The 214,102-nt window shown below is 36.8% G+C and overlaps 1 protein-coding gene and 1 pseudogene across 8 annotated transcripts; one reads left to right on the top strand and one right to left on the bottom strand.

Moving 5' to 3' along the window:
* Positions 1-24,529: 24,529 nt before the first annotated feature.
* Positions 24,530-178,810, bottom strand: Nox4 (NADPH oxidase 4). 8 transcript variants are annotated; one of them, XM_006508012.2, is made up of 20 exons: positions 176,338-178,810; positions 175,657-175,752; positions 127,346-127,456; positions 125,701-125,785; positions 118,305-118,402; positions 116,484-116,511; positions 109,104-109,176; positions 105,929-106,009; positions 101,478-101,694; positions 99,443-99,607; positions 99,245-99,307; positions 96,040-96,109; positions 91,498-91,544; positions 84,223-84,283; positions 62,431-62,512; positions 53,103-53,222; positions 51,213-51,321; positions 48,818-48,886; positions 46,958-47,058; positions 24,530-26,469 (listed from the first exon to the last, which is right to left on the bottom strand). In XM_006508012.2, the coding sequence occupies exons 1-20, from the start codon at positions 176,392-176,394 to the stop codon at positions 26,349-26,351; spliced, it is 1,854 nt and encodes a 617-aa protein (XP_006508075.1). In that variant the 5' UTR covers positions 176,395-178,810; the 3' UTR covers positions 24,530-26,348. The 8 variants fall into 8 exon arrangements, with proteins under 8 accessions (XP_006508075.1, NP_001272762.1, XP_017177836.1 ...); NM_001285833.1 differs by having other exon boundaries at positions 127,346-127,452; positions 176,338-176,591; XM_011241854.3 differs by lacking the exons at positions 91,498-91,544; positions 96,040-96,109 and adding an exon at positions 36,291-36,310 and having other exon boundaries at positions 26,394-26,469.
* Positions 180,327-181,235, top strand: Gm6230 (predicted gene 6230; annotated as a pseudogene).

The raw sequence follows: 214,102 nt of genomic DNA, 5'->3' as shown, positions 1-214,102 counted from the left end.
AGGGACTGCAGCTAAGTCATATGACTTGCACCTGACTTCCTCATATAAGACACAAACATCTCGAGTGCTGCGCAGGTGTACCAGGATACAGGTGAATCCAATTTGGTGGAGATTTGCCCCTGCTGCCCTGATTAGCTGAAGCCTCGTGACTGGCGAGGGGGCGTGGCCTGCGGTGCATGGATGAGAGAGAGTATAAAAGGAGTGAGAGGCCCAGGGTTCGGGGGAGATATAAACAAGAAGAATCAGGACTGAATAAACTGCTGTTAGAAGGACTGGTGGTCGCGTCGTTCTTGCTGGTCGAGAGCGGGCGCGACAATTGACTAATCAATAACCAACTGGGGACAGGGACCCTCAGTATCTGAACACAGAATCTCATGTGATTTTGGGACATGCATTAAATTCTAAGACAAAGCTTTAGAACCAATCACTAACATTTCTGCATTGGTCACGAGGAGTCATCACAGTGTAATATAAAATAGATGACAGAATGCATTTTGTTTATCTTGCCTATAGCCAGTACTCTGAGGTAAGGGAAATATTGGGAGAAAGATGGAGTGTGACTGGAGGACTTGGTAAGACAACTGAAAATAGCACTAATTCTTTGGAACAGTTAACTGTACCCTCATAAACTACATTGATCATGATTCCTGATGTTAAATGGTCCTTTAAATACTCCAGTTTATATACCAGGCACATTTCTTACTGGTGGCTAATGGAGACACTCATAGCCAGTAAAAATGCCAATAATTTGTGACAGTTAAGTGCTCAGTCCTAGACGGGATCTATCTCACTTCCTCTGATGCTTAAGCAAGATAGGAGGAAGAATGTGTGGAAAGAATGTAAGAGCTAGAGAACAGAGAAGTATACAGCAAAAATAAGTCTTCTGGAAATGACACAACTGTTACATACATGGAGTCACCAAAGCTATGATTGCCTTAAGCACAAAAGCTGCACATATATGGGTGTGTAGACATTTCATCACTGATGGGAGAGGCCTATGAGACTCTCCTGTGAGGGGACCAGTTAATGGCTATTACAGGAAGAAGTGTCATTTTCTTCAGTGGTATAGCCATTGATAAGATGCTACTGTTCCATCTCCCACCCATATTTGTGTAAGCAACTATTATTATACTAAGTTTGTCACACAAAAAAAAAGGAAGGCATAAAAGTAAGAGAAGCAATTATTGGGAATAAAATGGCTTTAGTAGGAGTGAAAGATGTATGAGAGAGGAAAAGGAGTGATGCAAATGATTAAAATTCTTTACATTTCTCAAGGAAACTGTTAAATAACAAAAAGCAAATCACACAAAAGATAAGGCAGTCAGTCTTCTTGGCTTTGGCTGAAAATAATAGCTAACATTTATGTGTGACTTACAGTGCTTTTGTCAGCAGTTCAATGTTAATCAAATTAAATTATATATTTAAAATTTTATTATATTTATATATGATAAAATGCTGTGTGTGTATGTGGGGGCGTTCTTATGACAGGATTTATATGTATCAGTCAAAATCTATTTGGAGAAATTGGTTCTTTCCTTTAACCACATTGGGTCTGGATATCAAATTTTTTTTTAATTTTTTTTAATTAGGTATTTAGCTCATTTACATTTCCAATGCTATACCAAAAGTCCCCCATACCCACCCACCCCCACTCCCCTACCCGCCCACTCCCCCTTTTTGGCCCTGGTGTTCCCTGTTCTGGGGCATATAAAGTTTGCGTGTCCAATGGGCCTCTCTTTCCAGTGATGGCCGACTAGGCCATCTTTTGATACATATGCAGCTAGAGTCAAGAGCTCCGGGGTACTGGTTAGTTCATAATGTTGATCCACCTATAGGGTTGCAGATCCCTTTAGCTCCTTGGGTACTTTCTCTAGCTCCTCCATTGGGAGCCCTGTGATCCATCCATTAGCTGACAGTGAGCATCCACTTCTGTGTTTGCTAGGCCCCGGCATAGTCTCACAAGAGACAGCTACATCTGGGTCCTTTCGATAAAATCTTGCTAGTGTATGCAATGGTGTCAGCGTTTGGATGCTGATTATGGGGTGGATCCCTGGATATGGCAGTCTCTACATGGTCCATCCTTTCATCTCAGCTCCAAACTTTGTCTCTGTAACTCCTTCCAAGGGTGTTTTGTTCCCACTTCTAAGGAGGGGCATAGTGTCAACACTTCAGTCTTAATTTTTCTTGAGTTTCATGTGTTTAGGAAATTGTATCTTATATCTTGGGTATCCTATGTTTTGGGCTAATATCCACTTATCAGTGAGTACATATTGTGTGAGTTCCTTTGTGAATGTGTTACCTCACTCAGGATGATGCCCTCCAGGTCCATCCATTTGGCTAGGAATTTCATAAATTCATTCTTTTTAATAGCTGAGTAGTACTCCATTGTGTAGATGTACCATATTTTCTGTATCCATTCCTCTGTTGAGGGGCATCTGGGTTCTTTCCAGCTTCTGGCTATTATAAATAAGGCTGCTATGAACATAGTGGAGCATGTGTCCTTCTTACCAGTTGGGGCATCTTCTGGATATATGCCCAGGAGAGGTATTGCTGGATCCTCCGGTAGTACTATGTCCAATTTTCTGAGGAACCGCCAGACAGATTTCCAGAGTGGTTGTACAAGCCTGCAATCCCACCAACAATGGAGGAGTGTTCCTCTTTCTCCACATCCTCGCCAGCATCTGCTGTCACCTGAATTTTTGATCTTAGCCATTCTGACTGGTGTGAGGTGGAATCTCAGGGTTGTTTTGATTTGCATTTCCCTGATGATTAAGGATGTTGAACATTTTTTCAGGTGCTTCTCTGCCATTCGGTATTCCTCAGGTGAGAATTCTTTGTTCAGTTCTGAGCCTCATTTTTTAATGGGGTTATTTGATTTTCTGAAGTCCACCTTCTTGAGTTCTTTATATATGTTGGATATTAGTCCCCTATCTGATTTAGGATAGGTAAAGATCCTTTCCCAATCTGTTGGTGGTCTTTTTGTCTTACTGACGGTGTCTTTTGCCTTGCAGAAACTTTGGAGTTTCATTAGGTCCCATTTGTCAATTCTCGATCTTACAGCACAAGCCATTGCTGTTCTGTTCAGGAATATTTCCCCTGTGCCCATATCTTCAAGGCTTTTCCCCACTTTCTCCTCTATAAGTTTAAGTGTCTCTGGTTTTATGTGAAGTTCTTTGATCCATTTAGATTTGACCTTAGTACAAGGAGATAAGTATGGATCGATTCGCATTCTTCTACATGATAACAACCAGTTGTGCCAGCACCAATTGTTGAAAATGCTGTCTTTCTTCCACTGGATGGTTTTAGCTCCCTTGTCGAAGATCAAGTGGCCATAGGTGTGTGGGTTCATTTCTGGGTCTTCAATTCTATTCCATTGGTCTACTTGTCTGTCTCTATACCAGTACCATGCAGTTTTTACCACAATTGCTCTGTAGTAAAGCTTTAGGTCAGGCATGGTGATTCCACCAGAGGTTCTTTTATCCTTGAGAAGAGTTTTTGCTATCCTAGGTTTTTTGTTATTCCAGATGAATTTGCAAATTGCTCCTTCTAATTCGTTGAAGAATTGAGTTGGAATTTTGATGGGGATTGCATTGAATCTGTAGATTGCTTTTGGCAAGATAGCCATTTTTACAATGTTGATCCTGCCTATTCATGAGCATGGGAGATCTTTCCATCTTCTGAGATCTTCTTTAATTTCTTTCTTCAGAGATTTGAAGTTTTTATCATACAGATATTTCACTTCCTTAGTTAGAGTCATGCCGAGATATTTTATGTTATTTGTGACTATTGAGAAGGGTGTTGTTTCCCTAATTTCTTTCTCAGCCTGTTTATTCTTTGTGTAGAGAAAGGCCATTGACTTATTTGAGTTAATTTTATATCCAGCTACTTCACCGAAGCTGTTTATCAGGTTTAGGAGTTCTCTGGTGGAATTTTTAGGGTCACTTATATATACTATCATATCATCTGCAAAAAGTGATATTTTGACTTCCTCCTTTCCAATTTGTATCCCCTTGATCTCCTTTTGTTGTCGAATTTCTCTGGCTAATACTTCAAGTACTATGTTGAAAAGGTAGGGAGAAAGTGTACAGCCTTGTCTAGTCCCTGATTTTAGTGGGATTGCTTCCAGCTTCTCTCCATTTACTTTGATGTTGGCTACTGGTTTGCTGTAGATTGCTTTTATCATGTTTAGGTGTGGGCCTTGAATTCCTGATCTTTCCAGAACTTTTATCATGAATGGGTGTTGGATCTTGTCGAATGCTTTTTCTGCATCTAACGAGATGATCATGTGGTTTTTGTCTTTGAGTTTGTTTATATAATGGATTACATTGATGGATTTTCGTATATTAAACCATCCCTACATCCCTGGAATAAAACCTACTTGGTCAGGATGGATGATTGCTTTAATGTGTTCTTGGATTTGGTTAGCGAGAATTTTATTGAGGATTTTTGCATCAATATTCATAAGAGAAATTGGTCTGAAGTTCTCTATCTTTGTTGGATCTTTCTGTGGTTTAGGTATCAGAGAAATAGTGGCTTCATAAAATGAGTTGGGTAGAGTACCTTCTACTTCTATCTTGTGAAAAAAATTTGTGCAGAACTGGAATTAGATCTTCTTTGAAGGTCTGATAGAACTCTGCACTAAACCGGTCTGGTCCTGGGCTTTTTTTGGCTGGGAGACTATTTATAACTGCTTCTATTTCTTTAGGGGATATGGGACTGTTTAGAAGGTCAACTTGATCCTGATTCAACTTTGGTACCTGGTATCTGTCCAGAAATTTGTCCATTTCGTCCAGGTTTTCTAGTTTTGTTGAGTATATATAGCCTTTTGTAGAAGGATCTGATGGTGTTTTGGATTTCTTCAGGATCTGTTGTTATGTCTCCCTTTTCATTTCTGATTTTGTTAATTAGGATTTTGTCCCTGTGCCCTTTAGTGAGTCTAGCTAAGGGTTTATCTATCTTGTTGATTTTCTCAAAGAACCAACTCCTCGTTTGGTTAATTCTTTGAATAGTTTTTCTTGTTTCCACTTGGTTGATTTCACCCCTGAGTTTGATTATTTCCTGCCTTCTACTCCTCTTGGGTGAATTTGCTTCCTTTTTTTCTAGAGCTTTTAGATCTGTTGTCAAGCTGCTAGTATGTGCTCTCTCCCGTTTCTTCTTGGAGGCACTCAGAGCTATGAGTTTCCCTCTTAGAAATGCTTTCATTGTGTCCCAAAGGTTTGGGTACGTTGTGGCTTCATTTTCATTAAACTCTAAAAAGTCTTTAATTTCTTTCTTTATTCCTTCCTTGACCAATGTATCATTGAGAAGAGTGTTGTTCAGTTTCCACGTGAGTGTTGGCTTTATGTTATTTTTTTTGTTATTGAAGATCAGCCTTAGTGCATGGTGATCTGATAGGATACATGGGACAATTTCAATATTTTTGAATCTGTTGAGGCCTGTTTTGTGACCTATTATGTAGTCAATTTTGGAGAAGGTACCATGATGTGCTGAGAAGAAGGTATATCCTTTTGTTTTAGGATAAAATGTTCTGTAGATATCTGTCAGATCCATTTGTTTCATCACTTCTGTTAGTTTCAGTGTGTCCCTGTTTAGTTTCTGTTTCCATGATCTGTCCATTGGTGAAAGTGGTGTGTTGAAGTCTCCTACTATTATTGTGTGAGGTGCAATGTGTGCTTTGAGCTTTACTAAAGTTTCTTTAATGAATGTGGCTGCCCTTGTATTTGGAGCATAGATATTCAGAATTGAGAGTTCCTCTTGGAGGATTTTACCTTTGATGAGAATGAAGTGCCCCTCCTTGTCTTTTTTGATGACTTTGGGTTGGAAGTCAATCTTATCAGATATTAGGATGGCTACTCCAGCTTGTTTCTTCATACCATTTGCTTGGAAAATTGTTTTCCAGCCTTTTATTCTGAGGTAGTGTCTATCTTTTTCTCTGAGATGTGTCTCCTGTAAACAGCAAAATGTTGGGTCTTGTTTGTGTAGCCAGTTTGTTAGTCTATGTCTTTTTATTGGGGAGTTGAGACCATTGATGTTAAGAGATATTAAGGAAAAGTAATTGTTGCTTCCTGTTATTTTTGTTGTTAAAGTTGGCATTCTGTTCTTGTGGCTGTCTTCTTTTAGGTTTGTTGAGGGATTACCTTCTTGTTTTTTCTAGGGCATTGTTCCCGTTCTTGTATTGGTTTTTTTCTGTTATTAACCTTTGAAGGGCTGGATTCGTGGAGAGATAATGTGTGAATTTGGTTTTGTCGTGGAATACTTTGGTTTCTCCATCTATGGTAATTGAGAGTTTGGCTGGGTATAGTAGCCTGGGCTGGAATTTGTGTTCTCTTAGTGTCTGTATAACATCTGTCCAGGCTCTTCTGGCTTTCATAGTCTCTGGTGAAAAATCTGGTGTAATTCTGATAGGCTTGCCTTTGTATGTTACTTGACCTTTTTCCCTTACTGCTTTTAGTATTCTATCTTTATTTAGTGCATTTGTTGTTCTGATTATTATGTGTCGGGAGGAATTTCTTTTCTGGTCCTGTCTATTTGGAGTTCTGTAGGCTTCTTGTATGTTCATAGGTATCTCTTTCTTTATATTTGGGAAGTTTTCTTCAATAATTTTGTTGAAGATGTTTGCTGGTCCTTTGAGTTGAAAATCTTCATTCTCATCCACTCCTATTATCCGTAGGTTTGGTCTTCTCATTGTGTCCTGGATTTCCTGGATATTTTGAGTTAGGATCTTTTTGCATTTTGCATTTTCTTTGATTGTTGTGCCGATGTTCTCTATGGAATCTTCTGCACCTGAGATTCTCTCTTCCATCTCTTGTATTCTGTTGCTGATGCTCAAATCTATGGTTCCAGATTTCTTTCCTAGGGTTTCTATCTCCAGTGTTGCCTCACTTTGAGTTTTCTTTATTGTGTCTACTTCCCTTTTTAGGTCTAGTATGGTTTTGTTCATTTCCATCACCTGTTTGTATGTTTTTTCCTCTTTTTCTGTAAGGACTTCTACCTGTTTGATTGTGTTTTCCTATTTTTCTTTAAGGACTTGTAACTCTTTAGCAGTGTTCTCCTGTATTTCTTTAAGTGATTTATTAAAGTCCTTCTTGATGTCCTCTACCATCATCATGAGATATGCTTTTAAATCTAGGTCTAGGTTTTCGGTTGTGTTGGGGTGCCCTGGACTGGGCGAAGTGGGAGTGCTGGGTTCTGATGATGGTGAGTGGTCTTGGTTCCTGTTAGTAGGATTCCTACGTTTACCTTTCGCCATCTGGTAATCTCTGGAGTTAGTAGTTATAGTTGACTCTGTTTAGAGATTGTTCTTCTGGTGATTCTGTTACCGTCTCTCAGCAGACCTGGGAGACAGATTCTCTCCTCTGAGTTTCAGTGCTCAGAGCACTCTCTGCTGGCAAGCTCTCTTACAGGGAAGGTGCGCAGATATCTTGTTTTTGGACCTCCTCCTGGTCGAAGAAAAAGGCCCAAAACAGGGCCTTTCTCAGAAGCTGTCAGCTTCTGTGGTGCAGACTCTCACCTGTGCAGACTAAATTCCTAAGCTCCAGGGAGTCCTGGAACCAAGATGGCGACTGCTGCTCCTTAGGCTAAGGCCGCCTCCCGAGCCTGGCGGACACCTCTCCTCTGGTCCGGACGATGGCTGGCTGTCTGCAGCCTGCAAAGGGTACTGCCTCAGCGGCTCTGTGCTTCCGCCTGTCCCAGAAGCTGTCCGGTTCTCTGGTGCACCCTCTAACCTGTTCAGACTAATTTCCTAAGTTCTGCTGAGTCCCAGTACCAAGATGGCGACCGCTGCTGCTGAGGCTGAGGCCGTCTCCCAAGCCAGGCGGACACCTGTCCTCTGGTCCGGACGGTGGCTGGCTGTCTGCGGCCCGCCAAGGGTGCTGCCTCAGCGGCTCTGTGCTTCCGCCTGTCCCAGAAGCTGTCCGGTTCTCTGGCGCACCCTCTAACCTGTTCAGACTAATTTCCTAGGTCCCGCGGAGTCCCGGAACCCCTGGATATCAAATTTAAGTGGTCAGACATAGCCACAGTGCTCTTAGCCATCGAGGTATATTTCTAGCCCTTAAATATTTTATATAATAGATATATGTGTGTTTTTATTTAGAAAAACAAATATCAAAGGTTAGCTGAGGAAAATGCCATCAGATGCTCAGACGAACCAAACTATATGCAATGGTTTAGGTTTTACTAATTCAAACTTTACAGAACAACTTCATATAACACAACTACCAAGAATGAACATTGACATTATTGGCAACTACATTTCTCCTCCTCCTCCTTCTTACTCTTCCTCCTCCCACCTATCTTCCCTCCCTCTCTCCATACATTTCTTTTTTTCTCTCTCAGTTTCTTTTCTTTTTTTCTTTTCTTTCTTTCTTTTTTCTTTTTTTTTTTTTTTAATTTTTACATCTAGGTCTAACAATACAATACAGTAAATCTTCTGCCTCATGCCAACAAATATTGGGATTGCAAAAGCCACTATGACTGTCTCAAGCAAGTAAATTCTACCTCATAGATAAATATTCCATCACTTTGTGTCTTTTGGGAGATGGAAGAGCCATAAGCACAGAGGGACCTTGTCTTGGGAAGATAATGTGTGTTGAACAGATACCAAGTATGTCACATCTAACCTGTATGACATGTTAAAATCTAATAAGTAATAAACAAACAGAATCTGGATAAATCCAAGGATATACGTAGGTAAATATCAAGTGTGGCATATGTCTTGGGATCATAGAAAAGGCCTTACAAATTTTACAGAGCCACGGCCCACATTGCATTTGAGAACGTTTAAAAAGGACAGTTGACATTGACTGAAAAGAGAAGATATCATAGTGCAGTTTTAATAGCTACTTTACTTCCAGGCTGTGGCTTCTGACGCTTCAATTGCTCTCACTCGTTCAATTATCTTTCCTGTTAGTAGCAAATGGAATTTGCAGGTTAGGGTTATTTGACTTCAAATCCCAAGTCTTACAAAGTCCATGGAGTGATCCATTACTAGATACTTTCCTTCAACCTGTTTTAGAAGAACAAAGCCAGGAACTGTCCCACATTTCACTCTCACCCCCAAATATAAATATTCCACTAAGACATTTTGAAAGGACTAAATGAATCAGCTATTAATACCATAATGAAAGAAACAGAGGCACACAGGGAACTTAGCAAATTATTTTTTTGGAGCTAAGTAAGCATCTCGATATCTGAATTTCTTTACAAATTTCTCACCTAATATTTGTCAGAATAAACAGAATTTTTTATTTTCAGAAATTGTTTTGTTGAGATGAATGTAAATAACTTTGAAATTTATCATAATTAGCCATTGCTCTAAGTAAAAATAAAATAAGATAAAATAAAATAAAATAAATTGTGGCCATCCCTACCTCCATGGGGGTCACACACTCACCAGAAGGCTGTAAGCATCACCTCTGCCACCTACAAACACACAGATAACTTAAGCAATTTTGATTAGCTTTAGTGCATTAAAGGAAGCCCAATGAAACTAACTTTCTCATGTTTTCAAATTATGAGACTTTGGTAAATATATTACTCTCAACAGAGTAATCAATGTGAATAGAAAGAGGCATTTTGAGAAAATTAATCTTCAGTACTGAGATTTGGATCAAAAGCTTCTTGCTTTACACACACACACACACACACACACACACACACACACACACTCTAACTACAAAGCCATTTTACCAATTAGCGTTTGTGTGCTTCCTACTGGGCACTTTTGCAACACTAATGCTATTAATGCATGTACTCATGACCCCATTTTGACACAAAGCAGATAATGTGGATGAAGAATGTATGTATATAACTAATGATCTTGTCTTCTAAATGCATTTGAACTTGACCTACTGAAATGCTCATTACAGATGGTATGACAGTGTTGTGAAAAGAAGGGCAAGGCATCATTTCAAGGAAGCAAGTTCTTGGAAATTAAATGACTTGAAGGATTGCTGCATGGTAGAAATTGATTTGAAAAATTTAAAAACTGTATAATGAAATAACCTGCTTAAATCCTACAACCCTGTCATAAATATTAAATGTTCTGCAAATTGGAACACAGCAGATTCTAATTTAACTCAGGAATATATTTTACAGTAAAAAAAAATAAAGAGTAACTCTGTAATGTAAAGAATGTTTATTTAGGAATATGAATAATGTAATGTCTTTTTTTCTGAAGCAAACACTTTCATTCTGCTTAAACAAAGTCATCATCCTATTCCAACTTTGTGCACAATATTAGGTATATTTTAAGAACTATTGGTCACCATATTCATGAATATAAAAGCATTTTACTCATTCAGCTAATGGTGAATTACAGTTTCTTTTAAAATTCATAGCCAATATAGAAAAACAAAACAGAATTATTTATAGAGAAAAATCTGGCCTTCAACTTACTGATACGTAAATCAATTTGCAGTTAATAGCAGGCACGCAGATGTAAATGTCTCAAATCCCTCCTATCCAAATGCCAGAGAAACCTGGAGGTACTCTATCATTCTTCATTTTGTAATGAGCACATATTTGAAACATCGAGGTTGTGGTGAGTTGGAACCAGGACTGATTACCAGAATATGAAGTTGGGCATTATGCTAACAATTAGGCAAGCTAAAATTAATAATGATCCAATGTAAAATTGCATCTAGATTTCATAATGAGCACATGACATATTGTTTTTTTTTCTTGGCCTAAAATTATTTAGGTATGACTTTCTACCTTTCATAAATATTTAGTATTTTAGTTTTTTGAAACAAGTATAAGAATTCAGCATAATAGAATAAAATCACCTCAAAATAAATAACACTAAAGTCTTAGACTCAGTACATAAAGGTTAAATTGAGACTCTACCATTCCCAATTACTTATATAGAAAGAAAAATGTCAGTGTAAAGGCGAAAAGCATAACCATTCAGAAAGTGGCTCAAGTGAGCATTTGTTTTGGCTGTAAGCCTAGCTTATATATAAGGTTGAGCCATCTATCTCTCCAGCTTTCAAAAGAATATTTACAATAGTACATTCTTAACTTTGTTACATGTATAACTATTCTGATTATTTGGGTTTTCTTTGAGGTGGAAAACAGTAACACAACCAAACTATTCTCTGGTAGAAATGCTGGTTGTATTACCACCCAGAACAAAAACTTAGTTGAGAATTGAGGAAGTTCAAATTTTTTCCCCAGACTATTTGCATTCTAGAGTTCTTATTGCATTAAATGACACAGCATACACATCATTTTTAAGTAAAGGGATTGTCTTTCTTCAACTGTGAGGTAAGCACAACCACACTATGAAGTTTGGAAAATGTAGTAAATAAGCTGGCCGCATTTCATTTTCATTCGAACATTCTTTTTTACCATCAGCTGTAGAGATGCATAGATACTTTAAAGCTTGGTTATGGCATTGTGCAAAGTTCCCCCATTATGATTAAACACTAACAATACCAGGGCTAGTATTTGTCTAAATTCTTGACCAACCTTCCCTATATACTTCCTACTAATAGATAAATACAAGAAGTGTTTATTGACAATGTGACATTTTGTTTTGTTTTGTTTTTTAAAGATTTATTTATTTATTATATGTAAGTTCACTGTAGCTGTCTTCAGACACTCCAGAAGAGGGCGCCAGATCTTGTTACGGATGGTTGTGAGCCCCCATGTGGTTGACCTTCGGAAGAGCAGTCAGTGCTCTTAGCTGCTGAGCCATCTCTCCAGCCCTGACATTGTGATATTTTTAAACACACCCCTCACCTGGTTTCTCTAGCGATAGTCCTCCTCCTCATCTCTGTCCTTTACCTGCTGTGGCCATGTGGTTCCTCCCATTGTCTATAGGTCATTCTCTTCATACTTACATATACAATTTAAATATTAAAAGTCTAAAAAGCAGTATGGCTTTGAAAATACGTAATGCAAAGTGTCTTGGATGAGAGTAAAAGACCTATAAATTTACATTAGTGTTTTTTTCTTCGGATGAAAAGTCACAACATACTGTATACTCCTTGTAGAATTAGTTCAGTTATAAGCAATAGGTTTAGTTTGATAAGACATTTCATAGGCACAGACTTTATCACATTTTTCCTTCCAATCCTGAGAAAAAGATTTGGAAAGATTTTAAGAGTCAGAGGAAGATGATGACTTAGGAAATGGCATTTTCCAGAAACAGCATGGAAATAACATATGAATATTCAGAAATTGTTGGTAGTGTACACAAGACCTACATAAGCTCAAGCCAGATGAAAATCCCAGCATGGTGTAGGGTGGTTGACATTAAGTTTCATCCTTAGCTAATAAGCTACCAGGAGAAGAAATGTCAGTTTTCTTTATAGGTGGGGCCATTTCTGTGTGGAACACAGTGTATTAAAAAGCCATACATCTAAGATAATATGTGCAGCAAAATGGTTTTACTTCTTAAATCCAGATTGATTTAAACAAATTATAACCACAAGAAAATAAAAATTTTTGGTAATGGCAATTGCAAATCAGAAAGCCATATGGGTTAAATAAAGGCACCCAGGCAAGCAGCAGATATGTCTTTAAAAATATCAGTTGGACTTAAAACCTACCTAGTACTCTACTGAGCTAGATAGTTTATACTACTTCTACCACACATTACATAGTTACAAGAAGATATAGAATTACATTCAAGATCAAGTTGAAAATTTAAAAAAAAAACTGCTTTTTTTAGTTAATGTGTTCACCAAACCATATTTTCAAGCCCATGAACAAAGTCTCCCTGTTGTATACCATGCACAGATCTATTACTAAAATTACATAGTTATATTAACTTGATGACAGGGTTCAAATGAATGTGTAAGTATAGGTAAACAGATTTACAGTTGTAATACAATAGAGGAGGGGTCTATTAGTGTCTATATTTGTTGAATTTTGCATTAAGCAAGAGCGGTGAGATAGGACATTTCAATGACAGTTTTCCTGTATGATTTTAACTAAAGCAATGGGTGGCACCTTTCCTGTCATTATTACTATTATGTTAGAAAATGCACACAGTTCTTTCTCTAGTTCAAGCAACTCATCAAAGAGCCATTTCTTAAAGAAGCCAGATACAATTCTGTAAAAAGACAAAGGTTCTGTTAAACACTAATGTGGATAAAAATGTGAAAAGGTTTCTGATGAAAAAACTGGCCAAAATTATATTCAGTCTTCCTACACTGTGCAATTTCTGTAGTACATACACAAGCACAATTGTCTTTATGTTTTAAATAGTTTCTTGTAAGTCTTTCCTCATTTCTTACATTCTTATGATAATGTTTTTGACCTGAACAATTACTAAGTATATAAATTAGCATCCTGCATTGAAATGACAATATCTATTCTAACATTATGTAATCTATGCTAAATTTTAAAAAGTTACACCAGTTGTTTCTCCCTTTAATTGACTCTTCTTTGTGATTTATTAGAAATCTCTGCTTTTCTTTAAGAAACCTAGTCTCATAACTTCTTAAAAATTTGTCCATGAAAAATAACACACAATGGGGTAAAATTGGGGGCAATGGAAAAGAAAGTTAGATTTAGCAGAACAAAGATCCTCACTGTTTAGTGATGGTAGAATAAATTATGTTTTATTTCATGTATTGCATTTCTTGGTAGTTTAAAAGGCTGACCTTGCTGGACAAGCAGCAAGTCATGTTCATGGAAAGACAGGATAATAATCACACACGTTCACACCAAAATTTTGTTGTAGGCCAGAAAGTTGGCAAAGATATGACTTACAATTATGTACTTACATTTAAATCTAAAATATTAAATATTAAGATCTCTCAGAAATTTTACTTTGCACTTTCCAACATTAAGATATGGAGAATGTTACCATTTAGCATAGTTGTCAAAGTTAAAGACTGATTGTAGAAATAGATAAAATATAATAGGCAAATGTAATAGGCAAAATATGATAGACAAAGTTTGAGTCAAAAAAAATGTGACCTTCTTCCATGTCTATATGAAAGTAGTGAAACCTTACCCTCCATAACAAATGAAACAAGTCTTTCTAGAGAGATTCAAGATAGCATAGCTTGATATTCAGTTGGATGTATATTTTAAAACAATGTGAAATGTGCCTGTCAGAGATTTCTAAAAACTGAATTTTGCTAAGGATGGATATCTTAAAATATATCACAATCTCTCTTTGAGCATCATTTCTTTAAGTACAAAAGGAGAGTTCTAACTTCAGCATTTTATATTACTGTATGATAACAGAATGTAGAAAAAGAAACCTTATCATAAATAGTAATGGTTACTTTTATTTCTTATTTAAGAGGGTGAAGAGAGAGGGAGGGAGGGAGGGAGAGAGGGAGGGAGAGAGAGAGAGAGAGAGAGAGATTGTCACAGAATGCTGTGATCTACTTGTGGAGGTCAGAGCAAAACTTTTTGGGAGTCATTTTTCTCCAGTTACCCTGATGAGACAGTCTTTCAGGGTTCTTGAACTTGTGTCTGTGGGTTCTGCGTATGGAAGTAAGATAGATCACAGGGCTTCCAAGCCAAGTGTGTTTACCTCCTGGTCAAAGTGCCTGAAATAATAATCTGTGACGTGCTCAGCCATAAATGGGCCACTTATCTCACAACTATTTCCCTAGAAGGTGCAGGGAACATTGTAAAAGAGGAAATATCCCAGGGGTCCAGGTATGTTGACTCTGTTAGTCTTCCTGTGGAGTTCCCATCTACTTCTGGGCTTTTGATCTTTTTGCCAACTTTTCCATAGGTGTCCCTACCCTCCATCTGATGTTTGGCTATGGGTATCTGCTTCTGTTTTCATTTACTGCCGGGTATAGCCACGGAGAGGACAGTATGGTACTTTATAAAAGAGTGATTCCCCATTGGATGATTCTACACTCAAGTCCATATGGGTGGCTGTTGTCTAGTATTTTCCTGTGAGACAAAACATTTCTTCTTGGAGGAAAATTCTTCAGAACTTAGGATGTCTTAAAGTGGCGTTAAATATTCCGTCATACATTAAGTTCAGGAAGCAAACAATGGAAAGGCTAGAGGAAGTCATGGACACAGAACAGATATATTAGGTTCCTCCATCCCAAAGCATATGTAAATTGTAAGAGCCTTCTGAAAAACAGAAGTTTCAGAATCAAACCAGCTGACTAGAGAAGACACTGAAAGAGGCAGAGTTTCCTGGATGAAGTCCACACCAACTGAAACGCCTACAAAAGTCATTCTTCATCGTGTTAAGTTCTTTGCTGGTTGTGCAGTAAGATCTGAGTTTTCAGGTTTCTAGGTGCGGAGAGTCGTCATCCACAACAGGTAACCTAGGTGAGTAAACTCTCACTCATATTCCTGTGAAAAACCCTATAAAACTAATTGATTTACCAAGTTAGATTTTAGTGGTAACCTTAGTTTAGTCTGAAATCAGTTCTCAATCTAAGGTGAGCAGACATTTGTCAATGTCTTCAAAGTAATAATGTGGGAGGTAGATCCACATGAAGTTAGGGAGAGGCGAAAAGGGTAAATATTCTTGAAAGACAGTCTCTAAAAGTGAAATATCACATTATAAATCCTATTTTAAAAATGGAGATCAGAGTTAAACAGAGAATTCTAAACTGTGGAAACTAGAGTGGCAGAGAAGCAGGTAAAGAAATGTTGAACATTGTTAGTCATCAGGGAAATGCAAATCAAAATGACCTTGAGATTCCACCTCACACCAGTCAAGATGGCTAACATCAAAAACTCAGGTGACAGCAGATGCTGATGAGGATGTGGAGAAGGAGGAACACTCCTCCATTGTTGGTGGGATTGCGAGCTTGTACAACCACTCTGGAAATGAGTCTGGTGGTTTCTCAGAAAATTGGACATAGTATTATCGGAGGACCAAGGAATACCCCTCCTGGGCATATACCAATAATATGTTCCAACATATAATAAGGACACATACACCATTATGTTTATAGCAGTCATATTTACAATAGCCAGAAGCTGGAAACAACCCAGAATCCCACAACAGAGTAACGGATACAGAAAATGTGGTACATTTACACAATGGAATACTACTCTGCAATTAAAACCAATGACTTCGTGAAATTCCCAGGCAAATGGTTGGAAATTGGAAATGGTTGAAAATATCATCTGGAATGAGGTAACTCAGTCACAAAAGAACATACATGGTATGCACTCACTGACAAGTGGATATTAGCCCAAAAGTTCAGAATACCCGAGATATAATTCACAGATAATATGAAGTCCAAAAGGAAGGAAGATGAAAGTACAGAACTTCAGGGCTTCTAGGAAGCGGGAAAGAAAAGACTCAGAGTAGGAAATATGGAGACAAAGTGTGGAGCACAGACTGAAGGAAAGGCCATCCAGAGACTGTCCAACCTGAGAATCCACCACATATACATTCACTAAATCCAGACTGCTGCATCGACTCTAGTAGTGACTGGCATGACAGGCTTGGAAAGCCTGGAAGCAGTCCTGAGGCAAAGAGTTTCACAGAAACTTAGCCTCCTGGAACCTTGGCATTCCCATAGCTAGAATGGCCTACATTTGTCCCTGTAATATTGTGGAGGGTCTTGCATGTTTTCTTACAGTATTTTACTGGATAAGAGTTAGAAGTCTCAGGGCAGGCTTATCAAATGTATACCTAGAATCTTCATTACAGTCAAGTACTGCAAACTACATTACATATTAGAAGAAAGTTGGTGAATTCTTCAGACAAATGGAGATTCCCTACAGATATTTAAAAGAACAGCCAAGTTATTCTCATATGCAAGAATCTACCAAGACCTAGGAAAAGGGGGGAGGGGCTTGTAGTATTGCATTATTCATGATAAGGTCAGCTAGAGCAGAACTCCCTGGTGTTAGCATAAATTGTGACTAGGGTGTGAAATCCTTACCTGGTCCCTGTCATTAGCTGACTCTAGGCAGGGCTGTTTTATTTTTACTGTAAACATTGCCTGGTTCCTGACAATCCTTTGAAGGCATTCCTGTTTTGTGTCAGATACTTCAATGTACCTTGCCTGCTATGATACCCTACTCCTTTGTTTTCTGTATTATATAAAACTGAGGCTAACTTTGACAAAAATCACATCCAGATACAGCACTACCTTGTGTTCTTGTCTGTTTGTCACCGATTTTGTTGCCAACTCCATGCCCACCTTTCTGGAACCCTAATTTCCCATGGATTGAGAGGGAATGAATGAGGCTGGTCCGTGGCACCAGACACTATTGTGGATGCCAACAAGTGCTTGCTGACAGAAGCCTGATATAGCTGTCTTCTGAGAGGCTCTACCAGTGCCTGACAAATACAGAGGTGGATGCTATCAACCAACCATTGTAGTGAGCACAGGGCCCCCAATGGAGGAGCTAGAGAAAGGACACAAGGAGCTGAAGGGTTTTGCAACCCCGTAGGAGGAACACTAATATGAACCAACCAGTACTCCCAGAGCTCCCAGGGACTAAACACCAGAGTGGAGTTCTAGCCACATATGAAGCAGAGGATGACCTTTTCAGTCATCAATGGGAGGAGAGGCCCTCATTCCTGTGAGGGCTTGATGCCCCAGTATAGAAAAAGGCCACATGGCCAGCATCCAGGAGTGTGTAGTTTGTTGAACAGGGGGAGAGGGGAGGTTTTGAAGGGGAAACCAGGGGAGAGGGGAGTTTTGAAGGGGAAACCAGGGGAGAGGGGGCTTTTGAAGGGGAAACCAGGAAAAGAGATAGCATTTGAAAATGTAAATAAAGAAACTATCTAAAGACCTAATCTCAGGATAATAAAAATAGAAGGTAAAGAGACAGAGATCCAAGACCCAGAAAATATTCTGAACACAATCATAGAAGAAAACATTTTCCACTTAATGAAAGAGATGCCTCTAAGCATACTAGAAACTTATGGAAGACCAATTGGACTGGAAAAGAAAAGAAAATTTTCCCAGCACATAATAATCAAAATACTAAATCTATAAAGAAAAAATGTTAAAAGCAACAAGGGAAAAAGAACAAGTAATATACAAAGCAAAACTTATGAGTATTACACCCAACTTCTCAACAGAGAGTCTAAAAGCTAGAAGTGCCTGGACAGCAATCATGTAACCTCTAAAAAGCAAAAGGTGACATCTTAGACACTTATATACCTCAAAACTCTCAACAAACATAGAGTGAGGAAATAAGATGTTTCAATACAAATCCAGATTCAACCAATATCTTTCCACAAATCCAGCCCTACAGAAAATACTAGAATGAAAAGCTCTACCCAAGAAGCATAACTATATCCAAGAAACACAGAAAATAAATAACTCCATATCAGAAAAAAATGAAGAAGGCTGTCTGTCTGTCTGTCTCTGTATCTCTTTCTCACACACGCACACTAACACCACCACCACCAATATATCAGGAAATAACAATTACTGATCTTTTTTTTTTTATCTCTTAACATCAGTGGAGTCAATTCCCACAATAAAAAGACACAGGCTAACAGAATGGATATGAAAACAGGATTCATCATTCTACTGACTAGAAGAAATACATTTCAGCAATAAAGATAGACCTTACCTTAGAGTAAAGGAGTGGAAAAACGTTTTTCAAGAGAACAGATGCAAGAAGCATGCTGGAGTAGCCATTTTAATATCCAGTAAATTCATCTTTCAAGTAAAATTAATCAAAAGAGATAGGGAAGGACACTTTACATTCATCATAGGATAAATCAACGAAGATGATATCTCAATTTTGAACATCTATGCCCTAAATGCAAAGGCACCCACATTTATAAAAGAAATATTGCCAAAGCTTAAATCGTACATAGAACCCCACATATTAATAGCAGAAGACTTCAAGACTCCATTCTCACCAAGTGACAGGTCATCCAAACAAAAACTAAGCAGAGAAATAATGATACTAAGAAACATGAATCAAATGGACCTGTTAGACATGTATAAAACATTTTACCCAAACCTAAAAGAATATACATCTTGTCAGTGCTTCATGGATCCTTTTGTAAAATTGACCATATAGTTAGTCACAAAGCAAGCCTCTACAGATATTAGATAACTGAAATAACTCTTTGCATTTTATCAGGCCAACTTGGGATAAAGCTTGACTTCAGCAACCACAAAAACACAGGAAAGCCCACATAGACATTGAAATTGAACAACTCTCTATTTAATGACCTCTGTGTCAGGGAAGAAATGAAAAAAAAAAAAAAGACATTCTAAGATTCAATGGAAATAAAGGAACACAAAACCCAAATTCATGTGACACTATGTAAAGAGTGCTAAGAAGAAAGTTCATATCACTAAATTCTTCTGTAAGATCTTATACCAGCAATTTAAAGGTACACCTGAAAACCGTAGAAAAAAAAAAAGAAGGAAGCATACAAAAGAGGAGTAGAAGGCAGGAAATAATCAAAATCCGGGCTGAAATCAATCAGATAGAAATAAGACCATATAAAAAAATCAACAAAACCAAGAGCTGATTCTTTAAGAAAATCAACAAGATAAACTCTTAGACATATAAACCAAAAGACAGAGAGAGAGTATGCGGATAAACAAAATCAGAAATGAAAGGGAGACATAAAAACAGACCCTGACGAAATTCAGAGAATCACTAGGTCTTACTTCAAAACCCTGGACTTCACTAAATGGGAAAATCTTATCAAAGTGAATGATTTTCTATACAGATGGTACTAAAGTACCATCAAGATCAAGTAAACTACTTAAACATCCCTATAACCTGTAAAGAAAGAGAAGCAGTCACTAAAAATCTCCCAACTAAAAAAACAAAAAACAAAAAACAAAAAACAAAACAAAAAAACAAAAACAACAACAACAACAACAACAACAAAAAAAACTATGGCAAGATGGTTTTGTGCAAAATTCTACCAGACTTTATAAGAAGAGCTAATACCAATACTCTTCAAACTGGTCCACAGAATAGAAACAGAAGGCACATTGCCAAACTCATTCTATGAGATCATTGTCACCATCACACCTAAACCACACAAAGACTCAATAAAGAAAGAAAATTTCAGATGGATCCAACTTATGAAAATAGATGCAAAAATACTCAATAAAATACTCACAAGCAATATCAAGGAATACATTAAAGGCATCGTCCATCATGATCAAGTGGGTTTCATACTAGCGATGCAGGAATGTTTCAATATTCAAAAATCAATCAAACTAATCCACCATATAAAGAATGTGAAAGAAAAAAAAAACAATGATCATCTCATTAGATGCTGAAAAAGCCTTTGAGAAAATCCAACATGCCTTCATGCTAAACACATTAAAGGAATCAGGAATACATGCCATATACCTAAACATAGCCAAAGCAATATACAGCAAACCAATAGCCAACATCAAACTAAATGGAGAAAAACTTGAAGAAATTCTACTAAAATCAGGGACGAGACAAGGCTGCCTACTCTCTCCCTGTCTTTCAATATAGTACTTAAGATAAATTAAGGAGATTAAGGAAATACAAATTGGAAAGGAAGAGGTGAAAGTATTGGTATTTGCAGATGGTATGATAGTATATATAAGTGACCCCAAAATTTCTACCAGAGAATTCCTACAGTTTAAAAACACCATCAATGAAGTAGCTGGATACAAAATTAACTCAAAGAAGTTGGTAGCCCTCCTTTATACAAATAATAAATGGGCATAAAAGGAAATCAGGGAAACAACAACCTTTACAATAGCCACAAATAATATAAAACATCTTGGTGTAATTGTAACCAGGCATGTGAAAGATTTGTAAAATAAGAACTTCAAATCAATGAAGAAAGGAATTGAAGAAGATATCAGAAGTTGGAAAGATCTCCAATGCTCATGGATAGGTAGGATTAACATAGTGAAAATGGCCATCTTACCAAAAGCAATCTACAGGTTCAATGCAAATCCACATCAAATTTCAAATGCAACTTTTTAGATACTTTGAAAAAACAGTTCTCAACTTCGTATAAAGGAACAACAACAACAACAACAACAACAACAACAACAAAACCCACTATAGCTAAAACAATCCTGAAGAATAGAAGAACTTCAGGAGGAATCATTGTCCTTGACCTCAAGCTATACTCCAGATCAAGGGGGTAAAACTACATGTTATTCAGAAACAGCCTGGTTGATAAATGGAATAAAATCTAAGTTTCAGAAATAAATTCACAGATCTATGAACACTTGATTTTTGATAAAGAAGCCAAAATCATACAATGGAAAAAAGAAAGCATCTTCAGTAAATGGTGTAGGCCTAATTGGTTGTCTACATGTAAAAGAATGAAAATAGATCCATATTTATCACCCTGCATTAAACTCAGTCCAAGTGGATTAAGGATCTCAACATATGCTAAACAGCATGCAAGATAAAGTGGGAATTCCCTTTAATGTCCTGGAACAGGAGACAATTTCCTGAACAGAACACCAAGGGCTCAGGCTATAAGACAAATAATTAATAAATAGGACCACATGAAACTGCAAGATAAAGGCCATGTCAATAGGACAAAATAGCAGCCTACTGATTGGAAAAGGATCTTCAGAAACCTTATATCTGCCAGAGGGCTACTATCCAAAATTTACAAAGAGCTCAAGAAGTTAGACACAAACAACCTAAATAACCCAATTAAAAAGTGGGTTACTGAGTGAATTAACAATAGAGGAATCTCTTATGGCCAAGAAACACTTAAGAAATGTTCAAAATCATTAGTAACCAGGGAAATGCAAATCTAAATAACTTGAAGTTTCCATCGTACACACATCAGAATGGCTAAGACAAAACCTTATGTGATAGCACATCCTGACCAGGATTTGGAAGCAGGGGAAAGAGTGGTTCATTGCTGGTGAGCATACAAACTCATGCAAACATTTTGGAAATTAATTTGGCAGTTTCTCAGAAAACTGGGAATAGTTCTACCTCAAGACTCTGCAATACCACTCCTGGGCATATCCATAACCAGTGCTTCAAAATTTCATAATGACACTTTCTCAACTATGTTCTCAGCAGTGTTACTTATTATAGAGAGAACTGGGAGGGAGAGGGTGTGGGGAGGGAAATAGGGGCTCAGGATCAGTGTGAAGAAGGACAGGAGAGATGGCCAGATGGCCATGAAAATGAATGGATATCTGCAAATGACAGGTGTATGGATGTGGGAAGCATCTCTACGATGAGACAGACACCTGAGATATGGGAGTACACAAGAATCATTGAGGGTGACTTTAGGTGAGATATACTACATTAGGGATATGGAATCTGAGGAGGGCACCTTCTGTAGCCAGGTAGGAACCTGAGTAGAGTGGTAGAAACACCAACTAACACACAAAACTTTCAAGGTAAAATGTATCTTGTCTACAAGAAATGCAGGCAAGGGGGATGGAACAGAGACTGAGGGAATGGCTAAACAATAAATAACTGGCCCAACTTAAGACTCATCCCATGGGCAAGCACCAATCCCTGACAATACTGATGATACTCTGTTATATTTGAAGACAGGAGTATGTTGTCCTCTGAGAGGCTCTACACAAAAGCTGACTCAGACACATATAGACACCCACATGCAAACAGTGGATGGGGTTTGTTGTCCTTATGGAAGAATAGAAGGAAGAATTCCTGGTCTTGAAGGGGATACGAACTCCATAGGAAGACCATCAGTCAACTCACCTGGACCTTTGGGGCTCTCAGAGTCTGAACACCCAACCAAAGAACCTACAAGGGGTAGACCTAGGTTTCTCAATACTTATGTAGAAGATTGCAACCTGGTCTTCATGTGGGTTCCAAAAATTTGGAGTGAAGGCTATCCCAAAAGCTGTTGCCTGTATATATAAGGGATATGTCCTTCAACCTGGGCTGCCTTGTCTACCCTCAGTGGGAGAGATAACATCTAGCCTTGCACAGACTGGAAATGCTAGGATGGAGATACTCAGGTAGACCTCCACCTGCTCCGAGGAAAAGTCGAGGGGGAAGTATAAAGATTGTGAGAGGGTGTGACTGGGAGGGGGGCAATGAGCAGGATATAAAGAGAATAAATAAAAATTAAAATAAAAAATAAAAATATTTTTAATATAATGAACATTATTTAACATCAGTGTAACAATTATATCTACCTATCAACTGATGACAATGTCACCTTTTTTTCTCTAATGAGTCTTGAGCAGGGTCCTTTAATTTAAATGTATTAATTTTTTTTTCCAGTAGTGCTTCAAGGAATCATTGATTTGGTAAGTCATAATCATACAGTGTGCAGAAAACATTTCACCATATAGTTTGTCCATTGTGTTATTGTGTTTTTTAAGAATGCCAGTGTTTTCACAGTCATATTGTCAATAAATCAATTAAGTAGCATTTCTTTCCTATATGACATTAATCTTGAAGAGAACTAAATCTTAAAGATCTGGATAAATACAGTTTCTCACTCTCTCTCTGTATACATGCATACATACATTCATGAAATCTGATTCATTCTGTATCCATAGTCAAAAGGCACACATGTGGTATACATTCACACACACACATACATGCACACAGACACACACACATACATGCACACACACACACACACACATATCCATTATCTATCTATCTATCTATCTATCTATCTATCTATCTATCTATCTATCTATCTATCATCTACCTACCTACCTACCTACCTACCTACCTACCTACCTATCTACTATGGCATGTACATACACATATATGCATATACACATACATTATATATGTGTACATATTTACATAATATATGTATATACATATGATATATGTATATCACACACATATATACATATATATACATACACACACATATATATGTGCATATATATAGAGATATAGATATAGATATAGATTCTGAGTTTTTGGTCTTAGATATATGTAAAACCACAGTCTCTTCCCTTTACCTAAATGAGAAGCAACTTAAAAACTTGTTTAAAGTTTTACTGAATTCTTTGCTTAGAGGCATATAAATTAGATTTTATCTACAAAATGAATTTTATAGTATCATCCTAAAAACTAATAATTTCTTAAAGAAAAAGGAATATACATGGAGAGAAACCTATAGTAGAAATTATGACCTCTATAGTCCCTTAAATATATGATCTTGCTATTTGAGAATTCTTGTGTCCCAAAATTACATCCAGTATGCTATATGTCATACAATTCCATTATTTTCTCAAAAAGATATATTACATAAGATAATTAATATTTGGGTATGTGTGTATTTATAATTCTAAAACTTGGGAAACAAGAGACAGAAGGAAACAAAGTGCAAGGCTATCTTTGGCTACATAGCAAATTTGAGAATGACTCATTCAATATGAGGCTTTGTTTCAAAACAATTGAGAAAGTAAGTACTATTTTATATTCCTCACCAGGCTCAAAGGCAAAATCTAATGGCCAGTGTGAGAAGTAATTTGCCGCATTCACATGACTGGACTATGACATTAACAGCTGTAGAATGCACATTCTCAAGATTATTATGCCAGTGTGTAGTTAGGCAGTACTCCTTCAATTATTTTTCTTTTTTCACAAACCAACAACCACCTCTCCTTGGAATTACTAATTTATCTGTAAACTTATAGAAATTCCACAGACACCATTTTAATTTTAATATTTATTACCATCAAAATTCGTGATTTAAGATTTATACAACAGTAACCACCACCATAGAATCTAAAAAGAAATGAAGCTGTCTTCTATATGTGTGATAAAGCTTTAATTTATTCCTGTTCAAAAATATACCATGTTTAACATATAGATCCTTGAACATGCACTGGAGTTTAGATTAGGCAAGGAAGTTCACTCAACATAGCACACAAGTCTGAAATATCATCTTGTTTTGTAAGTTTGACCTGAATTTTTGAAATGTGATGAATTCACATAGGCATAAAAATAAGTTATGATTGGTAAGGAATCAGTATTGCACATCAAGCCTGGACAAGCCCAAGTTTTTTTTTATGAGGTTTATTTTTATTTTTATTTTTGTAGTATGTGTTTTGTGAAAACTCTTTGTAATCTAGACAGCATTGCTATGATGTCATAGTTTATGTCTCCACAGTTCAGTCTACATGAGCATTGCACATTGCCCATAGGAGGGATAGGAAAGTGTTCCAAGGATAAAAAAAATATATGTGTAACTAAATATACAGGTGGTTATTTGATGCTAAATGTTTTAGTATGCTTGTCTGTTAGTACTGAATCACATGAAATCCAAATAATAACAGGATTTATTGTAATCATGTGATATACAAAAGATTACCAAGCATAAGTTAAGGTACTAATTTCAGCAATGTGTCCTATTTGATAGCATTAATAATTATATACCAAATTAAGTTGATAAACTGTATGAATATCTTCTTTCTTAAGGTAGTAAATTTTCCTTCTGATTCCTGAATATTAAAAAATAGGTGATAAACTGATTGGATCACATGAACAGGGGACTTAAATCTAGTAACTCACCGTGATATCAAACAGTGCAAAAATAATATTAGTGATTCTAAACTGAAATTTGAATAAATACTGAAGAAGTTCTACTTTTGTAGAAAGCAAAGCAGGGTATCACTCCATGAATTCAGCATCTCTTATCTGAAATCAAAGTGAGTCAAAGGAGAGAGGTCTTGTGCTTCTGTGTTTGGTGCAAGATACAAAGCTCTTTGGTTTTTAAGGATAAGCTTAAAGCACATTTTCATTACTAAGCCATGGGACTAAATTGAACAAATCGGTGATCAAACAGTTCTATTAAATAATTGTGTCCAAGATTGGCTAAGGGGGAGCAGATTTTCCTAGACGGAGGATAAGATGCAAACATAAGTAGATACTACATCCACATGGGTATAAGCTTTGTGAGCATATAGATTAGGAACACTGCAGCGAGGCAGGAGAGTCAGTAGTGAAGCAGCAGATATGAAGTACCCGTATCGATACAAAGTTTTGTGCTACAGTTTCAACCTCCCAGTGTTTGCCTGGAGCCTATCCAAATGAAAGCTACTCCACTTATGCACAACCTAGAAAATGGAGTCTGAGTTTCAATGAATTTTTAATTTTGTTCAATCTTGAATGTGTTCAACCGAAAACAATTTAAAGAGGGCTGCAGCTATCAGCTTCAGTGTAAGTGAGTTCAGCTCCTTGTAAGAGACTTCTTGAATTTCCCATAAAAATCAACAGCGTGCGTCTAACGGCATTCTTTTAATTTGCTCATCAAAATGTGAATCACCACATCAGATATTCTTCAGGGCCCCTTTGGCTCGCAGATTAACCATGCCATTTTGCCACATTTTCTGAATTCTCATTTTAAATAATCATAAATAGCAAACCCTTGGTATTCTTTGGCATAGCACAGCTGTTTGATTCAGCTGAGTTTCTAAGTCTTAGAAATTGCACTTGTTCCTCTTTAAAGTCCCCAGTAGTCTCCTAAGGTTTCAGCTGAAGGATTCTTTATTGTATTCAAATTTTGTCCCATATGAGTTGTTCCGGTTACTCAAACTATGAAGAGTCTTGGAAATAGAACTGGGTCCACAGCAGAAAACTCCAACTGTTTTCCTGGAAAGAGAAGAGAAGTAGGAAATCAGGTACAAAATTTGGCAGAACAGGACAAGAAGCCTACTGTATGAGCACGGGTTTAAAGTATTTGCAAAGTTAATTTCTTGTTCCTTTTCATCTTAAAACCATTTTCCAATTATGATATTCATAGTTGGATTCAGGAAAAAATGTAACTATGGGCATAAATTGGCTGCTAGAAATTATGCAGTGTGTTTTGTATTATCCCCACATGCCACTGGTAACCACACTAAGAGAGTGAACAGATGCCAAATCTTTAATTTGTATTTTATAAAAAATTTTTCTAAGTTTTTCACATTGAGTTTCATGAGAGACAGAGACAGAGAGACAGAGACACTGAGAGACAGAGACAGAATGATTATCAATGTTGGAAACCAACATTTTAATGCACCTGAAAAAAAAAAACCCACACATGCATCTACATATACATTTTTAGTTTTTGCACTGCTGTGTTCATGAGAAATGATAAATGGACTCTTATTATTATGTAATATAAAACCTACTGGTGGCGCACGCCTATAATCCCAGCACTCAGGAGGCAGAGGCAGGTGGATTTCTGAGTTCGAGGCCAGCCTTGTCTACAAAGGGAGTTCCAGGACAGCCAGGGCTACACAGAGAAACCCTGTCTTGACCCCCCCCCCCAAACAAACAAACAAACAAAAAACAAAACAGAAAACAAAATGTATCTTTAACAAATAGGAAAAATAAAATTCAAGAATTAAATATGTAGAATTGATTTTGCTCTAAGGTTTATTGATATGTACTAACTTCCTTTTGTGATAACAAATGTTTAATTCTTATCTCAATGAAGACAAATGCAGTATGCTCTCATTACCTCAGCATAATTGGGAGCCGAAGACAAAGACCCCATTTTATTTAAACTTGTATAACCAGATAAAACATTTTTTATTGACTTTCACTTAAAAAATTAAAGGAGAACCATGAAAACAACATTTCTTTAAAGTCATGATGGTAAAATGGAGATATCCTTTTCCATTAGAGAAGAAAGAAAGAGCCTTAGGTGCACCTCTGTGTAAGTGCTGTTTCCTTGCAGGCACAAAGTCCTGACCTTGATCTTCAAACCTGCAATTATGAGAAACCTTCTATTATATGTACTTTACCTACCCATACATATAATTTTACGGTTAATTGTTATTACTGTACACAGGACATTATGCATCTCCAAGAAGCCACAGGATGACAAATGAAAAACTTGGAATCAGGCTTGGGTAGCTTTTCCTGAGATGCTGTACAGGGCTATTCCAGAGACTACCAAACAATGAATGTTGTTGTCACACTCCTTGGTGCCCCACCAGAATTTGACAGTAAGACATTATTACTGAAGACACTATACACTTTTGTCACAGGACATAGAGAAGTCAAGTTGCTCCTGATGAGGAAGCTTTCGCCTTCATAGGTATCTTTCATCTTCCAAAATGATTCTATGTAGCCTGCTGGACATAAATGTTATTAAGAGTCTTACCCAACTGCGAACACTGAGATCTACAATAAGAATCAATGGGTAAAATATGCCCATGGTTACTAGTGGCAAAAATATTATGCGAAACTAGCTGCTTTCTGATTAAGTTTAAAACCTACTTCAAAGGCAAAATGCATGCCTTGTACTCTACATCTGCATAAGAAGACATGGCAGGGAAGCTAACAGGCTCTAGGGGTGAACTTCCTACAATTATTCTGCTAAATGGACATAGTACTAAGTTGATATCTTTATAACCATAATTAGTTCAGACCTGAGAACTCAGAAGAAAATGGTGCAATAGGTTGTTGTTAATGTAGAAACTTACAAATGGTCAAAGTTCAGATAGTTAGTGTCTGTGAAGTGCTCTTCCATATATGTGGCATCTATACACATCTTCTACCTAAGGCTATGGGACCATGATGGAAGAAGGGGTGATTTTTAAGTACCAGAGTATAGGGAGAGCTGTAGTGAAAATCTCTGAACATGACAAGACTGTTACACTCATGATAACAGCTGTGTTTGTCTGCACAAGACCTACACAAGAACAGGAAAGTCAGCACTGAAGCATGGAGGGAGGCTTCAAGAGACACCACCCTGAACTGAAGAGTTAACGACAGTTGAAGGATACTGAGGAGGGATAGACAGCTTTCTTAAGGGTCTGGCTCCTGGTAGGTTTCCATCCTACACATTTGTATGAAGACAGTATAAACTGGATTTTGTTGTTGTTTTAAAATGATGTGAAGTGAGGGAAATGGGACTCTGAGAGAAGTTAGGAGGAGCCGGAGTAAACTATGATCAAAATACACTTTATAGATGCATAAAACTCTCAAACATTTTATCTATATTATCTATCTATCTATCTATCTATCTATCTATCTATCTATCTATCTATCTATGTATCTATCCATCCATATATCTATCTGTCAAATATCCCAAAAATATGTGAAGCAGGCATTTCAGAAACTGAACACATACTATAATGGGGAAAAAATATCAAGAAAACAAATTAAACCTACATTTACCTTTCTTGTTCCTGGCAACAAACTGTATGTCAAAGAATTATGTGGGGAACTACAAAAGTATCACTGGGTTAAAGAGACCAACCAAACCAAACCAAATCAAATCAAACCAAACCAAACCAAACCAAACCAAACCAAACCAAACCAAACCAAACCAAAGCAACAAGAATAACAACACAAATGAGTTTTTTGAGACCAAAGCACCTATCAATTATGTGACAGATTAAAGAGATGAGAAATATACAGCAAGAAGAGCCAAAGTGCTGGAAAGGAGAAATCTCAAGTCCTTGGCAGGAAAAAGAAATAGGGTTATATGAAAAAAAAAAAAAGAAACCACATAAATTTGGTCAAGGACTACAAGAGATTAATAGGTTAAACTCTTTCGAGGAATTTCTAAAACCACAAGACCTCACAATCCCTAGTTAGTGTTCCTCTATGTATCCCCTTTTTTGTAGTGGAGATGTTAAAATTAGCCATAGACTTCAAGCTGATCCAAGTCTATAATATGAAATCACAAAGCAGGCATTCCTTTTAAAGAACAAATTGAACCAAAATAGTGGAGCTTCATGGTGTAACAAGCCCAATACACTTGAAAATAATTTAAAATTGGCCAAACCTTAAAATAGGCAGGCACTTAAATGTTATCAGAAAGAGCTGTGTGTACAGGTGAGTGTATCACCATGTACTGAGCACGCACCCCTCCTTCTCTCTCTCACATACACCCTCTCTCAGAAATCTAAAAGAAAGATAGTACCTACCCAGGAATATTTTTAAACTGATTTGTTTCCCTCCACGCTTACGTTACTGTCATAACTTCAAAATGTGACTATTATTGGACATAGGGCACTTAAGAAATGATTAAGTCAAAATCAAATAGGAAGTATGAGCTCAAGTACAATAAGTAGGATAATTAGAGGGAGTTTGAATGCTAGTATTGTGTGCAAACAGAAAAACAAGGTCATCTGAAGGGACAGAAGGAAGGCAGCCATCTTCAAAATGGGGGGACAGTGTGTTTCCTTAAAAGAGAAAGGAAAGATGTGTTTAAAATGCATAGTTACATTTCAAGGATTTAATACAATTTCTAAGTGGTTAGTGAACTAGATAGGTTCATAATATAGTAACAGGCATTGACAAAGAAAGGAGAAATAAATTGGGAGACATAACATTAGAATCTATCCAAATCAAATTCCACAAAGACTAAGAAAAATATTGCCAGCAGTCTTATGGATAACAACTGTTTTAACACGTGTGTAACTGCTATACCAATGGGAGCGAAGACAGAATTTAAGAATTGGACAAAGCTGAATAGTTTTCCACAAAGCATCTCTCAAATTTGATGTAAACCCCCCCCCCCAATGCATCGATCCAAGAATCTCCTGGACCTTAAGAAAATGCTGAAAAGGTACAACAAAGAGAAACATTGAGCAGTACCTAGAAAGGGATAAAATCCATATACTATGCATGTTAAAGAGAGGACAAAATGTGAAGTTGGTAATAGGCATTTGCTTCAAAATAAACATATCAGGAAGTAGTAGAGTGCCAGATATCTGAAAGTGCCAACAAAGCAAAATTCCAAATATTGTGTAATAAGCTGTATCTACATAGGAATGTCTTTGAAAGTCAAAACAGAATCGAAAGCTTTCTAGCAAAACCTGAATTTACTGAAAGAAAACCACTATTATAAGGAAAGTTATCTGAAATTCTTTATGAAGAAGCAAAATATTATCCAATGGTATTCTGGTTAGCTGTACTTGTCAACCTGACACAGCAGAGCATTGGCTGTGAAAAAAAGACACAGAATAGAAACAGTTTAGTTTAGATTTAGCAGTAGGCATGATAAATTCTGGATGGATCAGGCCACATTAACATATAGATAAATGTACAGTTCACTTTTGTATAGTTTTTAATCTCTTCAACACTTTATTGACTGTTGAAAACAAATAAAAAAATTCTAAGAATGAGGTTTATGGCCAGGTAAGTGACAGTACCAGAAAAATGAATGAAGAGAGGATGGTATTACTTAAAGGGATAAAAGAGGGTTAAAGTAGAATATATGAGAGGCTTGCAGTACTCAATGGGGGTGACCTTAGCCAACGTGCCCAACAGTGAGCAGGAGATGGGAACCTGAAAAAAAAAACATATCCATTAGATAGACAAGGCCCTTAGTGGAACACACCTTTAAAATTTTTGATCCAGAATTGTTCCTCACTAAAAGAAATGCAGGGCAAAGTTGTAGCAGAGACTGAAGGGCAGGCCATCCAGTGATTGTCCTAACTTGGAATACATCCCATGGGCAGGCAACAATCTCTGAAACTATTCCTGATGCCATGTGCTTGCAGAAGGACCCTAACATGATTGTTCTCTGAGAGGCTCTACCAGCAGTTGACTGAGATAGCTGCTACAACCAACCATTGGATTGAGGTTGGGGACTCCTATGGAAGAGTTAGGAGAAGGATTGAAGGATCTGAAGGGGATTCCATCCCCATAGGAAGACCAACAGTGTTAACTAACCTGGCTCCTGGGATCTCACAGAGACTAAGCCACCAACCAAAGAACACAGGTTGGTCATAGTTCCCTGACAAATATGTAGCAGAGGACACCCTTGTCTGGTCTCAGTGGGAGAGGATTCACTTAACACTGTAGAGACTTAATGGCCTAGGGAAGGGAGATGCCTGGGTGGCAGTTAGCATCCCCTCAGAGGTAAAGGGGATGGAGTGAAGAATTCTTGGAAGAGGAACCAGGTGGGAGGAACATTTGGGATATAAGTAAATAAATAATTAATTAAAAACATGACAAACTATAGTGTACATCTAGGACAAAATTCCTCCATTTTTGACTATTACAATCCCCATACAATCTTTACAGAACTCAGCTCTACAGATCTAAGAGCTTCAGTACTGGAGATTTGGGAATGGACTCAAGAGCTTGGGTATTTAGTTACCCACTGATGCTCAAAGAAAAAGGTTGGTAACCAATTGTTTAAAGCTGCTATTTCAGAAAGGAATAATACACAAAGACACAACAAATATATCAATACTGGAGAAAGCACTATCATAAAAGTAATCAATCCAAAAAAAATGTAGAAGATAACAAAATGATGAACACATGAACATTCTACGATTAACTGACATGCTTAAACCCAACCATATCTCTATTAAATTAAAAATAAATTGAGTTAAACTTTTAATGTACATGAAATAAAAATATATAGCATTTCAAGGACCCATAGACCCAAAACTATAGTTGATTTCAAAACATTGAGAAAAGTAAACAGGAAGGCCATAAGTATACTAAAATATTAAACACTATCATTAAAACTATTATCATCTCTTATTTATGATTCAGCTAGTCAACAATAGTGAAATAAAAAAATGTCAAATATATATACTAGACAGACCATATCCTGGACAATGAAACTGAATGGAGTAAGCTTTAAAAAGTGAATATTATTTTTAACAGTCTTTCTTTTTTTCCCTTATAGTTTGTGGGTATAGCACATTCTGGTAGGAAAGGCACAACTATAGGAACATGTGGTGATTAGTACCATCATGCCCATAGTCAAGAATCAGGGAGAAATGAATGGGGGTGCTCAACTCTGTTCTGAGACAGCAACCAAATTGAATGGTGATACTTTCATAGTGGCTTTTTTCACATTAGGTCAATGTCTCTATAAAAACCCTCACACAAATGTCCAGAGATTTATTTCTAGGATGAGACTAAATTCTGTCAAATTAACAATCCAGATGCACAAAGTGGAAGCAGAAGTTTTTTTCACTCCAATATCAAGTGAATAAACAGACAGAATCTGTCATTCCTACTTGCTTTGCCTATCTTAAACATGCTCCTAAATGAACTAACTTTCTCATGCTTGCCCCTGTCTTATAAAGGTTCCAAACTATCCATCTAGGGAGTGGGGTGGAAGAAGGGCATGAGGAAGGAAACATGGAAGAACAGCTAAAATTAAGGAACTGTTGAGTGGTAGTATGGAAACTTAATATAGTAGAAGCTTCCTAAAATATATATAAACATAAAGGTGATCACAATATCATATGGGAGACAGAGCCACACCTGTACTTTTCTTGTCACCAAATGAAGCTTCCAGGAGCAGGACTGGGTTATAGTTAACAGAGTTGTTGTTCAAAGGGAACCCATGAGAATGCCCAAACTACCCAGGCTGTTGGCAGGTCTGCAGGCTGATCTTCACACACTGATGGTAAAACCCCATTGCTCAACATGTACGGTACGCTGCATGTTATCCAAAGAGAAACACCACACCAGTTACAAAACTTATCTACAGTGGAGATATTATTGCAAGTCAAGTTAGAGCAGTTGTGGTACAAAGCTTGTGGGAGTAACCAAGCAATGTCTGATTTGAGTTAAAGCCTGCTGCAGGAGATGGAACCCATAGATGATACTGTCTGGGTGACTAGGAACTTGTGTGGTAGTCCAGGGACATGGGGTAAAACTTAATACCACTATTCTGCTAAAGAGATGTATCAATAAAATGGCTCCCACTGACATTCTGTTATATTCACAGATCAGAGCCTTGCTCAGCCATCATCAGAGAAGTTTCTTCCTACAGCATATTAGAACAAACACACAGACCAATCAAGGAATATTCAGAGAGTGAATGACTGAAACACAGCCCTAAATGGGATGTCTCCATCAAATCCCTCCATTCAGGGCTCAGAAAACCCTGAGAAAGAGGATGCAGAGAGAGTGAAAAAGCCATTAATGATGGAGGACACCAAGGAAAGAAAGCCTTCTAAATACAACACAACTGATGTACATATGAACTCATGGAGACTGTAGCAGTATATGCAGGGAATGCACGGGTATGTACCAATGTGTTCCTAGAGCTGAAAGAAGTGGACACATGTCCCCATCCCTAAATAGAAGCCATGTCCAATTAATAACCCCTTGCAAATGAAGTTTTAATTTTCTCCAAGGGTGTCTAACTGGAGAAACACACTAATCTTGAAAGTAGTCTACAAGTCCAGGAGTAGATGGCCAAGAGAAAGTAAATTCAATAGCAGTTTTGGAGGTTCTTTGTCTCATAAGGTCACATTAAGGATTTAAAAAAAAAATTTATCACTATTTTTTAAATTTAACTTACAAGTCATTCGTATACATATTATGGCTTTCAGGTAAGTGTCATTTATAGGACTCCTGAGTATTTGAAAAACTGGTCTCTACACCTGTGCCCCCTTTTTTTGTGACTTTTCTTGTGTGCTTTTCCTGCTGCTTCTTTGTCTCATTCTTATCTGTATACCTTTGTTTTTATCATGTCATGTCATATTATATTAATTATTATACCTTAGAAGCCGGTTTGTTTTTTAATGAGAGGCAGAAAAGGGCTATGGATCCATATGGGAGGTGAAGGTCTTATAACTTGGAGGAGTAGAGGGAAGAGAAACCATAATCATATTATGTTATATTTAAAAAGTGTCTATTTTCAGTAAAAGAAAAAAGCAGTTTGTACATTTATATACATATATAAATATACATATATATATATGTATATTTATGTACATATATATATATAAATTTGACAGGGTGTGCACGTCTCCAGTTTAAAGCTTGGAAGATTTTTCAAGCAAATCTGTATCAATAATCAAAATATAATTGAAAAACACTTGCATATTTGGAAGCTGATCAGAATCACTCTAAATACAGCAAGAACAAAAGAAAAATCATATTAAAATTAATGTTTTTTTAGACCTGTATAATAATGAAAAATGTAATAAAAGTGAGATACAAAGTAGGGTCATAGAGAAATTTTTAAGATTAAATAAAAATTATCCATGATGAAAACATAAGAACATCATTAAAAGTTAACTGAAGAAAAAATTGAAAATATTTTTACAAAATATATAATTATCTACTGTAGGGTCAATATAGTTTTTGTTTTAAAAAATTAAAGCTTATGCTTCATATGTTTGTATGTCTATGAATTTACACACTATTTTCTATTGTTATGAGAAATATAATGAGCAAAAGCAATTTAGAGAGGAAAAGATTCATTTAATCTTATAGCTCATAAGCCCATAATGAAGAGACACTGGGGCAGAAACTTCAGGTCAGAACTGTAGGCAGAAACGGAAGCAGAGACCATGGAAGAACTCTGCTCACTGGATTGATCTGAAGGGCTTGCTTAGGTTACCATTTATACATCCCAGTACCATCTGCCTAGGGTGGCACTGCCCACAGAGGCTGGCCATATCAGTCATTAGTCAAGAAAATGTTTCTTATATTGATATAGCTCAGAAGGGGGCTGCTATTTTATTGTCATGAATTCTTAAAGACATTCTGAGAACCTGTGTAAATGTCTTTGTGCTGATTGTCTGTTGGTCATTTTCATACTAAGTAGGGTCATCTGGGAAGAAGGAATCTCAGTTGAGTAAATGCCTCTCTGATATTGAACTAAGGCAAGACTGTGGAAAAATTAAACTCATGTCATAAACTTAAAACAGAACACCAATAGCTCAGGTTCTAAGATCAACAATTGACAGATGGGATCTCATAAAATTGAAAAGCTTCTGTAAGGCAAAGGACACTGTCAATATGACAAAATGGCAACCTATATATTAGGAAAATGTCTTTACCAACCCTACATTCAGAAGAGGGCTAATACCAAATATATACAAATAACTCAAGTAGCTAGGCTCAGAGAACCAAATAATCTTATTAAAAATGGGGTACAGAGGTAAAAAAGAATTCTCAACTGAGGAATCTTGATTGGCCTAGAAGCACATAAAGAAATGTTCAACATCCTTAGTCATCAGGGAAAAGCAAATCAAAATGTCCCTGAGATTCCACCTAACACCAGTCAGAATGGCTAAGATCAAAAACTCAGGTGACAGCAGATGCTGGCGAGGATGTGGAGAAAGAGGAATACTCCTCCATTGCTGGTGGGACTGCAACCTGGTACAACCACTCTGGAAATCAATCTAGCAGTTCCTCAGAGAACTGGAAATAGTTCTGCCTAAAAACTCAGCTATCCCACTACTGGGCATATACTCAAAAGATATTCCAACATATAATAAGGACACATGCTCCACTATGTTCATAGCAACCTTATTTATTATAGCCAGAAGTTGGAAACAACCCAGTTGTCCCTCAGTGGAAGAATGGATATAGAAAATGTGGTAGTACTACACAGCTATTAAAAACAAAGATGTCATGCAATTCACAGGCAAATGGATGGAACTAGAAATATCACCTTGAGTGAAGTAACACAGACACAAAAGAACACACAAGGTATGTACTCACTAATAATTAGCGCAAAAGCTCAGAATACTCACAATTCACACACCATATGAAGCTTGAGAAGGAGGAAAACCAAAATGTGAATGCTTTAATCCTACTTAGAAGGGAGAACAAAATAATCACAGGAGGTAGAGGGAGGGAAAGAGCTGGTTGGGAGAGAGGAGGAGGGAAAAATGGGGGCAGGATCAGTAATAGAGAGAGACAGGAGCAAAGTCCAAAGGATCAGAAAGTTGAACAGAAATATGTAGTAGTGGGGGATGAGGAACTGGGGTAGCCACTACAAAGTCCCTGATGCCAGGGAACCAAGAGGTTTCCAGAAACTAATGGGGATGACATTAACTGAAGTACCCAACAAAGGGGAGATAGAACCTGTAGAGAGCATATCTAGTAACAGCCCCCAGTTAAGGGATGAGGCCACTTGCCCATCTCAAAAATTTAACCCAGAATTGTTCCTATCTAATGAAAATGCAGGGACAAATAATGCAGCAGAGACTTAAGAATAGTCCATAGCCCCACCGAGGGATCTATATCATCTGCAGACACCTAACCAGACACTACTGCTGATGCAAAGAAGTGCTTGCTGGCAGGAGCCTGGCATAACAACCCCCTGAGAGGCTTTGACAGCGCCTAAGACAGATGTAGATACAGCCAATCCTACTGAGCACTGGGACCCCAATGGGAGATTTAGGGTAAGGACTGAAGATGCTGAAGGGGATTGCAAGTCCATAGGAAGAACAACAATATCAACTAACCAGAACCGCTAGAGCTCCCAGGGACTATACCACCAACCAAAGAGTACACATGGAGGGACCCATGGCTCCAGCTACATATGTAACAGAGTAGTGCCTTATTTGGCATCAAGGGAGGTGAGGCCTTTGGTCTTGTGGAGGCTCGATACCCAGCATAAGAGAATGCTAGGGCAGTGAGGCAGAAATGGGTGGGGGTGGGTGGGAGTGGGGGAGCACTCTCATAGAGGCAAAGGGGAAGTGGTATGAGATGAGAAATTTGAGGAGGGAAAACCAGCAAGGGAGCAACATTTAAAATGTAAATCAATACAATAATCAGTTAAAAAATGATCTTCATGTACACACAGTTTTTAAACTTCTGGGCATTTTAGAGTTGCTGCTCTTCACTATGATATGTGGAATGATGACAAATGGCCTGATGTGTCTCCATCATAATGTAAATCCACTGTTACTTCTTCAGATCATAGACACACATTCAATATGCTAATAGTCTTGATAGAACCATCTTTGTTCGAAGGAAAAATACATTTTGGAAATACTCCTGCCTTAGAAAGCTTACGTTAAAATAAATGGTTAAAAACTCAGCTATTAAAAAGAATGAATTTATGAAATTCCTAGGCAAATGGTTGGACCTGGAGGGAATCATCCTGAGTGAGGTAACACAATCACAAAAGAACTCAAATGATATGTACTCACTGATAAGTGGATATTAGCCCAGAAACTTAGTATAGTGAGATATAAGGTACAATTTGCAAAACACATGAAACTGAAGAAGAATGAAGACCAAAGTGTGGACACTTTGCCCCTTCTTAGAATTGGAAACAATCACCCATGGAAGGAGTTACAGAGACAAAGTTTGGAGCTGAGACAAAAAGATGGACCATCTAGAGACTGCCATATCCAGGGATCCGTCCCATAATTAGCCTCCAAAGATGACACCATTGCATACACTAGCAAGTGTTTGATGCAAGGACCGTGATATAGCTGTCTCTTCTGAGACTAGGCCGGGGCCTAGCAAACACAGAAGTGGATGCTCACAGTCAACTATTGGATTGGATCACAGGGCCCCCAATGGAGGAGCTAGAGAAAGTATCCAAGGAGCTAAAGAGATCTGCGACCCTGTAGGTGCAACATTATGAACTAACCAGTACCCCGGAGCCCTTGTCTCTAGCTGCATATGTATCAAAAGATGGCCTAGTCGGCCATCACTGGAAAGAGAGGCCCATTGGACAGGCAAACTTTATATGCCCCAGTACAGGGGAATGCCAAGGCCAAAAAATGGGAATGAGTGAGTAGGGGATTGGGGGGGGGGGACTTTTGGGATAGTATTGGAAATGTAATTGAGGAAAATATGTAATAAAAATATTTTAAAAAGGCAAAAAAAATTGGGAGATTTTGAAGAATAAAAAAATTTCAATATAATAATAAAGTACAAAATTAAATTTCTGAATGTGACTATTGCTAGATGCATTGGTGACTTTCTCTTATTTACCCAAATTGATGCTGAAAATATTTTATACAGATCGTTTGATATATACCATGACTATAAATATTCATGTTAATCCAGGTGGTGATGGTATATGTTTTTTTTTTTCCATTAATAAATTTTATAAAATTACTAAACACAGTTAAAATGTAATAGAAAGTTTTAAATGGGAATATTAAAATCTTTACTATTTAAATATTAAAATAATATAAAAATTGTGGAGCATGTAATTCCAAAAGATAAATGTACAAAAGAAAAATAAACACTACAAAGTAAATAATAAAATAATTAACAAATATACAAAACCCTATTTAGCTTTGGCATTAGTAAAGAAACAGCACACATGAAGACACTAGGCTTTCATTTGTTAATTAAAGATTTTTCCTTTAAGTCATAAGTCATACATCTTAAAAATGCTACAGGCAAAAAATGTTATTACACATACATGCACACACATGCACATGCTCATATGTATAGATATAAAATGGTAAGGGTCAAAAGCATTAAAAGTGTTCAACAACAATCAGATGCAGCGGCTCCTGGCAATAATCCTAGAACTCAGGAGGCGAAGGCAGGAGGACTGTAAAGTCAAGGCCAGTCCAGATTGTACAGTAAGACTTCATCTGAGGCAGCCACAATCAAAAACAAAAGCCGTGCTCAGCAATTGTCCTCCTTAACAGAATTATGCAGCTACAGTTTTAGAGGTTGTCTATCGAAGTGATTCAAAGTATGGAATGATTTTATGGACAAAGATGTTCTCTGCAGTTTATTTATAGATTAATTAAAAATGGAAGTAGCTCCAATGTAGGTCATGGTCACATGTATGATGTCACAGCCACGGTAGAGTATAAGTGCATTTTAGAAATGAGCCTTATGAAGGTCAAACAGTAGCTGCAATTGCTGCTGTTTGTACGTAGAGGGAATGTACCCACCAGCTTTCTAGGAGGAAATACACTGTCTTTGTTCCTGGAATTCAGATTGTTTCTATTGTGTGTGCTGCTGCTGTGTGTGTGTGTATGTGTGTGTGTATGTTCGTGTATGTGAAATTTTCCTAGAATTTCTACAGTGATAACTTCTATAATATAAGAAAATATGAAAAAAAAATCCAGTGTTGTCTGTGTCAGCTTGGAATTTACTGCTTTTTAAATTCTTATTTCCTAAAGGCAGGAACTTCAGACATGAATTTGCTTTCTTTACTTTCTTTTTTTTTTTTTTTTTTTTTTTTTTTTTTTTTTTCCATTTTTTATTAGGTATTTCGCTCATTTACATTTGCAATGCTATACCAAAAGTCCCCCATAGCCACCCACCCCCTCTCCCCTACCCACCCACTCCCCTTTTATGGCCCTGGCGTTCCCCTGTACTGGGGCATATAAAGTTTGCGTGTCCAATGGGCCTCTCTTTCCAGTGATGGCCGACTAGGCCATCTTTTGATGCATATGCAGCTAGAGTCAAGAGCTCCGGGGTACTGGTTAGTTCATAATGTTGTTCCACCTATAGTGTTGCAGATCCCTTTAGCTTCTTTGGTACTTTCTCTAGCTCCTTCATTGGGGGCCATGTGATCCATCCAATAGCCGACTGTGAGCATCCACTTCTATGCTTGCTAGGCCCAGGCATACTCTGACAAGAGACAGCTATATCAGGGTCCTTTCAGCATAATCTTGCTAGTGTATGCAATGGTGTCAGCATTTGGAAGCTGATTATGGGATGGATCCCCGGATATGGTAGTGTCTACATGGTCCATCCTTTTATCTCAGCTCCAAACTTTGTCTCTGTAACTCCTTCCAAGGGTGTTTTGCTCCCACTTCTAAGGAGGGGCATAGTGTTCACACTTCAGTCTTCATTTTTCTTGAGTTTCATGTGTTTAGGAAATTGTATCTTATATCTTGGGTATCTTAGGTTTTGGGCTAATATCCACTTATCAGTGAGTACATATTGTGTGAGTTCCTTTGTGAATGTGTTACCTCACTCAGGATGATGCCCTCCAGGTCCATCCATTTGGCCAGGAATTTCATAAATTCATTCTTTTTAATAGCTGAGTAGTACTCCATTGTGTAGATGTACCACATCTTCTGTATCCATTCCTCTGTTGAGGGGCATCTGGGTTCCTTCCAGCTTCTGGCTATTATAAATAAGGCTGCTATGAACATAGTGGAGCATGTGTCCTTCTTACCAGTTGGGGCATCTTCTGGATATATGCCCAGGAGAGGTATTGCTGGATCCTCCGGTAGTACTATATCCAGTTTTCTGAGGAACCGCCAGACTGATCTCCAGAGTGGTTGTACAAGCCTGCAATCCCACCAACAATGGAGGAGTGTTCCTCTTTCTCCACATCCACGCCAGCATCTGCTGTCACCTGAATTTTTGATCTTAGCCATTCTGACTGGTGTGAGGTGGAATCTCAGGGTTGTTTTGATTTGCATTTCCCTGATGATTAAGGATGTTGAGCATTTTTTCAGGTGCTTCTCTGCCATTCGGTATTCCTCAGGTGAGAATTCTTTGTTCAGTTCTGAGCCCCATTTTTTAATGGGGTTATTTGATTTTCTGAAGTCCACCTTCTTGAGTTCTTTATATATGTTGGATATTAGTCCCCTATCTGATTTAGGATAGGTAAAGATCCTTTCCCAATCTGTTGGTGGTCTTTTTGTCCTATTGACGGTGTCTTTTGCCTTGCAGAAACTTTGGAGTTTCATTAGGTCCCATTTGTCAATTCTCGATCTTACAGAGCAAGCCATTGCTGTTCTGTTCAGGAATCTTTCCCCTGTACCCATATCTTCAAGGCTTTTCCCCACTTTCTCCTCTATAAGTTTCAGTGTCTCTGGTTTTATGTGAAGTTCCTTGATCCACTTAGATTTGACCTTAGTACAAGGAGATAAGTATGGATCGATTCGCATTCTTCTACATGATAACAACCAGTTGTGCCAGCACCAATTGTTGAAAATGCTGTCTTTCTTCCACTGGATGGTTTTAGCTCCCTTGTCGAAGATCAAGTGACCATAGGTGTGTGGGTTCATTTCTGGGTCTTCAATTCTATTCCATTGGTCTACTTGTCTGTCTCTATACCAGTACCATGCAGTTTTTATCACAATTGCCCTGTAGTAAAGCTTTAGGTCAGGCATGGTGATTCCACCAGAGGTTCTTTTATCCTTGAGAAGAGTTTTTGCTATCCTAGGTTTTTTGTTATTCCAGATGAATTTGCAAATTGCTCCTTCTAATTCGTTGAAGAATTGAGTTGGAATTTTGATGGGGATTGCATTGAATCTGTAGATTGCTTTTGGCAAGATAGCCATTTTTACAATGTTGATCCTGCCAATCCATGAGCATGGGAGATCTTTCCATCTTCTGAGATCTTCTTTAATTTCTTTCTTCAGAGACTTGAAGTTTTTATCATACAGATCTTTTACTTCCTTAGTTAGAGTCACGCCGAGATATTTTATATTATTTGTGACTATTGAGAAGGGTGTTGTTTCCCTAATTTCTTTCTCAGCCTGTTTATTCTTTGTGTAGAGAAAGGCCATTGACTTGTTTGAGTTAATTTTATATCCAGCTACTTCACCAAAGCTGTTTATCAGGTTTAGGAGTTCTCTGGTGGAATTTTTAGGGTCACTTATATATACTATCATATCATCTGCAAAAAGTGATATTTTGACTTCCTCTTTTCCAATTTGTATCCCCTTGATCTCCTTTTGTTGTCGAATTGCTCTGGCTAATACTTCAAGTACTATGTTGAAAAGGTAGGGAGAAAGTGGGCAGCCTTGTCTAGTCCCTGATTTTAGTGGGATTGCTTCCAGCTTCTCTCCATTTACTTTGATGTTGGCTACTGGTTTGCTGTAGATTGCTTTTATTATGTTTAGGTATGGGCCTTGAATTCCTGATCTTTCCAAAACTTTTATCATGAATGGGTGTTGGATCTTGTCAAATGCTTTCTCTGCATCTAACGAGATGATCATGTGGTTTTTGTCTTTGAGTTTGTTTATATAATGGATTACATTGATGGATTTTCGTATATTAAACCATCCCTGCATCCCTGGAATAAAACCTACTTGGTCAGGATGGATGATTTCTTTAATGTGTTCTTGGATTCGGTTAGCGAGAATTTTATTAAGGATTTTTGCATCGATATTCATAAGAGAAATTGGTCTGAAGTTCTCTATCTTTGTTGGATCTTTCTGTGGTTTAGGTATCAGAGTAATAGTGGCTTCATAAAATGAGTTGGGTAGAGTACCTTCTACTTCTATCTTGTGAAATAGTTTGTGCAGAACTGGAATTAGATCTTCTTTGAAGGTCTGATAGAACTCTGCACTAAACCCATCTGGTCCTGGGCTTTTTTTGGTTGGGAGACTATTAATAACTGCTTCTATTTCTTTAGGGGATATGGGACTGTTTAGAAGGTCAACTTGATCCTGATTCAACTTTGGTACCTGGTATCTGTCCAGAAATTTGTCCATTTCGTCCAGGTTTTCCAGTTTTGTTGAGTATAAGCTTTTGTAGAAGGATCTGATGGTGTTTTGGATTTCTTCAGGATCTGTTGTTATGTCTCCCTTTTCATTTCTGATTTTGTTGATTAGGATTTTGTCCCTTTGCCCTCTAGTGAGTCTAGCTAAGGGTTTATCTATCTTGTTGATTTTCTCAAAGAACCAACTCCTCGTTTGGTTAATTCTTTGAATAGTTCTTCTTGTTTCCACTTGGTTAATTTCACCCCTGAGTTTGATTATTTCCTGCCGTCTACTCCTCTTGGGTGAATTTGCTTCCTTTTTTTCTAGAGCTTTTAGATGTGTTGTCAAGCTGCTAGTATGTGCTCTCTCCCGTTTCTTCTTGGAGGTACTCAGAGCTATGAGTTTCCCTCTTAGAAATGCTTTCATTGTGTCCCAAAGGTTTGGGTACGTTGTGGCTTCATTTTCATTAAACTCTAAAAAGTCTTTAATTTCTTTCTTTATTCCTTCCTTGACCAAGGTATCATTGAGAAGAGTGTTGTTCAGTTTCCACGTGAATGTTGGCTTTCCATTCTTAATGTTGTTATTGAAGATCAGTCTTAGGCCATGGTGGTCTGATAGGATACATGGGACAATTTCAATATTTTTGTATCTGTTGAGGCTTATTTTGTGACCAATTATATGGTCAATTTTGGAGCAGGTCCCGTGAGGTGCTGAGAAGAAGGTATATCCTTTTGTTTTAGGATTAAATATTCTGTAGATATCTGTCAGGTCCATTTGTTTCATAACTTCTGTTAGTTTCACTGTGTCCCTGTTTAGTTTCTGTTTCCACGATCTGTCCATTGATGAAAGTGGTGTGTTGAGGTCTCCCACTATTATTGTGTGAGGTGCAATGTGTGCTTTGAGCTTTACTAAAGTGTCTTTAATGAATGTGGCTGCCCTTGCATTTGGAGCGTAGATATTCAGAATTGAGAGTTCCTCTTGGAGGATTTTACCTTTGATGAGTATGAAGTGTCCCTCCTTGTCTTTTTTGATAACTTTGGGTTGGAAGTCGATTTTATCCGATATTAGAATGGCTACTCCAGCCTGTTTCTTCAGACCATTTGCTTGGAAAATTGTTTTCCAGCCTTTCACTCTGAGGTAGTGTCTGTCTTTTTCCCTGAGATGGGTTTCCTGTAAGCAGCAGAATGTTGGGTCCTGTTTGTGTAGCCAGTCTGTTAGTCTATGTCTTTTTATTGGGGAATTGAGTCCATTGATATTAAGAGATATTAAGGAAAGGTAATTGTTGCTTCCTGTTATTTTTGTTGTTAAAGTTGGCATTCTGTTCTTGTGGTTGTCTTCTTTTAGGTTTGTTGAGGGATTATCTTCTTGTTTTTTCTAGGGCGTGGTTCCCGTCCTTGTATTGGTTTTTTTCTGTTATTATCCTTTGAAGGGCTGGATTCGTGGAGAGATAATGGGTGAATTTAGTTTTGTCGTGGAATACTTTGGTTTCTCCATCTATGGTAATTGAGAGTTTGGCTGGGTATAGTAGCCTGGGCTGGCATTTGTGTTCTCTTAGTGTCTGTATAACATCTGTCCAGGCTCTTCTGGCTTTCATAGTCTCTGGTGAAAAATCTGGTGTAATTCTGATAGGCTTGCCTTTATATGTTACTTGACCTTTTTCCCTTACTGCTTTTAGTATTCTATCTTTATTTAGTGCATTTTGTGTTCTGATTATTATGTGTCGGGAGGAATTTCTTTTCTGGTCCAGTCTATTTGGAGTTCTGTAGGCTTCTTGTATGTTCATGGGCATCTCTTTCTTTAGATTTGGGAAGTTTTCTTCAATAATTTTGTTGAAGATGTTTGCTGGTCCTTTGAGTTGAAAATCTTCATTCTCATCCACTCCTATTATCCGTAGGTTTGGTCTTCTCATTGTGTCCTGGATTTCCTGGATGTTTTGAGTTAGGATCTTTTTGCATTTTCCATTTTCTTTGATTGTTGTGCCGATGTTCTCTATGGAGTCTTCTGCACCTGAGATTCTCTCTTCCATCTCTTGTATTCTGTTGCTGATGCTGGCATCTATGGTTCCAGATTTCTTTCCTAGGGTTTCTATCTCCAGCGTCGCCTCACTTTGGGTTTTCTTTATTGTGTCTACTTCCCTTTTTAGGTCTAGTATGGTTTTGTTCATTTCCATCACCTGTTTGGATGTGTTTTCCTGTTTTTCTATAAGGACTTCTACCTGTTTGGTTGTGTTTTCCTGTTTTTCTTTAAGGACTTGTAACTCTTTAGCAGTGTTTTCCTGTTTTTCTTTAAGGACTTGTAACTCTTTAGCAGTGTTCTCCTGTATTTCTTTAAGTGAGTTATTGAATTCCTTCTTTATGTCCTCTACCATCATCATGAGATATGCTTTTAAATCCAGGTCTACCTTTTCAGGTGTGTTAGGGTGTCCTGGATTGGGCGAAGTGGGCGTTCTGGGTTCTGATGATGGTGAGTGGTCCTGGCTTCTGTTAGTAGGATTCTTACGTTTACCTTTCGCCATCTGGCAATCTCTGGAGTTAGTTGTTATAGTTGTCTTTGTTAAAAGATTGTTCCTCTGTTGATTTTGTTACCCTCTATCAGCAGGCGTGGGAGACAAGCTCTCTTCTCTGAGTTTCAGTGGTCAGAGCAGTCTCTGTAGGCAAGCTCTCCTCTCTCAGGGAAGGTGTACAGTTATCTGGTGTTTGGACCTCCTCCTGGCTGAAGGTGAAGGCCCAAAACAGGATCTTTCCCAGAAGCTGTGTTGCTTTGGCCAGGAAGGTGGCCAGTTGTCTGGAGTCGAAGATGTTGCCGCCTCAGAAGCTCTGTGGCTCTTGCCGGGAAGGTGGCTGGTTGTCTGGAGCTGAAGATGGTGCCGCCCCAGAATCTCTGTGACTCTCTCGCCCGTCCCAGAAACGGCTGGCACTCTGTATTCCACACGGTCACCCGTGCAGCCTGCCCTCCGCGGAGTCCCGGAGCCAAGAAGGCTCCCGCCGGCGCCTGTGCCACAAACCTCTCAGGCCAGGCAGACCCCCGTGCTCTCACCAGGAAGGTGGCCGGCTGTCTGGAGCTGAAGATGGCGCCGCCCAGAAGCTCTGCGACTCTCTCGCCCGTCCCAGAAACGGCTGGCACTCTGTATTCCACACGGTCACCCGTGCAGCCTGCCCTCCGCGGAGTCCCGGAGCCAAGAAGGCTCCCGCCGGCGCCTGTGCCACAAACCTCTCAGGCCAGGCAGACCCCCGTGCTCTCACCAGGAAGGTGGCCGGCTGTCTGGAGCTGAAGATGGCGCCGCCCAGAAGCTCTGCGACTCTCTCGCCCGTCCCAGAAACGGCTGGCACTCTGTATTCCACACGGTCACCCGTGCAGCCTGCCCTCCGCGGAGTCCCGGAGCCAAGAAGGCTCCCGCCGGCGCCTGTGCCACAAACCTCTCAGGCCAGGCAGACCCCCGTGCTCTCACCAGGAAGGTGGCCGGCTGTCTGGAGCTGAAGATGGCGCCGCCCAGAAGCTCTGCGACTCTCTCGCCCGTCCCAGAAACGGCTGGCACTCTGTATTCCACACGGTCACCCGTGCAGCCTGCCCTCCGCGGAGTCCCGGAGCCAAGAAGGCTCCCGCCGGCGCCTGTGCCACAAACCTCTCAGCGGTATATGTTTTTAATCCCAGTATTTGGAAAGCAGGTGGATTTCAGTGTTTGAAGCATGCTCGGTCTACAGAAGGAGTTCCAGGACAGCCAGGGCTATACAGAGAAATTCTGTCTTGACCCAAAACCCCTCATCCCCCAAATAAATACATAGATAAATAAAAAAGGAAAAATATAAATGTTAAAGCAAGCATACAGTTAACTATGTCTAAATCATACTTTAATTATTCCATGTTCCAGGTTTTAGAGTGGTAACCATTTTACTTCATCTTTTGATTGAAACTGAGTGTCCAAATGAATTTGTGATAAACATATTTGCAATTAATCTTTAAACATTTCATGGGATGACTCAGGAATTTTGAAATGTGATCTTCAGACATACGTTAACTTCATGAGGAACATTACTTACCCTCTGTTACATTTTGCTATTTCATCAAATAAAAGTTTCCACCGAGGACGCCCAATGAAAAGTCTCGAATTCAGTGTGTGATATTTTTCTCCAATTATCTTCTGTCAAAAAGGAAGGATATGCTTTATAAAATGCAGCTCTGCATAAACAGTACATTTCTCGTACATGAATTCACCTGAGCTAGGATCTCCTTCCAAATTGCTGTGTCCTAAGCAGCAAATCAGAATTCTAAGGAGTACAATTGCAAAGGGTCACTTTCATTTTCTTTTCCTTTAAAATTCAGTATTCTTTTGAAAGTTATTTTCACAAATTGCTGACTTACTTTGATTTTAGTTATTTTCTTCATTTTTAAATAAATTCAATGTAAGATGAAGAACACACTCCAGTTCATCACATACTATTAAGTGGACTCAAAATTAAGTGTCATTGAAATATGTTTGTAGCTAAGTACATTCGTCATATTAGGCTCACTATATGAGTAAATTAACACAAATTTCCATCACAAATTTGGGGGAATAACTCTAGACATGACTTCCCACGACACTGTATCTCTTAAGTTTATTCCCTATAAGACAGTGACTGGTAAAGGGCTCATCCTTGCAGAGAATAAACACTTGTTCTTAATTGACAATTAACAGTCAGAGGGAAATAAAAAGAAAAGAAAGTCCCTGATTTTCAGTTAGGCAGACTCAGTACCAGATATAATTTATCAATACTGATTTTATTATTAGATTATTATGTAAATATATTTATCTATATTATCTATACCTTAGTTACAATTATATCAGAAAGAAATATATTTTCTTGCTTCACAGCTGAGGTAAAATGAAATAAAAACGTTAATATTAACTAAAAACTTCAGAAGCCAATTAGGACAGTTTTCAGGTAACTGATAAGCATTCATATTTTATCTGAAAAACAATAAAAAGGGATGAAGAAAAATATTATAAAAAATTCTAGGGTCTTTTTCAATGACACTCTTGCCTTATAAGTTTGAGGACTTGAGCACAATCTCTGGAAGCCACATAGAAATGCTGAATATGATAGTGTGAACTTGCAGTGACAGGAACTTGTAGTGGCAGTGAGATAATGGGTCTTTGGGGCCCACTGGCTAGGCAGTCTGGCCTAATTGGTGGGTATTTAGATACCGACCTTGTCTCAAAGGAGGTGAGGAACTTAATTATAACATTCAAGATTATATTCTGAGCTCTGTAGGAAGTGCACACATGCATATGTGTGCACACAGACGAACACAAAGACACTTTTTTTTAAGTATGGAAAAACATTTGCACAAAGATTCATCACATTATGCAACTATTTGATATTTCTAAACCTTAGTTTGCCTTGCATTATAATATAGAGAGTAATAGTACGTACTGCTCAAATTAGTTGAGATTACACAAAATAATGTATGGGAAATTCTCAGCATAGTCTCTCTTATAGTAAACAAGACACTGTGGCTCTTACTGTTTCTATGTTAGATTCATCTGGGATGGAATATGTTTAATTGTGTAAGACTTTATCTTTTCTCATCACAGAAAACTTTCCCTCTATGGAAAAGAGATCATGAGGTTGTTCATTTATTACTTGATGTTTCCCTAGAGACATGGAACTTGAAACAAACCCAGAGAAGAAAGATGGAATCAAAAGGTTTACTTCAGCATCCTGTGAGGAGAACTGAAAGGAACAACAGACTTCAAGGACAAGCTATGAGTTTCCTGGATGTATCCCAATAGAGGCTTTCCTCTAGGACACTTCTGCTAAAACCCTATGCAGAAATTTTCTTCCAGCACAGCTCTTACAGTAAATCTTCTATTATCAAGGGGCTCATTTAATTAACAATAACATCCAGCCACATACCTGAATCCCATCTGTTTGACTGAGGTACAGCTGGATGTTCACAAAGTCAGGTCTGTTTTCTTGCCAAAACTGAGAGAACATAAAAATGAAAAGCCTCATTTAAATTCTTCCTAAATATTCAGTTTGTACCTAGCATATGTGATTCTATAATGCAGTAGATAATTTGGCTTATCACAGTAAATATTTATATTAAAATAAAAGTCAGCAGAGAGGTGATAGGTTATTAATAAATAGACAGACAGATGATACACAAGTTCTCTCACCATAACTTGCTCTGGTGAAATTTAGTGATGATGGTTTTGATGATAGAAGAACACAATCTAAAGATAAATCATGCTAAGCAATATATTATTCTTCTCAGTTTCTTATACACAACCTCTATTTTATTTGCTAAGATACCTAAATTTTAACCCATGGCTTCCCTCATCAATAAACATAATTTTCCTTTAAAAAAGAGACAGTAGGGATATAGGATATTCAGATAGGAAAATAAATCCAAAGCATAAAAAGTAGACATGCCATCTGGCTTTCTACTCATTCTCTATGTATTTTCCTTGAAAAAAAATAAGGCTATGGGAGACCAGAAGTACACCTGCAAAGAAGCAAACTAGAGAAAGTGGAACAACTCTCCTTTCCCTCTTTTACCCAGGAACTATTTTTCTACATTAATGAACTACAAAGTGAACTATTCCAAGTATCTTATGTAAATGGTACCATAAAGTATTTGTCCCTTTATATTTGGCTGACTTACATCACTTTAATTATCATAGTATTTCTAAGGTCCACTCAAGTTTTAACATGTCAGAACTTTTATCTTAATATTAAATGATTTTATTATATAAATACAGAGCTCTTTTTTCCAATTAGTTATAGATGACATGTTTGAATATTTGGACTATTATAAATAATTCTTATAGAACCATCTTTGTTCAATCCACATCTTCAATAATACTAGGTATAAATTTAAATCTCTTTTTTTCTAATATAAAGTCTATAAGACTTCTGCAATCTATCTTGCTAAGAGCACTACAAACATGTACACACATGTAAACCACTCTCCAGTTGCATCTCACTTTTTATTTTGCTATAGACCTCCGTCCTCTTCTACCATTGCAGTAAACATATGACTGCATCAGAGAACTTTGAGAGTTAGGTACGTATCGAATTTGCTCCTAAGGCATTTGACTAGTCAATACACTCAAGAATATCCCAACAGCACATGGCTTGGCGGACTAACCAGTACCCCCAGAGCTCGTGTCTCTAGCTGCATATGTGGCAGAAGATGTCCTAGTCGGCCATCATTGGGAAGAGAGGCCCCTTGGTCTTGCAAACTTTATATGCCTTAGTACAGGGGAATGCCAGGGCCAAGAAGTGGGGGTGGGTGGGTAGGGGAGCAGGGTGGGGGTGGGTATAGGGAGCTTTCGGGATAACATTTGAAGTGTAAATAAAGAAAATATTGAATAAAATTTTAAGAAAAAGAGAGAAAAGAAAAGAAAATAGAGCCTCTGGTGTCCACATTGATATACTTTCCTTTTCTTTTTGTCCCAAATTGAGGTCTCAGAATCAGACACACTGCACATATAGTGGTTTAGTTGTCTGTTTTACTATGAATACAAGAGAGATAAAAATCATGGTTTTATTTTGTTACCTACTATATCTTTAGATCTTAAGACAGACCCTAATTCTCAAGAGACAGTTAATGATATTTTCTGGATGATAACATGCTTAGCTTCATGAAGAAAAAACATTTTAAGGAAGCATGTGAACAATCACTGAAGCGCTGTGTACAGATACAAAGTAGCCAATACTGAGAAAGTGAAAAGTAAATCATATACAGTGAGCCCAAAAATTCTCAATTTTAATAGAGACAATGAGTTGATTTTATTCTCATTCATAAAAAATAACATTTAATATGTAGCAATACACTTTAAAATAATTTGAAGAAAAATATAATAGCAGATTATATTTTCCTATTGAACTAGTTCAAGAACCTTTTTTACTTTTAAAACTTTAAAGTGGATCAAGAAACATGCTGACTACAAAAACATTAAAACAAGAATATGAGGGAAATTTATAACAGAGGTTAGAAGATTCTGTCATGTCTGTGATGATCACTTTGTCTTTCTTGCCTCATCATCTCTAGTCATGTTCATAGATACCTATTATTTTATGTTAAAATGCAGACAGACCTGTTAAAAATGTCAGAGAAAGACATATATTAACAAACATTCATATCTAAAAAGATATGCATTTATTTTTATTTGATATTACCTCTGGTTTTGGATTTAAGAGAGGCTTCTGTTCTATAGTGAGAATTTATTGATTTTAAGATATTCAAGTAAATGTTATTCAAGAAATTATAAAACTAAAAAATAATAAACCATCCCAATATTACCTTGTTATGCAACACACAGAGTAAATCTGCAAACCACTGGAATGATTGGATGTCTCTGCACACCCAGATAAAGTACAGTCTTCTTAACTTGTATGGTTTCCAGTCATCCCTTTAAAATCAATGTAATGAAGTTGTAACTGGAATTGGATAGACAATACAAAGTCTACATATACATGAACATTTGCTTTTCATTCATACACAACCAATTAAAAAATAAACAGACCCCATTTCAGCCATTTCCATGCCAACATTTACCATAACTCTCAAACAGATATGGCACACAATACGGTGACTAAGATGTCACAGAATGCTATATTTGCCAGTATTATACATATCACCTGTTTCAACTTCCAGATAAAAAACTGAACTCTTGGATCAGAAGAACGTTGGCGTATGAGTCTCAGAAAAACAAGTTCTCTCTTTCAATGAACTGTATCATTGTGCAGGGATCCAAAGGTCATTCAGAGTTGCCCTCACTTCTAGGTAATACCATTCCAGAAACTTGGTTGTTTATCCTTTTCTTAATAACCATTTAAGAAAGATTTCACAATCACACACTATGTAATACATTCCAGCCACTCACAATTCCAAGTCTGGATGCCTACTTATGACTATGAGGTAGACTTGAGGTTAAGAAAATGTTCCTTTTTTTAATAACACTAAGAATCAAAATAACTTGTAATATGTTGTCTGAAACAAATGATTTCTGGACTGGAACATGCTTATTTTTGTAAGAGTCTCCAACATGTCCCCAAATCACATTTAGTATAATATTAGAAAATGAAATAAAATATTCAAAATATCATTCATTTTTAAAAATTTTTTGAGACAAGGCTCTAGTTTATCTTAAAGTCATGATTCTCCCAACTAAGCCAAAGGAAAGTTTTATTTCTTCTTCTTCTTTTTAGATTTCCTCTCACACATTTTAATTTAACTTTGTCTACTTGAGAAGGGAATGGAAGCGATCTGGGAGCACCATCTTGCTGTCATCTTGTTTGTACTTTATCATGATGAATGAATTTAAGTTTATAATCCTGGAATGAAAATGGTGAGACTATTTCCCAATTGGGCAATCTCAATGTTGACATTTGTTTTCTTTAGTCTGTTGCAAATATGTTAATAAATGAAGGAACGAGTTAGTGATATGTTTATCATCTTGTCATAAAGTGTTCCCTGAACATATTCTTACAACCACAGCAGCCATTTGTTTTTTATAATCTATATAGATTTTTTTAACCCATAACTTTCTATTTTATTAATTTCTTTCAAATATAGTGCATTCTTATTACTCTCCCCCAAATCTTATCTTCTCTCCTTCCATCACTATAAGCCTACCCAGTTACCCCACTATTAGTCCTTTCCCATATTCATGATTTTTGAGATACTTCATGATCCATTTAATATACTCAGGGCCCTTTATGCTCACAGGGTTGAACTAATCATTGGAGCCTGGTGGAGTCACCAGTGAGCACAAAACTGAAGACAATGATTCTCCCTATTCCTGATTCTATCATATACTTTGGCAATGAAGGGCAGATCCCCTCCTTATATTTTTACATTCATTGTTCTATTGCCAGTAACCCAAGATTAATTAGCACAAGAGCACCCCCAAATACTTGTTAATTGAATAAATGAACAGTGACACCACTGTGAGGAGGTCAAGAAAAGAAGTCTGAGGGTGAATAACTATTGATAAAAGAAGATGAGTTTGTTTTTCTAGGAGCTACAGATCATACACTGAGAACTACTGAATTATTTCTTTCACCAATTAGGAAATGTCATTTCTTGAATACTGAGTGGGAAAACTCTATAAAGAATTATTTTATATGTAAATTATATGTGTTTGAATATTTCTCTATTTGCAGTAATAAGATTGATCAAAGTACATACAGTAGAGTGTTTAGTATCGATGCAAATGGAGTGACTCCAATGCCTCCAGCCACACAGAGACTAACTTCATAGTTCAGTGACTCCTCAAATGGGCTTCCAAATGGACCATCAATGTATAACCTATAGGGAAGGCAGACAAAGTTTGAAAAGACGAAAAGTTATTTTTCTATACCATGTACCATTTGTGGTGAATCCAAATTATAGCATTGTGGTGGTCTGGGACTTATCTAACTGTTTCTTAGTCATAAGTCCAAAGAAATAAGCAATTTGTTTTGAGTGATTGATAGTAAAACATGAACTTTCTCCTGGTTCTAAGTTAATTAAAAGTATAGGAAATTATAGAAATAACAATATGTTAAAGCTTGATGATATTTCATTGTGATAATTGGCAAACGAACTGGATAGTTTATCTTTCAGTAGTGAGTGCGCCGACAGACACATTTAGTTTCATATCAACTATGGAAATAGAAAATTACAGGAAAAGGAAGAGGAAGAGGAGGAGAAAGAGGAAGAAGAGGAGGAGGAGGAAGAAGAGAAGGAGGACGAGAATCTTATATTGTGCCTTCTCTTTCCCTGGATAAATTAGTAAGTATAAACACTACCGAAAAAAAAAATCACAAAGAAAATTGTTCTTGCTCTTGTATGGTTATTTAAATATGTGTGTATATGTGTGTGTTTGTGTTATGCAACCATCCTTAACTACACAGAAATTGTGATTTGTCCATTTAATATCCACCCTCCTTTTCTTAGTAACAGAACATTAATGTTATTGAGGGAAGCAAATGTCTAGCCAAAACACCACATTTCCCAGATTCCATTCATCTGTTTTGACTGTGTGGTTATTTTGGCAGATGTAACAAGCTCTCTCACTTGGATGCTGTGGCTCTCTTGCACTTCATCTTTCCTTCTGAATCCCTGATGTCTAAAAAACATTCATTTTTATGATCAAGGGAGTTAGCCGTGATTACTGGAGAAAGACCATACTTACACTATTTGTGACATTTGAGACATCTTGATAGATCCTATGAATATAAGACACTGCTGTTTTATAATTTTTTTTCATTATTTCTTTTTCAAACAGTCTATTTTTATAGCATGTCTACATGTCATTTATGTTTGAAGGTCACTTAAATAGAAGGCCAGGTAAGTCAACATACTTGTGAAATTAATAATTAGGCATCTGTTAAATGTCTGTAGAATAAATTCATTAATAGGCATTTCTTTGAATGCAGGGTTTCATGGTATATAATCACTGCTTATATTTTGTTTTTCAGCTTTACACAAGCGACTTGAATTTATAGGTATCTGTGATTGTATTGGGTCATATGGATCATACCAAATATAAGAAATTTGCCATTTCTTGGACATGCAAACATCATTTCACATCTTTGGTAACTAAAAAACATGTGTGGACACAGAAATGGGAAACAGATCGAATTTCTGCATTGTTGATTGAATGACGTCATCCTAGAGATTCACTGCACCCACAGAAGATGCTCTGTTGCAGGAAACAAATTCTTTAGTGTTTCACGACACCGAACCACATTGGATTGCTATTTCAAGGTTAACTGTTTACACTGACAAAATTTAGGCCATTCTAGGTAATGCATGCATATTATCTAGAGAGAAAACTTGCAAAGGTTGCTTTTGAAAAATACTGTAGCCAGTAAAGGAAGGCAAAAAAGCTTTTACCTAAAGAAAAAAAAATAACCAAAGTTAATATGCCTAATGTAGTATTTTAAACATGGAAAACATTTTACTACTATATACTTCATATATAAATCATGAACTATGTGTGACTTCTTTGCATGCTTCTAGACCAACAATGACTTGACTTCTACCCTATAATTTTTTTGTATCTTTATCTGAAAGTCACATCAAATAAGTTAGATAAAAAATAAACTAATTGAATGCAATGGTATTTTAAGAAACCTTCACAAACTTCACCAATAAATTTTATTTTATTTCATAAGCAAATGGGAGGAATCATGAAAAATACCCATTTGGCAATTATTTGCTTCTAAAACAACACATGCTTCTCCTTCCCCACACAGCCATTCTCTGATGTTTTGTAATAGCTTTGAACAAGAACCCTAGAACTTGGAGTTCCAGCTATTTACTAGGAATGAGATCACAGATGACCTATGTGTGCTCTCCATGTACTCCATGTACTTCATGTATAAAAGAGACAAGATGTGATGACACAGAGAAAACCTGTTAGGAATTGGAGAATGCAAATAAACATCAGAGATACTTTACTAATGTTGATATCAGTGTATCCACATTATGGCATTGGGACAAAGTACATCATAGACAGAGAGGCAGACAGAGCCCAAAACAATATAGGGAAAACATGGATTTGCTCTGATGAATCTCTGAGAATCAACTGCTTTTCATTTCATATACCTCTATTCAATTGTTATGAATCGATAAATTTAATCATAAAGAACATACATAAATAAGGTCTCATGTAATACCTTGAAAACCAAATTTACTATGAAATATTTAAATCAGTTTAGTCACCTATAATTCAAACATTTATTATTTATTTTTATTTTATTATTGCTATTTATTTTGTTACTGTGGCTATATTCAGAATCCTTTATAATATCTTTAAAAGTATACCCATGAAAGGAGTTACAGAGACAAAGTTTGGAGCTGAGACAAAAGGATGGACCATCTAGAGACTGCCATATCCAGGGATCCATCCCATAATCAGCCTCCAAACGCTGACACCATTGCATACACTAGCAAGATTTTGCTGAAAGGACCCAGATATAGCTGTCTCTTGTGAGGCTAAGCCGGGGCCTAGCAAACACAGAAGTGGATGCTCAGAGTCAGCTATTGGATGGATCACAGGGCCCACAATGGAGGAGCTAGAGGAAGTACCCAAGGAGCTAAAGGGGTCTGCAACCCTATAGGTGGAACAACAATATGAACTAACCAGTACCCCCCAGAGCTCGTGTCTCTAGTTGCATATGTATCAGAAGATGGCCTAGTCGGCCATCATTGGAAAGAGAGTTCCATTGGTTTTGCAAACCTTAGATGCTTCAATACAGGGGAACGCCAGGGCCAAGAAGTGGGAGTGGGTGGGTAGGGGAGTGGGGGGGAGGGTATGGGGGAATTTTGGGATAGCATTGGAAATATAAATGAGGAAAATACCCAATTTAAAAAAAAAAAAGATGCCATCTTTCTAAAGAAAATTAAGAAAGAAAATCTGGTGGGATGGCAAACTGGTCCAACCAATCAGAAAATCAATCTGAAGGTTCCTCAGAAAATTGGAAATAGATCTACCCGAACATCCAGCAATATCACTCTTGGGAATATACCCAAAAGATGCTCCACCATGCCACAGTGGCATATGTTCCCCTATGGTCATAGTAACCTTGTTTGTGATAGCCAGAAGCTAGTACCAACCCAAATGCCCCACGACAGAAGAATCGATGCAGAAAATGCGGTTCACTTATGCAATGGAATACTACTCAGCTATCAAGAATAAGGAGATGCTGAGTTTTGCAGGCAAATGGATGGAACTATAAAATATCATCCTGAGTGAGGTAACTCAGACTCAAAAGGACATGCATAGTATGTACTCACTAATAAAGGTCAACAAGCTCAAGTGAGGACACTTCAGTCCCACTTGGGAGGGAAAAAAAGCAGTCACATGGGAAAGGGAGGTGCCTGGGAGGGAAAGTGGACTGGGGTTGGGGGGTGGTGGAAGAGTAGAACCAGATCTGGTATTGGGTGAGGGAAAAGGACTGAAGTCCTAAGGGCCAGCAGAAAGAATGAAAATAGGCAACTTCGGGAGGTAGGAGGTTGGGGGGACCTTCCAGAATGTATCAGAGACCTGGGAGGTAAGAGACATTCAGGACTCAAAGGGAGGGACCTTAGATAAAATGCCTATAGTAGGGAGAGGGAACTTATAGAGCCCACCTCCAGCAGAAAGACAGGACATCAAGTGAGGGAGGGGTTGCCATCCTATAGTCAAAACTCTGACCCATAACTTCCTGTCTGAAAAAAGCTGCAGGTATAGAAATGGTGAGGAGCCTGAGGAAAAGAAGGTCCAGCAACAGGCCCAAAGTGGGATCCAGCTCAAGGGGAGGTTCCAAGGCCTGACACTATCAGTGAGGCCATGGAGTCCTCACAAAATGGGACCTATCATGACTGTTCTCCGAAAGATCCAACAAGTAGCTGAAAGAGTCAGATGCCAGATTTGCACTCAACCAATGGACAGAAGCTGCTAACCCCTGTGGTTGAAGTAGGGAAAAGCTGGAAGAAGCTGAGGAGTAGGGTGATCCTGTAGGAGGACCAGCAGTCTCGATTAACTTGGAATCCCGAGATCTCTCAAACACTGAACCACCAACCAGGCAGCATATATCAGCTGATATGAGGCCCCCAACACATATACAGCAGAGGACTGCTGGATCTGGATTCAATCAGGGAAGATGCACCTAACTCTCAAGCGACTGGAGGCCCAAGGGTGGGGTGTGTGTGTGGGTGGTGGGGACATCCTCGTGGAGACAGGGGGTGGGAGGAGGGATGGGATGTGGAACAGTCAGAGGGTGGACCAGGGAGGGGAAAAAATCTGGATTGTAAAATCAATCAATCAATCAATCAATCAATCAGTCAGTCAGTCAATCAGAAAGTAAAAGATTAAATTAAAAAAAGAATATCAACAAATATTTAAGTTTTAACTCAGAGCCTAAAAAAAAAGAGTATAAAAACTGTTTAATCAAAATTCATTCTGTTCTGGAAGCTGTACTTAGTATTCTAAATGTACCTTCACTCTAGAGTCACAGAATAACTTAAAGTAGGGAAAATAAATTTTCATTTTATTGCAATGACCACACCTTCTATTTAAATATAAGATAATTCCTCAATTATTTTTTAATCTATCTCCATTATTTCTTTCCTTAATGTCTATGCTTGTCAATCATTATTTATTTTTGTTAGGGAAATAAAGGGCATATAGTCATATATCATCTATCAGGTAACAGTTTCTTCTTCATCTGGATGAAAAATGATAATGAGTAACTACTCCCAAGAAGATGATATTACAATTTAGACTACTCAGGAGATAATTACATCAGTAAAAGCCATAAAAAGCCGTCAGGGAACATTAGAGCCTGACATGGTCTTCAAAATCTGTTTTGCTTTAATTAATTGCAAAGTAGCATGTGAATCAGAATTTCTTGGAAGGTTTATTAAAACACACAGACCAGGACCCTAGCCTGGACTCTATTCAAAGATGGTATGCCTGAATAAAGGCTAAGATGTGAAACACAGTATCCCTGGCAATTCTGACATCTCTACTAGAACTGCATTACTGCAGGTAGTTAGTTTACAAATAATGATCATGGGAGGTCCAGAGGTCTATATAACGTTCGGATTAAAACTATATTCCATGCCTAAATCAAATTTAAACAACATCTTTGTATTAATCTGGCCCTACAGAGGATACTAGAAGGAAAATTCCTACATGAGGTTCACAACAACTAAGAAAGCATAGGAAATTAATCATCACACAGCAAAGCCAAAAGAAAAAAAAAATCACAGATACATGATAACTCCTCCAAAATCAAAATAACAGGAGCTAACAATTATTGGTTATTAATATCTCTCAACATCAATGGTATCAATTCACTAATAAAAAGACACTGGTTAAGAAGACTGGATCCACATTCTGCAGAATAGAAGAGATACACCTCAGCAACAAAGGTAGACACTATCTCAGGGTAAAGGACTAGAAAAAGGGTTTTCAAGCAAATGGACACAACAAACAAGCTGGAGTAGCCATTATAATATCTAATAAAATAGATTTTTCAACCAAAACTTATCAAATGATATGGGGAAGGACACTTCATACTCATTAAAGGAAAAATCTACTAAGATTTGGGTGCAAGGACACTCACATTCATAAAAGAAACTTTACTAAAGTTATATCACCCATTGACACCACACAATGTTAGTGGGGGATTTCAACCCCCTACTCTCACCAATGGACAGGTTATCAAAACAGAAAGTAAATAGAGAAAGAGTGAAATTAGCAGAGGTTATGAAACAAATGAATTTAACATCTACAGAATGGAAAACAAAACAAAATCTAAAACAAAAGAATATACCTTCTTTTCAGCACCTCACAGAACCGTCTCCAAAACTCATCATATAATTGGACACAAAACAATCTTCAACGAATACAAGAAGATTGAAATAATTGCATGAATTCTATCAGATCACCACAGACTAAAACTGGTTTTCTCAACATCGGAAACAAAAGAAAGCCCACATACTCATGGGACCTGACTGACTCTCTATTCAATGATCAGTTGATCAGGGAAGAAATAAGAAAGGCTTTTTAGAAACCAATGAGAAGGAAAGCACAGCATACCCAAGAAAGCAATACTAAGAGGCAAGTTCATTGCAGAAGGGCCTTAATAAAGAAATTGCAGAGATCCTACACTCGCAGCTTAACATCACATTTGAAAGCTCTAGAACAAAAGGGAATCAAACACAGCCGAGAGTATTTGATGGCAGGAAATAGTCAAACTTTGGCTGAAATCAGCCTATTAGAAACAAAGAATCAACAAAACCAAGAGATGGTTCTCTGGGAAAATCAACAAGGTAGATAAACCATTAGCCAAACTAACTATAGGGCACAGAGACAGTTCCAAAGTAACAAAATTAGAAATGAAAAAGCTAGACATAACAATAGAAACTGAGGAAATTAACAACAACAACAAGAAAAAAACCATTAGATTTTTCTTCCAAAGCCTGCATTTCCTTCCATAAAACTAAAAAATCTAAATGAAATGGATGATTTTCTAGACAAATATAACTTACTAAATTTAAATCAAGATCAGATAAACTATCTAAATAATCCCATAACTCCTAAGGAAATAATGGCAGTCAATAACATTCTTCCAACCAAAACAAGTCCAGGGAGAGATGGTTTTAGTGCAGAATTATCCTTTGACTTCCAAAGACAAGATAATATCAACATTCCTCAAACAATTTCACAAAATAGAAACAGGAGGAACACTACCTAACTCTTTCTATGAGGCCACAAGTATTCTGATACCTAAACCACACAAAGATTCTACAAAGAAAGAGAACTTCAGATCTATTTCACTTCTGAATATCAATGGAAAAATACTTAGTAAAATTGTCACAAACAGAATCCAAGAACACATCAAAACCATCATTCACCATGGTCAAGTAGGCTTCACCCCAGGGATGCAGCAATGGTTCAATATATGAAAAGCTATCAATGAAATCCACTATATAAACAAAGTGAAAGAAAAAAATCACATGATCATCTCATGATATGCTGGAAATGCCTTTGAGAATATTTAACTCCCCTTCAAGTTAAAGGCATTAGAAAACTGGACACAGAGTACATACCTAAACATGACCAAACAATATGCAGCAAGACAATAGCCAAAATAAAATTAAGTGGAAAATAATTGGAAGTAATCCTCCTCAAATCAGGGAAAAGACAGGGTTGCCGAATCTTCCCTGTCTACTCAATATAGTACTTGAAGTCCTAGCTAGGACAATAAGACAAGGAGATCAAGGGGATACAAATTGGAAAGAAAGATGTCAAGATATCGCTATTCACAGACGATATGATACTAGACATTAGTGGCTCTCAAAATTCTACCAGAGAACTACTACAGCTGATGAACAACTTCAGCAAAGTGGTTGGATATAAAATTGACTCAAATGAATCAGTATCCTTCCTTTGTGCCTATGAAAAAAGGGCAGAGAAAGAAATTAGGGAAATAACATCCTTCACAATAGACACAAATAATATAATATATAATAAATAGTAATAATAATATGGAAATGATTAAGATTATATGGGGGTGTTCACTTAAAGCAAGAAGTATTTAAAGCATTTAGCATATAGTATTAAGGGTAAGGTAGCTCAAGTATTTAATCTCAGCACTCAAGAGACAGGTGGATCTTTCAGTTTGAATCCAGTCTGGTCTACAGAGTGAGTTCGAGGAAAGTTAGACGAACACAGAGAAATCCTGTCCTAAAACACCACAAAAATCAAAAATTCAAAGCAAAGCAAAGCAAAGCAAAGCAAAGCAAAGCAAAGCAAAGCAAAGCAAAGCAAACCAAACCAAACCAAACCAAACCAAACCAAACCAAACCAAACCACACAAAAGAAAAGAGCAAATAAACAAAAGACCTTACACATAGTATAATCCCTGACACACAAAGATATTCTGTATGTTACTAATATTACTTTATTATTATTGATGATAATAAAAGTTTGGCTCAAAATACATTTCACATAACTGAGCTTAAAATTACTGAAGAAGAAATGATAATTTCTAGAAACAGAATACAGAATACACAGGAGAGAAAGGAGGATTATCCAGCAAAGAAGGAAACCTGAGAAAGGTTATCTGAGGACTTGAGAGATATTACCCAGTGTTATCATTTGAGCCACGTTTAGGCAGCCAGTTGGAACTGAGAGTGCACTGTGACACAGATTTTTCTGTCCAAACAATTAAGATTGGTTTTTGGCAGTAAAGTCAAAAAACTATTCTGATTTCTGTCATGAATAATATTCCTCTTTATAAGCAGTGGATGCTAGATGCTACTGCTCATAGAACTTAATCCTTGAGCAAACAAAGCAGATGTCAGTTCTTCCTGTACTTTTTCAATTATTTGTACACATACTAAGCCTTCCAGAGCTACTGGCTCATATTTGGGGACTTGATTGTTCAATTTAATATATTATCAAAATCTTGTTAAGTGTCCTCAAATATTTCACATATCTGAGCTGTTTTTTTTTATAAGGATAGTATTATAAATATATACATCCAGATATATCATAAACCAACATCTCTTCAGACATAACTATAGTGACCTGAGCAAAGACTGGGCAATGAAGCTTGTTATGGCCACCTCATCTTCTAACTCTAAATCCATGCGTACTTTGCAGTAAGTGTACTTTCCTTTAAGTCATCCATTTTGTTCTCATCTAGTCACACTTTGGGAACATTCACAGAACAATGTCTGCACTCAAATTTTGAAGATGGAATGGATGTTCCTGGTTTTGGCAATGGGTCTTGTGAGTTCATAAATTTAAAAAATATAAGTAACTTTGTTATATTTTAGAACAATGATCCCCAGATCTAATTTGTAAAGAGTCAATTATCATACATTACAAGTGAGATCCCAATTAGTCAGTCTAGGTTACTTGGGATTTGTAAAAGTCCCAAAGAACAATAATATTTCACCTTCCCTGCATCAATTTCTGCCAGTATCTTGACCATTCCCTTCTCAATATCCACAAACATCTCTTACTTACTTAGGGTAATTTCTAGAGTGAATGAAGGGCAGAATCTCAGAGTCTTGACTTGATGGAGGCAGTAGCAAATCCCGGAATCGTTCTGTCAAAAGAAATAAAATATCAACTGTGAAAAAATAAGTAATGAGAGTAATGTCAAAATATGGTTTGTTATTTTCCTTATTGTCTGCATACATTTTTTAACAAAATAACAGTCACTGAAAATATTTCAAAAAGAATATTCTTTGATATGGACTTGAGAAAACAGTTATATGATATTAAATACTAAGAGTTGTACAGTGTTATTAATTTGGGCAACATAAGTTGCAAAAAAAAATACAATTTGTAGCTCTTGTGTAATGTGGCAAGCATTTGCCAGAAATCAGTGATGCAAGATCAATGTAAAGACCAAACTTCTTGTCGCACGCCACTTGATGATGCAGATCTGACAGAGGAAAGTGATTTAGAGCTCTCCTTGATATGTGAACTTTACACTGACTGTTGCCAAATGTTTTCATTCCATGTCCTGCAGCAACATTCACATGTGATTTAGAAAGCAAGTAGGAGTGTACCAATAGCACTATTTAAAAAATAACCATAATCAGAAATATCTACATTTCTCATAAACATGAGATGGGCAACCTGTGCTTTATCCATATAATAGACTACTTACAAATTAAAGGGAAGCTAAATGCTTTCAAATATAACTAGGAATGGAAATACATCAATGTACACTTGAGGGTGGAAATTCTCAAAATAATTTCATTGAGATAGAAAGCGATGAAGGCATGCATAGGTTCTGCACAGTATATATAAATCCAAACACAGCAATGAGAACAGAATGATACTGTCAATTATACTTCATTGTGACTTCTGGGAAGTGGTAGAATGATTTAGTAAAAGAAGCAACAAGAGGATTGTAAGAAATTGTTAATACTTTCTATGCATTAACTGTATTATGATGAAATGTTCTAATTCTATTATTGTGGTGACTAAATAAATGAGTTTAGAGGAATCAAATGAAGAGAGTAGGTCACAGCCCTAAGCAGAATGGCCACAAAGTATTACTGAACAAGGCATTCAGTTTACTTTCATGTCTGGAATAAGAATCATTTCACTGGTTTCCATACTAATTTTGTTTTTTGTCACTCAGACAGTCTTTAAAACACAACTGGGCAAAATGAAGTAGCATCCAAGAAGGGCGTGAGGTTTTCTTGTTCTATTTTGAAGCGTGGAGTTCCAAAGCTGTGACACATATTTCTTCTTTAATTTGAATCCACATTTTTGAAAAATTAACCAATACCAACATCTGTTACATTGTTATTTTTAATCTATGAAGTCCAATAAATGAACAAATAATTAGTTCCAATAAAATGAATGTCAACTACTTTTGAAATTTGTATGTTTTCTTCTTTCAAATTTAATTTTTTTATTATTTGTGATTATAATGACACCATCTAGACTTTTCTTTCCCCTACATAGGAGGCTTTCCCCTGCAAAACCTCCTACAAACACCCTTTTGCTCCCTTTCAAATTAATGGCCTCTATTTTTGATAATACATGATCTTACCTTTAAGTTTGCAAGATTAGTTGGCAATGTTGACCCAATTTAATTATTTTAACCACTTAGTCCTTTTCCAAAATAGACCCTGAAAATAAAACTTAAGCCCAAAAGGAATCAAGAACTTTATGCATCATGTAAAAGTAAGTTTTGCCCAAAATATATAGCAGATATTCTTGGGAGCTAAATGTACAGATTGAAATTTGGAGAATGATTTCCAAACTTGCTTAAAAGCAGGCAACAATGTGAATTCTTAATGCATATTATTGTGCATTCATACATAATTTCCCAGTGATGGGTTTGCCTCTTTTTATATCTGCCCCAGATTTTCATTACAAAGCCATGATGAAAAATCTCTGAGTATAACATTATAGAAAAATAATAGTATATAAGTATATAAGCATAGTAAATGTGAAGGACAGTAAGTGAACAGTTTTAAAACTTCTTCAGCTGTCACGCAGGACTGTTAAGAAAAGTATACAGACACACAAGAAATATGCAGTACTTTGTAATTTTTCTTCTTAAAATGTTATTATTAATATATGAGTAACTCCCTAAACATGATCAGTTAGGCTTTTCCTATTACAGTTTAATCACCGATTTTATTTGTTTGTCCTTTATGAAAACAAAGATCAGTTATAGTTATGTGTAGGTTTCAGCCTCTCAGATTCCTGCCAACAATTACTTCAGCTGCCATCTCATTCTTCATAGGATTTTGGAGAAAACATAACTTGATTTTTCATTTGCTGAGAAAGAAGAGTAAAACGCTACTCCTAGTGGTTTCTCAGATGTCACATAATTTCTGTAGAAAACAGCAGCTTTCCAGCACTGGTGCTCAAGCCTTTCACAGGGCATCTTGAAGGAAGATGTTAAAGCAACTGACAAGAACCAAGGGACTTACAATGAGGCTGTGATGAGCTGACTAATGAGGTAGAGATGTCTGGATGTGATTTCGCACCAGTAGGGGATTCCTTAATTGACACAAGCTATTATAGACTTTCACTTTCTTTTTATTTCTCTCAAACTCAATCAATAACACAAACCTAGAGGACAGTCTATACATAATTACATTAATGTGTGCAACATAGACAATAATTTATTATACAAAATAGCTAGTTATTAAAGAAGAAAATAAGAAAAATACTTTTTCGCAATTTAGAATGATTTGATTTTTGTTACATTTGCTATGACCCAGTTTCGTGTCACCTTTTTTTGGGGGCGTGGGAGGTGATCAATCTTCCAATTATTGGAAACGTGAAGTTATACTAACCAGAACAGGTATTTATGTCATGACAAAAAATAACATGGGAATCTATTCATGTTGTGAGAATGGAATGAAATCTTCCTATCTGTACAAAGAAAAAATGATTTATGAAAAAAATTGACACTAGTGAACTCTATTCTGTTATAACCTAAGTGTCTCTTGACCACCGAACTTAATTAGTTTCTTCATAACATCCTGGGGAGAAACTTGTTTGCTGGAGAGACCCTGTCAGACAGATTTAGGGAATTTCAAATTATTATGTTTCAGGAGGTGGCCATTTTACTCTGTCTGCCTCACCATTATCTCCAATATATAAATGAATGTTGCACTTATTTTGAATAATCTATGCTCATAAGCAAGGAGAGGCTATCATATAAAACATCTCTCAAGGTTGAGAGCATTGCCACAAAAGAGACATCTCTTATGTTTTTATTAATACATAAAACTTTTCTCTCATTCAATATTTATATTATACCTAAGTTGCCAGTTCTTCTTTTCAAAAAGCACCCAAGTCAAATCCTTAAAGGACACTGAAGTTCCCCCATGACACACTGACCTTAGTTATAAAGCTAACTGGAATAAGCCGGCATGAAGAGGAACACTTCTATTATAACACTTTCGAGCTTGAGGCAAGAAAATTGCAAATAAGAGACAGCTATGGTTACACAGTGAGATCCCATCTTAAAAATAAATAAGAAAATACAATTTTAAAACAGTGAAAAATAAACAGAGGATATAACAGGTAGTTTTAGAAGGTGTGTTGCCAAGGAAACAGAAACTAGCTCTGGACAATATAAAATGAATTAGTAAAAATGATTCTACCAAGATACTTACGAGATCTTACACTCATTTTACAAAATAGAAAGTACTATTTGAATATAGATATGTGACCTTTGGTCTTTGTGTTCATGTCAGCTGCACTGAGATACATGTAGGATTGCTGAAATATCACTGTGTGCTCCAGGGGTCATTTCGAGAGAGGACCATGTGAGAAAATTAGAGGGTCTGTGGGGGTGTATGCATGGCTAGAGAATGGAAATATTAATGATAAATTCCAAGAAGCTGGCATTCTGCTGTAAAAGAAGTTGGATGAAAGCAGTGTTTAGACAGCCATGAGCCATTTCTGCCTGAGTCAGTTCAAGTTTTGCTGCTGCCACAATACTTCGGCTTCATCACCCTTTTGGTGTACCATCAACAACATCAACTTTCCATGAAGTGTCAGCCTTAGATTGAGACTGTTGAGCTTCCTGGATTGGTTAACTTCTTAATTCACTCCGGTAGTGTCCAGACAGTATTTATTGATTGCCTAGATCTAGTGGTGTAGGCCAGTTCAAAATAATTTCATTTTCAGATCCTTCAATCAATCTATCATTATCATCCTCATCTCTATCATTATCTACCTATCTATTATGCATATATGTACATGGGTATGTTATGATGTATATATGTACATGGGTATGTATGTATATATCTATCCATCTATCATCTCTATCTTTCATCTATCTATCTAGCATCTATTAATCATTTATCAATCTCTCTATCTACCTATCACCCATCAATCATCTACCTATATTTATATATACCTCTATCTATCTATCTATCTATCTATCTATCTATCTATCTATCTATCTATCCATCTATCTCACCTATATAGTGTCTATATCTATGAATATTATATAGAAACACATTCTATTGGTTCTGTTTTTTATACCATGTTATATTTTTTCTTTTACAATGATTTTATACTAAAAGTTAAAATTATTTTATAACACTAACAAATATTTCTCTGTGCATACTTTGCAGTACTTAGAAGCAAAAGAATATAACAGAAAGAATATCTAACGGGAAAGTATATCTTAAATATTATCATGAAAACAGACAAAATAACATTGTTATATGGAAATGTATGCATTAGATTGCTTCTGGTTGTCATTTCACAATATATACCAAATGTCATGTTATATACCTTGACTATATACAATTATTTTATTAAATAAATCTAAATGAAGATAAAGTCTTCCTTGTTAAAAAGAATAAAGAAAGAACCCTAAACTCATAAGAAAGCTTTTAGTCTTGATTTCCAAAGTCAGTAGAAGAGCATGAGCCAATGCTTTGGACAGCATGATTTATGCCTATCTCCTGACATCCTGGTCAATATAGTGCTCATTTCATGTTTCTATCTTTTGATTAAATGAGAAAAAAGTAAAAAAAAATTAGCTATGATGTTGTTGGTAGAGACATTGTCTTCATATTCCTCTTCAAAGATTTTGTTGCTCAGCTCTGAAAAGTGCAGTCAAACAGCTATTGAGAGGCTTAATTTACTTATGAGTTGGCTTTATGTGCAAGGGCTATGAATTCCCCCAGAACAGCTCACAAATGAAAAAAGCATAGCTCTGTCAGCCCTATTCCAGCAGCTCTGATTATCAACCTTTACTCTATATCTTATTATCCGTGTATCTGCACTAGATTGAGACTGTATAACAGCTGTTCAACTTCTCCCTCTACCTAATAACTCCTTGTTCTTCCATTTAAGGTAGTGATCTCTAATAAGCATGTTGCATTAAGCAAACAAAATTCAGAATCAGCTTCTTTGAAACACAGCTTGTAAAAGATAAAGCTGTCAGGTTCCCACCTTGTTCTGAAAGAGTCTCCATGAATCTTGAATTGAAGTACTAGGTGAAAATCCATGTGCATTCCACTAAGGAGGACCAAAGTCCAAAATGAACCATTTCCAATTGTCCAGATGTTCTACAAAGTTCTGTATCAGACAAGCAGGTGCTCATTCTTAAAATAAATTTCTATCAGATACAGATTTATTGTAACAGGTAACAGTATTTGATATGGCCCAAACGTGGCACAATGCAGTATGCTTTTATATCATGATCTCAACCATCCTGTATACCCTAGAGTCCTTGAGCATCCAGTTGAGTCCTTTCTTAATTCCTTTATTGGACAGATTAAGAATCTCAAGAGGAGAGCTGGATTTCCATGCTACAACATGTCTATTACTTAGTGAGTTACAGGTAAATTATATGAGACATAAATATACAGAAAGACACCCAGATTAGAAGTAAATGATAACTGTATTATTTATACTAGTCTGTAACCTCAGAATTCCAAACGTTGTTGGACATGTTGGTAATTTAAAAAAGCAAGCACATGCAAGTGTGTGTGTGTGTGTGTGTGTGTGTGTGTGTGTGTGTGTGTGAAAGAGAGGGGAGTACTCTTCTGTTTCATGGTACTAAGAGACAATCTAAATATATTTGATAAGACTTTTCCATTTCTCCCACATCAACAAAGACCATTAATCTTTAATGGAAGACAATTTAGAAGTGGGCATAAGATCAATATGTAGGGGAGTTAGAGTTTTACTTCATTTTATACATTTTTTTCCTTGCTCAACAAAACATGTATCGAGTAGTTATTATTTGCCATAAGCTATGAATAAAACAAATTCTCATCAAGGCAACTCTTCTTAATGAAAAATAAAGTTTAAATGAGAAAAGTATTACAAAGTCTTTATAGATGCTTCTTAAGGAGGTTTTAAATGGAATTATAAAATTACTTTAAAAGTGAAAGAACATTATTTGTAGTGACTCAAAATTTTATGGTTTTTAATTTTTTAAATTTGTTTTCTTAGGAAAAGAAATAAGCACATTAATCTTAGCAAAACAAATTACTTTGGACAATGGAATTAAAAGGCAGACATGGAGACAGCCATATCAACTGAAAAGAGATAGAATAGAAATTCCCTTTTTGAAAAGTTTGCTTAAATCAAATAACATTCTTCATTACCATGGTAACTAGTGTTGAATGACAATACTTTACATTTAAAGTATTGCTTTCAAAACTGCATTCAAGGCATCCAAATTAGACTATTTTGGTTTGGGCAAGAAAACCAGATACAGAGCAAAAATATCTTCTTATAAGGCCAAGACTCCGGAAACAGAACTTACAAGAAAATAGACAACAATTTTAGAAGAAAATGAGAGCTGATTGTTTGGGTATCCTAAAACTTTCCTTCCACAAATATTACGAGCAAATGAGAGCACTACAAAAGAAAAAGGTTATTCTGTCATTTGTACAGGTACACAAAACAACCTTCTGTGCACACTTTTCAGAAGACAACATAAGCATAATGCATGTATAACAAGAAGAGCTAAGAATTGAGTATTACCTGGGCAGAGGTGCAATATTCACCCTGTCTGATCATCTCTCCTGCACTGCCTTCCTTTTAGAGTTTCTCAACTCTATAAAAATTTATCTACCTTTATTGTTGCTTTATATAGATTTGAATCATTTATTCTAGATTTTACTTTTATGAGAAGATTTAGAGTTTGACATCAATATTGAGCAAGGAAATGGTTAGCAATTTTCTCAAACCCTGATGTTGTAGGTGAAGAAACTAAAAATCAGCAAGGACCTGACTAACCACAGGGCAGCTGGCCTGCAAGAGATGGAGACAAAAGTCAACAGAGCAAAGCAAAATCCTTGTCTTGGGTTTTTGGTTTGTTTGTTTCCACTGTTTTCTTTAGAGAGAGACATGCTGCTGGCTTGCCTTCCCCCCTCCTTTTTCCATTGTCTAAGTATTATAAAGTACCAGAAAACCAGACATACCATCTACATAGGTCTACACCTGCTACATGTAAGCACTGAAGTTCTGAAGAGAGACAACGCTGTGTTAGAAAAAGAAAAACATTTCAATGGGACTTTTAAGGGAAGCAGGGATAACATTCTATTCCCTTGACACCCATTATTCTGTTTCCTACTTATTAAACTTACCATTTTAAAAAGTGAAATCCACTTTTGGAAACTATAAACAGACTTCTTGGCCTCTAAACACATCAGTGATTCACTGTCTATAACTGGTATTCTCCTAAAATATAAATTATCTTTTATTGTTGTGGAAGTTATGCTATAACAACAAAAACACTGACAAAGGAAAGGAAGGAAACGCAGGCTAAAGCAAGGCAAAAGCAAATATCAGAGGCTGTCTTGGATAAGCACATTACTGCAGCTGAGTTTTCTCTAACACAATCCACCTTTAAAGGAAAAAGCTATACTTAACAATTGTCACAGCCAATGCATTTTTAAACGGTGTTGGCACTGAACAAAAGAAACACCTCAGAGAGATCAAGGCTCAGCTTGATACTAATTCAGTCTCTGCTTTCAGCACAAACTCTAATACCACCTACACTCATATTCAAAAGAAAAAGGTAATTTTGTTCAGGACTCATAGAAAATACAAGGTTTTTGTGTATGGGTGTTTTTAAAGTATGCTCACTAAAACTTTAGCTATGAAAAGCAATAGCGTGCAATACATAGTCTTTTGAAATCTATTAAAATCAACCCAGCAGTGAGTCTTCTGTGTTAGTAAGTAGAAGACATGTTAGCCAAAGATGAAGCACATGGAATACTTCACCAGAGAAGAGCCACAAGTATATAATGCTGGGCTGTTCCAGTAGATTAAACACTTTTCCTTAGCCCCCTGATTACCCCTTCATCTGCTTTCAACTGCCAGGACCTCTCTCAGCCCAGGTCTTTCTTCAAGTCCCGCTCAAGATTAAAAGGCTTAACTCTGCCTTTCACTCTCTGAGAAGGCTGATCACATAGCAAAAATATTATTACTGAACTTCCTGAGCTCCCAGTTGATGGTGAGAGATTATACACATTAAAATTAGGAAATGAGGTAGAGATTCGTTATCTCCCATAGAACAGAAAATGAAGGCTGGTTTCTTTGGCTCAGCTTTAAAATTTTTATGAAATGTTTAAAGACCCTCCACTCAACACCTCTCAGTATGAGCCTCAGCCTTGTTAACACAAGATTTTTGTCTAATGAGCATGTATTTATCATTTCTCCCTATTCTTTTCTGAGTTTCTCTCTGGCCATAGACATTATGTATCTGTTTTATCAGGGCGGGGGGGTCTACTTTTTCTTTTAAAGATCTTAGCATTTTATTCAGTTTTTAGCTTTTTCTGGTTACATAATTCTAACATTACTACTGATTTGTATCTAGTTTGAATATGAGCTTTGGATATTCTGTAATTTTCCATCTTTGCAGTATATATGTTTTGAATCTGTGCAAAATCAAACATCAATTCATTGATGCATAGGATGGAACAAGCAACAGTCCATTGCTCTCAGTAAGGCAGGTATATGAATGGGATAAAAGGAGTGCGAGAGAGCTTGTGCCTGGACACTGTGAAGTTAAGAAGGGCTTCTTTCCTGCCTTCTTAGCTTGAAAAGGAGAGAGAGAGAGAGAGAGCTAGCTGGAAGGGGCTGGGCTACTCACTTTCCCACTTCTCAGGAAAGTTATGGTCAGTAAGTTTCTATCATTGCTAAAAAATAATTTCTCCTGAAGACAAGCTACTGCGGAGACTGCTCAATTCTTTTAAAAGCATTTAATTTTTTTTCCTATCCATTGCACAAAGTCTCATATTGTTCCCTTAATTTTGTAATGAAGACCATATAAATCTTACAGACAACAATTTCACAAAAGCGTGAATCCACTGGAGACTGGTTATGGCTGAGCCTTGTCCACGTGGAATCTAACTGTTCACCAATGACAGCACATATTTTTCTACCCAGACACGGGGACCATGAACTTTGATGATGAGTACCTGTACCAGGTACTTCTTGAATCCTATCCAGATTTGAATGAGAGAGAGTACCTGGCCAGGCACATAGAACTGTTTTTTTGTTTTTTGTTTTGTTGTTGTTGTTGTTTTTTTTTTTTTTAACTAGCCTGGAAAAGTTGGGAAAAACAAAACAACAAAAAAAAAAAAACCAACTTTGTCCAGGTTTTTATGTGCTGGTACATCAAATCCTTTTATATCTATCCAAAGGTCCATGAAAGCCAAACTTGATTATGTTTTAAGTCTACAGATTTGCTTTTCTTTAACTTTTTAAATTATTTTTATTTTAATCATATGCATGTTTTGCTTGCATGTATGTCTGTGTACAGCCCGAATAGCTGTTGCCTGTGCAGATCTAGAAAGCGTGTTTGACTGATTCGATCTGCAGTTACAGATGGTTGTAAACTGTCATGTGGGTGCCGGGAATCAAATCTGGATCTTCAGAAAAAGCAAGTGCTCTTAACTGCTGAGCCATCTTAGCCCAAATGAAAATAATACCATGATTGTTTTATTTTTGCAACCTTAAGACTCTTTTTAATTAGATATTTTACTTATTTCCATATCAAATATTATCCTCTTTTCTGGTCTCCATTCCAGAAACCCTCATCTCATTCTCCTCCCCCTGCTCCTATGAGGGTGCTCCCCCACTCACCCATACATCTGCATCTCCGCCCTGGCATTCCCCTACACTGGGGCATCGAGCTTTCACTTATCCTCTTTCCTAGAAACAGGCATTTAAATTGTGTGAGGTCTGTGTGTGTGTGTGTGTGTGTGTGTGTGTGTGTGTGTGTGTGTGTGAATACTGCATACTACTTATTTTCCTCATACCAAAATTTTGTGGTTTCTGAGGCTAGGAAATATGGAGTTTAAGCTCAGATCATATATATTGAATAGTTGGTCATGTATGTTAACAGATGTGATGTGATATTTCATTAAATGAACTAATCCGTCATCTCAAAAGTTTTCACTCAGAGACTGGAAACAGTTTTTTTGTAACACAAATCATAGGTACTTTTAGCTCATATCTTCCTGATCTAGACATCTCCCCTCAACACACACATGCTGTATTTCCCTCTCATTCCCATTGCTAATTACAGGCCAGATCAATACAAATTCAAACATTTACAGGATTTGGAGAAAGCTTGGAAAGAGAAAAAAATCAGAAATAGGACCCATTAATACATACCTCTTTTTGTTTATTGATTCTCTTTGCTTACTCTGCTTCCGTTACATAGTTTGTAGCAAACTCTACTACCCCTTCTACCACTCCTCCAAAACCGTAACTTTCATAATTCTAGCCAGCAATATATACTCATTGTGTTAGATAACCTTCTTCTTAGTACATAGGATTAAATTCTTTTCCCTCCTTAGTAACAGTAGAAATATTTAATTTGTTGGTTTTGATTCTAACCTGACCTCCCTCATTTTCATCCTGCAGAAAAATGTCACGGTCGTTCATATGAAAATGAATTTGTTTTCAATTCCAACCTGAAATTCTTCAATATTTCACCAGCACCTCTATGAGAAGACTAGGTTACACCAAAACTTAGAATCCTCTCATGACCTTGCTTTTGGAAATTTATCTCTTCTGACCTTTCAGCAGCAGGGCATGCTATGAGCTATTCAAAATATCTCTCCCTGGAATATTATATTAAGACCGTCATATTTATATCTAACACCAACTTTGGCCCAGAGACTCTCCCAAATCTGTTGCAAAGCTTCCTTGTCACCTGTTGTGGAAGCCAGACGCTACTTTTGTTTTTGTATTGGACCCTATGATGTTCTTGCTTGTAAGTTCCTGTGTGCCTTTTACTCTTTTCTCATTTCCCTTAAGGAAGTTTGGCATTTACTAGGAGCATGTGCTTTCTTAGACACTTAAGTACAGTGACAGGTAAAAGAAAAAAAATCCCTAACTGGATTCTGAAGACCCTATATTGGTAGACTTCCCTCCTTACTCTGAATACACTTGAGTTCTACAGTTGCCAATGAAAGCAAGTGCTGAGAATGTATGAAGTTAGCCTACATAACCAGTAACCCCCAAAGCAGTGGCTCTAGTTACATATGTAGCAGAAGATGGCCTAGTTGGCCATCAATAGGAGGAAAGGCCCTTGGTATTGCGAAGATCATATGCCCTACTACAGAGGAATGCCAGGGCCAGGAAGTGAGAGTGGGTGGGTTAGGAAGCAGGGCAGTGGGAGCTTATAGGGGACTTTGAGGATAGCATTTGAAACGTAAATGAAGAAAATATCTAATAAAAAATGCCTAAAAAAAGCACAACCCATATTAAGGTGTGTATAGATTTCTAGGAAGATTTGAATCATAAGATGTGATCTAAAGACATTAAAGGCATGTTTGTTGAGGGTAGGGATCACATAGGGCAATGGTAAGTTCTCTGGGTGTAGGTTAGGACATGTATATTATGCGAAAGAACAAAAAAAATTTAAAAAGGCAGTGTTGCTAATGGGCATAAAAATTAATCAAAGCAAAATAATAGAAAACAGGGCCAGTACTTGAAGGTCAGTAGTGGTTAAAATGAAACTGGCAATTGTAGGCTCATACATTTGCATGCTTAGTCCCCAGTTGATGAACTATTTGGCAATTAGAAGGTGTGGCCTTGTTGGAGGAATTGTGCCCTTTTTGCAGAAAGTGTGTCATTGGGAGTGGGATTTGAAGTTTCAAAATCCCTTTCCAGCCCCACTGTGTTTTTCTCTCAGGTTATCGCCTACAGGTCAGGATGTAAAGCTTTTAGCCAGTGCTCCAGTGCCATGCCTGTCTGCCTCCCTCCATTATGATCAAGAAGTAATTGTCTGAAACTGTGAGCAAGCCCACAATTAAATGCTTTCTTTTATTGGTCATGATGCCTTCTCCAACCAATAGAACATTAATTAAGACAAGATCATTTTAGGACATGGTAGAGATAATCTGACCTTCACCCAAGAAGCAACGGGAAGTTATTAGAGTTGTAAACAACAGTCCCTTAAATTGATTGATGTTTTGAATTTTCTAGACCATTGTAAAAAAATGAATTTAAAGTGGCAGATATAATACATTTTTTTTCAGAAGTGGATTGATGTCAATTAAAATCCAATTTACCACCTGCTCAACTGCTAATTTGCAACAGTGAACCATAACTGAAAAGAAATTACAATTATTCTGAATTATCATTTTTCAAATTTAGAAACACACATCTCAGAAGACTAGTTGGCACAGTTCAGAGGAGCCACCAGGATTCACTCATCAATTTAATACTGCATATGACCCATTCCTTCTCCTCAATGTTACTGCACACCTTCCCTGTCCTCATTCTTAGTGTTAGTCCACAATTTATCTTCATTAGAGACAGGAAGAACCAAAACAAAATTACCATTTCTTTCAGCCAAATCTACTAAATGGCCCCTTCCTCCTTTTATAAAGCAAGAAGTATATAGGTTGCTGTAGGGAAAGTTCAAGTTGCTCACATACATATTGAATCAAATCTCCTTGAGGGCAGTTTGATTTCATAACTGTAAATTTTTGTCTCTCTAGCAGTACAAATCTTGCCCTCTATACTTCATTGTGGTTATCCACATCACTTCCAGAAGTATATAACTGTGTACAGTTATTACAATTATGTATCCTGATGAATAGTTAGTTATCCTGTCCTTAATCCATCCTAATAGTACTTATAATTTTAAATTCAATTAAAATAAGAAATATTTAAAATATGTGCTGTTGTGTTCTGGCAAATGTTCAAGAGACACGTCTAAAAAAAACCAACGTATACACTCTTAAAACATGTGTTTAAAATATTTCAGGGTTACTAAATCATTACCAAAGTGTATTTCTCACAGAAATTTGAACATTGAGGTACTTAGTCTGTTTGAACATTTGGTGCTTAGTTTGTTTCCAAGATGGTATCTCTCTGCTATGCAGGCATGAATTAAGACTTAAAAGGGGCAAATTTAACTCCCTGCAGCTCTTACAACAGGCCTACCAATTGTAGTGATCACATTGGCAATTAAGTCTCAGCATATAAATTATAGGGAAGGCTTCATGTAACTGTGATAACACGTGTTAACTTCTGTGGAATAAATGCCCCACTGTGAATGATGGGAAGCTGTCCTACTTGATTTCATTAGATAAATAACTGAGAAGGAACGCTCCCCAACTTAGGTTGAACTGAGATGAACTCTAGCATCTCTCAGGATGTCTGTCTGGTTTTTAAATTACGGTCTCATAAAACTACTTCAATGTGGCTTTTATTTCAAGCATTCTATAAAAACCAAATCTTCTGAAGTTACTAGTTCAATCTTCATTTTATGTGATTTCTTAAAAGCATCTGTTACAACTGGTCAACCATGTTTTGAAGCATCTTCCTGTGATGTGTAAATGAAATGATCTTCACTCTCTTCTAGTCTAGTGGCTAGTGCTTTTTAGTTGCCCTTGCTGAACATAACATGTAAGAATGTCTCAGAGTTCAGATCTCCATTGTAGTTCTTCTTTAACTATGAACTCTTTAAGATGTGAGACAGTGCCACTTCCTAGGGTAAGTTTAGTGTAATTACTAAAACTTTTTTTTTCTCAAAATGGTTATCAGAAATTACTGAAATTAAAATGGAGGGAAGGGGACCATTAGATATTCAGCAATGTTGTACAAAATATCATATCATACAATAATTCTCTGAAATCCTTTTAGAAAATATGTTGAAATTATTGGATATACATCCAAATTGAAAAAATCATGTATAACTATAAAAAATGAAAAGTTTTGAATTACTTTAATTTACAAACAAATTTCTAGGATTACAACTACTTTGTAAACTGAAGGGTTATTATACTTAGCTGTGTCCAGAACTAAGTCAAATGATGTAGCTCATGGAATCATGGAAAACCAAATTATGAGTCCTATGAACTGCATTTTTCCTCCTTAATCTCAAAAGTTTTGTTTATGTTCAGGTTTCTCCAGGAAGAGGTCCTCATAGTTATCCAATACCAAGGACTCACCCTAAATGTACATAATCAAATAACAGCACTAAATGAAGTCCTAGGGTATATGTCTATGTATACAAATAAACACATATACACATAAATCATACATGTATACATAAAGCCATGTATATGTAAATGCAAAAACATCTATATCTACAAAAATACATGTATATAATAGATAGAGTCAAGAAAGACCCAGGAAGAGATAGAAAGGGAGATTTTAGGGTGGAAATTATGTAAATACAATATTCATGCCTGAATTTTTTAAATAAAAAATCAATAAACAAAAACAAAGTAAATACTAAAAAAGAAAGAAAGAAAATTATATTACAGCAGAGTGGCAAGCTGGCTCAGCATGTAAAAGAGCCTGTTCCAATCAAGCTGATAACCTGAGCAAGCAAGATTGTAGAAAAAGAAAACTGACTCCTGCAAGTTGGCCTCTGACCCCCTCACATGCTCTCCAATGCACATGTGATAAAACACACTTACATATAAAGTAGACCAGAAAATAAATAATAAATAAATGTAGAATAAAAATGATGAAGTCACATGAAAGCATGTCCTGTATACGAAAGAAATAGGACAGGAAGTTGGTGGATACCACACGTGATTAGACCATGACTCACTGAGTCATTGAAACACACTGCTAAAAACTACTGCTCAGAAAGCAAGGTTTCTATCGAGGTACTGCTGCTCACCAGCAATGTATCCAATAGTCTAAGAACTGAGGCAGAGATGGAAAACCAACTGGCACAATTTCAATTCTGTATAAAGTCCTCTTGTTTAACTAACACATCTTAAAAGGCTAAAGCTGCCATACACAGTGATACTTTTTTTCTTGATGGATCCTGGCAAGCTCAGTTGGTAACTACTGCAGAGTCTGATGGACACAAATGAAACTGAGGATAACTGAATTAATCAACCATATGGCAGGATATAACCACTATCAAAGAACCACAGAAATTATGGTATAAGTCCATTCCCCAAAGAGTTTTATCATTTTCCTAAAAAGGTTAGGATTCTCAAAATTGTTTCCCTTCCTTCCTTGTAAAGTCATTCCCTTTAAATAAGTACAACCTGAAAACTACAAGGTAGAGCCTATTAGGACCTAAGTAAAAATCATTCAGACAGACTTGAAAACCATATCTGTGACATGTTTGTAAGACTAACATCTCATCCCCCTATAGCCTAGAGTAGATGGTTGGTAAATATTTATTAGCCAAAATAATCAATTGTTTTTAAAAAATATGTTCTGGCTATCCAAGGATTTCAATGGTCATAGCAAGAACAATCATAGAGAATCTTCTCTGTGGCAATATTTTCTGGAAGCAGCAGATAATGATTTTTATTATAAACTTAGATTAATATTTGCATTACAAGCACATGGATTAAATGGACATCTGACACCCAGAAAAAAAATTAAAATATACAAATAATTCACTCTCCAATTTATTTTACCGATTCCCTTTGCATTGAGATTCACTGGTGGCATTCAGGTTTACTTGTAATTTTGCAGTAACTAAAAAGCCCATCCTTCCGTAAAGATCTATTAGCAGTTAATGGCTGCTAGGGGAGGGAATACCACTTTCTTCAGTGGTGAGCCCACTGATGAGTTGCTCATGCTCTAATAAGCCTCTACCATGCTCAGCCACACACAAAAAGAAGACTTTAATGTTGGCAGATACCTTTCCAGAAAGAAATGTTTGCATGGGAGAGATGGGGATGAAAGAGAGCAACAAGGAGAAACAACTATAATTCATTATATGCAATGTGTGAAGCTTAAAAAGAAATATAAGTGAATAAGAACATTGTTGATGGTACCACAATTCTATAAATTTAATAAAAACTACTTGAACAAAAAGTAAAACAGGAAGTCAAAGTCATTTCTACTATATAAGTTATCTAGTTTCCCTAAATATGTTGTAGCCATAAATTAATATAATTTAGTGTTATCATGTCTCTTAAGAAAATATCACAACTTATAAGGAAAACTCCAAATTTAAAAAGTATTTAACATATACAGTACATATTCAATCTTCATCATTTCATGAAAATTCAGCTGGATGGTACCTGAAGTATGCATGCTTTCTAGAATGCCATAGACATACAGAGATATAATAATCAAGTATTTTGTGGAGGTCTTTGATTAAAGTTGCATTTAATATTTCTTACACTGTGTTTAGTTTGGATTAGTGCTATAAAAGAAAATTCACAGTGTCCTTCATTTTCAGTTTAGATTCTATCAGTTAACTATATCTAATTATTACTGCAAATTATAATGAGAAATACAAAAATGTCATAACCAAGTGTACTGGCTAGTTTTGTATCAACTTGACACAGGCTGGAGTTATCACAGAGAAAGGAGCTTCAGTTGGGGAAATGCCTCCATGAGATTCAGCTGTAAGACATTTTCTCAATTAGGGATCACGAGGGGACGGGGGGCGGGGGGGGGGGAAGGAAGGCCACTTTTGGGTGGTACCATCTCTGGCTGGTAGTCTTGGGTTCTACAAGAAAGCAAACTGAGCAAGCCAGGGGAAGCAGGCCAGTAAAGAATACCCCTTCATGGCTTCTGCATCAGCTCCTGCTTTTCTGCCCTGCTTGAGTTCCAGTCCTGACTTCCTTTGGTACAACAGTATAGAAGTGTAAGCTGAATAAATCCTTTCCTCCCCAACCTGCTACTTGGTCATGATGTTGTGCAGGAAGAGAAATCCTGACTAAGACACCAAGGATCAATAAAAATCCATTATATGACACGTATAATAGTTTCTCTATTTTATGACTATCTATGATTATTGTTGAATATTTTCATATTAAAAATATAGAATAATTGTGTTGGGATAAGGCGTATATAACACTTTAGTTGTGAAATTTAAAAAAGTCTTTAAAATAATCTGCAATTTAAACTACTAAACATAGAGAGTATGTGCAAATAGTGAAATTATTCCACAGTAATCATATCTAGCATAGATAAGATATTTTAGACAGTATAGTTAAGGTAATATTCTTAATCATATCTTTGAAACAAAAATATGATTAATTTTAGAAGAGAAATAAAATTCTAATGCAATTATTTTGACTATCTTTACTATTATCATTGTTAGAGGGAGCAAAAACATATCTTTCATAGTCTTCTATATTTAATGTATCACTCATGCATTCAAGAGATGCAATTCTTAAGGAAAATGCTGACAAGAATGAAACTAGGTGAGTCTCCAGAACTATGGAGTCATTTCATTTACATCTTTGTACACTGTATATTGTAGGTAACTCTTGAATGAATTGGTATGGAATATACCTAAATCTTTTTTTTTTCTTTTATTGGATATTTTCTTTATTTACATTTCAAAGGCTATTCCCTTTCCTGGTTTCCCCTTTGGAATTCCCTTATCCCATCACCCCTTCCCCTCCTTCTATGAGGGTACTCCATGGGTCACTCCATGTGTACTCTTTGGTTGGTGGTTTATTCCCTGGGAATTCTGGGTATCTAGTTGGTTAATATTATTGTTCTTCCTGTGGGGTTGAAAACTCCTTCAGTTCCTTCAGTCATTTCTCTAACTCCTCCATTGGGGTCCCCGTGCTCAGTCCAATTGTTGGCTACAAACATCCGCTTCCGTGTTTGTCATGCTCTAGATAAGCCTCTCAGGAGACAGCTATATCAGGCTCCTATCAGCAAGCACTGTTCATTGCCCATGGTAAAACATACTTCACTAAAACAAAATCACAGTTAAAAATCCAAAACGGGGCTGGAGAGATCGCTTAGCATGTAAAAGTGATTGGATCTCAAACCACCTCTATCCTCAGCTATTGTGGAAGGTAAGAACTTACTCTCAAAAGTAGCCTTATGACCTCGACATGCACACTATGGAATATATGCAAATAGACACACAGCCACACACAACACCACCACCACCACACAAATACACAATACACACACACACACACACACACACACACACACACACACACACACACTGATGCCTGTACACACAAACGAATATACAATATCACTTTTTAAAAGCTTCCAATGTTCACATTCTTATTAAGTTTTTCTTTGGCACTTCTAGAAATAGTATTCTGCTCATAATTTTAATTTTGGAGAAAAACTCAGTGATTTCTGATCTCAGAGGAGGATGTTCTCATTTTTCTTTCAATAATTGTAACTCTGTTGTTTCCTGGAAACTAAATCTCCTCTTGAAATATTATGTCAGTGAGTGACACAATTATTTTGGGCTCCTCTACATGCATGTTTACCTCTATTATGTGGAAATTTCCATTATTTTAGACAGAATTTAACTCTCTGAATAGAATGATCTTGCATCTCTACCAATATTTTAGCACAATTTACAATGGGTGCAAAATTGACCATATTTCCTGCTCAAGTGGAGGTAATTAAAATAAATATTGAGGTAATTAATTTTTAATGAGCTACTTGTGATCACAAAGGTCTCAGAGGAAAAAGATCATACACAATAGATAGTTACAAACTATCATAAAGCTTTTCCTTGCACTTATGGATTAAATTATATTTTTGTTCTTTTCCTTTATATACAGAATTCTATCAATTACAATTCATTGCTGAATTTAATTTCTGCTATATTAAAATTCTTACTGGAAAAGATTTCTCCCCATTCTTTATTTCCCAGACAGTGTCAAAACAAATTCATTTTTTCAACTCTTTCTGCCATATCATAAGAAGTAACCTTTCCATGATACATGAAAATCTATCTACAGATGGACTGCTGTGATGCCTTTTTAGTGCAACGATAACCATTATCTAATTAAGATTATATTTTGTGACTCCAAGAAGGTTATTACTTCTCAATCTTTTTAAATCAATCTTTGTAAACTGATTTGGGCTTTGTTCCCATTAAGTGGTACATAGCATATATTTCCCATTTTTTCAAATTTCAACTTCCATGTTCACTGCCTTTAAATACAAAATATTTATTTGCATCATGCATTTTATGATGTACTATAACCTCCTTATATAAATAACCTTACTCTACATTCCTGAATATTCCATCTTTATCCAGAATTCTATCTTTCTTTGATTTTAAAAGTATTTTCTTCCTTCCAGTACTAATTTCTTAACTTTGCTCATAGTTATTTTTCTCAGGTTTAGTACATAAGCCTCTGATTGCTTCCCCTCTGTTTCTAAGAATATACAAGTCTTCATTTGCTAGTAATAGATTGAAATAGCAACTCACTGTTGGTATGTTCACTAGAGAGGTTCACTTCCTTCAAAGGTTCACGAACATCTCCAGATTAGTGTGATTTCACCCAATCTTTTGCTAAGCTGAATCCAAAAAATTCTTACTGGAACAAATTAGCTTTGATTTGGCTGACACTGTTTTCTTTAATTTTGATTCATTAGGTGTCTTTGCTTTTTGTTCATTTGATTGCTGAATATTATTATTCATTACTTTCCCTTATTTGAGATAGATTTCCTTTTTTTTTTTTTTGGTTTGCAAAGACAAAGGGCGTTTAATATGCAGAAACAACCCGCATGTGGGGGTCAACCATTCTTCAAAATGGCAACCCTAGACAAAGACCATTAGGCCTTCCTTTTTTTTTTTTAATTTATTTTTTATTAGATATTTTCTTTTTTTATTAGGTATTTATTTCATTTACATTTCCAATGCTATCCCAAAAGTCCCCCACCCACTCCCCCACCCACCCACTCCCACTTCTTGGCCCTGGCATTCCCCTGAACTGAGGCAGATAAAGTTTGCACGACCAATGGGCCTCTCTTTCCACTGATGGCCGACTAGACCATCTTCTGATACATATGCAGCTAGAGACACGAGCTCTGGGGGGTACTGGGTAGTTCATATTGTTGTTCCACCTATAGGGTTGCAGATCCCTTTAGCTCCTTGGTTACTTTCTCTAGCTCCTCCATTGGGGGCCCTGTGATCCATCCAATAGCTGACTGTGAGCATCCACTTCTGTATTTGCTAGGACCTGGCATAGTCTCACAAGAGACAGCTATATCTGGGTCCTTTCAACAAAATCTTGCTAGTGTATGCAATGGTGTCAGCGTTTGGAGGCTGATTATGGGATGGATCCCCAGATATGGCAGTCTCTAGATGGTCCATCCTTTCGTCTCAGCTCCAAACTGTGTCTCTGTAACTCCTTCCATGGGTGTTTTGTTCCCAATTCTAAGAAGGGGCAAAGTGTCCACACTTTGGTCTTCATTCTTCTTGAGTTTCATGTGTTTAGCAAATTGTATCTTATCTCTTGGGTATTCTAAGTTTCTGGGCTAATATCCACTTATCAGTGAGTACATATTGTGTGAGTTCTTTTGTGATTGGGTTACCTCACTCTGGATGATGCCCTCCAGGTCCATCCAGATTTCCTTGTTAGTTTTACACTTTTTCTTACATCTTCATACATTCACTCAATGTCTAAATTTGAAAATTTCTATCTTCTCCATGGATTTACTTAGTCTAACTCTAGACTACACTGAAATTACTATAAAGAAGACTCTTGCTAATTATTGAATTGTAAATGTATTTTAAAGTGTTTGTGTTCTTTCTTATACTTTCAATCTTTTCTTTTGACAGCACTCTAAAGAACCAACATGCCAATATTAACTAAGTGTGCATTTCTTACCCGTTGTGTTGGATCCAGAGACTATAATAATAAATCATACTTGACATATTTGTTTGGGATTCAATATAATGCATCTCTCAAAGACTATAAAGCTTTTATTAACTAGATGTCTAAAGTAACACCTAAAGACCTGATATTAAAAGTAACTTCTATTCTAAAGATGTTTTGGTGTTATAGATATACATCAAGTTCATTCAAACTTGAGAGTTGCTTGTTCTCAATCCAAAGTGGTTATTTAAACCTTTACATGGTGTGTGTGTGTGTGTGTGTGTGTGTGTGTGTGTGTGTGTGTAAACCAGTTAAGAAATTTGTGTGGAATTGAGAGGACAGCTTGAGAAAGTTGATTCTTTCCTTCCTGAATGCAGTTTCGGAATCTCAAACTTGGGTCCCCAAGCTTGACACAAGCACTTCATCTTTCTTAACAGTATTACTCAACTAAATGTAGATTATTTTGCAACTCAATAACACCATGAACTTTAAAGTCATGTTTTCTAGAAATAGATTTAAGTATTCCTACCTTTTACCAACAGAACTGACAATAAGAGGCCTATGATATAAACCCCATAAATAATTCATTAGTAATAATTACTGGTACTCTTATTATTCTGATTTCATAAATCTTATAAGAAAAATTAGGCAATAAAACTAAATAAACAAAGAAAAACTTCTGAACATATATATCTTTCCATACAAATGAGTAGTTAATTGTGTTGATACATTTTGTTATACTACATTCTTTTCAAAGAATTTAAAGCTATTTCATGGTACATACCTGTCCAGTCTCCTACTACTTTAAAGTGGACACCAAATGTTGCTTTGGTTTCAGTAGGACACTGAAAAAAATAAATACTAGCATCAATTCAGATTAATTGTTATACATTAGAAGAATATGATGTGATTACAACCTTTATTCTATTGCAAGCCCCCAGATCAACAACTAATGAGAAAGAGCAGGGTGTAAATGTATATGATAGATAAAGCAATGCCATTTGATCAGTAGGGCATTTGAGTTTCTCTAAAGACCCATAAATATGCATATAAACCATAAAATATGCAAATAAAAGTTAATAGAGTATTGTAGGTAACTATAAAACCTGTGAAGATTTCTGTTGAGGATTTTCTGGCCTGAATTCTGTCAGGCCTGCAGGTACCAGGGACAGCTCCCGTGGAGCACACCCAGCAGTAGTGAGTTTCACCCTGCCCCCTAATCTCCATTTTCTGTCCCACTGTTCTGTTGGGTCCGCAGTCCACCTGCCTCAGGGCAAGGCCAATCTGAAGGTGAAATGCTGTGAGTTTGACTGTGCTTATTTCACACAGCCTCCGGGTGGGTGCTGGGCTTCAGGGAAGCACCAAGACACTGCTCAGGGATGGGAAAGCACAGTCTGAGATGTGGGAAAGCTGGAAGAGTTTAGGGGGTCCTGGGATTCTCAGACTCTAGGACATCCAGGTGCTGCTAAGAGTTATGAAAGAGCAGAGAATGAAGTCAGGAATAGAGTCTGGAGACTAGTATCTAGGCTTGGCTGGTGGAAAGAAGAGCTTGGCTTATTTTAGCTGTGATTGTCCTTAGTTTGGTGGTGGTTGGATGGGAACATAGAGGCCTTCTACCAGAGAACTGAGTTGTAGTTCTGTCAGTGAAAACCTTCTACATGTTCCCTATGGTGATGGTAGATGTAACGGTCTATGCTTCTAAACTGTTTATTGACTATTTATGGTGGAAAATGGATGCACAGTCAACCTCTCAGGGGACTCAAGATTAAAAAATACCTTTGCAGGTAGGAATGTCTGGGAAGAGATTGTTATTGGCTCCAGGGACTCTAGGTACCTCATTAGCATGGAGAACTTTGTCCTGAGCCTTTGTGACCTTACCTCATGTTTCTTTATGTGCAGCGTGTGGCATAGTTTCAGGCCAGGAATCTGGCAGGGAGAGCAGGGAGTAGCCTAAGTTTTAGGTGTGTGCCCACCAAGTCTCCAGGGTCTCAGACCCATAATTCCTTACCAAGTCCTTGGCATGGTTTTGCTGTCCCACAGTATTCTGCCTGCATTCCTACACACCTACCAGTAGTGAGGACAACCAAGTAGGACCCCTGCCCCAGGCCCCTTGCTTGCCAGGTCCCCTTCAGGGTAGCAAACTGCCCTGTAAACCTGTACACTATTTTCTGACCCAAAACTCTGCCTGATTTCCTGGAGGCTCATTAGCACTAGGAACAACAAGATGGCTAAAGGCCAGCAGAAGGACATAATTAACAGGAGCCAAGGCAATTTTGAACAACCAGAGGCCAGCTATCCTATGGCAAGAAGCCCTGGATATCCTAACAGAGCAGAAGCAAAAGAAAATGACTTTAATCTAACTTTATGAAGATGATAGGGGCCTTTAAAAAGAAAATAAATTCACCCCTTACATAAATACAGGAAACCAAACAGGTGAAGGAAATTAATAAAAATGTTCAACATCTGAAAATGGAAATAGATGTAATAAAGAAAACAGAAGCTGAGGGAATACTCAGAATGAAATACCTAGGAAAGAGAACAGGAATTACAGACACAAGCATCATCAACAGAATACAAAAGTCAGAAGGAAAAAAATCTCAGACTCAGGCTTAGAAGATAGGATAGAAGAAAGTGATACATCAGTCAAAGAAAATGTTATATCTAAAATGTTCCTGACACAAAATATCTAGGAAATCTATGGCAATATGAAAGTACCATACCTAAGAGGAAGAGGAATAATAGAAGATTCTCAGCTCAAATACCCAGAAAATATTTTCAACAAAATCATAGAAGAAAATTTCCCAAATATAAAGAAAGTGATGGTTATACATATTCAAAAAGCTTATAGCATAGCCAATAGATTGGACAAGAAAAGAAAATCCTCCTACCACACAATATTCAAACATTAAGTTTACAGAACAAAGAAATAATATTAAAAGCTGCAAGAGGAAAAGGCCAAGTAACATATAAAGGTAGACCTATCAGAATTACTCATACCTTCTCAAAAGAAATGTTAAAGGACAGAAGAGCCTGGCAGATGTCTCACAGACTCTAAGAAAACTCAAATTATGATACCCAGCCAAACTTCCAATCACCATAGATGGAGAAAACAAGATATTTCAAGAAAATACCAAATTTAAACAATATCTACCCACAAATCAAAGCTTACAGAAGATACTAGAAGAGAAATTCAGCAACAAAGATAAATATCACCTCAGAGTAAGTGGCTGGAAAAAGATTTTCCAAGCAGACACAAATAAGGTAAAGGAGCTGTTCTAAGTTCTAATTTCTAAATAGACATTCAAGCAAAATCAATCAAAAAAGATGGAGAAGGACACTTCATACTCATAAAAGGAAAAAATACACCAAGATGACATCTCAATTCTTAATATCTATGCCTCAAGTGCAAAAGTACACACATCTATAAAAGAAACATTACTAAAGATTAAATCACAAATGGAACCCCAGACATTAATAGCGGGGGACTTCAACATGCCACTCTTACCAATGGACAGGTCATTCAGACAGCAACTAAACAAAGGAATAATGAAACTAACAGATGTTATGAATCAAATGGACCTAACAGATATCAACAGAACATTTCACCCAAACACAAAAAATATACCTTCTTCTCAGTGTCTCAGGAAACCTTGTTCAAAATTGACCATATAAACAGTGGAAAGCAAGTCTCAACAGATACAAGAAAACTGAAATAACCCCATGTATCTTATCAGACCACTATGGATTAAAGATGGAGTTCAACAATAGAAACAACAGACAGCATACAAACCCATGAAACATGAACAACTACTTACTGAATGACTTTTGGGTAAAGGCAGAAATAAAGAAGAAATTAAAGGCTTCCTAGAGTTCAGTGCAGATGAATGCATAGCATACCAATACGTATGGAACATAATGAAAGCAATACTAGAAGGAAAGTTCATAGCACTGAGAACCTTCATAAAGAAATTGGAGAGATCGTCATATTAACAACTTAACAGTATACCTGAAAGATCCAGAACAAAAAGAAGCAAATATCAAAACAGAAATAATAGAACTGAGGGCTGAAATCAATGACATAGAAACAAAGAGAACAACACAAAGAATAAACAAAACCAAGAGTTAGTACTTTGAGAAAATCAACAAGATAGAGAAACCCTCTGCAAAATTAACTAAAAGGTATAAAGACAGTATCCAGATTAATAAAATCAGAAATGAAAAGAGGGCCATAACAACAGACTCTGAGGAAACCCAAAGCATCACCAGGCTTAACTTAAAAACCTAAATGCCACAAAATTGAAAAATGTAAAAGAAATGGACAATTTTCTTGATAGAAACCAACTAGCAACGTTAAGTCAAGATCAAGTAAACAATTTAAATAGATCTATAACCCCTAAGGAAATAGAAGCAGTTATTAACAGTCTCCCAATCAAAAATAAGGCCCAAGGCCAGATGGTTTTAGCAGAGAATTCTACCAGGCCTTTCAAAGAAGAGCTAACATAAACACTCCTCATACTATTCCATAAAATAGAAACAGCAGGAACATTGCCAAACTTACTCTATGAAGCCTCAGTCACCTTAATCTCTAAATCACAAAAGTCTCAACAAGGAAAATTTTAGACCAATTATCTGAATATTGATGCAAAAATACTCAACAAAATACTCACAAGCCAAATTTAAGAATGCATCAAAAATATTATCTACCATGATCAATTAGGCTTCATCCTAGGAAAGCTGGAATGGCCCAACATATGAAAGTCAATCAATATAATACACCATATAAACAAATGGAGAGAAAAAAACCCATATCATCATATCAGTAGATGCTACAAAAGCATTGTTCATATTTATTTGATAGGCATTCGATTTTAAGTATGAAAAATTTACTAATGCTTACATATCAGTGAGACAAAATATTAAAATATATCTACTTAGGAATATGATTTCATTTTATATGTACCTATTAACCATCAAAAATATAAGAAAATATATTTTTGTTTTTAAAACATGAGATTAAATAAACAAAATAATTGAAATTTATATCTATGTTCATCATCTAAAGTTATTTGTAACCTAATTTCTTAAGTCAGAAAAATGATCGCAGATCACAAAATGATCAAAAGGATGTTATTAAATCATTTTGTGATCTGTCTCTGCGGCCCTTTTTTATTTTCTAGCTCCAATCTCTCACTTTTTTTTACTGTCTTCTAGCCAGTTCACTCTAAATTTAATTTAGCTGAAATTGTTATTACCTTATGTCTCAAATTATATTCTTTTGATTCTCATATATCTGTACATGGAACCAAATTCTTTCCAGAATAGGACCAAATATCACAATATCACATATTAGTCCTGCTGCCAGGTTCAATCAACTTTCAAGCCCTTTCAAATAAGTTTCCAAAGGAAACTGTCGAATCATAGCAATCTCATATTAGTTGGTGCTATATGGAAAAGCACCTACTTATTGATTGAAGTCTTGATTCCAAGCTAGTGATGCTGCTGACATAATTGAGTAAGGAGGGAAGTAACTGAATCAATTGGTTAATTCACTGATGACTGTAAAACTGCATGAGTTACAGGCACACAGGCCAAGTCAAAGAAGTTAGAGCACGGGAGGCCTAATACTAAAGGCTATGCTCTGTGCTCACATCTCCCTTTTATACATTCTACGACCTCTGGTATTATGAGCCAAAATAAACTCTTTGCTTAAGTTAACTTCTTTGGTATCCTGTCACAGTAATAAAAAAATGACTCAATAGCATGCAAATTCTCTCTTTCTTACAGTCCAAGGTCAAAATTAGTTGTTCCATCTCTATTCTGTATGGTTCAATTTCATCTATATTAATTCAAGAACTTGTCAACATTTAATACATCCCTAAACACAATTTACTTACAGTCTGGTCATTTATAACAAGTTCTCTTCCATTCAGCTGTTAACTCTTGGCAACTCTTTGAGACTTATCTCAAAGCCTGCATTTCATAAGAGCCTGAATTTCTTTGTCAAAAAATTCTTCACTTCTCTGAACCTAAAAGATTTGTGTAGCTTTTGTATACCCATTTCATTTTACAGTCTGTGATAGTTTGTATACCTTGTCCATATGAATATGTTTAAAATGTTTAGAAAACAAGATGTAGTTCAAAAGTATCGTTACATATTCTAAAAATCTATAATATATTATACATACAGGGTGGAAGGTGGAAAAATATTAGTTGAATGGAGTATCACTTGAATAAAATATTAAAGAATGAACCTGAGAGAAAAATATGGACTTCAAATGTATGTCTCTCTTCCATGGCTTCTTCATCTTCTAAACACAAATTTATTGGAGTTTCAAAATATTCTAGATACTGTGATAGGAGAACATATAATTTCACAAATGAGAAATATTCAACAAGCATGAGAAAGGACAGTGAGTTAGGAGCACAGAGTCCCTCACATAAATGCAACTTGGTGAGCTAAATATTTTTAAACATATAAAATGATACTGTCTACTTGAACATAAATAGAATAAAATAGTGCATATGTGTATATTTGAAAAATTTATACTCAAATTATTAAAAACAAAATGTGTAAATGTACTTTTGATAACATAGAAGTATGATTTTATTTTTTGTTCCTTATACTAACAAATAAGGCCTGGAGAGATGGTCTAGTGTTTAAAATCCCTTCCTGCTCATTCAGAGGATGTGGATCCATTCCCTGTACCTACGTGGTAGCTCACAACCATCTGTAACTCCATTTTTATGGAAATGATGCACCCTTCTGATCTTTATGGGCACCAAGCACTCCTCATCTAGGCAAAACACTCAAACATCTAAAATAAAATAAATAATTTAAAAAATATAAAATGACAACAAACACTAAATTGACCAGCTTAAGGTTACAAAAAATATACAAATGTTAATGCTGAAAAAAAAACAGCAAGTAATTTGCACAATTGGAAAATATTTGCCATGGGCCTCGGACCAGCCAGAGCATGCTCATGTAAATAAGTATAAATAAATAAATAATTAACGTTAAAATATTTTGACAAGTTTTTAAAAGGCAGAATGTAGTGAGATGGTGGAAATGAATAGGGAAATATTTGAAACTAAAATTCTCCTGAAGGGAGCAACATGGAAACCAATGTCACCAGAACACTGGAGAACCTCACCTCTCAGAGTCAGGAAGATCAGATCTGGAGTTCAAAAATGTCTATCTATATTTGTATATCAGTTGTATATCAGTTTCTCTCTCCCAAGATTTTCTTTAGTCTGACAAAAAATATGAGAACTAGCACTCTAGAAACCCAAAGTAAAACAGAAGCAAAACACACAGGTCTTTTGGGTCTGGAACTATGGCCCATTGAAAGCAAAGAGTAGGCTATCACTTATTAATTGGATAAAAAATGCAAGCATGCTGCATAGTATGTTATGTCCAAATCATATGATTTAAACTGAGTTTCACAACCTGGATCCTAATCCAGTCTTTCCTCTTTTAGTTAATAAAACTGTAACTCTTTAGGGCAGAAACGTAGGTATGAACCTTGAATTCTTCACATTTACAATCCAATTGCAGGAGAAAAACAAGTCTTGACCATCAAAACTTCAAAATAGAATTAGGAGCTGACACTTCTGTCCAGTGTCATCACCATTATCAAAGCTATCATCATACCTACACTGGATGGGACAGACACCTAGCTGCTCTCCCTGCTTCTGCTAATGTAGTAACCAGAGTCACACATGGAAAAGGACAGTGCCTTAAATCTCTGGGAAACACATCCTGATATGAACTGGGATTTCCGATCTGGAAACACGGGTGGGCCATCAGAGAAATATAGACAGCTGTAAAGTAACAGAAGGTTAGTCGACTGATAATAGTGCCTTTTGCCATTCAGAGCTCATGGGAATGTAGAGGGAAATAAATGAAACAAGACTGAATCAAAAGTCACCATAAACATGGATGTCCTGGAAACAAATCGAAAATTGTAAAAAGTGTTTCAATAAAAAATGACAGCAGGATGGAAAGGTGCTGATTTGTAAAGACCATGAATGAATGGGAAATGCTCAGTGCATTTACCAGTAAGAAGGCATGGTTCATCTTGGAAGTATCTTCATGGCATGCAGCTGTGGCCAAATCCAAGGGTAAGCAACAGAGAAAGAGAGAAAAGTCTGATGAATTGCAGCAGTAGCCAGAAGGGACGAGTCAGGAAAGGAGTGTCTTCATTTTCTCCTTGAAACCAGGAGGTGAGAGAAATATCAAAAACTATTGATGGAATAAATCAAATTAATATTAACCAGTCTATTTGTTCTGAGTATGCTGCTTTATTTAGCTCACATTTATCACAGAAGCTATCATTAGTCTCTGAGGAAACATTGCTTTTCTCCTGGAAGACAGCCAAAGTACAGGAGTTAGGTGATGTTTAATTCTCAAAAACCTCAAACATTTTGTTGGGTTCTATGGATACTAATCACTGTCTGTGGTTTTCAACACTGTGCCTTGAATACATAATGACAGATTGTGCCTGGCAAGCTACCTTCTCCTCCAAGCTTCTAGCGCAAAAGATCTGAGAAAAACAAGAGTAAGGCAAGTTTTAAGTGCTAACTAGAAGGGATTAAGAGCAGAAATCAAAGTAGTTGACAAAGAATTACTAGTTACATTTAATGACATAAAATTTAATAAATGACAACTGAAACATATTGTCTTGTTTTCATTTTCTTTTAAATCTAGAAAAAAAAAGAAAAGAACGTGAAACAGAAAAATAATGGAACAGCAGGCACGCTATGTGAAAAGTGCAGAAAATAAACAGGAGAACCACTAGGTTCTGACTCATGGAAAAATACGAAATTGGGTTTTTCATATTTCGAAATGATGAATCATACAGCTGAAACTACAGATGTCAGAAATGCATGTTTATTTCTGAATAAAAATAACACTAGAAGGACATGGAGGTATGTGCATAGGCTTCAATGAGTTAATACTGAAAAGGAAGACTGTATTTGTTCTATAATTGATAATTTATGAAAAGGAAGATAAAAATATGTACCACAGCAAAAAATTAAGAGATGCTGAGTTTTGTAATAAGTACATCTTATCCTTTCTTAAGTCCTTTTGCGAAGGCCTTTTAAAACTCACTTTTATTTTGTTTTTGAAATTAGAAAACAAACAGCATGATGTGTGTCTCCTCCCCCACCCCACGCCAAAAAAAAATCTAAACATTTGTTCATTATAGAACACAGCTGGGAAACACCGAGTAGCATAGGAACACAGCGCAAAATTCTATTTACTTATTAAGTCAATAAATGCCTAAAAGAAAAAATTATCATGAAAATTTGGTTCTAGTTCTAGCTTTTGTTATCAGTTACACTGTTTAATGACTTTTGTCCCTTCAACAATTTAAATTTTTGGTTCTTCAAATAAAACTAGGACAGGATGGGCTGGAGAGATGGCTCAGCAGTTAAGAGCATTGACTGCTCTTCCAGAGGTCCTGTGTTCAATTCCCAGCAACCACGTGGTGGCTCACAACCTGGGATGGGATCTGATGCCCTCATCTGGTGTGCATGAAGACAACTACAGTGAACTCATATATATAATAAACAAACAAATTAAAAAAAAAAAACTTGGACAGGAAATGTTGAACCTTAAATATATTAGCAAGTTGGATTTATATGTTTAATTTCAGGTTCTAAAAGGGAATCACTTTGCACAAACAAATAGTGCTTTTAGATAAAATTTGTGACTGACAATTTATCCTTTACTTTCCTTCCAATTCTCCTCAAAATTTACAATCAAAACACTCAAAAAGGCTCCCAGCAGTAGAGATGGCTACCTATGACTGTCTTCCCACTGGGACTTTCCTGATACTCACTCAAAACTTCTTCATGTGAATCCAAGTTCCCTGTCCTGGAGACATCTAAAATTCAAAGACAACTCAACTGGGAGATAAAAAGCTTAGGGTCTTTGACATCAAGACAGGACAACTGTGAAATAACACCTCATCTGAAGAGCTCTTGTCAGCCATTTTGAGATCTCTTCTATTATTCTCCTGTATCATTAAAGTTCTGGCTGCCTTCTTGTTTGTCAAGTCTTACGAGATGCTGTCCTGAGTACAATTCCCAACAATTCGACGTCATGCAATCTCCCTCTTGGTCTTAATTTTCAAAGACTTATGCTTTTTTTCCTTTTTATAAAACACAATATTTATTTTATACATACACGTGCTTTGTCTGTACATAACAGAAGAGGGATTTAGATCCCATTATAGATGATTGTGATCAATCACGTGAGAATTGAACTAAAGACCTCTGGAATAGCAGACAGTGCTCTGACCACTGACCTATCACTCCAGCCTTCCTCCCATTTTTTTTCTTTTTCCATTTATATAATTATCTTTACAAATTCTTTCATTATTGTGTAATTTTATGTTATATCTCTTTATATGACTTCTCTTCAATAACCTTTCCAAATCTTCTGTTTTTCCTTTATTTAACCATATTTCTTCTACATTTTCTTCAATCCCAGTTCCTTTGGTTACCAGTCCATTCACCCTAAATTATTTGACTTGCATAGCATGCTGTACATAATTTTTGCCTTTTTGTTGTTGTTCTATAGATAATAGATTCAGCTATAGTTTAGTGAGATCTAATTAACTTTAAGTATGTTTCATCATACTGCTTGATTTGAGTTGCTGTTAACAACTGTTTTTTCTTCTTCCCTTTCTTAATGGTACTAGAGATTGAGCTCTCCAGAGGAGGCTGCTATGCTGTGAAGATGGTTTCTAGTAAAGAGCCCTTGTTATATTTATTGGCAGTGGACCAGTGTTCAGTACCCAGCACCAACATGAGGTGGCTCAAAATCATCTGATCTTTACAGGCTGTTCCACACATATGTTAATACCCACACAGAGGTTACACACACACACAAACACACAAAAATTAATATTTTTAGACAAAAGACTATGCTGATCATTGAGAAGATGCCCAAAACCAAATGGAAGAGATATCCAAACAATAGATACATAAATGGCAACATAAGGACACCAAATGACATAAAAAAGGCCACACACCTCCTATAAAAGATCATACCATATCATTTATGAATTCAAAGATGCTACAATGACAAAAATGCAGTAATTTACTCATGACAGTTTTCATTGGCCACAAAAAATAATTGAAATAAGCAGAGACAAGAAGAAATGCAATCAACAGTAGACCTGGACTAGAAAGCCAACAACACAGATTAGTAAGTCAGAAGGGCAGATGAGAAAATTGTCAAAATATATGAGAGAGTTAATATCATATCAGAGAAATTCATTAATAGAATTAAATTGGGGGAAAATGAAAATAGATTATGGCAGTGAAATATCAAAGGAATTAAGTTAAAATACAAAGAAAATGTACAGCAGTCTCAACTAAGTAACAGAAGGAATGTGAAGGATGAAGATCAAAGTAAAAAAAATTAATGCATTCAAATATCAGTAAAGGAATGCAATAAATAAAAGGGTCTAATCACAATTTCCCAGAATTCTGAGCTCTATCATGAAACCAAACATAAGTATCCATAGGGCTGAGATTAAAACTACAGGCATAGAAAAATCTATGTCAATGAAATTATAGCATAAACGTCCCCAAATTTAGTGCTCCCAAAGTATAGAAACAAGACTAGGTGATTAAAGAGCAGAGGCTTCAAGAATATATTTGGGTTTCAATATAACAAATAGATAATGCTGAGGTATCTCAGTGGAATGTGCTGATCTGAGCTGAGATTTAAAATGCAGCTGATTCAAGGTCCTGTGCGGGCTGAAAGCCCTTCAGGTTTATGAATTCTGATGTGCAGCCGTAGAGAAGTGAGACATTTGACCTAAAAGCTTCTCGATGTCAGGGGGAAACTCTTGTCATTATTTCTGAGAAAAACATAAAAAATTTTTAGTAAAATATAAATTTTAACAGAGAGATAGGTTTTTTTTTTTTGTTTGTTTGTTTTTCCTAAGCCAGTTGATGCTTACTGGTATGTTAGGCCATTTTCTCCATTTGGAACATGTTGGAAAATATTTTTATGAAAAAAGTACCCTCTAAGCTTTGTAGTTGGCGTTCAATAATTTGCTTCATTTCTTACAATCTATGTTCTGTTTAATACTATCTCTATGAAAGAAATTTAAAAATAAATTCTCAAACAGAGATTCTGAAGGAAATTTATAATGATTGTAAACAGTAGGTCTGCTCTCCTAAGGTCTATAAAGCTACTTGTATATTTTCTCCTTTTTCACCTTCTACTTTTTTCTGATAACAGCTTCATGTTTATGAATTATGAAATCTGAGATATGAAAATATGTCTTAAAACTGTCAGAAGCAAATATGATTTAGATGCAATTTTATTTTTGTTACAGTTAAACACCTGATATTCAGGTACATTTCTGGTACCTGGTGAAACATGAGAAACTCTAGAGGACTAATGGGCATGCCACAGCAACCTGACTTCTCATGAGAACTGTGTTCTAAAAGCTCCTAGGATACACTCCATGTGAGTAGCTGAGCTTTCACTATTCCTCATGACAAATGCTTCCCTTTCACAGAAGTCAAAGCCCATACAGCAGCAGATGAAAGAGTATTCAGAATAACTCACCATCACTACAGACAAAGAAACTGTATATCCATACTCTGCTGTGCCAGGGCTGCCATCGTTTCTGACAGAGCTAAACATAGATCATTATCTTACTAGATGCTAAACGACTTTTCTTTGATGATTATTAAACAAGATTCACTCATATAGACAGAATACAAAATTTGAAGTAAATAAAGAGAAAAGTGTCATTTGTTTCTTCAGAAAACCCTTTTGAATATATGGCCTCTGATTTTATTCTAACAAATTGATACAAGCTTGTTGGTTCCTTTATTCTTTATGTATAGAATTATTTAGCTTCACTGTCAATGTTCTGGTGATTTTGAGACATAAACTTGAACTGAAAATTAAAATCATAATGGTTTTATTCACACACCAGATACTTTCAGTACTTTCATGATTATTTTTTTATGCTGTACTTGCAGTTTGCTTAACTCCTCCAAATCTATTATTCAGAACTGACTAAATCATAATATTATACTGAAAGCCAAATGTCCCAAAAGATAAAATAATACGCTCAATGGCTGTGAACTTTAAATCTAGTACATGTAATCCAAAAGTCACTTCACAAACCCAAACCCTAAACATAAACATTTAAATTATTGGTTGTTCTTTCTGTCTCCCTAATGTGGTAAATTTTATTTTTTGTATATACATCAAGGTTGTGTTAGTTATTCTTTATCAGAAACATGAATGAGACCTAAACATCAGTCCTTAATGCAAATATCAAATAAACAGTATTTCCTAACTGTGGAACATTATATAGTAATTGAAAAGAATGTGGTACATTTAAACAATGAGGGACTACTCAGCTATTAAAAACAATGAATTTATGAAATTCTTAGGCAAATGGATGGAACTAGAAAATACTACCCTGAGTGAGGTAAGCCAATCACAAAAGAACACATGTGGTATGCACTCACTGATAAGTGGATATTAGCCCAGACACTCAGAATACCCAATATACAATTTGCAAACCATATGAAACTCAAGAAGAAGGAAGACCAAAGTGTGGATACCTTGAGCCTTCTTGGAAGGGGAGACAAAATACCCATGAAAGGAGTTACAGAGACAAAGTTCAGAGCAGAGGCTAAAGGAATGATCATCCAGAGACTGCCCCACCTGTGGCTCCATCCCAAAATATACAATCACCAAACCCAGACACTTTTGTGGATGCGAACAAGTGCTTACTGACAGAATCCTGGTATAGCTGTCTCCAGAGAGGCTCCACCAGTGCCTGACAAATACAGAGGTGGATCCTCACAGCCAATCATTGGACTGAGCACAGGGTCCCCAATGAGGGAGCTAGAGAAAGGACCCAAGGAGATGAAGGGGTTAGCAGCCCCATAGGAGGAAATAACCAGCACCCCTAGAGTTCCCACGGACTAAATCACCAACCAAAGAATACACATGTTGAGACTCATTGCTCCAGCTGCATATGTAGGAGAGGATGGTCTAATAGGTTATCGATGGGAGGAGAGGCCCTTGGTCCTGTGAAAGGCTCTATGCCCTTGTGTAGGGGAATGTCAGGACCAGAAAGCAGGTATGGGTAGGTTGGTGAACAGGGGGAGGCGGGAGGGGATAGGGGGTTTTCATAGGAGAAACCAGGAAAGGGGACAACATTTGAAATATAAATAAAGTAAATAACTAATAAAATTATTTTTTTTTAATTAAGAAAAGAATGAGAAACTGTTCGTGGTATAGTCTTGAAGGAAGTGATGTAGTGAAAGAACCATTTGATCAAACAAGCAAACCCCAGGAATTTGTATATGCTGAAATAGATGATAAAATATCTGGAATTACCCAATTATGGGGAAGAAGATCTGAAAATGAAAAACTAAAAATCCTTCTATTTTATCTTTCGTTTTTGAATCATGTGAAATATAAGTGATAAAAGCTCAAACAGGCTTACAAACCTCCTGCTCTGGGAGCAAATGAGATCACATGCTCACTGTATACTCAACTATACAATCCAATGCCTCACCTATACACACATTGAGATGACCAACTTGAGGTCAGCAGATTAAGCACTCTGATTCAGGAAGAGGCATATTGGATATTTCTCTCAATTTTGGATGATCGATTTTGCCCCTAACATAAAATCATCTATATATGTCAGGAAAGAGTTCAGGAGGAAAGGATGAAGGAAAAGGGAGGGCACTGTAGATACATGATACGCTGGAATAAAATCTATTTTTAAATATTTAGTAATTTGCTATGTGTATATGATGTAAATTTTAGCATATATTGGGTAAAAATATTTTATTATTATACTAATGCAGGTTTAAGCATAATTTGTGATTGTATACAGACATCTCTATTATTTGTCTAATTTCATTTATCCAACTTTGTTTTCTGCATATATGAAGTTACCAGCTAAATTGTGCTTCACCTTCTCTTACTACTATCTGTATTTTTAATGCTTCTACATCATCCATAGTATCTTTCCTCCCTTATTCCAACTCTTTAATGAAAACTGGCCATATTTTATTTCCACACATAATTTATATACAGAAAACCACAAAATTCTTTTTTTTTTGTTTATTTTCTCTTTTGAGATACAGAATCCCAAGCCATTTACATTGTCCTTAAACTTACTATGCTGCCATGGATGACTTTGAACACTGGAGTCTCCTGCCTCTACCTCGGGAGTACTTGGATTATAGACATGCAGCAGCACGCACAGTGTACAGGGTTTTCAGGATGGACCCTGACAGGATCTCATGCATTCTAGGAAAAAAAAGCTCTACCATCTGACTACCATTCCCAAGCCCATTACAAATGTATGGAAAAATGAAACTAAGAGTTTTCTATGTTTTAAAGCAATAAGCTTTAATAAATTTTAAATAAGCACATTGTTTAGTGAATAGTTAGGAACCAGAAAATCATGGAAAACCAATACTTACAAAGTCTCTGAACAGAAAACTATATTTCTTTGAAAAAAAAAGCTAACTAAAACATGAAGAAACTATGATCATCTAATAATTTTGAGAATGACATAAAACACATACACAAATATACACATGTGAATCACATAGACACATATATTCAGACATGTGTGTCTTTATAGGCACACATATGTGTGTGCACAAATATGTATATACAAACAGATAAACAAATACATATGCCCATGTGCACACATATATACGCGTAGACAAAGATGTTCTGCAATCTAAAATTTTTTTAAAATTCAAGAAATATGTCTTACCATTGTGAGAGTAAATGGGTGGTTTTCTAATGCTGATACACTGGGGCAATGGAGAATAATATACTAAAAAAGCAACAAACAGATAATGTTTTAAATGATCAAAAAAGAAATACAACTATTCCAATAAATCTGTCTACTAACTTTTAAAAATTTCCTAAGGATAAAAGATACTTGCAAAGGCACTAACCACTGGCTCACCTGGCCAGGTCTTGCTTTAAAGTTTTCTTTGATCATACGGAGTTCCATTACATCAGAGGGATGATTGATGACTGAGATGATGGTGACAGGTTTGTTGCTCCTGATGCATCGGTAAAGTCTCTCCGCACAATAAAGGCACAAAGGTCCAGAAATCCAAATCCAGGTCTAAAGGAAATTTTTCACAATTTTGCTTCATGTAATGTATGACTGAATTAACAACTGAGCAATATTTCAATTTATATCATAAACAGTAAGATATTAGTAAGCATGAGTAAAATATGGCTAAAGCTCTCAGCAATGAAATTGTGAGAGAAAAAGTAATATAGAACCCTAATCTCAAATCTATATCCTATTGAGTACTACCATTACTATGTAAACATTCCTTCATACAACCATCTGTACATTGAAGTTCGTGACAGGGACATACCAGAACTTTCTGTATAGTAAAGAGAAGTTAAAGCATCATATTTATCTGATGATGATTTAGAAAAATAAAACAATCCCAAGGTTTAGTAAAAACATAATGCCCTCAATAGTTAATGAATATAACACTGATGTATAGACACATTTTAGTTTTATAAACATGATGTCTCATGTAAATGCATTTCTAGTTTTGAAAATAGAATGCACCGAGCACATTTGTATTACACGTTTTACATAATATAATAGGCCAAAATTACACTTTTATGAGAAATGACAGTTTTGATGCCTATGAGAACCATCTTTCCCCTACAACTGCCCACTATAGCCTCTCCTTCTCTTCAAAGCTGTCAACTGAATTGTAATGTATTTATAAAGATGTTTGCTTTCTTGTTTACTGAGACAGAGTTTCATTGTGTTAGTGCAACTTTCTTTTGGACTTGATATCCTACTGCCTCCACTTTTTGATTATATAGGCTTAGAGGTGTCTGCTAATCCATGCGACCTTCAGTTTTATTTTAATGGCCCTTCGAAGAAAACTCATTCACACAGTTTTATCAGACATTGCTCACTCAATGAATGCAGTTAGCTCCTGCTCTGTAGACTGTGACAATGAACGTGACACTCTGAAGATATGCAGGGTGGGATAAGTTCTACAATGAAGTGATGTTGCATCTGTAAGTCAGTGACTCCTAGATGATTAAGACCCACATAAAGAAAATGGAACTTGCCATACTTACCATATATAATATTCATCATTATATGACACTTGGAAAGCTGACCAGCTGACTCCAAAGTCATCTAAAAATTCATTGATACTTCTCTGTCTTCTCTCTTTGAAATAGAATTTCCTTTTCTCTATTTCATATGCAAAATAGTGGGCTTCAGTTAGATGTTGGCAGTTACCTCAGACAAGGGCAGAGTTGGGGTGGATATCACTAAAGTATTTGTGGAGTAGTTGAAGAACTTTCCAAGGTCATGATTAGAGTTAAAGACCTATGTCTACACATTTCCTCTTCCACCAGTTGTTTATAGACTTTGGTCAGGATAATTGTTTAAGCTCAATGTTTTCATCAGATAATTGAGTAACTGTTTCAAAGGTTAATTGTGGATACTAAAGGAAATGCTGCATACAGAGCAATTCGGCATAGTGCCAAGAAAATTATAGTAAACATTCAACAAATTAACATCACTATTTATTATATATAATATGTTGTAATAGTATATTGCAACAATGAGTAGGGTTTGTTTGTTTACAGTTTGTTAAATTTAAACTGCATGTCTTTATAGCTTTAGAATATATATTTGTTGTCTCTCTGAAAGCAAACACTAGGAAGAGCATACTACATTAAAACTGTTTAATTAGACATTTTTCTATATATGTCTTTTGTCTTGGAGTATTAGATACCTGTCACACACACACACACACACACACACACACACACACACACACACACACACACACACATTAAGAAAATAGTTCTCTGCTGTCTAAACATCCTGAAATAACCTCTTGTACCTGAAAACACAGATTCAGAGACATATTTGAATGCAATGTCAGACAGTCACATGAAACCACAGACTTGGCAGATCTCAAACACAGAATTAATCTGACCTGTGGGAAATGAGCTTGGAACTTGGGTTCTTCCAGGCAAATCTTCACAAGTGTTTTCTGGTAACGATCTTCTAATTTTGAAAACCCTCGAGGCAAAGATCCATGAAAATGTTCTGAGACGTAGTCTGGTATGGACATATTCTGGGATGATGTCTGGTTAAGACTAATGCAGCCAGGAGGGTGAGTGTCTACATTTGTCTGATACTTCAACAAACCACTAAATTTAAATTGGATAAAAACAAGAAGATGGAAAAGAGACCGAGTCAAAAGATGGAATGGGTAAAGAGAAGCAGTTATTCCTTTTTTCTTGCTGACTTTTTATAGCATTTATACAAAGTATTTGTGTGATCTATTTCAGAAGAAATAAAATATCCTAAATTCTGTACTAAAGGATAGAGTTTTCCAAACAAATGCTATGTCTGTGAGGTAGAAGAAAACAGATTCAAATTTCTTGATGTGTTTTGAATAGGCTAAGCTTAACTTCTGTTAGGCATTCATGCACTAACTTACAAATTTTCAGTTCAATAAACACTGTGAAAGTAATTTTGCTATGCATCTTCAAGCTTAAAAGAAAAACACAGGGATAATCTTTGATCAAGACAAGACTAGATTAAACAGACTTCATGGTCCATGGAGAGATAGTAAATGAAAATACCAGGCATCAAATGATTGTTGCTTATGTGAAAACAATTTTTACATACCTGTCAAGTCCTAAAGCTGTTTGTTTTTCAATCTCTCTGTAAATACAGCCACACAAAAGCTTAAAAATGAGAAGTCTTTACAATGGCTTCCGATTGCTTCTTATCTTACTATATTTTAATTCCTGAATTCATTCTTTGTTTCTTTGTTTCTTTCTTTGTTTCTTTCTTTGTTACTTTCTTTCCTTCTTCCTTCCTTCTTTCCTTCCTTCCTATATTTTATTTGTGTGTATGCGTTTGTGTGCCCATGTACACATACATATATGCATGCACATACATATATTATGAGGAGATTAGAGGACAACTGGCAAGATTTAGTAGTTTTCTTCCACAATGTGAATTCTGGAGCTCAAACTGAAGATGTCAGACTGGTTAACTTGAGCCTTTACCCATTGAACCAACTCACTGGCCCTGTGTTGTGCCACTATATTCTCTGGCAAGCCATGATAGGAATAAGAAGCAACCGTAGGCTTGCTGGGAACACTCAGTAAAATACATATTAGTGGACTAATCTAGCTCAGTGAGAGAGTACTCACTTAGCATGGCAAATGCTAAAAGCCCGGGGAATATAATTCCCAATACACACACATACACACACACACACACACACACACACACACACAAGCATACGCACACATTGAAGAAGATAAGCATTCAGGCAATATTAAATGATATGTTCAATGAGAAAAAATAAAATGATGATGTGTTTTAAAAATTACCACATAAGATATAAATGGGAATATAATAGGGATGAAGTATCGAATCATAGACTTTTAAATCTCTGGGTAAAACTGTAATGAAACAAACTTGTGATATTAAAAGAAGAAACTGTGTGGTTATTAAGGTTTTGCCACATCAGAATGAGTATCTTTGTAATTAGGCATGTACTCCCTAAAGATACAGGGATTCAAGCCAAACATACATTTGAAGTGAATGTATATATGATGGAGTCTGGAAAACCTAATCTAATCAACTGAGAATGTATACATGTATCAAGACTCATATCATTACTCATAAACATAAACTATTATTATCAGTAATTTAAATATGCAGTGAAAATTTAAATATGAATGTTATATGATATGAGCAAAAAGGAGCTATACAAAATATATTTGAAAATTCTCTGGCTAAACAAAACCTTACAAAAATCACATGAAGTAATCAGCCTTTTTCCTGTAAATTTTATGTAAGCATAAAAGTCAGCCAAAAGAAATTGAATCACCTCATCTTTGAAGCCAAATATTTTCTAAAGTTTCTATTCAATGTGGATTCATCTATTCCCTGAATGGCTAGAATTCCTGTAAATAAATGATGTTTGTATTTGAAGATATCATCTACAGCTCTCTATTGATTTTTTTTTTACCTCAAATCAATTATATCCCAGGAGACTGTGATCCTACACTATATTGCTCCTCTCTCCCTTAAGTATTCAAAACACTGATGGGCAGGGGAATAGGTACCCAGCAAGGAGAGATTGTTCACATGAAGCCTACAGAATTCTATTAAGTAAAAATGTTAGCATGCATGCCTGAATTTTGCTTCGAATGACTCCATACCCATCTTATTAACAAAAGGCTGGAGCATGACATTATGTAGGAGTTTCAAGAATAAAGGTTTGTATGATTTCCAATAATGGCATAAAAGAAAATTTAGAATGACTTAACTACATACATACAATTGTTAATTAAAAAAGAATAAAATAAACATGAAAAGTTCCAAAATTTACCAGTAGTCAATTTCTTCTTCTCAGAAACACAGTCTATGATATTTTAGTAAAAAATAAAGTCTGGGGTTAGGGAGATTGCTTAGTGGTTAAGAGCACTGACTGCTCTTCCAGAGGCCTTGAGTTCAATTGCCTGAAACCACATGGTGGTTCATAACCATCTGTAATGGGATCCGATGCCCTTTTCTGGTGTGTCTGAAGAGTCCAACAGTGTTCTCACATACATAAAGTAAATAAATAAATCTTCAAAAAAAGGTCAATGGAAAAAAAAAACTATGTAATATATAATGCTTATTCACTGTGAACATATGCAATAACATTTACTTCAGTATTATAGTAATTGCTTTCATTTCATTATAAATTAAGTTATAAAATAAATCAATATATTAATAGATTAATATATTTAATTCTTTAGTAGCTATTTTGTTGGTTATGTATATAAATTAAAATTACCATCTGCCTATCATATTTGTTCTGCAAAAGAGAGCTAAGTTTAAACAGCTCTGTTTCTTAAGAAAAAATGGGAAAAAAATCTTAATATCATCCTCCTCTAAAGTAACTAATGTTAGCCAGGTGTGGCAAGGGTCTTTAATTTCAGCACTAGGGAGGTAGAGGCAGTGGACCTCTGAGAGTTCAATGCCAGTCTAAGGGAGAAAAAAGAAAAAAGAATAAAACTATGCTACAGTTTTAAATTGCAAAGGAACTTTTTTTCCAGAGTTCTGATTTAATAACGCATAAAGGCAAAATGAATACTTTGTTATGCTAGTAAGTGAGGACATGTCTCTCTTTTCTAATAGAAAGGAAAGAAGTGGGGACAGAGACAAAGGAAGATAGTGACAAGTGGGTTATACTCCTGAGTCAGGCCAGATAAACTTTACAGAATATTACAATAGCAAGTCAAATCCCAAGAAGCTCTCAAAAATGTTTGTGTGTGTGTGACCTAGCAATAATAAGGACATTTTAAAATGCCTATGTCTGAATCAAGTTTATATTAAGTAAACTTTGCCAAGTTGCTGAATCTTTCTCAACTTTAGAGTCTCACTTGTAATTTTCAAAATATTATCTTCATAATGTCCTGGTCATTTCACATAAAAAAATATTTGAAACAAGTTGAGTTCATATTTGGCCTGTGGCAAGCAGTGGATAATTTTATTGTAAATTACTGATACCCTGAATAGAATCTGCTGATTCAATATCTAATCAATGACCAAAGTTCTGAACTTGCATACTAGCCATTTAAGTAAGAACTACAAACTAGAAACTAGCCATTTAAAAAAGAACACATGGTGTGCTGGCGACATAGCTGCTCTCCAGAAGAAAATGCAGAGCAAATTCACAGTACCCAGGCTTTTGTTGTAGCTCAAGGCTCCACAGAATTTACCTCCAGCACGGGAAATGTGCAGTGCCCAGTTCCATCTATCAATGCATTCTCACTTATGAGCAGGAATGGCTAGCCAGGGCCCATGATTATTATGAGTGGCCAAGTTTCTGATGCCTTACTTTTCTGTGTTCATACTGGGTTACCAGAGAAAACTACCAGCCCAATTGGAACAAAGCTGGTTAATATCCCTGTCATTACTAATGGTTACCAAAACCAGGGAGAGGAGGGAAATTTGACATGTTCATGGGAATAAGTACATAATTTATATAATTCGTCTAATACCTTGACAACTACTATACAAAATAATCTGAAGAAAGGACAATGGGTCTGTTTCTATAAATTCTTTTTCCCTAGAGAAACTTGAGGTGGGGTAAATGGGACCATGCCACTCATATTCCTAATTAATTCTATTTATGATTGTTGAAAAAATACCTAGACTACAACACAGTGATGAAACTACAATGTCACCCTGAGACCCGGCTATCAGTTCCTGTAGATAGGATAATGATGGAAGCAAAGGTATTCCTTGTGAGCCCTGGGCAGCTAACAAAAGGCTGCCTCATGCAGAGAACCACACTTCCCACAAATGCCTCCCTTTAGTCATGTGTGACATGAGAATGTAGATGGTAGTTCAGACAGTTTTTCTTACCCTGAAACATGCAACAGCAGCAGCATGTAGAAGACAAAGAAGAGGTTGTGAGTATACCAGAAGATATCATAATTAGAAACTCTGAAAAATAAATCAGTTTGCATCAGTCCAGCTTTACATTCATCACATGAAAGAAACATGCACTTGGAAAATACACATCATATTTGAAAAACACTGATATAGTTGTCTAAGATTCATCAGTTGATATCAGGCTATTAACTTACTCTACAAGGTATACTAAGAAAACTCATCATTTGAAAGTGATTCACACACACACACACACACACACACACACACACACACACACAAATATGTGTCTGATTTATAATGTTTTTGTCTTTTTCGATAGCATTTGGTTTTTCTTTGCTTGTTTTTTGAGATGGAGTCTCTATGTAACCCTGGAATTCACTCTGCAGACTAGCTTGTCCTTGTACTCATAGAGATCCACCTGACTCTGCCTCCTGAGTGCTGGAATTAAGCATCCCAATTGATGGCAAGGATCACAATTCTCAGCTCATTCTTTTTTTTTTTTTCTTTTACTTTTGTATTGTCAAGTGTTTTTCAAAGTAATGTTCTGATTTCAAAGGATTTTAAAAAAATCTAAAATAAAACCTCAAATGGAAAAAGATTAAATTATCATTAAAAGTCAGCAATTTCCTTCTGTTTTAGTTACTGCTGTTACGTCTCAGCCTTGAGTTTCTGCCCTGACTTTCTTTGACAACATAGTCTGATGTGGAATAGTAAACTGAAATAAATCTTTTTGTCCCCAAATCATTTTTTATTATGCTTTTTCATTACAACAACAGAAAGCCCTTCTAAACCATAAATTAGTATCAGTAATGGGCTATTTCTGTGATAGACCTGAGCTGTTCTGGAGTTGAAGCTATTGTGGAAGGTGTGGAACTTTGTGATAGAAAACTATGCTGAGCTATTTTGGGAATTTAGAAGATGCTAGAGATAGTGCAGATAATGGTGACTTGCCCTGAAGTTTAAGAGGGAGTTGAGAATTTCTTAAAGACTCTCTCTGTGATGCTCAATAAGTTAGACTAAGAATATACACTTCTGCTCACCAGAAGATAAAGAATTGGCCTTAATTAAGAAGAGACCAACATTACTGAAAAGAAAACTTCTGGTTGGTGATGAAAAAAGCCTCCATTTCAGAGAAGTGGATCTGCCTAAGCCCTTTGAGGTCCAGAAAATCATGAGTCAAGAAGCATGACACAGAGCTTTACACTTTTCAATTTTAGTTTTGCTTTAATTTGAATTGTGCACAGGCTTGTCTTTTTGAAATAAGAAATATGTAACTTATTTTTGATTATTGGGAAAACATAATTAAGGGACTTTAGAATTTAGAGATACTCTTAATGTTTTAAAGAGACTCAATTTATAAAGACAAGGACTTTTAAAATTTGAAACATATTTAATGTTGAAATATTGATATCAAGATATCAATATTGATATCTTGGGAATAAATGAGAAAGGAAAGCAATATGTTTTCCAATATATTGATGTGTCCAGCTGACAAGGAGATCAATTGTTCTAGCTGGTCATCAGTAAAGAGAAAGATAAAATGTGCCTACATGGAAAATATTTAAAACTTCTATGTGAGACAGAGTGAGGCTGGTGGGACAGCACAGAATAAGCAAGAACATGAAGCCTGGTGTGTGAAACTAAGCGCAGGATGACAGCACTAATCTTTTGTGATGAGCGGGAGTAGGTATGGTTATGAGTGGATGTACATAGAAATACAGCAAGAGAATCATTTGAAAAAACTATTTTCCAAATATTTTCAAACCATATAAACATTTTTTTCTTCGTAATTTTTCATATCTCGGCCAAGGAAATACCTAAAAAAATTTAAATTATAAGAATTTTTTTTGCTTCAAGCAAAAAGTTTAATCTTATATATGTGATACTTGTATTCTGAAGTGGAATGTGTTCACCAGAAAAAACAAACAAACAAGATATGAAAATACTATGAACAATGCAATCTGAAATCTTTACTTGTTTATTTATTTGTCTGTTTATTTATTCATACACATTCGCACATATACCTACAGGTTGTGGTCAAGTATATATACATACATATATATATATATATATATATATATATATATATATATATATATATATATATATGTGTGTTTGTGTGTGTGTGTGTGTGTGTATCCTATATCCTATATATAGGTATCTCCATCCTACTCCTAGGATGGCAGATGTGCACTATGCCCGACTCTCACATTGATACTACAGATTGATACCATTCTTGTGTGTGAGCAGTTTCCCAACTGGGTCATATCCCTAGCCCCATTAAAAGATTTAAAGGCACACACCTTTAATCCCAGCACTCGTGAGGCAGAGGCAGGCGGATTTCTGGGTTCGAGGCCAGCCTGGTCTACAGAATGAGCTCCAGGACAGCCAGGGCTACACAGATAAACCCTGTCTCGAAAAACCAAAATAAAATTAAAAAAAAAAGATTTTAACTGAAAAAAAATCAGTATGAGTTGGAGTGTTGCTAAATATTTAAACAGGTGTCAAATTTGTTTTGAAGCTTTATTTAGAACACTATTTTATATTATAGTCAAAATAAAAAACTATCATCAGGTAATCAGCTGTAAAATATTTTAAGGCATAAATTCCTCTCAAGGTCTGTGGGCACACAGTAAAATTCCAATTCACATCCAACAATGTTTTCTAAAAACGATTCTGACATAATCTACATTTCCATTAGTATTCAGTAGAAATTTCCATACAGTACTCCTTATGACTAATAAAATATAATTTTCAAAAAAAAGGTAAGTGAGGGGTGGAGAGATGGCTCAGCTGTTAGGAGCACTGACTTGTCTATCAGAGGTCCTGAGTTCAATTCCCAGCAACCACATGATGGCTCACAACCATTTGTAACGGGATCTGGTGCCCTCTTCTGGTGTGTCTGAAGACAGCTAGAGTGTACTCTTATAAATAAAATAAATCGTTTAAAAAATGTAAATGAAATATTGGAATGTTTCTATTTCAGCTGTGGTAACCCAGAATAACCCACTCACTAAATGCACTGTTTAAATACTTTAATCATCCAAGACTTTTCACATATGTAGGAAAGTAAAAATAAGTGGAAAATCTGGACAACCTGGACAGATGAATAAAAAGTAGTCTCAGTCGTCAGTCTGACCCTTACCTTATTGCGTAGGTAGAAGCTGTAACCATGAGGAACAATACCACCACCATGCAGACACCCGTCAGACCAGGAACTGTAAGAACATTTACAAGTACATTTTGACTTAATTCATACTGGAAGAAAATTATTACCTTAACATCTAAAGTATAATTCAGTACTATAGTATGAATAGTACAGTACACTATTCAGCGGAAAACGAATTCAAATTTTATTTCTCTGTGTATACAACTCCTCAGACAAACTGTTAGAAAACCAGCACAGACTCAAGTATCCCAGCTTTCCGCCAAGGCTGGTTCCTTTGCTCCTGGCGCAGAGGCATCTATTCTTACATTGCCAAGTGCTCTATTCATAATGGTGAAAACATGGAGGGTCTTGTTTAAGCTGTCATATTGTTGAGTTTTTAAGGGGGCAGTTTCCCTATTATATGTAGAAGACACTATCTTGAAACAGATGTTCTAGCCTTCTGGCTCTTATAATCTTTCTTTCCCCTTATCTATAATATTACCACTCTGTGATGCTATTTGAAGAAAGCTTGTAGAAATATTTTCTCTTCATATCCACAGCATTCTAGGGTCTAAGACATAGCTCAGCAGGTAAAAGTGTTTTCAAAGAAGCATGAGAACTTGAATTTTATCCACGTATTTCACACAGTGAAAGTAGAAGCCAGTCCAGCAAGTTGTTCCCTGACCTACTCCCCATACACAGAAACACTGTCACACACACACACACACACACACACACACGCACACATTATAAAATGTAAAACCAGTGGTTTGATATAGTATAAAATTTATTTAAATAAATAGGAAAACTTGCACAGATGTTTAATGATCATTTTTACAGCTACAAATTTAGCATTAGACCATACACAAATCAGAATTCAGAATCACAAGATGACAAAATATCTAAGTTAAAATATAAATAGATCATTTACTATGATATTACTATAAAATTAATTTCTCTGCATATATGAAAAGAGAGAGAGAGAGACAGACAGAGAGAGAGAGAGAGAGAGAGAGAGAGAGAGAGAGAGAGAGAGAGAGAGAGAGAGAGAGAATTTCACTGTAGCTGCATATGTATCAAAAGATGGCCTAGTCGGCCATCACTGCAAAGAGAGGCCCATTGGACTTGCAAACTTTATATGCCCCAGTATAGGGGAATGCCAGGGCCAAAAAGGGGGAGTGGGTGGGTAGGGGATTGGGGGGGTGGGTATGGGGGACCTTTGGGATAGCATTGAAAATGTAAACGAGGAAAATACCTAATAATAAAAAAAAAGAATAAAAAAAAAAAAAAGAACAGATCTGACTGTCCTTGAACTTGCTTTGAAGATCAAGCTGGCCTCAAACTCACAGAAAATCAGCCTGCCTCTGCCTCTTGAGTATAGGATTAAAGGTATTCATTATCATGTTCTGCTGGTGCTATAGATATAGTAATCAATCCTAAATTACCCATCTGGGTGCCTGAAATTGGGCCAAAAGAAACTTATGCAACAAATTCTATTTGGAGAAATATATAAACTTCCCACTTCTCTGTTTGTTTGGGCATCAAGTATGGAACATTAATACTTTCACTGACATATAACCACTAAAGTAACAACCAGTCCTGGATCAGTGTAGGGACAGTGCTTGTGTGTATCATTCGGATAGCAAAGTGATCAGAGCAAGTGGACAATAATAATAATAGACCTCTCACTATGGTAGAAACAAATTTCCCTTCACACGGACTTAGTGCCATCAGGAATCATTCCCTTGTCTGATACTCCTAATACAAATTATGTCTTCTGGGCCACTTTTCCCTATGGTATTTATTTCACAGCAGTATTTTCCATTTCCTCTAGGTGATTGCTTCCTACCACATGGGAAGAAATACTAGAATATTAAGCATCAGTATAGATGAATCCTTCAAATGACTAGACTTGAGTAAAAGAAGATAAATTGTTTCGCCTTGTAAAAAGTAGAAATGTGCTGATTAATTTGCACAGAGAAATTTAGAAAAGCAACTGTGGGTCCACCCTGCTGGGAGTCAGCAGGGCCAGACTGGGTAGAAACAATCCCCACTTGATCTTGCACAGCCTGGGGTACTACTTCAAGGCGGAGAATTGAGAGAGATGGAGAAGTGGAATGATGAGAGCACTGGGGAGAGTTGCTGAACTGTTGACAGGGAGAGAGAGAGGGGGCTGAGATTGATGGCCGATCATGTGAGGACTATGGAATGGTGTGAAGCATGCCAGAGCTTAAGCATATGCAGATTTTGCCCAGGAACAACCTGCCACAGAGGGCCATGTCTGGTTCCATGGTCTTTTATTATTATTACTATTATTAGATATTTTCTTTATTTAAATTTCAAATGCTATCCCGAAAGTTCCCTGTACCCTCCCCCTGCCCTGTTCCCTTACCCACCCACTCCCACTTCTTGGCCTTGGCATTCCCCTGTACTGGTGCATATAAAGTTTGTAATACCAAGAGGCCTCTCTTCCAAGTGATGGCCGACTAGGCCATCTTCTGCTACATATGCATCTAGAGACACGAGCTCTAGGGGGTAATGATTAGTTCATATTGTTATTCCACCTATTAGGGTTGCAGACCCCTTCAGCTCCTTGGGTACTTTCTCTAGCTCCTCCTTTGGGGGCCCTGTGTTCTATCCAATAGATGACTGTGAGCATCCACTTCTGTATTTGCCAGGCACTGGCGTAGTCTCACATGAGTCAGCTATATCAGGGTCCTTTCAGTGAAATCTTGCTGGTATATGTAATAGTGTCTAGGTTTGATGGCTGATTATGGGATGGATCCCCAGGTGGGGTAGACTCTGGATGGTCCATCCTTTTGCCATGGTCTTAATGCTACATACAAGGTCTGTGTTGGTGCTCATGGCCTGTGTGTTATTCCCAAGTCATATGAATGTTCATGGTCTCTCTGTCCTGCAGCCTTAAACCATGTTGATGTCAGTCGTCAATGCCGCCACCTGGGGCCATAGTGATGTTCACAACCTATGATGCAGCTGGGAGCCATGTCTGGATCCAAGGTCTTACTGAAGCCAAGTCTGTAGGGATGTCTGTGGCCCATGTAAGTACCAAATTCCCGTGTGGTGGTCTGAGTATGCCTAGCCCAGGGTGAGGCACTATTTGGAGGTGTGGCCTTGTTGGAGTAGGTGGGCTTAGGCATTAAGACCCTCATCCTAGCTGCCTGGAAGCTAGTCTTCTCCTAGCTGGCTTCAGAACAAGAGGTGGAACTCTCAGCCCCTCCAGCCCTAAGCGTGTCATGCTCCCACCCTGATAATAATGGACAAAACCTCTGAAACCGTAAACCAGCTCTAATTAAATGTTGTCCTTTATAAGAGTTGCCTTTATCTTGGTGTCTATTCACAGCAGTAAAACCTAACTAAGACAGGTTGTGTTCTATGCTGTGGCAGGATGCCATGTTGATATCCGTGTTAGCAGTTGTACTGGGGGACCTTATCTGTGGTCCAACTACAGCAAGGAGTTTTGTTCATTGTCTGTGCTGATGCCAGAAACCATCATGTGGAAAAATCATGATCTATGCTCTCACAGACCATAAAGAGCAAATAAACTGCATAGGCAGTGTTATACATAATTACAGACAGACAGTTGAGAGAGAGGGACACGCAAAACTCTGTAACAAACTCTATTTCTATTCCACCCATAGAACACAGAAAATATGTAGGATATGCTTGAAAAGAGCATGAAGGAAGAAAGAGAGGGAAAAAGGGAGAGAGGAAGGGACAGAGATGGAGAGGTATGTGGCATGGAATATTGCGGGCTTGACTCTTGTCACTGGAAGATGAAAGAGAAGCCAAGACCTCTGAGCCAAAGTTCAAATTGATCTGACATTATGGTCTTGTAGTGATACCATTGGCAAAGTCAAATCTTGCTGAATTTGTTCTGCATACCACAGGGAATAAATTTAATGATTGTTAATTTTTTTTGATAAAATATTTTTATCTAAATTTTTTGCATTTTTTATATATCCAAGTTATTTTCACTGTTTCTTTTAATCCAGCATACAACACATTGGGTTTCTTTATGACATTTTTATTCATACTTTGTTCCTATCAAGTCTCCTCCCACTTTTGCTCTTGCTATTCTCTTCCTCCAGGTCTCTTAATCTCACACAGACCCTTCCTTCTGCTTGCATGTCACACACCTCATACTATTCTCCTTTCCCCATTTCACCCTTTAGGGTTCCAATCCTCTCTCCATGACTCCATATTTGGTTTCCTGGTCTATATCCACACCCCCTCAACACACACACACACACACACACACACACACACACACACATGTACACACACACAGATGCATACATACACATAAAAATTAAAGTAGGAATTTATTGTGGGAGAAAGAACGAAGGCTTTCTGGCTCTGGCTTATTTTGCTTAATATAACTCCCAGTTCCATCCATTTTCTGTAAATGTCATGATTTCATTTTTTTCACTGATAAATAAAATTTGATCACATATATGTATCTTAGTTCAATTTCTTGGCTCCTATGAATAAAGAAGCATTAAATTTGCATGTGCAGGAATCTGTCTGTCAAATGATTAGGAGTCCATATAGCTCAGTCACAGAGTATTCCCCAAAGTGTGCAATCCTTGGATTTAGTCCCAGAGAACTCCTGATCAAAATATATTACCTATTGTAATTAAAATTACTGAAAAGGTAAGGATTGAGACCCCCTCAATGTAGCCCCAGGTCCTACTTAGTTCAAGTAAACAGGCAAAAGCTAAATAACTTATTATGTGGATAGTTGTGTAGCTCTCTGCATCAAATTAAACATATAAAAAAGTGGTTTTCTGTGTTCAATTAATCGTTGGTTGGCATTCCAAGTGTACCATTAGATATAAAATGAAGCTTCTCTAATGAGAAATCTTGGTCTAGTGGTACATCCAGGGCAGTTAAACAACATAGAAATTGCAGCATAGAGGATTTTAAGTAACAAACATTGAATCATCCCTGAAACATTGAATGGTCCCCAATGTACCCTTGTTTAGCAACTGAGCTAAGTTCTAATCTATTAGCCATTTATGGATACAACTTCCAAGACACAGGAAAAACAGACTAAAATTAATCACTAGTCAAGTTGTACTGGGCAAAGCTAAACTTGCCTATATGGAATTACACTTATTTTTCTGAAAATACTTGATCCTCTCAAAAAATAAAGCCAAATATGTATATTTATTTTTAGGAGAAAGAAAACTGGCATGTGTTTTCTTATTTATTCATATCTACTCATATGAAAGCAACTAATTAGTAGCCTTTACAATACACAGTTGTACTAAACCTCCCTGTGTGATACTTTACAATACACAATTGTATTATACTACCCTGTGTGAATGACTCTGAGCCACATTTGTTCCCTTACACAAAATTCAGTTGGAAACACATCATATTCTACTCATTATCCTACTTCTTTTAACTTAATTAAAAACATAATTGTGTTTGTTTATGCACATTTTTCTTATTTTAATTAAATGTCAAATATTTTATGCTCATCATGGAATATATTATTGAACTAGGAAATTTTTAGTACAGAAGCATTTTTAAAGGGATGTGTGTATACTCAAAACTATTGAACTTATTGTATAAATTCTTACTTTCAATACTCTTTTCATTTCCCAAATACTAAGTGTAACTACTATATTGTACTTTTACGGCCGTTAGTTTTAAGAAATAATTTCTAAGTATACTAAAACATAATTAGGCACCAAGAGAGAAGACAATAAAATATTAAACTCACTACAGTACAAGAAAAGAACCAAGAATAATGACTATGTTAGAAAAACCTTATAATGTGTAAATCGCATCTCAAAGACTGTTGCTTTACCTAGGTGCTATTCCTGAGAATATGAAAAGGTCTCTATGGAATGTAGTCTCTACTAGAGCTAGAGTGAAGAACACAAGACAATGAGGTTTTATCTGGGTTTATTGATCTTCTACATAGTCAGAAGCATCAATTATGCTACTTTGTCTTGATGTAATACCTACATCAATATATTTTATATCTTTGAAACTGTAGATTTTGAAGAATGTTAAAAATCTCAAGGCATTCTTTCATTAAACTTCTTTTAGTAGAAAATATTAATTAAAAAACAAGTTTGTTTTAGGAAGTCATGCAACATATCTTTGAGACTTATATATATATAACATTCTGCTTGCACGTATGCCTTACAGGCCAGAAGAGGGCACCAGCTTTCACTATAGGTGTTGATGAGCAACAATATGGTTGCTAGCAATTGAACTCAGACCTCTGGAATAACAGCCGGCTCTTAACATCTGAGTCAACCATGTCTCCAGCCCCATAGAAAATATTCTTAACACGCAGTTCTGTTCTTTCTTTTGATTTAGTTCATGTGAATTTAAAATGTATTTATTTGTACATAATGCTTTGTTTTGATACTCTTTTCACTTTTATTTTTCCATCCAGTCACTAAAATTTCAGTCAAAACATGTTATTGATGAACAAAAGGCTAAGCAAAACTAAATTCTGTTCCTGAATAGAGAACTGTGAAATACTGTAACATGATTATGCAATAATTTTGTCATCAGAACAAAAACACTTTATGACTCTAAGACGTAGAAGGATAGATGTAAATAAATTACATTACTTTTTCATCATAAAACTAAGGAAAGGCAATGCATATAATTGGGTAATATGCCCCAGTCACTGTGCATGTTTTATCCTTACTAGTTAATCACTGCTAATCATTTATCACAGATTGTCTCAATGCCCCAATCCCCCTCATACTTGACATACACGCTGAAAGCATCCTTGCAGTGCAACTTTCTCCAGCATTAGGGTTAATTTTTGGGTTGTAAAGTTGTGCATTTACAATCAAATAATCTAGACTGACATTACAAATGAATATTAACAGGGAACAATTAAATGTAAATGAAAAATAACAGTGCCCCAACATATAACTTATTTTAATAAATTTCCCATTCATGGGTTTAAAGATCATGTCCCTCATATCACTTCAAGACAACTCAATTGCTAGAACTACACAAACACCAATAGTCCAATATTTTCCCTTCTACTCTGAGAGCAAGAACATGTATATTACCTGCCACAACACCCGCTATAGCAGGCCTTCATGAGACATGAGGATTATAGTGTTTTCAGTTGAGCAAATTGCCAAAAACTGAATAGCGAACCAATGTGTCTGATTACTGATTTTCTTTATTTATCCAAGACTCAAACTATTGGATTTCTTGAAAAAGCTGGCATTGCAGCATCATAAATAAACTATTAATATCAACCATAGAATGTTGTAATTTAGCATGTATCAACTGATGTATAATTTGACTATGCTTATTTTCAAAAACCTTTGTTTCATTCATTGTTGAAAAACAATAAAAACTTACTGGTTGTGAAGAGAAGCTTTCTGGGATCCTGAGAATAGAAAAGAGTAAAACATTTGACTGGAAAATAAAATGCTAGTGACACAAACCTATACAAGAAGTTTACCAGGTGTGTTGCCATATATTAGGAATGACAGCACCTTTCATCCAGTACAAGTGATAGTCTCAATTAATTAAGCCTCAGAACAATTTTGCATTATAAAAAGCAAAACTAGAGAAGTCTTACCAGCATAGAAAATGAGAGAGCATTGACCAAATTAGGACAGATTATTGATCTAATTACAGGCTGGCTCTAATGGTGGTGGTGTTTCTTCAACAATTTTGAGATACAATAGTTTAAATTATAATGCAAAATTAAATATACATATTGCATATAACATACATTATATGATGTATATATGTCTCATTATGCTGACCAGCAGATTGTAAATTTATAAATTCATTATTATTCTGCCTTTACAACCAAGATAGCTGTTAAACATATTGGGTTCAATGCTCAACCAAAAAGTAATTTTAAGACTAAAAATACCAACATAGTGGAATATTGGACAACTAAACATAGTAAGAAAGTAGGAAACATATTTATAGGTATTAAAGAAGGATGACTTTAAGAAAGAGGAACATAAAAGGAAATGATCTGCAAAGGAAACTGGAGTGCAGCCTGGAAACAAGCAACCATTGCTAATATGACAATAGGGCTGGAGGACAGTTCAGGGAGAGGAAGTGGAGATGTGAGAAGTAGAACTCAGTCTGAAATCATGACATTTGGAGAGCTGTCACTGAGAAAGCTAAGATGCTAGATTCTCCAGTGAGTCTCAACTTTGTGTGCAGTACATAATCACCTGCTCATTCTTTTTAAAACCAGCAATGCCCAGGCCCTCGTCAGACTAGCCCCACCATATTGATGTCTATAGACACTAGTAGAGGCAAGAGATTTATCAGAAATTATTTGCGGCATTCAGTTTTACAGTTTGTTTCCTTTTAGGAAGATAATCAGATGATTAGAGTGGTATTAGCTGTGAGAGTCCTCATGATATGCAAAAGAAAAAAATGGAGTCTGGGATGAGGGGAATGGTTAATGACAGGTTAGGTCACTGTAATTTATCAGAAAAGGTCAGAGAGTCAGCAGTTTGGCTTGGGTATAGTCATGACCTTGGGAAATAATGACTCTCTGAAGACACTGGGAAAGTACTAAGCAACATAGACCTGACTATTGCTATATATTTGCTGAGCATCTGATTCTGGCTCAGCACATAGAATTTAATCTCATGAACATATAAAAGATCATAAGGAACAACATTGCCCTAAGTTAGATAGCACATACTTGTAAATTCAGCTCAAGCTCATCTATCTCATGAAAATAAAGAACTCATTAAAAAAAACCAATAAATTTTTAAGTCAAATAAATTCATTATTTAGTATCGACAAATAATCAACCTACAGCTGTGCCCTTTTCCACCCAAGCACAGTAAGTGAGTTATTAAAGTATTTTTTTTCCTGAGATTGGCACTGTCGACACTCTCAACTAAATGGTAGGAATTAGACAAAAGCTGCTGGGAGTCAGAAAGCAGACCTGAGTGGCAACCTTCTGAATATTGCAGGATATAAAAAGTAGACACTGCAAACTCCCATTTTCAGCAGGAGAAACTATAGCATAGTAATTACCTGCAATTTCTATTGAAAGGGAATAAAACTCAACTTGACAACTGCATTTTAAAAGCACTCAAAGGAGCAGCAAGGTACAGATTTTCTGTAAAAATCGCAGACCCTCATTAGTTATCTAATGACAAGAGAGCAGAAAATGGAAAAGCAGAGACCACCCACCTCATTCTGGTATCTTGCTGCATTCAGTTCAAGGAAATCTTCACTGTAGTTCACTGAAAAGTTGAGGGCATTCACCAAGTGGGCGGCTACATGCACACCTACAGAACCACACCAGGTATAGGTTAGTGGGGGTTCCACATATGATCCTTGGCTAGACGTCATTTGTTCTCCATAAACAATTAGAGATTAAAACTAGAACTGCAATAGGTACATGAGCAAAAAAATATTGAATTGAAATCATTCTAAAACACAAAATCAAAGTCACCTGAATATAGATAGTTTACTAAATTTTCAAAAAATAGAGTTAAATAACTATAGTAATGTAGGTTAAGATCTAGAGAAGATTCTAACTTAATGTCTCCTCCTACAAACACACACACAGACACAGACACACACAGACACACACACACACAGTTACACACCCACACATACACACACACACACACACACACACACACACACACACACACACACACACACATTTTAAGGTTTTGCATCTATCATTACAAACATTCATTTGTTCAATAAACTGCTTACTGGTTCCTGGATCCCTTTGTATTTCACACAGTTCATCTTTCAAATAGTTCTAACCCACTCTACCTTATGCACTTCACTCTCATTCATTCCCAAATTGCAGCCTTCTGAACAGCTTCTAACCAGAAGAAATCTTTCACAATCAATAGATAATTTTCTAAACTCAACAGTAAAGGGTTCAGAGGCACTTCATGGAAAAAAAAAATCCTCTGGAAAATAGTGATTACCACATGACAACCAATCAACCTATAAAGGCAATGCCAGCACAGTGCTCATCTGACTCTGAGCTCATACTCATATAAAAGATGCATGTGTCAGAGAATTACTAGAAGTTTGAAATAACCCATTTGTTCATAGTCAGCAATGAAAATTATCTCAAGATAGGAAAGGAGGGGGAAAATGATCTGCTCAACTAGGCCTCAAAACCTCCTCCTTTCCTAATCTGTTTTCCCCTAGGGTTAAATGAGGTACACATTAACATTCTGTGATAACGTATTGATTAAAGACACTCCTGTAGCCTTGGTCCTATAACCTATCTACTAGTTTTCAATTTATCTGTAAAATCATGAAGACAGTAATGAAAGATATAAATGTTCTGTAATTATTAACTAGTCACTACAGGTTAAAATAATTTATGAAGTGTGCTGTTTCAAAGGGAAGAATGGCTTGAAAAATAGAAGAGTTTGCAGAGTGTAAAACGTAGACTATAAAATTCAGAATCACCAAATACTATTAATTACCCACAAAGAACAATGAAGGCAAGAAAGGCTGAAAATGCCAAATAACCTAAAAGTTTATTTTTAGGAATTATAATTCAGGCTAACAAGTTGGGTATCAAAATGGGTTGCATTAATATTAGGTTTATTTAAAAAGTGCCATAAACGTACAGTACTTAAGAGGGTATGTTACTGGCAGAAGAATATACAAGTGGAATAATGAAATAGAGAACCCAAAAACCTTTTCAAATGAATATAATTCATTAGTGTTTTAATAAAGAGCAGAGACAACACATGGAAGAAAAATGTAGGGTGTCAATAAACAGTCCTAGAACTACTGAATATTAAGCCCACTTTAAAAAAAAAAAAACTCAACACAATCTCTAGAAAGTCCAAGAGACTTGGAAGGCGAGAGGCCTCCAGGACTCAATGAAGATGACATTAGCTGAAATACCCAACAATAGGGAGATGAACCTGAAACGACCACCTCCAGTAGACAGACAGGGCTCCCAGTGGAAGGATGGGCCCACCCACCTACTTTCAAAAATTTTGTTGAGGGATTATCTTCTTGTTTTTGGCTAAGATCAAAAATTCAGGTGACAGCAGATGCTGGCGTGGATGTGGAGAAAGAGGAACACTCCTCCATTGTTGGTGGGATTGCAGGCTTGTACAACCACTCTGGAAATCAGTCTGGCGGTTCCTCAGAAAATTGGACATAGTACTACCAGAGGATCCAGCAATACCTCTCCTGGGCATATATCCAGAAGATGCCCCAACGGGTAAGAAGGACACATGCTCCACTATGTTCATAGCAGCCTTATTTATAATAGCCAGAAGCTGGAAAGAACCCAGATGCCCCTCAACAGAGGAATGGATACAGAAAATGTGGTACATCTACACAATGGAGTACTACTCAGCTATTAAAAAGAATGAATTTATGAAATTCCTAGGCAAATGGATGGACCTGGAGGGCATCATCCCGAGTGAGGTAACACAATCACAAAGGAACTCTCACAATATGTACTCACTGATAAGTGGATATTAGCCCCAAACCTAGGATACCCAAGATATAAGATACAATTTGCTAAACACATGAAACTCAAGAAGAATGAAGACTGAAGTGTGGACACTATGCCCCTCCTTAGAATTGGGAACAAAACACCCATGGAAGGAGTTACAGAGACAAAGTTTGGAGCTGAGATAAAAGGATGGACCATGTAGAGACTGCCATATCCAGGGATCCACCCCATAATCAGCATCCAAACATTGACACCATTGCATACACTAGCAAGATTTTATTGAAAGGACCCAGATGTAGCTGTCTCTTGTGAGACTATGCCGGGGCCTAGCAAACACAGAAGTGGATGCTCACAGTCAGCTAATGGATGGATCACAGGGCTCCCAATGGAGGAGCTAGAGAAAGTAGCCAAGGAGCTAAAGGGATCTGCAACCCTATAGGTGGAACAACATTATGAACTAACCAGTACCCCGGAGCTCTTGACTCTAGCTGCATATATATCAAAAGATGGCCTAATCGGCCATCACTGGAAAGAGAGGCCCATTGGACTTGCAAACTTTATATGCCCCAGTACAGGGGAACGCCAGGGCCAAAAAGGGGGAGTGGGTGGGCAGGGGAGTGGGGGTGGGTGGGTATGGGGGACTTTTGGTATAGCATTGGAAATGTAAATGAGCTAAATACCTAATAAAAAATGGAAAAAAAATTGATCTAGAATTGTGCGTATCTGTATCAATATATGTACAATTATGTATGTGGGCAGGTACCAATGGAGGCCGAAGACTGTTCTGGGTCCTTTGGAACTGGAGTTATTATCTTTTATGAACAACCAGATTTGAAGTCCAGTCCTCATAACTGAGCAGCACTCTGAAATGCTGAGCCATCTCTCTTAACCCTGATATCTTTCCATCTGACAGGTAAGTCACTGATCTCCTTTTAAGTCGGTTTTTCTTTAGCCTGAGAGTTATACTTTTCTGCATGTGAAGACAGTTTGCTGGGCACAATTTCACGGCAATGCTCATGTTTATCTGCTATGATTTTGGCTTCTGTGTAGAGAATCATGTGACTACAGTTGCATGGGATTATATCTGGACACACAACTCTGCCTCATTTCTCTTTGTGTCTTCTTTTTAAATTAAGTAACAAAATATACATGTGTCATAGTATATATATATATATAGAGAGAGAGAGAGCAAAAGAGGTTCAAGAAAATTTTCAAGAGTTAGTTCTCACCTTCTACCTTCCTGAGGAAAGGTTTCTTTTCTTTCTACTACACAACATATTCTAGATTAACTAGGTAGCCCTGTGAGCTTCCATTCATTCTCCTGTCTCTGAACTTGCTGTAAGTGTTCATGGATGACTGATCTACACCACTGCATGTGGCTCTTTGTGTGGGTTCTGGAGCTCACAAACTCAGGTCAAGAGGCTTGTATGGCAAATTGCTTTTACCCACTGAGTAATAGCTAAGATTCTATAAAGCCTTTTTTTTTTATATGTCAAGATTATGTTCGCTCTTCTTCAAAAGATGTGTGTGTGCTTGTGTCTCTGTGTACATATACCACATGTGCACACGTACCTGCAGATACCAGAGGAGGATGTTGGATTCCTTGGAAATAGAGTTACAAGCAATTGTGACACACTCAGGGTGGGTACTGGAAATATAACTTTGGTCCTCTGGAGGAGTCGAAGTCCTTTTAGTCACAAAATTATCTCTCTAGCCCTGCATTATTTTCTCTGGTTGTTATACTTTTGTACTTTTACTTTTGCACTAATTGTATGAAATTTTGTACTAAATTATAATTCTGTAATAAATTTAATCAAAATTGAAGTTACAAAGCATAATGACTCAATCTTTGTTCTTTTTTGGGTCTAAGGTATTGTGGGTGAGTTGATGTCCTCCTATTCATAATTGCTTTGGCTTTTCATTGTGTTTTTGTTTTCTTCTTACTTCCAAATAATTTGTAGTGTTAGAGTCTCTGATTCTATAAGGAATATTATTAACATTTTAATAGAAATTACATAGAATCTATGAATTAATATGTGACGCAATTCAAGGAAATAATCTCCTGTGCCTATGTGCTTGAGACTCTTCACCACTTTCTTTTCTTCTAGTTTCAGTGATTCTTGTTTTATGTGGAGGTCCTTGATACACTTGGACTTGAACATTGTACAAGAAGATAAGAAAGGTTTGATTTGCATTTTTCTACATGCTGACCACCAGTTGAACCAGCACTAAGGATGTTTTTAAGTGGTTTTCAGCTATTAGAGATTCCTTTGTTTGAGAATTCTGTTTACATCTGTATACCATTTTTAAAATGGGTTATTTAGTTTCCTGGTGTCTAATTTCTTGAGTTCTTTTTATAGTTTAAATATTAGTCCTCTGTTGGATGTACATTGAATACAGTTCTTTCTCCATTATTTAGGCTGCTGTTTGGTCCTATTGATGGTATCCTTAGCCTTGCTGAAGGTTTTCAGTTTCATGAGGTCCCCACTTATTAATTGTTGATTATAGTGCCTGAGCCAATGGTGTTCTGTTCAGGAATGTCTCCTGTGCCAATGTATTCAAGGAAGTTCCCAACTTTTTTTTCTATTATATTTGATATTTATGGTTTTATGTTAAGGTCTTTTATCCCGTTGAACTTGAGTTTTGTGTGACGTGATAAATGTGGTTCTATTTGCATTCTTCTACATGTAGACATCCAGTTAGAATAGTACTATTTGTTGAAGACTCTTTCTTTTTTTCCCACTGTATGGTTTTGGCTTCTTTGTTAAAAGTCTAGCGTCCAGCCGGGCGTGGTGGTAAACGCCTTTAATCCCAGCACTCGGGAGGCAGAGGCAGGCAGATTTCTGAGTTTGAGGCCAGCCTGGTCTACATGGTGAGTTCCAGGACAGCTAGGGCTATACAGAAAAACCCTGTCTCGGAAAAAAAAAAAAAAAAAAAAAAAAAAAAAAACAAACAAACAAAAAAAAAGTCTAGTGTCCTTAGGTATGTGGGTTTATTTCTGGGTTTTCAATTTGATTCCATTTTATACCCATCAGAATGGAACAGATCAAAAACTCAAGTGACAGCATATGCTGGACAGAAATTAGACCAAGAGGAAGACTCCTCCATTGCTTGTGGAAGTACAAACTTGTACAACCACTTTGGAAATCAATTTGATGGTTTATTGGAAAACTGATAATAGTTCTACCCCAAAACTCAACTATAACACTCCTGGACATATACCCAAAATATGCCTTACTATACCACTAGACACTTGCTCAATTATGTTCATAGCAGCTTTATTAGTAATAGCCAGAAATTGCAAACAACTTAAATGTCCTTAACTGAAGAATAGAAAAAGAAAGTTTGGTATATCTAAACAATGTAATTCAGCTATTAAAAACAGAGACATCATGAAATTTGCAGACAAATGGGCGGACCTAGAAAATATTACCCTGAGTGAGGTAACTGAGACTCACGAAGACACACATGGCATTCACTCACTTATAAGTGGGCATTAGCCATAAAGTACAGGATAACTATGCCACAATCCACAGTCTCATAGAAACTAATAGGAGGGCACATAGGAGGATGCTTGAATTTCATGCCAAAGAGTAAATAAAATAGACATTGGAGGTGGAATGAATAAGGGATCTGGATGAGAGGAGGTTGAGGATCAGTGAGATTGGGGATCAGGTGTGGGGAGATGGGGTTGGGTGAGAGAGGTTGAGAAAGAGAACAGAAATTGATAGAGATCATCTCTGGGAATATTTGGAGACCTGGGGCAGTGGAGACTGCCAGGAATCTATGGGGGTGTCCATAGCTGAGAACCCCTAGTAGCACAGGACATAGAGACTGAAGTGGCCACCTCCTATAGTGAGGTAGAACTTCCAGTGGAGGAAGGAGGACATCAACTCACCCACAATACCTTTGACCCAAAATCTGTTCTGCCTACAAGATGCACAGGGAAAAAAAATAGAGGCAGAGATTGAGGTAATATTCCAATGACTGACCCAACTTGAGACCAATACAATGGGAGAAAGCTAATTTATGACACCATTAATGATACTCAGCAATGTTTGCAGACAGAAGCCTATCATAATTCTGCTGAATGGCTTCATTCAGCAGCTGATGGAAACACATGCAGAGACCCAGAGTCAAACATCAGGAGGACATTGAGGAGTCTTGTGGAAGAGTATGGGATGTAAGTGAGTGAGCAAGAGGAGTCAGGGATACCACAAGAATACCTACAGCGTTAACTAACCTGGGCCCACGGGGCTCACAGAGACTGAACCACCAACCAAAAAAACATGCAGAGGCTGGACCTAGGACCCTTCTGCACCCATGTTGCAATTTGATGTCCCACAGTAGGAAGGTACCCAAGTGGGGTTCTTTCCCTTCTATAAGGATTCATGAGGGAGGAATGGGGAATAGAGAAGAGAGTGGATCTGCAACCAGGAGGTAACATAAATAAATCAGTTAATGGGGGAAAATGTATCATATCAGAGAGAAGAGAAACATGAACTTGCAGAACACTAAGTATGCTCAGAACAATGAAAATGTTCATTATGATACAGTAATCATGGATACTCATCACTATTTACATACTTAAACTTATATCATATTAGGTAGAAATATTCAAGATTAAAACTTAAAGTTTACATTTGCTAACTTGAAATGAATCCAGATAAAATTACACAGATGTAAAGTCTATTCTTCTATACAATTTATATCATCAATATAAATAATACTTATCAAATACATCTTGACCTAGAATCCTATTTTAAAATGAAAATTTCACATTTCTAATATTCATTTTTATGTAATACAATCTTACCTTTAAGCCTGGAGTAAGTCTCCTTATTTTAAACTTTACAAATGAACTTATTTACTATTACAAGAAAATCAGTATGAGCTTACGTCTAGCATTTGGAAAACTTAATGCAAAATGCCACAAGAAACACCTATGCTCTGTAACTGCCCTCACAACTCTCTTCTAACTCTCACAAAAGAGGCACTAACATAAATAACTAGAAAATCATCAAATAAGATCATTAGAGTTGAAAACATACAGAACAACACAATCAAGGCTTTCTACCTTGGTAACATATACAATTCTAATAAAATAGTGCCTTTTAGCTCTCTCACCTGAGAAAATACAGATAGTTACACCACATGTGATGTGTAGAGTCTTGCTTTTATCCAACAATCTTCTTGTTCTCCTGCTAGGGACCTAAATAAAAATTATTTAATACAGTAAAAATAATACAACCAGTCAAAATATGCTTAAAAATGTTCACTACAGTATTGATCATATCATGAAAAATATTGAAAATTCAACACAAGTCTCCTAGTCAAAAGTGAGAGAACCGTGGCATAACTAGTCTCTGAACCCTTTCAAATGAATGTGAAAAGATGTTATTTACTTGAAAAAAACACCTGAAAAACATAAACTGTTAGATGACACAGTTAGAAACTACACTGTGATTCCACAAAATGTCACTGTACATAAATGTCTATGATGACATTTGTCCCCAACTGTCATGAGCAGTTGTTCTGTTGGACCACATTCAGGGGAAACTTTCTGAAAACCTGGTATATATAATTTTTAAAATTTAAATTTAATAGAATATAGTATATCCTTTGTGCTGCAAAACCCTAAGGTTATTTTTAAGTTAGACCAATGGGATCTGTGGTTTTAAATGTTGGCTTGATCTTGTAGAAAAATAAATGTCAAGAATTTTTGAATATCTGTGCTTCATACTGGGCAACAACTCTTTAAGACCTATTACCTACTGAGAAACATACGAGGGAACTTTTCACTTTCTGGCACTTATAGTGCTTCTCTTCATGCCAAGCCAATGACCAGTAGAGATCAAATCCTAGCATTTAACAATAGTAGGCAACCTAGGGAATGCTATTTCCATAAAATACTGCGAAAATAAAGTGTTTCCAAATATAATTACCTTAGAAAACTAAAAAAAATATTGATTCAGTAAATCAGCATTACACACTTCAAAGATCACTAAAACCTCTGAAAATGTAATTATTTATCCATGAATCCCTCATTATTTTAGTAGAAAATCAAAATATACATACAAACATGAGCATGCTCACACTTACAGAAAGCACTAATTAAAGAAAAAAATGCAGTTTTTTTTTAATGACAAAGTAGTTCTCTTTCTTGCCCCTCTCATTTTACTACAACAACAACAACAAACATTTGAATTGAGGATCACTATTCAATACAATCATCTATTTAAGCCTTTTGCATAGCTCACAAGGAGTCATGTGTGTTAAGCAATTGGAAATTGCAAACAGTAGCAATCATTTTGAACAATACTCAAAGAACACAGTCCTCTGGCTTGCTCACCTGGATTTTCTAAATAAAACACCAATCTCAATGAGGTCTGATACAGTAGAGAAGCTCTAAGAGCTGGAATTAGCTCTGCCACTCATTTATAGCTGATCTTGGCTTGGTCACATTTTCCATACCCCAGGTTCTCAAGCTTAAATTGAACCAGTAGTGTCTGATTATAGAGTTGTAGTTAGGAGTCATCATAGCACTGAACATAGTACCTGTAAGCATGGTGGATGATATGTCTGTGATCTTCTTCCCTGGTCTAGTTTACAGAATAGTTGTCTGACCACTTTTAAAGGTAATGTATCCCTTACCACCACTGAGAAGAGATATTCTAAATAAAACCAGCTCATAAAAACGGAACAACTAATACGTGATTATTACACTAGATCCTGCCATAGAAATTCATGAATAAGATTTTCTTTTCTGTACCTTCTGTGATCCTCGAAGATAAGCCAGGACTGTCCGGCACATAGGTAAAAGGATGAGGCTGCAGTTGAGGTTCAGGACAGATGCAGATGCTCTGCTTAAACACAATCCTAGCTGAACAAATAAGGCAAGGGTCAAAACAGAGTCAAGTACAAAGGAAAAGCAGCCTGTGGTCTGAAGTTGTATGTGTCACCTCGCTTGTTAAGGACCATGTTAAATGCCAATTCCTTCAAGAATGCTGTAGAGTTTCTTTGATCTTACCAAAGCTCCCAAACAAGTTCTTTCTACTCTCACTAGCCTTAAAACTTATTTTTTCTCCATTTTGCTGGTGATATAATCACCTTAATATACTTTTTCATTTCAGGGTCAATTTCTTATACAATCCTAGATGGAAGATGCCTGAGATCTCATCCAAGTGTGTTCTATACATCCACAATCAAGTTGCACAGAAATCTGTATTCACTGACAAGCTCAGAAGAGTTTGAAAAGAAACTGGATTTGTGTTCTTACCTCTCTCTGATATTTTCTCCATTTCTGCCCAGCCTACTCATTCTCATACACTTGTCTTCAAGCTCTTTACCCTGTAGTTTGATTTCGCTACAGCATCATCTTAAAACTTTATTCCCCTTGAGTGTTTCCCTGATCTGAGGATTGGAAATATCCCAATGTTACTAGGACTTCCATTGCTTTTGTAATCTCATATCATGTTTTCAGCACTCTTCTATTATCACTTCTTTTTAAATTTTATTTTATTTTAAAATGACAAATAAGTACTCTACACATTCATTAGGTAAAATGTGAAGCATTACTATAAACAGTGTAGAAAATCTCAAACCAGACTAACATCACTTCCTACTTAGCATCAATACTTTCCAATTTTTGGCACTAATATCACTTGCAATTCCACTATTTTCAGCATTGTAAAACATACAATATGTTACTGACTTGGGAATTCCACACTGTTTAACTGGCTATCAGAACTTGTCCCTCCAATCTACACTTCAACTAGTATTTTCCCTCCCTTGACCATCACTGCAAGTCCCTGGCAGTCATTATTCTACTCTTTGATTGTGTGGATTGAACTATTGTTAAATTTGAAATGTAAATAACATCAGGATAGTTGTCTTCTGCGTATAACTCACTTAGCTAAGCACACCCAGCTCATAATGTTGTTACAAATTAGTAATTTGACAAAAGACCATGTCTAGTAAAACTGTAATTCACAAGTTTAAATATATAAGTTATTTTGTCATTTTAGTGTGCTTTGCTTTAGCTTTTTTAGGAAATCCATTTCCATTTGATCACTGTTAAAATACTTTTCATGTTTGAATAAAGAATTATACAAAATAAATCCTATAATCATATGTGAAGATACCTTGTCTATCTTTACTGGTCATGTACAGTTTGACAACTTTATATTTATTTATATTAACTCCTGGAACATAAGGAAATAATTATTGTTAATAATATCTCTTCTATATGGGAGAACAAAGTGCCATCCTGATATTAATATTTTACACAACGAAAACAACCACCAGCTTGGAAGTTACAGAACTAAAATGCCAACTTAAGGACGCTGCTTCAAGCACCATTGTACAGCACAGAAGGAAATAGCAGGCAGTAAATACTTTGATGACAGATCAATGGAAATCAGGAGTAACTTATTTTACAAAACTGCCCTAAATAAATCTTCCCTCCCAATAGCTCTTTCCATAAGATGGTCCTTGTTCTTGTTCATTTTTTTAAAAAATGTTATTTTTATTAGATATTTTCTTTATTTACATTTCAAATGCTATCCCCTTTCCTTGTTTTTGTTCTTAACCATTAGAGAAGCCTGAGATGCAAATACTGTAGTTGTACTAGAGAAAGCAACCAGAATGTGTCAGGAAATGTTGTTATTTGTCTAGAACGGATTTAGAACAGTTCTCTGAATGGAACTCAATGTGAGGGAGACTAGCCCTGTCTTTTCTAAAGACAGAGAAAGCCACTGGGGCTAAATCTCAGTGAGGGTCTGACCCTTACCTTGGGCTCAATGCTCAGGCATCTGTCCTGAGCTTGTTTTTTAATCCTCTGCCAACAAGAGGACAGGATATTTTGCTAGTGCTTTTCCTCAGGAAAATGATAGTGACATGTGGCCAAATATTGACAAGAACTCACTGACTCTTGGGTCAATGGCAAAATAGCTGATGAACATGGCTGCAAGGGAAGCGACTCTCTTCACATCCATGATAATGTGTACTTGGGCCTGCACCTGAGAGCTTAGGTGGCCTACACATACTTCATGACCATGGGTTATGAAGTCAAAATTAATCTAGATTCATGAGGTGTGGAGAAGTCTACTTTTCAAGATAAAGGATTTAAAACAAAAGGTTCTAAAGTAGGTATCATATTATCCAGTATTCAGGAAGTAGATAATGAAAGGTTGTGAGTTCAGCCTGAGCTACAACTGAGACTCTTTTTCAAAACACAAGGCAAACATGTTCCTCTTTGTTACTATCACTCATATATTTGTGACATTTCAAACCTGACTAAAATGTTAACTATTGATGAAACTGTTCTTTGCTTTCAACTTCATTTTTCCACTTACCAGGGTTTGTATTCTACATCTGGCCATGGACTCACAGCCTATAAAGATTTTTTTCTTTTTCATTTTTTATTAGATATTTTCTTTATTTACATTTCAAAATTTCAAATGTTATACCCTTTCCTAATTTCCCCTCTGAAAATCCCCTATCCCTGGCCCCCCTGCTCCCCAACCCACTCACTCTAATTCATGGTCCTGGCACTACCCTATACTGGGGCATAGTACCTTCACAGGACCTAGGGCCTCTCCTTCCATTGATGACCGACTAGGCCATCCTCTGCTAAATATACAGCAAGAGCCACAAGTTTCACCATGTGTTTTCTTTGATTGGTGGTTTAGTTTCAAGGAGCTCTGGGAGTGCTGGTTAGTTCATATTGATGTTCCTCCTATGGGGTTTCAAACCCCTTCACCTCCTTGGGTACTTTCTCTAGCTCCTTCATGGTGCACCTTCTGCTAGATCCAATGGGTGAATGTGAGCATCAACTTCTGTATTTTCCAGGCACTGGCAGAACCTCTCAGGAGACAGCTATATCATGCTCCTGTCAGCAAGCTCTTGTTGGCATCTGCCATAGTGTCTGAGTTTGGTGGTTGTTTATGGGATGGATCTCCAACTAGGGCAGTCTCTGGATGGCCGTTCCTTCAGGCTCTGCTCCAAAATTTGTCTCTGTAACTCTTTCCATGGGTATTTTGTTCCCTCTTCTAAGGATTCTGAGCTTCTGGGCTAATATCCCCTTGTCAGTGAGTGCATATCATGTGTGTTCTTTGGTGATTGATTGGGTTACCCCACTTAGGATGATATCCTCCATATCCATCCATTTGTCTAAAAGTTTCATAAATTCATTGTTTTTAATTGCTGAGTAGTACTCCATTGTGTAAATGTACCACACTATCTTTATCCATTGCTCGGTTGAGGGACATCTGGGTTCTTTACATTATCAGGCTATTATAAATAAGGCTGTTATGAACATATTTGAGCATGTGTCCTTATTACATGTTGGATCATCTTCTGGGTATATGCCCAGGGGTGGTATTGCTGGATCTTCTGATAGAACTATGTCCAATTTTCTGAGGAACTGCCAAACTGATTTCCCGAGTGGTTGTACCAACTTGCAGTCCCACCAACAATGGAGGAGTGTTCCTTCTTCTCCACATCCTTGCCAGCATCTGCTGTCACCTGAGTTTTTGATCTTAGCCATTCTGACTGGTATGAGATGGAAACTCAGGGTTGTTTTGATTTGCATTTCCCTGATGATTAAGGATGTTGAACTTTTTTTCAGGTGCTTCTCAGCCATTCGGTATTCCTCAGTAGAGAATTCTTTGTTTAGTTCCATACCCCATTTTTAATAGGGTTCTTTGGTTTTCTGGAGACCAACTTCTTGAGTTCTTTATATATATTGGATATTGGTCCCTTACCTGATTTAGGATTGGTAAAGATCTTTTCTCAATCTATTGGTTGCCTTTTGGTTTTACTGACAGTGTCCTTTGTCTTACAGAAGCTTTGCAATTTTATGAGGTCCCATTTGCCGAATCTTGATCTTACAGCACAAACCATTGGTGTTCTATTCGAGAATATATCCCCTGTGCCCATACCTTTGAGGCTCTTCTCCACTTCTCTATAACTTTGAGTGTCTCTGGATTTATGTGGAGTTCTTTGAACGACTTAGACTTGAGATTTGTACAAGGAGATGAGAATGGATCAATTTGCATTCCTCTACATGCTAACCACCAGTTGAGCCAGCACCGTTTGTTGAAAATGCTGTTTTGTTTTGTTTTATCCCTCACTGGATGGTTTTAGTTCCTTTGTCAAAGATCAAGTGACCATAGGTGTGTGGGTTCATTTCGGGGTCATCAATCCTATTTCATTGATCTACATGTCCATCACTGTACCAATACTATGCAGTTTTTTGTTTTTTTTTTTTTAATCACAATTGCTCTGAAGTATAGCCTGAGGTCAGAGATGGTGATTCCACCAGAGGTTCTTTTATTGTTGAGAATAGTTTTTGCTATCCTAGTTTTTTTGGTATTTCAGATGAATTTACAAATTTCACTTTTAACTCTGTGAAGAATTGGGCTGGAATTTTGATGGAGATTGCACTGAATCTGTAGATTGCTTTCAGCAAAAGAGCAATTTTGACTATATTAATCCTGCCAATCCATGAATATGGGAGATCTTTCCATCTTCTGCGATCTTCTTCAATTTCTTTCTTTAGAAACTTGATGTTCTTATCATACAGCTCTTTCACTTCCATAAAGTCATACCAAGGTACTTTACATTATTTGTGACTATTGTGAAGGTTGTTGTTTCCCTAGTTTCTTTCTCAGCCTGTTTATCCTTTGCATAGAGAAAGGTCACTGATTTATTTGAGTTAATTTGTATCCAGCTACTTCACTGAATTTGTTTAACAGGTTTAGGGGCTCTCTGGTGGAATTTTTGGGGTCACTCATGTATACTATCATATCATCTGCAAATAGTGATATTTTGCCTTTCCGATTTGTATCCCTTTGTCCTCCTTTTGTTATCTAATTGCTCTGGCTAGGATTTCAAGTACTATATTGAACAGGTAGGAAGAGAGTGGGGAGCCTTGTCTAGTCCCTGATTTTAGTGAGGTTGCCTTCAGTTTCTCACTGTTTAGTTGATGTTGGCTACTGGTATGCTATATATTGCTTTTATTATGTTTAGGTGTGGGTCTTGAATTCCTGATCTTTCCAAGACTTTTATCACGAACAGATGTTGGATTTTGTCAAATGCTATCTCAGCATCTAATAAAATGATCATGTGGTGTTTGTCTTTGAGTTTGTTTTATATGGTGGATTATGTTGATGGATTTCCATATATTGAACCATCATAGAATCTCTGGGATGATGCCTACTTAATCATGATTGGTGATTAATTTGACGTGTTCCTGGATTTGGTTTGTGAGAATTTTATTGAGTATTTGTGCATTGATATTCATAAGGAAATTGGTCTGAAGTACTCTTTCTTTGTTGCATCTTTGTGTGGTTTAGGTATCAGAGTAATTGTGGGCTCATAGAACGATCTGAGTAGAGTACCTTATGTTTCTATTTTGTGAAATCATTTGAGAAGTATTGGAATTCAGGCTTCTTTGAACGTCTTATAGAACTCTGCACTAAAACCATCTGATCCTGGGCTTTTTTTGGTTGGGAGAGTATTAATGACTGTTTATATGTCTTTAGGGGTTATGGGACTGTTCAGATAATTAGTCTGATCCTGGTTTTACTTTGGTACCTGGTACCTGTCTAGACAATTGTTCATTTCATCCAGGTTTTCCAGTTTTGTTGAGTATAGATTTTTGTAGTAAGATCTGATGATTATTTTCGATTTCCTCAGATTCTGTTGTAATTGGAAATTAAATGGAATCTTTCTTTTCATTTCAGATTTTCTTAATTAGGATACTGTCCCTGTTCACTCTAGATAGTCTGGATAGTGGTTTATTTATCCCGTTGATTTTCTCAAAGAAAATTGATTGGTTGATATTTTTGTATAGTTCTTTTTGTTTCCACTTTGTTGATTTCAGCCCTGAGTTTGATTATTTCCTGCAGTCTACTCCCCCTGGGTGAATTTACTTCCTTTTTTTTCTAGAGCTTTTAGGTGTGCTGTCAAGCTGCTAGTGTATGATCTCTCCGGTTTCTTTTTGGAGGCACTCAGAGCTTTGAGGTTTCCTCTTAGGAATACTTTCATTGTGTCCCATAAGTTTGGGAATGTTGTGGCTTCATTTTCATTAAACTCTAAAAAGTCTTTAATATCTTTATTTCTTCATGATCAAGTTATCATTGAGTAGAGTTTTGTTCAGCTTCCATGTACTTTCTATTATTTATGTTATTATTGAAGATCAGCCTTAGTCAGTGGTGATCTGATAGGGTACATGAAATTATTTCAATATTTTTGTATCTGTTGAGGCCTGTTTTGTGACCGATTATATGCTCAGTTTTGGAGAAAGTACCATGAGATGCTGAGAAGGTATATCCTTTTGTTTTAGGATGAAGCGTTTTATAGATATCTGTTAAATCCATTTATTTCATAACTTCTGTTAGTTTCACTATGTATCTGTTTAGTTTCTGTTTCCAGGATCTGTTGATTGATGAGATTGGTGTGTTGAAGTCTCCCACTATTATTGTGTGAGGTGTAATGTGTACTTTGAGTTTTAACAAAGTTTCTTTAATGAATGTGGATGTCCTTGAATTTACAGCATAGATGTTCAGAATTTAGAGTTTATCTTGGTAAATTTTTCCTTTGCTGAGTAAGAAGTGTTCCTTTTTATCTTTTTCAGAACTTTAGGTTGAAAGTCGATTTTATTCAATATTAGAATGGAGACTCCAGCATGTTTCTTGGGACCATTTTCCTGGAAAAATTATTTTCCATCCTTTTACTCTAAAGTAGTGTCTCTCTTTGTCCCTGAGGTGGGTTTCCTGTATGCAGCAAAAAGTTGGGTCCTGTTTACATAATGAGCCTGTTAGTCTATGTCTTTTTATTGGGGAACTGAGTCCATTGATATTAAGAGACATTAAGGAAAATTCACTGTTGCTTCTTGTTAATTTTGTTGTTAGAGTTGGAATTCTGTTCATATGGCTATCTTCTTTAGGTTTGTTGAAATATTACTTTCTTGCTTTTTCTCGAGCTTAGTTTTCCTTTTTGTGTTAGAGATTTCCCTTTATTATCCTTTGTAGGGCTGGATTTGTGTAAAGATATAGTGTAAATTTGTTTTTTTTCATAGAATACCTTGGTTTCTCCATCTATGGTAAGTGAGAATTTTGCTGGGTATAGTAGCCTGGGCTGGCAATTGTGTTCTCTTAGGGTCTGTATGACATCTGCTGAGGATCTTCTGGCTTTCATAGTCTCTGGGGAGTCAGGTGTAATTCTCGTAGGTCTGCTTTCTATGTTACTTGACCTTTTTCCCCTACTGCTTTTAATATTCTTTCTTTGTTTTGTGCATTTGGTGTTTTGATTATTATGTGACAGAATGAATTTCTTTTCTGGACCAAAACATTTGGAGTTCTGTAGGCTTCTTGTATGTTCATGGGCATCTCTTTCTTTAAGTTGGGAAAGTTTTCTTCTATAATTTTCTTGAAGATATTTACTGGCCCTTTAAGTTGAGAATATTCCTTCTTGTCTATATCTATTATCCTCAGGTTTGGTCTTCTTATTGTGCCTTGGATTTCCTGAATGTTTTGGGTTATAAACATTTTGCATTTCGCATTTTCTTGGATTGTTGTGTCAATGTTTTCTACGGTATCTCCTGCACTGAGATTCTCTTTTCTATCTCTTATATTTTGTTGGTTATGCTTGCATCAATGGCTCTTTACTTCTTTTCTAGGTTTTCTATTTCCAAAGAGATCTCCCTTTGTGATTTCTTTTTTGTTTCTACTTCAATTTTTAGATCCTGGGTGATTTTGTTCAATTCTTTCACCAGTTTGGATATATCCTCCTGTATTTCTTTAAGGAGTTATTTATTTCCTTCTTATAGTATTCCATCATCATCATGAGAAGTGACTTTAGATCCATATCTTGCTTTTCTCATGTGATAGTGTATCCAGGACTTGCTATGGTGGGAGAGTTTGGTTCTGATGATGCCAAGTAACCTTGGTTTCTGTTGCTTCTGTTCTTATGCTTGCCTCCTGCCATCTGATTATCTCAAGTGCTTGTTGCCCTCAATATATCTGATTGGATCCTGTCCTTCCTGTAATCCTGGTTGAGTCAGAACTCCTCAGAATCCAACTTCTCTGTGATCCTGTGATTCTGGGATCCTGTGAAGCTGAGATTCTGGGTGTGTCAGAGTTCTTGGCAGCCAAGCTTCCTCTGAGACCCTTATATCCTGGTGGGACTAAGCTCTTGGTATCTGTGGATGCTGGAATCCTAAGATCCTGGGTGTGCTAGGGAACCTGGGGCATGGATCATCCTCTGGAGAGTGTAGGATTGTAGAATTTGTGCCTGAGGTCACTAGTTTTGTTTTTAATCAAAGGACACCCAAAAAGTATTGACTAAATGGTGGTGGAAATGGGATTTCCAACATACTTCTCTTGCTCCATTCAATATACAGCATGTTGTCATCTTGACTTCTCGTGACTTCCTTGACTTCTTTGACTTTTGTCTTCTCTTGTTTCTCTTAGTACTTGCAGATCTTCCTAAGAGTACAACATTTCTAAAATTAAGATCACTTTACTTTAGTTGCTTTGGAACAGAATTTTATGGTGATCCTCAGATCAACTATGTAAGGTAGGTTCTGCCACCCCATAAATAGTAAGCTGTTAACAAAATGAGAGCTACTCAGCCAGGAATTCTCAGGTCAGTGTCTTGTGGTAACATATGTATGCAATTTCTGCAATATCTCCAAATGATTCAAACAAGCAACATGGATGTAGGACTTAAGCTGGTAAGCTATGATGTGTTGTTTATAAGGCAAGAAATGAAGACAAGACAGCCATTACATTATTATATTATGCAATATGTGTGCCCAAATGTATTATTAATTAATTCAAGACTTAATTTTTATAAGAAATATAAAAGGGATTATTGTAAATACTCATAAAGCAAGAAGTAACAACAACCTCACCTCTTTAAAGCTGACATCATATATATGTAAAAAAGCCATTGGGACCACTGCCTGATCATCTGAAGTACATTATGTACTTCAATGAATAAAAGATGTTTTCAAACCTTTGTAAGAAAGAAACTATTCCACAAATTTTGAAGATGATTTATTCAGAGATTTGAAAAAGTGAAATAGCTTGTCCAAAGCCACAGAAATTGTAGAAGGTAAATTCTTTAATCAGATTATGTGTTTTTATCTCATGTTAAAAACATGGCAAATAAATAGTCATCGAAAGTTATGGGATGAAAATCTTGAAACAGAACAAGCTAACACCAATAGTTCCCATGAGACACATACATCATATCTCAGTTACCAGTATAACTCACTAGCCAAGTCAAGATCTTGAATTTCATCTCCCGTCAAGACTGCGTGTTTCACTGTGTTCTTGGGTTATGAGTTACCACTAGAGTCCTTGCCAGCACCACCCCCTGTTCAGTTAGTACAATCATAAATATATATGTGTCTGACTTGGAATCACACTTGAAGTTTCCTGCATTGCCTTGATTCTCACAAATCCATTCATAGAGAGAAATAATATCTGAGCAATAACTAATCTTTCCTTATGCCTGGCTCTTAACTCCATGGTTAGAGGCCCTGACTTGCTCCTGCCTACTGCTTCTTCATACACATGTTGTTTGCCAAAAACAAGTTCTGGTCTTCATAGAATGTTGTGCTAAGCCCTAACATAATGACAGTCCTTTGGAAAAGCAAAATCTAATTGATTCCACACATCCATAATGTTTTGAAAGTCATCGTGTTATTAGGATTAATAGTCATGATGGAAATATCAGATACAGACTTTTGATGAAATATCTAATCATATTGTTTCTTAATTGGCTATAACCAAATTATAGATAACTCAAAAAATGAGTTATAAAATTAGTATGCATGTTAAAAGATAGGGAAAGTAAAGTACATTTTATCAATGCAATAATTCACTTAGAACTTAGCAATAAAAATCATATAAATTCATTTCTTATACAATTTGAATTAACTAATCTCAAAGCTGGTATGCTTATAATTAGAATTATTGAGCGAAAGTTGTAAGTTTAAAAGAATCAAAAGTAACACAAGTGCAACACCTTTAATCCCAGCACTCGGGAGGCAGAGGCAGGCAGATTTCTGAGTTAGAGGCCAGCCTAGTCTACAAAATGAGTACCAGGACAGCCAGGGCTATACAGAGAAACCCTGTCTCAAAAAACAAAAACAAAAACAACAACACCAAAAAAGTAACACAAGTACTTCTCATCCCTTATTAAAGAAGTTTATTTGTGAAGAAGATGAAGTATTTACAGAAATCCCTAAGAGACAAAATACAGAGTAGGAAGTCATGTGGTGCCCAGCTACAAACTGTACAACTACAGCACATCTAACATTGCAGGGGACATCACAGAAAATGGAATATTAAGATTGCATAAGGCTGAGGACTAGGGTTCGTGATGTGAAATAGTGTCAACGTGAAAAGGATGCTGCACCTGTGAAATCTCAATAATATGGATGCCTAAATAAGATGTGAAAATGACTACACAAGCTGACATCTCAACATACCTGGGGAAAATTAATAAAGTTCACAACTAGATGAAGAACTACAGTCAATCATTGGCTGCAGAAAATGGAGAATCAGTCTTTGCAAGAAAGAGCACTCAGTGTGTTATCCCACCCTAAGTGGCCAGCCCTACCCCATGTGTATACAAAGAACAGTAAATGGACATAATAAGCTGTACATGTTTATTAGAGTCAATAATTGTGGAAGAGGTAATAAAGACAAAATATAGGGAGTAGAGAGAAAAAGAGGAGGTGGAGAAGCAAGGACAGGTGGGAATTTTTAAAATATTGTACTTTGTATGAAATTATTAAAACATATTCTTAAGACACAAAATAGCATTAAGATTCTGCCAAATAAACACAAAATGTGGACTGGAGATGTGGCTCAGCAGTTAAGAGTACTTGTTTTTCTTTCAAAGGACTCATGTCTAGACTCAGTTCACAGAACCCTGGAAAAGAAAATGGAAAACCGAGGAAACAGGCCAGGAAAAACAGATGCAAGCATCAACAACAGAATACAAGAGACAGAGGAGGAAATCTCAGGCATAAAAGATACCCTAGAAAATACTGACATGATGGTCAAAGATAATTTGAAACATAAAAAAACTTCCTAACCCAAAACATCCAGGAAATTCAGGATACAAATAAAAGACCAAATCTAAGAATACTAGGAATAGATGAGAGTGAAGATTCCAGGTTCAAAGGACCCAAAAACATCTCCAAAATCATACAAGAAAACTTCCCTAACATAAAGAAAGAGACAGCCATAAATTTACAAGAAGCATATAGAATACCAAATAAATTGGACCAGAAAAAAAAATCCTCTTGTCACAAAATATGCAAAACACTAAATGCACAGAACAAAGAAAGAATACTAAAACCTGTACAGGAAAAAAAGGCCAAGTAACATGTAAAAGCAGACCTATGAGAATTACACCAGAATTCTCAACAGAGACACTAAAAGCCAGATGAACCCGCAGAGAGGTTATACAGACCCTTAGGAACACAAATGCCAGCCCAGGCTCCTAAACCCAGGAAAACTCTTAATCATCATAAATGAAGAAACCAAAATACCTCAGGACAAAACCAAATTTAAACAATATCTATCAATCCATTCCTGCAGAGAATTATAGAAGGGAACTTCCAACACAAGGAGGGTACACACACTAAGAAAAAACAGGATATTAATCATCTCAGAGCAAAAAAAAAAAGAGAGAATCAAGTAAATATAATGCCACCTATAACAATAAACAGGAAGTATGAATTATCTGTCTTATCTCTCAATATCAACAGACTCAATTCCCCAATAAAAAGAGATAAGCTAACTGACTGGATACACAAGCAGGATCAAGAATTTTGCTGCATGCAAGAAACACACCTCAATAACAAAAACAAATTCTACCTCAGAGTAAAAGGCTGGAAAAAAGTCTTTGAAGCAAGATATAAGCAGGAGAAGCCATCCTAAAATCCTATGAAATAGACTTTCAACCAGAAGTTATTAATTGAGATGAGGAAGGACATTTCATATTCATCAAAGGGAAAATCCAACAAGAGAAAGTCTCAATCCCTTGAACACACACATTGAACCCTACATAATAATAGTGGGAAACTTGAACACATCACTCTCACCAATGGACAGGTCATTGAAATAGAAACTTAACAAAGACAGAGTGAAACTAATAGAGGTTATGAACCAAATGGATTTAACAGATATATACATACTATTTCACTGTAAAGCAAAAGAATATACCTTCTTCTCAGTACCTCATGGTACCTTCTCCAAAACTGTCCATATAATTGGTCACAAGACAACCTCAATAAATATAAGAATATTGAAATGATTCCATGCATCCTATCAGATCACCAGGGACTAAGGCTAGAATTCAATAGCAACAAAAACAACTCACATACGCATGGAAACTGAACTCTCAACTCAATGACAACTTGGTCAGGGAAGAAGTAAGAAAGAAATTAAAGACTTCCTAGAATTCAATGAAAATAACCCAAACTTATGGGATACAATGAAAGCACTGCCAAAAGGAAAATTTATAGCACTAAGTGCCCTCCTAAAGAAATTAGAGAAATACTACACTAGCAACTTAGCACCATACCTGAAGAAGCAAACACACCCAGGAGAAGTAGTCAAACTCAGGGTTAAAATCAACCAAATAGAAACAAAGAGAAAGATACAAAAAAATCAACAAAACCAAAAGCTAGTCATTGAGAAAATCAACAAGATAGATAAACCCATAGCCAAACTAACTAAAGGGCACAGAGAGCATATCCAAAATAACAAAATCTGAAACGAGAAGGGAGACAAACAACAGAAATGGAAGAAATTGAAAAACTTATCAGATCCTACTACAAAAGCCTATATTCATAAACTTGGAAACTCATCCACATGAAAGGGATAATTTTCTAGACAGATACCACATATCAAAGTTAAATCAAGAGCAAGTATACTATCTAAGCAGCCCCTATCCCCTAAGAAAATAGAAATCATTTAAAACCTTCAAAAACAAAACAAAACAAAACAAAACAAAACAAAACAAAACAAAACAACCCAGGCCCAGATGGCTTTAGTGAAAACTTCTACCAGACCTTTAAAAAGAGCTAACACCAACACTCTTCAAATTATTCTATAATATAGAAACAGAAGGAACTCTACCTAATTCATTTTATGAGGGCACAATTACTCTTGTACCTAAATCACACAAAGACTCAACAAGGAAAGAACTTCAGACCAATTTCGCTTATGAATATCCATATAAAAATACTCAAAAATTCTAGTAAACCAAATCCAGGAACACATTGAAGCCATCATTCACCACGATCAAGTAGGCTTCATCCCAGGAATATAAGGTTAGTTCAATACATGAAATTCCCTTAACATAATACACTATAAAATAAACTAAAAAGAAAAAAAAAAACATGATCATCTCATGAGATGCTAAAAAGCATTTGACAAAATACAATACAGATCAGGAATTCAAGGCCCATACCTAAACATAATAAAAGCAACATACAGCAGACCAACAATATTTAATTAAATGGAGAGATCATTGAAGCAATCCCACTAAAATCAGGGACAGAACAAGAATGCCCAATCTCTCCATATCTATCTAATATAGTACTCGATGTTCTGGCCAGGGCAATTAGACAACAAAAAGAAATCAAGGTGGTGACACACTGGCAAAGAAGTCAATGTATCACTATTTACACCTGATATGATAGCATACATAAGCCATCACAAAAATTCTACCAGATAATTTCTACAGCTGATAAACAACTTCAGCAAAGTGGTCAGATATCAAATTTAATTAAAACAAATCAGTAGCCTTCTTTTCTACGAATGATAAACTGCCTGGGAAGGGGAGAGAACAAAACAAAACAGGGAAACAACATCCTTCCTAATAGTCACAAATAAAATAAAATATCTTGACATAACTCGAAACAAACAAGTGAAAGATCTGTATGGAAAGAATTTCAAGTCTCTCAAGAAAGAAATCAAAGAATACCTCAGAAAATGGAGAGATAGCCCATGCTTACAGATTGGTAGAATTAACATAGTAAAATAACCATTCTACCTAAATCAGTCTACAGATTCAATGCAATCCCCATCAAAATTCCAACTCAATTCTTCAAAGACATGGAAATTGCAATTCTCGATTTCATATAAAAAAAAAAAAAAAAAAAAAAAAAAAAACTAGGATAGTGGAAACATCACCATCCCTGAACTCAAGCTACACTATAGAGCAATAATGATTAAAAACTGTACTGTGGGGCTGGTGAGATGGCTCAGTGGGTAAGGGCACCCAACTGCTCTTCCAAAGGTCCAGAGTTCAAATCCCAGCAACCACATGGTGGCTCACAACCATCTGTAACGAGATCTGACGCCCTCTTCTGGTGTGTCTGAAGACAGCTACAGTGTATTTACATATAATAAATAAATAAATCTAAAAAAAAAAACTGTACTGTATTGGTACAATGACAGACAGGTTGATCAATGGAATAGAACTGAAGAACAAGAAATAAAACCACACAGTTATGGACACTTTATCATTGACAAAGAAGCCAAAAATATACAATAGAAAAAAATGAAAGCACCTTCAATAAATGGTAATGGTCTAACTGGCAGCAGGTATGTAGGAAACTGATAATAGATCCATATTTGTCACCTTGCACAAAGCTCATAAAACCTGAATCTAATAGAAGGGAAAGTGGGAAAGAGACTTGACCCCTTGGCACAGGGGGGAATTTCCTAAACAGAAGTCCAATGGTTTATGCTCTAAGATCAAAAATTGATAAATGAGACCTCATGAAACTGAAAAGCTCCTGTAAGGCAGGGGACAAAGTCAATTGAACAAATCAGTAACCTACAGATTGGGGGGGGGGGATTGGGGTATAGAACTAAACAGAGAATTCACAACAGAAGATTCTCTAATGGCTGGGCAGCACTTAAAGAAATGTTTAAATCCTGACTTAGGTAACTCAGACCCAAAGGACATGCATGGTATATACTCACTAATAAGTGGATATTAGCCTAAAAAGTACAGCATACATAGGATGCAATCTACAGAACTCGAGAAGGTTAACAAGCCAAAAAGCCCAAGTGAAGATGCATCAGTCCCACTTGGGAGAGAGAAAAAAAGCAATCTCGGGTAGCAGAGGGAAAGAGGGACCTAGGTGGGAGAGTTGGGTGCAGGGAACATGGTCAGGTATTGGGGGGAGAAAAGAGAGAAGCCTTGATGGCCAATACAATGAATGGAAACAGGCAACCTTGGGAGATTGGGGGGGGGGGGCGAGCACCCTCTAGAGACCTGGGAGGTGAGGGATTCTCAAGATTCAAAGAGAGGGAACTTAGATGAAATGCCTAAGAGTGGGGAGAGGGAACTTGTAGAGTCCACTTCCAGTACAAAGACAGAGCAACAAGTGGATGTATGGGGTTGTATTCCTGCAGTCAAAAGCTCTGACCCAGAATTGTCCCTGTCGGAAGGAACAGCAGGGACAAATATGGAGAAGAGACTTAGGGAAAGGAGGTCCAGTGACCAGCCCAAATTGGGATCCATCTCAAGGCAAGGCTCTAAGGCCTAATACTATTAATGATGCTATGGTGTGCTTGCAGACAAGAGCCTATGGCTGGCCTCAGAGAGGCCCAACAAGCAGTTGCCCAAGACAGAAGCAGATATTTACACCCACCCCAACTGAAGTTGGGGACCCTTATGGTTGAATTATGGAAAGTCTGGAAGAAGTTAAGAAGGAGGGTGACCCCATAGGAGGAACAGCAGTCTCAACTAACCTCAACCCTAAGATCATCTCTGACACTGAGCTACCAACCTGGCAGCATACAGGAGCTTGTCTGAGGCCCCCAACACATATACAGCAGAGGACTGTCTAGACTTGCCTCAGTGAGAGATATACCTAACCCTCAAGAGACTTGAGGTCCCAGGGTGTGGGTAGGGTGGGGTTGAGTGAGGTGTGGGAACATCTTCTTGGAGAAGGTGGAGGAGGAATGGGATGACAAACTCTTGGAGTGCAGACCAGAAGGGGGTAATGACTGGAATGTAAAAAAAAAAAAAAAAGATTAAAAATAATTAAAAAAATAACTTAAATATCAAAAACAATGTATGAATTTTCAAGAGCTGTGCGTGCATGAGTGCGTGCGTGCGTGCGTGTGTGCATGCGTGTGTGTGTGTACATTCTGCACTGGGGAGCATAAATATAAATATTCTGTACACGTGAGCACTTCTAAAATCATTAAATGCTCACAATAAATATTAAAATATTATATTATGTAGCAAGTGTTTATATAAAACATAAGTATTTTGTTTCAATAGTAGACTAACAACAAACCCAAGTTGCATAATAATGGGAATCTCTTGCAAGATATAAAAAGAAAAGTATGTGTTTATGATAAAGGACTTACAAGAGTATGGATGCAAAATATTGTGACTATAAGTGCACCCATGAGATTACATTAGAATTTTAGTGAGCATAAAAACATTAATTAGCATCATGCCTAAAGTATCCCAGTGTTGCAAGAACTGAGGATCAACAGTGAGTAGATTCTGTACAGTTAAAATAAAGAAGCAGCTAGGAATGGTGTTGAACATCTAAAACCAAAACCCTCAAGAGGCAGAAGTAAGAGGGTAGCAAATTTCAAGGAAAGTAAGAGATACATCAAAGTTTCAAACCAGCCTATGTTGTATGGTGAAGCCCTGCTTCAACACCACCCCTGACGACCACAACAACAACTACAGCAGCTCAATCTAAAAAAAAAAAAAATACAATAAACAAAGGAAATTATATACAGGAAGAAGTTAATTTATTAACTGCTACACAGAAAGAACTTAATAAAATGCTGATATCTATAATAGGAACACTATTTTCAAGATCAGTAATCGATTTTAATCACAGATAGCCTTTCTCTTATTCATACAACTTCACAATCACATTGCTTAACACATATTTTGGAAACTCAGTACTCTCTGGTATTGATGATACAGTTTTCAGATACTGAATTAAATTATATTCTCGCAAGTACTACCCACAAGAATAAATGATAGTGTCCCATCTGTACATTTTTCCAGAAGTAGGCACCAAATGAACCTGCTTAAAGAATACTAAGATACATGTACAAAACAGATGTTTTTCTTGACTTTAATGTGTCCATGCCCCCAAGAGCCCCATATTAGTACTTAGCAAAATATTGACTCTTCTAAGATGAGGTTGTTTTCAACATATGAATTATTGCTCCCAAAGAATAGAAAGGAAAAGCAGTGTTTGCTTAAAAAGCAGTAATTTCCCTTAAAAGATAAAATGTAATTAGCATGTCCACCAGACTATTCCATGTCAGGACTTAGAATACATTACAAATATACTTCAGTAAGTATACTTACATGGACACATAAACATCATTTTCTCTGGGCTGTTTAATGAAGACATTTAATACAATTTTCTTACTCAGAAAAGTTTTTTCTTTTTTTTTATCACTTCAGAGTGATGTGTTTGTTGTTTATCTAGGACTTCAGAGAAATTTCCTGTTATTTCTTTTGATCTGGCGTCAGGATATGATAAGAAAATGTTAACCCAAGGAATTCTAGATGGCTATATTATCTGCAGTATTAATATACCAAGCCATATCTTGAAATGTATACACTAAGGTCTAATTCAACATAAAAGTTCAGCACTTAAAAATACAAATAAATTATGTCTATTTTCTTTGATGTTCAATATTTTATAAAAAAATGTACATTCCTTCATTACTAGTCATTGCATGTCTGGGAGTGTTTAATTATGGTATTTACATTAAATCACACAGTAATTCAAATCAAAGAGACTTTAAATGTTCCTTTGGGAAGTACAGAGTTTATTTTGGAATTCTTTTCCTTTCTATGATGCAAAATCCAACTGGAAATTTTACCAATGATTCATTTCCTCACATATGCTTCCTGAATACACTTAAAAAAAAAAAAAAGCTAAAACAAAACTTTCCCATCAATTCCGCGAGTACAAAACACATACATTTTGAAATAGGAGAGAATGAGAAGAGTGGAGACAGATACTTTTAAAATGGTGTTATGGGAAACATTTCACCTCCTTATTTCTTGAGTAACACTCTACACTGATATGATTGCTAAGTCTACTTATTTTTATTTAGTCACTTTTCTGCCACAGGCTCACAAGCATCTCATATTGTGCTGTCTAGAGATTCCACATCTCAGGAAGCCAGTTGTCACTAGAGGGCAGTGTGATCTTCATAGTTCATGGTTTGTCCCAAAGTTCTGAGACAGATAATTAACAGAGAATTTCTGGTGTGATTTAATTTTGAGACTACAAATGCACTTTAAACGAGTAGGCAGGCATATATTCTTGCTATAGACTGCTTGCTCTTCCCCTCCCCAACCCAGTTTATTTCTTGAAGCATTAGCTCTCACGGTGAAATTCTTCAGCATATTGGAAAATTATAGCTTAAAGGAATCAGACACCGAGGAAAGAACTAGAAATCCTAGAGAAGAAAAGACTAGCTTATGTTCCACATCTGTCTGCATGTGTGTTTATATCCATTGGTTTTCATTGTGGTGTTAAAATGCACCTCTAAAGCAGCCATTTGCAAGGCCTGATGATGCCCCCCACCTTCCCAGACACACTGGAAGCTTGTTCCTGGATATCCCAGACTCAACAGCAACAAGAAAACAACAGCTGCCTCTTAAGTCACCCTCTTTATGCTGTGCTGTTAAGGAAGCCAAATCAAAACTGCCCAATTACAAAATGGTACAATATAACATATGGGTACAAGATCCTGAATTTTCAAACACAAGGCTTCATAGCTTAAATCTGCTCCTTAGTCTTTATCTGTAGCTTCTGAACAGCCTATAAATCTAATCTAATATAACATTATAAATACTGGCTATATGAAATAAATAATATAAGAATATCATAAATAATATGAAATATATAATATGGTAATCGAATAATACTAGATTTTAGGGCTTTGTGAAACATGAAAAAATAACTTAAAATGCAGGCAGGATATAAAGCTAAATGTGCCTTAGGGCCACTATCTCATACTATTTCTCTAAGTGTTCTTTTCTCCATGCCTACAGCAAATATTATCTGCTTCACTTGCGTTATTCATTCATCACATATTTACTGTGTTACACACTCTAATAATACACAACTTGTAAACTAAAATAGTAAGTACATTTGCATTTTAGGGTACTTACATTGTAGTGGGGGACTCAGATACTAATCAAATTGTCAGATAAGCAAATGTGTAGTTTAACAGAAACAAACGCCATAAATGAAGATAGGGTATCTATATCTGACAGGTAAGTTAGATCTAAATGGCAGACCTCTAAACTTTTCCTGATTAAACAAAATGCTGAAATCTTATCCAAATCTTTTGAAACCAAAGTCATCTGTAAATGAAACATATCTTACATAAAACAATGGAATGAATAATTGTGCATGACAAATGGGGGCATAGTGTATATAGGACTCACAAAGCCTGCCCTGAACAGAGCCTGGAGAGATGGGTCAGTTTGGTTGAGAATCTGAGTTCAGCTCCCACCACCCATGTGGTGGTTCTCAACCTCATATAACTCCAAATCCAAGATAATCCAACACTAACTTCTGGCTTTTGTGGTTATATAACTCAAGTCTCCTGACACCCGTACACATAATTTTGTTTTTAAAGTTGACCAATAGATTTGCATTAGAATAGTGGGCTGGACAACAGGAAGCTTGAGAAGCAGCTGGGGAAAACCACGCTAGATTATACAAATTATATTGAATAAGACCAGTCTTTCTTTTTCTCTGTTTTTGTTTGTTTTGTTGTTTTTGAGTACAGTGTCTTTACAGCCCACGCTTGTCCACAACTATATAGTGTAGGCTAACTTAATGTAAGTTCCCACCACCTCAACATCCTGGATAAAATAATCATCCATTACCATGTCTGGGTTAGAATTTGCCTTTATCCCAAGGTCAGGTCAGAGTGACTTGGTCCACTGTTGATGCGATATGACAGCTATAAGCTAAATACTCTATGAACAACAAATATTTTAATCTCACAATTCTCGGAGTGTCAAAGTTCATGATTAAGGCAGATTTCATGGTAAGAATGACTTCCTTATAGCCATGAGTTCTTTCTTCTTTCATGGTGTAAACTAGTCTGTCTCACAGACTCTAACCTTATGGCCTATTCACCTAATCAACAAAAGACCTCACCTCTTAAAGCCATCATCATGGTAGCGAAATGGGAGAGGATCCATATATTCAGAACATAGCACAGAGCAAATGCGTTTTAGGCAGAGATGTAAGCACTAAAGGGACTGGCTGGTGTTTAGTAACGTCTGTGCTCAATTAACAGACTACAAGGAAGTCTGAGGAGGGAGCTTAGCACTTACATTACTTCATATAGTCACCATTATTTGTTGTAGAACATACTTTTTCTTTACAAACTATAAGGACCTCATCTCTTTCCATCCAACCTAGGGTCTGTCTCTCCTCTGAAAGGCTACATCCAAAAGGAAACATCCTGTTTTAATTCCTCTGGAGACAGCAGTCTGTCCACCTTCAACCCTGTCTTTTTTTTTTTTTTTTTTTTTTTGAGGAGATGAAATCTGTTTCCTGGTAACTTCCGCCCACACAGCTGCACTGGAGAACAATTTCCTGAAATGGATATCTAAAACAGAAGATAAGAGAGTCTGAGAAGGGGATGATTTCCTGGCCTGATCTTGGTTTGTTTGGTTTTGGTTTTTTTTTTTTTTTTTTTTTTTTCATGTTGAATGTAGTTGGTGGCCTCTATCACTCTTGAAATAATTTTAAGTGTCACTTATCATTTAAGACACTTCCCAAAGCATCTCAACAAACACAAAGGACAGCACTGAAGATTACCATATTCCTTACTCTGCTTCCAGCTGTCATACTAAGATCCCATATTATAGGACAATTATACCCAAGAATGGTTGTCCTTGAGTTCACAATGTATAAGCAGGATTCCTGGGAGTCACCATGAAGCACTAATCCTTCTTTTCTACATTAGAAAGAAAAACATGAAGATAAGAGCACAGGTACAGAATTTGCTCCTGCCACAGCTCACTAAATAAGGTTTACTATGAGTCCACCATTCTGTTTTTCTTCTTAACTTTGCCTAGATTTAAAGCTTCACACGTATGTGTTTTTCTTCTCCATCTTAATTCTTGGCAATCTATTAAAAGGATTCAATAAAAAACAATCTGTGAATTAGCTGACTCCAGAAGAACACACCAGGTACCCTTTCTGTTAAACTAATTCTCAAATGAACATTTTTTTTCTCCAACTAGGAATTTCCTCCACAATTTTCAGAAATGTGACATTCTACAAGTAAAAGGCTGTGCAAATCTGGTATTTAAAGGCATTTAAAAAGGCCTAAGGGGTATTAATAGGAAGTTTGTATATCTGGTCACTTCTGTAGCTTCCTCTTGGTGAGGCAACAATTAGCCATTTTGAGAAACAATAAAAATAAAAATACCTCAGAGTTTCATGAAGTATATTTTATTGTGATTTGGTATTTATATTTGTCAAAATATATCTCCCTTTTTCCCCTGTAAGATTAATTTTGATTGATTTTTCTCACCCATGGACATAGTTTAATTAAACCAAGTGAATGTCCACATTCAAGTTTTAAAGCCACAGTTCTTTCACAGACTGGCAAGTCATCTGCTCATCATTCTGTCTGTATTTAAGTTAACTGCACTTTATTTTATGGAGAAACAGCCAATTTCCTCCATGTAAGTCACCTTCCTAACTACAAATCATAGCACAGAGAAGAATAGGAATTAGACACCTCTGTAGTACTCCTCCAAACTACAATACCTCCTTACCAATTCATCTGCTCTTATGTTTTACAAAGCCTATACAGTTTCCTATCATTACATGTAAGTCTTTACAAGAGTTTCTCCAAAAATTTCGGTCTGATGGAAATGCCTGATGATCTGGTGGACTATCTTAAAATAAATATACCTTTAGTTTACTTTCTAAAATTCTAGGGTTTTTTTTTGTTTGTTTTTGTTTGTTTGTTTGTTTTTTGTTTTTTGTTTTTTTATCTCATGATGGGGAGCAAGCTAGAGAAATAGCTCAGTGGGTAAGAATGTTTGCTTAGTGCAGTGTCCCAGAACCCACATAAAAAGTTGGAAAAGGCCATGTGTCTGCAACTCCAGCAATGCAGGAGTCAAATCAGAAGAATGATGGCTTAATTGCTGCCAGCCTAGGTCCAGGTACAGTAAGAAAGCCATCTCAAGAGAGTAAGGCTGTAAGAAACATCTCACTTTTTCCTTCACATTTGCATTAGAGTGTATACACCCTCATGCCCACCTGTGCATACCCATATACACACATTCATAAATCACACACACACACTCACTCACACACACACACACACTCTCTCTCTCTCTCTCTCTAAAAGAAAAACAATTTTGTGTTGTACACCTCAAGAAACACCTGGGCATGCTATTGCTATTTAAAGTACATTTTGAAGCCAGGCAAATTTAATTTTGAAGTGCATTTACTAGCTGTGGGAAGTTAGGGAAAACTTATTCAATTTCAATATCATTTTTCTCACACGGAAACTGAAGAAAAACAAAGAGATAATACTACATATATCACACAGGAATATATAGAGTTGACTGAATAACACAGAACTTAGTACAGTGGTCCCTAGCAACAGGGTCCACTCTAGCCCTCCACAAACACGGCTAGTCTCTTTAGTGTTTATTCTTTCAGCCATTCCATTTTCAGCTCTATAGGTTAGGGTCCCCATTACAGTTATGAAGGTGAGCTTTATTTTGCTCATATACATCTAATAAATTCAAACAAAGAAAGTTCTAAGCAATTATTAGACAGTGGATGAATGAACATGTTTCCATTAGGAATAAAAAAGGGTAACTAAAAGTAATTATTCAAGAAATCTAATTTAACCGTAGGACTAGAATTCAAGACTGCTCTATCTTAACACCCAAGAGTAGCCAATCCTCTTCTATTCTCCAGTTTCTAGCAACTCAGACTTACTCTGGAACTGAGCAAAACCTAGTCTGAAGAAACTACTGACAGTTACTAGTCTGTAGTCTTGTGAGTCTACAGAAGTCAGTTGGTCTAAACCATTTTTGCCTCAATTTATGTAATTGTTGGTTTTGACAAGCCAAATTGATGATGTCATAAGGCCATGAAGCTATATTTTCATATGTGGCTCAGATTAGCTCCCAGGTGCATTCTTAAATTAGACCACATTATAACTCCAAACCTCACTTCCCTATCCCCAGCTCACACTCTTTCTATCACATCTGCAACACAAATTGACCTTATGCCGCCTCCATGACAAATAGACAAACTGCAACAGCCTTCTAACTCCAGTTAAAGGCTTCCATTTTCTATGAGGACCTGGTAGAGTAAACACCTCACTCCACACTCTATGTCTATTCTCCACTTTTCTGATACGTTGACAAGCCTACAGCATTTCTCAGTGATTTGTTGTCACCCCAAGGAACATTTACCTCTATGTCAGAGTATTTTACCTTGGATTCTTCACATCTCCTTAAGTTATCAAGTGTCAATACAGGTAAAGTGTCAAAGCCAGACTGCCTCTTACTTTTGGTGATCTCATAATACATGATCATTAAAAAAGACAATCATTTAAAATAGGTAAAAGAGGAGGGGTGTCTGTCCTGCCCAGGGGGTCTTTACCACAGCATCTGGGGGAGCCATCTTGGGTTCCCAGATTCCCCCAAGACTAGTCTGCACAGGTGAGAGTGTGGACTACAGAACTACACAGATTCTGGGACAAGCCCTGTTTCAGGCCTTCATCTTATGCAGGGAGGCAGGTCCGAACACCAGATATCTGTCCACCTTCCCTGCAAGAGGAGAGCTTGCCTGCAGAGAGTCTCTAACCACTGAAACTCAGGAGAGAACTACTCTTCCAGGTCTGCTGATAGAGGCTAAAGGAATCATGAGAGGAACAAGCTCTAACCAGAGACAACTGTAACAACTAACTCCAGAGATTACCAGATGGTGAAAGGCAAACGCAAGAATGTTACTAACAGAAACCAAGATCACTCAACATCATCAGAATGCAGCACTCCCACCTCGCCCCATCCTGGGAACCCCAACACACTCAAAAAGCTAGACCTGGTTTTAAAAACATACCTCATGATGATGGTAGAGGACATCAAGAAGGACTTTAATAACTCATTTAAAGAAATACAGGAGAACACTGCTAAAGAGTTACAAGTCCTTAAAGAAAAACAGGAAAACACAACCAAACAAGTAGAAGGCCTTAAAGAAAAACAGGAAAACACAACCAAACAGGTGATGGAAATGAACAAAACCATACTAGACCTAAAAAGGGAAGTAGACACAATAAATAAAACCAAAAATGAGGCAACACTGGAGATAAAAAAACCCTAGGAAAGAAATCTGGAACCATAGATGCAAGTATCAGCAACAGAATACAAGAGATGGAAAAGAGAATCTCAGGTGCAGAAGATTCCATAGAGAACATCAGCACAACAATCAAAGACAATGCAAAATGCAAAAAGATCCTAACTCAAAACAACCAGGAAATCCAGAACACAATGAGAAGACCAAACCTACGGATAATAGGAGTAGATGAGAATGAAGATTTTCAACACAAAGGGCCAGCAAATATCTTCAACAAAGTTATACAAGAAAACTTCCCAAACCTAAAGAAAGATGAACATACTAGAAGTCCACAGAACTCCAAATAGACTGGACCAGAAAAGAAATTCCTCCTGACACATAATAATCAGAACAACAAATGCACTAAATAAAGATAGAATATTAAAAGCAGTAAGGGAAAAAGATCACGTAACATATAAAGGCAGGCCTATCAGATTTACACCAGACTTTTCACCAGAGACTATGAAAGCCAGAAAATCCTGGACAGATGTTATACAGACACAAAGAGAACACAAATGCCAGCACAGGCTACTATACCCAGCCAAACTTTCAATTACCATAGATGGAGAAACTAAAGTATTCCACGACAAAACCAAATTCACACATTATCTTTCCATGAACCCAGCCCTTCAAAGGATAATAACAGAAAAAAAATAAAAAAAATAATACAAGGACAGAAACCACATCCTAGAAAAAGCAAGAAAGTAATCCTTCAACAAACCTAAAATAGGACAGCGACAAGAACAGAATGCCAACTCTAACAACAAAGATAATAGGAAGCAACAATTACTTTTCCTTAATATCTCTTAATATCAATGGACTCAATTCCCCAATAAAATAACATAGACTAACAGACTGACTACCCAAACAGAATCCAACATTTTGCTGCTTACAGGAAACCCATCTCAGGGAAAAAGACAGACACTACCTCAGAGTGAAAGGCTGGAAAACAATTTTCTAAGCAAATGGTCTGAAGAAACAAACTGGAATAGCCATTCTAATATCGAGTAAAATCGACTTCCAACCCAAAGTTATCAAAAAAGATAAGGAAGGGCATTTCATACTCATCAAAGGTAAAATCTTGCTAGAAGAACTCTCAATTCTGAATATCTATACTCCAAATGCAAGGGAAGCCAAATTCATTAAAGAGACTTTAGTAAGGCTCAAAGAACACATTGTACCTCACACAATAAGAGTGGGAGACTTCAACTCGCCAATTTCATCAATGGACAGATAATGGAAAAAGAAACAAAATAGAGATACAGTGAAATGAAACAAATGGATTTAACAGATATCTACAGAACATTTTATCCTAAAAGAAAAGCATATACCTTCTTCTCAGCACCTCATGGTACCTTCTCCAAAACTGACCATATAATTGGTCACAAAACAGGCCGCAACAGACACAAAAATATTGAAATTGTCCCATGCATCCTATCAGATCACCATGGACTAAGGCTGATCTTCAATAACAACATAAATAATAGAAATCCAACATTCACGTGGAAAATGAACAACACTCTTCTCAATGATACCTTGGTCAAGGAAGGAATAAAGAAAGAAATTAAAGATTTTTAGAGTTTAATGAAAATGAAGCCACAACATACCCAAACTTATGGAAGGCAATGAAAGCATTTCTAAGAGGAAAACTCATAGCTCTGAGTGCCTCCAAAAAGAAACTAGAGAGAGCACACATTAGCAGCTTGACAACACACCTAAAAGCTCTAGAACAAAAGGAAGCAAATTCAAACAAGAGGAGTAGATAGCAAGAAATAATCAAACACAGGGGTGAAATCAACCAAGTGGAAAAAAGAAGAACCATTCAAAAAAATCAACCAAAGGAGGAGCTAGTTCTTTGAGAAAATCAGCAAGATTGATAAACCCTTAGCCAGACTCACTAGAGGGCACAGGGACAGTATCCTAATTAACAAAATCAGAAATAAAAAGGGAGACATAACAACAGATCCTGAAGAAATCCAAAACACCATCACATCCTTCAACAAAAGGCTATACTCAACAAAACTGGAAAACCAGGATGAAATGGACAAATTTCTAGACAGATATCAGGTAACAAAGTTAAATCAGGATCATGTTAACTTTCTATACAGTCCTATATCCTCTAAAGGAATAGAAGCAGTCATTAATAGTCTCCCAACTAACAAAAGCCCAGGACCAGATGGGTTTAGTGCAGAATTCTATCAGACCTTCAAAGAAGATCTAATTCCAGTTCTTCACAAATTATTTCACAAAATAGAAGCAGAAGGTACTCTACCCAATTCATTCTATGGAGCCACAATTACTCTGATACCTAAACCACAGAAAGACCCAACAAAGATAGAGAATTTCAGACCAATTTCCCTTATGAATATCGATGCAAAAATACTCAATAAATTCTCACTAACCAAATTCAAAAACACATCAAAACAATATTCCATCCTGACCAAGAAGGTTTCATTCCAGGGAATCAGGGATGGTTTAATATACAGAAATCCATCAACGTAATCGAGTATATAAACAAACTCAAAGACAAAACCCACATGATCATCTTGTTAGATGCAGAGAAAGCATTTCACAAAATCCAGCACACATTCATGAAAAAAATCTTGGAAAGATCAGAAATTCAAGGCCTATACCTAAACATGATAAAAGCAATCTACACCAAACCAGTAGCCAACATCAAAGTAAATGGTGAGAAGCTGGAAACAATCCCACTAAAATCAGGGACAGGACAAGGCTGCCCACTTTCTCCCTACCTATTCAACATTGTACTTGAAGTCCTAGCCAGAGCAATTCGACAACAAAAGGAGATCAAGGGGATACAAATTGGAGAGGAAGAAGTCAAAATATCACTTTTTGCAGATGATATTATAGTTTATAAAAGTGACCCTAAAAATTCCACCAGAGAACTCCTAATTCTGATATACAGCTTCAGTGAAGTAGTTGGATATAAAATTATCTCAAAAAAGTCAATGGCCTTTATCTACACAAAGGATAAACAGGCTGAGAGAGAAATTAGGGAAATAACACCCTCCTCAATAGTCACAAATAATATAAAATACCTTGGCATGACTCTAACTAAGGAAGTGAAATATCTGCATAATAAGAACTTCAAGTCTCTGAAGAAAGAAATTAAAGAAGATCTTAGAAGATAGAAAGATCTCCCATGCTCTTGGATGGGCAGAATCAATATAGTAAAAATGGCTATCTTGCCAAAAGCAATCTACACATTCAATGCAATCCCCACCAAAATTCCAACTCAATTCTTCAACGAATAAGTAAGGGCAATCTGCAAATTGATCTGGAATAACAAAAAACCTAGGATAGGAAAAACTATTCAAAAGAATAAAAAAACTCTCTGGTGGAATCACCATGCCTGACCTAAAGCTCAACTACAGAGCAATTGTGATAAAAACGGCATGGTACTGGTATGGCAACAGACAAGTAGACCAATGAAATAGAATTGAAGTCCCAGAAATGAACCCACACATCTATGGTCACTTGCTCTTTGACAAGGGAGCTCAAACCATCCAGTGGAAAAAAGACAGCATTTTCAACAAATGGTGCTGGCACAACTGGCTGTTATCATGTAGAAGAATGAGAATTGATCCATTCCTATCTCTTTGTACTAAGGTCAAATCTAAGTTGATCAAGGAACTCCACATAAAGCCAGAGACAGTGAAACTTATAGAGAAGAAAGTGAGGAAAAGCCTCGAAGATATGGGCACAGGGGAAAAATTCCTGAATAGAACAGCAGTGGCTTGTGCTGTAAGATCAAGAATTGACAAATGGGACCTCTTAAAATTGCAAAGCTTCTGTAAGGCAAAAGACACAGTCAATATGACAAAAAGGCCACCAACAGATTGGGAAAGGATCTTTACCTATCCTAAATCAGATAGGGGACTAATATCACATATATATATATATATATATATATATATATATATATATATATATATGTATATATATATATATATATATGTATGTATATATATATATATATATATATGAACTCAAGAAGGTGGATTCCAGAAAATCAAATAACCCCATTAAAAAATGGGCCTCAGAGCTAAACAAAGAATTCTCACCTGAGGAATACCGAATGGCTGAGAAGCACCTGAAAAAATGTTCAGCATCCTTAATCATCAGGGAAATGAAAATCAAAACAACCATGCGATTCCACCTCACACCAGCCAGAATGGCTAAGATCAGAAATACAGGTGACAGCAGATTTTGGTGAGGATGTGGAGAAAGAGGAACACTCCTCCATTGTTGGTGGAATTGCAAGCTTGTACAACCACTCTGGAAATCAGTCTGGCGCTTCCTCAGAAAATTGGACATAGTACTACCAGAGAATCCCGCAATACCTCTCCTGGGCATATATCCAGAACATGTCCCAACCAGTAAGAAGGACACATGCTCAACTATGTTCATAGCAGCCTTACTTGTAATAGCCAGAAGCTGGAAAGAACCCAGATGCCCCTCAACAGAAGAATGGATACAGAAAATTTGGTACATTTACACAATAGAGTACTACTCAGCTATTAAAAAGAATGAATTTATGAAATTCCTAGGCAAATGGATGGACCTGGAGGGCATCATCCTGAGTGAGGTAACTCAATCTCACACACACACACATACACACACACACACACACACACACACACACACACACACACACACACAAACCCACATGATATGTACTCACCAATAAGTGGATATTAGCCCAGAATCTTAGAATACCTAAGATTTAAGATACAATTTGAAAACACATGAAACTCAAGAAGTACGAAGACGAAAGTGTGGACACTTTGCTCCTTCTTAGAATTGGGAACAAAACACCCATAGAAGGAGTTACAGAAACAAAGTTAGGAGCTGAGATGAAAGACTGGACCATCTAGAGACTGCCATACCTGAGGATCCATCCCATAATCAGCCTCCAAACGCTGACACCTTTGCATACACTAGCATACTACATATTTTTCTGAAAGGACCCTGATATAGCTGTCTCTTGTGAGACTATCTCAGTGCCTAGCAAACACTGAAGTGGATGTTCACAGTCAGCTATTGGATGGACCACAGGGCCCCCAATGGAGGAGCTAGAGAAAGTACCCAAGGAGCTAAAGGAGTCTGCAACCCTATAAATGGAACAACAATATGAACTAAACAGTACCCCCCAGAGCTCTTGTCTCTAGCTGCATATGTATCAGAATTTGGCCTAGTCGGCCATCAGTGGAAAGAGAGGACCATTGATTGTGCAAACTTTATATGCCTCAGTACAGGGGAACACCAGGGCCAAGAAGTGGGAGTGGGGAGGCAGGAGTGTGGGGAGGGAGTGTATGGGGGACTTTTGGGGTAGCATTGGAAATGTAAATGAAGAAAATACATAATTATAATACAATTTTTTAAAAAAGAAAAAAATAGGTAATCACTGGAAAGAAAATATGCCTTGAGGAATGAGTGGGAAAACTAAATGCAGTCATCAAATAAATACAGATAATAGACAACACCATGAAGAAGCTTATAATAAAATGTTAATATTTTTGTAGGTACTTGTTATTTTTTATTTTGTTGATTTTGTAATCATAATCTAAAATATCTGGATCACTATGGTTCTTATGCCCTTAAATCAGTTATTCATTACTAATGTGAATGGCTTCATCATTTAGTTTGTATGATGAATAAATCATTATAAAGATATGAATTTATAACAGAATAGATGTTCCATGCCAGCAAGATTTCATGTGAGAAGAAAACGTGTGCTAAAGGGTTGGAGAGATGGCTCAGTCAATAATATTCTTCCTACACATGTATGAAAAACTGAGTTTAGATCCCCAAAATCCATCAAATGTACATGCCTAGCATTCTAACACTGGGAAAAGACAGTTGAATCCTGGAAGTGCAATGTCCGACCAGTCAAGACAATCAGGGTGCTACAGGTTCAGTGAGAAATCCTACCTCAAAAAACATAAAGTAAAGGGTGATGCAGAAGACATGCAATGTTGCCCTGTAGTTCCCATACATGGCCACAGGGAAAAAAGGCATACCCATAACATGTAAACAACACACACATACCAAAAACAAAATAAGAGTTAGCTGAGTAGTGAGGTACTTGCTTAGTATGTGTCAGTTCATAAGCTTGATTACAACACCATTAAAGATGGAAGAAAATGATAAGCAGATGAGGAACAATAAATAAAAAGAAGAAAAATGGGAGAAGGGAAAGAAGGAGGAAGAAAGTAGAGAATGGGATTAGGGCAAGGAGGAGGAGGAAGAAGCAGAGGAGAAGAGTAAAAATGGCATTTAAGTTAAGGGCTACTTAAAAATCAGAACAAACAATAACACTTTTGATAAGGCTTCATCAAATCATAATACTGGCCGGCTGGGAACCACTATAAAATAGATCATAGTAAAATACCCATGGGAGAAGATACAGAGAAAATGTATTGGGCAGAGACTGAAGGAAAGGCCATCTAGAGTCTGCCCCACCTGAGGATCCATCCCATATACAGTCACCAAACCTAGACTATTGTGGATGCCAACAAGTGCTTGCTGACAGAAGTATGATTTATCTCTCTCATGAGAAGCTTTGCCAGTGCCTGAAAAATACAGAAGTGGATGCTCATAATTATCTACTGGATGGAGCACAGAGTCTCCAATGGTGGAGCTAGAGAAAGAACCGAAGGAACTGAAGGGGTTTGCAGCCCCATAGGAGGAACAACAATATGAACCAACCAGTACCCCCAGAGCTCTCAGGGACTAAACCACCAACCAAAGAGTACACATTGAGGGACCCATGTCTCCAGCTGTTTATGTAGCAGAGGATGGTCTTGTTGGATATCAGTGGGAGGAGAGGCCCTTGGTCCTAAAAAAGCTTCATGCCCCAGTGTAGAGGAATGCCAGGATAGGAAAGCAGGAGTGGGTGGGTTGGTGAGCAGCGGTAGGGGGATAGGAAAGGGGGAAAACCAGGAAAAGGGATAACATTTGAAATGTAAATAAAGAAAATATGTAATAAAAAAGAAAGAGAGAAAGAAAATGGATCACAGTAACCAATCGTTAAAAGATTTATTTATACTTCGTATTCAGTGTAAACAGTTCATGCTTTAATAAACTATAACTGAGTTCAAATAATCCTAAGAGGCTACTGTCCATAAAGTGCCCAAGAACTCTTAATTGTCACATTATTTTTTACTCCAATTGACTACTTTTCTCAGGTTAAACAGTGCCTAGGGAAAAGAAAGTTTCCAAAAGAAGTGTTAACTTCCAGAGGAAAGTTGATGGAACAGACTGGGAAAGAGATCTGTCCTGTAAGAACCTACCACACAAGCATGAAGACCTAAGTTCCTTGCCTAGAGTATTGGTAAAAACTGGGTGTAGTGATTCCTCTCTGTATCCCTAGTTCTGGTGTGTAGAAATAGGCAGATACAGGTGGTCACTGACCAGACATTTTAGCCAATCACTGAGCTGTGGTTTGGATGAGAGACTCTATCTCAAAAATTATGGTGGAGGGAAATAGAGGAAGATAGCTTGATTTCACTCTCTAGCTTCAGCATGTACACTCAAATGTTCATACACATATATGCTCACAAATAAACTATTCAGGCATACACACTAAATCAAAAAATAAATATAAAAGGCTAGGGAAGTATTTTCTCATTAAAATGAAAATGTAACCAATCAGTTAGAGCCTAACTTACTCTGTATCCAGATTTCCTTATTGTCAACTTAAATCTTCCGTGTGTAATAAGATACTATATTTCTTTCTATTATTTCTAAAAAGAAAGATTCTTTCTCTCAAGGCAAATGGTAGCTTTTCCTTATAAAAGTCTAATACAAGTCAATGGAACATGTAGCTATTAAATATTAGCTTATAGCTTCTTTCTTTATAGAGAAGAAAACAATACCAGAACTTGATATTTCTGTCAGGTTATGTCTACCTTGTCTTCCATGTGTCAAATCCCCTAGGGCAATAGGGATTTACTTCTAGACTGTGTCTGTCTGGGAAAGTTAATATTCAACATGAATATAATTCAAGACTATAAGCATATCCATGTATTTCTACAGAGAGTGTTATTAAAGGAAGAGATCACCAGCCACAAAACAATAAAATCTGTATCTCAAGTAACACCTGTGGCCTCAATTTAAGTCACTGGCTTCCAGAATCTAGAACTGAAGTTTTTTTTGTTTGTTTGTTTTTTGTTTTTTGTTTGTTTGTATGTTTTGGGGTTTTTTTTGTTTTTTTGTTTTGTTTTGTTTTGTTTTGTTTTGTTTGTTTGTTTGTTTGTTTCAAGACAGGGTTTCTCTGTGTAGCCCTGGTTGTCCTGGAACTCACTCTGTAGACCAGGCTGGCCTCGAACTCAGAAACCTGCTTCCTTCTGCCTCCCAATTGCTAAGATTAAAGGCATGCGCCACCACTGCTTGGTGAAGATTTTTTTTAAATTTTTTTTAATTTTTTATTAGGTATTTTCCTCATTTACATTTCCAATGCTATCCCAAAAGTCCCCCATACTCACCCCCCACTCCCCTACCCACCCACTCCCCCTTTTTGGCCCTGGCATTCTCCTGTACTGGGACATATAAAGTTTGCAAGTCCAATGGGCCTCTCTTTCCAGTGATAGCCAACTAAGCCATCTTCTGATACATATGCAGCTAGAGTCAAGAGCTCTGGGGAACTGGTTAGTTCATAATGTTGTTCCACCTATAGGGTTGCAGATCCCTTTAGCTCCTTGAATACTTTCTCTAGCTCCTCCACTGAGGGCCCTGTTATCCATCCAATAGCTGACTGTGAGCACCCACTTCTGTGTTTGCTAGGCCCCGGCATAGTCTCACAAGAGACAGCTATATCTGGGTCCTTTCAGCAAAATCTTGCTAGTGTATGCAATGGTGTCAGCGTTTGGAAGCTGATTATGGTGAATAATTTAAAGAACATTAAAAACTGTCTTCACTTGGCTTCAGGGAATAAAAATGCATCCAGTAAATCCAGTAAAGAAGTAAAGAAGTGGCTTTACTTCTTTAGTTGAAATGCACTGCAGAAATGAATCATCTCTCTTTATCCATCATCTCTTTGTTGATGATGTTTATGCCCAACCCTAAATCTTGTCTACTTTCTACTACAATAAAGTCTAAAGAGCTAGAGAATTTTGTTACATTACACTGTTGTGTTTTCCACCTTCAACAGAAGGGAATGGAACAGCGGTGGGGCGGGGAGTGGGAGTTGGGGTGATACAACAGACTTTGCTGAGCATAGTTGTCTTGAAATCTAAGCGAAGCAGGGCTTCTCCCATAGATCAGGCATAGCACATTTGACTACAATCGCTGCATGTACTGATCTCCCAAAACACCCAAACCAAAACTTGCCTCATTCCACATCATTAAACTATTTTCAAAATTTCCCAACATCTGTTCTAAAATTAAAAGTCAAAGTAGACATCTGTATTTTCAACTTGAAATAAAGGAACAAGACCCTGGGTTTTTAAAAAGTTACATAAAATATAATTTGAAGATTATAAAATTTGATCCATTGTCCATAAAATCCGTGATCTGTATGCAATGTCATATTCCCATTGATGCTCCTGACTTTTATAATTAATTCCATATTTGAGACTTTAGCTAAGAGTCACATCATGCTTAGAAAAGTTTAATGGCCAATACTTGGTTTCAATGAAAATTAAAATGGATGTAAAAACAACATCAAATTAAATTTTATACATCTAAAATCTTGCATTCAAAGTGCATTTTCTCCTTATATTTGACACACTAAAATAAAATATTCCAGTTTTATTCAAGTAAACTTTTAAAATGGTGGACCTAGTCAACCAGACCACAAATTCTTCAAAGAATTTCATTTTATCTCTTACACTTGAAAATATATGCAGGACTAAAATATCTCAGTGAAAGGTTCTACAGTTAAGGCCCACCTCCAACCCTACAGAAAAGCAGAGTAAGATGTAACAAATGGAATACAGACAACTCCCAACTCAACAGCAAACACCAATAGACCTTCCTATTGAAAACCTAGATTCTTGGGATTTAAGAGAAGTCATTTCTCATCAGTTGAAATCCACTAATATAGACCACTGATGATGTTTGCCAAGTGTTATCCTTAGATAGTATGGACTATAGAAAAAACAAAGAAAAGATATTTTTGCTTTGTTCACTTCAATCTACTTTGAAAATGGAATTGGAAGCTCCTACTTCTCAAATCAAGAATATCTAACAAAGCTCAAAAATCCCCATGTAACTTATAAAGTAACATGACCAAAGAATATCAGCACTACGTAAAGGGCTGCCTCATCATTCTAACTCATCTTTTCCCACAACTCCTCCTTTTTACTTCCATATCTCCTCTTTCCCTAGGGCACCATCATTCAGCTTGAAATCAGGGATGGCGTGGTAAGAAGGCACATAGGCAACAGCATACTGAAGTGGCAGGTGCACAAGGAGACACAAAAGCACAGCATGGGAGAAATGGAACCTGCTTGAGCAACTGCCCATCTCTTTCCTTCAACTGAAATGAGCTTTCCAATTTTCATTAAATGTGGTTGTTTGTAATTTGAAGTCATGACATTGAAAACCTTATCACTGGGAAAGGGAGTATAGTCACATGGTCAAAAAAGGCATCATCACAAATTATTTCTTAAGCAAATTTTAATTTTAAAAAATATTTTTAATCTCAGGTATATGAAATGTTTTACTCTGAGTATATAACTCATTTTATTTGCCTTTACTATGTGTTACTTCGAATAACCTTAATATATTCTGCACCTGCAAACAATTAAGAACTTAAAAGTTCATAGAAACAAATTTGACCATGTAAAACAATGTTGAATTAGTTTATTGCAGATAGTAAGCATTGGACAAATTCAGTTTTCCAATTTCTAAAAACGCATACACACAAGATTTATCAAAATCCATATTCTTTTCATTCTATCTAGTCTTCCATTGTTCCCACTGTCAGTACTGGAAAGAAAGTTATTTTCATACAAAATATTCAAGCACACTATTAAAATTCACCACAGCACAAACTTCAATATATAGAAAACTATAAAGCGAGTAGGGTTAAGGTGTTGAATGTTTCCTATTCAAGTAACTTGCTACTAAACAAGCGTTATTATGTAGACATGTCACAGACATTTTAAATCACACTTCAGTAGTCACATCTGCAAATGGAAGGTGTGTTTGACATTGAAAGTTAAGTACTTTTTTTTTTTTCAATCAGGAAGGATACCCCTACTCTTATGTCTTTCTGCAAATGTTTCTTCAAGGGAATTATGGCACAGCACCATGGCAATACATTAGAATTTGTTGGATGCTGAGAGACACAAACTGGATAAAACATCTTTCACATCTGTAGTATTTTCCGTTCCCAAAACACTTGACTTTCATATCTTAATTCTCAGTGTATCCCGGATATGGCTAGAACATATTTGTGTTTTCCTGGATATCAAATAGTAATATGAATTACTATATATGGTTGTAAAGGAAGAGAATACAGGAAAGGAAAGAAGGAAATTACATTTTCACACTTGGTAAAATAACACAATGGGTTTCGTTTTTAAATTCTATTCCTTAGTGTCCCCTTATGAATAGGATTTACCTTGAAGAATATTCGCTACTGTGGAAAAAATATAGTAGCAATATAGGCAAATGTCAAGCACACGAGGAGGCTTCAATGACGATTTCTCTTTTATTTTAACTTCTTTTAAAGAATCAGAACAATCTCATAAAATAGACAGTATTTCTCTTGTTTAAAAACCCAAGATTCAGTTAATATTAATAACAGTCATTCTTAATGATTTCGTAATGATAAAAGTCTTCTTCCACAAACAGAAATTCTACTTAACAATCAGCAAAGTTCCTACAAACTTTGTGACAGCGACGACAACAACAACATATATTTCTCTTCTCTCAAGAAGCAAGGAAGAAGCAGAGGTCAACCAAATGACTCAGATTAAAATGTTCCAAATAAGTAGCTAATATACAGCATCATCTTTGAATATCTATTTACTAAGCATCCTGTAAGTGCTATAATAATGGAAAAAAGGACAAACCAATCTTCCCTACAGGTAATGTGCTGGATGCTCAGCAAATTCCTCCCTTCTCTATGCCATTGAATTCCAGTTAGCATGTATACTCATAAATGTGAATAGCTCACAATAATACTATTGAATGGTATCTACAGCATCACTATTAATACCAAATGTTTCATATATAAATACAGTAACTATAATAGATATACTCTATACTAATACATACAGTATTTTATTTTCTTTCTTAAACTTTTTTAAATTTTATTTCATTTTAATGTATTTTTTTACCCACTATATTCAATTCCCTACACCTCATCCACCCTCAGTCTGCTCCACATCCCACACCTCCTCCTCAACACACCCCATCTCCACATGGATGCCCCCATCATCCACTCCATCTGACCTCTAAACTCCTTGGGGCCTCCAGTCTCTTAAGGGTTAAGTGCATCATCTCTGAATGAGCACAGACCTGGAAGTCCTCTACTGTATGTGTGTTGGGGGCCTCATATCAGCTGGTGTATGCTGTCTGCTTGGTGGTCCAGTGTTTGAGAGATCGAGGGGGTCCAGATTAATTGAGACTGCTGGTCCTCCTACACGATCGCCCATCTCCTCAGCTTCTTTCAGCATTCCCTAAATCAACAACTGTGGTAAGCTGCTTCTGTTGATTGGCTGGGTACAAATATCTGCATCTGACTCTTTCAGCTGCTTCTCGGGTCTTTCGAAGGGCAGTCTAAATAGATCCCTTTTTGCAAGCTCTCCATAGCCTCAGTAATAGGGTGATACCTTGGCACCTCCCCTTGAGCTGGATCCCACTTTGGGCCTGTCACTGGACCTTCTTTTCCTCAGGCTCCCCTCCATTTTCATCCATTTAATTCTTTCAGACAGGAACAGATGTGACTGTGGAATGGCAACCTCATCCCACACTTGTGGGCTCTATAAGTTCCCTCTCCCTACTGTTTGGAGTTTCATCTAAGGTTCCTCCTTTTGTGTCTTGAGAGTCTCTCACCTCCCAGGTCTCTGGTGCATTCTGGGATGTCCTCCCAACCTCCTATTTCCTGAGGTTGCCTGTTTACATTCTTTCTGCTGGCCTTCAGAGCTTCAGTCATTTTCCCTCTCTCAATACCAGATCAGTTTTTTCTCTCCTTCCCACTCCCCCACCCACCCTGTCCACTTTCCCTCCCAGGTCCTTCTTTCCCTCCCCACTTGTGATTGCTTTCTTCTCTCTCCCAAGTGGGACTGAGCTGTCCTCCCTTGGGCACTTCAGCTTGTTGAGCTATTTGAGTTCTGTGGACTGTATCTTGGGTATTTTGTATGGGTTTTTGTCTGTCTGTCTGTCTGTTTGTTTGTTTGTTTGCTAATATCCACTTATTAGTGAGTACATATCATGCATGTCCTTTTGGGTTCGAGTGACCTTGCTCAGGCTGGTCTTCAAGAACAGCAAAAACTGCAGAGAGCCCACAGGCACATGGAAACTGAACGACTCTTTACTATAACTTGAACAGGGAAGAAATAAAGAAAGACTTCTTGGAATAAATTAAAGACATCTTGGAATTTAATAAAAGTGTTGACACATCATACCCAAACTTATGGGATAAAATGAAAGCAGTGCTAAGAGGAAAGTTCATAGCACTAAGTGCCCTGGTAAAGTAACTGGAGAGATCTTACACTAACAACTTAACAGCACACCTGAGAGCTCTAGAACAAAAAGAAGCAAGCACATCCAAGAGAAGTAGAAGGCAGAGCCTTCTACTGAGTATACTCAAACTCAGAGCTGAAATCAACCAAATAGAAACAAAGAAAACAATACAAAGAATCACCAAAACCAAAAGCTGGTTCTTTGAAAGAATCAATAAGATAGATAAACCCTTAGCCAAACTAACTAAAGGTCCAAGAGGCAATATCCAAATTAATAAAATCATAAATGAAAAGGGAGACAGAACAACAGAAACAGAGGAAATCCAATAAAAACAGTATTTTCTATATTTTCTAAGAACTTATGTACCAGATACTAAGCATTCCACCTGCTTTTTTTCATTGAATCTTCAGAACTTAAATCTCATTTCAGAGTATATTAGTTTATCCAAATCCTAAAGGCAATGCAATGTTTGGGCCATGATTCAATCTCATCTGCAAAGAAATCCTAAAACCTTCGGTCTCTTTAATAAGAAATTACAATGTTATTTCCTCTCCAGATTTGGTTCTGCAGTTTTAAAAATTATTTATATGACAAACACAATGCTTAGCATGATGAACATGAAGGAACACAGACCATAAGTTAGAAGATTGGCTTTCCACATTCAGCTTTGCTCTGACTGCACAAAGAAAGTGCTAAGTATATCCATCAGATGACATTAACAGACCATAGCAACTCTTTTGGTCTTTGTGACATATCACAGGACTACTAGCCTCCCTCACATTTTCCCAGGCTGACTAATTCTCAAAGGAAAGCATCTTTGGAGTAAATGTCTACTATATTCACAACCACTAGTACTATTACTGGCCTCTGCTGAATTCAAAACAAAAATAGACCCTGAGAATTCACAAAGTCAGTTCTCTGAAGTCAGATTTGGTGACATTTAAGATATCAAAATAATATACTGATACCACTGCTCATAAAGTGTTCATTGATTTCACTTTCTTTAAGAACATGAAGAAAGTTATATGAGAGTCATATAATAACATTATTCAAAATAATAGTAGCAGGGAAGGCTGGAGAGGTGGCTCTTTGTTTAAGAATACTTGCTGCTCTTCCAATGGACCCAGATTTGCTTCCTCACAACTACCTGGTGGTTTGCAACCTTCTAATACTCCAGTCCAAGGGAATTCAATGGTTTCTTCTGACTTTTGAAGAAACCAGACACGTGATGATACAAAGACGTACAGAGAGGCAAATTACACATCCAAAAATAAGATAAAAAAAAATCTAAATTTTTTCATAATATAATATTCTTGTCTTTGCTTTTGGTCAAGCACCTATTGACAAATGTAAATGTATAATAACAAACATAAACACACATCCAAACAATCCTATTCAGGACCATTGTGAGAGGATGTGTATGAACCTCAGCTAAGAACAAAGAATGTAGGCCTGCAAGAGAGTTCAGCATATATAGACAATCATTGCCAAACCTGGTAGCATGGGTTTTATCGCTGAGATGTATGCATAAGATGGCAAGAAAAAAAATCCTAAAAATTGCCTTTCCTACTTTACCATATATTATATAATATGTAATATATATTGTATATTATATAACTTATTAGATAATTATATAATTAAAAATGTATAATCGTATCTGTTTATATTTTATATTATACCTGTAATATATAAATATATATTGTATAAATATTATATGTATGTATGTATATATATATATATATATGAGAATTACATGTTGTAGCACAATCTGTAGAATTTATCTAACCACTGTGAACCTAAGTTTGCCAAAGTTTATTATGTTGTAAATTTCTATTTTCAATTATTGTTCGGAATTTAAAAAGTTTGATTGATGTAAAGTATAAATTTCAATTAAATATAAGGATTAAATAAATTTAAAGAACAAATGAGCCAAGAACTATACCTGAAACATTGTGTGTGATCAATAAATGGCAACACTTGTTACAGGTTGAACTGTACAAAATGGCTGACATTTGATGGTTACTGACTCATAAAAATGGCAGCTCCATACGGTCCACCCTGATACTGGTGTGCATGTAGGCACATGAGCACAAAAACACGGAAGACAACTTCTGTCAGTAGATGAAGAGATAAATAAAACATTGAACATACAAAATGGAACAAAAGTCTGTGTTTAAATAAGATAAATAGCACATAGCACACCCTTTCACTTGAAAGAACAATGGGTGAGCCTGGAGACTAGTCTACTCCATGAAACAAGTCAGACACAGAAAGACAAACACCACATGATCTCACTGATCTGCAGAATCTAGAAAAACTGCGTTCATACAGCAAAGAATAGAATGGTGACTCCCAGGATAGAGGCAGGAGGTAAAGTTAGAGTCAAAAAACATAAATGTTCAGTTATTCAGGATTTTCGGAAGTTCAAGTGATATTGGATGTTATGGTGACACTAGCAGCTTACCATCCGATTCTTGAATATGGCTAAGACAGACTACAATTCTGGCCTCAAAAATGATAAAGTAATGTAATGTATATGTTAAATAGCTCATTGAGCCATTTCACATATGTACATATTTCAAAACAATATTTTAGAAGAATATAGTCAGTTTATATTTGTCAGCAAATATAAAACAACAACAACAAAAAAAAAACATAAGTTCAGCAGTTAGGAACGTGATTTCAGTCTGACAGCATGACTAGCAAGTTAAAGAGTTTCTATAACTCAGTTTCTCAGCTTCAAAATAAAAAACTGAAAATCTCTAATTCATGATTTAGTTTAAAAATTAATCAATCAGGGGCTGGTGAGATGGCTCAGCAGTTAAGAGCACTGACTGCTCTTCTAGAGGTCCTGAGCTCAAATCCCAGCAACCACATGGTGGCTCACAACCACCTGTAAAGAGATCTGAAGATAGCTGCAGTGTACTTACATATAATAAATAAATAAAATCTTTAAAAAAATTAATTAATCACTACAAAGCTATGATGTCGGAATGGTATAGATGCCACTTCTTCAATTATGCAATGTTACTGATAATAAGATTTCCATAGTAAATGAAGAAAGCAGATTTGATGAAAGGCTAAGATCCATCTCAGCTTACAATTCAATGCTGCTTTGTATATTTATAAAAAGGAATGATACAGTAGATATATAGAAAAGAAGCTGGATGTTGAGCCCTAAATTTATGCTATGTGGAATTAGAAATAATCTAAGTAAAATACCTCATATTTTGTTAGCAGTTTAAGAGGAATCAAAAATAACCACAGTGCTAAACATCTATTTTACCTTGAAAGTAAGTCACTAAGCTTCCTTAACGTCTTAGATCGTCATAGGTTTTCATATAAAATCAAAAGCTACTGATCCATAACAGTGTAAAGTTTAATGTGTTCTTCCTCTTTGAATTTGCCTATCAATATTTTATGTATGTGTGTGAATGTGTGTGTAAGTGTGTGTGTGTGTATGCATGTGTGTGTGTTTGTCTTTGTGTGTGATGTGTGATGAAGGAGAATGGTATGTGCCACAGCATGAAACTGGAGATCAGAGATTCAACTTTTGCACGTGTTCCAGGGCTCTAATTCAAGTCACCGGGTTTGTATAGCAAACACTATTACCTGCTTTGCCATCTCAACAGTCCAATTAATAAAGAGTTATTCATTACAGGGGGCTAAGACTGCCCTGAGAATAAATAGAGTAAATTGTGATCAGGGCATTGATTGAACGGCCAATAGTAAACAAACCACTTCAACATTAATTTTCTCTTTTAGAAATTAAAAAAAAAGAAAGAAAAGAAAAGAAATCTACAGTAAGGCGTGCAAGTGCACAACGGACCATGGTACACAGCTGTAATCATTATACTCAGAGGATGGATAACTGTTCATAGCCAGTCAGCCTGTCTGTGCTACACAGTGACTCTGTCTGAAGCCATCGAGTCTCACAACAACAACAACAACAAACAACAACAACAACAACAACAACAAAATCAAAATTCCCAACCCTAAAAATGTATGCCTTCCTATCTAGCATAAGCAGATACAGAATATGTGATTGGTTTTAATGTAATATAATATAGAACTACATTATATAAACTCAATTGTCAATAACCTGGATTTCACATTTCAACATCAACAAAAACACTTGCCTGAAAATATCTCTGAATTGAAAGCTCAATCCATGCGTGGCTAAGTCTAGACACTGACTTTTATATTTTGTGCAATAAAAAGGAAAAGTTAATTATTAAGCCTTCTTTGAAATTCAAAGAATGTATATTCTTCCTCAGCAGAATCAAAGCTGTGAACTAAAAATGACTTGAAATCCCAGGGCTATTCATCTGGATACCTCAGACACCATGGGGAGAAGGCTGATAGCTGCTTCCGAAAACGCTATGTTATAGCCCTAGGAATCAGAAGGTGGTCTTTAGAAATGCCATGCTTATATAACTCTACAAACTTAAAAAGAGTCAGAGCACTCACAGCTTTTTTCAAACAAAATGAAAATCTTAGTTAAGACTTTCCAAAGGAATAGAAAAACATCATCACTGCAGGACATTTAAAATATATATATTTATGGGAGAAAAGGATAAAAACGTAAGTTGCCATCTTGGCACCAAGGGAACAATTACAGAAAAAATAAACACTTTATATAAAAATTACTTTGTAGAGAAAAGAAAGTAGAAAGTCATGACAACTTGATCTATTACTAACAGATATATGCTTGGCCCACACTCAAATATTTATACCAATTAAATAGCATGTTTTACAGGAGATGGAAAGAGCATCTTGTGTATTAGACAAGGACCATACCATGGAGATACGTGTCTAGCATGTTTTGACCTTTAAGAGATCGATAGATAGATAGATAGATAGATAGATAGATAGATAGATAGATAGACAGACAGACAGACAGACAGCAGAGAGAGAGAGAGGTATTGGAGAGAAATTGTGTTGTGTTCGGGAAATCTAACACTGCAAACAATGACTTAATATCCATAAAAAAATAGAAAACTAATTTTCTCAGAGTGGCTCACAGACATTGGTAATCATTAATGTGGAAAAATGAGTAACCACACTTCACCTTCCTTAAAATAAATGGAAACAGGTTTCATCTTAAATAGTCCATAGAATCCTTTATTTTAAGAGTTCCAGTGGGAGGTGGATAATGGGGATTTTACTTATTAGCTTGTTTGGATGTTTATCTTGGTTTTCGCTTACACTTTGTTTTCTCTCCACCCATGTTAAGATTCCAAACTGCACCTCGTGTCACAATTAAACATCTCCTGAGGAGCGCAAGATCTGATTAGCACATTAACTTGAGCATAAACCAGCCGTGACCATGATGCCTCTGTCTGTATCAGACCCATGCAGTGACTAATAATCATAAGAATGCTATCAAAACAAATTAATCTCACCTCTTCCTAAATCTTCCAATGCTTCAGATCTAATTTTCTCTGTTGTCAAAAGTTTATCAACCTTTAAATTTCTTCTAAGAAAAACCATCTGGCAATAAAAACAAACCCTCTAGTGTTGAAAATTAGTGTTCCCAAAATTCTAATGAGCCCCCATCAACAAGTTCAGATACTGACGCAGAACTCTGATGTTTCTTGTTCTGATTTGTTTTTGTTTGATTTTCTGATTGGTTTGTTTGTTTGTTTGTTTGTTTGCTTTATGGTCCAGTTAAATAATTACATCCCACATCTTGCATTCAATGTCCAGAGAAAAGGAACTAGAAAGCCACCAAAATTTAGATATGTTTTTCTTTCTTTTTCTTTACCCTCTTCTCTCTCTCTCTCTCTCTCTCTCTCTCTCTCTCTCTCTCTCTCTCTCTCTCTTTCTGTGTGTGTGTGTAGATTTAAGGGTGTGGTAGCATGTACCTTTACCTCCTTTCCTGATGAACCATTTCATTGGTCCCCAGGCATATATAACTGAGCTAATTGGTTGACCAGCTGTTTTTTTTTTAAAGCAGAATGGTAAGGTTACCTGTATATCAAGGCAAGAATATTCTACCACCATGGCATTTACTTGAAATACCCCAAACAATTCACTTAGTATACCTGGTAACCTGAAGGATAAACTGTGCCTAGGATCACCAAGAGATTGAAGTTTTGTTTTTTATGCTTATTAATTAATTAATTTTTGTTGTTGTTGTTGTTTTTGTTGTTGTTGTTGAAGCAGGGCCCTACTATCATGCTGCTAGAGTTTAGGCAATCCACCTGATACAGTTTCTTAAGTAGCTGAGACCATAAGAAATCCAGACAGATGTCACCTGACTCCTAAATTTAAATTTAAAAGCTGATACTCATTTGTGTAATTAGACAATCTTCATGTATGTGTAGAGCATTTAGGTATATGAATCAGCTTCATAGCTGTAAGCTTTGTAAAATCTAAATACTAGTTTACTATTTCTAATAACATTTTACTGAGTGAACAGAATATTATAATGTAAATGAGTGTAGCATACTGTATTACAAATAGTTTGTATGATAAACTGTCAAATATCACTTTGGTATTTTTAATCATGGCTACATATCCAAAGAATGGCACTTTGCATTTGTTTGGTTAAAGGTATTTTTTAATTAATTCCTGCAGCTTTTTTTACTTTGTCTTGTATCATATTTTTATTGAGGAACACTGATGAGGAGGATATTAACCAATTGGATATGTACCTAAGATTAGCCAGTATAGAGTTTTAGAAAAATAGGTAATGAGGGAAGAGCTGAGAGGCCAGAAAACACTGTAACATTGACCCTGCCACCACCAAAGACATTTGAGCAAGCCCCACCGCGTTACTACTCTATATTTCCTCCTCCATAAGGCAAATAGAATAGCTTCCTAGCTGAAACAAACATTTCTCAAGTGCCTGACATACTATCAGAATAAATGAACTTTCATAGATAATTGGCTTCAATATAAAAGTAGGGATTTCAAACAATGACTAATAAGTAATGCCTCCAGAGAGCTACATCTTTCTGTGAATAAGACATATTCAGTGGTTCCTTTCAGCTTATGAAACTAGACAACTGGGTTATATTTCATACATAAATGACAGCAATCAGAGCACTTAATGGCATTATCAAAATGTTTGCAGAACAAATTTACTATTTCCTTTCGTGCCTTTTTCCCCTTTTTGTTATAGGTGTGTATGCATATATGCCTGAGTGAGTGTGGTATATACACACCATTGTGTTTGGGTACATGAGCTCATGCATTGATGTAGATACCAGAAGACACCGAGTGTCTGGCTCTATTACTCTCACTCCCATGAGACAGGGTCTCTCACTGACCTAGAGCTAGGCTAACACCAACAAGCCCCAGTGGTCCTGCTGTCTCTGCCACAGCAATGAGGTTATAGGAGCTTGTGGCCATTCCCCACTTTCGACTTGATGCTTGTGATGGGGCAAGTTTCAACTTCCACCTTCCATTTGTGTTTTATAGTAAAGTAAATTGATTTCTAGGACTACCACCATTTTTTTAATCTAAAGATTACCAGAAAGTGACTTAAAACATCACAATACCTGGGTATCCCTCATCATTTCTACAGTACTGTCATGGTGGAACTCTTTCACCTGTACAGCTTTAAAGTTATTAAACAAGTGATATGCAAAAGGTATAAAATGTGGAGACCCAAATGTATATTTTAGAATTAGTTATATCTCATCATTGTGCTGTATTTGTCATGCAACAAAGTGTAAATTCATTCCTTGTGAAACCATACCACAATCATTATAAGACTAGAAAGGTAAGCCGAGGATGACTATCAACAGAAACACATTAAATCCTCCCTTACAAAGTCAATAGTAAAGGTATGGATGGAAGGCCTCGTTCATTAAACACCAATATGTAAGTTGAAATATCTATTGAAAATAGCTTAGGTAAATTAATACTACAGAACTCATAACAAGCAATATTCAGAAAGCAACGCGTGACAAGAAAGGTCACTCCTTTTTACAAGGAGTCTGGTGAAAATGTTGGTCCACCTGCTGTCACTAGTCATGAGTTTCATCAGTCTGCTTGCTGCACTTCTTTTTCCTCATCACCCATCTGAGCTTTTCATTCACGTGGCCAATCCCTGTCATGAATGCACAGTTCTTAGACATCTCTGTTCTATAACATCACTTGAGCAAAAGCACTAACGTAGAATAACAGTAGAAACATGGAGCATATTTTGAAGTGTCTTTAAAATGGGTTTGACTATATCTGTTCCTGTATGTACGGGCAAGTACACACGAGCTTAATCTTAGCTGATTTGTCAACAACAAATTACACAGCATCCAAGTACATGAAACCCACCCTGTTGGAGTCAAGCAAAATTAGCTTAGCTCCCTTTAGAAAGGAAACGTTTCTATTATTTTAAGAGTAAAACTCCAAAGTTGAGTTATGGCTTTTATAATTCTTAGATTTGGATAGTAACATAAGCACCCTGATCCAGAACAAACTCTGCCAGGGTAATTCTCACGTGATTTCTTACAAGTTGTTCACCGAGTGTGTTATGCATTAAGTAAAATAAACCTCATATTTAAAAACTTCTCACTTATTAATTCACTTTGAGTAGTGAGTTTTCAAGAAAGAGAATGAAAAGCTAGGCGTCCTTGGTAACTCATCAGAGAAATTCTTCTTAATGTGTTTATTAACCTACAATTATTTGATTGGTTTGTTTGCTTGTGGGTTTTGGTTGCTGTTTTGCATCAGAGTGTAAGGCACTTGAAAAATAGTAAATACTTTATTCTCTGGGACTATTTAGAAAGCAATGTAAAGAACAGTTCTAGATAAATAGACCAAATTTAGATAGATGAGAAAGGACAAGCATATTAATTTCAGAATCTTCAATAAGGGAGGGGGTCTCTTTTTTCTTTTCTGAAACAATGTTTCTGACCCCAATAGTTAAAGCTAGTGGTGTTAAATGTTAAGAAGATGTCACAATCAAGAGCTTTAATACAGTAATCTGTTTCAAAAATATCAATTAATTCAGCTGCAACTTACTGCAGACTTGATATGTCCTAATCACTACACAGAGAACTAAGATTAAAAGATAAACCTATGTCCTCCAATCATGAAAGTGAAGCTAGTTGCACTGAATTCAACTGAAGTGATTTTAAATAGTTACAATTTTATGAAAAAAAAGCAATAAGTGTCCTCTTTAGAATATGTTTTCCTCTCCAGTGATGATAAATCTACAATTGTATAACACCTTTTATACTTTGTGTGGTTGCTTAGGAGAATTCAGTCTCCTGGTACAAAGTAAGATATCCTGGAGGACCCTGCCATTTATAGGATCTAGTAAGGTAGAGATAGAATTAGAAGATGAGATGAGAAACAGAACAAAGAGAAATATCAACATGAAATAAACCAGGACAGAGTTTGTTTGATTCTGTCCTCAGACCAGAACCAGACCCGGCCAATAACCTATGGCAACCAGCCAAGGCTACTTAGAAATAAATAACAGCTCACTTTGTGAGAACTGTCAGTAAAAGAAAACCAGTGCTGACATCCTCTGGACAGACTTGTGGGAAGGCAGAGAGCCTTGATAAGTCTAGACTAACAGTCTGTCATCAGCTGGTCCTCTGAGAGAAGCAAACTCTTCAGGGCTTGCTCACTGGTGCAGCTTGGGGGGGAAAAAAAGGAGAAGAAGAAGAAGAAGAAGAAGAAGAAGAAGAAGAAGAAGAAGAAGAAGAAGAAGAAGAAGAAGAAGAAGAAGAAGAAGAAGAAGAAGAAGAAGAAGAAGAAGCAGAAGCCAGCAACTTCCCTCAGACTCTGATAGCCTGGTCTGACAGGTTCATTTACCTCAATTTAACAGATACTACTACCCTTGCTCCTTAAAGGGCCAAACTCAAGAAGCTTGACTGCTCAAAGAAACACATGTTTTTTAAGTTGACAGCAAATATTACTATGAGAAATGGGTGTACTGACAAAATCCTGTAGTAGTTTGTTGCCTTAAACCCACTCTACCAGGTCATCCCAGATTCACTTACGCCCAACATTTGGTGAATGTAGTAGTATTCTGGCCCTTGGTTGTACAGCAGGAAGGTTTTCCAGAAAAGTAGAACGTTTAGGGACAGCCAAATGAGCTAGACCAGTCAAAGAGAAAGAAAAAAACAAAGTTAAAAAAAAAAGAAAAATAATCATCTGATAGAAGCCACACACAAGACTCACCTGGGTACATGCAATTTCAGAAAGCAGAAAGCATGCTCAGTCAGTAAGTGGAAAAGCTGCTCTGAGGACACCTCACTTGGCCTTACCCAGACCCTGCACTGAAATAAAGGTTGGTGGCTAATAGATCACTTAATCAGCTACACCTTACTTCCCCAACTCTATTGCAAACTGAGAGTAAGAAAGTAGTATCATTATCATGGCGCATGGGATGCCCAATATAGGGAAGCAATTGGAAGAGCATAGGAAATGAGTGTTTTAAAAGCTCCCTTAGCTCCCCTTTCCTCTGCATTGGCTCCTCATCAATCTGTACTAAAGCTCCCTTGCATTGAGCAGGAAGTATTTCCAGGAATGCATAAAGTCATGGTTAGGTGAGAAAGTCAGAAAACTAAACCCCCAAACTTCCAATTCTCTCATCCCACCAGTACACATTCTGAGAATGAATCAAACTGGCTGCAGCATAGATAGACTGTCTGTCAGGCCAGCTTGGCCCTCCATCCTACCAGGCAGAGGTGTTTAACCCCTTCGTTGGCCAGCCAGCTCCTCCAGGACACCGCCATGCCGCCGGCGCGGGGAGTGCTGCGCCCTGCTCGGTGCTCAGGACCGAAAGGAGCGATCAGTGGCCGGGGCAGCAGATCCAGGGGCGCCGCCTGCAGGGGAGCGGCGTGGGGGCGAGGGTCAAAGGCTGTACTGAGTCTGGAGGCCTGGCTGGAGGTCTCCACCCGGCTCCCACCGCGCTGCTCCCTTGCCTCCCCACGCCCCCTGGCCCCGCGCGCCGCCCTGCGCCAGCCCCTTTGTCTCGCGCGAGCCTGTTGTTGTGGCGGCGGTTCAGGACGTCCCGGGTGGGAAGGTGGAGGCGTCCCCTGCAGCCTCCAGCCGGGCCTGTCCAGCTGCAGACATGCCCCAGATGCGAGAATGGGAATCGGAAGCTTGGGGACGTTCTTTGCATCCCGGGGCGCATACACCCTACTTCCTAGAATGGTTGTGCACCACCACCGCCACCAGCACCACCCACCCACCCACCCACCCACCACCACGCCGCCAAAATGACAGAAAGAAAAGAAAAAAAGAACAAAAAAAAGAAAAGTTCGGCTGAAAGAAACTTGGTAAAGAAATTTGAGCCGGAAGTAGCCTTTTGTGTATTAGCCTTCCCTATCCAGCCAGTCCTGTGTCTACAAAGAAGTACCATCTCACAGTCAGAAGCCCAAGTCTTCCTTTCTTCCCACTTCTCTATCAGCTGCCCCACCTATCCCTGTCTTGAGATAAAACTTTCTGTATCTTGCTGAAAACAAACCAGGCAGGCAAAGAGTTAACGCTGACGTTATTTTCAGGAGTTTTTAGGAAGCTCAGATTCCCTCTAGGAATGTGCACTTTATACTGCTAATTGCAAAGTCAACTCATTAAAAAGAAACCCTCTTAAACTTGTACCAGAAGTCTATGGAAGGTGAGGAGTGTGCAATGGGCATAGTTAATTAGTTAAACAGTTAATCATATGAAATAATGTCTGTATCATAATCGGTGTTCAGTGACTTTATTAACTAACATACGTAATAGGTAAAAAAAAAAAAAAGAAGAAAAAGAAAGAAAGAAAGAAAGAAAGAAAGAAAGAAAAGGCATTTGATGTGCTTAATCTAATTTCATGTCATCCAAGATTTTTCTTGTAAAATGAAAAAACATTTTATCACACTGGCAATTGAAGTAAAAGTTTAATTAATGGAACTAAAATTTAATAAATCATGCTGTACTTCATGCAACGTCCTTATCTAAGTTAATTTAAGAAACTGCATTCAATTCCAACCTTCAGATTGAAAAACTGGAATCAATCTGTATCGAGTCCTAGTTGACCACCACACACATTTCTTTGTGTCCTCTCATTTCAATGTGTAACCTGTCTCAAGCATGAGTGAGTCAAGAATACTTCTCAGAGTTGTCTACCATATAATGTGTAAGTAATACTAAGACTTCATTGCCAGTTAATATAACTTATTCACACCTAAGTATACTTCTTTATACCTAAAGAACCAAAGAAGTGACATATGAAAACCCCCCAGGTGTGTCACCACTAAAGAAAGGAGACTATCCAAAGCCAGAGGCTACTGCATCCTCAAACTCAACACTTCACCTTTGCATCCAGACCCATGCCCCAAATGAGAGGCTGCAGGGAATGTTACAGGAGACAAAACTCCAAGTTGGGATGCAGGAGATTTGCATCTGAGAAGTTATCTGCTGAACTTGCTCCTCCTATCCTGGAGCCTGAGCCTGCAAAGACCCTGAACAGCACTGAAAGCTGAGTGGCTGGAGATGTCCAGGAAACTATTTTGAGTTTTTGGTAACTGTGTAGAATTTGAAATACTATTGCTATCAAGTTTTATGAAAATGCAAAACTTTATTTTGTGTATTTGTTTTGAGCTATGTTGTTAGTACAACACTTCATTGTTTTCAGGATGCCCCTCCTCCCAGTGTGTTACTGACAAAGTGTCTACCAACCTGGATTGATGTAGGAGGAAACACCTTATTCTTGATTTGAAAGGTTCATCTTGCCGCCCAGGAGGGATTCTCTGATTCTGACATATTTGGCCACCTTTCATACAAAATGCTTTGTGGTGCTTAACCTTTGTTTCCAAAGCCATGTCCAAAAAGAGAGGCTGCAGGGAATGCTAAAATTGTTTTTGCTGGTGTGGTAGGTGACTGAATTTTGCAGCAAAATGGCTAAAGTTCCTCAAAACCTACTGCTCTTTTTCTAAAAGTCTATTTTTTTTTCAGATTAATAATTCTTCTACCTGAACTCATTCACTAAAATTCAAGGGTAGCTTGTAGAAAGTTGCCAAACAACAGGCTAAACTTAAATGTGTGAATGTATCCTGTTCAAAGCATCAAATATAGACTCCATTGGATTTTTATAGTATCTTTCTGACTTTGGTAGTTCATCTAAAAAGGGAGTTTGAAAATGCTTAAACACTGTTAATGATTGTCTGCCCATGTCTGAAAACCACCATAATCATTTATGAAAAGTGTAATTAATGAAGTTGAATACAGTTTGACTTAGAAAATAAATGTGGTAGAGAACAATCAAGAAAGCAACCTCGAGCCTTCACAGACATGCAAAACCACACACACACACACATACACAAACATTATGCATATATACGTATATATGTATATATATATATATATATATATATATATATATACATATATATGTATATATGTATATATGTGTATATATATATATGTTGTGTATATATATGTACATATACATATATATATATATATATATATATACATATATATGTATATATGTGTATATATATATATGTTGTGTATATATATGTACATATACATATATATATACATATATATACACACACACACACATTCACACATGCTTTATGTTTTATTTGTTTCATTGTTTGCATTGGCTTTTGAAATATGGTCTTACAATGTGGCTCTTGCAGGCCTGTAATTTTCTGCAGTCTTCCTGTCTCAGCCTCCTGAATGTTGAGATTACATGTGTATCCCAGCACACCGGGCTTTGAAAATGTTCTTGATTTATTATATCCTCCTTAATAAACACTGAAGCCATGGTCCAATATTCTCAATGGGGAATACATGGGGAATATTTGTTAAGTTTATTTATCCATCCATACTATACTCCTTTCTGTCTAAGCAGAGAGGCAGGAAGCATTCACTAAACAGTACTCTCTCCACAAACACATAGATTCATCTAGATGTGTTAACTTTGGGATTAAACAATCCCTGTTTGCAAGATAATTATTGCATTTTCCACACAATTAGTTTTATTCCTGCATGTGTTTATTTCTAATAAACTAGGCTTTGTAAAAATAAACACCCTGTCTTGTTTAGTTCTAATACAGATCTTTGCACAAATCTTAACATAGTCAATTGACTTAAAAAATGTTTATTCAATAAATCATTCAATCCAATGAATGCATAATTCATGATATATCATATGTTTGTCTATGTCTTTCTTAAACTACATGTCCTCAAGTTTAACTTTCTAGTAAAGTATGAAAAGTTTTTGTTCATCATAGTAAACAATAGTCACATAAGGATGGATAGGAAAATGTACCTCCAGGTGGTTGTCACCTATCTTACTAGTTAAAAGAAGTATCTATGCTGAGTGGACACTTGAATTTATTTCTTGCTGCCATTATGAGTCATTGCCGAACACTCCATTTTAAACAATCAGAATATGTTTCCTAACACTTCTGAAGATCAGAGGCCTGAAGTCAGTATTACCCAGTCAAAAAACAGGATGGTGACAGGACCCTCAACTGAGGTGTCAAGAGATGATCTGCTCCTTATCATTCCAGCTTCTGTTAGCTAAAATTAGTCTTTGACTGGTTTGTACCTAGTCTGTGCCACGATGGTCATTTACTCTCCATTCTTTCAAATGCCATTATTTTTTGTCTTTTAAAGACACACTGTGATTGTAGATAGGACTCAAGTCATGTCATGATCCTTAATTTAGGAGTTTCTTTCCCATTCCTAGCACAGCCATGGCTCATGGTTCCAAGAAACATATGAAGAGTGTAGCAGCTCCAAAACATTGGATGCTCGAGAAATTGACTGGTGTGCTTAGTTCTTGTTTGTCCAATGGTTATCACAAGCTGACAGAATTACTGCCTCTGATAATTTTCCTAAGGAACATACATAAATGTATGCCCTGATTGGGGATGAAGTAAAAAATAGACTTGCATGCAGTACTTAATTAAGATTGATGGCAAAGTCAGGACCAATATCACCTATTATGCTGGGTTTATGGATGTCACTAGCATTGACAGGAGTGGAAAGAACTTCTGTCTGATCTATGACACCAAGGGCCTCTTTGCTGGACATCATATTACACCTGAGGAGGCCAAGTACAAGTTTTGGAAAGGGAGAAAGATCTTTGTAGGCACAAAAGGAATCCCATATCAAGTAATCCATCATTCCCATACAATTTGCTATCCTTATAACCTCATGAAGGGGAATGACACCATTCAGATTGGTTTGGAGACTGGGAAAATAACAGACTTCATCAACTGGGAATCTGTGTATGATGACTGGAGGTGGTAACTTGGGAATTAATGGTATGATCATTAACAGAGACAGGCATCTCGGGTGTTTGGTGTGGTTCATGTGAAAGATGCCAATAGGAACAGTTTTACCACTTGGCTTTCCAAAATTGTTGTTATTAGCAACAGCAACAAATCATGGATCTCTCTTCCCCAAGGAAAAGGAATCTGACTCACCACTGTTGAAGAGAGAGACAAGAGCTAGAAGCCAAACAGAGCAGTGGGTGAAATGGTCTCTAAGAGACATGCTGGAAAGTATTTGTACTCTTGCTACTACAAGCCGTCCTAGGCAATGTGATAGATTAAACCACATGATGAAACTAAACAATCGAACAAACATCTGTACTTTAATCATACCTACAAAAGCATTTTGTAAGTAATATTTACAATCTCTAAGGATTGATATCAGCTCTTTCAAAGATGACCGTTACTTAGTTCACATTGCACTTAAATTAATTGATGTTAATTTTCTCTTTTTTATTTCTTTTGTTTTTATCCTTTTGGACTAAAATCGTCAGCCTTAGATTTTCAGATTTGAAGAAATCCACTTTAAGGGATAAAAGTGTAGTGCTTCTAAATAGCCTTTCTTTTAAGACCCAATAAATTAAATATTAGAAATATGATTGACAGCAGGCAAGAACACGCACTTTACTGTTTTTTTTGCTAACAAAGGTCTTATTGCCAAGACACAACAGTATTTAGACTCAAAAGATAGATTTTTTTTCAAGAAACAAAAAAAGAGGGAACATGGAAAAGACCATCCTAGGTATAGTTTAACTGACAGAAAATCCCCAACCTTTGAACTACTTACAGGATAAAGGTGTAGGAAACTTTACCTTAACCCCAGAGCCCTTGGCAAGAAAGAAAGCCCATCAGAAAACCAGTGAAAAGTGCCCTAGAGGCTTCCCATTTGAAGAGTGGGGACACATTCCAGACAGTGACTCACTGTCATTTCTATACAAAAACAAGTGCAGACCACCATATGACTAAATCTCTCAGGAATGTCTTCTGTGCACTCACATGGCTTGGGCAGCTCCTGATGGAATCAGAGATGTTGGAGAAGTTCTCATGCCCTAGAGGACCAGATGCTATGCTGAAAAACAAGTCCTACAACATGAAGGCAAGTTAAGAATTCCAGGAAAAGAAATTATCCAATCATAATTTCTTGACTAAAACCGAATAATACACTTTTGTTTTGAATTGCCTTTTACAAAATACTTGTCCAAACTTCTAAAATCATAGGCTAGTATAATTTTTTAAAGGATATTGTTTCAAAACATATACTCAGATCTAAATATCAATTTGTATATTAAAATATATCCACATTTATGTCTTAATATATCCAGTAAGTTGTTACAAAATAATCAAGTGAATAAATACCAGCACAGACAAACCAAAGGTTTCTCTAATTAGAGAAACTTTTTAAATCTAACAAACATATCATCTACCAAATTATTTCTGTCATTTCAGAATAGTCTTCTGAGCTTTTATCATCTCATCCCCAAATATCTTTCATAGAATGGGAGGGAACATTCCCTATATTCATTCTACATATAAGTAAACTGAGACACATGGACAATAAGCAAATTGCCCATGATGCCACGATACTTAGTGGTAGAGTCCCAGAGGTACATCTTCTTGCTGCATCGTCTATATCATGTCATTATTATTTGAGCCAGGACTTCCATGTGCTCTGAGATCTATTGCTTTAGACCACAAATAATACTGTGATTCACAGCCTCCACCATCATCCCAGATGGATAAAGAAGTACCAGCTGGCCTTCATAGTAAAAAATGCATATTCTCAGAAGACAGCTGGGCATATTGTTTATGATATATTTGTCCCTTTTGGTGTATGGTGTTTCTTAAGCACATCTATTGGCAATAATTCCTGAATGCTTTTGGAATTTTTTTTCTTTAATTTTCTAAAAAGAAATTTTCTGAAAAGGCAAAAACAATCATAGTATCAAATTCACAATTCTACACACTTAGACAACTTTGAAATATTAACAAGATGAGATTAGATTATCTAGTATCAATATACATCCTAAGTGTCACTTTCTTAAAAATATCATGAAACTATGAAGCAAAATTATTATAGCTCATGGTAAAAGATAAGATTTTTAGAAACATAAAAATCAGAAATTTCCCAGATACTTGATAGTTTCTTAGTAGTTTAGAGGCTGAGGCAGGAAGATCCCAGAACCTGTCATTTTAAAGTAATGTCCAAGTATGTTTCACTAGATCTTAAGAATGGTGGCTAGAGAAATTACCCAAGGAGCTAAAGAGAACTGCAACCCTATAGGTGGAACAACAATATGAACTAACCAGTACCCGGGAACTCTTGTCTTTAGCTGCATATGTATCAAAAGATGGCCTAGTCGGCCATCACTGCAAAGAGAGGCCCATTGGACTTGCAAACTTTATATGCCCCAGTACAGGGGAACGCCAGGGCCAAAAAGGGGGAGTGGGTGGGTAGGGGATTGGGGGGGTGGGTATGGGGGACCTTTGGGATAGCATTGAAAATGTAAATGAGGAAAATACCTAATTAAAAAAAAAAAAAAGAAAGACAAAAAAAAAAAAAAAAAAAAGAATGGTGGCCATACCGGGCGTGGTGGCGCACGCCTTTAATCCCAGCACTCAGGAGGCAGAGGCAGTCGGATTTCTGAGTTCAAGGCTAGCCTGGTCTACAAAGTGAGTTCCAGGACAGCCAGGTCTATACAGAGAAACCCTGTCTCAAAATAAAAAAAGGTTCTCAGGTAATTCCATATGTTTGAAAGACTTTCTGATTATGACTAACATAAGCTTTAACTACTGTCTTAATTCCCTCATTTTTCCCTCTGAACTTCAATACAACAAAAACAATGATAATTTCATTTGGCACCGACAGTTCAAACATGTACCTTTCTTCTATCCCCAGCTTGCAATGAGTTTCTTCTCTCCAGGCTAAGCACTGAGTTCTTAGATATACCTTGCTAGCTGTCACTTATCTTTCAGGTCCCAGATTCAACCCTGCTTTTTTGATTAATGACTGTCTCAGTGCACAAGGACCTTAGTGGTCTACAAAGGATAAAGGTGAACAAAACTACAAAAGTTATGCTTTTCAAGACAAGTAACCAAGTAAATATAAAATTCAAAACAAAATGCATTACAGGAAAAATGTTCGTGTTAGACATATATCAAAGGAACATATCTCTGATGAGAGCACCAGGGTTAGAAAAAGCTTTCCCAAAAAGCAGATATTAAAGCTGTATTTAAGCTGAGACTCAGAGCAATTGATCCTGTCAGGTGAAGAATTAGCCTAAGGATATTCTAGAAAGAAGGTAAGAGTGGGGGAGGGTTCTAAAGAGCAGCCTGTTGATGTAGATGGAGTCCAGTCCCTAAGGCATCAAGAAGGAATGAGTTCAGTTAAGACAGTTGGAGGAGTGTGTCACAGAGTGAAGGTATAATGCTGGGAAACTAGCAAGCAGATCCTGAAGCTAAGTGATTCCTAAGTACAAAAGAAATATGGATAATAGGAATGCTACATAGTAGGCACACTAATGGTAATCAATGTATATATTTTAATAGATACCAGAAACTGGTAAAACTATGGATTTAGTTACCATTGCTCCTGAATTAACTTTTAAGATGGTATCCAAGATATTTAACTGGATAAAATAAAGTACAAGCGTGATGGTTTGAATATACTTGGCCCAGGGAGTGGCACTATCAGGAGGTATGGCCTTGTTGGAGTAAGTGCAGCTTTGTTGTACAAAATGTGTCACTGTAGGGGTGGGTTTGGTTACCCTACTCCCAGCCATGTGGGAGCCAGTCTACTTCTGTTTGGCTGTGGAATGAGATGTAGAACTCTCAGCTTCTCCCATATCATGCCTGCCTGGACACATGCTCCTACCTTGATGATAATGAACTAAACCTCTAAACCTGTAAGCCAGCCCCAATTAAATGTTGTCCTTTATAAGAGTTGCCTTGGTCATGATGTCTGTTCACAGCACTAAAAAACCTAAGATAGAAGTTGGTACTACTAGTAGGGTATTGCTATAATAAGCCTAACTATGCTTTTCTTTGGAGGAATGTGGATTCTGGGAATTTGTAAGGCAGCAAAGCAGTGGAATGCTTTAAATTGGGCTTACTGGGCCATACTAGTTAGAAGCATGGAAGACTGTGTTCCCGAGCGCTTTTGTACTGTGGGGACCTAGCTCAAGAGGTTTCAGAGAAGAAGACATTTAGTATGTGGCCTACTTGACTTGTTTTGTGACATTTTGGTGAAGAATGTGACTGCCCCCCCTCCCCGATTGTCTGACGAGTCTGCGTGAGGCTAAGGTGAAGAGATTTAGATTAATTGCTTTGACAAAGGAAATCTCAAAATGGCTTGGTATAAGTTATGTTGTGTGGTTACTAAAGTCCAGTATTATGAAGAGCATTTTAATGAAAAGTACCAAGCACAGAAAGGAAAACTGGAAAATGTATGATTCAAAGACTAAAGGGGAACCAGGAAGTGGAATGAACCTAAATCCTGTTTTCAAGGATATTAAAAGAAATGAAGGAAATGGTGACCTTGAGGCAAGATCCCACCGAGGTAAACTTATAGTTTTGCAGTTGAAGAAACATTATTATGACCTGCTTATTGTTTTCATTTGGACTTTTAATCTGAAATTACCTAGAGTCCAGAAGTGGGGGGCACATTTGTGATCCAGATCTTGAGGCTGAAAAACACAGGCTTTTTGTCTGGATTTTGAGGAACAGTAGCCTTGAAAAGCTTTGGCCCAAGTATGATTTCATACATCTTTAAGCCCAGGAGACAAAGGCAAGCAGATCTGAGTTCAAGACCAGTTGTAGGTGAAGAAAAGCATAAATCCAGGTGTGGTGGTACACACTTTAATTCCAGTGTTCAGGAAACAGAACCTTGCAGATCTCTGAGTTCAAGGTCAACCTACAGAGCAATTTCCAGGAGAGCCAAGTTTAGGCAGTGGAGGAGTTGGAAAACAGAAAATTGATGATAATTTAATATAACAAGGGAGACCATGCTCCAGCTGCATCTTGATAATAATGAACTAAACCTCTAAACCTGTAAGCCAGCCCCCAATGAAATGTCCTTTATAAGAGTTGCCTTGGTCATGGTATCTGTTCACAGGAGTAAAATCCTAAGACAAGTATCCCATGAAAATTGGAAATTAGGTGGAATGAATTCTGCAACCATATGAGTCATTGCTGTTTGAGAGATTCTAAACCAAAAAAAATCCACATTTAAGATGTGAGCTTCAATAGAGTTAAAGAAGCAGTAGAACTGATTGGATTTCAAAAATAGAGAAACATATACGAGCAAAATGTTGCAATACAGGGTAAAAGAAATCTGGAGAAAATAAAGTTTTAAATTTTAACTTTAAAATACATAGATAGTTGTAGGTAGAGATGGAATATTTTCCTTTGTATTTTGCACAATAGGTAGATAGAAACTCAAAATTAGACACAAATCACAGACATAAATGTAAAACCTTCAACTACAAAACTTCTGTTATTAATTATACAGGATAACCATAGCCTTCTAAATCAAGGCAAAACTTCTTAAACATAAAGCAAAGCCATGTTCTAGAAAAGGAAATGGTAGTTTAAATGTATTAAAACATAAACTTTTGCCTGTTATAATGTCTCATCAGGTAAAATGTCTGTACTTAGAAGCCCTATGACCTTAGTTTAGTCTCTTGAATGCACAATGGAAGAAAAGAACAGATTTCCCAAACTTGTCTTCTGACCTCCACGTGCATGCCATAGCATGTGTTCATACTTACTTACATGGTATGCATATATACAACACACACACACACACACACACCCACACACACACACACACACACACACACACACAATCACTCTTCTGTGCAAATGATAGTTACTCTATTGTTAAATCAAAATTAAATAAACCATACAACTTCAGTTCTCCAAACTACATATTAAGAGGATATAAACAGAATTTATAGACTTGTGGAAAATGTGTAGTGTAAAATCATGATTCAGAAAGAAATATTTAATGATATAAAAAATAACAGTTGAAAATATACAAACGTTTTGGTAAAGAAGATGGACAGTAAGCAATAATTGGAAAATACCATAAATAGGACAAAGGTAATTTAAAAGAATAGTGATAAACAACTATTATCAAAATGAATAAGAGTACAAAGACTCCACATGTTCCTGAAGAAGAAATATTGGCATTGAAGAAAATTGAGTTCATTTACACAATGAGGTATTGTTTAGTCATATAAATGAATGAACTCTTGAGTCCTAAATACATGAAGCTTAAAATATTCTCAGTGGAAATACTCCAGACACAAAATAATATGTCTGTGTCCACTATGTTGCTTTAGTTATAACAAAATAAAACTACATTCTGTATTTACAGAAAGTACATCAATAATGTTCTCTGGATGCAATGGGCTTGGAAAGCAAGGGCCCAAGGGCAGATTCCAAAGGAGATCAAAGAATCCTTTGACAAGATTGGATACATTCATGACTTTATGGTGATAGTTTCAGGGTGTTTCCACACCAATGTTTATGAATTTAGATTTTAAATGAATATAATTTATGATTTTGCATCAATGATAACTCAATACATATGTGTATATCTATATATAATATGGATATAGCAGACATATAATAATAAATTTATAACAAATTATACATAATAATGTAATTCACATATGTAAATTTCTATAATATATGTTTAGTTATCTAATTTGGCACAAGGTAAACTACATTTCTATTTAGACACATGATTGACTTTGTTAAATGATGTCCTCATGTCTTTTTCATTCTGCAACTGAGTATGCAAAAATCAATGTGATCATGCCACTTGAAATATATTTTGTTTCTTAGGTGTTCTGTTTTCTTATAGTCATTTTTATTCACTTATAGCTTTTATCTCTGATTTTAAAATGTCAGCACCATCATTTGCATGGATAATATTAACTCACATGTGATAGAAGTGTTTCTTGATTGCATGGTTTTATTCCCAAGGAAAGCAGTGATGCAACTTTAAGAAAAAATGAATTTTTTTAGAAAAAATCACAGTTTAATTCAAAGGTCAAAACATGAAAACAAATAGGAAGTAAAGTCCAAATAGTTAATCATTCTCAGCTAAACAAATTCAGACTTTGTTTTTGTCTTCACAGTCTATGTAGGGAGATTTATTTTGATACTAAAGACTCGGATTTTTAGACCCTATTCATTCTGGAAGCTCAATTTGATGTGAAAATCACATAATGCAAAAACTATTGGGATGCACATTGACATTTTCCTGACTATCATGATACTTTATTTGAAAGAACCTTAGTATCCTGCTGTTTTATAGGTTATCTATCCTAAACTTCCATCATATAGAACAAATATACTTAGAAAAGTACCCAAACAGGCATGTCTGTACAGAAGATATGACTGGTCCTGTAAATGGCTGGTAGCTAGCTCTCAGATAAGTATTGCTCTCCTGATAATTCATGGACAGACAACAGAGGTCAGAAGTGAACATTATGTTCAAAGTAGATTTTGCTAAAGTGTTTTATGTGAATGTTAATCATCGGTATCTGTGAAAAAAAATTTCTTAGCTTCTTTAAAAATCCTTATAGTAAAAAAAAAAAAATATTCCACAAACTATTCAGGGGTCTCTGGATCTCTTCATCTGTTTTCAACAGTTGCTGGGTGAAGCCTCTCTGATGAAGGTTATTCGGGGCTTCTGTCTGGCATCCCTGGTGCTGGTGTGGCCTCTGGGAAAGCGGGTAGAGTTGTGAGTCAGAAAATAGAACCCAGGGAATAGGGTTGTTCATGGGGATTTTAACATATAAACTATTATCTACATTTTAAACAGTGAAAAACTGGTTTGATGGTTTGTATATGCTCAGCCCAGGGAGTGGCACTATTAGATGTGGCCCTGTTTGAGTAGGTGTGGCCTTTTGGACTAGGCATGGCACTTGTGTGTGGGTTTTAAGAACCTCATCCTAGCTGCCTGGAAGCTAGTATTCTGGTAGCAGCCTTCAGATAAAGATGTAGAACTCTCAGCTCCTCTTGCACCATGCCTGCCTGGATGCTGCCATGTTCATGCCTTTATGATAATAGACTGAACCTCTGAACCTGTATGCCATCCTCAACTAAATGGTGTCCTTATAAGAGTTGCCTTGGTCATGATGTCTGGTCATGGCAGTAAATCTTAAAATAACTGGGGTGCAAAAACTGATCCAATTGCCAATCTTCTAAAACACCGAAATAGTGGATTGCCACTAGAATCACTCTGTAGAATGTCAGAGGGTTTCTATATCACAGTGTCCCAAACAAAAAGACCAATGAAGAGTGAAAAGCAGACTATCAATTTGAGATTGAGGTGGGACATTGATCTGGGAAGGGTCTAAAAGAGAGGACATTGGAGAAGATGGAGACCATCTAACAGGCTATAATTTGAAAAAGAGGAAGGAGTGGTAAATGGGAGGATTTAGGAAAAATGAAAAGAGGGGGAAATGTTATTATAATCTAAGAAATAAATGAAGATACTGTCAGCTCTACTTGAGATCACAGTGTCACTGAGGACTTTATGGATTTTGTTTTATTTTAAATGATGATGACATGATTTTGTTCCATAAAACAAAACAAAACAAAACAAAACAAAAACCAGTGGAATCAGACACAATAAGATTATATTAGTAAAGACCTTGAGGTCTTAATGAATTTAATTACTTTTTCTTCTAACACAATTGCATGGATGGATGACAAAGGAAGTAAAACGGAAGCAATATATCTTGATTGCCAGCATAATAGACAGTGTCTGTAAGACATTACAACAATTAATTAAAAATAGCCTCCATCTGGAAAAAATGTTGGCTTCATTAGAACAAAATGGCCATATGAAACACTTTCAGAGGTCAGTCTGGGACTCCCAAGACTATCCAAGAACCATTTGTAAAAGTTCTTGAAGGGCAGCAATTGTCTGGGATGAGAGAGATGACAAATCCTTCTGTCCCATGCTGGCTTTGCCTTAGATTGCATTTGATGGAAATAAACTTCAGAATTTTCCAGTAACTACACACCAGGCAAATTAGTAACAGTTGTGAAACAAACATAATATGGTGGTGGACAGTATACAAGATTTTTTTCCAGGCTCCAGAATAACCTCTAGAACTACTTGCTAAAGAACCTAAGCTACCTCCTGCACCACGTCTGCAGAGGCAATATATCCATCAGACAGATTGGTTAGACTCAAAAGCATAGAAACAGGAAGATGCTACTGAAATAGGTAGGATATATTAGATTTAATGAGATTCAATACTTGGCCTAAAGGCACACAACTACCAACTTTGGAGGAAATACAGTATTTCAGTGTCTTCAGTTTTACGTAAGTGACCTGTTCTAACGACACTCTACCTGAGAATAGACATTGTCTATGTCCAGATTCAATGTGAATGTGGAGAGCGCTTCACCAAGAAACAACTTCAGGACTGTGTCTTTGGAATCTGTGGACTGTTTCAAGGAAATTATACAGTAGTGTAATGGAAAGGTATGGGAAGAGTACCATGTGATTCCACTCCTGGCTGTCTAGGCCAGAAAAATTAACCTGGGCTTTGTAAGTTCTCCCTGTCCAAGGCTTATGTGGTGGACAGAACTGGGGGAGCAATGCAATTGGGGAAGCCAGTCCAGAGCAATAATGAGGTCAAGATGTGTCCAAATGCCAAAAATCTTCTTCGGGTACAGCAGGAGTTAAGATTTTGCCTCCTTTTTCTAGGCCTACATGCTCTGGTGCACATACCTGTATGACCCCTGTTTTAGTTAGGGTTTTATTGCTGTGAACAGACACTATTACGAAAGCTAGTCTTATAAAGGACAACATTTAATAGGGGCTGGCTTACAGGTTCAGAGATTCAGTCCAGTTTCATCAAGGCAGGAACATGACAGCACCCAGGCAGGCATGGTGCAGGCAGAGCTGAGAGTACTACATCTTCATCTGAAGGCTGCTAGTGGAAGATTCACTTCCAGGCAGTTAGGATGAGGGTCTTAAAGCTCACTGACACACCTATTCCAACAAGGCCACACCTCCAAATCGTACCACTCCCTGGGCCAAGCATATTCAAACCATGACAACCCCACATTTCTGCCACCTCTGAGGTAGTCATGTAGCTTGGTGACCAAATTACAGGTTTAACTTCCGCTATCCATATAACACACGTCAAGTGAGCTCTTGGAATTCTCCTTCATGTTAGTACCAGAACTTCTGTATTAGCAAATAATGTACAATCACTCTGAAAACCTCCATCCACTCTCGAAGGTTAATATAACCCTGGTTACCCTCAATAGAGGAGATTTGCTTCACTGAAAACCTCGTGGAGAAGACACTCAAGCCAGCTGAGATGGTGCAAATCATCCTGCCCTTCATTCCTTCCAGCCCTGCCCCAGTATGCAATGGTTCCTGGATACCCGGAGGGCATAAGCAGAACTGGGTTGGCAGCTGATATCCACATAGATTCAACGGTACCTCTGGTTCGAGCAAGGAAGGTTGAGTGTTCCCAAGTATTTAGCATCAGCCCCAAGGGCGTTAAGCCTCACATACTGAGGGCTGAGAGCCTATCTTTTCCTCCTTTGTTTTCAGTTTATGTCATCATTTCAGTTTCAGATATCGGAAGAATAATTAAAGCCTTCTGGCTTGGGCACTCTCTGTTGTTGGCAGAAGATCCCTAATCCTCTGCCTGAACCCTAACAGCTCTTTTGGTGTTGGCAAAAAAAAAAACCCTATCTTCTCTCTTCTTAAAAAATAATGAAAAATGGTTATGCAGCATCCAGGGACTACAACTTAGGGTAGTTGCTGGAAATGTTAAAACCTACAGGCAGGCTGACATCTTGGGGTCATTGCAGAATTCCCTGCCAACCATAAGGCTGCAGGAAGCTCTTCATTGGATGAAGCGTTTCCTTTTCTTTTCTATCATTTGGGATAACTCATTAGATTAAAATAAATAAATAACCCTCAGATTAGGAAATTTAGGTCCTTTTGATATCCCCCGTCTTAGGGTTTTACATCTGTGAAGATACACCATGACCAAGGCAACTCTTATAAAGAGCAACATTTAATTGGGACTGGATTACAAGTTCAGAGGTTCTGTCCATTATTAGCAAGGCGAGAGGTCTGGGAGGCAGCGGTGTGGAAATGATCTGCCAATACCAGAAGCAGAGGACCAAGTTAAACCACGGAAACAGACTACCCAGACTTGTTTCTTAACAGCTTCTCAGCTAAGAGCTGATCAGTGCAGGGCAGCAAAATCTGAATAAGAATGATGGGCAGAGCTTTGCTGCTAAGGCTGAAGCTTCAGATGAAGTAACTTAGAACAACACAGCTGGTCCTCACTCAAGACTTAGATGAAACTTAAATTCTTCTTCCTTCCTCCCTTCCTCCCTTCCTCCCCGCTCCCTTTCTTTCTTTCTCTCTCTTGCTTTTTTTGTTTTGTTTATTTTGTTTTTTCGTTGTTTTTGAATTTTGTTTAAATGGTTTTTTTTTTGTTTGTTTTTCCCCAAATAACAGAAATAACTCATTTTCAATGTTCCCTTCATGAGAGATATTGACTAACTGGCTATAGCCCATTATGGGACTAACCACTCCTAAACTAAGTAATTTATCTCAAAACTTATGAGATGATTTGGACTTAAAAGATACAAGAAAATTATCAGCTGAGACTAAAAAAAAATTGGCTCTGGTGTTAAAGAAATTATGGATTGCTGAGGATCCAGAACTCAGTTGTATGTTGGTTGTTTTGCTTTCTAAAAATTATGGTTATATTGCTCACAGGAGCCTGTTATTGCTGTTCCCTGGGAGGTTCTACCAGCACCTGACCAATACAGATGCAGATACTCACAGCCAACCATCAGACTGAGCCTGGCTACTCCAATGGAAGAGCTAGGGGAAGGACTAAAGGAGCAGAAGGGGGTTGCAATCCCATACAAAGAACAATATCAACTAACTGGACCACTCAGAGCTCCCCAGGGACTAAACCAACAACAAAAGAATATACATGGAGGGAGCCATGGCTCCAGATATATATATCTCAGAGGATGGACTTATTTGACATCAGTGGAAAGGGAGGCTCTTGGTCCTGTGGGGGTTTGATGCCCCAGCATAGGGGATTGCTAGAGTGGTGAGGCAGGAGTGGGTAAGTGGGTAGAGGAGCATTCTCATAGAGGCAAAGGAGAGAGCAAATGGGTGGATGGGATGGGGGTCTGTGGAGGGGTAACCAGGAAGGGGGATATCATTTGAAATGTATGTCTATGTCTTTTTTCCTAAAAGGTACTTTATTTTAATATTACAAAAACTCAATTGGGAGATTTTAAACTTCTTTTAAATTTTTTAAACATTTACAACATTATAAAGGATAAACATCAATGATTTAAAAATCATTGCAGCTCCTTTTAGACTAAGAAAGCAACAAATCTCAATGTTTTACATTGTACTAAATTTATACTCATCTAGTTTTCTAGATAAAGAAAAGAAAGCCATCTTTTAGGGTTTGCAGTCAAATTAAAGAATGTTCATGCCTTTAACCCCAAATCATTTTTAAAAAGCCTCAATAGTACTCAAGTTAATTTGATCACGATGCTTTGGTTAATATGAAACTAACATTTTGCCCTTTGGAACTAAAATTACTAAGGTCCATGTAAAATGAACCAACTAGCTCATATGTTTACCTCTTTTTGAATGGAATCTATAATTATTAAATTAATAAAAATACAGAATTGTGATTGATAAAGGCTGCCAAAACTCTAATGTACTTTTCTTTTTTTTTTTGCTCTTGAGAAATTCACTGTAAGTGTGCTGTCATGAATAAGTTTACTTCTGATATCAATCAATCTAAATAAACATCTGTGTTCTTAATTAGAGCCATTTAATAGAAAGAAAATGTAAGCTATGTATAATTTTATATTTTCCAGTAAAAACATTAAAGCTAACAAAATGGGCAAAAGTTATTTTATTTCAGTACATTTCTTTTGTATCTACAAATATATTTCATTCAAGATTTCAATAACAAATAAGTACAAAATTAATAGGAGATATGTTTTGCCTCTTTTATTTTGTTTATATTATTTAATGTTCTATTAATGTAATAGAGGTAAGACCATTTATTGGAGTAATGTTTATTTTGCTTAGACAAGCTATTACTGATTATTCTAAAATTACTGTTTATTGCCATCATGTTATCTTTTATAACACATGGAATTTTCTAATAACGATGTATGACATATCCTAGTAGTTAGCAATGTCCAAACTAATATATTTTCTTCATGGATGCAAAATTAATTTAAGAGCCTCAATTTATAAAGTTTCTAGAGCTTTTTAAAGGGGTTTTAAAGGTAATATTAAAATAGAGAACCTTTAGGAGTAAAGACATAGAACATAACCATAATTTTCAGAAGGCGAAACAACCAAAATGCAATTATTTTTTTGTAGCCCTGGCTCTCCTGGAACTCACTCTGTAGACCAGGCTGGCCTTGAATTCAGAAGTCCACCTGCCTCTGCCTCCCAAGTGCTGGATTAAAGGCTTGTGCCACCTCTGCCCAGCTCCAAAATGCAATTTTTAAATGTTACCAAGAAACATCACTGCTCCAGGCTTCTATACACAGGCCACATTTGTTAGCATAGTTTTTCCTTTATCAGCTACTCGAAAAACATGGACTAAATGATGTGTTTTTGTTTTTAACATTCTTAAATGTCCATGAGACAGGCAACACAGCTACTAAAAGTCTCTAGATTTTAGAAAGTACTGCTGAGTAAAATCAGCTTATATACCTTAAGAATATGTTAACCTCAGAATAAAAGACTAGAAATTGTTGCATTGGGGAAGAGGTTTCTATTGTTTCAACAGGACTTGTAGGAGATTATTTGCTTGTAAGACTTATGATGAGTGAACGCAACAAAATCAGAGGAACCCAGGACTGCCCACATGAAGGATCCTGGACCAGGCAGGACTGAGATCTCCCTATATTCCACTTCCATCTCTGTCATCCCCAGTTCATTCCTCTGCTTTCTTTACTGCAACACATGTGACTTCCTCCAGGAGGCCTCCATATATGGAGATTGCAGACATTGTAGATGCTAAATACAGTATACACAAAACATACACACACACACACAGAGAGAGAGAGAGAGAGAGAGAGAGAGAGAGAGAGAGAGAGAGAGAGAGAGAGAGAGGCGGGGAAGAGTCATTTTCTTGAGTCACTTAAACTTCCTTAAATTCATGGATAGTTTTCCTGATTCAGCCTTCTGAGTTATGATATCTGCAGTATGATTGTACACCCTGCTGAAAGGCAATATTTTGATTATTAGCAAGTGAACACAATTTTGTAATGAATCAGACCACATATTTGTGTATAATGATTATACTTTCAAATGAACACCAATATTCTTTTAAAAAAAATCCAAGAAAATAAAAAGGTGACTTTTTTTTTCTCTACCAACTTAAAATACTTGTGGTTTTTTTTTCCTGATAAAAGAGTATTTTTTTTATTTTAATTGCAATATGTTTCCAGCTTGCTTTCATCACAGGCACATCACTTGAGAAACATTGGCTTTGATCCACAAATTGTCAATTTGCAAGAATCTACACCAGGATTGAACTTTGTCGTTTCCAAAGCTAACAGAGGGGCTTCTGTGAAAACTGCAGAATATATCTTCCTAAATTTAATAAAGCTCTCCTGCTGAAGGTGATCCCTGCCCCAAGCATTTCATGAAATTTTGGATACCACACTTCTTAAAAGTATAATTGCTTGTGTCCTGTTATATACAACTATGCTCCTGTATCCATTTGCTTATCGTGTAGCTTTTAATAGTAACAACTTGTTTATTTTATGTGTGTGACATTTTTCATGAAGATTGAATCAAGCTTAATAACATACCCATCACCTCATCAAGTTGTCATACATTTGAGAGAAGGAAATTAAAAAATCTATCATGTGTCTGTAAGTGAAATTTAAGGGGTAAACTACTTATCTACATTTGTGTGGCTCTAAATTTCAAAACCCATTCTCAAACACAACACACACGCACACCAGGTCTTCTAAAAATTTGAACCCATTAGTGTGCTATGACTAAGATCATCATCCAGAGTGAACTACTGTCCAGCTGAAACTTGGAATCCTTTCAGTGAGCATCTGTCCTCTCTCCCACCATTTTATCCATCTGCCTTCTCCCCTCTGTCAGCCAGTTTTCTACTTTCTGCTTCCGTGAAACAAACTTTTAACTTAGAGAAAGAGAGCTGGGACAAGATCTTACCATGTCATGGAGGCTGACTTAAGTTCTTCATCTTCCTGCCTCAGCCTCCAGGATGCTGAAGCCACAAGCCTGCATCATCTGCAACATCAAGCCTGTTAAGATCAACTTTCATAGACCGCATGCATTTGTGGGTAGTACGAAACTTTTTTTTCCTGTTGGAGATTTTATAAGCCAGGGTCATTATTGAAGGCTGTCATTTTCCAGCTGACTACTTGCTAACAGATATTCCAGTGGCAAAGATAAGATCTGATCACAAGTGCCTATGTATCAGAAGACATCCCAGGTCCTTTCTCAAAACTGAATATAGACTCTAAAACCAAAGTAGAAATTTTTAATAAATGCTTCATTAAGCCATAGTTAAGAGCTCAGCATTGTTGAATTAATTTCCAAAATTTTCATTTTCAATGGCTGACATTTATGTAAGCAAAATAAAGATAAAGAGAAGAAGCACTTCAGATTTTCCATATGGCTCACACACAAAGCCCATGCTTGTTTTCAAACAAGCCCAACTGCACTTATGACCAAATCAATTTCTACATCACAAACATATTGAAACAAGACACTTCACATCTAGATCGTCAGTCTCCTCTGCTCTGATACTACAGATAAAATTATTATATTAATGTATTTACATTGCTGAAGCCATCCATGAGCTTAACAGAGCAATTTAAAATTAATTTGTCTTCATATCATGTAAGTGTATTACATTTTATCATGTCCCTTTGAATAAGTCAACAGTTAAATCATTTAATAAATTTACTGGTTTGTTACTGATACACAAAACTACATCTGTCTGATATTTACAATTTGATGAGTTTGAACACATGTGAAACTCATAAAATAACAATTAAATAATAGCTATTCATCATATCCACTTTTTTCTGTCCTTTTTTTGTTTTTAAAAAAGCATTCATAACGCATGCTAAGATCATGCTATATTTTATTATTGTATTGTTTAATACATCTCTATGACTTACTCATTTAATAGAACAAATTTTCTACCAATTTATCAATAAATTATAATTTATTCACCTCAAAATTTACATTCCTGGCAATTAGCATTTTATTCTCTGTTTCTATAGGTTTGACTATTGTGGTGGGAAGTCTTATGTCAACATGATATAGACCAGAGTTATCTGAAAGGAGGAAAGCTCAACTGAGAAAAGTACCTCCATAAAATGTGACTGTAAGGCATTTTCTTAATTAGTGCTTGGTAATAAGTTACTTAGTTGAAGTCTTTGAGAGTACTTCTGATAGTCTTTGAAAGGTTATGTGCAGCCATGCATGTTTCCATGCCCGTGGGAAGAATTCAACTGTGAGTCTTCTTAACTTCCTGTATACCATGGAAAATTTGACTTCAAATATCATTTAAAATATCCAAAATAATAACACATGTCTCTAGCCACGTTGTGGAATAGCTTCCTCAGAGATAGATGCTTTCCATCAGACAGGAAGCTCTTTAAGCAGAAAAGTAACAACTCAAAATAGCCTTAAGCTGTCCCTGAAAATGACCAGATTCACTAGCTCTCTACCTGCCAGATTAAATAATAAAAACAGAGATCTTTTCAAATGGAAGGAAGCTGAACTGCAAGGAAGACTCAGACAAACCAAGCTGTAAAGCAGGCCATGAGATCAGGCCAGCTGCCAAAAGAAGCGAAAACATTCAGCTGACTGGAAGAGATTTAAACTCATTGAGGCACCTGGAATGAACACTCTATAATCTGTTGAACTGCCTGTTGGCTGTTTAGTATACTCTAGGTTCCTAATTGTGTGAGTTGTCATACATGATGGGGTGGGCTTTGGTGATGCAGCTGTCTTTGAGTCATTTCTGCTCCTATATGTAACCTCTCACCCATATTGCAGTAATAACTCCAATGAAATTCATTGATTCACCTAACTGGATGTTGGTAGCATCTGTACTTTGATCTATTGCGGTTTCCCTGTCTAGGGTGAGTGAATGCCTCCCCAGTAAAAGTTCTACTTTGCAAAAAACCCAGTAAGAATTTATAATGATATATTTCAGAAATTAAGAATTTGTTTATGATTCAATTTTTCCAAATATAAGCAAAGTGGTCAGCTGAAAAAGAAATAGCATCAAAGAACTTAAAATTAAAAAGTTCTGTTTATGTTCTGGGTGATTACATACTGATGTGCTAGTAGACTTAAGAATGTAGAGTAAAATTCTGTCCAAATAAGGGTATCATTTGGAGAAAATGAAGCTCAAATTGTTTTATGATAGGATTCTTTTTCAGCAAAGTGAACTACAGATTAACTGCATAAAGTCTGTACATTTCCTAAAATCTGAGCAAAATTTTAAGTTTACATAAATACATTCTATGAGGGATTCCTCTTGCTATCACAGAACAATAGTAAGCAACCATCTAGCTACAAACCCCTTAATTGACAAAGAAGTTTTGACTGAAAGATACACCAGTACAATGTTGCCACCATGCTTGTGAGAGGAACTTGCCAATATCTAATATTACTTAAAGCAAACTCTGTGAGATGGGACCTCTATCTCACATTGCCTGGGTGACCAAGAGCCCGAGATTATTTAGCCCAGAGCCCTAGGCTAAAACCAAATATTACTGTTCAACGAAAGCAATGTAGAATTAAAATGACATCCAGTGACATTCTGCTATACTCATAGACCAGTACATTGCTCAGTCATGATCAGAGGGGCTTCCTCCTGCATCAGATGGGAACAAATACAGAGACCAAAATCAGACAATAGGCAGCGAGTGAGAGACCTTGCAAAACTCAGACTTCAATGGAACATTTCATCATTTCTCACCTTAGGGCTCATAGAACCCTGAGGAAGAGGAGGCAAAAAAGTATAAGAACCAAAGGGGATGGAAGACACATACAAAACAAGGTCATCTAAACACAACAGAACAGATGTGAACATAGTGAGGCAGCATGCATGGGCCTGCATTGATCTGTGCCAGAGGGGTTCTTAGAGCTGAAAACAGAGGATACATGCCCCTTTCTATAACTCAGAAACTATCTCTAATTAATAACTACTTGAAAATGAAAATTTAGTTTTCATCAAAGGAGTCTCACTAGGGAATCACAATACTCTGAAAGGTTTTCTGCATGTCCTGCAGTAGGAGGCCAACAGAAAATGAATTCAGTGGCATCTTTGGAAATTCCATGACTCGTGATATCATGGCAAAGATCTTTCTCTCTTTCTTTCTTTCTTTCTTTCTTTCTTTCTTTCTTTCTTTCTTTCTTTCTTTCTTTCTTTCTTCCTTCCTTCCTTCCTTCCTCCCTCCCTTCCTTCCTTCCTTCCTTCCTTCCGTGTGTCTTTCTTTTCTTTCTTCTTTTTTTTTTTTTTTTAGGATTTATTTATTCTTTTATGGAGCAACAGTACATTGCTTCTGTCTTCAGACACACCAGAAGTGGGCATCAGATTCTATTACAGATGGTTGTGAACCACCATGTGATTGCTGGGAATTGAACTCAGGACCTTTGGAAGAGCATTCAGTGCTCTTAACCACTGAGCCATCTCTCTAGTCTTTTTTTCCTTTATTAAAAAAAATAAGTTTATTTATAATATAGCCATAATGAAACATATTTAAGACAGAAACGGAGAACTTAAAAGGTATTCAATTTGTAGTAGTAATAAAATTGTCTAAAAATAGAGTGTGAGGACGTGAGAATGTACAAATTAGAAAAAGGTGAAAGACCCACTTGTACAATTGTGCCATACCCAATAATCAACCAAACAGTAGACATGATAGCAGGTGAAAACCTGAAAGGAATTTCTAAGTACCAGACACCACTAGAGACTAGAGATGTTTCAATCTCTCATTGATTGATTTTAATTCAAGTTTGTGTCCTGAAATGTCCATACACTCAACATTCTTGAAGAAATTATCTTGAAGGACAAGAGAGAAAATATCACCTACTCATCACTTTAAAAAATTAAGAAAACACGTGGCTAGAGAAAATACATAAACTCAAAAAAAATCTGTCTCCAGAAAGACTAATGCTTTTGTTTGTTCAATGACACACTGGAAAACTTTCTTCTCTCAGTAAATAAATCAGAGATATTTATCAAACTGGACACAATGTACAAAACAATTGGTCTTTGTGATGAAATCTCTGTGGTTAAGTTCAGTTCAGAGGCTTTTGGAGTTACTTCATGCTACATTTTTAGTGGAACATTCTATGCCCTGAGAAAGCATCTATGTATCAAAGATATATGGAAAATAAGAGTTGTAGATACCAGTATGTGTCATGCATAATACACCGGCACTGCAGAATATTGTGGAACCTTATAATAATACTAATAGCAATAATGAATCTGACTATTTCACATCCAGGTGAAATAATCTCAGCAAAGCCACATGGGTTGATGAGACATATCTAGACAGAAATCTGGTTGATTCCAAATTTCATGCTACTTTCAACTACCGACTTCAGGTATTGTCAGTAGAGTGGGTACCTCTTTGTTCATACAGACCTATGATTTAGCTTTAACAAACTCTATCCCTCTACACCATCTATACCTTTAGCTGGTCAGCTCCAGTTCTTCTGTAAGTCTGTTGTTTTGAGGTTTGTTTACTTCACTTGTTTTTCATAGGTTACTAAATATTGTAGTTATATTTCTTTCATATTAAAATATCCTGGGTGAAATGCTCATATGTGACATAATATTAAGTACTTCATTATATAGTAGATGCAAAGAACATGTGAATGTGTCATATGACCATAACAACTATGAGATTTTAAATTTGTTCTGTTTGCAGGACAAAGTTTAGTTTATTACCATTATAATAAACTTGTTATTGTACCATTTCATTCTTTTCTTGGCATTGATTGGTAGAATAATTGTCAAATCACAGACCTGAGACCACAGTAGTCATTCCCATGGCTATTTGAAAACAAACAAACAAACAAACAAACAAACAAACAAACAAACTCAAGAGACTTATGTGTGGCACTGTGGATTGGGGAGTAGGGGAAACTAAATGCATTCTGAGAAGAGCTGTCTAAGTTTGCTACAGTTTCTAGTCTTGGAAGCTAGGTTCAACCTTCCAAGGTCTCAAACACATTCTCTCTATTGAACTCATGATACTCTCTTGTTCTTTTGTAATGGTCTGTCCTGTTTTGCTTCAGTTAGCTCCAGCTGGCTTTCTCTATGTGCAAACAAGAATCCTAGCAGCAAGGATGCCAGAGTTGATAGTCATCAAAAGGACAAAAAGACAAAACTTCACTGACCTCAAAGAATAGTTGATTTCAAGGGAATTATGTCTTTTGTTTCAAATGTAGACTTTAACTCAGAATTACTCTTTATGAGAACTTTAAATGTATATACAGTGTTCACCTATATATTTAAGTTAATCCACATCCTGAAGACTTCCTTTTTAGGCAACAGTGATTTTAAGATACCAGGAATTGCAGTTCAGGTAAGCAGATATCAAAAGCAAAAGAAGATTTGCCCCAAACAGATATGTACTCAAATCCTTGAATCTACCTGCCTAAGTGACCTTGGTTGGTTACTTATAAGCACTCTCCTCCTTCTTATCCAGTCAGCCCTCCTCCTTTTCCTCCTCTGTTTTTTTCTTCTAGATGGTGGTATCTCAATTTACAGATGTTTATTATGAATGCAATCTGACACATAGACAATATGGTACAGTTTGGATTCCTTGACAGTTTAGTCTTCTCTGTTTTATTGCTAATAAGTACAGTGTTGTATATTTCAGTACCTTAGTTTTCCATATAAAAGTTTATTCAGTTTTCTCCCTATTCTTTCTCCCTCTTTTTTTTTTTTTAAAGAAACATTTGTCTTTTCACTCAAGCATTTGAGCACCATAAGTATAAGCTAGAGTTGTTCCCTTTGAGAATGATTCATGTTTGGGTGACAGAAATCCAGCAATAGTCCATCAAAGGCTCCGTGTGTGTGTGTGTGTGTGTGTGTGTGTGTGTGTGTGTGTGTGTGTGTGTGTGTGTACTGAACCCTGGCTGCCCTGGAACTCATTCTGCAGACCAGGTCAGCCAGGGACTCAAGGATCTGCTTGGTGTTGCCTTCTGGGTTCTGGGATTAAATGGGGTCTACAACCATCCTAGGCAGAAATCTAAGTTCTAAGCAACATGAGATATGATCATTTAACTTGGAATATAATTTAAAATAAAATTTCTAAGATCACAGTTCACAAACTACTATTTGGAATAATCTGCTTGGATAACATTTAGATATGTCTGAGGCCTGTTGTGATTGAGATAAAATTTCAATTTCTTTTATGTTATGCTGTTAAGACTTGAGAGATGTCCTTATCATTAACAGCAAATGTGAATTATTTTAATGAACTTGAACTAGAGCACTGTCTCTGTGTCTGCCTGTAGTAGACTAAAGACTACTTCAGATACACATTATATAAAGCTCTATTTGCTACAGACATAACATCTTACAATTCACTGACATACCATCAGCATACAGGCTGAAGCTATCTCAATCACCTTGACTCCTTTTCAATCCATCCTGGTCTAGCTTCTTCCTGTGTAATTTCCCTAGCACAGAAACCCTTATAATGTTCATGTTACCTCAGGGTATCCACATCTTCTCCGGTTACCCAACTCTATTGGGAGGTCAAAGAGAAGGGTATTCCCATAACTAAAAGGCTAACTCTAATTTGACCCTATTCCTTATTCTCAGGCTCCCATTTTTGTTTGCTTTCACACTGCCCCATTGATGTAGGAGACATTCTCACTCACCATGGCATATCTCTGTGGTTAGAATGAACATGACATTTTCAGAATATTATGAAGTATATAGCATCTGCTGTGGACACATTCACAGACCTTCTTCTTTATGTTTTATTGTGGTGTGTGTGTGTGTGTGTGTGTGTGTGTGCTCATGCACGTATGTGTGATTGTATGTGTTCGATCACGCACAAAGGCAAAAGGAAGATGTTAGGTAACTTTATCAATTTCTTCTTTATTCTCTTCTGGCAGAATCTCCAAAGAATTTTTCAGCTAGCCTTGCAGACAACAATCCCCAGTGATCTTCATATCCCTACATGTCTCAGACTTTTTTTTATGGGCCCTAGATATTTTAATGGATGTCTTCACATTTGTCTAGCAAGCTCCCTTGCTTCCAAACTCTCTTTCTAGCCTAGGCCCTGTTTTCCTTTGTGTTTGCTTTGTTATTGTTAGTTTTGATGTACTATACCTAAAGTTTATAATCTAATTTCAACTTATTTGAGCGGCAAACTTTTAGGTAGATATCTAGCTCTAGTCTGGTTGTCTTGGTGCAGTTTAAATAAAGTTCTTTCCTTTTGGTAATTTTTTTGTTTCTAAAATTTCATACATATATGATGAAATATCATAATTGCCAATTTCATCCCTATTCCTCCACATGTCTCCCAATAATCTATATATTTTATATATACACATATATGTATATGCACATAAATTTCACACACACATACACAGACACAGGCTTGCACTTGTATGTACACACACACACACACACACACACACTATGTATGTATATTCCCAGTTAGTGATTCCTGTATGTATATGGATGTGGGGCTATCCACTGAAGCATAAAACCTACCAGCAGACACTTTCTCAAAAGGAATAATTCTCATTCTCTCAGCAACTACTAAATAGCTAATAGCTTCTCAATAATGGCCTGGAGAGCCCCTATCATGTCTACGCTGAGATCTAGAATGGCTTGATATTGTGCATATCATATGCGTATGACTACAGATGCTGTGAATTAATGTGAGCTATAATGATATCATGTCCAGAAGACAACATTTTATAGTATTCTGCTCCATACTAAAGGTTTTGTATTATTTCTGCTTCTTCTCCCATGATACTTCCTGAGCCTTGATGGATAAAGGTGATGTTTAATATATATGTCCTGCTTATGTATCCCAAAGCTATTACATGTTCCACCTATGTATTTTCCTGAATTTATCAATAACCTTTAGAGAGGTGTCCATTGACTTTACCTTGACTTTTTTCACTTATTTTGTTTTTCATGTGGTACTTTCTTTTTGCGAGGCTCTCCACTAAAGTTTCTTTTTGGCTTATTGAGTTTTTCATGTTTAGTATCATTTCAATTTGGCCTTTGTTTATTGAATCTTCTTTTTATATTTTGTGTTGATCTTGTAGTTTTTTCACGCCATTTTTGACTTGTTTAAACATAGTTATAATTATTCCTTTGGCTTTTTTGATCTGGAAATTCTTCTAAGACATTCTAAATAGAGTCCATTATCATATGGCTAATTTTTATAGGAACCATATTTTCTTGGATTTTTTTTTGTGTTGTGTTTACTTCTTTCTGGGCCTGGTCTTATATAACTGATGTTGTTGAGTGGAATTTAGATTAAGAGGCTGATGGTCTGTGGATCTGTCAGTGTCAAGAGCTAGGGCAATTGTGAAAGTGTGGCCTGTAGGCTCAGGACCCTTACTCCCCTTATCTGTCAGCATCAGAAGCTATGAGATGACTGCAGAAGTTTGAGCTGGAAGGTTTGGTCTATGTATCTAGGTGTCCCTTACCCACTGACCTTGGGTGATGAGAGGACTGCAGAAGTATGGGCTATGATCTCATTGTCTAGGCATCTTTATCCATTAGTATGGGGAGATGAGCAATGGATGGAAATTTGTGCTGAGTAAAATAAAGCTCTTTTGGTGGCAGACATAACTTGTATGCTAGTAATGAACTCAAAATGACTACAGATATAAAATCTTGTATGTTAATCATGAACTCTGAATGACTACAGCCTTTTGTGAATTTCCCTTCTCTACCTGGAATCACACAATTCACAGCCTTGATTTTTCACATTTAAAACTTTCACATTTTCTCATTTTCTTCTTCACTTTCCTTGTCTTCCAGCTTACAGAATTCTCTCTTAGAAACACACATCACTGGTAGCATGGTTCATCTTTATAACAGCCAACCCCCATTTCCATAAGATCCTGTTTGATATTGTATTCCATCTTGGTGGCCTGGATTCTAGATTCTCTGGAGATCCTTTACCTGGCCCTTATCTCTGTGACTCAGTGCAACTTCCTGAGTTACTCAGAATACTGTAAGAAGTAGGAATCATCTTGGAGTGTCTGACATCTTCCAAATTCCTTTCTTTAAAATGTTCTCAATGCTTGGGTTTGTCCAGGAATTTTTTGGAGCTCGAGCCAGGTCAATGTTGTGATTTGGAAAAGTGGGCTGTCCTGGTTTTTCCTCATAGGCCTTTTCTACTGTTTTAATCTCTTCAGTTTCTATAATTTATGCATCAGCTTGATCACATAAGTGTTTGTACACAGGAAGACTGTCAATTCGAGATATAATTCATTCAAGTAAGATACTGGGCTATAACCATTTTCCAGTTTGAATACATTGAATTTTGAGTGTAGACTTATAAATTGTATAGTGACTTAGAATTCATTACAACCCTACACAAGGTAATTATAAAAAACTGTGCATTTATTTTTCTTTAAATACACAATTTTTAATAATTACATTGTGTAGGATTGTTGGCCTGTGTGCACTCACCCACTGGGCATGGCTGCTTAGGGAGACAGAAAGTGGGATGTTTGACTTTGCTTATCCTACATCACCACCAGTGATTGGGAAAGCACAGTCTCAGATGTGGAAAGGAAGCTGGTTGGGGTCCCCAGGCCTGTGGTGATGGTGGGCCATGTGGTTCTCAGATTCCTGGATAACCAGGAGCTGCTAGGAGTCAAGGAAGTGAGGGCTGGAGATAGCATATAGCCTGGGGGCTGGTAGTGGGAGCTCTGGCTTGTCCCAGCAGATATAATTGTTCTTAACTTGGCTGATGCAGGCTTTGGGGCTGTTGTGGCTAGGAGCACAGAGATGCCTTCTATAGGAGACTAGGCTGGAGGAGCTCTGTAGGCAAAAGCCTCCTCCATGGCTCCTCATGGAGGATCTTGGTGAAAAGAGGCAGTCCGTGGTTCCCAACAGTTTATTGTCATGACAGAAAATGGATGCATCAAACAATGCCATACTTCTCAGAGTGGGCTTGAGATTAAAAACCTTTTGAGGGAGGAAAGTCAGGGAAGGGAAGCTTATTGGCTAAGTTCTCCAGACTTCTAGGTACCTCATTTGCATTGATACCTCTGTTTTTAGCCAACTTGACTGGATAAGTCTCTTTTATGTGAGAAACATAGCACATGTTCCAATTCAGGAGTCTGGCAGGGAGCTTCAGGTATGTACCAACCAAGTTTCTGGGTCTCGATCTTCTCTTCCTTACCAAACTTCCTGCCATGCTTTTATGTCCCACAGTATTGTATTTATTTACTTTGCGTGTGGGTATGTAGAGGTTAAAGACAATTCACGGGATTCAAATGTATCCTTCTACAATATATGTCCTACAGATGGAGGACAACCTGAGGGTTGGCAACTCCTTTACCAACTGAGCTATCATTGACCTTGTACAAAAAACATTCTAAGGGAAGGCAATTAATAAAATATATCATTTGATTTCATCCCACTAACACAGAATGTCTCACTCAACCTGTGGTTAGTGATGCTTTTGGATGTGGAATGACCCATTGCAGGGTTCAAATATCAAGATATATCAGATAAATGTTAGGTGTTTACATTACCATTCATAATACTAGCAAAATTGTAGTAGCACTGAAAATAGTCTCATGGTTGTGGGTCACAACAACAAGAAGAACCTTATTAAAAGATTATAAGATTAGGAAAGTTGAGAATTATTGCTCTAAGATTAAAAAATAAAACAAAGGGCTCCTGCTTACCTTCACTAAACTACTTTCTTTTTTTTTTTTTTTTACTCAGGATGTTTTTATTTCATAAAAGAAAAAAATAGAGAACCCAGCCACAATAATATCAATTATAACTTCAAAATCTCCCTTTCTTAAAAAATAGTAATATAAATTTAGATTTAGAGGGACATAAATTCAGAGAAATATTTAGTTGACCTTCTCACCATGAATTTAAAATAAGATGGTAATCTTAATTTTTTTTTAGCTAATTTTTAAAAATTTTTTATTAGGTATTTTCCTCATTTACATTTCCAATGAGATCCCAAAAGTCCCCCATCCCCTCCCCTCCCACTCCCCTACCCACTCCCTCCCATTTCTTGGCCCTGGCGTTCCTCTGTACTGAGGCATATAAAGTTTGCACGACCAATGGGCCTCTCTTTCCACTGATGGCCAGTTAGGCCATCTTCTGATACATATGCAGCTAGAGACACGAGCTCCAGGGGGTACTGGTAAGTTCATATTTTTGTTCCACCTATAGGGTTGCAGATCCCTTTAGCTCCTTGGATACTTTCTCTAGATCCTCCATTGGGGACCCTGTGATCCATCCAATAGCTGACTGTGAGCATCCACTTCTGTGTTTGCTAGGCCCCAGCATAGTATCACAAGAGACAGCTATATCAGGGTTCTTTCAGCAAAATCTTGCTAGTGTATGCAATGGTGTCTGCTTTTGGCGGTTGATTATGGGATGGATCCCCGGATATGGTAGTCTCTAGATGGTCCATCCTTTTGTCTCAGCTCCAAACTTTGTCTCTGTAACTCCTTCCATGGGTGTTTTGTTCCCAATTCTAAGAAGAGGCAAAGTGTCCACACTTTGGTCTTCATTCTTCTTGAGTTTCATGTGCTTTGTATCTTGTATCTTGGGTATTCTAAGTTTCTGGGCTAAAATCCACTTATCAGTGAGTACATATCATGTGAGTTCTTTTGTGATTGGGTTACCTCACTCAGCATAATGTCCTCCAGGTCAATTCATTTGCCTAGGAATTTCATAAATTCATTCTTATTAATAGCTGAGTAGTACTCCATTGTGTAAATGTACCACATTTTCTGTATTCATTCCTCTGTTGAGGGGCATATGGGTTCTTTCCAGCTTCTGGCTATTATAAATAAGGCTGCTATGAGCATAGTGGAGCATGTGTCTTTCTTAACAGTTGGAACATCTTCTGGATATATGCCCAGGAGAGGTATTGCCGGATTCTCAGGTAGTACTATGCCCAATTTTCTGAGGAACCACAAGACTGACTTCCAGAGAGGTTGTACAAGCTTGCAATCCCACCAACAATGGAGGAGAGTTCCTCTTTCTCCACATCCTTACCAACATCTTCTGTCACCTGAGTTTTTGATCTTAGCCATTCTGACTTGTATGAGATAGAATCTCAGGGCTGTTTTGATGCATTTCCCTGATGATTAAGGATGCTGAACATTTTTTCAGGTGCTTCTCAGCCATTCGGTATTCCTCAGGTGAGAATTCTTTGTGTAGCTCTGAGCCCCATTTTTTAATGGGGTTATCTGATTTTCTGGAGCCCACCTTCTTGAGTTCTTTATATATATTAGATATTAGTCCACTATCTGCTTTAGGAGAGGTAAAGATCCTTTCCCAATCTGTTGGTGGCCTTTTTGTCTTATTGACAGTGTCTTTTGCCTTACAGAAGCTTTGCAGATTTGTGAGGTCCCATTTCAATCCTCCGTCTTACAGCACAAGCCATTGCTGTTCTATTCAGGAATTTTTCCCCTGTGCCCATATCTTTGAGGATTTTCCCCACTTTCTCCTCTATAAGTTTCACTGTCTCTGGTTTTATGTGGAGTTCTTGATCCACTTAGATTTGACCTTAGTACAAAGAGATAGGAATGGATCAATTCACATTCTTCGACATGTTAACTCCCAGTTGTGATAGTACAATTTGTTGAAAATGCTGTTTTTTCCCCACTGGATGGTTTTAGCTCCCTTGTCAAAGATCAAGTGACCATAGGTGTGTGGGTTCATTTCTGGGTCTTCAATTCTATTCCACTGATCTACTTGTCTGTAGCTATACCAGTACCAACGCAGTTATTATGACAATTGCTCTGTAATAAAGCTTTAGGTCAGGCATGGTGATTCCACCAGAGGTTCTTTTATCCTTGAGAAGAGTTTTTGCTACCCTAGGTTTTTTGTTATTCCAGATGAATTTGCAAATTGCTCCTTCTAAATCGTTGAAGAATTGAGTTGGAATTTTGATGGGGATTTCATTGAATCTGTAGATTGTTTTTGGCAAGATAGCCATTTTTAGTATATTGATCCTGCCAATCCATGAGCATGGGAGATCTTTCCATCTTCTGAGATCTTCTTTAATATCTTTCTTCAGAGACTTGAAGTTCATTTCATATAGATCTTTCACTTCCTTAGTTAGAGTCACACCAAAGTTTTTTATATTATTTGTGACTATTGAGCAGGGTGTTGTATCCCTAATTTCTTTTTCAGCCCGTTTAGTCTTTGTGTAGAGAAAGGCCATTGTCTTGTTTGAGTTAATTTTATATCCAACCACCTCACCAAAGCTGTTTATCAGGTTTAGGAGTTTTCTGGTGGAATTGTTAGGGTCACTTATATATACTATCATATCATCTGCAAAAAGTGATGTTTTGACTTCTTCCTTTCCAATTTGTATCCCCTTGATCTCCTTTTGTTGTCAAATGGCTCTAGCTAGGACTTCAAGTACAATGTTGAATAGGTAGGGAGAAAGTGGGCAGCCTTGTCTAGTCCCTGATTTTAGTGGGGTTTCTTCCAGCTTCTCACCATTTACTTTGATGTTGCCTACTGGTTTGCTGTAGATTGCATATCAGAGTAATTGTGGCTTTATAGAATGAATTGGGTAGTGTACCTTTTGCTTCTATTTTGTAGAATAGTTTGTGCAGAACTGGAATTAGATGTTCTTTGAAGGTCTGATAGAACTCTGCACTAAACCCATCTGGTCCTGGGCTTTTTTTGGTTGGGAGACTATTAATGACTGCTTCTATTTCTTTAGGGGATATGGGACTGTTTAGATCATTAACTTGATCCTGATTTAACTTTGGTACCTTGTATCTGTCTAGATATTTGTCCATTTCATCCAGGTTTTCCACTTTTGTTGAGTGTAGGCTTTTGTAGAAGGATCTGATGGTGTTTTGGATTTCTTCAGGATCTGTTATAATGTCTCCCTTTTCATTTCTGATTTTGTTAATTAGGATGCTGTCCCTGTGCCCTCTAGGGAGTCCTGCTAAGGGTTTATCTATCTCATTGATTTTCTCAAAGAACCAGCTCCTCCTTTGCTTTTATTGTGTCCCATAGTTTTGGGTGTGTTGTGCCTTCATTTTCATTAAACTCTAAAAAGTCTTTAATTTCTTTCTCTATTCCTTTCTTGACCAAGGTATCACTGAGAAGAGTGTTGTTCAGTTTCCACGTGAATGTTAGCTTTCTATTATTTATGTTGTAATTGAAGATCAGCCTTAGTCCATGGTGATCTGATAGGATGCATGGAACAATTTCAACATTTTTGTATCTGTTGAGGCCTGTTTTGTGACCAATTATATGGTCAATTTTGGAGGAGGTACCATGAGGTGCTGAGAAGAAGGTATATCCTTTTGTTTTAGGATAAAATGTTCTGTAGATATCTGTCAGGACCATTTGTTTCATAACTTCTGTTAGTTTCACTGTGTCCCTGTTTAGTTTCTGTTTCCGCGATCTGTCGATTGATGAAAGTGGTGTGTTGTAGTCTCCCACTATTATTTTGTGAGGTGCAATGTGTGCTTTGAGCTTTACTAAAGTCTCTTTAATGAATGTGGCTACCCTTGCATTTGGAGCATAGATATTCAGAGTTGAGAGTTCCTCTTGGAGGATTTTACCTTTGATGAGTATGAAGTGTCCCTCCTTGTCTTTTTTTATATCTTTGGGTTGGAAATTGATTTTATTCGATATTAGAATGGCTACTCCAGCTTGTTTCTTCAGACCATTTGCTTGGAAAATTGTTTTCCAGCCTTTCACTCTGAGGTAGTGTCTGTATATTTCCCTGAGATGGGTTTCTTGTAAGCAGCAAAATATTGGGTCCTGTTTGTGTAGCCAGTCTATTAGTCTATGTCTTTTTATTGAGGAATTGAGTCCATTGATATTAAGAGATATTAGAGAAAAGTAATTGTTGCTTCCTATTATTTTTGTTGTTAGAGTTGGCATTCTGTTCTTCTGGCTGTCTTCTTTTTGGTTTGTTGAAGGATTGCTTTCTTGTTTTTTTCTAGGGCATGGTTTCCGTCCTTGTATTGGTTTTTTTCTGTTATTATCCTTTGAAGGGCTGGATTCGTTGAACGATAATGTGTGAATTTTGTTTTGTCATAGAATACTTTGGTTTCTCTACCTATGGTAATTGAGAGTTTGGCTGGGTATAGTAGCCTGGTTCCAGATTTCTTTCCTAGGTTTTGTATCTCCAGCGTTGCCTCACTTTGGGTTTTCTTTATTGTGTCTACTTCCCTTTTTAGGTCTAGTATGGTTTTGTTCATTTCCATCACCTGTTTGGATGTGTTTTCCTGTTTTTCTTTAAGGACTTTTACCTATTTGGTTGTGTTTTCCTGTTTTTCTTTAAGGACTTGTAACTCTGTAGCAGTGTTCTCTTGTATTTCTTTAAGTGAGTTATTAAAGTCCTTCTTGATGCCCTCTACCATCATCATGAGATATGCTTTAAATCCGGGTCTAGCTTTTCGGGTGTGTTGGGATGCCCAGGACTAGGTGGGGTGGGAGTGCTGCGTTCTGATGATGGTGAGTGGTCTTGGCTCTGTTAGTAAGATTCTTACGTTTGCCTCTTCCTATCTGGTAATCTCTGGAGTTAGTTGTTATAGTTGTCTCTGGTTAGAGCTTGTTCCTCTTGTGATTCTGTTAGTCTCTATCAGCAGACCTGGGAGACTAGCTCTCTCCTGAGTTTCAGTGGTCAGAGCACTCTCTGCAGGCAAGCTCTCCTCTTGCAGAGAAGGTGCCCAGATATCTGGTGTTAGAACCTGCCTCCTGGCAGAAGTCGTGTTCCACTCACCAGAGGTCCTAAGATCCCGTGGAGAGTGCTCTGGGAACCTTGGGGATGTCTGCAGACTCCATGCCTAAGGTGACACAGTGCTGGGGCCGACCGGAAGGCCACTAAACTACTTTTACAAGCAAATTTTTAACATGCAGAATTATGGGAACATTAAATTTTCTTCTTCAGATGAATTGTCATGTCTCTCTTGGATTTGGTTATTTGGCTATTTGTTACTCAGCTGTCTTACACCTTGGTGATTCAGTTCAGATGCACAAGAGTGATCTCTCCAGGACATTCTCATTAATTTTTCTTTACTACTCCAGGCCAAAGAACAGCATCAGCTAAGCCACTAAGGAATGGGGATGCAATCTTTTCCACATCCCCATCTAAGGATCTGGACAAAAAAAAAAAAATAGCAAATGTTAGGGGAATATCTTATCTGTGTTTTATTTTTCTTTTCTAGTATAATCCTGCTTTATAAAATTTGTTTTATTTTTCTTTTTAATTAAGTTTACATCTCCAGCACCATCCATCTTCCTGGTTTCCTGTTCTACACTTCCTCTTCCCACTTTCCCTCCCCTTCTCTGAAAGAGTGTAGCACCCCCCCCAACCCTGGCACCTTAAATCTCTGTACTTCCTCTTCCCACTTTCCCTCCCCTTCTCTGAAAGTGTGTAGCCGCCCCCCCCCACCCCCCGGCACCTTAAATCTCTGCAGGGCTAGGTGCTTCTTCTCCCACAAAGTTTAGACAAGACAGCTAAGTTAGTGGAATAGATTCCACGGACAGGCAATAGCTTTAGAGACAGCCAGGGCTCCCACTGTTCAGGACCCACATGAAGACCTAGTTAAACATTTGCTACATACGTGAGAGTCCTAGGTCCAGCCAATGTCTGCTCATTGGGTGGTGGTTCAGTCTAGTAGAGCATCCAAGTGCCCAGGTTGGTTGACTCTGTTGGTCTTTCTGTGGAGTTCCTATCCCACTTAGGGCACTCAGACCTTTCCTCAACTCTTTCCTGAGAGTTCCTAAGCTCCATCCAATGTTTGGCTATGGCTCTCTGAATCTCTTTGAATCAGTTGCCAGGTAGAGCCTGTCAGAGGACAGACGTTCTAGGTTCCTGTCTACAAACATAATAGTTTTATTGTGTCAGGGACTGATGCCTGCCCATGGTATGGGTCTTTAGTGAACAAGTTATTGCTTGGCCATTCCCTAAGACTCAGCTCTACTCACTGTCCTTGCATTTCTTGTAGGCATGACAACTTTTAGCACTAAAAGTTTTGTGGTTGGGTGGACATTCCTATTTCTCCACTGGGGTTTCTGCATGACTACAGAAGATAGCCCACTCAGGTTCTGTATGCCCTCTGCTGTGAGTCTCAGCTAAGGTCACCCTCATTGATTCTTGAAAACCTCACCCATCCCAGATCTCTGGCATGTCTCCCAACCCCACATCAACAGCTGCAGATTTCCATTAATTCTCTTGGCCATCTCTCCATCTATCCTGTCTCCTTCCACACATGATCCTGAATCCCCTACACAGTTTCATCCCTCTATCTGCTTCCTACAACTATTTTGTTCCCCCTTCTAAGTGAGATTCAAGCAGCCTCACTTGGGCCTTCTTTCTTGTTTAGCTTTTTTGAATCTGTGGAGTATAGGGTGGGTATCCAGTATTTTATGGCTAATATCCACTTATAAGTGAGTACATACCATGCATGTACCTTATTCAGAATGATGATTTCAAGTTCCATCCATTTGCCTGCGAAATTCTTGATGTCTTCGTTTTTAATTACCGAATAGCATTCCATTGTGTAGATGTACCTCAATTTCTTTATGTATTTTTCAGTTGAGGGACATCTAGATTGTTGCCAGTTTCTGGCTATAATGAATAAAGGTGGTATGAGCATAGCTGAGGAAGTGACCCTGTGTTTTAGTGGGACATATTTTGGGGATATGCCCAGGAGTGATATACCTGGGTCTTGAATTACAACTATTCCCTGTTTTCTGAGAAACTACCAAAATGATTTTGGAAGTGCTTGTACCAGCTTGTACTCTCACTAACAATGTAGGAGAGTTCTTCCTTGCTCCACATCCTAGCCATCTTGTGCTTTCACTTGAATTTTTGACATTGGCCCATTTTTCGTTTA

This window comes from Mus musculus, chromosome 7 (genome assembly GCF_000001635.26).
Source record: "Mus musculus strain C57BL/6J chromosome 7, GRCm38.p6 C57BL/6J".
Classification (NCBI taxonomy): domain Eukaryota; kingdom Metazoa; phylum Chordata; class Mammalia; order Rodentia; family Muridae; genus Mus; species Mus musculus.
This window is presented reverse-complemented; position numbering and strand designations above follow the sequence as displayed.

Excerpts from the sequence above, each read along its gene's own strand:
- Nox4 (XM_006508012.2), bottom strand. The coding sequence starts at position 176,394 with ATGGCGGTGTCCTGGAGGAGCTGGCTGGCCAACGAAGGGGTTAAACAC. Across the intron at positions 116,512-118,304 it reads CAGCAAGATACCAGAATGAG|GATCCCAGAAAGCTTCTCTT; the intron begins GTGGGTGGTCTC and ends TTCTATTCTCAG. Across the intron at positions 109,177-116,483 it reads AAAGCTTCTCTTCACAACCA|TTCCTGGTCTGACGGGTGTC; the intron begins GTAAGTTTTTAT and ends ATGTTCTTACAG.